Source organism: Myxocyprinus asiaticus, chromosome 9 (genome assembly GCF_019703515.2).
Source record: "Myxocyprinus asiaticus isolate MX2 ecotype Aquarium Trade chromosome 9, UBuf_Myxa_2, whole genome shotgun sequence".
Taxonomy (NCBI): Eukaryota; Metazoa; Chordata; class Actinopteri; order Cypriniformes; family Catostomidae; genus Myxocyprinus; species Myxocyprinus asiaticus.
The window spans coordinates 4427487-4684293 of record NC_059352.1 but is presented as its reverse complement, the minus strand read 5'-3'; the positions used below and the strand labels follow the sequence as shown (position 1 = coordinate 4684293).

Here is a 256807-nt window from a genome sequence, read left to right as displayed (position 1 = left end):
GGTATTGCATTGTGGTTGCTATGGTGTTATGGGTGTTTGACTGGGCATTGCTATGTGGTTGCAAGGGTGTTCTGAGCAGGGATGGGCGATCACAAACTAAAAAAAAAAAAAAAAAAAAAAAAAAAAGTTTAATTTACCCCTAAACTTTGAAAGCTTAGAATCTGAATTTTTCATAGATAACCATCACGTCTGCATTTATGTTACTTAAAATAACAAAATAAGGCCTCAAAACATTTATGTTAAAAATTAGCACCCCCTAGAGGTAATGGGGTAGAAATATTTATATGAAAATAAAAGTCTTTCACATAGCACCTAAATGGACAATAATATATCAATGCGAACAGTTCGAAAGATTTTCAAAAGAATCACAAAGTGAAATATGATTTCTTTAAATCATCAAATACAAATGTTTCTTTTATGCTGCGATAACTTCTGCTGTAAGTCCCAAGTAGCCAAGAACTTTATATCTGCTTTTACCTTAGAGAGTTTTCTAAACAATGAGCTTTTTCACTTGTCTGTGTGCTTGCTTGCCTGAATAGTCCAGTGTTATATCTTAGATGTCCAAATCAAAATATGCCATCCAGAAAGAAAAGCATGCAAAACAAATCATGTTTTCGACTATTGATGATAAAATGTTATATATCATCGCAAAGGGTAGGATCTCCGCTTTCTAATGACACCTAGATTGAGCTTCTAGTCCACTCAGAGGCCAAGATATTCAATCAAACAACATGGGTGGTGCATGAACTGAAAATTACACTGAATGTCTATGGATGCTAAAATGCGTTAGAGCGCCACCTACATTTTAAATCTGTATATTGTGATGGAATGTGATAGAGAAAAAATTTTTTTCTAGTGCTAGCTTCCATCTAGTGGAATAAAATGAGGCTTTTCAAAGTGAACAGAACCAGAATTACATGTTTACAAAGTAAGGACAACAACAAAAAAACTTTCTGTTTATCATAAGATTCTAAACAAATACAATATTATTTATGAATAATTTGATTTTTTATTTATTTTTTTATTTGGGGGGTTCTCTGAAAAATTAGACCACTTTTTTGCAATTAGTCCACAGTATGTGTGAATGGTGAGCTTTTAAATTTGAGTGTGAAAAATTGTGGGCGGCAGCCCGAAAATGCACCCTAGTATAAGGGGTTATTTAAAATGAACTAAAGCAACACAATTCTAGAAAATGTTGTCCACAACTTGATTTGATTGCATTCTATCCATTTAAATTTGTAAAATTGAAGTTTACTTAATCCATTTGAGTTGGGACTACATTAATATTTTTTGTGGTGTAGCACTGATGAAACTGGGCAGGGGATTTCCATTTACCAGCATGCTCTGCGTGAGACTCGATAGGGAAAGTAAATGTTAAAATTGTGTGTTTTTATGCAAGCTGAATATAAAGGGGGATGCTTGTTAGTGTATAATGTTTTGTAATGTTGAGATTTAGAAGAGTTTCCGTTATGTTGGAGTTTTGGGGGTTACTATTATGGTGAAGAGTGAAGCTTGAGCTAACGACGAGGACAGGTAGATGTCACACATGATATTGACTGCAATTGTTGCGCTAACCATAGCATAGTTACTAAACTACACTCTGTAGTGCTTCCAACCAGCATGTATTTAGCATGCTAACATTCACTTTTACTAGTTAGTACATGAAGATATAAAAACAATTTATTTGAGTATCATTGATATGTCTGAATTTTTTGGGTTTACTCAATTCAACTAAGTTCACAAAGTGGTACACAAAGTGTTTGTGTTGAGATTACATTATCATTTTAAATTAAGAAAACACATTTCAAACACATGGAACCACTGTCCACGACTGAATCCAGTTCAGACAGAGAGATGATTTTTTTTATTTAGTTTAGGGAGTTTACAGTTCCATTAACAACTCTTTTAGTACTTTTTGATTATTTGGAAATAGCAAACACATTTCTTTTTGCATTTATTACCCTCAGCAGCCTGTTGCCAAATTATTTAATTTCAGATTTCAACAGAGCACATTTAACACATCAGATTAAAAAAAATAAAAAAAATAAATAATAATAAATCTTGTAAAAATGAGCCATAAATGCAATCCAATAATTGATCCTAACTAGGCTGTATATTAAATAAAAATTCAAAACAAACAAAAAATGTGATAACATATTTAATTCATTTATTCTTTTATAAAATTCCACTGATTACAACAAAAGTCATGTGTATCTTTAACTACACACTGTCATATGAACAACCAGTCAGTAACTTCACTGCCTGACTGAAGTTTCACAAGTCTCCAGTACAACATTACATAACACAGTAACATTTCTTATTTCATTTCAAGTTGGACATGAGAAAAGTCGAAACTTGTGCGTCAGTAAGATTAATTCAGTAACTGCTCAGACTGGTGTATTTTAAATCACTATAAAGCGTATGCTCATAAGAGTCAACTGTTTGTGAACCGCACTACATTGGTCACGCTGTATGTTTTTGATTCACTAAAAAACACAGCTCATAATAGCCATTTGCTGAATCGGCCTACACTAGCAGCACTGTATGTTGCGAGGTGTAGATTCAAAAGAACCGGCTCATTTAAGTCATTTGTTTGGGAATCAGACTACACTAGTTGCGCTCTGCGTTTCACACTGTAGATTCAGAAATGTCCAATCACTTAAAAAAAATAAAAGTACACATCTCCTCAACAAGCTGTGATTTGCAGTATCATTCATGTTTGTAGCAAAAATGGAACAGGAGAATTGACATGCCAGTTTAATACTCAGGGTTAGGTGTTTGATCAAATCCCTAAACCCAAGTATGAACAATAACAGTAGTGATTCTTGCCTTAGCAAGCACCATTAATAACAAACAGCTCGACCACAGCTCATTGTGCCTGTTTTTTTACTCAATAAAAGTATTTAATCTGCTTAACTATTTTAAGTATGTCAACTAATAATTTACTGTACATCAAATGATTACAAACGCAGATCTGGACTGAAGCCCAACAAACTGAGGCAGTCTTACAACAGAATATTATAATATATAATACAACAGTAAACACACAGCAAATGGTCAACATCAACAAACACATTTGATTTATTTACAGTCCCTGCATTGCTCTTAGTTTCTTACATACACACTCTTGCATACATGCATACTGTGCTGTACATCACAGAAGACATATGTCTGCTATATATATATATATAATGACACCAAAACCCAAATCAGTACATGTGATTAATCTTTTTTGGTCAAAGCCACGTGAAGGATGGAGTAACAGAGAGCCATGGGCCATCCTTTCAGATGAACACCGAAGTGTGTAGGAAGTTTAGAATGACTGTGGTGCGTCTACAGCAATATCAATTCCCAAACACGGAGTCTGTGTCCTTATATTTCACAAATTATGACAGGGAAGTCGACGTGGATTCGCGGGTGATCCAACTTAACGATTCCCTGCAAATAAGAAATATAAAAATGATTTAAAAAGCTTTAACCACAAACAAACAGAGTTATAAAACCAACATGTCCAACACAAGGAAATGCTTAAAGGGACAGTTCACCCAAAAATGAAAACTCTCTCATCATTTACTCACCCTCATGCCACCCACTCACTTTCAGAATGTGAAAGAAATAGATATTTATAGTAAAAAAGGACTTAAATATTAATCTGTTTCTCACCCACACCAATTTTATCACTTCTGAAGACATGGATTAAACCACTGGAGTTGTATGGATTACGTTTATGCTGTCTTTATGTGCTTTTAGGAGCTTCAGAGTTTTGGACCCTGTTGACTGGTATTGTACACTGTAAAAAATATCTGTAATTTTAATGGTAAAAGATTGTAAAAATGCTACAGTAAAAAAAAACTTTAATTGGTTAATGGGTAGTTACCTTAAAATATACGGTAAAAAATGATGATATATTTAAAAAGACAATACATGTATATTACATTTTACGGTAAAATGTTGTAAAAATTACCTTTTTTTAGATGTAAAAAATATGATTTTACCATATAATTAATGGTAAAAATGTATATTATGTTTAAAAAGAGAGTACATGTACTTTTTACAGTAAATTAATGTTACAATTACGGTAAAAAAACAATAATGGGTGTTCCTAGAATTCCCTCCGTGACATCACATTTCATTATATTTTATGGGAATAGTTATGTTTCTTCTTATTCTTAAAATCACTTATCTACATTGGGGTGTTCTGTGTTATATCCGATGTAGTTTAGTTAATGTTTACTGCATTATTTTAATTTCACATGTGTTACCCTGATGGTGTTTATTGTTTGTGTGAGTGACACTGAGCACTGTCTCGACATGTTTAGTGGTCATTGCTCTTGGAAGGGTCACTATTGATGAACTTCATGTCATCATATGCCTTTCAGTAATTACTACGGTGAGTAACAATACATTATAAAGTGAAAAGCAGATTTTTAGTTTCAGAAGGTTAAAGTATTAAGTTTATATCATATAATAATATAAACGGTAAAGCAGAGTATGGACCTGCAGAGCTGAAATATTGTTCTAAAAATCTTCATTTGTGTTCTGCTGAAGAAAGAAAGTCATACACATCTGGGATGGCATGAGGGTGAGTAAATGAGAGAATTTTCACATCTGGCTGTTTTTTCGGTGTCTCACACATGAGCGGGAAGCTTTTAGGATTTTTCAAGGGCACACTATTGGCTTAATTTTAATTAGATTAATAGATTTGTTTTTTGATACTGTATGTATTGGTTTTAGAAATGTGTTGTTTCGGTGTGTAGTAAATGTAACTGTTTGTGTTTTTTGTCGAGACCAAAGAAAAGATTTCAGCCGTGGCTGGACAATAAAGTGAACTAAACTAAACTAAACTAGGATGCCGTGCCATGATAAAAGAACATAAACTTTTGAAAATGTGTCTCCAGACAGCTGCTTGTTTTCCATTAGTTGCGCTGTGTCTAGCTTTTTTTAATGCAAGAATGCATTCTGTCTGAACGACTCTAAATGATCAGTACACTGATGAGTCAAAACATTATGACCACCTGCCTAATATGCTACACGTTGACTATGAGAACTGATTGCTCGCTTACCTTCTAATCTACTCAGATCTTGACATGTGGCCTTGTTAGTAGATGATCAATGATATTCGCTTCACCTGTGAGTGATCATAATGTTTTGGCTCATCAGTGTATATCTCACCTGAGGTATGAGGTTTTTCTGAAGTCTCTTTAGCTTGGCTCTCTTTCTGCCATTTTTGGTCACCACAGTCTCCTCATAGAACTCATGAGCCAGATCTCCATCTTCATCAAAATACAAGGAACTGCAACCACAAACAACAGCCTGTAACTACAAATGACCCAACTTACCATGGTAAAATATGACCTAATTCAACTAAGTAGCTCTTAGATCAATGTTCTGGTATTGCAGATTTAAAGTCAACATCAAATGACATTTGCAAGTTGCAATCCATTTTACTTCCGTAACGTGACATTTCCAAGTGAAAGAAAAATGGGGGACAGGTCTTGATTTTATCCACCAGGATTTGATTGGCTTATGAAATGTTAGACTATGACATTATTGGTTAATATACTTGAACTGTCCACATTAAGACCAGGAACCTGTATTAAGAAAGTAAATATGGTCGATTTTGATTTAATGTTGACTTAAATATTCCGGGTTCATTCGACAGTATTTTTAGCATAATGTTGATTACCACAAAAATAATGTTGACTCGTCCTTTCTTTTCTTAAAAAAAATACAATAATAAGCAAAAATGGAGGTTGCAGTGAGACACTAACAATGGGCCCATTTTTGGAGGGTTTAAAGACAGAAATGTGACTTATAATTTTATAAATGATTTTATAAAAGCACTTTCTTTTAAAACGTGTGTATTATTTCAGCTTTAAATTGTCGCTTAAGGGTTTATGGCATAATGACTTTATGGAAACGAAGTTGTAAAATTGGACAACTTTATACACAAAAGTTTAGTAAGCGATTTTATCATACTAAAATAATGTTAACACACACACTGTTTACATCTTGTGGCTATAATTTTGAAACAGTCAGTATTTTAACATTTATGGATTGGCCCCATTTACTTTCATTGTAAGTGCCTCAATGTAACCTAAATGTTTGCTTTTTTTTTTTTTTTTTTTTTTTAAAGAAGAGGGACATGTCAAAATTATTATTTAATTTTTTGGGGTGGTAATCAAAATTATGCTACAAATGCTCTTGATTAAGCTTGTATTGAACATGGAATATTCTTTTAAATCAATTACCTGTATGATCACTAAAATGTGAGGTTTTGCTCACATTTGACTGAACAACTTTAAAGACTTTACATGTTTACCTTCTCCTTGTGAATACAAATGGTGTTGCATTCTTTGAGCCGCGTATTCGGGCTAAACACTGTTCATTGACCTCACCAGGAGGTTCTCTTCCAGGTCCTGTACTGGTAAAAGGCCAGACTCCTTTGCTTTTGGATCCGCTGCCTCCCATGTTTAATGGTGATGCATTATTCTGCAGGAGGTGGACTGGCCAGCAGATCACTTCAGTTCACTCCTGAAAAACAGAGAGATTGTTGCAGACTTCTGTTATTAAAGCAAAGCCATATGGCAATGCAGTGGCTTGTGGTGTGGCTTCAAAGCACTACTGTGGCTGCTGTAGTTCTCTTAACTCAGCACAAAGGGATTGCAGTGAGGTTTGATTATAGTCTAAAGCAGGGCAGTTCAAATAACACCTGGAGTCAGGGTCTAAAATTAACACTTCAAGAATGCCAAATGCAATTAAAATTTGGCTTTGATAATGTGGAGGCGTGGCTGAGAGTGGAGAGTAAAGCAGGGGAGTTGAGTGGTGAATGATTTCCACCTGTGCTTAACACCTGTCTTGTGTTTTAGTGAGGAGTGATTGGGGCTTTTAAGGAGAGGAGACAGCAGCATTCAAGAGAGAGAGCCCAACTGAGAGAGAGTGTGTGTGTGTGTGTGTGTGTGTGTGTGTGTGTGTGTGTGTGTGTGTGTGTGTGTGTGTGTGTGTGTGTGTGTGTGTGTGTGTGTGTGTGTGTGTGTTGGCCGCTGCTGTTTTGCAACTTTGAGTTTTATGAGAAGTTATACCATTGCACATTTAAGCGAATGTGTTTTTGCTGACATTCCTCAGTTGGAATCGCCGTTTCCTGCTTCCTCATTCCTTGAACCTCATTCCACTGGTGCCTAAACCCGGGATTGAGGGAGATATGTCGTCATGGAGTCCTCGCCGTTGGCGGACATCATCAAGACCCTCGCTGGCATCAACCAGACTCAACACCAGGCCCTCCTGGAGCTTCGAGCGGAACAGGAGCAAAGTTTCGAAGCGCTCCTGCAAGCCCAGGTGGAGGACCGTCGGGTGTTCCAGAGCTTGCTGCCGCATGGTACTCCAGCAACGACACCGGCCGCGGGACCCCCCACCTCAGATCACCCTGGCCAAGATGGGTCCCCAGGATTACTCCGAAACTTTCTTTGAGCTGTTTGAGCGGGCCGCTGCGGGGTCGGGCTGGCTCCAGACACAGCGGGCAGTCCGCCTGCTGCCGCTTTTGTCGGGGGAGGCTCAGCTCATGGCCCAACAACTGCCGGTGGCTAACCTGCTAAATTACCGGATCTGAAGAGGGCCATCCTACAGCAGGTCGGCCAGCACCCCGAGCAACATCTTAAGCGCTTTCAGACACTGACCTACGGGGAATTCGGCCGCTTATGCGCTTTCACCCAGCAGCTCCGGGATGCCTGCCAGAGGTGGTTGCTAGCGGAGGACCGCAATGCCGGGGATCAGTTCATCGACTGGCTGCCCAAAAAGAACCGCGGAGTGGGTCCGGTGCCACCACCTGACGTCCTGGATGATGCAGTCCGCCTGGCTGGGGACCACTAGACAGCGTATTCGGGAGATGGCCAAGCCCTATGGTAGTGGTACGCAGTCGTCCCTACCGTTTACCCGAACACAAAAAAGGTAGTGTGTGAGAAATTGAGGGCTATGCTTGACATGGGGTAATAGAAGAATCCTACAGTGATTGGGCCAGTCCGGTAGTCTTAGTCCCTAAGAGTGACAGGTCGGTCCGGTTTTGTGTGGATTACAGAAAGTGATCACTGTGTCTAAATTTGATGTATACCCAATGCCTCGCGTTGATGAACCGCTCGATAGGTTGGGTGCGGCTCGTTTTTATTCGACACTGGATTTAACAAAGGGATATTGGCAGATTCCCTTGACTCCCATGTCCCGAGAAAAAACTGCCTTTTCCACTCCGTTCGGCTTACACCAATTTGTTACTCTTCAGTTTGTTTGGGGCCCAGGCGACGTTTCAGTGACTCATGGACAAAGTGCTTCGCCCACACACTGCATATGTCGTTGCCTATCTGGATGATATAATCATCTATAGCAACGATTGGCAGCTGCACATCCAGCATCTGAGGGCTGTCCTGAGGTAGCTGAGGTGGGCGAGACTCACGGCAAATCCAAAGAAGTGTGCAATTGGGTGGGTGGAAGTATGGTTTCTGGGCTTCCACTTGGGTCATGAACAAGTGCGTCCCCAAATTGATAAGACAGCAGCCATTGTGACTTGTCTGAGGCCCAAGTCCAAAAAGGGGGTGAGACAGTTCCTGGGGTTGGCTGGCTATTATCAGAGGTTTATGCCTAATTATTTGGACGTCACCAGCCCGCTGACTGATCTCACTAAAAAAGGAGCGCCAGACCCGGTCCAGTGGATGGAGCCGTGCCTACAGGCTTTCTTACAAGTAAAAGTGGCACTCCATAGCAGTCCACTGTTACATTCCCCTGACATCTCTCTCCCTTTTCTTTTACAGACGGATGCATCGGACAGGGTTTGGGGGCTGTGTTGTCCCAGGTAGTGGAGGGTGAGGAGCGCCCTGTGCTGTACACTAGCCAAAAGCTCTCTGTACAAGAGTCTAGGTACAGCACGACAGAAAAGGAGTATCTGGCCATCAAGTGGACGGTGCTCACTCTCCGGTACTACCTGCTTAGAAAGGCCGTCACCCTCTGTTCGGACCATGCCCCGCTCCAGTGGCTCCACCACATGAAGGATACTAATGCGTGGATCACTCGTTGGTATCTAGCACTTCAGCCCTTTAAATTCGAGGTGGTCCAAACGCCAGAGGCGCAGATGGCTGTGGCTGATTTCCTCTCTGGGGGGGTGGTCGGTGGCAGACCGGACGGTTCCTTGTCCTGAGTCGAGTTTTATGTGAAGCTATACCATTACGCATTTAAGCGAACATGTTTTTGTTGTCAATAAAAGTGACATTCCTGAGTTGGAATCGCCATCTCCCTCTTCCTCATACTTTGAACCTCATAACAGATAAGTAAATTAAATTGAATTATGAGCCGGGTGGCTGGAATTGCAACATCTTGCACGGTGGAAACAAAAAAACAAAAACAGCTAAATTATTCCTTCATCATATTGCTGTGACTATGTGACATTTGACTAAATAATGCAGAATACAGTTTTATTGGTAAAATTTAGGGGCAGCAAGTTCACTTGCCAGTGACAGTTGCGACCAAAAAGGTCATTTTGATTCTGTCTGAAAAGTACAGACTTTAATGCTGTTGTTCAGATTGAGCATTGGTTTGAAAAAGGGTTAATTAATTGTAAACCGAGTGGCAATAAATAGGACTAAATATTAGTATTGCATCATTTAAAAGCCAACAGAAGAGTTATTAGTGACAGGGAGAGAAATTAATGTATGTTCCCTTAAAACTCTCATGTGACAACTGACTTGTCAAATGAATACATAATTAATCATCATTTGTTGTCGACAGTCTCTAAATACACATATCTGCTGGTTAAAGCTGTAATCCCGGTTAGCATTTCGACCATTTCAGCATGTTTACAATGTCACTTAACCTACAAGCAACGATTATTTACAGATCTGTCATTATATATATATATATATATATATATATGCGGTAAGAATTCACTTTTTGTTATAGACAACTAGAAGCAAAAAGGATGTTAAAGAGTTGCCTATTAGCAATGTAAACAAGAAAGAAGCCATTCCCTGCAATCAAATAAATGAGAAAGCACGCCAATCTTACATTTCGGTTCTGTATCATACCAAAAAATAAGTAAACAATGTGAAGAGCATACATACAGTTCGTGTAAATATCATTGTTTTGACTCTTCATCATGACTGTTGTCTTGAAGCACTTTGACGTATCTTACGGCGTCATATTTACGCGCCTCATTACGAAGAAGGACGTTAACGGTCGTGTCTAGAAGGGAACCCTCTATCGTCAATCTCGCGAGATTCTTACAGCAACGAGAAGTGCTCGTAAAATATGTTTTGATGAACAGTCAGTTTTGATGATCAGTTCAAGCTCTAAAATAAATATTTCACATAATAAATTTGTTAACTTTAGCTCTACATCTGCTACTTTCGGTCATGAGATATTTTCCAGTTCTAAAAGAGATAAACGTCTTTAAACGGCAGCTATTTTTTTTTTCAACACAAACACTTTTTAATTCATGAATTGCTAGTAATGCCAATTAAGTCACAATATTAGAATCTAAGATTTAATGTAATATGTGCCTTAACGTGAACTTATGTCAAAATATTACTGTATCCAAGAAACATGGGATGCTATATGAGATTTCAAGAAGACAACAGGATAAGGCAGAGGCTATTTGCACTAAGTGCAAATAGTGTTAGAAAGATACTATTACTATTTGCAAATAGTCACTCTATGATAATAATAATAATAAAATTTTATATTATTGGTATTATTTAAGTTTCTAAAGCTTTCCATCATAAATATGCTGAGATGCGAGCAAAAAAGCACAGGCCAAAGCATCTTAAGAAGTTGACGAGAGTGGGATCCCTTCTCGACATGACAGTTATATACAGTATATTTTTATATATATATATATATATATATATATATATATATATATATATTTGTATCTTTTTTTTTTATTCCCTTTTCTCCCAATTTGGAATGCCCAATTCCCACTACTTAGTAAGTCCTTGAGGTGGCACGGATACTCACCTCAATCCGGGTGGCATAGGACAAGTCTCAGTTGCCTCCACTTCTGAGACCATCAATCCGCGCATCTTATGTGGCTCGTTGTGCATGACACCACGGAGACTCACAGCATGTGGAGGCTCATGCTACTCTCCACGATCCACACACAACTTACCACGCACCCCATTGAGAGCGAGAACCCCTAATTATGACCACGAGGACGTTACCCCATGTGACTCTACCTTCCCTAGCAACCGGGCCAATTTGGTTGCTTAGGAGACCTGGCTGGAGTCACTCAGTATGTCCTGGATTCGAACTCATGACTCCAGGGGTGGTAGTCAGCGTCAATACTCGCAGAGCTACCCAGGCCCCGGGTTTAAGTATTTCTAAAGAAGTACGTAGAAAAGGAAACTGGTAGCAGTACATCCTAGAATCCACGCAACAAAGTTTCGGTAGGTGGCGATAATGCTCCAATTGGTGGTAGCCAATTGCCGTTAAACAACAGGAATATGTTGGTGCAGAGAGTTAAATATGGTGTTGTTTCGAATTGTGCTCCCCATCAGAATCTGTTTCCCCCTAGCCTGATAGGGTATGGGGTTATGGTTAGGGTTGGTGGGGTAGTGTTAAGGTAGGTAGGGTAGTGTAGGTTAGGGTTAGGGTAGGTAGGGTACGGTAGGGTTAGTGTAGGTAGGGTAGGGGTAGGGTTAGGGTAGGTAGGGTAGTGTAGGTTAGGGTTTGGGTAGTGTAGGTTAGGGTTGGGGGGGTAGGGTATGGTGGGTTTAGGGTTAGGGTAGGTATGGTAGTGTAGGGTAGAGTAGGTTAGGGTAGGAAGGGTACGGTAGGTTTAGGGTACGGCATGCTATGGTTAGCGTAGGTAGGGTAGTGTAGGTTAGGGTAGTGTAGGTTAGGGCTAGGGTAGGTAGCGTGTGTTAGGGTAGGTAGGGTAGTTTATGGTAGAGTAGGTTAGGGTAGGTGGGGTAGTGTCGATTAGGGTTAGGGTAGGTAGGGTACGGTAGGGCACGGAGGGGTTAGCTTTGGTTTGTGCATGGGGGAACACATTCTGGCAGCAGAAAATTTTGCCATCAGATACTGTTCCCCCCATACAGATCTGCTGGGGGGAAACAGATCCCGACTTGGAAACATAGTTCGACACAACAACGGCAATAGGAAAAAGGATGTTATTATTTCCCAACTGCGTGTTGGATGTTCAGCATTAAATCATAGTCTGCACATAATAGGGAAACATGAGACCGGTAACTGTGAAAAATGTGGATATCCCGAAACGGTAGAACATATACTCTTAAACTGTGTTGCATATGAAGGAGAAAGATTTCATCTAATCCTAGCATTAAGATTGTTGGGAATCAATTATATTTCACTCCAGTTTCTGTTAAATAATGGCCCAAAGCAATCAAGAATTATTTAATTATTTGCAAATGACAGGATTTATCAATAGGATTTAGGATGAATTAATTTATTAATGAATTATTATTATTATTATTATTATTATGCCATTTTATGCTCCACACACCAGTCCAGTAGGTGTCGGAAATGCATCTTTTATGTTGGTTTGCCAACCACCATAAAATATGACCAGAAGAAGAAGCCAATCACTGATGATAATAATAGGACTACAGTGGGTTGAACAAGTCAGACCAAACAAAGTAGTAATATGCTCAGATTCTTCTTCAGCTTTAATTAGTATAATACATGCAAGTTCAGACAGAGAAGATTTATTAATGGAAGTATATTTATCACTATACAGACTGAAAGAGGCAGGAATAGTGGTGTATTTTTGTTGGGTTCCAGCACATGTTGGGGTCTCTGGTAATGAAGTTGCTGATAAACTAGCAAAAAAAAGCACTAGACAAGAGGGAGGTGGATGTTAAAGTACCTATGGGGAAAAAGGAAGCAAAATCCATTCTAAAGAAAAAGTTAATGAATAAATGCCAAATTAGATGGGACAGTAGTAACACAGAGAGATGGTGTTATAGTATTACACAGACAGTAGGGAGGATAAATTGCCAGGGAGGAAATAGAAAAGAAGTATTGCTGTCTAGATTAGACTGGGACACACAGGGTTGAAATCAACACTGGCACTTATGGGTTTGCATGTAAATGGATTATGCGACGTGTGTGGTGTATGTGAAAATGTATGTCATATATATATATATCGTGATATATTATTTGGTCACTTTAAGAATGGGGAGGACAGAATGAAATATGAGGATATTTTAGAAAAAGGTTTAATGGACAGACAGGTATACAGAGCACTAATTAAATTTATATATGACTCAGGTCTAGGGTCTAGAATATAATATGTGTGGATGGAAATACTCTACTTAATCTGGAGCATGAAGAGCTAATTGTGAATGTTAGAGGATCTAAACACGCAGTGCTAGCATGAGCATGCGCTCTGATTGGTCCACGGATTGGGAAGGCGTATGAAACATCCATACAGATTTTAAACTTCAGACTCATCACCCATGCAAGTTTAATTTGCCATCCAGTACAGTAGGTGGCGATAATGCCCCTAAAGAGTTGATCGCCATTAAACAACAACAACAAGAAGAAGCCAATCACTGTTAAACTCGATAAGAATAAGACGGCTGCTATTCTCGAGCTCGCTCTAATCACATCTGTTCTGTATATCCGTTCGCAACGGACAGTGTTCACTTCTTCGTTTGACATCCGTAGACGTCTTTTTGCGTTGGATTTAGACTGCGCTTTATTGGTTGACCGACGATTGCGCTCGAATTCAAACAGGAGACATTGTGCACGCGGAGGTGTGGCCACAGAAAACACAGCGCGTGCATAACATTCTTCGCTCTTCTGTATAAGTGCATGTAAGTGAATGCTTTTTCCTCTCGTGAAAGATTGCACAAGGGCTGTAATGTTCATTTGCACGTCGTTCAATATGAAGGTAAAGACTGTGCACTGTATGGTTCCCATGAAGATATACGTTGCATAAGCTAGTGAGCGCCTCGCCTTTGCAACAACACCTACACTTATTTGCCAAAGCACAATCCGATCTGAAAAGATAATATACAGAAATGAAATACAACTGCGAATTTACACTGAAACAAAACATTATGACCACTCACAGGTGATGTGCGAATAACGTTGATCATCTCCTAACAAGGCCACGTGTCAAGGTTTGGGTAGATAAGATGGAAAGCGAACAATCAGTTCTTGTAAATGAAGAAGAAATGGACATGGGTGAAGACCTGAGCGACTTTGACAAGGGCCAAATTGTCATGGCCAGACGACTGGGTCTGAGCATCTCTGATACGGCAAGGCTTGTGGGGTGCTCCCGGTCAGCAGTGGTGAGTACCTACCGACACTTTCTGACTCAAGAGGAAAAGTAATGCAATTATAAAACCTAAATTACAGGGTTGTCATAGGTTTGTTTATGCATGTTGCATAATGCACCACTAGTTTTCTATTAGGGATGCACAATATATTAGATTTCAAAGTACTAAACGCTTATCCATTTTTGCTACTCTACATTATCAGTGTTGGGTGTTCAAAGTAATTAGTTACTGTAATTACTTTTTAAAATGCCTTTTTATTCAGTGTAATGCATTACAATTGAAACTCCTGTAATCAGATTACCGTTACTGATTTTTCAGTCATGTTAATTACTTGATTACTTTACTTTGGTTACACATATTTCCAAAATAATATTTATGTAGAATACATTTAAAACATGAATTGTGTTCATGTGTACGCAACCATCTACGGACAGTTTGGATAAAGCATCGCCATTGGTTGGTACATTTTTGTTTTTACTTCACTTTGTAACCTAATGCAACTTAAAACAGAAAGATATTAAGCTAACCTAAGGAAGTGGGCATCTTCACATATACAGTTGATGTCAGAAGTTTACATACACTTAGGTTGAAGTCATTAAAACTAATTTTTTAACCACTCCACAGATTTAATATTAGCAAACTATAGTTTTGGCAAGTCATTTAGGACTTCTATGTTGTGCATGAAATGAGTAATTTTTCCAACAATTGTTTACAGACAGATTGTTTCACTTTTAATTGACTATATCACAATTCCAGTGGGTCAGAAGTTTCCATACACTAAGTTAACTGTGCCTTTAAGCAGCTTGGAAAATTCCAGGAAATGATGTCAAGCCTTTAGGCAAGTAGCCAATTAGCTTCTAATAGGAGGTGTACTGAATTGGAGGTGTACCTGTGGATGTATTTTAAGGCCTACCTTCAAACTCAGTGCCTCTTTGTTTGACATCTTGGGAAAATCAAATGAAATCAGATAAGACCTCAGAAAAACAAGTCTGGTTCATCCTTGGAAGCAATTTCCAAACGCCTGAAGGTACCACGTTCATTTGTACAAACAATAGTTCGCAAGTATAAACCCCATGGGACCACGCAGTCGTCATACCGCTCAGGAAGGAGACGCATTCTGTCTCCTTGAGATGAACTTAGTTTGGTGAGAAAAGTGCAAATCAATCCCAGAACAAGAGCAAAGGACCTTGCTGGAGGAAAACAAGTATCTATATCCACAGTAAAAAGGAGTCCTATATTGACATAACCTGAAAGGCTGCTCAGCAAGGATGAAGCCACTGCTCCAAAACCACCATAAAGCCAGACTACAGTTTATGCACATGGGGACAAAGATCTTACTTTTTGGAGAAATGTCCTCTGGTCTGAAGAAACAAAAATTGAACTCTCTGGCGCTCTCACCTGACAACTGTAAGGGAGTAGGAACTTTACGAAAAACTCACTTGTAGCATCTTTAATCGCTAGCTTCTAATTCAGTAAAAGGATCTCGGTGCTTTGCCACGACACTCAATCACTGGCGAGTGAAATCTGAATATGTAATAGCCAATGGCTAATAACTGAAATATTTAAGTTGCATAGCGTGAAATTTAGTCGCAACGTAGAGGGCTGGTACGTCTGTTTGTGTTTCTGTGACCGCTGAAGGGACAACGAAAATGAACAAGGATGAAAAATAGACATTGTTTTGAAATTGTTTGACAAAAAAACTAGGGGAGTCGATTTTAACACGTTAATTTAGTGTATAGAAGTATTAAAAAAAATGTGTTAAAATGCAATTAAAGGATTAGTTCACCCAAAAATTATAATTCTCATGATTTACTCACCTTAAAGCCATCCCAGATGTCCATGTCTTTCCTTCTTCAGCAGAACCGAAATTAAGATTTTTATAAGCACATTTCAGTCCATACAATGAAAGTGAATGGGTGCCGTGAGGCTGGCTGTTTGGTGGTCCAAAAGTCATTTAGGCAGCATAAAAGTAATCCACAACTTCAGTCGATCAATTAATGTCTTCTGAAGCAATTAGGTATGCTCCGATCGATCATCCACCATTGATAATTTGGCCGATTGCATACACTTAAGACTTAAGCAGCACTGTCGTGGCATCACGGAGTGTGGGGAATACTGGCATAGCGTTTTAAGACAACAAACTTGATTCAGCAGTCACGACGAAGTAGGAAAGGTATGGCGAATATGAAAAGTTTGTGTACTGTTAATGTGGCGTTTCACACGCGACAGTAAGGCAAAGGGAAAACAGCGCGAGCTGTGAAACTGTCCTTATCGTTCATGGCAGCAGCTTCTCAGTCTCCACTGGGCATAGGCATCTCAGTAATAACGTGAGTTACAAGATGTGGTGTAATTCAGACATCTTTATTAAATATCTCCTGATTAAATCGATATTAACAATAGTAGCACCTGTAAAGTCCAGAAGCTTTCCTTTCATCGCTTGCCCTCATGAGAGAGCATGTGTTTCCCTCATTAAATTCCAGAAGCAACAAGTGAAAAATGAACTATTAATACAATCATCCAACTAAATGAAAAGGCAGGGAAGGAATTTATAAATATAACAATTCTTTACACAATATTAAGATACCATAATATAATGAAATTTTTTTTATAGAAATAAAGAATAATAATTATATGAAATAATAACAAATCAATAACCAGAAAATTTCACATTAAGTTTAATTGCACCTATAGGTTATCAGTTTGTCTTCAGTTTGACACTAAGCTGCTTATATACACGCACACACACACAGTTGCAATCAAAATTATTCAACCCCCCTGACCAGCAATACATTCTGGTGATGTGAATTAAAACACATCAACTAAAACCTCAATAAACATTCAAAGTAAGTTTTTAATACACATTTGAGTGATTTTGAGAACAAAGAGTTCAGTTTACCCACATTTTAAAATAAACAGTAACTAATTCTCTCCACAAATGTCATGTCAAAAATATTCAACCCCCAAAGTCAATCATTTGTGGAGCATCCTTTATCTTTAATAACAGCAAATAAATGTTTCAGGTAAGTGTTCTCAGACTTCGGACACCTCTCTATTACAATTTTTACACATTTCTCATGAGCAAAAGCGTCCAGCTCATTGACATTCTTTGGTTTCTGTGCTGCCACTGCTTCCTTGAAATCCCAACAAAGGTTTGCAATGGGATTTTAATGATGGACTGAAAGGGCCATTTAAGGACATTCCACAACCTATCCCTGAACCAGATTTTGGACAGCTTGGATGTATCCTTGGTGTTATTGTCTTTCTAGAAAGTCCAGTGATCACCGAGCTTCAATTTACACACTGAAGGCATCACATTTTTCATGCCAAAATGGCCTGATACCTAAAAGAATCCATGGTGTCAGTCACATAGTCGGGATAGCCGTTTCCTGCAGCCGCAAAACACCCCCATAACAGGACTGACCCACCTCCATGCTTGACTGTGGGGATGGTGTCGTTCTTGTCTTCACCTTGTCATCTTTCTCCAGACGTACTGCTGACCCATGGGTCTAAAACTCATTTTCAGTTTAGTGTCATATGTCTATAAAACCTTCTTCCAGGACTCCACAGGTCTTTCCTAATTATACCTTGAATATTCAAGTCAACATTTCCCTTGAAGTTTTGCTTTCTTCCACACCCCAAGAAGGTTGCTGTTGTACCATATTTAAAAAATGTATGAATGCTGCTGCCAACTTTGTCTATTGGAAATTGAAGTGCCTTGGAAATGTACTTTTAGCCATGACCTTTCTTGTGTAATGAAATTATCTCCTCTATAACTTTTGAGACAGCTTATTTTTAATAGCATTTTTTGCATAGAAATACATTTTTGCTTACAACGCTAAACTTACATTTTAAAACTTTACATGCCATTGCAGATTGATGACTTAATGTTGTTTTAAAACAATTACTTGTGTAGCCTTACATATGAATAATTATTTTGAATAATTATGACATGGCTGTATTTACAAAAAATCCTGCTATTTAGAAATATTAGGTTATATATTCACACTATGACTTTGAATGTGTCACTCAACTGATATAGATGTAAAGTTTAAAAATTCTGGGTCATCAGAAAAGCTTACCTTTGTAAATCCTTACTGTCTTGGGGGGGGTTGAATAACTTCGATTGCAACTGTGTGTGTGTGTGAGAGAGAGATAGATAGATATATACACATACACACACACACTACCGGTCAAAAGTTTTGAAACACTAATTCTTTATTATAATTATATATATATATATATATATATTACATTTTAGAATAATAGTAAAGTCATCAAAACTATGGAATATCATAAATGGAGCTATGGGAATTATGTTGTGTCTAAATAAAATCCAAAATAAAACGAAACTGTGTTATATTTTAGCATCTTCAAAGTAGTCACCCTTTGCCTAGAATTTGCAGACATGTACTCTTGACATTTTCTCAACCAACTTCTTGAAGTATCACCCTGGGATGCTTTTTAAACAGTATTGAAGGAGTTCCCATCTATGTTGGGCACTTATTGGCTGCTTTTCTTTATTATTTGGTCCAAGTCATCCATTTCAAAAAACAATATTTTTTCCTTTTTATTACATTTGAATTTATAATGAAATAAATTAATATCGTGGCACAATTATATATTTTTTTTCTACAAAACTAATTTCAAACATTTAAGCATACACCTTCAGATCAAAAGATTTTTAAGATCATGAGAAACATTTCAGTCAAGTGTTTCAAAACGTTTGACCGTGTGTGTGTGTGTAATATTAAATCTAAATATAGAGAATATTTTGTTAGCCTTGATTTAAAGTCTTTTGAAAAAAAGCTTTTTTAATAGGCCTTTTTTAATCTCTTTTTGTCAGCAAAAACAAGGCAAAAGTGATATTACTGGAAAGAGGAAAATTCAATTAATAGCGACAGTGTGCAGAAAGCTTACATATAGCCAGTTATGAAGGAGATCGTGATAAAAGGTGAAATGATCGGTGATTGGTAGCGGCTGTAAAAATCCTGATCGGAGCATCCATGGAAAACATTTTGGGAAAATAACTTGAAAGTAATAAGTAATGTGATTACTTTCCCCATGAAGTAATTAGTAATCCAATTACAATTTAAAAAGTAATTTGTAGTGAATTTTTTTTTTTTTTTTTTTTTTTTTAAACTTACCTAACACTGTACATTACAAGTTGCGATGCCTCATGTCACCCAAATCATTAGTACATTATATACGTTTTATATATCGATGTTTATATTGGCTATATATCAGCATCCCTAGTTTTTAGTAACATTATAGTCTGTTGTGTTCCAAAACTGTATCAAGGTATCTTTTAAATAAACATGTTAAAATTTCCTTGCAGGAAGCAAGTGGATCGCCAACTCCAGAAAAACAAAGAGTACGACCAAAGAGTAGCAGAAATAAAGGACCTTCCAAGAGAGTAAGTGATGTTGTCTTTTGAATTAACTCTCTATTTATGTCATGATTTCTTTAGGTATGGCCTTGTGTATAAATATAAATACAGACATTTTTTTCACAATTGCACTAGAACAACACTGCTGTCTCTGATTTGCAAACACACAGAGACGTGCATTATCACATTTAAATAGTGTGTGCAGATTTTTTCTTGACGGCTCATCCCCAGACCAGCAGGTCACCTGCTGTTAGCCACTTACTGTAGCTCAGAGCAGCCTCTGCTTCAAGAGTCCTCTGTGAACTCATTGCCCCCTCCATCTGTTTTCATGTGCAGAAAGTGGCTCCCTCTACTGGTGTTAATGCAGCATTGTTATTGGCTCAGTGAAAATACTTTGTGGGGGGGGAAACATACAGCACTCTACAGTGTTTAACATGGGAGGGAAGATTGTGTACAACCAAGTGACACATTTTTTGAAATGACATTAATTGTTAATTCATGTAATTTTCTATTTAATAGAAAGCATCGGCTGGAGGAAAACCGAAGGGAAGGCCTAAGAAAGAGGTACACTTAAAGCAACAGTAGTTCAGCCAAAAATGAAATGTCTGTCATCAATTTACTTGCCCTCATACCGTTTCTGTATGACACTTTTTTTTTTTTTTTATTTTTTATTCCATGGAACACAAAAGGAGAAATTGTGGCTGTCAAGATCCATAAGTATACCAAGGCCATATATTTCAAGTCTTCTGAAGGCATAAGATAGCTTTGTGTGAGAAACAGGCACACTGCATTCAAATATCCATACTTCCCTACTATATAGTTTGCCAATGGAGTAGTATTCCGAATCCTCCGTATTCATAAACCAGTAAGCAAGAAAAACCCGAATGACAAGAAGTGTGGATCCACTGGACACATTACTATCCCATAATGTCTCAGGAGCTGAGGCGGTGTCACGTTCAAAATGCTGGATTTAAAAAAAACATGAGAAAACTGTCCAGAAAACCTGAGCTCCTTAAAGCACTTAAGTTGCTAACTTAGTTTCTCACTTAAAGTACTGAAGTTTCAGCTACTTTTTAGAAGTTACTTTGATTCCTAACTAGCCTAATTATACATAATATTGTATAGAGTTGATGTTGATTGAATTTTATGGGTAACAGTTAATACATTCTCAATGTAGTTATTCATATTGTTCATTTGTGTTAATCTGTTGATTAAATGTATGTATTTGACATTTTCACACCTTACATTTATGTTAGAAAAAATGCCATATGAAGGTATAAAATGCCCCTGAAAATCAAATCCAGGTGGCAAATATTGCCCCTTAACATACAAGGTAATTTCTGACCCTGGTTACATGTAGTGCATTTAAGAAAACGGCGTAACTGGTATAACAACAGCACCGCCTACTGTACAGGAGTGAAATAGTTTTTCCATTTCATGTTTTTACGGACTCTGTGTGAATAGACCTTCCGTCAGAAGTTCGTCTCGCAAAATCGTCACTGATTTGGTGTGAACAGGCCTTCAGTTGTAATATTATAGTTTCTGTTGTTGATATAGCTGATAAATGTCTCGCAGGATATTTGAGTCATGTAATTAACCCATTAGTAAAGTTCATTGAACAGGTTCAAGTGGGAAAAATTCCCAACATAATGACTGACTGGATTATTTGAAATCAATTCTTTCTAGATTTTATTTTCTTTCAAATAAATTGTTCGTGTTAGTGCATGGTTAATATCTTGCAGTATTTTTCTTGTCATATCTTCATCAACAATATGTTTTAATTAAAACCATTTTATTATCGTCATGACTCGTCACTATCGTCTCATCTTTATTATCGTTGTCAAAATCTGAAAGCCCTTCATCGGTGAACATTTTCATAAATGGAAACAGGGCGAGATTACCACTGAATAATGACTTGAATATCAGGATGTTTTTCACACAAAGATGGACTACTTTTATGGGTGCTTTTTTGTCATTTTTGAAGCCTCACAGTCTGTATGCCTTCGTGGTATGGAAAAGAGCTGTGTGAGCATTCTTTAAAATTTCTCCTTTTGTGTTCCATGGATAAAAGAAAAACGGTAAATGAGGGTGAGTTGGTAGTTTTCAGGTGAACCATTCCTTTAAAGGAGCATTCAGTAGTTCTCTAGCTAGCGTTAGCATTGCTCTTCATGTACATTAAGTATTGGTGTGACAGTGATGTTAGACGCTGTACTGCCATCTATCGATGTGGATCAGCATGATCGTCTCTGCTGCCCCCATCAACTTTGGAATATCATTTGCATCTGGAAAAGGTTTGAGGTAATTTCTAAAGCTATTACTATTATAATATAATTGCTTTGCCTAAAAACAAACGTCAGAATTCAAGTGAACAGACTTCTACAGTTAAGGACAGATTATTATTGTCCCTCGTATCAGTAATCTTTGGAGACCGTCTACCTTTCACGTTCTTTCTAAGGACAGTTATTACCTTTTATTAGAGAACTGCTTGGGATAAAATAAACCTCAATTATCTAGCGATACAGAATGTTCTGTAAAGGAAAGATTAGAATTGTTTTTGATGATCAAATTTAGCATGTCCCTGAATACTGTATTTGGCAAACTTGTTTTATTTCCAAGCAACCAACGTCATGTTTTACACAAAATCCACAAAAATCGCTGTGCCAAGCTACTTTGCACTAAACTAATGAAGACGTAGATGCCTTACCGTTACCGTTTTTTGCCGGTAAAATCATTTCTGTCTTCTTGCTTGAAGCAAGTTGCTTCAGACCTTTTTTTTTTTTTCGGCAGTACAGCTACTGGATCTCCCATATTCTCCGCTGCTAAAGCATGATAAATAAGTATGTTCCATTGTGTTCCGTCACCATGACAAATTCCGTGTGTGTGTGTGTGTGTGTGTGTGTGTAAGCATACTTTACAATAAAGCTCATTGTGATTCTTTTCGCTCTTTGCATCATCAAACAACAATGTTCTAAGCATAGCCAAGAGTATCTACGTAGGCGGCAGCCAATTAGCTCAATGATTTCCTTCGTTTAGTGAAATGCCATGGGTCATATGATTTCAACATGTTGAAACACATTGAAGGGGGTGAGCTGCACCATGTAGAATAAAACACTTTTTATATAAAACTATTATGAGTACAGTCTTCATCTCATGTGAGTGTACACCATTCAGATCACTCTTCACATTTCATTCATTAATGTGTAAAACTTTTTAAATTGGCTCCAAACTACTGAATGCACCTTTACATTTTAAATTTCATTACAACTTTCACAGCAGTAACTGCAACCCGCAGACTATTTTAAAGGACAATCTATCATAAAACCAATTTAAAATAGCAGTTCTTTTTAAATGTCACATCTAACATGCATAACATGAAGCTTTGCTTGCTTGAAATCTACCTTACAGTTTATACCCAAATGTTTGATACCGTTCTTTGATGAAACAGGAGAAGGAAAAACAGGCACCTCAGGACTCGTCTGAGGACGCTGAAGATGACGAGGAAGAACAGTAATTATATCTTACCGGAGCACTACCTCACACAACCAAACAAACTGCCCGTCTGCTCTTCAACATGTGAATCGCAGGGAATGTCATTTCACAAAAGGACAGTAATAACTGTAAAGGAAATATTCTGCATAAATATATAATGCGTTTTATGTAAGTAGGTCAAATAAAGAAACCAGAGTCAACCTACATGAGAAAATGTGTTTTTAGTATTTAGTTTACTAAAAGTATATATCTATTGAACTAAAATGCTTAACTACTTATGTTTTGTTTGCAGCTTTGTTTTGTATTTTATCCATGTTGTTGACTAGCTATAATTTAACTCATATGCTGTCTTTAAAATTGTTTTAACCTAATTTGGTCTTCCCGGTCAAAAATGACCGGCCTGTTACAAATGGCTTGTAAATCTAATTTTGCTATTTTATCACCAAATATCAGATTACATCTTTTTGTCAACTCGTTTTTATTTCAATTAGCACAGGCTTTGTACTTCTATCTGCAACTTATTGACTGTAGACCTCCTTGACCTGAGCTTATGCACCTCCGTTTTGCCGGTTAATTTGTATTAGGAATCATATGTCTGTCACAGTGACACTATTGGTAAATTTTGACGAATTGTCCAATTTTTAAGACATTTTTGACACCAGCTAGGTGTTGCTGTTACAAATTGCAGCGAAACTGAACTATAAATGTACTTATTTGGTGTTTTGTGCTAAATGAGACATTCCAAATAATTCATGTTTGGGAACTACACTGATCAGCCACAACATTAAAACCACTGACAATGGGGTTTGTGGTTTGTCCCTCCTTGGGCCACTGTCGGTAGGTACTCGCCACTGCTAACCGGGAGCACCCCACAAGCCTTGCTGTTTCAGAGATGCTCTGACTCATTCGTCTTTCCATAACAACTTGGCCCTTGTCAAAGTCACTCAGGTCTTTACTCCTGCCCATTTCTCCTGTATTTAACATGTTGCCTATAGGAACTGATTGCTCGCTCACCATCTAATCTACCCAGACTTATGGCCTTGTTAGGAGATGATCAATGATATTCGCTTCACCTGTAAGTGGTCGATGTTTTGACTCATCAGTGTATATCTCACCTGAGGTATGAGGTTTTTCTGAAATGTCTTTAGCTTGGCTTTCTTTCTGCCATTCTTGGTCACCACAGTCTCCTCATAGAACTCATTAGCCAGATCTCCATCTTCATCAAAATACAAGGAACTGCAAATGACCCAACTTAACCATGGTAAAATATGACCTAATTCAAGTAACTCTAAATCTGCAAAACCAGAACATTGATCTAAAAGTCAACATTAAATGACATTTGTAATTTGCAATCCATTTTACTTCCGTAATGTGACATTTCCAAGTGAAAAAAATGGAGGACAAGATTTGATTGGTTACGTTGATTAATACAGGGGTTTTCTGGCCGGGATATATTGGCGAGTATTGACGCTGACTACCACCCCTGGAGTCACGAGTTCGAATCCAGGGCGTGATGAGTGACTCCAGCCAGGTCTCCTAAGCTACCAAATTGGCCCGGTTGCAATGACCTCCTCATGGTCGCGATTGGGGGTACACTATCTAAAAGGGGCATGTGGAGCCTCCACATGCTGCGAGTCTCCGCGGTGTCATGCACAGCGAGACACGTGATGAGATGCGCGGATTGACTGTCTCAGAAGTGGAGGCAACTGAGACTTGTCCTACTCCACCCAGATTGAGGTGAGTAACCGCGCCACCACGAGGACCTACTAAGTAGTGGAAATTGGGTATTCCAAACTGGGAGAAAAGGGGATTAAAACAAAATAAAAAATTAAGGGATTTTCAGATTGGTGTCCCTAGGGGCCATAAGAGGTGATAGGAAGGTCTGTGGAAAATTTCAGAAAAATAAAATAAAAATACAGAATTTGACATTAATGCCATTACTTCATGTTTATACATTTAATATTACCCAAAACTGGCTAAAACAAAAATATGCTGTCAACATATTTGAAGTATTTTCTAGATAATTAGGGATGAACCAATATGATTTTGGCCGATACTATACTAATTTGAACAAAAAAAACTATAGGGTATTACTGTCCCTTACATTATTTTTTCACCGGATTATTGTTTCTTTGGAATACTGCATGTAAAATGTACAAAAAAGTACAAAAGCTACTTTATTTTTCTAACAATAAATAATTTCCATTGAACAAGAACATGGATTGGATCTATTGAACACATGACAGGCCAACATTTTAAGACCGCCACAATGAAAGAAAAAAGTTACGATTTTATATATATATATATATATATATATATATGTATATATATGTATATATATATATATACACTATATTGCCAAAAGTATTCGCTCACCCATCCAAATAATTGAATTCAGGTATTCCAATCACTGCCATGGCCACAAGTGTATAAAATGAAGCACCTAGGCATGCAGACTGCTTCTACAAACATTTGTGAAAGAATGGGCTGCTCTCAGGAGCTCAGTGAATTCCAGCGTGGTACTGTGATAGGATGCCACCTGTGCAACAAGTCCATTCATGAAATTTCCTCGCTACTAAATATTCCACAGTCAACTGTCAGTGGTATTATAACAAAGTGGAAGCGATTGGGAATGACAGCAACTCAGCCACGAAGTGGTAGGCCACGTAAAATGACAGAGCGGGGTCAGCGGATGCTGAGGCGCATAGTGCGCAGAGGTCACCAACTTTCTACAGAGTCAATCGCTACAGACCTCCAAAGTTCATGTGGCCTTCAGATTAGCTCAAGAACAGTGCGTAGAGAGCTTCATGGAATGGGTTTCCATGGCCGAGCAGCTGCATCCAAGCCATACATCACCAAGTGCAATGCAAAGCGTCGGATGCAGTGGTGTAAAGCACGCCGCCACTGGACTCTAGAGCAGTGGAGACGCGTTCTCTGGAGTGACGAATCACGCTTCTCCATCTGACAATCTGATGGACGAGTCTGGGTTTGGCGGTTGCCAGGAGAACGGTACTTGTCTGACTGCATTGTGCCAACTGTGAAGTTTGGTGGAGGGGGGATTATGGTGTGGGGTTGTTTTTCAGGAGCCGGGCTTGGCCTCTTAGTTCCAGTGAAAGGAATTCTGAATGCTTCAGCATACCAAGAGATTCTGGGCAATTCCATGCTCCCAACTTTGTGGGAACAGTTTGGGGATGGCCCCTTCCTGTTCCAACATGACTGCGCACCAGTGCACAAAGCAAGGTCCATAAAGACATGGATGAGCGAGTTTGGTGTGGAAGAACTTGACTGGCCTGCACAGAGTCCTGACCTCAACCCAATAGAGCACCTTTGGGATGAATTAGAGCAAAGACTGCGAGCCAGGCCTTCTCGTCCAACATCAGTGTCTGACCTCACAAATGCGCTTCTGGAAGAATGGTCAAAAATTCCCATAAACACACTCCTAAACCTTGTGGAAAGCCTTCCCAGAAGAGTTGAAGCTGTTATAGCTGCAAAGGGTGGGCCGACGTCATATTAAACCCTATGGATTAAGAATGGGATGTCACTTAAGTTCATATGCATCTAAAGGCAGATGAGCGAATACTTTTGGCAATATAGTGTATATACACACACACACACACACAGTACTGTGCAAAAGTTTTAGGCACTCTTAAAAAATAATGAAATGGTTTTCATTGATCAATTAATGTCATACAAAGTCCAGTAAACATAAAAAAAGCTACATCAATATTCGGTGTGACCACCTTGCCTTTAAAACGGCACCAATTCTCCTAGATACACCTGGACACAGTTTTTCTTGGTTGTTGGCAGATTGGATGTTCCAAGCTTCTTGGAGAATTCACCACAGTTCTTTTATCTGTTTCAGCTGTCTCAATTGCTTCTGTCTCTTTATATAATCTCAGACTCGATGTTCAGTGGGGGGCTTTGTGAAGGCCATGACATCTGTTGCAGGGCTCCCTGTTCTTCTATTCTAATCTTTTCTGTTTGCAAAAGTAATGTTTGGGAGTCTAACATTTATATTTCCTATTGACACACTAAAGCTGAAGATATAAATAACCATCTTAAGACAAATGTTTTTGTGAAACACCTTATGTGACTAAGACTTTATATATACACTATATTGCCAAAAGTATTCACTCATCTGCCTTTAGACGCATATGAACTTAAGTGACATCCCATTCTTAATCCATAGGGTTTAATATGACGTCGGCCCACCCTTTGCAGCTATAACAGCTTCAACTCTTCTGGGAAGGCTTTCCACAAGGTTTAGGAGTGTGTTTATGGGAATTTTTGACCATTCTTCCATAAGCGCATTTGTGAGGTCAGACACTGATGTTGGACGAGAAGGCCTGGCTCGCAGTCTTCGCTCTAATTCATCCCAAAGGTGCTCTATCGGGTTGAGGTCAGGACTCTGGCCTGCACAGTCAAGTTCTTCCACACCAAACTCGCTCATCCATGACTTTATGGACCTTGCTTTGTGCACTGGTGCGCAGTCATGTTGGAACAGGAAGGGGCCATCCCCAAACTGTTCCCACAAAGTTGGGAACATGGAATTGTCCAAAATCTCTTGGTATGCTGAAGCATTCAGAGTTCCTTTCACTGGAACTAAGGGGCCAAGCCCAGCTCCTGAAAAACAACCCCAGACCATAATCCCCCCTCCACCAAACTTTTATTGGCAACCACCAAACCCAGACTCGTCCATCAGATTGCCAGATGGAGAAGCGTGATTCGTCACTCCAGAGAACGCGTCTCCACTGCTCTAGAGTCCAGTGGCGGCGTGCTTTACACCACTGCATCCGACGCTTTGCATTGCACTTGGTGATGTATGGCTTGGATGCAGCTGCTCGGCCATGGAAACCCATTCCATGAAGCTCTCTACGCACTGTTCTTGAGCTAATCTGAAGGCCACATGAACTTTGGAGGTCTGTAGCGATTGACTCTGCAGAAAGTTGGCGACCTCTGCGCACTATGCGCCTCAGCATCCGCTGACCCCGCTCTGTCATTTTACGTGGCCTACCACTTCGTGGCTGAGTTGCTGTCATTCCCAATCGCTTCCACTTTGATATAATACCACTGACATTTGACTGTGGAATATTTAGTAGCGAGGAAATTTCACGACTGGACTTGTTGCACAGGTGGCATCCTATCACAGTACCACGCTGGAATTCACTGAGCTCCTGAGAGCGGCCCATTCTTTCACAAATGTTTGTAGAAGCAGTCTGCATGCCTAGGTGCTTCATTTTATACACCTGTGGCCATGGAAGTGATTGGAACACCTGAATTCAATTATTTGGATGGGTGAGCGAATACTTTTGGCAATACAGTGTATATATATATATATATATATCTTTTACAGTCCCCTTTTTATGGCACAAAATTTGCGTATGACAATATAAAATTCTGAGAAAACCCGCCATTACATGTTCAACAGTAACAGTATATAATAGTAACAAATATAAAAATAAAAAATACTTACAAAAAGTAAGAAATTATTGGGTATATCTGAAAAACATATTTAATAATATACATTTTTATAATATATAAAATAGGGCCTGCATTGTTTTTAGCCAGAGGAATCTTATTTATTTTTAAGTTAAATATACATATATACTAGAATGTAGGACAGTTACTTTTTAAAGAAATGCGGGTTTTTAAAATCTGAATTTATCAAAAAAAATAAATAAATAAATAAATAAATAAAATAAAAAAACATTCATCCAATAAATTCAGATATTTATAGCAAAGGTTCATTTTTCTTCCTCTATTATCAATTCAAAATCTTACAATATCCCAGTTAATGATGAACAGATGAGCCTAATATTGCACTAAAAAAATAAATACTTATGGTTTTCGCATTTCAATTTCATAAAATTCCATCAAATTGAACGTTGTATTTATTTTTAAAAAAAAAATTGTTTTTAACAGTTGTTATTAAATTGAATTGCGTTAATCTTAAAAATAGCCTAAAATATTTTTTTGAGTGCGTGAAAACTACATGAAAACTCATCTACATGAAAAATAAGTTATTAAAACGCATCTCTCTTTGTATTTGGCGCCACCAATTTGTCACCGACAGCAATGAAGAATATTGCGCGTGGAGACCCGCCTCTCTGCCCGTCAACCTGCTGCTCTTCCTGCGCTGCCATTGGCCTTTCATACCAGTGACACGGCTGCTATTCTCGAGCTCGCTCTAATCACATCTGTTCTGTATATCCGTTCGCAACGGACAGTGTTCATTTCTTTCTTTGACATCCGTAGACGTCTTTTTGCGTTGGATTTAGACTGCGCTTTATTGGTTGACCGACGATTGCGCTCGAATTCAATCAGGAGACATTGTGCACGCGGAGGTGTGGCCACAGAAAACACAGCGCGTGCATAACATTCTTCGCTCTTCTGTATAAGTGCATGTAAGTGAATGCTTTTTCCTCTCGTGAAAGACTGCACAAGGGCTGTAATGTTCATTTGCACGTCGTTCAATATGAAGGTAAAGACTGTGCACTGTATGGTTCCCATGAAGATAAACGTTGCATAAGCTAGTGAGCGCCTCGCCTTTGCAACAACACCTACACTTATTTGCCAAAGCACAATCTGATCTGAAAAGATTATATCTATATATATATATATATATATATATATATATAGATCATATATCATATATTAATTGAAAAACCACTGCGAATTTATAGTAGACCAGTTAATGTAATGCATTGCATTTGTTATAACAAACCTCTAATGCATAATAACAGACCATTTTCATTGGCGTTATAAATGAAGAAAGTAGCTGAATAGAAAACCGACTGCTTATATTTAATTTTGTGTTTTTGAAGCTTGGGAACATGAGTGATTCAGAGAAACAAACTGTCTCCCTTAAAAACAAGGATGGAGTGGAGAAAAGGGGTCGAGGGAGACCAAGAAAACATCCAAAGGTATGAAGTAATAGTTCATTATTAATATAATTATTATTAATGCTAAATAATGCAGGTTAATTTCAGATTCAAAGGAAAGGTAATGCAATTATAAAACCTAAATTACAGGGTTGTCATGGGTTTGTTTATGCATGTTGCATAATGCACCACTAGTTTTCTATTAGGGATGCACAATATATTAGATTTCAAAGTACTAAACGCTTATCCATTTTTGCTACTCTACATAATCAGATTACCGTTACTGATTTTTCAGTCACGTTAATTACTTGATTACTTGAGTACATTACTTTGGTTACACATATTTCCAAAATAATATTTATGTAGAATACATTTAAAACATGAATTATGAGGTGGCCTGGGTATCTCAGCGAGTATTGACGCTGACTATGACCCCTGCAGTCGCGAGTTCGAATCCAGGGCATACTGAGTGACTCCAGCCAGGTCTCCTAAGCAACCAAATTGGCCCGGTTGCTAGGGAAGGTAGAGTCACATGGGGTAACCTCCTCATGGTCGCGATTAAGTGGTTCTCGCTTTCAGTTGGGCGCGTGGTAAGTTGTGCGTGGATCATGGATGGATAGCATGAGCCTCCACATCGCGGTGTCATGCACAGCGAGACACGTGATAAGATGCACGGACTAACTGTCTCAGAAGCGGAGGCAACTGAGACATGTCCTCCGCCACCCGGATTGTGGCGAGTAACCGCGCCACCACGAGGACCTACTAAGTAGTGGGAATTGGGCATTCCAAAATTGGGGAGAAAAGGGGATATAAAAAATAAAAAAAAAAACATGAATTATGTTCATGTGCATGTCTGTTTGTGTTTCTGTGACAGCTGAAGTGACAATAAAAATAAACAAGGAGGAAATATAAACATTGTTTTGAATTTGCTAAGGGAAAAAACTAGGGCTGACGATTTAACACGTTAATTTAGTGCGATTAATTATATAAAAATAACATGTTAAAAAAACTAATTTAATCATGCCTACTGACACGTAGGTAAATTCCATAACAAAAGTACAGATTTTCCTACCATACGAGCAATTCAGGCTTGAAGTTCATCTGTTTTTACGGGCCGCGTCAATAACAAACCTCACAAGCAGCGCAACCACAGAATGAGAACGGCTCACGGTAGAAGCACAACAGAATACAGGAATCTTGAGATGCGATTTTCAAAATTTCCACTACTTTTAACATGACAAAGCGTCCTAAAAATGTGGCGTTCATGACACTGAATACCAGTGAGATGCTCCAAATGCGTCCGTCTGAGGCACATGTACATAAAGCGACAATTAAAAATAGTGCAGACGGAATGCAAGAACGCGTACTGTGAGGACTGGACACCTTGACGAACTCGATGCAAAACAGACTGTTGTCAACTGTAGGCAGTATATTTAGTTCTTAAGCCACTTTTTGTATCATCTTATAAATGATTTATTCATCTGCCACAATAATGCAATTTATTTCAAACTGAATTTTAATCGGTATTATAGATTTATTATAGGCCCTATGTATTATATTTATAAATATTTGAATTATTATTTCTTATTATAAAATTAATTATATGAATATCTTTATTTGGGGGCCTTTCTCAGCAAATAATGATGTGATTTAATTGCGATTAATTAACCGGCATGTCATGTAATTAATTTGATAAACATTTTTAATCAATTGATAGCCCTAGAAAAAACAAAAGCTTTTCTGTAAAAATAGTTTTGGATAATAACTTAAAAGTAAAGTAATTAGTAATGTGATTACTTTCCCCATGAAGCATTTAGTAAAGCAGTCTGATTACAATTTTAAAAAAGTTATTTTTAATTTGTAGCGAATTACTATTTTTTTTTAGTAACTTACCCAACACTGTACATTCTAATGTTGCGATGCCTCATGTCACCCAAAGCATAAATACAAATATATAAATACATGTTTTTGAACAGGAAATGTTAACATTTATTTAAAGGATGCCTTGATAAAATTTTGGAATACAACAGACTATAATGTTACTAAAAACTAGGGTTGCCGATATATAGCCGATATATACATTTTATTTCATACATCGATATATAAACATCGATATATATTTACAGGAAGCAAGTGGATCGCCAACTCCAAAAAAACCAAGAGGACGACCAAAGGGTAGCAGAAATAAAGGACCTTCCAAGAGAGTAAGTGATGTTGTCTTTTGAATTAACTCTCTATTTATGTCATGATTTCTTTAGGTATGGCCTTGTGTATAAATATAAATACAGACATTTTTTTCACAATTGCCCTAGAACAACACTGCTGTCTCTGATTTGCAAACACACAGAGACGTGCATTATCACATTTAAATAGTGTGTGCAGATTTTTTCTTGACGGCTCATCCCCAGACCAGCAGGTCACCTGCTGTTAGCCACTTACTGTAGCTCAGAGTAGCGTCTGCTTCAAGAGTCCTCTGTGAACTCATTGCCCCCTCCATCTGTTTTCATGTGCAGAAAGTAGCTCCCTCTACTGGTGTTAATGCAGCATTGTTATTGGCTCAGTGAAAATACTTTGGTGGGGGAAAACATACAGCACTCTACAGTGTTTAACATGGGAGGGAAGATTGTGTACAACCAAGTGACACATTTTTTGAAACGACATTAATTGTTAATTCATGTAATTTTCTATTTAATAGAAAGCATCGGCTGGAGGAAAACCGAAGGGAAGGCCTAAGAAAGAGGTACACTTAAAGCAACAGTAGTTCAGCCAAAAATGAAATATCTGTCATCATTTGCTCACCCCTTTTTTTCACACAAAGCTATCTTATGGCTTCAGAAGACTTGAAATATAGCACACACATCGTAAGACCTACTTTTATGGTGCTTTTTTGCCATTTTTGGATCTTGGCAGCCTCAGAATTTCTCCCTTTGTGTTCCACGGTGAAAGAAAGTCAGTAAATGAAGGTGAGAGTGAAGACAGAATTGTTATTTTCAGGTGAACTGTTCCTTTAAATTTTGAATTTCATTACAACTTCCACAGAAGTGACACCAACTCAACACAGACTATTTTAAACCTATAAAGTCTGACATATGAAAAAATTGTCAGAAAATTCTAATTTTACCAATAGACCATTAGACAAACTATAAAAAGAAATTTTGCTCATGTTTTTTTATGCATCATATTTGATACATTAGGCTTTAAAGGTCATTATCCTCCTAAGACCCGTCAGTTAATTTTTGTGTGGGACATTTGTTATTTAATTTGTTCTTATCCCATACATGCTACAGTGGTAAATGTTGGGGTATTATAAGAGGACTCCCTGGGCTTTTCAGAGATACCAAATGTTTGAGAGTTTGGCCATCACAGCTTCCTCTCTTTGCTCTATAAATATGGATTGAAATGTATCACAGTTCAATTCAGCACATCAAATACATTATAAGTAAAATATTCTTTTTTCAATAAACATTTTTTATCATATGCACCAAACACTATATTGACATTTAAAACTTTTTTCGCTGGGTCTCAGGAACTTTTGGTAAGATGACATTATAAAAGCTTGTAATGTAAAATAATGAGATCTTTATGACAGAGCAGGCTGCATATATGAAAATACACTGAAATATTAGTTCACACTTTAAATATATCTTATAAAAAGTATATATCAGAATTTTCAAAGCGCTGATTTGTTTTTTGTTTTTGTTTTTTTGTGGTGTGCATGAATGTAATGTAATAGTCATTGAGAGATATGCCTCAAAAGCCTGTTGTATCATATTTGATACATGGATTTCAAAGGGGTGTTTCCAATAAAATAACATTCAAAATTTTAACCAAACATAAGTTACTTATATTTAGCAAATACTCATTTTAAAATATCAGTAACAATATAATCATTACTGTCACTTTTACTTTATTAAAATAAGCTGCCACTTATCCCAACATAAGAGTCACTTTTCGTGCAAGTCAGCCGCCATTTTAAATAGATCATACAGAACTGTAATGGGCAACATACTGTAGCTCCTATGATGAGAAGAACCAGGTATGCTTGAGGTCAGTATTAGGCAAACTACTTCCTGTTTTTGGTCCGTTTAGACGTCTTTGGTCCATGTTGCATTCATATATCAATCGAACCTCACCAGGGTTCATTTGGAAGCGGACCGAGACCCTCTATTCAGGCGGTCTCGGTCCGCTTGTTTGGTGCGCACCAAGGTTCGGATGGCAACGTTCACACTTGTTCAAATGAACCACACTAACAGAGCAATCGCACCAGAGTTCGTTTTAATCAAACCAAGCCTGCCAAGTGTGAACACACCCTTAATGATCTTCATCGTGCTTTTGGCGCTTTAAATGTGCTAAATATTCTTCTCATCTGACACGCGAATGTTTCACGTGACTGTGGCGCACGCTGTCTCTGGAGCGCCGAAGTGCGTGAGTCCAGCAGGCTTCCGATATTTGTGCTCCAGAAACAGGAGAGCTCAGAGCGGGAACACTCGTGCTACTCAATCATTTTTGACCCAGGAAAACCCCAAATGGAGAAAGAAATCTCCACAGAATGGGACGACTCCCAAACAGGTCAAGAAAATGAAGAGGAGCTTGTTATTAAAACAGGTGCGACATCTGTGGTTCACGCGACGATAATCACTCGTAATACAAGCAATCTCACCACCTCAAAATGAAGCATGCAAAAGAATAATGCATTAATTTGGTAATTTATTTATTTTGCAAGAAATTATGTTTATTTGATATTTATTTTCTTCAAGAAGTGTTTATTTTCATTGGATATTTGTTTTTACTTGTTTTATTTTCTTTGTCGCATTGCTTTGAGAAGATCTTACGTTTCTTGAGCAAAGTTTATAATAATAATAATATTAATAATAATAATATTGGTCAACAACGTTTTAAACTGAAATGTGGCATACTGTTATATTTAGCATTTTGGTAAGGTTGATTTTTTATTTATTTATTTACTTTGACATTGTGTGTCTTGTTCCAACTAAAGAGGAAGTAGTTTTAATTTATTAAGTATTTAATTCACTGACTAGGGTTCCAAAAATAGGCATTACAATATGGTTATTTTATATACAGTATAAACCAATTTTTATTGATTTTCCAGAAAACTTTTACTATATCATTGTACTGTATGTATCGTTAACGTGATATAAAATTACTTGTATCGTGATATAAGATTTTGGTCATATTGCCCACCCCCTAGACCGTTATAAACATTGAAACCACTTTTTTTCCACACATAACCACTAGATGGTGCCATAAACATGTGAAACTTACATACTATAGGTTGTTTGGCTCGTCAGCTTGAACAGAGAGTGAATCGGAAGCCGTCAAATGTTGTGTATCATATTTGATACACACAGCATTATAGAGTTAAAGGTCAAACTATCATAAAACCAATTTAAAATAGCAGTTCTTTTTAAATGTCACATCTAACATGCATGAAGTGAAGCTTTGCTTGCTTGAAATCTACCTTACAGTTTATACCCAAATGTTTGATTCCGTTCTTTGATGAAACAGGAGAAGGTAAAACAGGCACCTCAGGACTCGTCTGAGGACGCTGAAGAAGATGAGGAGGAAGAACAGTAATTATATCTTACCGGAGCACTACCTCACACAACCAAACAAACTGCCCGTCTGCTCTCCAACATGTGAATCGCAGGGAATGTCATTTCACAAAAGGACAGTAATAACTGTAAAGGAAATATTCTGCATAAATACATAATGCGTTTTATGTAAGTAGGTCAAATATAGAAACCAGAATCAACCTACATGAGAAAATGTTGAGTGTTATTAGTATTTATTTTATTACATATATATCTGTTGAACTGAGGTGCTTTACTACGTTTTGTTTGTAGATTTGTTTTGTATTTTGTCCATTTTGTTGACTAGCTATAATTTAAATGATGGGCTCAATAGTTCTCATAGAATACATTATTTTTTTGAATGTAGCTGTTTACAGTTTACTAGTTCAATTAGCTTTTTATTAGATGTTCCATCTTACTATACAACTGTCAGTGAATATTTCTTAAAGCAGGTTCTTGTATTTTGTAGTCCTGTATAGGTAACCCAGGCCTGGTGTTGAGGGAATAAATATATTTAACTTAAAATACCATTGTAATTACCACTTGAAACCCCAGGAATCGGCATAACAAAGGTCTGTCACAATGACACTACAGAAGTTAATGGAAATGTTGGTAAATTTTAAAGAATTGTCCAATTTTTAAGCCATTCTTAATACCTGCCAGGTGTTGCTGGTACAAATTGCCGTGAAACTGAACTATAAATGTACTTTTTGGTGTTTTGTGCTAAATGAGACATTACAAATAATCATGTTTGGGAACTATATCCTATAATTATATTAATTGTACCCAAATCTAACATTTCTGCCCCAAGCTTTTTTTTAAATGGTTACTTTTCCAATGAAAGCAGAAGGGTTTGGTGGATGAAAACATGATGAAAAAAGCAGAAATAACTCGTCAACCTAAATAATTAGCTAAAAAGCATTGCATACAGTATAATTCCTCAAGGTTATCCACACACCCAAGTGCTTTTGGAATACTTATTTCTAAATTATTTAAACCACTTGCCTGTGTTTATTTAAATCACAACATTTAGAAGCTGAAGGATGTTCTCAAAGGTTGTTTAGACCCTTGTGTCTTGAGTTATAAGACTATTACATATGAAGAAATGCAACCTAAAGCTTAGCCAAGTTGTCCTTAAAACACTGTGCATTCAGATCCTCATAACTTCAGAATTATATTCGCCTCAGGTATTATGGTGTCGTGATCAGACAGCAAAAGCCCAAGAAAATGTTCATTTCCTCAGTAGTAAAAATACCCTTTATCCTGCAGTGATTGTTCGTGAATAGCAGTAGAATAGCCTACATGTAGGCATACTGTATGTGGGATTTTGTTAATGCAACATTAGAGTTCCTTAATGTGTATTAGATTTATTGACTATTCATTTGTGTGTGTAATGTGTGTTGATCCTAATAAAAATACTTTTGCAAAATATTTATGCATTGTTATACAATATTAAAACTATTAGTAGCAGTAGTACTGCTTTTATTATTTATGATTACATTATAATATAGTAATATTTTATTATGCAATATTGTATACACAGAATAATTGTTTAAAATAGTATTAATCTTTATTGTGACAAATATGTGATCTACAAGTGTAGGTATAATTAAAAATATATATATATTTTATACCTATTTCAATCAAATACTATGCAAAGGTCAAATGGAATTATAGGTTTTATATTTTAGGTATTGATGGGTTTGTTTGTTTATGATGTTTAACAATTTATTCTTGTTGATGCTTTCTAATTTATTTTTACACTCCTTGTTCAATTTACTCAACTAAAATGAACTAAAGCAACACAATTCTAGAACATTTTCTCACTACTTAAAGGGATAGTTCACCCAAAAATGAAAATTCTCTCATTATTCACTTACCCTGATGCCATCCCAGATGTGTATGACTGTCTTTCTTCAGCAGAACACAAATTAAGATTTTTAGAAGAAGATAGAGCTCTGTCAGGTCCTTATAATGGATGTATACAGGTGCCAGCACTTTGACAGTCCAAAAGTCACATTTTGGCAGCATAAAAGTTATCCACACGACTCCAGTCGATCAATGAATGTCTTCTGAAGCAAATCGATAAGTTGGTGTAAAAAATAAATCGATAGTTAAAACCTGCCAGCAGCTGATGTGAAGCGTGACGTAAGCGCGTCGGTAAATTCACACAAGAATTCGGAAGCGCCGCTTATTTACAACAGATGAACGAACATCACGCGACTTTTGGACTGTTAAAGTGCTGGCATCCGTGTACTTCTATTATATATCTTCTAAAAATCTTCAGTTGTGTTCAGCAGAGGAAAGAAAGTAATACGCATCTGGGATGGCATCAGGGTAAGTGAATAATGAGAATTTTTATTTTTGGGTGAACTATCCCTTTAATTTCATTGCGTTCTATCGTTTTAAATTTGTAAAATGGAAGTTTACTCAACCCATTTGAGTTGGGACTACATCAATTTTGTTTGTGGTGTTAATGTAACATTGATGAAACTAGGCAGGGGATTTCCATTTCCCAGGACTGGATATGAAGAAAAGGTGTTGCAACAGTTTCACACTCTTTACACTTGCTCACCTGACTGGCACATACTAATGATAAATTAGATTAAGTTGGTTCAACATAAGGAAATTTATTAAATAAAAACCTTATTAAATCCAGTTTGATGAACCTAATGAAAATGAGTTTGACCAAATTCAGATAAATTATGTTCGCTCAATGAATCTGACTTAATCTGAATGAAAGACATTAAATTACTTTGAACATTTCTACAATACAGTTAAGTGAGGATAATGACATTTTTTTGAGTGTAGGGTGATAGATGTTTTACATTGTATAAATATTATTTACTGCCCTTATTTATAGGCCTATATTGATTTACAGGAGGTTGACAGTGTATTTTTGCATGATCACAGTCCAAGACAAAGTTCCTTTATATACACTGCTGGCCAAAAGTTTGGAATAGTGTACAGATTTTGCTCTTATGGAAAGAAATTGGTACTTTTATTCACCAAAGTGGCATTCAACTGATCACAATGTATAGTCAGGACATTAATAACATGAAAAATTACTATTACAATTTGAAAAAAATGTTCAGAACTTCTTAAACTACTTCAAAGAGTTCTCATCAAAAAAATCCTCCACGTGCAGCAATGACAGCTTTGCAGATCCTTGGCATACTAGTCAGTCTGTCCAGATACTCAGGTGACATTTCACCCCACACTTCCTGTAGCACTTGCCATAGATGTGTCTGTCTTGTCGGGCACTTCTCACGCACCTTACAGTCTAGCTGATCCCACAAAAGCTCAATGGGGTTAAGATCCATAACACTCTTTTCCAATTATCTGTTGTCCAATGTCTGTGTTTCTTTGCCCACTCTAACCTTTTCTTTTTGATTTTCTGTTTCAAAAGTGGCTTTTTCTTTGCAATTCTTCCCATAAGTCCTGCACCCCTGAGTCTTCTCTTTACTGTTGTACATGAAACTGGTGTTGAGTGGGTAGAATTCAATGAAGCTGTCAGCTGAGGACATGTGAGGCGTCTATTTCTCAAACTAGAGACTCTGATGTACTTATCCTCTTGTTTAGTTGTACATCTGGCCTTCCACATCTCTTTCTGTCCTTGTTAGAGCCAGTTGTCCTTTGACTTTGAAGACTGTAGTGTACACCTTTGTATGAAATCTTCAGTTATTTGGCAATTTCAAGCATTGTAGAGTCTTCATTCCTCAAAACAATGATTGACTGATGAGTTTCTAGAGAAAGCTGTTTCTTTTTTGCCATTTTTGACCTAATATTGACCTTAAGACATGCCAGTCTATTGCATACTGTGGCAACTCAGAAACAAACACAAAGACAATGTTAAGCTTCATTTAATGAACCAAATAGCTTTCAGCGGTGTTTGATGTAATGGCAAGTGATTTTCTAGTACCAAATGAGCAATTTAGCATGATTACTCAAGGATAAGGTGTTGGAGTGATGGCTGCTGTCTAGTGATGGTGTTGTTTTTTACATCAGTAATGTCCTGACTATACTTAGTGATCAGCTGAATGCCACTTTGGTGAATTAAAGTACCAATATCCTACCGAAACAGCAAAATCTGTACATTATTCCAAACTTTTGGCCGCCAGTGTATATCTGTACCTATAATTCAATTTATTAAATTTAGGGCTTATTTAATTAATACTATTATAATAAGTATTAGCCTATTAATTGTATTTATTATTATATTGATATTGAGAAATTGTTTATTGTTATTATATTGAGTATCATTAATAATAATAATAATTAGTAGTAGTAATAATTGTATAAATATAATTGATTTATATCATAATCAATATTTACTCAATAATAAATTAGTTTAGATTATTATTCATTATTATTATTACCGGTATTCATACGTATATGTGTAAGAGAGAAAGAGTTGCCGTTTGCAATTTCATAAACGCAGACTGTATTCTCTAAAACCAACTACGTGCATTTTCTCAGTCTGCGCCGTTCACTTTGCGCGCATGTCGTAACTCTTTCGTTAATGGCGTCTGTCTCCGATATGTGCTCGCCTTTAGAAAAATGAAGCGCAGAAGAAATTCTCTCTTGTAATAAAACGCGGGGTTTCCATTCGCGGACTTTGCGTCGCAAGCTCCCGGTTGTTCAAGTTCCGATCTCAGTCGTGACGCTCAGCCAGAGATGATAAAGCTCAAGTCGAACCAGACGCGCACGTATGATGGAGACGGGTTCAAGAAGCGGGCCGCCTGCCTGTGCTTCAGGAACGACACCGAAGAGGAGGTGAGGAAGTCCCGGGGCCGCCACCGGCAGAACGCGTAACGGGGATCGTGCATGCGTCTGTCAACGCGTCAACTGGCCGTATTATATCTCTTGACATGTTAACGCGAGTTAGCAGTGTTCTAGTAGTGGTTAGACTGTAAATAGTAGTTAACCTAGCGTTAAAGTGACGCGACAAACTGATCATTAAAATAAAAGAAGCTGTCCACGCCGCAAGCGTTCTAGTTGGTCGTGTCGTTTGCAGTAAACGTGCAGCTCAATAGGCCTGTGCTGGGCTGAGCTAAATCTCAGTGTATTCTCAAAATCGTTTAACGTGTTTCGATTTTCTTCACTTTCCATTGTATTACTAGTGTTTTTGGATATGTACCATGGTAATAGCACGATATTCTTTGAAGTACATTCGAGTGCCATGGTATATATCAAAGGACCATGGTATTAACAACTTTCACCATCTCAGTACCATATTGTGTCACCACAGTTATTTTATTTATTTTATTTTTTGTTAGGAAAATATCAGTGTATTCCCAGAATGGTCCCTTGTTAAAGGATGCTATCGGTTTCATCATACAATGATATATTACCATGGTTTTAGACATGTACCATGGTATTGCCATTGTTTTTGGACATGTGCTATGGTAACACCAGTGTTTTTGATGTGTACCACCAGTGTTTTTGGACGTGCACCATGGTAACACCAGTGTTTTGGGATGTGTACTATGGTAACACCGGTGTTTTGGGATGTGTACCACGGTAACACCGGTGTTTTGGGATGTGTACCACGGTAACACCGGTGTTTTGGGATGTGTACCATGGTAACACCAGTATTTTGGATGTGTACCATGGTATAAGCATGGTTTTTGGACATGTACCATGGTATTACCATTATTTTGGATGTGTACCATGGCATTACCATGGTTTTGGATGTGTACCATGGTATAAGAATGGTTTTTGGACATGTACCATGATATTACAGTGGTTTTGGATGTGTACCTTCATGGTATTAGCATTGTTTTTAGACATGTACCATGGTAATACCAGTGTTTTGGATGTGTACTATTGTATTAGCATTGTTTTTGGACATGTACAATGGTAATACCATGGTTTGGAATGTGTACCATTATGGTATATTAGCATTGTTTTTAGACACGTATTATGCTAATACCAGTGTTTTGGATATGTACAATTGTATTAGCATGATATTTGGACATGTGATTTTCAAAATGCTTTTACATCTTTATTAAGTACCACTAACTCAAAAGTACAAGCTGGTAGTGATCAACGCTTATGTAGGTTTTTACAATTGTTGATAATTTCAAAATGACCAAATATCGGTTAATCAACTTGGTTGATATATTGGTATATAATCAATTCACAGCTAGCCAGACAGACAGTAAACTGTAATGTGTATTCTCACAGGTGTTGTTGGTGAGTAGCAGCAGACATCCAGATAAATGGATCGTACCTGGAGGTGGAATGGAGCCTGAGGAAGAGCCCAACATCGCTGCAGTCCGAGAAGTTTGTGAAGAGGTTTGACTTTTGATAAACATCTCTCAAAGATATATAAACATGGTTGAAAAGTCATTGAAATTCATTGGCCAAAAAGTGTGGTGTTTTTGTACCAATTGGTGGGTTGCCTGAACGACTAGTCGACTAATCCCACAACATGTGGGAATGATAGATTTTTACAATTGAATTTTCATAATGCTAATTCTTTAAATCAGGGATGGCGTTACTATAATTGAAAGTGCTAATTTTTATGTCAGTACTTGGGTTTGCACTAGTAAAAGCTTCAATTGTTGATATAAAAATTACATCATTACACTAGTAAAAATGCTCATTTTTGATATCTGTACATTTATTTCACCATGTTAGATTTGTTATTTCAGATATCTGAAAATAGATTTCAGATATCAATAAGTTGGAGAGTAATTAAAGATATCTTAAAAGGCTTACTTAGTTAATTACTTACAGATATCTTAAATTAACATCGCCACTTTTGAAAACCAAATTACATATAATCAAAAATGAGTATTTTTACTGATTGTAATTAAGTTGTTGACATCAGGAAATTACATTTGCACTAGTAAGAAATGCATTGTTGATTTGTGAAATTGGAATTTCAACTAGTAAGAAATGCAATTACAAATAAAAAGAATTGGTTTTTTTACTAGTTGAAATTCCATTTTGATGTCAAGAATGTGTAATTCTGTGAGTAATGATGTCATTTTTTAAATCAAGAATTGACAGTTTTACTAGTGCAAATTTAATTACTGATATCAAACATTTGCATTGTTAACTTGTAGTAAGAATTAGAATTCTAACTAGTAAAAATCCCCTTCACATGATTAAATGTCATTTTCACTTGCGATAGTCGTGGTTATAATCTATCAGCTGATTCTATCACATTTCTGTCTTGCTAATGATACTTTCACTGGCTGACAGACAGCAATAAACACGACGCTCGTTCTATGAGGACGATCGCCTTACAGTGGAGCTTTAAAGGGCATCAAACTCCGATTAAGAGCTGCTTTTTACACCTCGACTGCTGTGCAGACAGACATTTGCCAAAGGCATAACTTCAGTGCAAGTGGAAGCGACCATAGACATAAAACATACCATGACAAAATGTCACAGACATTCAAATATATTATTTTTTGGGGGATTGTTTATTTGTCCTGATTATGCTTTTGATTTTGGGCTAATCTTAGTCATGTATGCACGGGACTAAATTTAGACCAGGACTGATGACAATCAACTACTCAAGCTGAAGTCACTGGCCATGTTAGGGACTTGACATTTGCCCTAAAGAGTGCTATGAGAGATTGCTATCAGTCAGGACTGGTTTAGACTGCTACTGACTGAAGAATGAACTCATGTTCTTGTGGGGTTTATTTTACCTCAGGTACTTTGAAAGATCAGTTGTGAAATTAACATGTTGATTTCAAAATTAAATGTTTCAACTGAAGAACTTGACTCGCACAGTAATGACTGTCTCTTGCATTTACGCTGATAAATAGGCTTAATTAACTTTGTTTGAAGCCTCAGTCACAGGTCTTGCTTCCAAATGTCTGGTCATGCTCAGTAAGAGTGGTAAACCAGTATGGGTTTTTACAATGGCAATATCGACATTAGACATAGGCCGATTTATCGATTTGAATGATTAATCAATGCTGATAGTTGCTTTTTGGACGGTTATCGTCAAAAATGCATGCCGAATGTTGCCGATAGTATTTTTTTATTTCTCCGTGTTCTGAAATTAAAGAGAGGGAACCTACTAATATATATATATATATATATACACACACACACACACACACACACAGTTGAAGTCATAAGTTTACATACACTTAGGTTGAAGTCATTAAAACTCATTTTTTTAACCACTCCACAGATTTCATATTAGCAAACTATAGTTTTGGCAAGTAATTTAGGACTTCTACTTTGTGCATGACATGCATAATTTTTCCAACAATTGTTTACAGACAGATTGTTTCACTTTTAATTGACTATATCACAATTCCACTGGGTCAGAGGTTTCCATACACTAAGTTAACTGTGCCTTTAAGCAGCTTGGAAAATTCCAGGAAATGATGTCAAGCCTTTAGGCAAGTAGCCAATTAGCTTCTGATAAGAAGGTGTACTGAATTGGAGGTGTACCTGTGGATGTATTTTAAGGACTACTTTCAAACTCAGTGCCTCTTTGTTTGACATCTTGGGAAAATCAAAAGAAATCAGCCAAGACCTCAGAAAAACAAGTCTGGTTCATCCTTGGAAGCAACTTTTTGGAGAAATGTCCTCTGGTCTGAAGAAACAAAAATTGAACTCTTTGGCCATAATGACCATTGTTATGTTTGGAGGAAAAAGGGTGAGGCTTGCAAGTCGAATAACACCATCCCAGCCGTGAAGCATGGGGGTGGCAGCATCATGTTGTGGGGATGTTTTGCTGCAGGGGGGACTGGTAAACTTCACAAAATAGATGAATCATGAGGAAGGAAGATTATGTGGATATATTGAAGCAACATCTCAAGACATCAGCCAGGAAGTTAAAGCTCAGTCGCAAATGGGTCTTCCAAATGGACAATGACCCCAAGCATACCTCCAAAGTTGTGGCAAAATGGCTTAAGGACAACAAAGTCAAGGTTTTGGAGTGGTCATTACAAAGCCCTGACCTCAATCCGATAGAAAATTTGTGGGCAGAACTGAAAAAGCATGTGCAAACAAGGAGGCTTACAAACCTGACTCAGTTACACCAGTTCTGCCTGGAGAAATGGGCAAAAATTCCAGCAACTTATTGTGAGAAGCTTGTGGAAGTCTGCTCAAAACTTTTGACTGGTGCACTTCACAAAATAGATGAATCATGAGGAAGGAAAATTATGTGGATATATTGAAGCAAGTTAATCAATTTAAAGTCAATGCTACCAAATACTTACAAAGTGTCTGTAAACTTCTGACCCACTGGGAATGTGATGAAAGAAATAAAAGATGAAATAAATCATTCTCTCTACTATTATTCTGACATTTCACTTTCTTAAAGTAGTGATCCTAACTGACTTAAGACAGGGAGTGCTTTCTACAATTAAGTAGATTTAGGAACTGCTACACTACCACACAGACACCGTGATTGGCCAATGCCAATAATCTCAAAATGGCCAAATATCAATTGAATTGGTCTTTCACAACTAACTGAACTATCCCAATAATTTGGCCACAACAAAGAATATTTTCTGGGGATGCTCAGAAACAAATTTTTTTTATTTGAAACTGAAACGTTTTGACAATGTTGCATCATTTTAAATCAGTTTCATCCATTCACTTTTTTTGATAGGCTGGTGTCAAGGGCACTTTAGGAAGGCTCGTAGGAATATTTGAGGTAAGTTGAACTAATATGAGAAAACTAGTTATTGTTATTCAGGTAACCATTTACAATAAGGTAGTATTCATTAATATTATCTAGCTACATTAGTTAACATGAACTGACAAAGAACAATACTTTTTCAGCACTTATTAATCTTAGTTAATGTTCATTTCAATATATACAAAGTTGTGTATGTTAACTTGTAGTTAATGCATTATGAACTAATATGGACTACCAATGAACAATTGTATTTTTATAAAATAACATTAACCAAGTTTGAAATATTTTGTAACAAATATTGTTCATTGGTAAATGATGATACCCAAGGCATTTACTAAGAAATAGAACCTTATTGTAAAGTGTTACCGTTACACGTCTACATTGTACGTAACTTTTCCAATTTGTCATTTTGTTCTGTATTCAGAATCAAGATAGAAAACACAGAACGTATGTGTACGTTCTCATCGTAACCAATGTTCTGGAAGATTGGGAGGATTCAGTAAATATTGGTTTGTAAATAAAAATAATTCTTCTTGAGTCAGCCTCAAAGACCACATTTACATGCAGATGATTTTCTGGTTAAGGCCCATATACTGGTTAAGCTTTTATTCAGAAAAACAGGTTTGCATGATCCACAGCAATTGGAGTATTCTTGTATACATGATAATCAGCATATTCTGTATAAAATAAAACAGCATGCTCTTCTTTGGATACAAGCAAATGCAATTAAATAATTACATATAGATACAAATATTTTATATATAAAAATTGACACTGTGAATATTCTGAAAAAGGTGTTTAAGCATATGCCAACTGTTTTATTCAGATGTCTAGTACCTGGAATTTTGACATCAAGTGTTAAGCATGTATAATTATATTTATATATATATATATATACACACACACACACACACACACACACACACACACATAAGGGTGAATCTCACCAAACATAAAGAAAATGGCCTGGTTGTATTTTACTCCGAAATCAAAAGAAACAAATAAGAAATTATTTTTTGCATACAGAAAATGAAGCCTATTTTTAGTAACATTTTTGACATTGTGACAATATTTTCATGACAGTTTTTCACAGATTTCCCCCCAATTCTCATTACCGCAACATGAAAAAGATGGTCACTATGAAATATGAAAAAATTATATATTATTTAAATTGTAAAGTATTTATACATCATAGTAGTACATTTTTGATCGTTTTACTGAAATACATTAAAAAGTGACTTTTACAGTAATGAGAATCATTGAAAATATTGGTATTAGTAAAAGTAAAACATAGGATGCTTTGCGGTAATGAGAATTGGGATGTAAAATATGCTTAAATGTCCTGAAAATAATGGGCCCTATTTTAAGAGTGATAGCATTAAGTGCGGCGCTTTGCCATAAGTCATAAGCGCAAAGTCAGTGGGCATGTCCGTGAAGATTTTTTATTTTCGTGCAAGCATGCACTAAGTCTAGGTGCAAGTGGGTTCGGCGAAATCACACGCACAATACACAAATGGGCTGGGTCAAGTGCAATTTAATTCTGAGTTTTTCTCCGGTTATTCCACCATCTGTGTCTTATAATGTAGTCCATTCCCTCAAGCACCAGCAATTTAAACAAAGACAGCACATTCATAAGAAGTTGGTAGTGTAAATGGACTGTATGCAATGAATTAGAAGAACTGAAAAATGCATTTTTGTGCATTAACTGCGTCCTTGATGAATGCCAGGCATATTTCTATGACAGCAGCACGCTCCTTTTAAACGCAAATAGAAATGTGACTCTCGTTAGAATTTGGATTTACACTCCATTAAATTAGAGAGAATGCAAGTATTATAATTCATTTTCATCTTCTGACACACAAATCATGGCTAGTATTAACAGTGGCGTGCACTTCACTTCTACCGGTCGTTTTGATTTAAAAAAAAAAAAAAATTATATTAATGTATTGAAACTAGAGCTGTCAGAATTAATGCGTCAATGCATACGATTAATTAAAAAAGTTTAACTTGTTAATTTTTCTTAATCGCGATTAACGCATTTACTGTTAATACAGCATAAACACTGGTGTGAAGGGACGAACTTTGTAATGTGTCCGCCCGGAGTCATTGCACTGACGCACACACCACAAACAGACACACAACAGCACCAGAGCCTGCTACCAGCCTAAAAGATTAGCATAAAATACCGTAACGCAGCGGCCCCATAGACATTCTATGGGCGGTACTGTCATAACACGCTAGTTGACCATTACGCTTTCTCCTATGGAGCAGCAGCATAGGTTATCTCAGTAAATAAAAGAATCTCTGACAACACTTCCGTCAGTGATAAAATGATCAAGAAAGGAGCTCTCAGTGCTATTTTATGTACAAAACAATCCCAGATAGAACTTGTGATAGAAATCATGTATTTTGTAGCCTATGTAAGGCACATTTTAATTACCACAAAAGCACGGCAAATCTTAACTATCATCAAAATGCAGAATGAGACGTTTCTGTGTGTAAGTGCTTTTCATGGTGAGTTCAAAGGGGTGCTTGACGCTGGCGTTGACGCTCTGACACGAATCATGAAAGCAGCTTCACGATTGCTGTAACAAAGTGGATAGCCAGTCTTCTGGCAGATTAATATTGTGGAGGATGAGAGTTTAAGACATTTAATGCCCACTGCAATTAATACGCAACCAATGGGGAGACTAGTTCTTTCAATTAGTCAAACTCCCACTTAGACTTTGGGAAACGTTTAATGTTACTTGAATTGGTGCTATTTTAGTGCATTTCGATATTTTGTGGAAGGCTTTGTTTGGAAAATGTTAATAAAGCATTATATTGTTACATACTGTTTTATTTTCTTCCCTGACATGGAAATACATTTTGACAAGAAAAGAAGTATATATAGTGCCTTTCAAAATCTGCGATTAATCGCGATTAACTACAAAAAAAAAAATAGTGCGATTAATCACGATTTAAAAAAATGAATCGACTGACAGCACTAATTGAAACACAAAAAAATAAACCAAATATATTTCTAAATTCAAATTACACTTCAAACAAAATGAAAATATAATCAAAATAACAAAGTGGTAAAAAAAAAATTAAATCATGCCAAATCCAAACATTTTACTCTCTCCAAGTTCTTCCACCGGTCCCTTTTGCTGTGACTTAAAAATCACTCTACGACAACAGGTATAAAAATACCAATACAAATTAGATCATAAATACAATTGTAAATATAAACAATAATAATAATAATAATAGAAAAATAAACCATGACTTAAAGATAGTTCTCATAATCTCATAAATGTTTGTTTCATAAAGCGGCAACAACAGTGATCCCAGTTTGGACATGAACTTTATTACCACCGCAGGATACAGGAACAAAATTTGGACTTTGCACTGAAAACAGACGTGGTATTGAATTATCTTAATGCAATGACCTATTTCTCAGAAAAATAGCAAATTGCGTTTTGCCCCACTTCATTAACATACAATACACCCACAGTTTGCGCACATACACCCACAGATAGTGCAAACACTCACGCCAATTTGCCATTTGAAAATTGCACTTAAAATTAGCACTCTCATGAAAACTGGATAAGACATTGCGCACTGTCGTAGCAAAAAATCTTGAACCTAAATGTAGGCTTCATTTTATTAATGCAAAATATAATTTCATATTTTGTATTGATTTGGGATTAAATATAACAAGGACATTTTCTTGTCCGGTTTCGTGCGAATCACCCATAGTTGAATTGTATACGATAACTAATTGACTCGTAACACCTGCTCTTCCTTTTTTGTTTTGACAGGGAGAAAAAGGGAATGGTTTAAAATTGACGATGCCATACAAGTGTTGCAGTGTCACAAGCCAGTACAGGCCACCTACTTCACGGCTTTTCAGGAAGGTTGTCTGAACAGTAACGGGGCGCCTCTAGAGGCAACGATAGGCGGAGAACTGTCGCCCACCTACAGCATCAATCAGAGCTCTGTCTCTGATATCAGATAACTAATGCAAAACACCGACTCTTTGGATGCTTCCGTCGTCGCTCTCGCTCTTGTTCTATTCTTATTTTGATTCTTTAAAAAAAAGACAACAGTTTGCCAACGTTTTTTGATTGCTGGGAAGGTGTTGCTGGAAAAGTCAAAATGATGTTTTGGAAATGTAATCTTTTTGCTATCTCCTGTTTAATTTTCATTTCATGCGGACTGTTGCATGAAACTCACAACCCACATACTTTTAATGCCCTTTATGCAGCCCAAGTGTGAGATTAAACGAATGCAAGAGCTACTTTTTACTGTTGTGATGGAAAAATATACACATTGTGCGTTAGCATGTGGCTTTCAGTATTTTTACACATGCATTTTTTTTTCTCTCTTTACAAATGTGGTTATATGAATGCGTGGAGCTGTGAGAAGTTATTAGTTTTGCATGAGCACTGGTATTTATTTGTCCTATGAGTTTGTGTGATGCGATGAATTTTTAACTTCATGTTAAATTGGTGTCCTGAACTTTCACGTTTTTGCCAAATTGTAAATATCGTACAGGCCTACAAAAACACAAAGGGTTTAAATTATGTGACTACCTGGTTAGACTGTAGCGTAATTCTACGATTTCACACCTTTTAATCTAGAACTTTTCCAAACAGCTGATGTTTTAAGGAATTTGACGTAATATTGTAAACTCTGAAATGAACCCCAGTGGTTAAGTAGACTATTATATGATTTGGTTTTAGAAAGATTCAGCAGGTTTTTTTACTTTATGCTGTAATGGTATCTGTAGTATTTTTGTAATCGTTTTTTTTAAAAGGATAGTTCACCCAAAAATGAAAATTCTTTCGAGCATGACTTTCTCCTGCTGAACACAAATTAAGATTTTTAGAAGAATGTCTCATCTCTGTAGGTCCATACATCGCAAGTGAATGGTGACCAGAACTTTGAAGCTCCAAAAAGCACATAAATGCAGCATAACAGTAATCCATAAGACTCAAGTGGTTAAATCCATGTCTTTAGAAGCGATATGATAGGTGTGGGTGAAAAATAGATAAATATTTAAGGCCCTTTTTTACTCTTTGATCTTAAGTTTTGGACCCTGTTGACTTGCATTGTATGGACCTACAGAGCTGAGATATTCTTCTAAAAAGCTTTGTTTGTGTTCAGGAGAAGGAAGAAGGTCATACACATCTGAGATGGCATGAGAGGGAGTAAAGGATGAGGATTTTTGGATTGAACTATTCCTTTAAGTCAACATGAAATCAAAATTGACCCTATTAATTTAAAGTTAATATTCTGTGTTCATTACAAGTTAAGCTTAGTCAACAGCATTTGTGGCATTATATTGATTGCCATAAAAAAACATTTTGACTCGGACAATGTTTTTTTTTAAAAGAGAAACTTTTAAAGGTATATTCAATATTACAACTTTGTTGTCATGGTGAAGTAACACGTTATCACCATTTTAATACATGTAGTTTATGTCTTGTGGCTATACTTTTGAAACAGTGAGTATTTTAATGTTTATTGACTGGCTTCATTTACTTCAGTTGTAAGTGCCTCACTGTTTGTTTGTTTTTTGAATAACTGTGGAACGAGTTGAAATAATGTTTTGTTGTTATCAACATTATGCCAAAAATGCTGTCAATTGAGCTCAATTTCTGCCTGGTATTGAACCCGGAATATTCCTTAATACATGTTCCCGGCCTTGTTGAGCAAAATTAATTAGTGCTTGTTTTTCCAAAAGAAAAAACATTTGTCTTCATAGCTTTTAAAAATTGTTTTTGACTACTGTTGTACATAATGTAGCCTCTCTAAAATCTTACCAATAGTTAATGCAGTCATTTTAATGCCACTTGGCATTAATGTAATTAAGGTTGCAGCATTAATTAAAATGACAGTACATTTAAAAAAAGAAGTATTAACATTGGGATACATGGAGATGCTCTTGACCTTCAGTCTCCACATCCTTGTCAAAAAGCCTCCTCAAAAGTGGGTGCCGGGCAGTGTTTTGCCCAATTTTATTTACAATCATGTTGAATTTAATTTTGGCTATAGTACCATTTGGGACAACTCTAAAATGAAGCATAGTTCAGGACTAAAGAGCGAGTTGAATAGATATTGAATAGAGTATTATTTTTTGTTTGATGCAATGTGCATGTACAAAACTGGCTTTGTCTGCACTAACAGTGTAACACATACATTTTCAATTATAGTATCTTAAGTGGATCCTGAAAATTGCTCTACAAGTTAATTTTCCCAATGTGGACATTATTAATTTTGTGACAGAAACTGATGAAGTTTTTCATTGTTTTAACCTCTCAGTGACTCAACATCTTCATCCACTCATTTATTGTGTGACATTAACAACAGGGATGTTTCAGTCTACATGCACAATTGAAATTAAGGGCAAGCCTTGAAACATTTTGTTTTAGCCTATAAAAATGTTCAAACATCGTCTCTTTTCCTTCTAAATGTCAAGTACGTCTTCAAAGCCAAACTGCACACTTTGTAAACCTCTTGGAAAGCAGCGGTTGGCGCAATACTGTGAATTTTGAGCCACTGTAGTTAGCGAGATGTTTTGGTGTCTTTTTATTTCTCTTGTACAGATCGTAATGATGTATAGATATGGTACACTTCAGATTGCGGCCTGGAACTTCTGAGGGTTAGGCTCATTTAATCTACTAAACCGCATCGTTTTTTGCTCCTCCTGGGCGTTTTGTGCTTTTATGATGCAAGGTTCTTTTCAAGATTTCATTTGATTTTTTTATTGTTAGTCTGACTGCTAAGTGAGTAATGATTACCTGAAAATCTAAAGAGTAAATGAACACTTGTATCAGTGGTTTCTAAAGTTTACATGCCTGTGATTCATTTTTATTAACACTAATGTAATAGATTTTACAGCAGATTGCAGTTTAAAATCTTTGTAGCATGCAATCCCTAATCTGGACTAAACCAGAAATTTTCTTGATTGGTATATGTGATGGCCATAATATTTTCAACATTATGTATAGAAAGTAGATGTGGCTGAATCAATATTTGGTCCCACCACAAGAATATAGCACACGTACTGTATTCTATTGGTCCTTTTCAAGTTCCCTTTAGAAAACAAGGATGTGAAATCTGATCTGCAGCATTTGAAGTATAGAGATGATCACATGAAACTCATATTCCTGGCTAACATCTCACAGATAAAGCACCTTAAATTTGCCCTGCTGTGAGGTTAGACTATGCATGTATATTTTAATAGGGTATATCTTTCTTTGGCCACAGAAATTGAAAAGAAAAAAAATGCCCAGGTATAGTTTTTTTTTTTTAAAGACTGAATTTGTTCAGATGAGATGTTGAAAATATGATTGAAATCAATATACTCAACAGCCGTGACCCTCATTTTGTACCATGTACCTTTCACTTGAATATTTAGCTTTTTCATTTTGGACATTGTGAAATCAACCAGTTTGAGAATGTAATATTTATGTGCCAACTAATAAACACCAGTATTTCATCTTAAGGTTTCAGTGACTTCCCCATTTTAAAAATATTGTCTGTAAAATTAAGAATAAAATAAGCAGTATTTTATGACAAGATTCTGCCTCAAAGGTCAAGCATGTTCCACCAAACAGAATTGTAAAAATGGTTGTTTCTATACATATGGAAGGTTATACAAGTTAAGGTTAGTTTATACAACCTATACAAGTAAAGCTCAAAATAAGGCTGCAAAAAACTTTTAACCCTAACTGATGCAGTGTGTATCTTCTCATTTCTTAAACAACCATGTCAGAAGACGTATCCTGTGGTCGTGGAAAAGCTGTTACTGTGTTTCAGAAGGGGCAAATTATTGGCCTGCATCAAGCAAAGAAAACAATTAAGGAGACTGTTGAAATCACTGGAATTGGGTTAAGAACTGTCCAACGTGGGAGGGCCTGGGTAGCTCAGCAAGTAAAGACACCGACTACGACACCTGGGGTCGCAAGTTCGAATCCAATCGTGTTGAGTGACTCCAGTCAGGCTTCCTAAGCAACCAATTGGCCCGGTTGCTAGGGTGGGTAGAGTCACGTTGGGTTAACCTCCTCGTGGTTGCAATAATGTGGTTCTCGCTCTTGGTGGGGCACGTGGCGAGTTGTGCATGGATGCCACGGAGAATAGCGTGAGCCTCCACACATGCTACGTCTCTGCGGTAATACGCTCACTGACTGTCTCAGACGTGGAGGAAACTGAGATTCGTCCTCTGCCACCCGGATTTAGGCATGTCACTATGCCACCACAAGGACTTAGCACGCATTGGTAATTGGGCATGCAAAACTGGAGAGAAAATCCAACCCCCCCCCCCCCCCCCCAAAAAAAGAACTGTCCAACGCATTATTAAAACCTGGAAAGATAGTGGTGAACCGTCAGCTTCGCAGAAGAAATGTGGTCGGAAAAATATCTTGAATGATCATGATTGGAGATCACTAAAATGCTTTAAGTCCCATCATAAAAAATCAACAGTAGAACTCACGGCTATGTTTAATAGTGAAAGTAAGAGCACTTCCACATGCACAATGTGACAAGAACTTGCAGGATTGGGACTAAACAGCTGTGTGGCCACAAGAAAGCCACTTGTTAGTGAGGCTTATCAGAAAAAACGACTTCAATTTGCTAGGGAGCACAAAAATTGGACGTTGGAGCAATGGAAAAAGGTCATGTGGTCTGACAAGTCCAGATTTACCCTATTCCAAAGCGATGGGCGTGTCAGGAAGCGCATGAAGCGATGCACCCGTCATGCATAGTGCTCACTGTACAAGCCTCTGGAGGCAGTGTTATGATCTGAGGTTGCTTTAATTGGTCAGGTCTAGGCTCAGCAATGTTATACGGCAATAAAATGAAGTCAGCAGACTACCTGAATGACCAGGTTATCCCATCAATGGATTTTGTTTTACATGACAACACAGGCATAGTCCAGTGCAACAATGCCAAGATTCATCGGGCTCAAATTGTGAAAGAGTGGTTCAGGGAGCATGAGGAATCATTTTCACACATGAATTGGCCACCACAGAGTCCTATCTTAACTCCGTTGAAAGCCTTTGGCATGTGCTGGAGAAGACTTTACGCTGCGGTTCGGCTCTCCCATCATCAATACAAGATCTCGGCCAAAAATTAATGCAACTCTGGATGGAAATAAACGTGACGTTGCATAAGGTTGTCGAAACAATGCCATGACCAATGCGCGCCGTAATCAAAGCTAAAGGCAGTCCAACGAAATATTAGAGTATGCATATTGTTTTGGCCAGGCAGTGTATATCATATACTGCATCTAAATGTAACTAGATAAATGGCATGTACAGCCAAAATGCAGCAACTACCCCAACACTGAGCTTGTTTACATGCACACCAATACACTGATAACTACCAACAATGAGCTTACCATGAAAACATATATAAAAAATCTGACAAAGTAAACTGAGTTTTTCTCTGCTTTTGACGTCAAACCGTGAAGAGGCATGCGCACAACACTTGCTTTCATTGGATAAGCTGGCAAGGATGCTGGTTAAGGTGTTTACATGCAAAAAGCGGGGTAGTGGGCGAAAAACAACCTGCGCCTATCGGTTTATTTTTAAACCGTTTATGACCTTACACTGATAATGGAATGCCATTTAATGCCACACACATTGTCAGCTTATTAAGCATAAACTTGCATATAAACGCGCTCACTGAAACTAAGAAAAATGGCTTCAAAGTTTTTCCATTATCTAGTCCAATGTGGATTACACAATAGTCTCGCTCCATTTGATCTGAATCTGATCATAGTTGAGCCGAACCCATCTGTCACAGGATTGACCAGTCAAAAGAGACCTGATTTCAGTGATAACTCAATTGACAGTGTAGTTACTGCACTTTACCTTTGCATGGCAGTATACTATATAACATTAGTATATAAAACTGAAACTAGTATATAATTAAGTCGTCTGATGCAAGAGAAAGTACTTTTGAAACTTTATTGTACAGATAATGTGGAAAATCACTGTGGCTGCTGTCCTCGGCCACGGCCAAAACCACCTCTCTGAAAAATAAAACAGAAGAGAGTGTATTCAAATGGTGAGCCTCAATTTACTCTTTTCCAGCTGAACTGTTTAAGCTTGAATTCTTTCGGTAATCATTCATTTAAATGGCAGCCTAATAAGTGATTTAACAGCAGCACTTACAAACTGGAATTCTGTGGCTGCACCTGCACCAGCTTCAGCCTTTTTGTCTGCGCCAGCTGTATGTACAAAAACCTTGTTAGTTTAATGAAAACAAATTTCATAAAACACCAAAAAAGTCTCCAACAAAACAGCATATCTACAGCTTTGTTCAGAAAGGCAGAAACAATTAGATTCTGTAGCAAATATGATTCAATCGATTCAGTTGTAGGTTGTAATCTGAACAGGGAAAAAAAAAAAAAAAAAGCATTTTACAAACCCAATCAATATTGGTTTTTCCCAAACTTTTAGAGTCAACTCATGTAAATTCATTCACTGTATGCAGTAGTGTAAATTCAGAACCATAAAGAGAGACCATGATGGCCATGAACATTGGTAAAATGTCCAGTTTTCAGTCTCTCCTTTCACACTGACAGCTACTCTCAATCGTTAAAGAAAGTCTCTTGGCATCGAACTGACACGTGTTGCTACAGCAGATATTGACTACACCGTCTGAACAAATAGATCTGGTTTAAATCACTTGCAAACTGACAGTGCAGTCATTTTGGAAAACAAACTGATTTGGGTGCAGTGTGAACAAGGCCTCAAAGTTTCTACATAGTAGCACCAGTATTTGCTGCATATCTAAAGAATGTGCTAACGTCAGCGGTCACAGTATGCATTGTGTACTTACGCGGAGCTGCAGACCGTCTGTATGCATCTCTGTCTCCCTCGCCACGGGCCAGACGAGCCGGTCTCTCTCCCTCAAGACCTGCAAAACACACCATGTTTGACTACAAAGTTTCACTCAAGGCATTGTGGCATTTTGACATCGGCTCTTCCTTCTATAATCTCCAAATTATACTGTCATGCTAAATCATACAAACAGAAATGTTAGAACTTCAATATGTGACCACTGAAGTAATTTACGGCGAGACCTTTAACCTTTAAGATGAGAAAGAAACGTTACCCTTGGGGCGTGGTCTAGCGGTCTCTGGGCGAGTCTGGCGGCGGAGGGTGGCGGGTACGATCTCAGGGGGCAGGTGCAGGAAATCCCTCAGGTACTGGATCCCCTCATTGGTCAGGTACCAGTAGAAATGGCGCCAAGCAAACTGCTCTTTGACGTAGCCGCATGATTTCAGAGACTGTGAAGGAAAAATTGTGATGTACAATAATAGCTTTGTAAAACATCAATTACACCTAATAAGCCGACAATATCTGTGGTCATGTAAACGCAATAAATGGCTTTCATTTACTGGTGTAAGGTCATAAATGGATTAATAAAAGATCGACACAGGTAGATTTTTTTCCATTACCCCAATTTCACATTGCATGTAAACACCTTAACTGGCATTTTTTTACCGGCTTATCCAATGAAAGCAAGTGTTGTGTGCATGCCTCTTCATGGTTTGATGTCAAAAACAATGAATAATGTGATTATTTCAAATGTCATGTAAAAGCGGATTTCTCGCTTTGTCTGATTTTTGGAAGCAATCAGCATATTGGTGTGCATGTAAACAGTCCCACTGTTTGTTATATAAAGCTACACAGTCAGTTCTGCCTGAACTATGCATTTCATAACACCCAAAGTATACTTCGGTCAGATGCGAACGCTAAGCATCTGCATACAGGACGTGTTACACAAATTTAATCATTAAAGTGCTCGAGCACTAAACGCGTACGGCCCCATAATTCTAACTGCGAGTACTCTGAACACGCAGTATGCACCTGGAATTATTTGCAACACTCGGTGGGTCCACATGGTGCCAACACTCACATTTGACTGGTTGCGGTCACGAAGCAGCGCTAAGATATAATCGCCGCTAAACAACAGTTGCCTGTTGCACGAAGCCAGTTTCAGTGGCTACCCAGGTAAGTTCGAGTTTTTGAGCAAACTCTGGTTTTTCGGTCTCAAGGTGGCGGGTCGGTTTTTATTGGAGCTCATCACCATAGCAACTTAGGCTAAATGGCTAACCTGCTCTGTAGCAGGTTTTATTCTGGGTTACAGATCACAAATCAGCTGCGAGTAAAGTGACATCTCTGACGCAATAAAGCCACTCCACCTGCATCTCTTGCTCCAAATTAAAGCGCGCTTCACAGGGAAATTGAAATATTTAATACATTTAGATTTAAATATGATTTTACATTAGACATATTAAGATATTATAAAATGGTTTATTTAGCGATCTGGGAACCTTGTATCTTTTGAGGAGCACATTCAAAATGCATTGAGTTTCTTTGCATTTCTTTACATACAGTACCTGTATGCAGTGAGCAATGCTGAAAACCCCGTAAGGTGACTCTCACATTTTAAATACGCATTTATTGTATGATGAATCTTTCCACCTGAACAAATATACCGATAAACTTATATTGTAGACCATCACAAAAAGTGGCATGGCTTGCACTTCATTAAAATATAAGCTTTTACATTTTAGATAAATATATAGATTTTTATGCTTTTAAAAAGCCTGTATGTTCTTATTGTGAACCTACATAAATTAAATTACACATTGTATTCAGTTATTCTTTCCATCAGTTGCCTCAAACTTCGGCGGCAGCAGCGTTTCTTCATGCTGTGTAAATGTTCAAATGCTTCGTATTTCCATAATGATCTTCAGCGATAGACGTAAATCACACTGTATTTCTCATGAGAAGTGAACCGTGCCGACTCTCCAAGATTCACGCATTGGCTGTTTGTGGCAAATGTCACTCCTTCGTGTGCACGTGCTTCAGGATTAATCATGAACTCCGGATCAAACTCAGAGTAGACAAATCGTCTGTAGCAAGTTTCTTGAGATCGCCAAACCCAATCTGGCTCTCTGGTTTTGTCAACCTGAAACTTACTCTGAAACGGAGTTTATTAAACTAGCTTCGTGCAACAGGTCTCCAGAGATGAATGTGAAAAACAACAATAGATGTCAGGAGATACCCGGATTTGTATAATTAGAGTCTGAAGGATTATAAAGACATTTTTATGAGTCTAAACTCTTGAACATAGTCTAGTCTCTCATAGTCGTACAGCGCATGCGACAACCGCCTGTGTATGCGTGCACAGTCAAATTAAGTATACTTTAAAATGGCTAGCGTTTGACTGTAAGCAGACGCTAAAGGCCAAAGTATACTTTGCTCTGCGCACAGTCTGTGTGACGTAAATTTCGTCATCAGCACAGCCGCGTGGCTTGACCGCGCGCTGCCTAGATTTTCTTGACTTGTGCACACGGTCCTAGTCTGTGTGCGTCGTCTGCGCATGCACTGGCCATTGACTGTACTAAAAGAGTGTCACAAAGCAGCTGTAGTGCACATGCGTGGAATGCGTTCTTGTACGTTCGCAGTATGAAAAGTATACTCGAAAAGGCTACCCGGTCGGCTGTGGCACGATCCAAAACGCAGAAAAACAAGGTATACCCGAGCCTTAAGCATACACGTCAAAATCAAAGTATACTTTGGGCTTAAAGGTGCTGCAAGTGATTTTTTTTCATGGAAAGGTATCCAAAACTTTTCCTACTCCATGAAAGATATTAATGAAATAAGTGTCATGAGATCTCACTGGTCACTGTGACAGCTCTAGACTCTGTAAACAGCAAACAAAAATGTGCCCGCGGTCTCTGGGGCTTTCTGTCTGTCAATCATTTTGCGCGTTTTGAGGCGTAATGTCATTTTTATGCCATTATTTTCACAAGTTGTCACTTGAGGGCGCTGTTTTGCTGCTGTTGTTTTAGACAACCACATATGCTCAGTATTGGTCTCAAAGCTCATTTTGGTATCTTTGGAGTGCTGGGTTAATCCAACGGTTCAGCACCTTTAAGTAGAGCCTCTAAACCTTGCATACATGTTTTAACCATACATAACTCCCACCTACCATTAAACTGAGAAATTAAAGGTCATAATTTGTTCAACTGTACAATTACATAATACATTAACGTACTCTATGGCAAAATATTTAACTTTACAATAAATGTATCCACTGCAATGCAGAAAAACATACAATTCAATGCAACTCATTAGAAGACACCCAAACAGAGTTAATACCAATTCAGTCAGGTGGCCTCACCTGCATGGCCTTCATGACGTGAAGGTTGGGTACATTCTTGTCCGCGAGTTCTGGATGTTTGGCGAGATGCACATCTTTCTTGGCCACCATGACGCCCTCTTTAAATAGGAGCTCATAGATAGCTATGCGGTTCTTCTTGGGCATCAACATCTACACAATGAAAACAGATAAAATCATGTGTATGCTTGCACCAACAACAGAAAATCAACATTACATAAAAGCTATGGAAATCTGAAGACAACAATTTTAAACGCATAGAAATCAATTTTGTAGAGCAGCTGATTAAGCCAACTTCCTTGTAGCATCCAAACAGCACTCTGATATTATACATACACAAATGTGTTACCATGTTATTGGTAATAATATGGTATCCTCAGCAACACCTTGCAGTAACGTGGTGTCACTACAATCTTAAATATTTACTTGCAATGAACATATGAACAACAAGAGCCAATATGTCTGTTTAACATCCATTGCCAACAAACTTTAACATTGTACCATGGTAAAAACGCTACAGTACGACTGAATATGCCCAAAACAGTACCATAATATACGTGCACAAAAACACTGGAGTACTTGAAGTTAGTGGCGTACTGTGTGACAAACATATACAATAATACCAAGCTATGCGGCTAGAATTCACGTTAACAAGTGTTTACAATATTCTAATATTGCCTTGTAAAAACGACAGTAATACTGACTTTATTTCGCGCCGTTTTCTCGTTTTTAGTGACTTTAATATGGGTCGGGAAACACTCTCGCGCCAAGCATACATTAGACACACATCCTGCCTTAAATATCGTATTACACTTGTGTAATTTCAAACAAGACTGAGGCATGCACATTGTAAGGGATGTCTTTAAGCAAATACATTCTAAAATACGCCTTTAACAATAAGATGATGAAGATGTTAAACGGATTTTCAGCTCTTGTTTCGGCCTACCTTTACTCTTGCTGAGAGACCGGAACCGGAAAGAACGTCATTCGCTGTTCTTCGCTGTTAAAAGCCACGTGTGAAGTGCGTAGCGCCATCTACTAAACGGGACGTTGTGTCAGTTTGTCAGTTTAGCAAAATACATTTTAAAGATCTAAAAGGAATATTCCGGGTTCAATGCAAGTTATGCTCAATCAGCAGCATTTGTGGCATAATGTTGATTACCACAAAAATTTATTTAGACTTGCCCCTCCTTTTCTTTAAAGAAAGCAAAAATCTGTGATACAGTGAGGCATCGACAATAGAAGTGAATGGGGCCAATCCATAAACATTACTCACGTGTTTCGAAAGTATATCCACAAGACGTAAACAATATGCGTGTTAAGATGATTTTAGAGTGATATTTAGCTTACTAGCCTTTTCTGTGTAAAGTTATAGCCAATTTTACAACTTCATTGCCATGACGATGTAATGTCAACAAACGACTGTAAAAATGACAATTCAAACAATGTTACAGCTCAAATACTACATGAGTTTTAACAGAAAAATTAATGTTAGTGCTTTTATAAAATTATAAGCTTCACATTTCTGTGTTTAAACCCTCCAAACATTGGTCCCATTGTAAGTGTCTCACTGTAATATCGATTTTTGCAATATATATATATATATATATATATATATATATATATATATATATATATATATATATATATAGTAGAGGAACGAGAAAATTATTTATTTTGTGGCAATCAACAATATGCCACAAATGATGTCGCTTGAGCTTAACTTGTATTGAACCCGGAATATTCCTGTAACTGTCGTGATTGTTTTACTCACACACTCCAAAAAAATTTAATGTAAAAATAAAATAAAATTTACGATTTAAGCATTTCAATTTCATAACTCATTTTCAACTAATTTAATTGAATGATCTATAACAGAGTAAAGCAATAATAATAATAATAATAAACCTAAATATTTTAAGTTTTATTAATTATATTTTTGTTATAAATTACACCATTTAATTGGATGGAAATTTGTTGTAAAATTTAAATGTGTACATTTTAAAAGTAGGCTAAAAATATTTTTGAGTGCAATATTGTCAACACATCAAAAGAAAAGGAACAAAAAACAGTGATAGAAAAAATAATAATAAAATAAAATAAATTAAACTAATAATAATAATAATAATAATAATAAAAAGAAGAAAAAGAGAGAGAACCAGTATTTTTCTGGAACAGATATGCATCCCGTATTACTGCAATAATAGGTTGATTTTTACCAAAGCCAAGATGCAAACTAAATTCCCTCTCCCAGACACCTAAAACTATGTTCCAAATTCTGGTCACCAGTGTTTGCTTCACTTTTAAATTTGAAGGTTATGAAATAATAGAGTAATAAACAACAAAGCAAGACAAACATCAACTGCTTTGACAACAAATACTATCATTTTTGTCAGCAAATACTGTCCGTAAGAAAAGTCACAGCCACTAAGAGACAGTTGTGAGGTCTCAGCGCTACCAAAGTGTCTATAGGCAAGTCAGTCCACTCTGCAGCATTCTTTGGAACACTGCCGGGCAGCTACAATCTCCAAAATGGTTGGTCCAGACTGCGATTTAAAAAACATATTTCTAATCAGAGGTTAAATCGGACAACAATGGTTTCATAAACTGTGCTTCTTTAGCTCAGATCACGCTAAAAAAAATTTTTAAAAATGATTTTTTTTTTTTTTGCACACACATTCTTGAGTTGACTGACATGCGATGTCTGTAAAAGGTGATTGGCTCTTTTACCAGTAAGGCGGGACTTTCTTTTCTTCATCCGCCATATTGGGCGTTCCAATTTCTCCCATTCATTTTAATACAAGTGCTCCATCTTGGGCTAAACAGTCTTTAGCCCTACTTTCACCTTGTTCAATGGTTGGATAAATTTGAATGCTAAAGGAAATGACCTTTTCTTTGCAAGGATGCTCTGAGAACCCAATGAAGGTGTGAGGAAAAATTTTATATCTCAATTTCCCTGTCTAGTGACAGAAAATGCATCCATATTACCAAAGACACAATTCCACACAAAATACACTTCATTTGGTACTTCAGGCTAATTGCCATCTGATTGTGCTTGAACATTAGGAGTTGGTGCTTGGGCATTCTTGCTGAATATAAAGAAGAATCCCAAAGCACGCTGCACATGCACACAGGTTTTGTTCGTCTTTGAATGTATAATGTGATTCAGAGCAGGATTATATTCCTCTTTTTGTGTTGAATTGGATCTGGGTACAATTTAATTTGCAAACTCGACTTCACTGGTTTCATCTTCAGCAAGTGTTTTTCCAAGAAATGTGTTGGTTAATATTTCAGCTCTCAGTGCATTTAGCATTTTGCTTTTGGCAGTAAGCAGTGTTTTGCTGTTTTCCCATCTGTGTTGGGAGGCAGTGATGTGTTTAGTGCCTGAGGTTTGTTGACTGATGGGGAATTAACCTGACACGAGCTATGATTGTTGTTCTACCTGCGCTAACACATTGAGAAGTTAACATTGCTACATCCCCATCTACTTTCATACACACACTTGAGCTGTATTGACTTTGTTGTCAAATTCTATAATTGTAATATTACATTAGGAGCCACAGTCTTAATAATAAAAGTTCTTTAATGGTTCTTTTTAAGTGCATGCAAATAATGCAAAGTAGCAATAAACACATAGTGACGACTAATAAAGTAAACAAATGCAATAATGTTTTACTGATAGGGGTAAATCATAACCAGTATAACCACAAATTTATCTTTATGCCCAAATGCTTCTAAATGGTTTGCTTTCATGGTCTTAGTTAATATTTTTGAGAAACTCATCTGGTTTACAGTGAATGGTAACACCATGGTACTCCAGGTACCTCAAAATAGCCTACTACCATTGTACGTATGTATAAAAATAACTTTTCATACTTTTCAGTGGAATGTAAATTTTTTCTTTCTCTGTCAGATGTAATAGGATTTTTAAAAATCTGAATAGCCAGTATATGGTTAACGGTAGTCAATTGCACATCTTGCATGAGAATATTAATATGAAATGTACATTATTCAAGTACTTAAATAAAAAAACATACACTTACAATTGCACTGGTCACCTATTCCTTCACTAATATGAAGGGCCAAATTATTCAAAATTAAGTTAGTCAATAATTATTGAAGTATTTAAAACCTTGTGCAACATTTTTGTCTTTTTAATTTTAGTTTTTTCGATCATTTTGTCTGTGTTAATGCCAACGACATAAATTTTGCCAAAGGTGTGTATTTTTGGGGGAATTTTGATATTTCAACCTCAGTTCCTATAATACATCTATAATACACTGTGTACACAAAATAGTTACACTCAGGACCTTCAGGACAAAAATGTCCCCATTGAAACCCATTAAACCTGCAATATTTGATCCCAGTACCATTAAAGCATAAAATCATAAATTCTACGATATTGTGCTTTCATTCCGGAGCCCTGGCTTCAAAATGTAAAATTGTTATATTTTCCACCAGATGGCGCCATTTTCTCATGTTTAGCCTATGGAGCAAATACATGCTTTTTTCCTATTTTCTGTTTGCTGTATTATAGAGCACTGCAGGCCAATTGAATAAATGATGCCTGCTACAATTGTGTGGGTGTGTTGGTATGGATTTCAGAGTGTGTTTTGTATGTGTGTGTTGAGAAATGTGTGTGTGTGTGTAAAAAACAACTGTGGCATTATGTAAACAAACTGGCATTTAAAGGGTTAAAATCCTGAAAATGACTGAATATTTGGTAGTTATGATCAGGACTGATGGTCAGTGAAAGTGGAAAATAATATTAATATATAATATTTTTATGGCAGGTTTTGACACAGACATTTTTGTCCTCTAAGGTCCTGAGTGTTTATTTTGTTTTTTAAATCTGACACTGCACAAAAAATAATAATGCATCAAAATCAATGTTGTTGCTAATCACTGACATATCCCTGACTGTGATAATCCCCCCAATTTTTTTTATTTATTTATTTTTATTTTATTTTTTTTAGCAATTTCAATATGCATTGAATTATTTATTTAAATATTTATTTAATTTTGAGTAATTAAGTACTCCATACACAAATGCTTCAGTAACGGTCATTAATATGTAACACTGGTCTCCTGAACTGAACATCCCCCATCTCATACACCCACAACACAAACCCTGACTGTGTTCATCCGATACCTTTGTGTTTACTGATGTCCGATTCGCGAACGAGTCGTTCTTTTGAAACGGTTCTTTGTAATGATTCAGACGAACCGATTCACAAAGCGTTTGTAGATCACTCGACTATAGAACATTTGACACAGCGTAGACAGCGCATTCGAATACATATCGATAAACTAAATAGTTAGCAATGAAATAACACATAGCGAATAGCGATTCAACCCTATATTTGTTTTATTACATTAAAAACAATGCGTAAATTGCTGCGCGGGACCTCTGTGAAGAGACTCAAATGAACTGGCGAATCGAGCCTTTCGAACCTGCTCGTTGAAATGAACTAGTTCAAAAGAACCGATTCGCCACATCAAACCGGACTTCTCATTGCGCTTTACAGGAGTGGAGGAAACGTGTAGATCATAGAGGAGCTTGGATTCTCATTCATCTCTCTTTGGTATGTCTTAATGTTTGCTTTGGTTTTTCATAACGCAACCTTAATGTGGATAGACATATTGTGTCTGGTTATGCCATTTATTGCCATGCGCGAAGAATATGAACGCTTGCGCAGTAATTTAAGAACGCTGCGGTTCTTATCACAGTGAACGCTATGTGCGCTGGAAGTAATATGCATGGGGGTCGAACGAAATTGAATGGAATGAATAAATGAGCAGGCTTTTATGCATTGTTTAAAATACGCATCTGTTGCGTTATATGTTTTTGCATATGGAAAATATGATGCAATTGAAATATTAACTTATTAAAAAGGTTAATTCGTTTACTATTAACATTGGGATTAATATTACAGTGACTAGACTAGAAGTGCTTTAGTGTTAGGCTAATAGATTGTGTATATAATCTATATAAAAATAGTTTTTTGTTTTTTTTTTGGTGTGTGTTTTTAGGTTTGTTTATGCAGGTTTGTTTACACTAACTTAAGTACAAAAAAGTATGCTACTTTTGAACATGGTACCATTTTATACCACAGTAATACCATCAAATTCTTAATATAAATGCACTATGACCATATATAAGTACATGAATAATGTAATAATTGAGTACTAAATGTAATTGTTAAACAATGTAAAGCCTTATGACAATGGTTTCAGGAGAATAGTTTAAATAATATGTACGTACCAGTAACAGAAACTACTTAAAAGTACCACGGTAGTATCACGGTATTCTATAAAGTACCTTGGAGCACCATTTCATTCAAAATGGTATTATCGGATACCATAATTGTACCACCACAGTACCTTTTCTAACAAAAAAGTGCTAAAAAGTACCATATACTACCGTGTTTTTCTGAACATGTACCGTGGTATTACCATTGTTTTCTTTTACTTACCTTTGAGGACCATGTAAATATTATGGTGAATCGGTACCGAATGATTACTATATCATTTGATACCATGGCGTACATCAGAGCGCCATGGTATTCCATCTGATGCTTCATCATTGTAGCTTGGTACCACCAATTTTTTGTAAAGTTAGTGTACGTTACGTTGCTTTAATAAAAAATAAAAAATGCACTGGATGAGTGTTAACCGTGCCTACAACCAGCAGAATTTCAGTGAGAGTGTAAATTATGAGAAAGCCCATTTAGGACACGTGGCTGTTACTGCAGACCTCACAATAGACCATGTTCCTAGTAAAAGCAATCACGGTTGCTCCCCAGGGAGATCTTGTTGACTTCACAATGTCCTTGAATGATAAACTTAAAAGGTTTGTTTTAATAACCCAGTAGCAGTTAATAAGATTATTCATTACAACTAGTGTGTTATTTGATTAGAACATGTCTAGTGGTTGTATCGTTTAGTTTGATTGTGCATTGGTGTGCCAGCTGGCTCCACCAACAGCAAATATGCACGTAAGTGTTTTTAAGTCTTAAGCCTAACTACACCGTTAAACTAACTGTTCATTCACAGATACCATATGTCCTTTAGACTTCTGTTGCTGATGTCAAAGGTGAAAACTGTCCAAGGTCCTGAAAACATCTCCCATCATGTCCTCTATAGTGCTGGGTCATCTATTATTTTAATTTGTCATGCACAGGGACAACGTTTTGATTTCTGTGTTTAGTTATAATGGAGAATACAAGCATTCCTTGTGCTATATAGATATTTATTCTTTTTTGTTATATTTGACTTGCACACTTTAACTTACAGTATATCTATATGTAGAGTACATACTCTATGCAGTATAGCATGCAGCATGCTAGTATTCCATTCCAAACAACTGTGTTGGTTTGATTGGATATCCATTTGTGTTTTATGAATCTAGGCAAGTTCATGGTCAACAATCTGTCATTGTGAAGGATGAACTGGGGTTGGAAAGGGTCATTGTTGCATGTCATTGCTCACTTTAAACTAAGTGGGGTCAAGAGTCATGCTTAAGGATGCAAATTTTATCACCCGAATTTCTCATTCTTTTCACCCCTTTACTGCCCTCATGGGATTCCAACCAGTAACCTTGTTATAGTACAAATCCATGTTTTTTAATTTATCAGTAGCTTCTGTTGTTAGGTTTGGAAACCTGTCAGATGGAGATAAGCATTAGTTGTAAGTTCCAGAAGTGTTTGCGTTCACGTACTTGCGTAGAGTTTGATTCATGCCTTAAAGATCCCATGAAATCAGAATATGAGTTTTGTGGCTTTTAGTCAATATCTGTTAGCTTTGAGGCCATCAATATGCTAGCATACTCCTAAAAGATGACAAAATGTACTTTTAGCAGATAAACATGATTAATTTACAGTCTTTCACTTCCAGGAAAACAGACCATAAAAACTGATGACTCATCTTGCACTAGGGCTGCACGATTTGGACAAAAAGTCATATTGCGATTATTTTGAGAGATATTGTGATTGCGATTTGATGATGAAAAAAAAAAGCCTATTTTTAAGATTTACACATTTCGATTTCATAAAAAATTCCATCAAATAAAATGGTGCCATTTTAACAAAGTGTAATTAATAAAATTTTAAATACTGTATTTAAGTTTTTTTTTACATTTTGTTAAAGGTTATGCAATTCAAATTTAAATAATTTTATTATGACATTAAATGCAAAAATCCTAAAATTATACTTTGAGTGTAGTAATTAAATAAAATGAGATAATGTTTTGACCATTCTCTGCTGCCAATAAAAAGAGGTTAAAGTCCCTTAAAATGAACCAAACTCAGACCTTTTTTAATACATCCAAAAATAAAAAAATAAATAAGTAAACATAGTGAAATAACTTCATATTCATATCCATATGTTTTTATCCACTCTGTGATAGGGTCTCAGACTACTATTAATCATCATTATATTTTGGAACCCAGTCAACTTGAATATTGTATTATTGTAATATAATATTTATAATAATAATTATTATTATTATACAATAGTAATACATCAAGCTTTTATTTTATAATATAATCAAGCTTTTATTTTGCAGAGAAATGCAGGAACACCTTAAAAGTTTCTGGTTGTAGCCGAGTTCACAATAGCTGTATAATGCTCCTCAATTGAACATCTTCTCCAACATGTTTTGAATAAAAGTGAATCTGAAGTGCTTTAAATATAATGCCGTCAGCGTGTGTAAGCAAATGGAAACAAACTCGGAGCATATCTGTCACTTTGAGCACGAGATGGAGTTGGGGAGTACAGCACCACTCTGAAAACACAGTACAAATGCACAACACAATACAGACCGGACAGAGCAGCACAAATAAAATTTTAAGTGAGCAGCGCATGCAGACTATTTATTTAATTATATTGCAGCGTTTTGCAGTTTAAAAATCGCACAAGGTCATATCGTGATTTCAATTTATTTCGATTAATTTTGCAGCCCTACCTTGCACTCAGGGGCTTTTGCATATTTTTGTATAAAGAAATGTTCTCTAGAATGAGAATGACCCTCTCCTTAATAGAGTGCAACAGTCTGGTTCCTCGATTTCAACTTAATAAAAAAAAAAGACAAAAGAAAACTTTTAATGGCAGAATTTATGGTGAAGAACTACACTACTCATGATGAGTAGGTTTATTTCTGAGTTCATTCAAGTGCTTACAAGACCCATTGAATAACATTTATTTTTAAGAGTGTATAGGCTGCAAATCCGACAGTATGACGTCTTTTATAGATGGATAGATTGTGCTGTTCTTTGAAGCCTCAGAGAATCCATGCAACAAGATATCATCTGCTGCAGCTCTCCAGTGTTGTATTACCAGAAGGCTGGCTGGCTTTTTTAAAAGATTCTCATGTGTGTCTGAGCCAGTATGGATATCAGCTTCAGTGTGACCTTACCAACCACACACCCATACAAATCCTTATACACACATTTTGGCTGCTGTGAGTCCCTGCGTTGATCATTCATGCAATCATGCAACATGAGAGTGAGTAAATAGTGACATAATATTCATTTTTGGGTGAACTATCCATTCAAGTCAAGAGAGTCAAGAGAGATATAAAGGTCAGAGGGTATTCTGTCAATGAGTTTTTATTTAAACAATAATTTAATTGCACAAACAGATCCTATCATTTTAGAGCTATGGAACTTAAAACTGTGTGTGTGTGTGTGTGTGTGTGTGTGTGTGTTTGAATGCGGTGTTGGAAATGGATGCTTCTTGCTGCCTCAGCCTCTGTATTTCACACTTGGATGCACTGAACTAGAGCGAAGAAATTTGTTGTGGATATCTGTGATGTATAGATGCACAAGCGAGAGATTAAAGATTGTGAGAGAAATATGTGGGTCTATTATACATAAAAGAACCTGACAATAATCTAAAGGCCTTAAAAACTCATTTGTTGGTTGATGCTGACTGCTCGTTTTATGCTGTAAAAGTTCATTTATCATGGTTTTATTAGCGTGTGGTTTGCAGTAAGCTACTCTAAGATTATGTTTTCAGTCTGAAATAGCTCTGAACAATGAGCCTGCTGTGAGATACAGGAAAAGCAATGTGCAGGCCAAAATTTAATATGGTTATACAGGCAAAGAATAGAAGAGGGCCTTTTGAATTTCCCTTCAGGTCATGGGGAAAATTGGACTTCTGAGGGTGAAGAAAAAGGCCACTGTGGGGTTTGAAATCATGTGAAATTGGAAAGACATTAGCAGAGAAAATCGCTGATGCTGATCTTTTGGAAATTAGCCAGTGTAATTAAACTGACTTTGGTGCTGTTGTAAATTCATAGGAAAGAGATCAAACTGCCTGGAAGTTAAAATCAAATGCAAACTATTCTATTCATAGCAAAACGAATAAAATAGAAGATAACAGAATAGAATAGAATAGAACAGAGCAGAGAACATTAAAATAGAATAGAATAACAGAACAGAACAGAATATAACCGAAGGGAATAGAAGAGAAGAGAGCAGAATGAATTAGAATAGAACAGAACAGAATAGAATAGAAAAGAGAAGAATCAAGTAGATAAGATACAATAGAATTGAACAGAGCAGAGAAGAATAGAACAGAACGGAACAGAATAGAATAGAATCAAATAAAAGAGAATAGAATAGAATGGAGTAAAAGAGAACAGATAAGGGCAGGATGGATTAGAATTGAACATAATGGAATAGAACAGAATATAGTAGAATAGAATAAAGTCAGATAGAATGGAATAGAATATAAAACAATAGAATAGTGCAGAACACGACAGAAAAGAATAGAACAGAGAAGAATAAAATAGAATAGAATTACAGAACAGAACAGAATACAACCAAAGAAAATAGAAGAGAACAGAATTGAGCAGAACGGATTAGAATAGAACAGAATAGAGCAGACAGGATATAATTAATAATTAATAATTTTCTTTATTCATCACACATTATACATTTTTGCACATATACAGTGAAATTCTTCTTTTTTTTCACATATCCCAGCTAGGCTGGGGTCAGAGTGCAGGGTCAGCCATGATATGGCGCCCCTGGAGCAGATAGGGTCAAGGGCCTTGCTCAAGGGCCCAACAGTGGCATCTTGGCAGTGCTGGGGCTTGAACCCCTGACCTTCTGATCAGTAACCCAGAGCCTTAACCGCTGAGCTACCACTGCCCCTAAATATGATAGAACTGAACCGAATAGGATAGAATGGAACAGAATAGAACAGTTTAGAATGGAATAAAAGATAACAGAGTAAGGCAGAATGTATTAGAATAGAACAGAATGGAATAGAACAGAATAGTGTAGAACAGAAGAGAATATAATAGAATTGAACAAAATAGAACAGTATAGTAGAACATAATAAACTGGAGAAGAGTCTAATAGAATGGAATAGAATAGAAAACAATAGAATAGTTCAGAACACAACAGAATAATATAGATTAGAATAGAACAGAACAGGATAGAATGGAACAAAATGGAATAAAAATAGAATGGAATGGAATAGAGCAAAGCGGAACAGAATAGAGCAAAATGGAACAAAATACAAAAGAACGGAACAGAACAGGATAGATTGGAACAGAACGGAACTGAATAGAGTCGAATATAACAGAACGGACTAGAACAGAATAGAGCAGAACAGAACAGAATAATATAGATTAGAATAGAACAGAACAGGATAGAATGGAACAAAATGGAATAAAAATAGAATGGAATGGAATAGAGCAAAGCGGAACAGAATAGAGCAAAATGGAACAAAATACAAAAGAACGGAACAGAACAGGATAGATTGGAACAGAACGGAACTGAATAGAGTCGAATATAACAGAACGGACTAGAATAGAATAGAGCAGAACAGAACAGAATAGAACGAAATGGAATAGAACAGAATCATTAACAACATCTCTGCATTGCTGTCACTCTGTGATTTTATTTATTAATAATACTAACAGTAGCCATTCAGCTATATGAGCCTCAGCACTGATCAATTTAGCTCCTGATATCTGCTGGCCTCAGACTGCTTTTATTCACATCAGCCTGATCAATGGTATGGATTCATTGCTGCAGTGGGTGAGAGCCAGGTCACTTTTTGCTAAACAGCAGGCAATTAGCTCTATTTTGCCCCCTTGCCTGACCACAGTATCGAACAACGGCATAGCCATCAGTATAACTAGCAAGAACATATCTTATTAAAAAATTTCTTAAGGACAAATATTAATACCCATGTGTTAATGTCTTTGTGCATGTAAGCATCTAACAAAATTCATTACCGTAAAAGTCTTTATTACTTAAAATTGAAGTGATGTTAAAATACTTTTTCCTATACAATGTAGGCAGAGACAACTATATATATGTAAGCCATTTTATTTCTCTGAAAAGTGTAAAAACTGTGACTCTGTGGCGCTTTCAAAACATTGTTCTGTTTGTCTGAGCATCCTAACCAGCCAATGGCATGAGTTTGGGTGTTGTGCCGTGATATACACAGTAGCTAGGTGAACAATTGTTTCATGTCATAGTTGGCACTATACTCTGTATGGTAGCACAACTGGAATGCTGTATTGTCCAATAAGCATCCAGGACCAGAATTATCTGTTCTCTGAATAGTATCAGTTTTGCTATAGTTGGTGTGTTTTGTTTTAGTGTTTGAGACAGATGTATCTGTCTTTTTAAGATTGCTGGTAATGTCAATGTTCAGGATTGCCTTGTCTGTACTGTGGCTAATCATTAATCATCTGGGACCTTCCTGGGTGGAGTTGCCAAAGTCCAGTTTGATGCATGAGCATGTGTCAGAGCAAACTATTTCACGTCCATATATGCATGTGTGGAGAGTGTGCGTTGGAGAAGTTGGGTTTGAAAGGTTTTGGTACAGACACACCTACTAGACAAATACTCATCTGGTATCAAGCGTGTCCAGTGTCACTCGCAGGTCCTGAAAGATCCTTCTGTTTTGGGCTGGGCCTCCCAGGTGAGATGTTATCTTATACTGAATAAACCTCTAAATCAAATATTGCAGTCTAAATTACCTTGTGTAATGGAAATTATATACTATGTAAGCGTGAATCTCATGAAAGCTGTCAAGAACTTGTCCAAGTCATATTTCACCGCAAACTCAAAGGAAAGAAATACGAAATTATATTTTGCATAAAGGAAATTAAGCCTATTTTTGGATGCTTTAAGATTGTGAAATCAGTTTAATTGCAATTAAAGTGACAGTTCACCTAAAAATGAATACTTTTTCATAATGTACTCATCCTCAGGTTGTTCCAACCTCATATGATTTAATTTCTTCTTTAAAACACAAAAAGAGATTTCAGACAGTATATTAGTCTCAGTCACCATTCACTTTTATTCCATCTTGATGTAAACAAGGCAATGTTTGTGCGATCTCATGTGGTCCAATCTCTATTGCTTTTCGAAACTTCAATGTGAAACTTTTCTGCCATTTTCACAAAACGTGCTTGAGGAACATTTCTCTCACAGCTCAGGAAATTGCATATTCCCTTATTACGCCACCGTCACCTTTCAAGATTGCTTTAATCAACTCGATGTGGATCGGATAAGCAGAAATCGCTTTGACTCAGGGTGCGGGGCGGTTTGTCAATGTTGGGATATCCATCCTGTTGTTGTTCTCGGCTGAGGAGAGAGAGGTTTCGAAGAGAAGGGTTTGGTTTCAGTGCAGTATGACAGAGTATACTTTATTTATAGCTTTAGACAGCAAAGAAAACCTTGTCACTTGCCCAATAAGGAGAATAAGGGGGCGTTCAGACAACGATTTTTCGCATCCGTCTGTGCTGTTTTTTATCGAAAGCCAAAAGGTTCACATTTCATGTTTATTGTATTGGCATACCAAACTTTGTAACAGCATTTTCTAAATGGCATGTGCCATTAAAATAATGGTGCTACTGGGGGCCTGGGTAGCTCCTGTGGTAAAAGACACTGGCTACCACCCCTGGAGTTCGCTAGTTTGCTAGTTCAAATCCCAGGGCATGCTGAGTGACTCCAGCCAGGTCTCCTAAGCAACCAAATTGGCCCGGTTGCTAGGGAGGGTAGAGTCACATGGGGTAACCTCCTCGTGGTCGCTATAATGTGGTTCGTTCTCGATGGGGTGCGTGGTGAGTTGAGCGTGGATGCCGTTGGATGGCGTGAAGCCTCCACACGTGCTATGTCTCTGTGGCAACGCGCTCAACAAGCCACGTGATAAGATGCGCGGGTTGGCGGTCTCAGACGCAGAGGCAGCTGGGATTCGTCCTCCGCCACCCGGATTGAGGCGAATCACTACGCCACCATGAGGACTTAAAAGCGCATTGGGAATTGGGCATTCCAAATTGGGTGGAAAAGGGGAAAAAATCCACAAAAAAAAAACACAAAAAAATTTTTTTTAAAAAAGAAAAGAAAAGAACGGTGCTAGGTGTTCAATAACCAGTTTTTTAATTGTTTTCTATATTTGTAATGTCAAGTATAAAAAAAAAACTACTTTTAAAACCTCGTCTTGATACACCTGCATTCTGTTATATTCATTTCGCTGCGTCTAGCTTTTTCCAGTCGTATCAAAAGAACAAGTTGAACATTATCTAAAGGCCGAAACATACTCTACGCAGTACGTGAACGCAGATGCGAGAACTTAGCCACCGCATTGCCAACGCGCAGTCTGGTTGAACATGCTTAACATGCGTTCTTGCGTTATCATGGCAGGAACAAACCTCAGTACTCAAGGGGCGATAAAACTGAATTCCAATAAACTAAATGTGTTATTATTCTGGTAAGTTGCTATAAATACTATATTGACTTAACCTTACTTGCTCAGCAATATTCTCTTGTTGCTTCGTCATGACAGTAGTTGACTTAAAAAGAAAACATACCGTAGATGCAGACAGTTCACATGAATCTCAGTATAGCACCCCTTGTGGCATCATTAAGAATGCAACGTGGAACGCAACTATGCATAAATTCGAGCTTGCGAGCTTGCGTTTTCGTTCATGTACTTGCGTTGAGTATGTTTCAGCTTTAAGGGGCCATTCAGACCCAACGCGTTTTTCGCGTCCAGGGTCTGCGCTGTTTCTCAATCATTTTTCTATGTAAATGTGCTCACCAAATGTCTCAGACTGCTGTTTTTTCAGCGTCTTGCACAGGAAAGTTTTTTAGATGCTGTGTCAAGTAAATAAAAATACTTTTCAAAGCATGACTCAAGACATCTACTTTCTGTTATATAGCTTTTTTTAAATTGTATCGTAACATGTTCGATCTGAAAGACCCCTAAGAGTTAGCCTTATTTTGGGATAAATAATATGATTTGGATTTTATCTATAATTTAAAAATATGCTAGGGTAAAACTTTTTTAATGAGGAAAAAAATGACTGAATGCACCTTTAACATTGTGTATTTGCCCTAAATAGCTCTAAAGAGATCTGATGGTGAGTTGTATGCTGCCACATCTTCTACAACTCAAAGTTTAAAACCGAATTAGCAGATAAAGTGTATGCAATTGCATATAGCATCTTTGAGAACTTTACAGAGAAACTGGAGCGATTTTGTGCCATTTTAAAGGCATAGTTCAGCTAAAAATTAAAACTCTTTAATTGTTTACTCACCCTCATTTTGTTTCAAACCCATATGACTTTCTTTCCTCTGTGGAGCACAAAAGAAGATTCCAGTCACCATTCACTTTTGCATCTTTTGTCCATACAGTGAAAGTGTATGGTGACTGAAGCTGTCATTCTGCCTAACATTTTCTTTTGTGTTCCACTGAAGAAATAAATACAGGTTTCATACAGGTTTGGAACAACATGAAGGTGAGTAAATAATGAGAGAATTTTCATTTTTGCTTGAACTATCCCTTTTAGTCACATCACAAATGTATAATGCAGCATTTAAGCATGGCTCAAGTTATACGACCTGTAACGTATATTGGTATGCGGGCACTCTAGAATCGTTTGCTACTGTGATCTGTTAACTGAAAGAACTGAATGATTTATCAACCCTGGGCTCAGCTGATCGCAGTCCTGAACTCTTGCATTTTCAGGAGCAGCAAAACCTCTTCAACTTGGGTCAAAATCATAAACTATGTCATTTAGAGGTTTATAAATGGAGAATTAAGTAGAATTAAGTTAAGTAGATTACTCTAAGAATCTCTGGAGGCAGCTTGATCAAGTGAGTTCATAATAGGTCACAAAATCTGCAAACTTTTTTTCATATCAGTTGTGCTGCTGTGGAACAATTTTAAAGGAATAGTTCACACAAAAATGATGGAAGATTTAAATTAAATTGAGGCTTATATTCCGGTCTGTTCCTCAAACAAAGCTATCATATTGCTTGAGAAGAACTGGAATATAGCGCATGAGTCATGTGGACTAATTTTATAGTGCTTTAATGGTGTTTTTCTGTTGAGCGTCTTGTAAGTTTCTCATACAGAAACGTATAGAGTGTTAAGTGTCCTTGGCTGCATTGATCTGCAGGTTTCATGAGTGCTGCAGTAGAAAGGCACTGCAGCCATGCAGCCACTGCAGATTTACTGGAGCAAGGGCTTGCGTTATTTATTTTATGTCATTACAGGTCAGTTTCTAATTAGTTGCTCAGTTAGGATTAAGGTAACAATTCTGTAGGATAAGTTGACCAGATTTCTGAAATGAAAAACGGGGACATTTCTAGTTCATTGGTAAATATGTCATTGAAATGTCACGTTACTTATCTATGATTTAAAAAAGGGGGACAATACAGATGTTATGTATTATGACTAGGGACTAAAAACGGTTTAAGGAACGAAAACCGAAAACCGGAACAAAGTGATTTTCAATTGTTCTGGAATGAAACATTAATTTTAAATGCTGGTAACCAGTTATAACCAGTTAATTTTGTTCCAATAAGTTTTTTCATGAAACTAAAGGCCAAAGGGTTTATCACAGTTAACTTTTTGGAACTACACCACTTCATGTTGCCTGAAAAAATGAAATATGTGATTTGATCCTGAAGGAAACTGCTGCATCACATATTTCTTTGTCTAACTGCCCGTTGTGGATGTCACATTCTCTGAATGAAGACCTTTTTAACAACTATATATAAATACTACATGAAGTATGCATGCACGGCTAATCCAGATACAAGGAAAACATTATAAGAGGTAAAAGTGCATTTCTCAGTTGTTTCCAAGTCTTGTGAATTATTGTTAGATATGATGCATTAATACAGATTTGATGTGTCGGGTTTTGACTGAGAAGCAGATCTGTAAATGAAATTATATATAACTGTTAATTAACTGCTTGTTATGATTTCTATGCCAATAAACACACCACACACAAAAACTAATTGCTTGTTTTCACTTATTTTGGTGAGGCAAGTGTCTTATTTTGGGCTTGTTTTTCCAGACCATGTTGCTTGTTTCTCTTGCGATATCTGGCAACACTACAATTGGTAATTCACCCACCCATGAGCACACAGTACTGTCACTTTAAAAAGAACTTTATTAACCGTTCTTTTATTTTGTTCTAACTGGTAACCTTTTGGAAAAGAGGCTGCAGAACTTCTGAACCGGAACAGAAAAATACTGTTTTTGCTCAGAATGAACCAAAATGAAAAACATTTCGTTTTTAGTCCCTGATTTTGACAATGGTGAATGTAGTAATGTGATGAACTATGGTAGATCATACTCTATTGAATATATCGATGAGGTAAAGCTGATCATTTTTAATGGTCTTCTGTAACAGCACTGTATACAGTAGATGACACTGTGGCATAAAAGTGAACTTAACAAACATATATAAACAATGATTGAATATTGGAACTATTGCAGCTGACTCCACAGGATAGGGTCCCTTGCCCTTGTCCACACTCTTTATATCACTCTTCTTACTCTCTTCTAAAATTCCTTCTCTTCTCCTCTATTTCTTCACCTTTACCTGGCACTTTCCTAAAAGTAAAAAAAAAAAGTATCACTTCTTTATAACATAACTAGTATATGCCCCACCTCGAAGCTGATAACGATGATGATGATTCTTTTCAATTGCGCTTGCTCCCTGGTCCAGTTCTTAATGGCAAACTGGCACAAACAAGTAATTAGTAAAGGAAGACGAATGACTTAAAGCTGCTATAGCGAGCAGCCCCCTCTGTTGGTCAGAATAAACAGCACACGATTAACCATGTTGCCGGTAGGCTTGAATAGGGGCTTTCTTGCCATGTATTTTCACTTAGCGGACTGTTTTGAATGTGCAATAAAAACGGGGACATTTCCAGGGACAGCTCTAGTCGGGGACAGACTGTCAAAAATGGTCTGAAACCCTACTGTAGGATATATCAGAGCAAGCTTTGACAGATTCACTCAAAAAAAACCAAACAAAAAAAAAACCGTTAACCTAAAAATATGCTACACTATTCCAGAACAGTCTGAAGATCTGTACCAGGTTTGGTGGATGTAAATAGAAAACTCTAAGAGGAGATAGTGTTAGAATGTTTGGTCTCGGTTTAGAGATTTTGAAAATCAAATTCGTCAAATAATAGTATGTTGGCTTCATCAAGCCAACATAATGAATATTTACTTTAAAAATATGTTTCTTAGACTTTGAGGAATGTTTACAAATATTTATTTGGTGTCGTTTGTCTTTGTTTTCACCAAAATAGCATATTCCATAGAAAGTGTACTATAGTATTACCCTAACAACACAAGGATTGTTTGGACACAGCCATGATGGTATTATTCGTAATACTGTATATGGTTTTCATTAAAGTGCCTTACAATACCAAGTACCATGGTACATGAATATTGACAGTACACAGTATTTGTATATTGATATCTGGACATGTGGTATGGTCATCCAATGGTTTTTAAACATGGCAATTCCATTATGCTCTTCCCCTTCAAAAAGTTCATTTTGTGTCAGGGTGGGTTTATTTGAATATTTTTTTTTTTTGGACTAATGTGCTGGTGCTGTTAAATTTCAAATGGTTTGAGTGTGTGTTTGTTGGCTGTTCCTCTGCTCTTGCTGCTCATGCTGTTCTCCTGCTGACTGATCAATAATGGTCGATTCTCCTCCTGAACCATATCTCATCACATCCTCTTCACTTCGTCCTCATTGCTTCCTCATGCTTTCGTACAGTCGTTCCATATTGGAAAACTCTGCTGCAAATTCCACCTCAAATTAACTTCATAGAAGTATTAGTACAAAGTTTCTGTAAAATAATTTTTCTTCACCTGGTTCATGCATCTAATGTTCATCTCTGGCTGTGATTGAATTGTTGTTGGTTATAGATAAAGATCAACAAGCATAAATAACCTTACTAAACCTTCAGACTTTGAACAGAATAAATGAAGTTTGAGATAAGTTATCTTAAAAAGCAGCATTCCTTTGAGCATCTGTGGTGATCATTCCCTTGATCACTGCTTTCAATAAATTTTTTTGGACATTTATTTATAGAGAATTCTGTTGAAGTGCTGAAATTTGTTTAATATTTAAGGGTCTGTTTTATGTTTTTGTCTGATTTAAACCTTTAAGCTCTGAGGGTGTTTTTAAAGATTTCCTGTTTCAATGGCATACCCAAAATGAAAGGCTTATAACTCGATTTAACATGATATATTATATATTCTATTGATTTCTCTGATTTTACATAATATATCTCAGGGCGTAAATAAGGTATCTCCAAAAAACTGCTTTTGTTTTGTTCCCAATCGTGTCACCTGTTACTAAGTAAAATTTTGTGTTGATACAACAAAGCAATTAAAAGTTATAGCATTACAAAAATAATTTATCCTAGTGTCCAAAAACGTCCTCAAACAAATAAAACATAATAATTGTACATAAAAACTAATTACACATGCAAATACAACAATGACTAAAGGTATGCTCTCTCTCCAAAGAATGTAGGCATGAGTAAAGAGATCTCATTCAGTTCCATTCAGTGTCATTTGAGTAATCATTGAGTCTGTGTCATGTACATAGCACCATCTCCTGGTGGTCATATGTAATTAGAGTGAACGATCCTCTCTGCCCATATTTGGATGACTTCCACCTCAGGTTGGAGTGATCTGAATCCTATTACGATTGGTTTAGCATTCCATGATACTGAACAACATACTACATAATTTCCGATGAAGTTGTCTGATCCAGGAAAGCTAACGTGTTTTTAGTCAGATAGCACATTGTGTGCTGTGTGCTCTTAGTGCTTTTCTAATAAGCTATGCAATATTTTTGTCTGTGAGTAAAAATTTGGCTGGTTGTATTCTACTCTTTAAGAGCTTTCTCAGTTTGATGTTTTTACCGATTACAGTAAAATGTGCCATGCAAAATTCTTAATAAATTAGCAAAACTAAACACTTCTGATTTGTCTGCAAATTTCAAAGCACTTGTTCAGTTTTGGTCATAATGCCTACATGCATTGTAAAGTACAGCTATTTTGTGTTGATCAAGACTGTAGTTATTAAGATTTTGATAATTATTTTTTCATCCGAGCTTAAAGGGTTAAACAAAACCAGACTGGTCCACTGTTCTGATATTATCCTCTGTTGTAGAACCTTTAGTTTCAATTATCTACGTCTTTTGATTATGGATGTTTCCAAAGGGTCAATTTGCTCTTTCCCAAAGTATATTTACTGTAAAATAAAATTAAACCTTTGATTACATTTTCCATATTGATAAGAACAACAGAACCAGTTGGACTGTTATTACCTACAACTTGAAGCATAACATAACTAGCCTGCTCAAATTAGAAATGCATGCTAAGCTAGTAAAACAGGCTCGTTTTGTTTGGGTTGCATAGAGCTGTCAACATGACACTCAGTATTGTCTCACATCATTTTTTTAAATGACACAGGAAGATTTTTATTTATTGATCAATAACTATGCTGTATTTATTACTTAACATTGAAAAATGTTTGGGAATTTCAACTACTCTGGCTTTCCTTGATCACATCAGTGCCTTGGCCTTTAGACATGAATGTTAATAGGTGTCAGGGACTTCAAATGTTTATTTGATGATATATAATAAAAATTAAATTGACCTAGTAAAGGCCAAATGGTACGTCAATAACTGTGCAGGAGCAAAACTTCACATTTATCTATGCTTTACTCATGTCTTAAATCTTAAATTGTGATTCTTACGTTGGTACACTAATGCACAAATTTTGGCATTTTGCATTGCCAACTTTTGAGGAATTGTGCTTAATAATTCATAAATTAGATATGTCATTTTTATTCCCACCACAGTATCATTTCCAGCACATCTCAATTCTGTATTGTGTTTAATGGAAGGTTACTTTTAAAAAGTTTTCCTTGACAGATTACAAAATACATGCTGTAAAATATGATTTGTAATGTATGCCATTAGATTACTCAAGGTCAGTAACGCAATCTAAATACATTGGATTACTTCTTCAGCACTGGCACATTGTTTCACTTGTTTTGACTATAAGCAATTAGATAACGTAAGAAAATCTTCACTGTAAAAATACGTTCTCTGAATAAAGCCTAAATATCTTATGCAGTTTTGCTACACGAATATTTATCTTGTTTTATCTTGTTTTTTTACAGGAAAAAAGTATTTTAATTCTCATTAAGAACAACATTTTTGCTGTACATCTTTGCCCTAATATCAAAGAAAAAATGTATGCTCTAATGTTACAGAATTTATATAAAATATAATCGCGAAATAGCATGTTAGCTTAGCATAAAGCTAAATGTTTACATGACAGTTTAAACAAGGTTAACTATTTTTTTGCTGCTCCAAACTTCAAAACCCCACAGAGTGTACGCAACGACATCATTTTCTGATCGTATATGGTTTCTGTTCATAGAATGAGGCAGAAAATATATTATTTGTCGATTTCTATAGGTTACATTGGTCAGCATTTCTTGTAAAAATACCCTTACCGCATAAAAAACATTGACATGTAATTGTGTATTTATTGGATTTATGTTTCATCTGTCAAAGCGTTTCTAACAGTTCTTTTTGTTAGGATGTAGAAACACGGTGTAGCTATTCTATTAAGCTCCCAAGTAAAAGTTTCTTTATGATGTCATATCCACCTTTTCACTCAAAACAGTGTGAAAGTGCTCGTATGAATGAAACAAATCATAAGAATGTGTTTTAAAAGTGAAAGTGTCATTTAGATGAGTTAATGTTTTACAACCGAATAAACCAAATATTAAATGAAACAAATTTCAATAAAAGACAAAGTAATCGCTTCAGTAAATACTTTTTGAATGTAGCTGTATTCTGATTACCAACTATTTAAATTGTAACTATAAGTTCCACTGTAGTGGAATACAGTTACTTATATTTAGTATTTTAAATACGTTTAAATCCCGTTACATGTATTCCGTTACTCCCCAACACTGATTGGAAATGACAGCCAATGAAAATTCTCTATTAACCAAAACTATATATTTATGAGATAAGTCCTTGAGAGCACCATGTCATATCTTCTTAATCCATTATTGTTGAATAACTGTAAACTGCAATAACTATAATCATGAAAAAAGAAATCCAATGAAGAAAAGCCACAAATAATGTGTCCTCAGTGCGGTTGTCTTCCAAAATAAACAGAAGCCTTGAAGCTGTATTCACCAACCCCCCTTCAGCCTCCCACCTCTCTGTCAGAATAATTTAAGTCAAATGTGATTAGTCTAACGCACAAACACACTGCTGCACTTGCAAGCATCCACTTTGTCCATCATGAAGGCATTTTATCTCCTCAACATCTGACATACAGCGAGTTAGTCTACATCTGCAGTTACTCCAAAGCTTAACCAAACCTAGTAAGAAGAAGATGAAATAGAACAAAAGTGTTGAGTGGGAGAGGAAGAGAGGGGCTGTGATTGGGGTTTGGGGGGGGGGAGCGGAGGCCTCCCACATGCTCGGGCTCTGAAGGCAACCGTGCAACGGTCGAACGCAGGGGATTGGGTAAGCCTTTTGTTGCTTTCTCTTTTGTTATGTCTGAATTAGACTTTTTGCAGCGTTCTTCATCAGTATGGAGGTGATGATGGGTGTGTGTGGTTGTTCTGAGCTTTATTTGTAGCGTGGGGGTTTGTTGTGCTGGTGTGAGCGGTGGAGAGAGATAGATTGTGTATCTGTCTGTCTGACTCAATTTAACACACATGCTCATATACAACTGACTGGAGTCTTTTCCTTTGTGTATGTGTTTATGTGATGTATTTTAGTACATTTATTCATGCAATGGCCTTTGTTCTATTGCTTGTGGTTGCACTGTTAAATACTGTAATATAATTCAAATGATATCTGCTGAGATAAACCTAGTAAACAAAATTCATGCGTTTTAAACAAAACAGTTTCGTAAATGGGAAAGCAACTTAATTTGCTTTGGTATTAACTGAACTAATTTTATACTTATCAAAGTTAAGCATATTTAAATAAATCTAATTTAAGCCATTTGCTTAAATCTTACTTTTGCCATTCATATTTTTATATTAGCATAATTTTTTACATCACTATTTTATATTATTTCGTTGTTAAACAAATTGTTATATTTATGAAGCACAACTAGCAAAAACAATATTTTCATGATATATTCTCTGGAAACACAGTTGTCTTCCAAAAATTAGCTTCTTAAGTAATTTTATCTTTTTTTTTTTTAAAGAATGTTTAGATATTTTTTTTACTGGAATACAAGATAAAATACTCATACATTTGTTTATACATTTTTTTTTTTTAATAATTTTTTTTTGCAGTGGATCAGTGCAAATAATGAGCCATTATATCTGGTTTGATCTAAATGTATAAAGTGGTTCATGATCATAACTAACATGCATGCAATGGTTTTAAACAATGTTTTCTGCATTTGGCATAAAATCTTTATTGTCTGATGTGAATTTAAATAAATCTAATTTAAATAATGTCTTTAAATCTTACTTTTGCTAGGAATATTTTTTGAGTGTGTCCCATTCATTAGATTTTTTTTTCTTTTTTTAAACGTAAACCTCGCTATTTTTGCTAAATTGTTAAATAAATTGTCAGATTTATGCTTAAAACAAGAAAAAAAAAAATATTAGCAAAAACAACATATTCTTGATAAATTCTCTGAAAACACAATTGTCTTATAATTTTGCTTTTCCATAAATGTATCCTTTTTAAAAGAATGTTTAGATAAGAAAAAAATAAAATAAAATGCTGATTAAAAGGACTTTTTTTCCCAGTGCATCAGTGTAAATCATGAGCGATTCGATATTTTCGGTATGCTCTTAATATAGAAAATGGCCAGAGTTAATGATTTTAAAGTGAATGCAATGGTTTTAAACAGCATGTTTTCTGCATGTGGGATAAAAAAATTTTGTATGATGCGCAACCAGAGAAAAACTGTTGCTATGAGCTCAGCTAATCAATATGATGGGATGCCCTGCAGTTCTTTTACAGTTCTTTTGTCTGACATGCCAAAGACAGTTATGAGCAATGATTAAAACACCGCCCAGCGCCACCTGCAACACCTCCAACACTTTGAATGGATTAACTGAACGTGACACCCAAATCGAGGCCAAAGACCCCCTTATATTCTTTATTTAGCAACTTACACTGTCATTTATTTAACATTTCACATTTTTGTTGTCCATTTTAGTTCATTTGTGACAATTGTTATTTATTGTTAAAGTCTCTCTGGAATGTGTTCCCATTTATTGGTTTCAACTAACCCAAATTCTCCTATTGCACTATTAAATAAGTTGAAGCCCGCCCCAAAAAATTGCCCTTAAATCAAAACGCCTTGTCTTGTCCGGTCTGCATAATAGCATGACATCATCAGTGCTCTCCAGTAATTTTACTTTCATTTCTTGAAACATTTAGATGAGTGAAAAAGAGTAATTTGTCAGTGTCAGTTGATAAAATATGTAGCTGTCCTGAGAAGGACATTCAAACATTTTCATCCAAGGTTATACAAAGATAAGACGCCACAAGACATTACTGTCCATTGATAGTGCTTGTATAATAATCATGCGACATTGACTTTGGTTTTGTTTGTTGTCAATCACTGACAGAGAATAACATTATCATGATGCAATTGCTGCCTGAGGCTCACACAGACCCACTGGGTTTGTTTTGGAGTATTATTTGGTCTGGAAAAAATCAATGAGCCGTTTTTGTAAAGATTAATCACATGAGTTGTGTAGAAAGACATTTGAAGTAACAGAGTGATTTAATCACAGTTAAGGGTGGATGTACTGAATTATTTGCAGAGTCTGGGCGGATAACACCATTATGTTCAAAGTTACTGATTTTGAGTGAAAATATACATTCAGGGTTGAGTTTTAGAGATAACAATAGAACTAACATAAGGTTTGAAAGAAATCTTTGGATTCTTCACCACAGATTAAGCTTACATTAAAATCACATTGTTAGTAAAATTAAATAATATTTAAAGACTTTAAAGAAAAATCGTCATCCCTTTTTATCATATACAGGTTAAAGTCTTATCAAAGAGAGGAGATTCTTTTAATGTAAGTAACTGTTATCTTATAATTAATATGTCACATTAACTTAAGTAAGTGTACGTTTGGTTACTAATTCTGATTTTGGTATAGTCTGGTTTTAGATAAAGGCAAAGCGCTATATCTTAAGCTGTGACAGTTAAACAAATTCACATGTTGGATAGAAAAAAGCAACAACAGCTTTATCAGATGAAAGCTCTGCTTTGATTAAGATTAAATTAGATTCTTTATCATGAACCACTGCTTAAAGCACAATTGAATAAGTGAATGGACTGTATTAGTTTAAAATAACCTTGCATATCTATCTTAAAATGTGCTTTTTCAGAACAACAGACTTAGTTTGAATGTAATTGCTAAAGGTGTACCCCAAGGCTCTGTTTTAGGCCCTACCTTGTTTTCTATTCGTAAATAATTAAACAAAAGGGCTACACTCAGCCAAATTACATTTGTATGCTGAACAGTTTCTTTTCTGAGAATTTCAAGTTGGAAATGAGCCATACACCACCTCTAAATTTGTAAAAACTGCTCTGACGGAGTAAACTATTCCTGAATGCTCACACAAAACTAACACAAAAATCAACTACACTGCAAAAAAAAAAAAAAAAAAAAAAATATATATATATATATATATATATATATATATATATATATATATATATATATATATATATATATAGTATTTTTGTCTTGTTTTTTTGTTTTGTTTTTTTGGTCTTGTAAAAACATTTAAACATTCTTAAAACAAGATACATTTAATAAATGTATGAGAAACTAAATAAAATAAGATATTTTGCCTTGTTTTTAGATACATCTAACAAAATGTTGTAAATTTATGCTTTCAACAAGGAAAACTATTTGCTAATGGGGTAAAAAAAAAAAAAAAAAACTTGATTCAAAGGGAAAATAAGTTTATTTTTCTTACCACAGTGGCAAATATTTGTATCTACTTTTAAACATAAACCACACCAAAGTTTGTTACATTTCTTAAAAGCAAGACTTAACATGTTGTGCCATTCTGTTTAAGTAATAAGTAATTTTTCCTTGTTTAAAGAATGTTTAGATATATTAAACAAAAAATAAGACAAAAAATACTCAATAGGAAAATAATTTTTTGCTGTGTAGAGATCATGTATGTCATGCTAAGTCACTTTCTGACCAATGTTTACTACAACAAAATGGAAAGGCTGGATCGCAATATACAGTATGTTTGTTTATGAAGATATTCTTGGTCATGTGGTCATGTGCTTTTAACGTTTTGAGTTTAATAGCTGTAAAACCTGGTCCACTACATGGTCTTTATAATATATAAATTAATTACCAAACAAGGCACAACTGTTTCATCACACAGCTACTATCTAAGGCTACTTAAAATGCATGGTCCTCCGGTATGTTTTGTTGCCCTTGTAAGGACGTGTTACTGTTCTGTAAGGTCAGTGCATGTTTCTTTTTCCTTCAAGGGGTCATTTTAGGTGGCTATTGTGGGTAAAGTGTTTTGTTTTTGTATCAATTGCTAACCATGTCCCACTTAGAAGAGAAACTGATGTTGGAGACGTCGCCTGGTGGGTGGTGCACATGCTCTGTTGCACTTGGCAAAAGCCAAAAATGAAATAAAATAAGGGGAGAATTGCAATGTCAATAGGGCTTTTTGGTTAAATAAAGGCTAAATGAATACAATGAATAAAATATATCACTACAGTTTGTGAAGATGGGATATTGACACCATACAGCTGACTTTTTATCTGACATTTTATCTTAAATTTAACCAGATATGTCCATTAATATGTTCTCATCACTTTGGTCTTTTTTTCTGTTCTGCAGTTTATGGTGAATACCCTTCAATAAATTCTCCAGCTTCAGTCCTGCTCTGCCAAATCTCAAAGCATGTCGGGTGCCTACTATGACAACGCCATGTCCGACGAGACCACAGACAGCTTTTGGGAGGTCAGGCACAAAATCATATTAACTGGTGTTTTGGAAATGTAACTTTGGTGTTGGTTGGCCTAAAAGTTTAAAAAAGCCAGCTAGCAAGTTTTGATGCGAAAACCGTATGTCAGATCAGTTACAAAAGATATCTAGGACCACGGCCACACTAAAATGTTTTTGTTTGAAAACGCATTAATTTTGGTACGTTTATGCCTCGCATTCACACTGGAACAGCGTTTTCCTCCACCAAAAACTGAGCATTTCGAAAATGCTCTCCATAGCTGCATACTTTGAGAAACGATGACGTTGGGAAGCTGAAAAAAAAAGAAAAACGGTTTTATTTCATAATAAATATTTTTATATTATTAGCTAAAATGATATAAAACATTTATGAATAATTAATAAATAAAATATCAAATTAAATTTAAATAATTATTATTACACTAATAAATAATTAATTCATTTAAAATAATAATTTAATGGTGTGCATAGCACAAATTATTCTCAATATTTACTTATGCCCATAAAGATGGACGTGGCCAAAGTCAGAGCACAGAACAGTCTGAAGGTCTGTGCCAAGTTTGCTTGATGCTTAAAAAGCATGAAAAAACTCTAGGAGTTGTTACGATTGCTTATTTTGGTCTTGGTTTAGGGATTTTGGAAAAACCCTTAACCAAAGTATGTAGAATAACAGTATCTTGGCTCTGTCAAGCCAACATAATTAGATACGAGGTAACTTGCTGTTTGCCAGTGTTGTAAGTCTTCTTCCCTAGCGTGTCACTTGTTATTTTATCTTATTGACTGGTTGATTTTTAAATCTGTGCCTTGTTTAAAAGTATGTCATTCTAAAGGTCAACCAGGCATTGTATTGATCAGAATAGTGTTAGAAGTTTCACTGTGCTTGATTTACTGGACATAGAGTGCACTCAACTCCTTAGTATGTTTTCCATAACCCTAGCTATTTCAAAAAGTATCCATGTTTCTCAGGTTGGGAACTACAAGCGCACAGTAAAGCGGATTGAGGATGGTCATCGGCTCTGCAATGACATGATGAACTGCATTCAGGAGCGTGCTAAGATAGAAAAGGCCTACGCACAGCAACTTACTGACTGGTCTAAGAGGTGGAAACAGCTGGTTGAGAGAGGTACTGTATGATTTATGATGAAACGTATTAAGATGCGTTTCGGGTGATCTGATCACATGTGGTCAGCCCTAAATACAGGTCTAAACGGGGTCTAAAACGTTTTTTGATCGTTTCACAGAAAACACATATGAATGTGGTCAAAAATGTGTCGGGGGCCTGGGTAGCTCAGCAAGTATTGACACTGACTACCATCCCTGGAGTTGCGAGTTCGAATCCAGGGCATACTGAATGACTCCAGCCAGGTCTCCTAAGCAACCAAATTGGCCCGGTTGCTAGGGAGGGTAGAGTCACATGGGGTAACCTCCTCGTGGTCACTATTATGCGGTTCGCTCTCGGTGGGGCGCGTGGTGAGTTGTGCGTAGATGCCGCGGTGGATGGAGTGAAGCCTCCATATGTCTCCGCGGTAATGTGCTCAACAAGCCACGTGATAAGATGCACAGGTTGACGGTCTCAGACGTGGAGGCAACTGAGATTCGTCCTCCGTCACCCAGATTGAGGCGAGTCACTACGCCACCATGAGGACTTAGAGCGCACTGGGAATTGGGCATTCCAAATTGGGGAGAAAAAATCTGAGTTACAGTGAGTCACTTACAACGGAAGTGTAAATCTGTAAACATTAAAATACTCACTGTTTCAAAAGTATAGCCACAAGATGTAATAATATATGTGTGTTAACATGATTTTAGTGTGATAAAATTGCTTACTTACCTTTTCTGTGTGAAGTTATATCCAATTTTACAACTTTGTTGAAATGACGACAAGACACTGTAAACCCTAAAACGTCTTTTTAGGGTGCTTTTATAAAATTATACGCTTTATTTCTGCCATACACTTCCATTGTAAGTGGGGACGAGTCGAAAAAGCTTTTGTGGTTATCAACATTATGCCACAAATGCTGTCGATTGCACCCAGAATATTCCTTTAAAACTAGCCTGAAATATTTTTTTGAGTGCATTTGTACCCTTCAGTTTATAAAATCCTAAAACTAGATGTGAAGTGACTGTCTGGAAGGCAAATGTTTTCTTGCTTCTCTTAACCTTTCATTCCTAATAAGCTTGTCTTTCTCTCACTTTTTCACTCAATCAATGTCGTTGTTGTTTATTGGCATGTTGTCTCTCTGGCAGGGCCGCAGTATGGAACTCTGGAGAAAGCCTGGTTAGCTGTGATGACGGAAGCAGAAAAGGTGAGCGATCTGCACCAGGAGGTGAAAAACAATCTGCTGAACGAAGACTTAGAGAAAGTCAAGAACTGGCAGAAAGATTCCTACCACAAACAGATGATGGGCGGCTTCAAAGAGACTAAAGAGGCGGATGAGGGATTCAGAAAAGCCCAGAAGCCCTGGGCCAAGAAACTCAAAGAGGTGAGGGACTTAGGGGCTGTTCCCATCAAATGCATTTTTTCATCCATCTGTGTTGTTTTTCAATTGTTTTTCTATGTAAACAAGTTAAAAGAACTTGAACTTTTAAAAATGCATCTCAAGACACCTGTATGTTTTTCCATTCGTTGCGCTGCGTTTAGCTTTTTTTTAACCTAAGAACACATTAGTTGTGAACGGGACCTTAATTTGTGACACATGATTACAAAAACCTCTCCAAAAACATTGTAGATTCTCTTAAAGGTGCACAGTGTTTTACAGCTAAACAAATGAATAGTACTTTTGAAAATGTGTTTAAAATGATGCACAGTCAAATGAAATGAAGATTCCAGTGACTATAAGAACGTTTTACTCTACATAATTCTTGCGTAGCCACACTTTTGACATTCGGTATAAAGTCTGGTCCACATCGCATCTTATTCTGGCCAAGAACCGCACACTTAGACAGGAAGCAATTATTTGACTGACTTTAACCAACCACAGTTTGCTTTGTTTTTACATGCCTAAACAAATTACGTAATATGCGAACTGATCCATGTGTTAAGTGTAGCTCACCTTGTTCAACAAAAACCTGATTGCAATATCTTCTCTTTAAAATATAGTTAGAAACAGCAAAGAAAACATACCACATGGCCTGCAAGGAAGAGAAAATAGCATCTACAAGAGAAGCCAATAGCAAAACAGAGGCATCAGTGACATCTGACCAACAGAAGAAGCTCCAGGAGAAGGTGGACAAGTGCAAAAACGACGTTCAGAAGGTCAGCCAAGAAAATGCATTTATTCTGAATAATAATAATTCATGTTTATTTTCATTAAAACATTTTATAAATAGTATTTTATTTCATTAAAAAAATATTTTTATATTATTAGCTAAACTAAAAAAATAAATAATAGTTAATAAATAAAATAATTACATTTAAATAATAATTAATACATTAATAAATAATTAATTCATTTAAAATAATAATTTAATTGGGTGCAAAGCATAAATTATTGTCAGCATTTACTTGATATGCTGTATATACCCATAACATCTAAAACAAGTATTTGGACACTTAAGCCACACTTAAAAATGTATGAATGTATTTGCATTACAAATCAACTTAATTGGTTTAACTTAAAAGCAAAAAGAAAGAAGTGTGAAGTTAGTTTTGTAAAAAATGTCTATTATCATTTGTTTGGAGACTTTGATTTTTTGACTTGATTTTTCCTTTTTTCTAATCCAGTTAATGTATGCATTTTTGTGTGGCTTCCCTTCTGGGGAAAAAAACCCCCGATCTAAAACCAGCATAAGACCAGCCAACCAGATTAGGCTGGTTTTAGCTGTTTTTATTTTTTATTTTAGCAAGGTAACCAGTTTTTGCACCATAAAACAACTGGAAGACATGGCCTAACTAAAATATCCTCAAGCAGTTTTTCTACTATTCATTACACCAGCAGGTTCAAATCCCCAGAGCTTTCTTTCATAATACTGCTCTACCTCTGGGCCACTTAATAGGAAGGAACACAGATATGTTCAATAAATGGCTCTCTAACACACTGTACAGCCAATTCATTAGCCTTTAACCTTACCCAGAATCCATTATAAGCACTTAGAGCCCCAGTGGAATCAGCTTCTGCCAGATCTGAATGGGAACGCTGGGTTTGAACAAGCCACAGTGGAACAATGGAGAAGATGGACATTTGAGTAATGGCTGTAATTATCTGTAATGTAGCTGTAAAACTATCCCTTATGACACACAAAACCATCCTATATGATGATATTATTCAATTAGGAAAGAATGTATACATTCTCAAAGGAACTTATATTCTTGCATAAAATAAATAAAGCCTATATTAAGATCATTAAGATTTCTTTTTTCATTGTGACATTATTTTAATGTCAATTAAGTACATTTTGCCCTGAATTTCTAATTGCCGTAAAGTGTTGTGACATTTTTTTTTGTTTTTGTAATTCTCATTATTCTTGATGATGATTCTTTTTTTTTTTTTCACCTTTTCTCCCCAATTTGGAATGCCCAATTCCCAATGCGCTCTAAGTCCTCGTGGTGGCGTAGTGACTCACCTCAATCCGGGTGGCGGAGGACGAATATCAGTTGCCTCAGTGTCTGAGACCGTCAATCCGCGCATCTTATCACGTGGCTTGTTGAGTGCGTTACCGCGGAGACCTAGTGCGTGTGGAGGCTTCACGCTATTCTCCGCGTCATCCGCCCTCAACTCACCACACGCCCCACCAAGAGCGAACCACATTATAGTGACCACGAGGAGGTTACCTCATGTGACTCTACCCTCCCTAGCAACCTGGCCAATTTGGTTGCTTCGGAGACTTGGCTGGAGTCACTCAGCACGCCCTGGATTACAACTCGCGACTCCAGGGGTGGTAGTCAGCGTCAATACTCGCTGAGCTACCCAGGCCCCCCTTGATTTTGATTCTTAATTATGTCATATTTTTCTTTCTTTTGTTTTAGGGTGATTTATGAGTCTGACACAACAATGTTCTTATGAGGTTTTGTGAGGTTTGTCTAAATTTTAAAGGGATCATATAAATTCTTTTTTTTTTTTTTTACTTTTCACCCCAAAATCAAAAGCAAAAAAAAAAAAAAAGTCTAATTTTAAGATCATTATGATTTTTTGCATAGTGATGTTATCTCCATATTATGCACATTTCCCCCCGAAATTCTCATAAGCGTAATGCATTTGACATTTTACTTTTTTTGTTTTTTTTTGGTTTTGTTTTTTTGTAATTCTCATTATTCTCAATGGTGATTTTCAATTATCTAATTAATTTTTTCTTTTGATTTTAGGGTGAATTATGACACAAAATTGTTCTTGAATTGTTTTTTGAGATTCGTCTAAATATAATTTTAAAGGGATCATATCAATTTTTTTATTTTTATTATTTTGTTTACCTTTTTTACCCCACATTTCACGCCTAAAAAATTAAATGTTTTTGCTAAAAAAAAAAAAAAAACTTAAGGTCATTATGATTTTTTTGCTTTGTGATGTTATATCCATGTTTTTAATACAGTATACTGTATCCAAATAAAATAAAAATAACCACAAAATTATTATTTTTACTACCATAGTTTTTGTTTTCCTGTATTGGTGCTATGGTTTTACTATGAATATCAAGATTAGAATATGGTTATTTTAGTAAAACCATGGTCAATTTATTGCGAGGGAATGTTTTGACATTTTTTTTTTTCATTATTTTCAAAGGTGATTCTCAATTATGTAATTATTTTTTCTTTCTTTTAATTTTGTGATGAATTATGACAGAGAAATGTTCTTCAAAGGTTTTGTGAGATTCATCCAAATATACTGTAGTTTTAAAGGAATAATATCAGTTCATTTTATTCATTATCATTTTATTTTTTCCCTGAAGCCCACCCATAATGTCTTTTTTAATAAAGTTAAATTATAATTAAAGTTTAAATTAAAGTTAAATAGGTTTTTATTTACTAAGGTTTTTTTTTAGTAATTACATTTTTTCTGACCATTAGAATTATGCATTTTTTTGCAACTGTACCTTTAAAACCTTTACATAAACATCCTTTGTTATGATTGGCTAAACTCTTCAGAAATATCACATACTGTATATTATGCTACAAGTCATTCGATTTTAGATGGTGTGTGTTTGGTGTTACAGGCCAAAGAGAAATACGAGAAGAGCCTGGATGACCTCAGTAACTGCACGCCACAATACATGGAGAACATGGAGACAGTGTTTGAACAGTGCCAGCAATTTGAGGAGAATAGGTTGAACTTCCTAAGGGAGGTGCTTCTGGATCTCAAACGACATCTCAACCTCGCAGAGAGCCAAAGGTCAGCGGCAAAACACACACCTGGTCTTCAAAGTCTAGTAGTCTGAATAGCAGCCTTGACTGGAGTACAGAAACTATATGGGTCTCAGCTGTAATTATTTGGGGATCCTGAATGATCATACTGCATTCATAAACACAAATCAAATTTGGAGTTTTGTGGCTTTTAGGCCATGTCCTTTAACTTTGAGGTCGTCTATATGCTAATTTACTCATAAAAGTTGTTTGTGTTTGATTAAACCATTTCATTTGGACTTTAATCTCTTTATAATCTCTACAATCCGATCTCTACCCACAGCTATGCCACGGTCTACAGAGAACTGGAGCATAACATCAGCTCGGCCTGTGCTCAAGAAGACCTCAAGTGGTTTAGCAATGTCCATGGTCCTGGCATGCACATGAACTGGCCACAGTTTGAGGTAGCGCACCATTAGTGGGGAACTCCAGTTCATTTTATGTAAATGCAGTTCACATAAATGATTCACTAATTCACTGGAGCTTTAAAGGGACTTATTTAAGGGAATATTCTGGGTTCAGTACAAGTTAAACTCAATTGACAGCATTTGTGGCATAATGTTGATTACCTAAAAAAAATTATTTTGACTCGTCCCTCTCTTTCTTAAAAAATAAAGGCAAAAATCAGTTACAGTGAGGCACTTACAATGGAAGTTTAAACACAGAAATGTGAAGCTTATAATCGTATAAAAGCACTTACATTAATTCTTCTGTTAAAACTCGTGTATTATTTGAGCTGTAAATCGAAATTTTTGTGGCGGACTACTGTTCTAGGTGGATTAAATTTTAATTATTTGTCACTGACGTTATGACATCATGGTTGTCAGATGATTGTTATGTAGTTAAAAAAAATTGTTTTTATATTATCATCTGATTATTATATATTTAAAAATATTTTCTTCTTTGAATAGCTTCAGTGTAGACATAATTCTTGTTCTCTCTGAATTCTTTTTTGACTACGAATCAGGAGTTCAATCCAGATCTGAGTCACTCCATCAATAAGAAAGAGAAGATGAAGAAGAATCATGAGGAAGTGACTTTAACTCAACTCACACACGGTGAAAATCACGGCACACCACCCACTGGAGACCGGGGCAGGTACAGAACTTTACCCCCTTATTTACAGCTTATTTATAGCTTTTAAGCCCTTAGTGTAATGTTTTGAAAATGTTTCAGTTTTATTTTAAAGCATATAATTTAGCATAGCATTAAAGGTGCTTTAAGTAATTTTAGCCATTCTAGAATTCCCATAAGGTGAGCCGTTGGATTAGCCACGCCCCATTTCCAAAACCCAGCACTCCAGATATACCAAACGAGTTTTACTGAGACCAGTATTGAGCAGAAACGGTTGTCAAAAACAACAGCAGCAAAATAGCGCCCTCAACTGACAACTGTTATGAGCAACATGGCATAAAAATGGCATTAAGCCTCAATAATTCGCTGCAACTATAATACTATGAGAACACGAAAAACTTTTGACAGGCAGAAAGCGTCAGAGACCATGGCCCGCTGAAACATTTTTGTTTGCTGTTTACAGAGTCTAGAACTGTCAGGAAGACTGGTGAGATATCTCATGACACTTATTTAATTAATATCTTTCAGGGTGTAGGAAATTTTCTTGCATACCTTTCCATGAAAAAAAATAAAAATAGCTTACAGCACCTTTAACCCTATTTAAACGAGTTTTTGTTTAATGGTTTGACTGCAGACAGTATTTTGTTGTTTGATTAATTTAAATAATTCCAATGATGTGTCCAAAATTGCCCCCTGTTCCCTATGTAGTACACTACATTGCAGTGTTATCCGAATTCTCTGTGAACATTTTCAATTCATAGTTCATCAATTGATTAAAAAAACATATAGTGAGACAAATATGTATAGATTGTTAATAAATAATTGATTTTTTGTCATTAACTCAGGTTAAAGGAATAATTCACCCAAAAACAAAAGAAAAAAATGAAAATCCTGTCATCATTTACTCACCCTCATGTTGTTCCAAACCTACAGTACTTACTTTCTTCTGTAGAACACAAATATGGACATGTTAGGCAGAATGACGGTATCAGTCACCATTCACTTTCAATTTATAAAAAAAAAAAAAACAATGCAAAGAAAGTGAATTGTGACTAAAGGCCCCGATATACTTCCGAAGAAGTTCTTCTTTGTTCTTCGATCAGGGGTAAAAAGAACTTCGAAACAGCCAAGCAACGGTATACTATTTGCGAACATTCAGACACCAGTCACACCGTAGTATTTAAGTACACATAAATATGAGGATGCTACATGTAAAACCTTAACTAATGTGACTTTAAAATGTGTTATCAATGACTTTATGCCTCATTCTATGAGTAGAATTTACATGAGGTCAGTAAAAGAAGTTGTTTTAACCACTCACTGATGATTTAAAGTAATGTATATGCATAGAAAATGTTTAATTTGGTCTTGTTTACATTCTGAATTCATGACACTAATGCGCTAACACGCTAAACTATGATTACACTCTGATATTGTAATTTATGATGACACTGATACTACTGCAAAGAGGGGTGTATAAAAGAGTGATAATGGGCAAAATACAGACAAAAGAATGGTGATGGCAGAATATCTTTGGGTAGATGTGTGAATGGCTTTCACTGCAGATGGCACATGTGTGAATGGGCACTTGAGAGTATTTGAGTAGATTTTATTCCTTTTGTAGAGTAATTAAGCAAAAAATAAATAAATCGCATGACATGATCTTGGAAAATGTCTCTAAGCGAACGATCATACAGATGTAGGTACATTTGCACCAGCTCGCTAATAACTCATGTCGACTGATTTTGACTGACTGAACATGATGTAAACAAAATTAGCTGTCGGCTTCAAGGTAGGTGGAGCTCCACGTCACAATGGCAGCAATAAGGTGTTTAGCAGCCGGTAAGAATTTTCTCTAGAAGTTCGCCCAGGCGAGCTGTGACGAACTACCGAAACAATTGCAAAACACCTTCTTTTTGGCCGGATTTTGTTCTAAATGACATCACACCCGTTCGTTCTTCAATTTCGTGTGAAGTATATCGGGGCCTTAAGACCATCATTCTGCCTAATGTAACTGGTCCTACTCAACCCGCTCTGGAATCGAACTGGCGTCTCCGGCATGAGAGGCGGGCGCGCTAACAAGGAGGCTAAAGGCTGCAGCCTCTAACGTCGCTAGTGTGCCTCTTGAGGCCAGGGGAGTGAGGTTTACACACTGCACTGCTACCTACCAGCTGGCTACTGTTACGCTCACCCCCCTAAACCTCACTCCTATCCGGGTCATGGCACCACTGTAATCGGTCCTGCTCAACCCGCTCTGAGCGGGATTTGAACTGGCATCTCTGGCATGGGAGGCAGGCACACTAATGAGGAGGCTAAAGGCTACAGCCCCTAGCATCAGTTGCTAATGTGCCTCTTGAGGCCGGGGGGGGGGGTGAGGTTTACACATACCACACAGCTATAACGTACCAGCTGGCTACCGTTACACTCACCCCCCTAAACCTCACTCCCATCCGGGTCACGGCACCACTGTAACCGGCCCTATTCAACCCACTCTGAGCAGGAATCGAACCTGCATCTCCAGCATGAGAGGCGGGTGCGCTAACGAGAAGGCTAAAGGCTACAGTCTCTAGCGTCAGTCGCTAGTGAGCCTCTTGAGGCCAGGGGAGTGAGGTTTACACACTGCACAGCTACCTACCAGCTGGCTACCGTTACACTAACATCTGCCTGAGGAAGTCAAACGGGTTGGAAACCAGGGTTTGGAGGGTTACTTTTCAAATGTATTCCTCTACAGATTACAGAAAACATGCTGTAAAATGTCATTTGTAACGTATTCCGTTCGATTACTCACAGTCAGTAACGTAATCGAAATACTTCTACAGTACTTCTTCAGCACTGGCGGCTTTTTTCACTTGTTTTTGACTATAAACAAGTGAAAAACTTCTGCCAGTACAGTAAAACAAAATACACTTATATAAAAAATACATGCTCTGAAAAAGCCTAAATATCTTACGCAGTGTAGCTTCTCAAGTAAATTTATTTCAAGGATTTATTCGATTTGTTACAGGAAAAAAATACTAAAATTCTAAGAGTAATATTTTTGTAATCCATCTTTGCACCTCATATCAAAAACTAGAAGAAAAATAGAATTAATTATAAAATATAATCATGACTGGTAACAAGTGCATCTAATGGCTAAAAATACTATTTTACCTCGACGTAATGCTAAACGTTCACATGGCAGTTTACACAAGGAACTATTTCTGATGTTCCAAACTTACTTCGAAACCCCACAGAGTGTATACAACAACATCTTCCGATCATTTGTGGCTTCTGTTCATATAAATCTATTATTTGTAGTTTTCTATATGATGCTACAGGCTACATTGGTTAGTATTTCTTGTATAAGCATCTTTTATTCTTGTAACATTCTTGTATACCCAAACCACATAAAAATGGACAAACCATATAGCCTTGTAAATGTGTATTTATTAGATTTATATTTCATCTGTCAGAGTGTTTTTAACTCTTTTTTGTTGTTGCTATAGATCTACCTTTTCATTGATAACAGTATGAGAGCGCCTTCTGTCTGCTCGTAACAGTAATACATCAGAATGTTCCCCAGCTGTTCAAACGCTACTCCGATCATTTAAAAGCATAAATGTTTTCAAACTGAATAGACTAAATATAAAATGAAACAAATGACAATAAAATGCAAAGTAATCTCTTTAGTAATCAAAATACTTAAAAAAAGTAACTGTATTCTGATTACCCACGATTTAAAGTGTAACTATAGTGGAATATAGTTACACATATTTTGTATTTTAAATACGTAACACCGTTACATGTATTCCGTTACTCCTCAACCCTGTTTGGAACAACATCAGGGTGAGTAAATGGTGATAGAAGTTTCATTTTTGGGTGATCTTTTTGTATCTGGGTGTTTTCTTCAGCGTGAGCAGTTATGAGAGGAATCAGCAGTATTCTGCAGAATGGTCCGACGACGAGCAACCACCTGCCGCCCAACCAGCCAGTGAAACAAATGGCAGTGCAAATCCGTTCGATGAGGAGAATAAAGGGGTGCGAGTGAGAGCGCTGTACGACTATGACGGCCAAGAACAAGATGAGCTCACCTTTAAAGCAGGTAAGTCTAAAACCAAAACACTTTGAGTTTTTAGACCCCATTCCAGTACTAGCAGTATAAATAGAGTAACTGGCTAGGTTTAACTATACAGATAACTTTAAGATCAACAAATATAAATAAAAGAAGACATGATAAGAGAGAAAAATTGTATACTTTGGTTTCGACGCAGCTGCTAGCCTTTCAAAGTATACTTCATTTGAATGGGCACACATACACAGGCGGTTGGCGCATGTGCGCTAGGATTGCTATGAGAGACTGGACTATTTATCTTCAGGAGTTTAGACCCATAAAGATGTCTTTATATTCCTTTAGACTGGAGTTATACAAATGCAGATATCTTTTGACCTCCTCACACACGCTCTCTTGACATGCACATCCACTGTTGTTTAGTGGTGATTATCTTCTTCTAGTGCTTCTTCGTGAGAGCAACAGCTCAAATGTGAGTGTTGCCACCTTGTGGACCCACTAAGTAGTGCAAATAATTCCAGGCGCAGTGCTCGAGCACACTGTTGATGATGAAAATTGTCTCACACATCCTGTACGCAGACGCCTAGCATTCATGTCTGACCGAAGTATACTTTAGGCTTTATCTTCTAAAAACAATTTCCAAACATTGCAATTTAGTTTGGGGAACGCTAAAATATAACGTTACTTTTTTCATTTAAGTAGAATGTTATTTAAAGGAATTGTTTAATGCTGATTACCACAAAAAGATATTTTGACTTGCCCCTCCTTTTCTTTAAAAGCAAAAATCTGGATTACAGTGAGACACTCACTGTTTCAAAAGTATAGCCACAAGACGTAAACAATATGTGTTAACATGATTTTAGTGTGATAAAATCGCTTACTAACCTTTTCTGTGAAACGTTATAGCCAATTTTATAACTTGTTGCCATGATGATGTAATGTCAACAAACACTTAAACCTTAAAACGACTGTAAAAATGACGATTTTAACAACTTTACAGCTCAAATAATACACGAGTTTTAACAGAAGAATTAATGTATTTTTATAAAATTTTAAGCTTCACATTTCTGCCTTTAATCCCCCCAAAACTGGCTCCGTTCAGTTCCATTTTAAGTGCCTCACTTTAACCTCAATTTTTGCTTTTTTTAAAGAAAACATTATGCCACAAATTCTCTCGATTTAGCTAAACTTGTATTGAACCCCGGAATATTCCTTTAAAGGCACATCATTCTGACGCAAAACATTTTCTTCTTTTCTTTTTTTAATCCCATTTTCTCCCAATTTGGAATGCCCAATTCCCACTACTTAGTAGGTCCTCGTGGTGGCGCATTTACTCACCTCAATCCGGGTGGTGGAGGACAAGTCTCTGTTGCCTCCATTTCTGAGACCGTCAATCCGCGCATCTTATCACGTGGAGGCTCATGCTACTCTCCACGATCCACGCACAAATTACCACGCGCCAACTGAGCGTGAATTCAGCGAGAACCATTAATCGTGACCACGAGGAGGTTACCCCATGTGACTCTACCCTCCCTAGCAACTGGGCCAATTTGGTTGCTTAGGAGACCTGGCTGGAGTCACTCAGCACACCCTGGATTCGAACTCGCAACTCCAGGGGTGATAGTCAGTGTCAATACTCGCTGAGATACCCAGGCCCCCGCAAAACCTTTTCATCATTTGTATTAACAACTTGCATTTAATCTGAATATTCCATTAATCTTTATGGACGTCATCTGTGACATGGTGTCGATTACCATAGGAAATAATTTTGACTCGTTCTTCAGTTAAATAAAAACTGCCCAGAACATTTCGAGAACTTCGCCATCAGCTTCCAATGTTCCACTAGTATCATTAGTATATAAAAAAGTTTTGGAAAGTTTTCCGACCTAGAAATCTAATTTTGCATAATATTTATTATATAACATTATAGAATTCATATTGAATAAATAACAAATATTATTATATACATAATGTTGAAGAAAATATAATACTCTAATAATAATGACATTAGGACCTTCCAATAACAATTAATTTGTTACTAACTTTTGCACAACCTTTACATAAAGTTTTCCAAGTTTGGTGGAAGAACTTTGTCATTAGAGGCTGATCCAAGATCAGTGTTGTATCATCTCAATAACATGTTTGCAGTATTTGGTATATAAAAGTACTCATTGAAATATATGATCTATACCTTTTTACAGGAGATGAACTCATCAAACTGGAAGACGAGGATGAGCAGGGTTGGTGTAAAGGGCGTTTGGAAAACGGCCAGCTAGGCTTGTACCCGGCTAACTACGTCGAGCCCATTTAGTTTCCTTGCGTGGTGGACAGCCTTTCCATGAAGAAGGCCTTAAAGACTTCTCCCCACACTGCTCCAATCTGAGATTCCAGAGCAAACATTTCCTTGCCTGATTGACTTGCTTCAAGCTGTATTTCTTAAATCTGCAACAAAATATAGACAGTTTTCAAAACACATACTGTATCATTTCCCTTTAACCCCATCAAGGAAACAGTTCTGTACATCTATGTAGCCATGTTCAGTATGAGTTATTGTGCTGCTGACATGTATTCACGTATGGTCTACTGAAACAAAATTATTGTAATGACGTCCAAGAAGCCGAGCATAGCGAAAAACAGCTATGCAATATGTATTTTAGACTTTTATTTTGAAATGCAAGGTTCAGCGTTAAACTTAGTGGCCTCTTCTCATGGATTTCTTAAAGTCAACATGAAACGGCATTCGCAACTAATTTTTCTTATGTAAGATGACATATTTCCGGGTGAAACATGATGTCCAACGAGAAACATGATAAGGCGGGAATTGATTTTATCCATTGGGAATTGATTCTATTTTGATAAGTTGCCGTGAAATCATGCAAAATAAGACCAGGAATGTGTATTAAAAAAGTAAATAGAGTCCATTTTGATTTAATGTTGACTTTAATACAGAGACGGCAGTGTGATGCATTAAGACTTTGTTTTTTTACACCCAAAGTGCAAATGATTTTAAGCTATGCCTCAATACACCTTTTCATTGCACTTTATCATGTTTATTTTTTAACCATTTTAAAATCCATTTGAACAAAATGTAAAAGTCTTGAACAAATTCTAAACTTTTAGGTGAGAGAGACTATTCGAATTATTGACAAAACGTCTCCCAGACTTGTATTTTGTAATATCCTTAGTCACAAAATCCTAAAAGAATGCTAATGGATATTTCTATCATAATTGGAAACAATCCTAAAGGGGGATTAAATAAGAACCCCTTACAAATCTGACTGTATGAACTGAAATTCTGAAAAAGCAAACTGATAAATATGTTTCAGTAGGATCTTATTTGATGTTTTTGTAGATTGTTTAATTATTATCTAATACTTTGGTTCCAAATTATGATTTCATTTAGCATTCCTTTAGGATATTTTGACTAAGGAAGTAGTTATGATTTTATAGCCTTGAACTGTGGTTCGCTTTGAACTCTGGACACATGTAAAGCCATTTAAAAGTGTGTTCAAATCCAGTTGAATCCTTTGCCTGTTTGCCTGTTATAAGATTAGGAATGTCTTTTAACGTGCAACCCATAACTGATTCAATTTTCAAATATTATGGATTGTGTCATTATGAAGTGTATATACTGTATGTTTAGAACGGACTGTTGTGTTCTACTCTTCATGTCAGTGTAGTTTCATTCAAGTTCACAATAAAACTCATGAGTCTGAGACAAGTGGAGTTTGTGTAATGCAATGCAAAGCTTGGAGTCACCACTAGAGGTCAGCATTGCAAAATCCCTTGCAGGTAGAAGACATGATGTGATGCAGTGACAGCTAGTGTGACATGCTACATATAAAACCATTTTAGAAAACATTTTTCTCTTTAGTTATATTTTTGGCATTTTTTCCTTTATCATAAAGGGACACATGAAAGGACAGGTGAGAAGAGGGGCAACGGAATCGAGCTCGGGCTCGAACTCGGGTCACCATGACTAAACACCGAGCCTCTGACTAAACAATATTTTTGTTTCTTTCTTGTTGGCAATAAGTGCTATAGATGCAGTTTTATGACTTAATTTTAATGGAGAGACTAAATGGATTATTTGTACTTGTAAAAACCTAACCCATGAACAGTACAAACGATTAAATGACTATTAAAAATGTTGAGAAACTTCAAAGAAATGGTGACCAGTCATAACACCTAAAATATACATTTTCCCAAATGAAAATATGTACATTTTAACATAAAATCTAAACGTTTAGAAAAATGTCATTGTCCTTCATAAATCTTTTAAAGGAATAGTTCACCCAAAAATAATTTACTCACCCTCATGCCATCCCATATGTGTATGACTTTCTTTCTTCTGCAGAACACAAATGAAGGTTTTTAGAAGAATATATGAGCTCTGTAGGTCCATACAATGCAAGTTAATGGTGGCCAGAACTTTAAAGCTCAAAAAACCACATAAAGGCAGCATAAAAGTAATCCATACGACTCCAGTGGTTAAATCCATGTCTTCTGAAGTGATATGATAGGTGTGGGTGAGAAACAGATTAATATTTAAGTCCTTTTTTACTATAAATATCCACTTTCACATTCTTCTTTTGTTTTTGGCGATTCGCATTCTTTGTTCATATCACCACCTACTGGGCAGGGAGGAGAATTTATAGTAAAAAAGGACTTAAATATTGATCTTTTTCTCACCCACACTTATCATATCTCTTCAGAAGACATGGATTAAATCACTGAGTCGTATGGATTACTTTTATGCTACCTTTATATGCTTTTTTGTGCTTCAAAGTTTTGGACCCTGTTGACTTGCATTTCATGGACCTACAAAACTGAAATATTGTTCTAAAAATCTTTCTTCTGCAGAAGAAACATAGTCATACACATCTAGGATGGCATAAATAATAGGATGAGTAAATGAGAGATTTTTCATTTTTGGGTGTCTAAATCAGTATTTTTTAATCAATAAACATTCTCTAGCCTATATAATATAGTAAATATCCCTGCAAATAAAAACTAAAGTGGTAAAATGGTACAGAGATGGTATCAGATGTTAAAGGGATAGTTCACCTAAAAATATGTCATCATTTACTCTCCTTGGCAAATGTCCAAAGAAATAATACCATGGTAATACCACTAATATTATGGGACTTTTTTTTTTTTTTTGTTAGTGTATAGCCTACTACACAGTAGTGCTGGTATTCTATAGTGATAAAATGATGATGACAGAACTGTAACTTCAGCATGTGATTAAGACAGGTGACAACTAAATGAAAAAAAGAAAGTATATTTTAATAAAGATGTTGAGACAAAATGCAAGAACAACAACTGAAGAAAACATAAGGTACATGAAAAATGACTTCATAGCTATGACATAACTGCAAAAGTATGAATAATATTTAGTAATGCCAACGTTAAAGTGAAAACGGTTGTTTTTGGAATGGGAACGATTGTTCCAATGCACACTCAAGACCACTCTTATAGATTAGACTTTACAATAGAGATTACATAATCTCACATAAACACATTTTACATAAACTTGTGTCAATTAACCTTTGCAATACAAGTGACACATACAGTATACCTATTATAACAAAACCCATGGGCTGCCGGTAAGCCCTCATTTGCATTAGTAGTATAAAACATGACGTGAGCAGTGAGGTGTGTGAAACGGTGGATGACAATTTATGAGTAAGGTGAATTGTCCACATGGGCAGAGTTGAAAGGTTTGCAGTACGATTAGTCACAAACCAAAGAAAAAAAAAAATAAAAATGTGGTGTTTGTTGGGTGCAAGCCAGAGATTAAACCAAACTGAAGTCCTTTCCACTGCACACACTGGCAGTATTCACGGTGATGTGAATATGAGAGCTGGCTTAGAACAAGGTACGCTCATCTTAAGGTACATAAAGGTGCATGAGTCACAAAAAAAACACTCTGTTTCTATCGCACACCTTATTAGTTAGTTTTACAGGTTAAAGTTGACAGGCAGATCTTGCGAGTTTTGGCTTTTTTTGTAACATGCTTTAAAGGAATAGTTCACCCAAAAATGAAAATTTGGAGGAGGTCCTAAAAGTCTTAAATTCTGTTTTGATGAAGAAAAAAACTCAGATACATTTTGGATGGCCTGAGGGTGAGTAAATTATCAGCAAATTTTCATTTTTGGGTGAACTATTCCTTTAAGGAGTACAGTTTACTGACTCTCTCTTATTTTTAACCAGTCAAAAGTTTGGACACACCCACTCATTCTTTAAGATGACTATTTTCCATATTTCAGAATTGTAGTAAAGTAATTAAACTATGAAATAACACAAATGGAAGTATGGGAATTATGTTGTGACAAAAAAAGGCATTTAAGCATAGGCTTTTAGATCAAATATTTTTTTATATCTTGCGAAACATAAATTCTATCAAGCGTGTCCAAACTTTTGATTGGTAGTGTAGGTTCTTGAAGTAACAGAAAGTAAAAGTGCATTAACTGATACCATGTTTAAAGGAATCCAGGTCCATTTGTTAGTGTTGAAGTGGCACACAATTATTTTTTAAAGGAGTGCAATTATACTAAACAATTCATTTGACATTATATGCATATAAAATAATTGAAATCTTGCGACATTTTTCTTGGTTTCACTGTCGTGCAAAACTCAGGACTACGTCTCCAAAATAGATTGGAATATTTAGGAGAGCTTGTCAGTTCATAAAGTTTGTGCCCATCCTCTGGTTTGGATGGATGAAATCATCTCTTTTATACAGGATGTACAAACTGATAGACGAGTCTTTGAGAGACATCTGGCTTGCGTATAATGCCCTTTTTGTAGTACTGCCGAATGGAGCGGCTGAGTTTGTCATAGTTCATAGCTGGCCGGTTCTTCCTCAAACCCCAGAGACGTGCGACGTGAGCCGAATCTTCGATTTTGAAGATCCCTGCGTAGACACACACACACACACACACACACACACACAGAAACACACTTCAATTATGGCATTGAATAGATAACTCACAAACAAAACAAAAGTACAAATAGTAGGCCTTCCATAGTATTGGCATTGTGTTTTGAACATGCTACTACAGTAATAGGTATTTTAAAGTACTTTTCTGTAATCGTACTATAAAAAGGTTAATAATGCTGTTGAAAATGGATGAATTAATGTCTGTATTCACTGAATTGTTAAGGGTGGGTCTAGCAACACTAGATGTAATTTAAAAACAATGACTGTTTTCAAGCAGGTTTCACAAACAATCCCCCTATCTGCTATTGGATGACAAAACAGATAGTCCCGCCCCAAACTCACACCAGTGTTGCTGTGCCAGACTGGTCATGGACCAGACTGATCACATTGTGCATTTGGGGACAGGAGGTCGAAAGATCAGTCTATGCTTAACAAAATTGGAAACCACTGCCTCCAGAGCCTGAAGTTGAAAGTGATGTTAAAATGTCCACAGAGTGGCGCCAAAAGCGAGTCGTATTTTTAGTTGCAAATTCCGAAAGTAAGTCAACAGGAATGCATATTTTACTAACTCTGCTCCATAACCCAAACCCCAACCCTAAACCAAACCGTCAATGGAGTAAAAATGTAATTTTAGAGCAAAAATGCAACCGCCAAATCATTGTTTATGTGAACATGAGTACCTCCTGGTTTCCACAGGACTAGAACCCGTGTCTCGGAGATTGCTTGCACAACACGATATCAGCAGCGACACAGGGACAGGTAAACATGTTTGAATCAATGCAAAAAATGTCTGACTGGACTGCGCTTGTCAGTAATTCGGCAGTATAGGGTCGATTTCAAGGTACGTGAACATTCGCAAGCAGCATGGCGATTTCCCATGTGCACAAATGGAACAATATTTTGATAGTGCCACAGAGACAGTGTTTACATTCGTCAAAAAGTCAAGCTACATATGGCTTACTTATAGTTGACTCTGCATATTAAGCTGGGATACAAAATTATTTTAACATTGAAAAAATGACCCTTACAAAAAATCTAGAGTTCTGACATACTGCATATTTTCCACTTATTATTTTCACATGCAAATGAGCTTGCTTTTCGTAGTAAATGTTTGCCAGAAGTTTGCAGCTCTTCACCGGTAGTGATGAACCTGCAGCAAACCTATGGCGACAATGAAGAGTTTGCTGCAAAGCTCATTTGCATGTTTGCAGCACGTTTGCCTGAACTCTCGATTTTTATAAGGTAAACACATCACCTGTAAGTGTCCAACAGTTGTGTTCTCACCTTTCTCTTTGTTGATCCAGCGGATGTAGCGTCCATAAATGTGAGGTTTCAGGAGAAGTTCTCTGAGGAACTGCCACAGGTGGATCGGCTGACCTGAACACGATGAATCTGCTTCTGACCAAAGCTCCTCTGGTTCTGATGGGCAACACATGTGGATTCATGTCATAAAAACAATAATTATTTCAATAAACCGCTCAAGGCTGTGCATTACATTGATTTAACAGAGATAAACCAATGAGAAAACATCAATGAGAAAAGACAGCAATGCTGAATAAGTAAGTACATTTATTTATAGTAGTAGTAGTATAGTAGTAGTAATAAATATTTTATTAGCGTACTTGTTGGTTGCAGTTGCCAAGCCACGTAGCACTGATTTATGGTCAGCACGATTTTGCGAGTCACATCCACCTTTTAATCAAACACGGTAGTGTTCCACGATTCATAACGGAAGACAAATTTTTAGTGGATAATGTGATGTTTAGAATTTTACATTTGTAAAAAATGGCAAATTAAAAACGTGTGGCTCCATAGTGCTGATAATTTACAGAGTCTCGATGACCGTCTTTTGAAAGTGCCTCGACTGAGTGGGTAGATGACATGAAGCGATGGCCAAGGGTGAGTTGATATCAATATCAATAGATATTAATATCTACTGACAGCCAACAATTTCACAAGTTTAGCCTAAACTCATGCTTACTCCAACTAACACTTGATGTTATCCATCTGGATTGATTGTTTCAGTAGTTTTTACATTGATTCTTATGGAGGCAGGACTCTGAAAACGGTCCAGTGGTTATCAGAATCATCATGGCGTGCCCAGTGGTTGGTCAGGAAAACTGTGGATATCCACTGTTTAATGCAAGTCGGTATAGCTGCAGGCTGGAGACCTCCAAATGGGGGTGGAATCTCCAAAAGAGGGTGGGGTTACTTCAGAAGGGGTATGGTTACACCAAAAGGCATTGTCACTTCCACTCACGGTTAAGGTTAGGTTAGGTTAGGGACTCCCTATATCTTTAATGGCAGTTTTGAGCTTCTGCCTCTTTTTGGAGCACTGCCTGCAGCTATATCCTTCTCGTTTAATGGAGAAGGGTATAGCTGCAGGCAGTGCTCCAAAAAAAGGGGTGGGAGGTCCAAACCGCCGTTAAAGATATAGAGACTTTCGTTCCAGTGCATTTAGTTAGGGTTAGTGCCATGACAAAACAATTCAATCCTTAGATTTATTTGCGCTTGGGGGGGGGCAAAGCCCGCCCTAGCACCCCTCTAGATCTGGTCATGCATGGTACATATATCAAAGTACCATTATTACCATCTGATGCAACAGTGCATGTTGCCACCACAGTGTTTAGGGTAGAGATATACATTCCTTTAAATTGATGAAAAGTGCATGATTTCTCTTAGGTATATTTTTATGGAAATACCATGGTACATTTCTGTAAGGGGATTTTTTAATGTTGCGTAATTGTATATTTTCAGACTGACAGGTGCCTGTGACATACCTCTCATCCTGGTCTCTCCAACCGAACATCTTTCCTTCATCCAGGCAGCTAAATACACAAGGGAATGCAAAATATAGATTGAAATATATCATGATATAGTTTGAGTGTGTTTATACATGAATTTGTGCAAGATTGTTGGGCTTACACTTATGTATTTCACCTGATTTCCATATATCCAGATGTGCATGTAAGGTTTCACTGCACTGTGGCGACCGCTGTCGGAAGTCTTCCTCACTCATGGAACATAAATCTTTCCCATTCAGGTCTTGGAAAGCCTTGCCCACCTGCGGAAGCCTGTACAGATGCTCCGTCCATAGTAACCACTTCTGTACGTTCTCACAGTTCCACTCCATTGGATCTGTAAGATGATATCAGATGACTCACTCATCTTGACCAGCCATCTGTCTAGAGCAGCTAACCACCTTTGACAAACCACACTGTATTTTCATGCCGCTCGGATTCAGTTTTGTTTAGACTCCAAATGTTGTGAAATGTCTTAAAGAGAGTTAGTGAAGGAGAGTGCTATTCAAAAGTGCAAACAGAGGGGATGAGTGTTTATGCAAGGTGGTGTGACTTTCTAAAGGGGAAAAATTTGGCATCACACCACAAATTGGCAGAGTGTGCAATTCAATAAATCGTTTACAGTATGAAGTGACACTGAAAAAATACATTGCCATTGCCTTTGCAATTGATGATGAGAGAGCTGCACACCTTTTGATGAATGAATTTCCATGACTTTAATGTGACTTTCAAGTCGTTCATGATTTAAAAAAAAAAAAAATAATCATTTAAATATATCACAGAGCAATTTCTAGCCAATAGAATATTTTAGAGTTAAGGAAACCTGGAAAAATGTATATTCACAATAGAAATTTCCATGACTTTTTAATATACTGTACACTGTATATATTTTAATTTTCATGGGTCTTACAGGCTTACAGGAAATAATAATAATTACAAAAATTCCAGATATTTCCAGGCTTTCCATGATCATGAGAACCTTGTAATCAGTGTTTTTGTCGTATTTTCTAGTAAAATACGACAAAAACAACCTTTATTAAGACAGAAGTATCGAAACCCAATATTTACAAATGTGCAAGACACATTGGAGAGTTTTGAAAATCATTTAAAAATCTCCCAAAGAGCAACTTTAAGCCGTTGAAATATTTTCAAGCTGAGAAAAAATGACAAAGTTTATATAATTGATGGAAATTTCCATGTGTTTTCCATGGCTTTTTAAGATTTTATTCATTTCCATAACTTTTCTGGGATGGAAATCACAATTTAAAAATTCCCTGATATTTCCAGGTTTTCCATGACCACCGCATTTGTATCTTGTTTTCTAGTAAAAATACGCAAACCTCCTTAAAACAAGATACATTTACTTTCAGCAAAAATACCTGTTTTCAGAGAATATACACTCAAAAATATATTTTTTTAAGATTTACACATTTCAATTTTTGTAACAAAATTCCATCAAATTAAATTGTGTCATTTTAAACTAAATTAATAAAACTAAATATATTTAGTTTTTTTATTTTGTTAAAAGATACCTCAATTTAATTTGATGGAACTTTTTTTTTTAATGAATATTATTTTTCTTTTTATTTTTTTTATTTATCTTTAATTAAGTTTATTTTTTGTACCCTATTGGCAAATAGTGTTTTCTTGTCTTGAACATAAATCTCACAAAATGTAGTTAGGTAATGGGTTAAGAAAAACATATAGTTAACATACTGTATAGTCTCTGAAAACAGGTCTTATTATCTTACACAGTTTTGTTTCTTAAGTAAATCTTGTTTCAAGGATGTTATTTTACTAAAAAAAAAAACAAAAACAAAAAAACAACAAGACAAAATACTGATAAAGAGAAGCAGAAAGACACAAGTGCATTAAAACCCAATATGTACAATGTGCAATACATAGCGGAGTGTTTGCTTATGTAGGGTGCATCATTGTTACAGGGGAGGGGCTCAAAAGTCCGTAAGGAAAGTTAGGGCAACAAAGCCCAGATAACATTAGTGAAACTCCAGAGGATTAGGCAGATCCTGGTATATACACTTTCAACTGCCCTCAGGGATGATTGAGTCAAAGGCTTTTTCTGACAGTTTCATTATGAATGTTTGCCTGGGCTCGATCATAACTCAGAGCTGTCTGTCACTCACATTTAACATGTGCAATGAATAATGAGGTGTTCATTTGAATAAGGGTCATGAAATTATCAGTATGTTATGTTTGCAGCTTTTGACAAGATGTGTCACTTGAAGCTGTATTTTTCCATTATGCGGTACATTTAGGAACTTTTGCAGTGGATCCAATTTGACAGAAATTAAAAACATCAATCACTTGTCCTGAGATATGCACAAAATCATAATCTGAATCGGAAGTGAATTCACAGCTCATATTTGTTTGTAATGTTATAATTGTAAAAACTTGAGACTTGTAGCCATTTCTCTTTCCTAAATGCCTTATTTGATGGGATTGCACACACATATTCGACCTTCATCATATAACTAATTCTAATGAGAATAAACTGTTCAAAGATGTATAGCTGTAATACGGTATACATGTGGGACTGTCCCTAAAAGTTAAGCACTTTATAGGACATAAAGAAATCAAAATTGAAAAATGAAACATTGTTAAAGAAATGTACTGGGTTTAATACAAGTTAAGATCAATTAACAGCATCAGAAATATTATCCCTCTTTTAGTTATTATTATTATTCTTTTTTAAATATGCAAAAATCTGGGTTACACTAAGGCACTTACAATAGAACTGAATGGGGCCATTCCAAAAACTTTAAAATACACACTGTTTAAAAAGTATAGCCACACAAAATAAAAGTTATGATTTTAGTGTGATAAAATCGCCTAATAACCGTATATCTATAAAGTTATATCCAATATTATATCTTTGTTATCATGACAACGAAACCCTTTCATCCCCATATAGCATATCAATTTACACCAATAAGGTTAATAAGCGATTTTCTCACAATAAATTCATGTTAACATTTATAATGTGTACGTCTTGTGGCTATAGTTTAGAAAATATGGGTCTGTTTCAAAACTTAGTGAGCTACCTTGCTGTCTCCTGTATACATAGGCAGCTGTCTTCTATGGCAGCATCCTTACTGAAATGATGCCAAGAGCGATTTGGAAATTTCTACACCCCCCACCACTCTTGCAACCTCACTAGGTTTTGGAACAGACCCTAAGTATATTTTAGTGTTTATGGACTGACCATCAACTTCCATTATAAGTGCCTTACTGTAACCACTTTTTATATATATGAATGAGGGGCGAGTCGAAATTAATTTTTTGTGGTAATCAACATTATGCCACAAATGCTGTTGATTGAGCTCAACTTTTTGAACCCCTAATATTCCTTTCACCAACATATTTATAACATTTTGATGGGAAAATGGTTCTGCAGTGACTAACAGAAAGCTAATATCTCACCTGGTGTGATGTTTAGAAGTTTACAAGCTGTTTCAATGTCCTTCAGAACTTCTCCCACTACCAGACTTTGCACCTGCTCCAAAGATCTCTCTTCCACCTGTTCTTCCAGGGTAGGAGACAGTGGTGAGGATTCCAGCCCTGGGCTGTCGATGACAGGACACTGCTCTGGTTCTTGACACAGATCCAATTGGTGCCCAGCAGCACCCACAGATGTGGAGGAATCAGACACCCTCACCAGCCACGCGGCATCCTCAGTAAAGAGCATGTCAAAGCAGGACAGATAGAGTCCAGGATGTCCACGGTCCGAGCCATCTAGACGGGGTTTGTGGTCGACCATCTCCGAGGTCTGCACTATTCCATCTTCTCGCTTAAGAAGAGTCAGCGAGTTATCTGCAAAACCGGGACGTGGTGTCTGAAGAATGGAGTTCTCTGTCTGGGTCCGAACCGGACTGGCCATTGTGTCCTGTAGAGGGTCAAGAGAAGAGGTTACACGTGGTCAGTACACAAAACACAAGTCGTAAACCCCAGTATTAACCAATCAAACAAATTGTAAGATCATTTCGTAAATAAATACAGCATAACAGAGCTGTCGTACACCAGAGTGTTCCTGTTGGTTCTTCATCAATGTTATGGTGTTCCATAGCCAACTCAAGACAACCAACCCAACCTATTCCAATAAATGACTGAGCCTAGGTGATGCCATTTCTGTTTTAAGGGTCCCAGGACAATCGGGAATGGCCATTTGGCCTCAAAATAAGTCGCAGTGCAGCATGTGGCCAGCAAAATGGATTTGACTGAGTCACTTACTCATGGGTCACTTGTACAGAATGGTGAGTGTCACTCGAGTAAAGCAGTGGTTTTGAGGTCTGCTTTTCAAGGTGCCGTCCCCAGTCTTCTGTCTGCTGTGTCAGCATGAGTTTTTAATCAATTTGATGGAAGTTTGAGAGGAGGAAAAGATGCTTCAAATGTAGGATGACAGGAGGAGGTGGGGTTGGAACTGATAACTATCTCAAATTGCCAGAAGGAAGAGATATAAAATTAAAAGTGGGAAGATTGCTTGAAAGAAAGCGACGACTCGGATTACAAGTTCACTGGAAAACAATTACACATTCAGTGTAAAAAATATCAGCCTTCAAGTGCTGTCTTTTTAAATTGTCATTTAAAAAGCAAGGGTTTCCTCAAGGAGAAAGCGCCTTGAAGTGAAACAGAAAAACACATTGCAAGATAAAACAAGAAATAGAACAAAGACCACAACCTGAATACAAGTTTACCAAGCAGACGAGACAGTATGGGTGGTCATATCAACATCAGAATCACAAGCTTGCTAAGCAGTTTCTTGGGTGTTTTAAGTGGTTTCTAACATTTACATTTACATTTAGTCAAACAAATGATTAACAAAACAAGCAATTTGTCATACTAAAGTCAACAATATCTTCAGTATCCCACTGCCAAGTTTTCAGTCTCATAGCATGTTGCTATGTGGTTGCTAAGGTGTTCTAAGTGGTTTGTAAAACGTTGCTTTGTGGTTGCTAAGGTGTTCTAAGTGGTTTCTAGAACGTTGCTGTGCGGTTGCTAAGGTGTTCCTGGTGATTGCTTACTGGCCAAATTTAAAAAAGGAGATGTTACGCAGAACATCTCTCAGTCACCATTCACTTTCACTGTATGGATAAAACATGTAACGAAAGTTAATGGAATCTAAGACGTTGCAGTGCGGTTGCTAGGGTGTTGTATGTGGTTTCTAGAACATTGCTATGCAGTTGCTAAGGTGTTCCTAGTGGTTGCTTACTAGCCTTAAAAAAGGAGATGTTAGGCAGAATGACAGCCTCAGTCACCATTCACTTTCATTGTATGGATAAAACATGCAATGAAAGTGAATGGTGACTAAGACTAAATATTCTACCTAACATCTCTGTTTGTGTTCCACGGAAGAAAGAAAGTCATATGGGTTTGCAACAGCATGAGGGTGATTAAATGATGACAGAATTTTCATTTTTGGGTTTAACTATCCCTTTATTATTCTGAACTAAATATATAAATTGTTTCTTGAGAAAATGCTGTGTAATTCTAAAGTGACCCCACTGCAGGATCCTGTAGTACTCTGGAACAGCTCTGAGGAATGCAAAAGGGCTGTAATATATTACGTGACAGAAACAAGAACCATCATAAATCATTAAGATCTTGTCTGGGCCTCCACATTACATGAAGAACATCACAGAGAACCAATGAAGTGTTGTCGGAAAGAACAAAGTGTCTTAACGTGCCGACCAGTCAGCACAGCTCTCATTTGGACATGCTAAATGCACGTTCAAATATCAAATTGTCAGCCTGGTATTGCATTTGTAACAGAGGAAACCACATGTATTTTCATGAATGAATAAAATATTGTGGTCTGAATCAAATAAAAAATAGAGATGATGTTGATAAAAATGTAAAAGTAAGTTAAGTGTACATCGTTCCATCAAGGCATTTATGTTTTGCATGTTTACTTATTTATTTAAACATACCAATATAGAAATCTAGTGACACCCACTGTTGTTGAGTGACTATTTTGGATTATGTATGTTTTATTGGATGCCATAAATGCTCCTGTTAAGGTATTTGTTGGGCAGTCTCCTCTGTTCATGTCATCATAAGTAAATATGTGCCTATAATCATCTGACTTAAAGAACGTATCACAGATGGGGAATAAGAAAGATTTGGTAATCTTTCGTCAATTAGAGCATATGTCTACAGCCCATTCCTCGTCTACCACATGTTCTCAGGCAACATCTGTTTGGACACAGCGTCGCCTTCATTCATTAAATCGTATGATTGCCCCACACCCAATGATAGCGGAGGAAATGAGGTATTATTACAGCAGAAGACGTGTGCTGCCTCGTATTTGGGTTATTCTTTAATTAGGGCAACATTTCTGTCCCCTATGATGATTATAAAGAAAATGCTTTTTCAAACAACACAATAATTCTACTTTATAAAGGGTAGATTACCATCAGACCTAATATTAGAAATCCACACCATCACACACAACATCGAAAATCTGCTTGAAGGATCAGATCTCTATTCCAGAACATATTCCATGCCAGCTCAATTTTATTTTTGATAAAAAAAAATTAAAATATTTGCTGGTGAAAGATAAACATACGCAAGAAAAAGTATGTAAACCCTTTGGAATTAGCTGTGTTGTATTGTTGTTGTTTTTTTGCATTAATTGGTCTTAAAATGTGATCTCATTTCCATCAAAGTCACAAGTATAGACAAACACAATGTGCTTAAGCTAACAACACACAAACAATTATAATCTTTCATGTTTTAACTGAACACATCCCATTAAACTTTCACAGTGGTGGGGGTGGGGGGATCTTTTTTTGTGTCTCATTTTGTGTTGGAGTGCCTTTAACTTCAGAATTATTAAAGATATCTTAATATCCTTTTAGATTCTGGTTCAGAACAAACTTGTCCTTTTGTATTTTAATTTGTAAGGACTTATATTGTTAAGTCCCAGAGATATCTGGCTCTCAGTGTGGCTTCATGTGTAAATTTGTAAATTCCAAAACCTACTGTAGGCAGGCCTATCTTTGACTTTCAAAAAGCGAAATTTTGACATTATTGTTTTTATTTGGACAAATAAAGGTACATTTCTAGTTTCAAAACTATTAGTACTTCAGACCTTTGTTTTGTTAAAAAGAAAACCTAGCTTCATACCATGTGAGCCACATTTGGTTTTCGACCATTGAAAATGAGTCAAATTTAACAATTTACAAATGCAGCCACATTGAGAGCCCATTATCTCTGGGATTTAACCATATGGGGCCTTAGAAATTAAGATACAAAAAAGAAAGTTTGTTCTGAACCAGATTCTAAAAATGCATTAAGATATATTTAATACTTCTGGAGTTATAAGGGCTCAAACTTTGAAAAAACACAAAAAAGTGTTTTGTTTTGTTATTCCATTTTTGGACTCTCGCCATCGGCATATAATGCAACAAGGGGCGCTGCCACATTTGTAAGGTTGTTTTTTTTTTTACCTGTAAATTTGCTTCAAAATAGGTGAAATTTATACTTCTGACCCCCCTCTAAAACATGGATTATTTTGTAAATATTGATCCATAGCATTTAATATTTCTGCTTCCATCATCATTTATGTTTATCTTTTTTTCAGAAAAAGTCTTAACAAAATCAAAATTTCAACAGACATATTTTCTGAAATTTACTTGAAATGGAATAACCCATAGATGAAATGATTATTGAAGTTACATTTTTGAAGATTTCAAGTAGTCTGAAGTGTCCCTAACTGAAGAATCACCCATGATTCAATGACCAAACTGCAATGCCGCTGCAACAGTCACATTGGATGCAGCTATGGAATGGACGGGCGGGTTGTCAAAGTTTAAACCATATGTCTCTACTTTCTTCATATTTCTGTATGCAAACAGAAATGGAGGGCCCAGATAGTGTCTCTGAAGCCACCCTGGGATAAACCTAAAAGGAAATGAAATGATCCTTCTCTAAAGAATAGCTTTTTTCATTCCCAAACTCACCCCACCCCCAATCTCCAAGGAAAAGATGGAGCGTGCTTTTCAATCCATTTGTGCTCTGCTTAGTTTCAGCCTGTAACCTAGTGTCCACTCTTGCTCGCAACAGCTTGCGATAAGCCCATTAGACAGGCACATTTAGTCTATATTGACTCTGGCCAGCAGAGAGAAAGCAATGTTGAGGAGATGCAAACACGCTCCCCAGGTGTGGGATTAGGCCCGTGACTGATCCTTAAATGAGTTTGGTTAAAGACTCTAAAATTCATTTCGGGAGGGTTAAGAGATGCTCCATTTGCCAGGTCAGCGGCATTCACTGCTAAAGAACGAGTGTTTATCAGCCTTTCTCGGCAAACGACACAAGGCAGGACATTCCCAGCTCTCAGTTTGCCCTGTTCATGTTTTATTTATATTGCTTTATTTATGTATGGTGCACTTTAAAAAGTATAAAGCTGAAAAGAGTCGCAGTCCCCAAAATAAAGATTCTAAAATGGTTTTACAGCCTGATGTCTTAAGAGAAGCTTTAAAGTTCTGTAGAGAAGCATCTTCTTATTGGTGCTTCAAAGAACCCAGAAATGACACTGTTCTGAAGAACCAATAATGTAACATTGCAATGATGAATCTCACAAAACCTGCTAAGACAATATGTCACATTACACCAAAATCAAAAGAAAATAAATAGAAATTAAATTTACTTAAAGAGATTGAAAAATATTTTACGTCCATATGTTTGCAATGTAACATTCTATATACACTTAAAACCACCTGCCTAATATTGTGTAGGTCCCCCTCGTGCTGCCAAAACAGCGCCAACCCACATCTCAGAATAGCATGAAAATTCCAGGAGATCAGCAGTTACAGAAATACTCAAACCAGCCTGTCTGGCACCAACAATCATCCATGTGATTATCTAATCATGCAGATATGGGTCAGGAGCTTCAGTTAATGTTCACATCAACCATCAGAATTGGTAAAAAATGTGATCTCAATGATTTGGACCGTGGCATGATTGTTGGTGCCAGATGGGCGGGTTTGAGTATTTCTGTAACTGCTGATCTCCTGGGATTTTCATGCATAACAGTCTCTAAAATGTACTCCAAATGGTGTGGACGGAAATGACTTGTTGATGAGAAAGGTCAACAGAGAATGGCCAGACTGGTTTGAACTGACAAAGTGTATGGTAACTCAGATAACCGCTCTGGGGTGCGTTTCCCAAAAGCATCGTTAGCGAATCATGGTCACAAGTTTCATCGTTACCAACATAGTTCAACGATTTGGCGTTTCCCGAAACCGTAGTTCCAACGAACATTCGCAAACAGCGCCGCAAAGTTGTGTAGTTAGAACTACAGCTCTCCACCTGTGGTTAGAAGAATAGTTCCTTGTTAGTTTGCATTGTCGATGTCATTGATTTGGCAGCATCTGGGGTGTGTTCTATTCAGACTTATCACCCCTATGCCCTATTCCTTTCAAAGACTTCACCATCCACTCTGAGAGCTTTGAATGGCTTGAAGTTGTGGTGCTAAAAGTTATTTTTATTGGAAATTCAGTTTGAAACAAACTTCCAGCTTTACTGTCACAATTGTTCTCCCTTCAAAGTGCCCTCCTAACGCATTATTTATAATAAATGAACAATAATTGTAGAAATATACATGTATGGCCATATTTCTGATTTCAGTTTGGGATAACATGTCTGTGTAAGTGGTTTTGTGTTTATTGTGAGGTGTTCACAGAAGTGGAATATAATAGAATATTGAATATCCTGATTAGCCTTTGTTATAGAAAACAAATGTATACTTCTTGTTAGCAGTAGTCTTTCAATTAATGTTTGCAGGGCGAAAAAAACATAGACCAAGGTAGGAAATTACACAAAATGTTTATTAACACAAGTTATGTTAGTCAGATGAAATAATAGCAAATACAGTAACCAAACTGTATTTAAAAATGAAAAAAGTAACCAAAATTTTCTGAATTAAATGTTCTGCAAGATGCATTCTGCCTTGATGTGGGTTCAGTGAATCATCATCATCAGTAACATCAGCATCTTCATCATCAGCACCAGCATGACCCCCTCTTCCTCAGGAAGTTGAACAAATTTCCATGACTGCAGTGTTGTGACTGGCTTTTTTGAGGAGTTTTGGGGAATGTCAGCATGCTGTAACAGCAAAGGTGTTACTGCTTTAACAGCCTTGCTGACCTATGACTTGCGGAGCCACAGGCCATCACCAACCACCTCCATAAAACTTCCCACAGCACAATAATGCAGTGCAGCTAAGAACTGCACTGCAGGACTTAAGGTGTAGTTTCTTCTTGTGGCCCTCTGAAGGTGTGGTTTCACAACCTGCAGCAATTCAAGGATCTTGGTCCTTGCATGATATGATTCACACAATAATTGCTTACATTTGATCTGGCATTCCAATGCTACTGTGATGCACCAAGTCACAAGTATCACCTATTATGAGCTCATTTCTACATGTTAAACTACTGGATGAATTCCCAGTGTATTGGAAAAGCACTAGCTCAAAACACACGTTAAAAAAGACACAGTATTTTTGGTCATCAAATGGGATATTGTATTTTGTATTTAAATTCAGATTGTGAAGTGTTTTAAATTTTCTGTCACTGAAAAGCAACTAGAAAATCGTATATCTGTTGCCATGCAGCACTACACAGCTTCATCAGAGCCCCATTTGCCAGACCCAGTCTGTATCTTTCACTCCATATATATTTAATTCTATATCTTTCATTGTGTCAAGAATAATAAGCGTTCTTATTGGTTTTTGAAAAGTGTGCATATGTGTGTGCTCAAGTGCCCCGGAGGTAAGAGGAAAACCCCACTATTGAGCTCAATACTGCGAGAGGTCATGATGAAAACAAACACACCTAACACAGAGGGGCATGTAAAAATAAAGTGAAACAAAAGAGAACAGAAAATAACAGAAGTAGACCTCAGATGCCATGTATGCTATTTACAGCAGCGTCGCGGGGAAATAACGTTGCTGTGGAGCTGCTTACTGACCGAACCGCTTGTATACTGTAGTAAAGAGCACGCCACTTACAAAGTGCATATAAACGTAAATGTCTATTTCGTGTCTTAAGCCATTTTTTCACAATAAATGGCTTTCTGTCCATGTAAATGAGCTGTTAAAATTTGATATCCATTCGATCTCTGCAGAAGTTATTACTCCACCCCCTGAGTAACATCATTAACGACAGCTCCATAATTTTGAACCAACGTGGTTCAAACGATGGATGTGCGACATCATTACTAGGGTTTCGGGAAACAGTCGTGACTAGCTAGTTAGTTTCTCTAACGATGCATCGTACTATGGTGGTTAAGCAGTGAGTTACGTCATTGTATGGGAAACGCACCCCTGTACAATTGTGGTGAGAAGAATAGCATCTCAGAAAGCTGTTCTGAGATGCTGGTCGGCGCTGTTTTGGCGGCACAAGGGGGATCTACACAATATTAGGCAGGTGGTTTTAATATTGTGGGTGATCGGTGTGTATATATATATATATATATATATATATATATATACACAGTGGTGCTTGAAAGTTTGTGAACCCTTTAGAATTGTCTATATTTTTGCATAAATATGACCTAATACATCATCAGAGTTTCACACAAGTCCTAAAAGTAGATAAAGAGAACCCAATTAAACAAACGAGACAAAAATATTATACTTGGTTATTTATTTATTGAGGAAAATGATCCAATATTACATATACTATCTGTGAGTGACAAAAGTATGTGAACCTTTGCTTTTAGCATCTGGTGTGACACCCTTGTGCAGCAATAACTGCGACTAAATGTTTCCGGTAACTGTTGATCAGTCCTGCACATCGGATTGGAGGAATTTTAGCCCATTCCGCCATACAAAACAGCTTAAACTCTGGGATGTTGGTGGGTTTCCTCACATGAACTGCTCGCTTCACATCCTTCCACAACATTTTTGTTGGATTAAGGTCAGGACTTTGACAAAACATTCACTTTATTCTCCTTAAACCATTCTTTGGTAGAACTTGTGTGCTTAGGGTCGTTGTCTTGCTGCATGACCCACTTTCTCTTGAGATTCAGTTCACGGACAAATCCTGACATTTTCCTTTAGAATTCGCTGGTATAATTTAAAATTAATTGTTCCATCAATGATGGCAGGCCATCCTGGCCCAGATGCAGCAAAACAGGCCCAAACCATGATACTGCCGCCACCATGTTTCACAGATGGGATAAGGTTCTTATGCTGGAATCGCTACTCATTTAAACCAAAAAGTTCAATTTTAGTCTCATCCGTTCACAAAGCATTTTTCCAGTAGCCTTCTGGCTTGTCCACGTGATCTTTAGCAAACTGCAGACAGGCAGCAATGTTCTTTTTGGAGAGCAGTGGCTTTCTCCTTGCAACCCTGCCATCCACACCATTGTTGTTCAGTGTTCTCCTGATGGTGGACTCATGAACATTAACACTAGCCAATATGAGAGAGGCCTTTAGTTACTTAGAAGTTACCCTGGGTTCCTTTGTGACCTCACGGACTATTACACACCTTGCTCTTAGAGTGATCTTTGTTGGTTGACCACTCCTGGGGAGGGTAACTATGGTCTTGAATTTCCTCCATTTGTACACAATCTGTCTGACTGTGGAATGGTGGAGTCCAAACTCTTTAGAGATAGTTTTGTAACCTTTTCCAGCCTGATGAGCATCAACAATTCTTTTTCTGAGGTCCTCAGAAATCTTCTTGCCATATTACACTTCCACAGACATGTATTGTGAAGAACAGACTTTGATATATCCCTGTTCTTTAAATAAAACAGGGTGCCCACTCACACCTGATTGTCATCCCATTGATTGAAAACACCTGACTCTATTTTCATCTTCAAATTAACTGCTACTCCTAGAGGTTCACATACTTTTGACACTCACAGATATGTAATTTTTGGATAATTTTCCTCAATAAATACATGACCAAGTATAATATTTTTGTCTCATTTGTTTAATTGGGTTCACTTTATCTAGTTTTAGGACTTGTGTGAAAATCTGTTAATGTTTTAGGACATATTTATGCAGAAATATAGAACATTCTAAAGGGTTCACAAACTTTCAAGCACCATTGTATTTATAAATCAGGTAATTCATTAATTTATAAATAAATACATACAATTATTGTGTTCATCATGGTAGTATTTGTTGTACTGCCTTTTATATATGCTTATTTGAATAATAATAAAAAAAACTCCAGTGGCCAAATGTTTTGAAAGTAATGCCACAATGCAAAAAAGTTATTTGTCCCCAAAATATATGCTTCATGCTAAGTATGTATTACTGAAATTTATTATTTTGGAAATGTACAACATTTTGTTCCTGGAGTCTTATTACTAAAGTGAGTTTATTTTTGAAATTAATAATATATATATATATATATATATATATATATATATACAATTTGCATACATTTGAGTGAATAAGATGCGATAAAATTTGCTCACCCAAAAGTTGCTGGTTCATAGGGATGGGCGATACCACTTATTTTCTTTTCAATCCGATAGCAATAATTTCAAGTCCAATATTGTCGATACCGATACCAATACCAATACTTCTATTAAATTGATTTTTTGCGATTTCTTGGGAAAAAATTGGTCATTTAAATATTATTTTTAGTCATAATTCAAGTCATTATTATTATTATTATTTTTATATTATAAATTATATATTATTATTATAGCCTAAACAGAAAATTATTTGACTTCTGTTTGGTTTACCCCTACAAAAATTAACCATGGTTTCACTACAATAACTATAGATTAACCATGGAATTTAGTTAAACCATAGGTACCACACAATTAACCATGGTTACAACTACAGTATTACTGTAGTAAAACCATAGTTTCAGCCTGTGTTCTTCAGGGGGCAGTAAGCAAAACTTCAGCTGTATAGGCAACATGCAGCTTATACAGAGAACAAACCAACCCTTCAGCAGACAGCACAACACGAGGACGCGTTCTTGCATTCAAAACAGCTTGATGGAGCGCAAATCTGACCTAAACAATCTCAAGACGTGTTTTTAAAGTACTAAACTAAGTTTAACTTAAAAGTTAAACTCAAAAGTTTGTAAAATTGTAAAGATTTAGCTGTTTCGGTAGGAAATTGGTACTTTAATTCACCAAAATGGCATTAAACTGATCACAAAGTATAGTCAGGACATTACTGATGTAAAAAACAGCAACACCACTATTTGAAAAAAGTCATTTTTGATCAAATCTAGACAGCAGCCATCACTCCAACACCTTATCCTTGAGTAATCATGCTAAATTGATGATTTGGTACTAGAAAATCACTTGCCATTATATCAAACACAGCTGAAAGCTATTTGGTTCATTAAATGAAGCTTAACATTGTCTTTGTGTTTGTTTTTGAGTTGCAACAGTATGCAATAGACTGGCATATCTTAAGGTCAATATTAGGCCAAAAATGGCACCCAAAAAAAAAAAAAAAAAACAGCTTTCTCTAGAAACTCATCAGTCAATCATTGTTTTGAGGAATGAAGACTATACAATGCTTGAAATTGCCAAAAAACTGAAGATTTCATACAAAGGTGTACACTACAGTCTTCAAATACAAAGGACAACTGACTCTAACAAGGACAGAAAGAGATGTGGAAGACCAGATGTACAACTAAACAAGAGGATAAGTACATCAGAGTCTCTAGTTTGAGAAATAGACGCCTCATATGTCCTCAGCTGACAGCTTCATTGAATTCTACCCGCTCAACACCAGTTTCATGTACAACAGTAAAGAGAAGACTCAGGGGTGCAGGACTTATGGGAAGAATTGCAAAGAAAAAGTCACTTTTGAAACAGAAAATCAAAAAGAAAAGGTTAGAGTGGGCAAAGAAACACAGACATTGGACAACAGATAATTGGAAAAGAGTGTTATGGATCTTAACCCCATTGAGCTTTTGTGGGATCAGCTAGACTGTAAGGTGCGTGAGAAGTGCCTGACAAGACAGCCACATCTATGGCAAGTGCTACAGGAAGTGTGGGGTGAAATGTCACCTGAGTATCTGGACAAACTGACAGCTAGAATAACAAGGATCTGCAAAGCTGTCACTGCTGCACGTGGAGGATTTTTTGATGAGAGCTCTTTGAAGTGGTTTATTTTTTTTTTCAAATTGTAATAGTAATTTTTCACGTTATTAATGTCGTGACTATACATTGAATGCCACTTTGGTGAATAAAAGTAACAATTTCTTTCCATAAGAGCAAAATCTGTACATTGTTCCAAACTTTTGGCCACCAGTGTATATATATGATTAAAAAAAGTAAGAATTCACATTGGGCCCCCATATGCTCAGAAACAGCCCTGGTATGTCATGTAACCAATGGCGTCAGGCCAAGTTAGAATACGCAGAAGTGCAAATGAGATGCAATGGAGGTATAAATTTCTACCAATTTTTAATAAAAAAAAATAATTTAAAAAAAAATAAAAAAACATTAATTTTGGTTGGTTTCACACATAGCAATCAGAAGACTTTAAATATAGCACAAGAGTTGAATTACTTTTTACCTCTTGGGGCTTGGCAGCAAAAGTCTGCTTTCATTGTATGGGAAAAGAGAAGCTTGTACATCCTGCAAGATTTCTTCTTTTGTGTTCCACGAAAGAACATTTTAACTGTTTGGAATGACATGAGTAAACAGCTAAATGAATGATTTTTCCTCAATTCATTTTATGAGTGAACTGTTTGCTCAGTGTAGTTTAACACTTTAGTTCAGTGACAATACTGTGCTTAGCCTTAGTGGCAGACTGGCAGTCATTTGAAACTTTACATTTGCCTTTGGGAATTAAGCTCTTTTCTTCTTTTGAAGGATCTGGACATGAGCCAAAGACAAGTCACTTGCACTTTTGCCTTTGGGGGAAAATAAAAACAGTCATTTGCGGTTTGCTGGTGTTGTTCTGGAAGCAAGCCAGATTAGAACCTTGGAGCTTTACACCTTTTAATTTTCTGTGACACATACCCCTTTATCTTTCTAAATGAAGACACACTGCATGCGAATGACAGGTGAATTGTGTCAACTTTTGAACAGGTGCATTCAGAATGAATTTATATCAGGCATATAAAGTTGACGCATTGCTCTTCTGCATACAGAACTGAAATACTCACCTTTTCGAATATATTTATTTTGTTTTGCTGTTGGAAATGAAACAAATAGCAAACTGCATTCAGAAATACTCTACCAGTCAAAAGTTTGAATGCAAAGACTCTTTATTATTACTATTTTGTTTAGCATAACAATAAAGTCAATAAAATTACGAAATAGCGCAAATGGAGGGATTTTAATGAAAAAATGTCCAAAAATGTCTTACATTTGAGCAAAGTTGCCACTTTTTGTCTAAATTCCAGTTTTGCACACTCATGAGGTGTATGCTGGATACTTGTTGACTGCTTTATCCGTTCCAATTTAAAACAAAAATATAAAGACTAAAATTTTTGTTATAAGTAGACAAATTATATGTCTACAAAACTCATTTCAACTATTCAAGTACAAGCCTTTAGATAAAAAGGTTTTTAATATGGTAAGAAACATCTATTTAGTCAAATATGTCTTTCGTTAATAGACATCAAATACATTTATGGTCTAATCTCAGGTTGTATTCTGCCCTTGAAAGTATGTCGATATCAATATACAAGGTTTGCGCAGACTTACCTGTCCAGGTAAAGACGGTGTTGCAGGTGCGAGAGGAAAGGGCTCTCCTGTTTCCTGTCGTTTTAGATGTGCAGGTCTGCAGGTTCAGGGACTAATTCTAGGCCTCTTATTTCTCCTACACACTCAGCACGCTTTAGAAAGCAGTTGTGGTGTGCCACATTACTAACCTCAGTGACTAATATGCCTTCCTTGGCCTGTATGTGTGTGTATGTGTATGTACGTACCTGATGTGGGTGTGTGCAAGACTTGAAGTTAGTGAAGGAATGCCTGCTTCACTGACTTTAGGTCTCACATTTATACACAGGCCTTATTAAGCTGTGTAAACATTGTCTCAGTGCCCCATTCCCAGCCTAAAGGCGTTTGACATGTCAGTCTATTGTTGTGGACCACTAACCCCCCCTTTATCCAAAAGAGGAAAAAGAACAATTTCCAGAAGAATTGACTGTTCAAATATCTGAGATCGTGTTTTTAATCTCAAATGAAAGCAATGGAAAAAATGTGCATGATCAATAGTTTGAAGGGGGACTTCCTCGCCTATGGTTTTGACTTCAAAGTTGTTACAGAGCATGTTTACATGCTCACCGATACGCTGATGGCTACAAAAATTTGGTTGTTCAAAAAACCAAACAATGTTTGAGAAGATGCATTTACATGAGATTTAAAATCATCAGATTATTCTCTGCTTTTGATGTCACACTGTAAAGAGGCATGTGCACAACACTTGAGTACTGTGGATAAACCGGTAGGCAAGGCAAAAACAGGGTAACAGACAAAAATCTATGTGTCGTTCGGTTTTTGCTTAAACCATTTATGACATTAAAATTGTATGCATTCATATATTCACAAGATGCACTTAAAAGATACCCTTGTAATTTAAATGAGTAAATATAATTAGTAATTTACTGAACTAGCATGATTCAAATAAATAGCTAAAAGTTTTTGAAATCTGTTGTTTTTGTTTTCCAAAATGTTTAAAATAAAAGACAACATCCACAAAGAAGCTTCAGTGCAAAAAAATTAATTAATTAAATAAATAAATGATAAAGTCCAAAAAAAAATCAGGTGCGTAAGATCAGAAAATATGATGGAGGTTGCACACTACGTGATGGGAAATAATCCTACAAGTGAACAACACACTGCAAAGTACAAAAAAGTATGTGTGTGTGTGTATGTAAAGTATATATACTGTATATATGTATTAGGGATGTCCATCCATTAAAATTTGTATTACATGGTATGCCAATTAATTAATCGAATTAATCGCATACATAAATATTTGCTGAGAAAGCCCCTCAAGTAACAATAATTCAATATATAATGATAATTATAATAATGATAAATAGTTATCATTAATAGTAATATATATATTAAATATATATATAAAATACAAAATAATAATACAAATAATTAAAATGCATTACAGTATTTTGGCACCGAAGTAAAGCATTAGAAAAGACAATACAAAAATTGGCTGCTGAATGCAATATATTGTTTATTTCCATATTATTGAACATAAGCCAATCATTGGTCTACTGTCTATAGCAGGGGTTGGCAACCTTTTTGACATGGAGTGCCATTTTTATCTCCTGGTCAGTGGCTGTGCCAACATACAAATGTATGTGATTTTCCAAAGTATGAGTCCACTTGTGAAAATGTTTCTATTTTGCATTTTTCTAATTTAATCATTTATTTTTAATTACAAAATATATTATCAACATAACGTGCAAGCCATTCGCGCATCACAAGCCGATTAAGTATTTAGCCCATTTCGGTGAATTGCACCTCCAAAATCCTAAAACTTTATTTCCAGGTTTAATTTATACTTTGAATAGACTCAGATTTTTGAACCCACGATGTGGGTTTATGTTTTCTCTTTTAATAGTTTAATGTAATTTTGAGTGTGACCATGGTTTAAGGAGGGTGTACCTGTATGCTGGGTTGGAAATCTCAAGGATTAATAGTGGTGTTTTCCTTATAACATCACGTGTTGTTCTGAAAGCAAAAAGAAACAAATGAAATGCATAATGTAGGCTGTCATCCACGCAGCCTGACCGAAGCAAAATGGGCGTTTACTCGCACGACTAACCGAAAGTGAAGCGCTGCCGGCTCGTGATGCGCAAATGGCTTGCACGCGCTGCGTGAGTCTGTTGGGTATACTGCAGTCTTGTCACATTTAACTTTTTGTTTAGCCTCCCATTCAGCTCATGAAAACACGCTGCGTGATCATGAGGAAGGATTACATCAAGATGTAGATTGGGATGCAGGTGCGGAATTTATATAAATAAAATAGTCTACTCCTCTCTCACCGTTGCTGGCGTGCCAGTGATTACACCTAGGTTGCCGACCCCTGGTCTATAGCAATCCATTTTGCAACTGAATTTGTCAGTCAGTCCGAGATTTATTATAAGTGCTTGTTTAAGGATGCGTCAGCGTACACCTGCATCAGACGGACGCTTTTGGAGCCGTTTTTAGGTCGTTGTGTCAAGATAAACGGAGTTTGAAACTTATAAAAACACATCTTGAGATCCCTGCCTTCAGATTTGTGCTTCATCAAGCTGTGTTTGAACATGTTCTCATCTTGTGTTGTCTGCTCTCGGTGAGTGCGGTTTGTTCTCTGTCTGTGTAAACTGCGCATTACCTATACAGCTGAAGTTTCATTTACTGCCCCCTGGAGGGGACATGAGTAATTGCGTACATTTTTTAACACGTTAAATCGACAGCCCTAATATACACTACCATTTAAATGTTTGGGGTCACTTGCCTGAAATTTTTCATGATCTTAAAAATCTTTTGATCTGAAGGCGTATGCTTAAATGTTTGAAATTAGTTTTGTGGACAAAAATATAATTGTGCCACCAAATTAACTTATTTAATTACAAAACTAAAATTTTATTTAAAAAAAAAAAAGGTTTTTGAAATGGCTGACTTGGAACGAATAATAAAGAAAAGCAGCCAATAAGTGCTCAACATAGATGGGAACTCCTTCAATACTGTTTAAAAAGCATCCCAGGGTGATACCTCAAGAAGTTGGTTGAGAAAATGTCAAGAGTACATGTCTGCAAATTCTAGGCAAAGGGTGACTACTCTGAAGATGCTAAAATATAACACAGTTTTGATTTATTTTGGATTTTGTTTAGTCACAACATAATTCCCATAGTTCCATTTATGATATTCCATAGTTTTGATGACTTTACTATTATTCTAAAATGTGAAAATAAATACATAAATAAAGAATGAGTAAGTGACCCTAAACCTTTGAACGGTAGTGTATATACAATAAAGTGCTGGGTAGTAACAGATTTCATGTAATCTGGATTATGTAATCATATTACGAAAATCAAGTACTTGTAATTGGATTAAATTACATTTTAAAATACTTGTAAAAATACAGTTACAGCTTTGGAATAAGTGATGGACTATCAGTAAGCACTAAGGGTAAAAAGTGTTTCAGTGTTTTGAGATGAAAACTTTGACTTAGCAGCATCATTGCTATTGATTTTATGATCATTCATTTTCGTTCATTGCATGTTCATATTATGTTCATTAATGTGCGTAATGTTGAAATTGTTTTATGCATTTAAAATAAACTTGATCTCTCAGTGTAATGTTTAATACACTTAAACAATTTTTTTTTTTTTGTGAGGCTCTTTTTGTTAGCAATAAAGAATGGAATACATTTTCCTTCCTCTTTGTATTTTTATGCTAAATTGGTACAGGATTTTCCTATTTAAAAGCAAGTGACATCAAATAAAAGAGTTAGGTTGGAAGTAATCCAAAAGTAATCCAAAAGTAATCAGATTAGATTACCCAAAATGTAATCTGCAAGATTATGTTACTGATTGCACTTTTTGTCATGTAATTTGTAATCAGTACCCGATTACAATTCAGAAGTAATCTGCCCAGCACTGTATATATACAATATATATATACAATATATATATCAATTTTTAATTCAAGAAATAAGTTGTTTTTATATAGTCCTTAACCTCATTAATATGCACATGTTCAGTACCAATGTCTCGCTGTGTTCAAAGGCATTTCTGCATGTAACAAATCATTATGTAGAACATAAAGTTCATTTCTAGATATTTAAGTGCATTTGAGTGTGTGGATTGTGCCTGCGTCAATGTGCTGTAATTTGTCTACAAGCACTCACTGTGATGTAGTGTTTGCACAGTTAAACAGACACACCAATGCAAACCTCACACACACATTTAATACAGACTTTATTGAAAATAGAAAGTAAAAAGGGCAAGTAAATAGATTGTACATCAGCCTGTTATTTTAAGCTATTCCATACAAAAATTAAAAGCTTAAAACTCTCAATGTTGATATCTTGTTTGATTGCAAAATTTTACAAATTTATGCACTTTGCCAATGGAACAATGTGCCTACATAATTGTATATGTCAGACACTTTCTCTGAAAACTTCTGCAATGTTGCTTCTCATGTAGATTTTATTTTGATTCTGAAGTCTGTTTAGATATAGAAATTTTACTGGAAAACAAGACAGAGATAAAAAAAGAAAAAAAAAGAAGAAAAAAAATTGTAGTGTATCTTTCTGTATAGGAACTATATTTTGCTAGCTATATTGTTAGTTCAAATGCTCCACGATATCATTCTGGAATATTTCTTGTAATAGTGTAATATTATTTTGAATGGTTTTCCAGACTACAAAGAGATGTACTGTTAAGATCAGAATTAGGAAATGTGATAGAAAACCAAACAAAGGTTTACTTTACGCTCCTTCACTCCTAAATTTTTGTTTGTCTAGCACACTTCCCAGAGGGGGTTAATTTGCATGGCAGTTAGAAAGACCGCAGGTTTAAGATGTGCTCTTTAAACCGTATTACTTTGAAACAACATTCTCATGCACTAGAAAACCATTTCTGAACAGAAAGGTTACCGCCACCGCCAAAGGTGCCTGTTTAAGGTGAAGTTCAGTTAGACCATTTATCAGAATGAGAGCAGATCTCAGTTGATGCTGTCAGTGGTTCATTGTGACTTTATGCACATGAAATCATTGGAGTTTAAGTTGGGTTCAGTCCATAATCCATCAGATTTCCCAATGATGAATGTTGAAAACAAGGGGGAATAGTGCCTTTTGGGCATAACATTTCCCCAAAGTACCTCCATTACAAGTTCTCGATTAGCAAAAACAAGCATTTGCGAGTACACAGGTGGATGTAACCACATATCCACAAACCAACCATTGAAAATATATAACAGTATACCACTAATCTGAATTTTGGTGGAGGATAAGTGCATGTACATATAATTTGTACTCTAAAATAATGCATCTCAAACCTAGTTTTACATTTAACCATTTGGCACATGTTTTTATCCAAAGCAACATTCAGAAACTTCAAGCTATAATTTCTTTATTTTATTTTATTTATCAGTAGCCTACCTTTATTTCTTGGAAATCAAGCCCATGATGTTGATGTTGTCAGCACCATGCGCTACCAGATGAGCTACAGGAACACAAGAAAGGTGTAAGAGAGCACTGTGCATGTCCTTTTCTTGCTTATGTTCTAAGAACAAAACATTTCATGGATGAATAATATTCATAAAAGTATACTGTTTCGTTGGATTTCTAATAAGGATAAAATAATCTATCATGCTGTTGATTTCAGGGTATATGGTTTGTTTGGATTTTTGCCAATGGAATTATGATTACTATCTCAGAGAAGTCCCCCACACAAAATAATTCATGATAATGATGCTAGCGCATTACCAAACACATTTTGCACATGTTTGTTCTAAGTAGTCAAATTAAATTAATCTTAATAGTGGATTGAAATAGCAAAACATTTTCTGTAAATTGCATTTGTGAAAAATACAAGTACTTAAATGTTACTAACTTGTATAAAACCATACATCTTTCATCAGTTTAAGTTCAGTAGGACTAAATATAGTACTAACATTTGAACAACTCTATAATGTTGCCTCCAAAGTACAAGGTTAAGCAAAACCAAAAACTTGTTGCTACAGATATATCAGTGAGTCATACGAGATCATCTAAGGTGAAGCAACATGGCTTCACGTAATAAATTAACCACAGCAGTGTACAATTAGGAGTGATTAAATGGTTGAGGAGAAATTCTCTCTATATATTATGAGACATTGAGATAACAGTGCTGTAACAGGAATATTAGGAATATGAGTATTAGATGTAGAGAAATACACTGCCTGGCCAAAAAAAAAAAGCTGCATAATATAATATTTCATTGGACCGCCTTTGATTACGGCATGCATTCGTCGTGGCATTGTTTAGACAACCTTATGCAACGTCACAACATTTATTTCATTAATGCATTAATTTTTGACTGAGATCTTGTATTGATGACGGGAGAGTCAAACCACTCTGTAAAGTCTTCTCCAGCACATCCCACAAGACTTTCAATGGGGTTAAGGTCAGGACTCTGTGGTGGCCAATTCATGTGTGAAAATAATTCCTCATGTTCCCTGAACCACTCTTTCACAATTTGAGCCTGATGAATCTTAGCATTGTCTTCCTGGAATATGTCCGTGCCATCAGGGAAGAAAAACTCCATTGATGGGTTAACCTGGTCATTCAGTACATTCAGGTAGTCAGCTGACTTCATTTTATTGCCGTATAACGTTGCTGAGCCTAGACCTGACCAACTGAAGCAACTCCAGATCATAACACTGCCTCCAGAGGCTTGTTCAGTGGGCACTATGCATGACGGGTGCATCGCTTCATGTGCTTCCCTTCTTACCCTGATGCACCCTTCGCTTTGGACCCAGACCACATGATCTTTGTCCATTGCTTCACAATTTGAGTGAAGCTAGGGCCAGGGACAGATTGAGGCCAGGGAAACACCTTGAACTCTTCATCATGTTCCTCAAACTATTCCTGAACAATGTGTGCAGTGTGGCAGGGCGTATTATCCTGCTGAAAGAAGCAACTGCCATCATGGAATACCATTGCCATGAAGGGGTGTACCTGGTCTGCAACGATGTTTAAGTAGGTGGCACGTGTCAAATTGGCGTCCGCATGAATGGCTTCCGAGGATTTCGAGCAGAACATTTCCCAGAGCATCACACTCCCTCCAACGGCTTGTCGTCTTCCCACAGTGCATCCTGGTGCATCACTTTCCCAGGTAAATGGCGCACACATACATGGCTGCCCATGTGAAGCAAAAAAAAAAAACAGACCAGGTTCAGTTCCGACGCTCACGTGCCCATTGTAGGCACTTTCAGCTCTCATGTAGCTATTCAAGGTGCAAGGAAACTATTTCAAAACCTTTTACTTGTTGGTTACACCATATAACATTTTTAAAGTCATTAAATCTTTGTTGCTGTTTTTTTTGTAGAAACTGCTATAAATATTTTTCAGAAATTCGTAAAAGCTTAAAGATTACATGTCACGAGTCTAAAACTTTTTTTTATTTGCCAATGACCCACATACGATTAACATTTCCACTAAACTATTTTAATTCTTCATATTAGCTACATAAGGAATGCTTCAATAACCACAAAAAAACAAAACAAAAAAACTGTTAGATTACAAGATAGTCTGCATGCTTTTTTCAAATGGCGCCAAATAGACGCTCGTGAACAGAAGTCACGTTTGCCTGAGGAGGTAACCATAGCAGTAGCCGTAACAGTAGACCGCTCGAGTGCCTACCATTATGGATCAGTATTGGACAGCATCAACAAAACTTAAATACTGTTATTATTTATTACAAGCATGTAAAAAAAAAAAACTATTGAAAAAGTCTAGTAGAAAGTACACATTTAGCTAACAGTTTAGCTTAATATGGATGCCAAAAAAGCGGGACGCAGCAGGACGTTTACCCTCAAACATGCACGACAAAATTAGTTAGCATACCAACACACTATTACACCCAACTGTGTCAATACAGATTCTAAATTTGTGTGTTTACCCCCACACAAGGGAATCACCATGAAAATGCCTTCATGAAATATACACAATGCAGGTTAGAAGGAAATTGTCATCTTGTGAAATACACTAATGTAAATGGCCTGCAGGAGTTTGACACTTCCTTGTTTGCTGTTGACCTGGTCCTAGAGGCTACATTTACTCTGGCAAATTTTATTTTAGAAAAAAAAAAAAAAATGTTAATCTAAGAAACAAATGAAACAAAAAATAATTTAATTGATGAAACTCCAGCACGCCTTGTGACAATCAGTAAGGAAATTCTAAAGCCTAAAAGCCTAAAAAGGATATTCTCAAAATTCAATGGCTGTAGTTCATCACTCCATTGTATTACCGGCATAATTGTGATCTCTTTTGCAAGTAGACAATTGTAAGTTTGTTGTCCAAAAGTCAGAATTAATCAAATTGTTAAAAAGCTCAAATTTATAGTTAAGTGATCAGGAATTGTTTTCAAAACATCTCTTTATGAAAACATATATGATGCTGACCTGGTAGATGCACAGATACACAATAGAGCTATAGCCACAAGTCTAATAATGTTCTATTTCAAATTTAATGAAGATAACTTAAAAACTCAAAATTTTATGAAATATTTTCCAAGACCCTGTCATGCAATTATGGATGCCTACAGCATTATCCATTAGCATTAGTGCCATGAATGCAAAATGGTAAACACAAGGGCGTAGATTCAAGACTAGCAAGTACACCCCCCACCCCAATTTCAAACCAAATCTAGACCCTTGGGTAAACATGACAATGTACACATTATCTAATGCATATATCTTACTTCCAATCATAACTGAGTTGTTCTAACAGTTTTTTATTGATCGCATGTGGATTCCATTTATAGAATGAGGCAGAAAGACGATTATTTATAGAATATCCAGTGTGCAGCAGAAGCAAGTGCACAGCATATTTTGATCCAGGTCCATTATGTAGACAATAAACATATAAAAATACCAGAGACCACATGGACATTATAGACAAACCATATATTTATAGTTTATATACTTACGGTTACATCATTCGTAATTCTTCATGTAACAGCGCAGTTATTGCTAAGCTCTTTTGGAGCAATTTTCATTTCCACGGTCAAAGTCGCTTCTCTGATTGGTGGATCTCTCTTCAGGATTATGGGTAGTGTAGTTCTTCAACAATTCAACATGATTTTTAAAAATGTTAAAACTTGTGGCTTCTACAAGAAACATAGACTATCGCTTATAGATAAAGGGTGACATTTTCTTGATGTTAAAACACCTGCTACTATCCCAGTTTAATGTGCAGAGACAACTACATTAAAAACATTAAGCAATTCCATTTGTTGCCATTAGTGATGCAGAAATTACACACTTTACCTTTAATAAGGGGGATCATTGGAGGTCTGTATTCATTCATTAAAAATCAATTTCTCTACGGAGAAAATTGTGATTGAACTCTATTGTTGAGAGTTTAAGCATCGGAATGAGAAATTCTCAACGCTCAGTTTAGCTCAAATCAGTGTGTTCATAACCTCACCCTGATGCCACAGAATTTGCCTGCCACTCACAAGTGGCTGTGGGTCTCGGGGAAGAGCAGCTGTCAAACCAAGAGGAAATGGTTTGCATTTGTTTAAGGGCCTTCGATGATCATACGTGTTTGTCAGGTGGGTAATATTGCGATAGTGCCAAGGCAAGTTGCACAAGACAAGATGTGAGCAAATATTTGCCTAGATATGGTCTCCTCATAAAGATCAACATATACCAGCCTGGGTAATTCGTTTTAAGAGGGTTATGTTCTGAAGGGCTATAGCACATCAGGGTTGCCATGTATTGTACTGGAATTCAGATTATGATAAGGACACAATTACATGGTTTTGACCATAAAAAGCACACAAAAGCTGTCTAGTCTTGACAAGTACAATTCTGGGTAATATTTTACTACAAATCTAAAGAATTCAAAAAAGAAATTAAATTGTATTTTGCATAAAGACAATAAATATAAAAATCTAATTCTTATTATTGTAATGCTTCCGAAAGCCACTTTTGAGTTTGTTTGTAATTCTCACTTTTCTAAATGATGATTTTTATCACGGTAATAAAATACCAATTTTAATCTGCATAAATGAAAGATATATTATACATTTTGTACAATTTATATTTATTTTCCCATTACAGTATTGAAAATGGGAGTATGGAATGCCAAATTACTAAAAATTCAAACTTTAAATAAATATTTAATTTTTAAAATATATTTCATATATATACTGAAATGTATTCCACTACAGATTACAGAATTCATGCTGTAAAATGTAATTTGTAACATATTCCGTTAGATTACTCAAGGTCAGTAATGTAATCTAAATACTTTGGATTACTTCTTCAGCACTGGTAGATTTTTTCACTTGTTTTGACTATTAAAAACTCTGCCAGTACAGTAAGACAAAATACACAGCCATTAATGTCTAAACCGCTGGCAACAAAAGTAAGTACACCCCTAAGTGAAAATGTCCAAATTGGGCACAATTAGCCATTTTCCCTCCCCGGTGTCATGTGATTCGTTAGTGTTACAAGGTCGCAGGTGTGAATGGGGAGCAGGTATGTTAAATTTGGTGTTATCGCTCTCACTCTCTCATACTGGTCACTGGAAGTTCAACATGGCACCTCATGGCAAAGAACTCTCTGAGGATCTGAAAAAAAGAATTGTTGCTCTACATAAAGATGGCCTAGGCTATAAGAAGATTGCCAAGACCCTGAAACTGAGCTGCAGCACGGTGGCCAAGACCATACAGCGGTTTAACAGGACAGGTTCCACTCAGAACAGGCCTCGCCATGGTCGACCAAAGAAGTTGAGTGCACGTGCTCAGCGTCATATCCAGAGGTTGTCTTTGGGAAATAGACGTATGAGTGCTGCCAGCATTGCTGCAGAGGTTGAAGGGGTGGGGGGTCAGCCTGTCAGTGCTCAGACCATACGCCGCACACTGCATCAAATTGGTCTGCATAGCTGTCGTTCCAGAAGGAAGCCTCTCCTAAAGATGATGCACAAGAAAGCCCGCAAACAGTTTGCTGAAGACAAGCAGACTAAGGACATGGATTACTGGAACCATGTCCTATGGTCTGATGAGACCAAGATAAACTTATTTGGTTCAGATGGTGTCAAGTGTGTGTGGCGGCAACCAGGTGAGGAGCACAAAGACAAGTATGTCTTGCCTACAGTCAAGCATGGTGGTGGGAGTGTCATGGTCTGGGGCTGCATGAGTGCTGGGGAGCTACAGTTCATTAAGGGAACCATGAATGCCAACATGTACTGTGACATACTGAAGCAGAGCATGATCCCCTCCCTTCGGAGACTGGGCCGCAGGGCAGTATTCCAACATGATAACGACCCCAAACACACCTCCAAGACAACAACTGCCTTGCTAAAGAAGCTGAGGGTAAAGGTGATGGACTGGCCAAGCATGTCTCCAGACCTAAACCCTATTGAGCATCTGTGGGGCATCCTCAAATGGAAGGTGGAGGAGCGCAAGGTCTCTAACATCCACCAGCTCCGTGATGTCGTCATGGAGGAGTGGAAGAGGACTCCAGTGGCAACCTGTGAAGCTTTGGTGAACTCCATGCCCAAGAGAGTTAAGGGAGTGCTGGAAAATAATGGTGGCCACACAAAATATTGACACTTTGGGCCCAATTTGGACATTTTCACTTAAGGGTGTACTCACTTTTGTTGCCAGCGGTTTAGACATTAATGGCTGTGTGTTGAGTTATTTTGAGGGGACAGCAAATTTACACTGTTATACAAGCTGTACACTCACTACTTTACATTGTAGCAAAGTGTCATTTCTTCAGTGTTGTCACATGAAAAGATATAATAAAATATTTACTAAAATGTGAGGGGTGTACTCACTTCTGTGAGATACTGTATATGGGAGTGGGAGTATTCAATGAAAATAACATCATAATGCAATGTGTTCATGGTCCTTTTCTTTTGATTTTGGGGTGAAATAGGACGTGTTCTTGACATTCTTTGTGAGATTCACCCATTCATGGAATATATTCCAGGTTCAATACAAGTTCAGCTCAATCAACAGCATTTGTGGCATACTGTTACTTACCACAAAAAATTATTGCTTAATAAATAAATTTAAAAAATCATTGTGCAGTGAGGCACTTTCAATGGAAGTCAATTGGGATAATTTTTTAGTGTTTAAAGGCAGAAATGTGAAGCTTTTAATTTTATAGAAGCGCTTACAATAATTCTGTAAAAACGCTTGTAATATTTTTGCTGTAAAGTTGTTTAAATCTTTATTTTTATGGTTGTTTAAGGATTTTAGAGTTGTAAAATTGGATATTGATTTATACAGTAAAAGTTAGAAAGCAATTATATCACACTAAAATCATGTAAACATGTATATTGTTTAAGTCTTGTGGCTATAATTTTGAAACGGTGAGTATTTTACTTTTTATGGATTGGCCCCGATTCACTTCAATTATAAATGCCTCACTGCAACCCAGATTTTAGCTTTTTTTGAAGAATACATTTTTGTGGTAATCAACATTATGCCACAAATGCTATTGATTAAGCTTAACTTGTATTGAACCCAGAATATTCCTTTAAAGGACAGCTCCCATTCCATGAAGCTCTCTATGCACTGTTCTTGAGCTAATCTGAAGGCCACATGAACTTTGGAGGTCTGTAGTGACTGACTCTGCAGAAAGTTGGCGACCTCTGCGCACTATGCGCCTCAGCATCCGCTGACCCCGCTCTGTCATTTTACGTGGCCTACCACTTCGTGGCTGAGTTGCTGTCATTCCCAGTCGCTTCCACTTTGTTATAATACCACTGACAGTTGACTGCGGAATATTTAGTAGCGAGGAAATTTCACGACTGGACTTGTTGTACAGGTGGCATCCTATCACAGTACCACGCTGGAATTCACTGAGCTCCTGAGAGCGGCCCATTCTTTCACAAATGTTTGTAGAAGCAGTCTGCATGCCTAGGTGCTTCATTTTATACACCTGTGGCCATGGAAGTGATTGGAACACCTGAATTCAATTATTTGGATGGGTGAGCAAATACTTTTGGCAATATAGTGTATATATATATATTTTAGTTCATAATTTTCAGTTATTCTGTTTTAATGTTCAATAAGAGTTGTTTGGAGATGTTTTTGGGCAATTTGGTAAATAAAAGTCCACTTTGGGAACCATGGTTCCAAATACTGTATCTTTGGATTGCTTTACCCTACCACATCTTTTTTCCTGGTATAGTTGACACATTGGAGAACAACACCAAAGTTAATTTAATGACCATCCATTTGTCAGCAGTGCTGTTTCATGAATCTCTGAGCGTGATCAAAATATATTTTCTTCAAATTCTGAAAGGTTTTCTAAAAACATTATACCATGCAATTGACCCTCTTTGCTATTTTTTGAAGCTCTTACTTTTGGGTATGCCATTTAAGCATGAAGTCCTTAAAAATGCCTTCAGTGTGTAAGGGATTAAAGCAGTTATCAGGAGCTGTCAACCTAAAAACAGAAGACAAAAACACACCATAAAAGCACTTCATATGACTTGCACACTACATTTCAAAATGAAAACATCTCCTGTGTTCCACAGAAGTAAGTCAATGGGCAGGAGGTAGATTCCTGGGGGGCAACAAGCAAGTACAACCCCCCCAATATTTATACCATGATCAATGGAAACATGTAAATGCTTCACGTTGCAACCCAGTTCAAGCCAAATCTACGCCCTTGCAAATGGGGTTGAGTAAATTATGATAATTTTCATCTTGAACTATTTCTTTAACAATCACACTCCTCACACATGTGGCATCAAACATCCAAACAAAATACTCATTTTTTCCTGTTAATTTAATCATACAAATGTTCAGTTATACATACAGGAAAAGGCTTTTCATACTCTCTTTTTCACTGTGCTATCACAAGACTCTAGTATGCAAACTCTCAGATCAATCATACACCATGCCATGGTGCAGAAAACCCAACAGATCTTAAAAAAAAAAAATAATAATAAAAAAAAAAAAAATCAGAAAAAAAAAGACAATAATGCAGCAATGAATCAATCACACTTCTCACATGCATAAGCAACACAAAAAGTAGAAATAAAAATCCAGCGTGTAATTATAAATCGAAAGGAGGCTATGAAGTGTGCAGCGCTTGGGATGAGGATATTCAAAATAAATAGCTCAAAGACTTGATTGCTAAATCAATGACATCATCCAATGAGCCTTCTATGGGCTGAGCACTAGATGAAGAGTCTTCGTCCGTCCTTGCGGCAATGTGAAATGGCGACCAGCCTCAGAGCATTTACTGCTTTTATGCTTTAACTGCGAGTGCAACTTTTTGGAATATGGAAGGGACTGTCCCTTAAAACACTGCATAGATTATTTGCAATGTAAAAGTGAAGCCACAGCAATACTAAAAATCTGGACGTAATGTTGGTGTCATTAATGGCGAAACTTTCCAAGTGTATAGAACTCTGAAAATCGGGAAATTGACAAAAATCGCTGACGTTGTTAGATTAACAGGACATGATGACACTAATCTGCTATAGGTTTCTGGGTAATTTGTTTAAACACTTTTACTTCCATTGCATGACCCAACTTGTATCTTATTAAATGGACCAATAAAAAGAAAAACATTATGGGGAACTTTTTTTTATGATCTGATTTTTTACATTTGTTTTATAAAGAGTGTAACCTTTGCAGTAAGACAGGGGGTGACAAATGGCATTTCAGATATAAATATAAACATCCAAGAAGTTTTTCATCATACCATCAACACAGACGCACAATTTAAACCAAATAAATTCCACAAATTTTCTTCACGCATTAAAATATTAGTTGGAGCTCTTCAGCTCGAAATTAACAATTTTGACATTCAGTGAACATTAAAGATAATTTAAATTAAAGGTATATCTGGGTTAAATGCAAGTTAAGCTCTTTCGCCAGGTTCTGTGACCACAAAATAATTTTGACTGTTTGTTAAAAAAAAAAAAGTGATGAGAAATATCTATGGGGCAAGTGGTTGCCCCTTTGACTTCCATTTTAATTTCATTTAGTCACAATGAAATAACTTCTATTTAACCTGGAATATTCCTTTAATGGACCCATTCCCTCTCTCTCCCACATTAAAAAACCCTCAGCTCATTCTTCATTTAAAACAACTTAATACCATCTTAGGTCTAGGTGAATGACAGAAAAATATGACTGGGTAAATATATCAATGATGTGCTTATGGACACTTAGGCCAGTAAACAAGGGAACCAAAGCCACATCTCCAGCTTGCTATTATCTGTGATGTATTATTACCAATGGAAACCAACATCAGCACTCTATAACTCTGCAGAACAACATAAATGTAAACAAATATGATACCAGCAACAAGATAGTAAGGGCATCTCTGACAACAGCCATCATTTGACTTGTGTGATGGCAGTAGAGTTGTATCTTGCAATAAAATGAGGCATAATGTACTCTAGTATGCATTACTTGTTGCTGTTGGATCCAAAAAAAGGTTTTGAGAACACTTTTGTAGTGGATGGCTGAGATTTTGAAATTTACCAATTACACAATTTAACCTCCAAGTAGGCACGTTGACCTTTATTTACTTGAAACTGTTGAGCTTGTAAAAAGAACATTGATGTAACTTATAAAACTAATTAACAGGCTTTAATTCTTGGTTGATGGCTTTTGCGCATGGTTGAAACACTCGCACGCACACATATTTGAGTGAATCTCACGAAACCTGTCAAGAACATGTCCCAGTCATATTTCACCCCAAAATCAAAAGAAATGAATGATATTTTGCATGAAGAAAATAAAGCCTATGTTTAGGGCCATTAACATGTTTTGCATTGTGACATTATTTTCATGACAAATAAGCATTTCCCTTTTAATAAGCATTCTTTTTAGTAATGTGAAAAAATTATCAATTTAAATCATGAAGTATTTATACATCATGGTAGTATTTGATGTACTGCTTTTAATTTATAAAATAAACATGGTACTTCAGTGTAACAGGGTGTCCCAAAAAATGTATGCATTTTTAAGATACGAGCAATCAAACATATTGGCCCTGTTTCTTTTTTTTTAAGGCCACCCTGTATATACTGTAATAAAGTAAAACATTACTGTATTACAGTAATGAGAATCAGCATTGAGAAGTGTTAAACATCTGGACACAATTCTGTAATTTCAATTTTGGTGTAAATGTGCCTGAATGTCATGAAAATAATTGTACAATGCAAAAAGCCTTAATGGTTCACCAATTCCTATTACTGTAATGTGCCAATAATAATAATTACCATTTCAGTAATGCAAAAAAGAAAAAAATGTATAATTTTTTTTGTGAAGCATTTACACATTATGGTAGTATTTGTTGTGCTGCATTTAATAATAATAATAAAAACATTTTCAAAAAATTTGTTTAAATGTCATGAAAATAACGTTACAATGCAAATAATCGTAATGGTCCTAAATAGGCTTCATTTTCTTACGCAAAATGTCATTTCTTTTGATTTTAGGGAGACATGTGACAAACATGTTTCTGTGAGATTCTCTCATTCATTTATCTGTTCACCCATCCTGCTTCTGTTTCGAGCACACACAAATTCATCTGAATTTACTGCTGTTATGTGACAATACTGTGTATTTTCATCTCTCTTTAGGATTTCTAGCACTCATCTAAATCTAGCATTCACACATGCGGAACTCGGGTGTCAGTGTTGGTTGAATATCGATTTGGAGCCGAACAGAATTGTCCACACTTTAACGTGATGTTGAGATGCATCAGAGGGGAGGGAGAGTCACCAAGTCTTTAGAATAAATCTATTCCTCCTCTCACTGAACCCCAGAAAAGGGCAAAAGCAGCAGCTCCAATGAGCTACCAGGTGGATTCCGTTCCTTAAGACTGTCCGAACGGGAAGGGTCCATTAATGCCCTGCGGATAAAGAGAGAGAGTGAGAGAGCTCTAATAACAAAAAACTCACAAGATTATTAGTAAAATCATGCAAGTCAAGGTTACGCTGGAAAGAACACATTTTTGCAATGCGTTTGCTGTAATAATTTGTGGCAAATCAACAGTGACTCTTTTCACACATTTCAGCTCACAAGTTGGCATGGTACTCCATCTTGTGGTGAGAGTTACCTGTCTCACTAGTCTCTTCAAAAGTCACTGCTGTGCCAATCAGAGATTTTAAACACTTCACAAACTCAGGATGGCGTACTTCTACTTTGGACAGGCGATACAGCTAAAGAAGTTACGAATCACAATATCTTCAACTTTTTTAACAATATATTTTTCAATATTTATGTATTTGGTTTGAAATGGTGTTTTTTTTAATTGGAGAAAATGTTCAACCAATGTACCACTTTAATTATGAATTACATTCTAAATTAATGTAAGACCTAAAACACAGTAAGAAGTTAAACATAATCACACACTTTGATGGAAAGAAAAACATTTTCATTGTCAGATCGATGCATCATGAAGCATTGCATTTTACACCCTTAAAAACTGTCAATATAATCACAGGGATGCAAACTACTCACCTTTCAGCTAAAGTCACCTTTTTTTAAAACTAAATTTGCCCAAATTGTTTGGTACATTTTCTACATTTTTCTTTTTAAAATCACTTAAAATGTTTAAGCTTAAACACTTTAAAAGTATTAAATGCAACAAAAAGCTTTAAATACAACAAACAGGTCAGCTAAAAAATATTTATCTAGAACACCTGCTATGACTTTCTGACCTTTTTCACCTCATGAATTTGCATCCCTGTAATCAGAAACGGACCCAAAAAATAGGCTTAACCCGAAGCAAGATTATTAGTAAACAACTCACGTAATTTATTACAGGTTCACAAGTCTAGTTCGTTGGTAACCAGAGGCCTATACAATGAAGTCGGTTTAAGTGGCTAGCCAGTTAAGTTTCAGTTTAGTTTGCATAAACCCTGGGTATTAGGTACCATGAAGGTGGGTTGGCTTTTACTGGTGTTCATCACCATAGTAACTTGCGCTACACAGCTAACCTGCTCCGTAGCAGGTTTTGTTCTAGGTAACAGATCGCTAACAGATGCTGAACCAGAGATATTCTATACAACTTCCATGTTTTTAACATTGTAGAGAGAGTAACAGTCAACTTGTATCATGTGAGTCTTCTCTGGCCAATCATATAACGGCTGACGTCAATGGACCACATTAAGAGTTTTTACGACAGTTTTTTTTTTTTTTTTTTGGCACTTTTGCACTTTTTCTTGTGGTAGATTTTGAGATATATCTATTGTGCTGTGAAAAAGTATTTGTCTGATTTCTTCGGTTTTTGTGTATATACTATACACTTTTTCAGCAGCATGAAGTTGGCTAAAATGTCTCACCCAGTAGCACACTATGCCAAGGTCGAAAGAAATTCCAGAAATGAGGGAAAAGGTGATTGAAATTCATCAGTCTGAAGGGTTACAAAGCTATTTCAAAGGCTTTGGGACTCCAAAGAAACACTGTAAGAGCCATTATCTCCAAATGGAGAAAACTTGGCCAAGTAGTGAACCTTCCCAGAAGTGGCCGACCTTCCAAAATTCCTCCAAGAGCACAGCAATGACTCATCCAGGAAGTCATAAAAAAGCCAAGGACAACATCCAAGGAACCACAGGCCTCTCTCGCATCAATAAAGGACACTGTTCATGACTCCACTATCAGAAAGACACTGACCAAAAATGGCATCCACAGAAGAGCGGCGAGGCGACAACCACTGCTAACCCACAAGAACATTAAGGCTCATCTGAATTTTGCCAAAACGCACCTTGATGATCCTCAAACCTTTTGGGAGAATGTTCTGTGGACTGATAAGTCGAAAGTGGACCTGTTTTGAAGACAGGTGTCCCGTTACATCTGGCGTAAATCAAACACAGAATTGCACAAATAGAACATCATACCTACGATCAAGCATGGTGGTGGTAGGGTGATGGTGTGGGGATGCTTTGCTGCTTCAGGGCCAGTGCAACTTGCAATAATTGAGAGAAACGTGAATTCTGCTCTCTACCAGAAAATCCTAAAGGAGAACGTCCGGTCATCAGTCCGTGAGTTAAAGCGCAACTGGATAATGCAGCAAGACAATGATCCAAAGCATAGGAGTAAGTCCACCTCTGTATGGCTCAAAAGAAGCAAAATTAAAGTTTTGGAGTGGCCTAGTCAAAGTCCTGACTTGAACCCGATTGAGATGCTGTGGCAAGACATTAAACGGGAAGTTCATGCTCGAAAACCCTCCAATGTGGCTGAACTAAAATAGTTCTGCAAAGAAGAGTGGGCCAAAATTCCACCACAGTGTTGTGAAAGACTGATCTCCAGTTATCGTAAGTGTTTGGTTGCAGTTGTTGCTGCTAAAGGTGGCACAACCAGCTATTAAGTTTAAGGGGGCAGTTCGTTTTTCACATGGGTGATGTGTTGGATAACTTTTTTGCTTCAATAAAAAATAAATTTGAAAACTGTATTTTGTGTTTACTCAGGTTGCCTTTGTTTTGTTATATCTCATTTGAAGATCTAAAACATTATAGTATGAAAAATACATAAAAATAGAAGAAATCAGGACACTGACTGTTAGTTAACGTATTTTGGGAATGTAATGTTTGTGGAATATGTTTCAGTGAGCGGTAAAAATAGCACGCTTTTACAGCTGCAGATTTCGGCATTAGAATCTTAATCTATTTAAAAATAAGTATATTATTTTATATCAGTATCATTGGGCACACACAGCAGTCATAATATTCATTGCAATTAGTGGTCGACCGATATGGGTTTTTTAAATGGCCAATGCCGATATACAGTGCAGGGTGGCCGACAGGCCGATACAATGCCAATATACAGGCGCATCTCAATAAATTAGAATGTCGTGGAAAAGTTAATTTCAGTAATACAACTCAAATTGTGAAACTCGTGTATTAAATAAATTCAATGCACACAGACTGAAGTAGTTTAAGTCTTTGGTTCTTTTAATGGTGATGATTTTGGCTCACATTTAACAAAAACCCACCAATTCACTCTCTCAACAAATTAGAATATGGTGACATGCCAATCAGCTAATCAACTCAAAACACCTGCAAAGGTTTCCTGAGCCTTCAAAATGGTCTCTCAGTTTGGTTCACTAGGCTACACAATCATGGGGAAGACTGCTGATCTGACAGTTGTCCAGAAGACAATCATTGACACCCTTCACAAGGAGGGTAAGCCACAAACATTCATTGCCAAAGAAGCTGGCTGTTCACAGAGTGCTGTATCCAAGAATGTTAACAGAAAGTTGAGTGGAAGGAAAAAGTGTGGAAGAAAAAGATGCACAACCAACCGAGAGAACCGCAGCCTTATGAGGATTGTCAAGCAAAATCGATTCAAGAATTTGGGTGAACTTCACAAGGAATGGACTGAGGCTGGGGTCAAGGCATCAAGAGCCACCACACACAGACGTGTCAAGGAATTTGGCTACAGTTGTCGTATTCCTCTTGTTAAGCCACTCCTGAACCACAGACAACGTCAGAGGCGTCTTACCTGGGTTAAGGAGAAGAAGAACTGGACTGTTGCCCAGTGTTCCAAAGTCCTCTTCAGATGAGAGCAAGTTTTGTATTTCATTTGGAAACCAAGGTCCTAGAGTCTGGAGGAAGGGTGGAGAAGCTCATAGCCCAAGTTGCTTGAAGTCCAGTGTTAAGTTTCCACAGTCTGTGATGATTTGGGGTGCAATGTCATCTGCTGGTGTTGGTCCATTGTGTTTTTTGAAAACCAAAGTCACTGCACCCGTTTACCAAGAAATTTTGGAGCACTTCATGCTTCCTTCTGCTGACCAACTTTTTAAAGATGCTGATTTCATTTCCCAGCAGGATTTGGCACCTGCCCACACTGCCAAAAGCACCAAAAGTTGGTTAAATGACCATGGTGTTGGTGTACTTGACTGGCCAGCAAACTCACCAGACCTGAACCCCATAGAGAATCTATGGGGTATTGTCAAGAGGAAAATGAGAAACAAGAGACCAAAAAATGCAGATGAGCTGAAGGCCACTGTCAAAGAAACCTGGGCTTCCATACCACCTCAGCAGTGCCACAAACTGATCACCTCCATGCCACGCCGAATTGAGGCAGTAATTAAAGCAAAAGGAGCCCCTACCAAGTATTGAGTACATATACAGTAGATGAACATACTTTCCAGAAGGCCAACAATTCACTAAAAATGTTTTTTGTATTGGTCTTATGATGTATTCTAATTTGTTGAGATAGTGAATTGGTGGGTTTTTGTTAAATGTGAGCCAAAATCATCACAATTAAAAGAACCAAAGACTTAAACTACTTCAGTCTGTGTGCATTGAATTTATTTAATACACAAGTTTCACAATTTGAGTTGAATTACTGAAATAAATGAACTTTTCCACGACATTCTAATTTATTGAGATGCACCTGTATAACAAAATTTAATATAGTAAATAACAAACAGAAAATTGCTAAAAAAATAAATAATAAACTCTTATTTAGCACTATATTTAATCAGTCAATTTCACACAAAACTTTAACTTTGTAAAAAGAACCTAAAAAAATAATATTGTATTTTAAATGGTAGATAGCGGTTTCTTCCGATTTCTGTTTAGACATCAAATTATAGTAATTTATTTGCACATGAAGAAATTGTTAATATAATAACAGTACACACAGTAGTCCAGCAACCATGGATGGCATGTCCACGTTAGTAATCGCATTTTCTCAAAAAATACTGAATCAAACCAATTGTACATACAGTGCATATTGAATGAGACATTTACTCATAGTGCATGTGAAGCACATTTACCTTGAAGTTGCACCAGAGACTATTTAGCAGAGATGGGCCACTTCTATTAAAATGAATGGGAGAAATTAGAAAGCCCAACTGCGGTCATCGGATGTAGATAGGAAGTCCCAACTTACAGGTAAAAGAGCCAATCACCTTTTAGATACAGACGTCGCCTGTCACTCAACTCGAGAATGCGCATGAGCATTAGCTATAAAAGCTGGGAAAATTGCATTTTTGCATAATCTGAGGTAAAGCATCATCATTTATGATACCAGTGTTGTCAGATTTTACTGCTGATTTGAAATATGTTCTTTGATTGTTATCTTGACCAACCGTTTTGGAGATTTCGGTCTTACCCCATTCAAGCAGATAGAAGCTGCACTATCATGACTGGAAATAGCCTCCCAAGAGCATTCCAAACATGGCCAACAGTAGACTGACTTGCTAGAAAGACTTTTGGTTTGCTCGTGCGGATCCAGCGTGAGTCTCAATCTCCTGACGGTTTAAACAGCCTGGATCGCCTGCTTGGATTGTCACGGACTGACCGTCATGATTTGTGAATCAGAGGAACTTTTGATCCTGAAGTTTTTGGTTTTGGCTGATGGAATGCGCGCTTCAGAGGAAGACATTAGATGAGCGCTCGACGGGAAGAAAATGCTCATTTTTCATGAGGTTCGTGAATTACATCTGTTAAATATGCCATCTGCATATTTGCAGACTGAATATAGTAGGTTTTATTGATATTTGCATTTATCATTTGAAAAGTTACAGGGAATTGTTGAGGAGAGACTGTTAGAATACGTGCTTGAGAGGAAGATTTATGAGCGCTCCTCAGGATACTGGATCTGCTGAAGTTGTGTGAGGTTAGTTTATTACATATGTTTAAACGAGATATGTGCATATTTGCAGATGGTATATGATATTAGTTTTATTGATATTTGCCTTTTTATCATTAGACAAGACAGTTAAAAGTTACAGGGAACTGTTGAGGAGAGAGAGGGAGAATGAAACAGGCGAGCACTTTAACGTTATGAGCTCAAACGCGTCTGCCACGGCTCTGATATGCGGACCGTTTAAATGACAATGAGTTGCACACCGGTCTATTATTGTAGTAACATGATTACACATAACAACAAACCGAACCATGACTGGCCGTTTACATGTCTCAGTCACTTCATATGCAAGCAGGTGATTCTCAGCTCCCTCAAGAAGAAAACAAATTAAAAAAAATAAAAAAATATCGGACAAACAGAAAAATGTATTGCCCGATGCCAATAATTAAAAAAGTCTGAATATTGGCCGATTTATCGGCCTCTGTGATTTTTATTAGATAATATACAATATTGTACAAAATGTATCATTTTAATACTAAACATTTATTTTAATTCATCAATGCAATTTTTGCAAGCTGGAGACAGTAATTAAAAGAATCTCTGTAGTCTGGTTTTAATGCCGTAAATGAGTCCTACCTGTCGCTTCATTCTCGCTTCATCTCTTATAAAACTGCAATTTTATCATAGTAAACTCCACACATAGTTCATCTCAAAAGGATTGTTTAGTGTAAAACATGTTGAAGATTAGTGCACAGGTGGTCAATTCAATAAGTGGTGAGCTGTTTCCTCACAAAAGCAGTTTATTCAGCACATGGATGCATCTCCTCCATAAACATCCATTAAAAAAAAAAAGAAAGAAAGAAAATAACAGCCTCGTCTCCTCGCCAGTGTACCGCTGCGTTATGCGTTTTGATGCTAACCTTGTAGGCTCCCCTTTAGAATGGCTCTGGCTGAACTGTCATGATTCATTATTTAAATATAGATTTTCAGCAGATCCAGTCTTTTATTTAATTTAAATACACTATATTTGTTTTTCATTTGCCTACTCTAGCCATAAAATATCTGAGAAAATATAAGAACAAAATCATATTAGGCTAACTATAAAACAGCTAGTAAGATGGATTAATACAATACATGCCAATAATGATTTATTTTTAAATATTAAAAGCTTAAAAGGTGCTGTTAGCAATTTTAGCCATTCTAGAATTTCCACAAGCTGAGCCATTGGATTAGCCACGCCCACTCTTTCCAAAACCCGCACTCTAAAGATACCAAATGAGCTTTATGGTTGTGAAAAACAACAGCAGCAAAATATTGCCCTCAATTGACAACTGTAATGAACAAAATGGCATAAAAATGGCATTACACCTCAATAATTCGCTGAAACTACAATAGTTTGAGAACGCATAAAATTATTGACAGTCCGAAAGCGTCAGAGACAGCGGCCAGTGGACACAATTTTGTTTTCTATTTAAAGAGTCTAGTGGTGTCACAGAGACCAGAGAATATGATCTCTATGACACTTATTTCATTAATATCTTTCAGGGAGTAAGAAAAGCTTTTGCATACCTTTCCATGAAAAAAACAATTGCTTACAGCACCTTTAATCACTCCACACGAAAGCTAAAGAAATGGATACATGCCTCCCAAATCCATTCTTTCATGGACTAGAGATGAGCATACAAGTCATTTGAAGTTCAATATAAGCGGTACACAAAATATTGATAAAAAAAAAATAAAATAAAATAAAATACTTGATGTAGACCGATATATCGGTTTTAAGAATTAATCGGTGCCAATAGCTGCTTTTTGGAACTATCAGTTATCAAAAAAAAATCTGTCGATAGTTGCAGATGGTTTTTATGTAATTTAGTAATTTCAAAATAAGAGTCCCTGGTGTGTTTCGGGCTTGTTTATGCTTAAGTCCCACGTTACGCACCAAATCTTCATTTTTCTGGTTATTATTGGGATTTTGGTTGAATGAAAAACTGTATCTGGGATTTTATTAATTTTGGATTCTTTTTCTTTGCCCGCCATAGTAAAGAAAGGATAAGAAAAAAATTGGACATTCTATAAATCAGCCGATTAATCGGTTATTGACCTTTCCCACCACCTTAGTTATCGGTATCTGAAAATCTGACAACCTCTAAAATATACGTCTTATTATTGCATACCAATTATTGCATACAGTATTCCAAATGCTCACTTTTAATTATTAAACAGTAGCCTATAATAATGTTTAAAAGTAATATGATATTAAGCTTTCCATTTAAATTTATATAAAAACTTTTATATTTTAAATAAAGTGTGTTCTTGTTGTAAACCTATTTGAATTCACATTTGCATTGATATATCAGCTGTTTTATATTTTTAATACATTTATAATTTGCTTCCAGCAGTCCTCGAGCTCTTGCAGCAGACATTGTTTCTTCTTGCTTTGTAAATGTCTTTAATTTCTTCATAATTGTTCTGTAATCCCTTGTGCAGTGTAAATCATGTGTTTTGGTTCTTAGTGATTTCATGGTGATCTTTGTGCAGTGTCAATGCATTTTAATTTGTCAAATTAAAACAATCTCTTGTTGTGCTGTTTAAATGTATTCAAATTCTATATATTTTCATAATGATTAACCTTCTGCTGCTGACACAGTTCTACTCGGCCGTCATTGAGTCTGTCCTGTGTACATCTATAACTGTCTGGTTTGGTTCAACCACCAAATCAGACAGAAGGAAACTACAACGGACAGTCAGGACTGCTGAGAGGATTATTGGTGCCCCCCTGCCCACCCTCCAAGACCTGTACCTCTCCAGAGTGAGGAAACGTGCAGGTAGAATCACTCTGGACCCCACACACCCTGCCCATTCCCTCTTTGAACTGTTGCCCTCTGGCTGGCGCTACAGAGCACTGAGCGCCAGGACATCCGGGCACAAGAACAATTTTTACCCTCAGGCCATTTTCCTCATGAACAATTCAACTGTCTTCAGGACTCCCCATAGTACAATAATGTAAATAAATATCTCATGTACATATGTAAATTCACATATTTAATTCAATAACTGTACATACCCCTACCTTGAACATACATTACCACTTGTACATGTACATACGCCATTCTATGTCCTGTTATTTGTATGTCTATTTATACTCTTACCTTGTTTTATATTCTGTGTCTCACTGTAATGTTCTGTGTGCACTTGTTTCTCCTATCACCAAAAAAAAAAAAAAAAAAATCCTTGTGTACGTGAGAACACTTGGCAATAAAGCTCATTCTGATTCTGATTCAGCAGAGAGGTAAACCCCGCTGACTCTTGCGAGAAGTGAATCGCTCCCTCTCTATCCATGTGTCACGAGACTGGTAGTTTGCGTAGCCAGACCTAGTGCATGGACTGTGGGAGGTCCGTGAGCGTGCCATCTGAGGCTGAGACTACGAAAATTGGCTGTTCGCAGCAAACGACACTCATTCATGTAAACGCATGCGTGAACTAATCTTTAACTCAGGATCAAAGCCCGAGTTGACAGAGAAAGTTGATGAGCAGCATCATGGTACCAATTAAGCCTGATTGGATTGGTTTGGTTTTATCAACTCGAAACCAATCCTGTAACCCAGAGTTTGTTCAACTAGCTTGATGGTATAGGCCACAGTTAACATTGACTGCAAACATTCAAGCAGAACATTATCAAGCTGTTGCATGCGCAAATGAGAAACATGACCTGAGGGGTATTCAATAGCAGTGGGGCTTGCACTGTATTTCCAAAATATAACAGATCACAATTCAAATACTCTGTGTCCCTGAACATAAGATAACAGAAGATTTTCCAGGTTTTCCAGGACACATGGAAATCCTGCATAAGTGTGCATGTTGAGATTTTTTTAATACTATACTGCACAGTCCGGCTTCTACATGTGATTTTCATTTCAGACTGGCTGAAGAAATGGTGTAAAGAGGTCCTTTGTTGTTTTACAGACATTAATGTGTGCCTGAACAGTAGAGCTGCAACTAACTATTATTTTGATAATCGATTAATCTAACAATTATTAGAACGATTATTCGACTATTTGGGCGATTATTGCAATGATTAATCATTAGCTCTTAACCGACTATTCAGCTTGTGCCTCGACTTAAAAGGTTGTATTAAATTTGCTTACTAACAATAAAAAATACCTCTAAATGACTGAATTACAAGGGGGGAAAACTTGAATTTTTAATAAGTATAATTACCGTATGTAAAACATTCACTGCAAAAAAAAAAAAAAAAAAGAATCCTATTGTTAAAGAGTTTTTGTCTTGTTTTCCATTTAAAATTATCTAAAAATCCTTAAAACAAGATACATTTACTTGAGAAGCAACATATAAGACATTTAGACTTGCTTTCAGAGAATGCATCTTAAATATATGTGCATTTTGTATATAAGTGTATTTTTACACTTGTTCATACTTCTGCCAATGCAATAAAGAAAACAATCATATTCAAGATATATTCTCTGAAAGCAAGTATAACTACCTTATATGTAGTTTCTTAGGTAAATGTATATTGTTTTAAGGATTATTAGACATTTTTAAATATTTAAATATTATATTCAACATTCTCCGATAAAAAAAATGTCTTCAGCAATATAGCTCCTAAAGTAAATGTACGTTGTTTTAGAGTTTAGATATTATTTTGGAAAACAAGCCATAAAAGACTAATCAAAAAATATTTTGTTGTAGTGTATAATGGGCTAAGATTACACACTTTCACCTTTTTGTTCACTTCGATCCATCTTTAACTCACAAAAAAAAAAGTCTCTCTTCTTAATAGAGCAGCGTATCTGCAATTTTCTTCATGTCACAATAAGATACACACTGTGACACATATAGTATATTATGATTCAATACGTCGGGAGCCATCATAACTAAATGTTTGTCCACAATTTTTTATTGTCGACATTGTCAATAATGTTGACTAATAGTCTCAGCCCAACTGAACACAATGTTGTTGCCTCGTTGGAATAAAAATGATGATTTAGGCCAGATTAATAATGTTAGCAGAGAGTCAATACAACATTTTTAATATTCTAGATGGAAATGTATTGATCATAATTCTGTTTCCACTATTCTAGGGTAAAAGAACACCAACTGTCAAAAGTTTGGACACACTAAATTAAAAATCTTTTGATCAAAAGGCTTATGATTAAATACTTTAAATTAGTTTTGTTGACAAATATAAATTGATGTTTAAATCTAGTTTAAAAAGTGAATAGTAAAATAGTAATAAAAGAACATCTGACTGGTAATGTACTATAAGCAGCTTGTTGGGTCTGGAATATGATAAATGGCTATTGTATCACACATGCACAGAATGAGGAAAGGTGTAAGCAAATGTGGTGAGTCATCGCAATGTGATTTTTTAAGTTAGTTGTCACAAAACACAGGGCAGGGTACAAAAAGGTGAGGAAAAGGCCTTTCTTTCGTTCCGCGACCTACGCACGACTAAACAGCAGTCAGCACACTGATAGGTTACAAAGGTATGACTTCTGGCATGAGAAAAAGATTTAAGAGGGTGGTGAAAAAACTTGGTGATCTGGCTTTTCTGGACTGAATCAGGCACCTACCTTGGCCTAACTTTTCTTTGTAAAAACAGCCAAATAGTTTTGTATCATGTTCACAAATGTGGAATGTTGAGATACTAGTGAATAGTAATAGTTTTTTATCCTGACATACAGCTCACACTAAGGACAAGGTGATATATTGAATACTTCCAATATATTCCCAACGATTTTGTCGGTGATACAACAATTAGCAACAGCTTGAATATAGCAATGATTTTAAAAGAAACTTAAGTTTGGGGCCTGGGTAGCTTGGCGAGTATTGATACTGACTACCACCACTGGAGTCGCGTGTTCGAATCCAGGTGTGCTGAGTGACTCCAGCCAGGTCTCCTAAGCAACCAAATTGGCCCGGTTGCTAGGGAGGGTAGAGTAACATGGGGCAACCTCCTCGTCGTCACTATAATGTGTGGTTCTTGCTCTCGGTGGGGCGTGTCGTGAGTTGTGCGGTGTTTTACTGCATTTTATCCTTTTAAGCCATTTCAGAGCAAACAAATACCAAGATATATGTCAAATAGTCAAAACAAGGCTTGAAGTAAAGTCCCGGGTTCAATACAAGTTTAGCTCAGTCGACAGCATTTGTGGCATAATGTTGATTACCACAGAAATTAATTTCGACAGTGAGACACTTACAATGGAAGTGAATGGGGCCAATTTTTTGAGGGGTTAAAACCAGAAATGAGAAGCTTATACTTTTATAAAAGCACATTCAGTTGAAGTCAGAAGTTTACATACACCTTAGCCAAATACATTTAAACATCACAATTCCTGACATTTAACTGTAGAAAGCATTCCCTGTCTTAGGTCAGTTAGGATCACCACTTTATTTTAGGAATGTGAAATGTCAGAATAATAGTAGAGATAATGATTTATTTCAGCTTTTATTTCTTTCATCACATTCCCAGTGGGTCAGAAGTTAACATATACTTTGTTAGTATTTGGTAGCTTTGCCTTTAAATTGTTTAACTTGGGTCAAACGTTTTGGGTAACCTTCCACAAGCTTCTAACAATAAGTTGCTGGAATTTTGGCCCATTCCTCCAGACAGAACTGGTGTAACTGAGTCAGGTTTGTAGGCATCCTTGCTCACACATGCTTTTTCAGTTCTGCCCACAAATTTTCTATCAGACTGAGGTCAGGGCTTTGTGATAGCCACTCCAAGTCAAGGTGACTTTGATGTCCTTATGCCATCTTGCCACAACTTTGGAGGTATGCTTGGAGTCATTGTCCATTTTGGAAGACCCATCTGTGACCAAGCTTTAACTTCCTGGCTGATGTTTTGAGATGTTGCTTCAATATATCACATAATTTTCCTTCCTCATGATGCCATCTATTCTGTGAAGTGCATCAATCTCTCCTGCAGCAAAGCACCACCACAACATGATGCTACCACAACATGATGCTGCCACCCCCATGCTTCACGGTTGGGATGGTGTTCTTCGACTTGCAAGCCTCACCCTTTTTTCTCCAAACATTACAATGGTCATTATGGCCAAACAGTTACATTTTTATTTCATCAGACCAGAGGACATTTCTCCAAAAAGTAAGATCTTTGTCCCCATGTGCACTTGCAAACTGCAGTCTGGCTTTTTTATGGCAGTTTTGGAGCAGTGGCTTCATCCTTGCTGAGCAGCCTTTCAGGTTATGCCAATATAGGACTCGTTTTACTGTAGATATAGATACTTGTCTACCTGTTTCCTCCAGCATCTTCACAATGTCCTTTGCTGTTGTTCTGGGATTGATCTGCACTTTTTTAGCACCAAACTATGTTCATCTCTAGGAGACAGAATGTGTCTCCTTCCTGAGCGGTACGATGACTGCGTGGTCCCCTGGTGTTTATACTTGCGTTCTATTGTTTGTACAGATGAACATGGTACCTTCAGGCGTTTGGAAATTGCTCCCAAGGATGAACCAGACTTGTGGAGGTCCACAATCTTTTTTTTTCTGAGGTCTTTGCTGATTTCTTTTGATTTTCCTATGATGTCAAGCAAAGAGGCACTGAGTTTGAAGGTAGTCCTTAAAATACATCTACAGGTACACCTCCAATTCAGCACACCTCCTATCAGAAGCTAACTGGCTAGTTGTCTAAAGGCTTGACATCATTTTCTGGAATTTTCCAAGCTGCTTAAAGGCACAGTTAACTTAGTGTATGGAAACTTCTGACCCACTGGAATTGTGATATAGTCAATTAAAAGTGAAACAATCTGTATGTAAATAATTGTTGGAAAAATGACTCATGTCAAGCACAAAGTAGAAGTCCTAAACGACTTGGCAAAACTATAGTTTGCTAATATGAAATCTGTGGAGTGGTTAAAAAATTAGTTTTAATGACTTCAACCTAAGTCTATGAACTGTACATTAATTCTTCAATTAAAACTCATGTATTATTCGAGCTGTAAAGTTGTTTAAATTGTAATTTTTACAATCGTTTTAGGATTTAAGGTTTTGTTGACATTACATCGTCATGGCAACGAAGTTGTAAAATTGGTTATAACTTTTCACAGAAAAGGTTAGTAAGTGATTTTATCACACTAAAATCATGTTAACATGCATATTGTTTACGTCTTCTGGCTAAACTTTTGAAACAGTGAGTATTTTAACGTTTACAGTTTGGCCCCCGTTCATTTCCATTGTAGGTGCCTCACTGTAACCCAGATTTTTGCTTTTTTAAAAGGAGGGACGAGTTTAAATTTTTTTGGTAATCAATATTATGCCACAAATGCTGTCTATTGAGCTTAACTTGTATTGAACCTGGAACATTCCTTTAAAAAAATATTGAGAAATTATATTTTTAGCTATATCTTTCAGCCTTACACCATACACTGGTTTTCAAGTCAAAATAACTGCATACGTACCTGGCTGTAAGTCACTACTGATAAGTTGTTTTGGAGACCATTTGGTGTAATATTTACAGAGCTGTGATTGAGTCCATTTTGATCTTGCTGAATGGAGTCCAGAGGGGCCTCCCAGGGGCCCCCGGGGTCTTTTAGATTATCTTCATTGGTGTCCTGCTTGTTCTTCTGTGGTGAGGCGAAGGGGTTGAAGTCTCCCTCCAGACTGCGGTGTGGCTGTGTGTTGAACTCCGTCTCGAAGGAGGACAGCTGCTGTGTGACACCCAGCAGACCTCCCTCCTCCACACTCAAAATCACCCAGATCACATCTGCACAAAAGGGGGAATGAGGTGACTAACATGTCCTTCAAGTCACCAAAGATGGTTGTAGAACTTAGAACTTTGGTTGTAAAACTTAAGGCCCAGTCACACTTTGTACGAAATTAAAAAACGAAAGGGAATGACATCATTTAGAAAAAAAAAAAAAAAACTAAACTGGCCAAAACAAAGGTGTTTTTGAGTTTGTTTCGGTAGTTTGTAACATTTCAAAAGGGCGAACTTTCAGGAAAACTTTGTACCGGCTGCTAAGCTCCTTCTTACTGCCATTGGTCCAAGTCATCAGTAGGTGTGACCTGGAGCTTCACCCATTTTGAGGCCGACAGACTTTTCAATTACACTGTTCAGTCCGTTAAGATCAGTCAACATGAACACACCGGCGTGCAGAGTTATTAGCGAACTGGTACAAACTTACCTACATCTCTACAATCATTCATGTAGAGACATTTTCCAAGAACATGCCACGTGACTTTTTTGTTAAATTAGTCTACAAAAAACTCTTGTTGTTTGATATGCTGCTTCATTCATGTGCTGTCTACAGCGAAAGCCATTCACACTCTTATCATTCTTTTGTCTTTATTCTGCCCATTAACACACTTTTATACACCCATCTTTGCAGTAGTATCAGTGTCATCATAAATTACAATAACAGAGTGTAATCGGCGCATAGTATGGCCATGTATAGCATGCCAGAAGATTAGCACCATGAATGTAGAATGTAAACATGACAAATTACACATTGGCTGCATCCAAAAACGTTGACTACGATTTGCAGCCTAATTAGTTAATGGCTTAACTAATAGAATTTTTGAATGAATGGAACTCTTAAGGAAACTGGTCTCAGAACAGTTTAAATAGTATCTTATTTTCATCCTACCTCTGTATACAGCCTCCGAAGGCAGCATTTTCCAGTTTTCTGATGCAGTTGAAATCTACTGTGTATATATATATATATATATATATATATATATATATATATATATATATATATATATATATTACTTTAAATCTTCATCGAGTTGTTTAAACAGCTTCTTTTACTGATCTCGTGTGAATTCTACTCACAGGATGAGGCATGAAGACATTTATAACACATTTTGAAGTCACATTAGTTAAGGTTTTACATGGTCTTTTGAATCCTCATATTTAAATGCTCCTCTAAATGCCTCCCACAGCAGCGTGGTGGGTGTCTGAATGTCCACAAACAGTATACCATTGCTCAGCTGAATTTTGATCTTCTTTTGTCTCTGAGTGAAGAAGCACTTCGCCGTGAGTATGCCGTGGCGTTAATGGATATGTTCGGAATTTCATACCTCTTTGGCAGTATGTAGTATGTATACTCTGTGCAGTATGCACATTTTCAGTATACAAGGAATACCCTAATGATCTACTACATTTGCCAAAATGTACAAAATACAACACCCCACAATGCATAGGATACTGTACCATTGCATTTCCAGTGTGACGGATGAACCGGAAGTAATATCTACCATAATTTTCCACTAATCTACTTGACCCATTTGATTGGACTTCCAAAAGTTACAATGTTTTACTGAAAAATTGGATTAAAAATGCAAAAATAACTATTAATTCACAATAATTGGATGACACTTGCTGAATTGAACATGCAACATAATGATTTCATGTGTCAACACTGTAGCATACTATTGTTTGCAAATGTTTACCGATGCATACTGTTTCACATACTATTGTTTTTAAAATATCAGGCACTAAACAATATATACTCACAGTATGCAGAAAGTAACACATATAGTACAGAGACCTACACTAAGAGCATGCTTGTGAACATTAGGCTTTATTCCTGAAAAATGAGCAGAGCAAGTTTCTGCTTTAATTGTTCAGAAACCCATTTGTACGTGAATTGTTCCATTCAATTTAATGGGACAATTTTCATATAGGTTTAGGTACAATATAAAAAGAAATCTGTTCTCGTGTTTCATGAAGGCCCACTGACTGTTGTTTTTATCGTTACTGCCATACCTCCGTAGAAGAGTCCGGTGGCCATACACATTCTCCATTGGCCCTGATACATGCCAGGAACGGCTGGACTGCGCATCTGCACGCTCACATCCGAGATCTCCTGAGGGTCCAGAGACCGCACCATCACCATGTTCACATGACCAAACTGATCCCCACCAACATACTTCAGGCACACACCTGGCGGCCACGACTCTGTACCTGTAAAGCACACAGACATTAAAGTTTAACAGAGCAGAGGATAGTTTAATCTTATTTTGACAATATTATCAAAATCACTGTTAATTTTGCTTCTTATCATAACAGTGTTTAGCCATAACTATAGTAACAGTATAGCACAGCCTCTCATACCTTTTGCTTAGTTAAACTTCACTCTTTTGATGACACCTAGAAAACACACACCTGTGTTTTGTATCCTCCATGTCTTAGTGAACTGTGTGTTAGGAGGAACTGACTCCCCTTCTCCAATCGTCACATCTTCCACAAAAGACATTGATGGCGTGTTGATGTTTGGACTCTCGAAGTCATAATATGCACCAATAGCTGCTTGAAGGTTCCTGATCAGACAGACAAATCAACAAGGCAGGTTTAATTACACTGAATTATAAAGAGCACGGTACCATGACTGTAGTATTTATATGGTTTTCATTCAGTACGGCAGCATATATCAAAGTACCAAGGTTAATGGTTATGTTAACATGGCATAAAATCTATTTTTAATGGAATTTAATTATCTAAACTACTTTTAACAAGTTTGCACATGTTTCATTTGCTATTATTACATTTGTGTATATTAGCTTTATAGCTGTAGGAATTTTACAGATCAAATTAATGTTCCAAACAAAACAAGAGAAGGACAAACTTGTGTTAGTCTGGGTGCCAGATGAAAGTACATTAGTTCATTACGTAACTATGAGCAAAAACTTCTCAACAGTCCTCCCCTTGTTAGTAAACACGCTGTTTACGCAAACAAAAAACAAAATATATTTTTTTACATACAAACTAGACACTTAAAATATTGTTAGTTAATATTAAAATTGATTGCTCACTGGCAATAAGAAAAACGGAATCAGTTTGAGTCGTGACTGAGCAACATTAAACGTCCGTGTATCAAAACATACTAAGCTCCCTATCTAGACAGCATTTTTGGGCATAGTAGGTGCCTAAAGATGCCCAAAAATGTTGCCTAGATAGGGAGCTCACTAGGTTTCGAGACATCGTCAACGTAGTAGTGAACTGCTACTACAAACATGGTTGTCAACTGATATAAATAACAATATAATAAACAAACAATATAATTTAATACAATATGAGCAAAATGTTTTTAAAGGACGCACTCATCTAAAACATGACTTTTATACCTCATATTGAGCGAAACCCGCACATTTGCTGGCCATTAGCTTGTCTCTTTCGCTTCAGATCCATTTAAACGCAACACAGTAGTCATTTCAATGCTATTTTTGACTTTTAAGTGATTAAAAATAAGGAAACTGCAGCAGTAAGCTCTATATGCTGACACAAGGCCCAGCACTCCCACTAGGCCGCAGTCCAATCCCCGGACTCACCAGTTGGTCATGTCCAGGAAGAAGGCGCAGCCAGCCGGGTTGAGCTGGAAACCCAGCAGCCTCTGGAACTCCGAGATGAGGACATCTTTATCCGTGGTGCCCATGCAGCTGAATTTTTGCATGAGCTCCGGATCCAGGTCTATGTCCATGCCCTCCATGAGCACGCGGCTGTCCCGGGGCAGGAACGGGGGATACGTTTTAATTTAGTCCGAGGCCTTCTCCAGTCATAACAAGCGACCGACAACAAGCTCAGTACGCATGGCTGCGGGCGGGCGGGGCATGACATCACACGCGACGTCACCGTGGTGCGGGGTGACGTCAGCTGTTGCTATTCGAGTTTCTGCAGTGAGTGTACCATAATCCTTACACTTGTATGGTATGTACATCCCTTACAAATTGTACAGTGGTGGTATCCAGTGGTAATTCTCTGGTACTTTGGTGCTGAATGGTAGCCTACTGTCATGGTAGATGTGCAAAAACCATAAATACATTCAGGCCCGGTTCCATGTCAAAATCTCTGAGGGTGCTTCTGAATATTTTGGGGGTGCTTTAGGAGTTAAAGTGAAGATGCAATAATGCACCAACGTTATTTAATTGAGGGTGCTTTAACGTCCGTTTGAGGAAGCTTAGCACCCTCAAGCACCCCCGTAGAACCGGGCATGCATACTTTGGTTTACCAATTTGTATGGTACTTTAATATACACTGGTCAGCCACTACATTAAAACCACTGACAGGTGAACTGAATAACATTTATTATCTCGTTACAATGGCACCTGTCAAGGAGTGGATATATTAGGCAGCAAGTGAACAGTCAGTTCTTGAATTTAATGTGGTGAAAGCATGATAAATGGGCAAGCGTAAGGATCTGAGCGACTTTGACAAGGGCCAAATTGTGATGGCTAGACGACTGGGTCAGAGCATCTCCAAAACAGCAGGTCATTTTGGGTGTTCCCAGTATGCTGTGGTTAGTACCTACCAAAAGTGGTCCAAGGAAGGACAGCCGGTAAACCGGCGACAGGGCCATGGGCGACCTAGGCTCATTGATGCGTGTGGGAAGCGAAGGCTAGCCCGTCTGTTCTGATCCCACAGAAGAACTACTGTAGCTCAAATTACTGAAAAACTTAATGCTGGCCATGACAGAAAGGTGTCAGAACACACAGTGCACCGCAGCTTGCTGCGTATGGGGCTGCGTAGCACAAACCGGTCAGAGTGCCCACACTGACCCCTGTCCACTGCCGAAAGCACCTATAATGGGCACGTGAGCGTCAGAAATGGACCATGGAGCAATGGAAAAAGGAGGCCTGGTCTGATGAATCACATTTTCTTTTAGATCATGTGGACGGCCGGGTGCGTGTGCGTCGTTTACCTGAGGAAGAGATGGCAGCAGGATGCACCATGAGAAGAAAGCAGGCAGGCAGAGGCGGTGTGATGGTCTGGGCAATGTTCTGCTGGGAAACCTTGGGTCCTGGCATTCATGTGGATGTTACTTTGAAACGTACCACACAAGGGCGTAGCAGCTGCAGGGGACATGAGTGACACGTCCCCCGCACTCTTTAAAAAGGGGATTTTTGTCCCCCGGATTTGTATAAAGTATTCTTTGCGTTTTGTTACTTTGGGCTGATTGAGCGACCATCCAGCCAATCACAGGTGAGTTTCATCAGCTGAAACAACCCTTGCATAATAGGCCATCAGTCAGACAGTCTAATCAATGCGGCTCAGTTCATTTCTACAAAGTTGCTTTCAACAATGCTCATTTATCCATGTTTCTCATTGATGTTGATCTAAATTAATAATCTAGAGATGAGGAACACACAAATGAGAGTTGTTTATCGGCATATTATTCTTGATTGGCAGCATTATGTGAAATGCACTGCAGAAAAAAAACAAAACAAAGGACAATCCTTCTTTTAAGCACACATTGTAAGTGGAGTTTATATCAGTGCATGAGTCTTCATTAAGTCATGCTTTTTACATTATGCTTGTGAGGTAATAGTTTGATCGGTTCTTTTTTGCCAATTTAAGCAGATTACTAGATCTGTGTTAAATAATCCGTGTATCATTCGTTCATTTCATTTTCAATTAGGAATTCAAAATCGGAAAAACAAAAAACGTGCGTTTTGATTATTTTATTTCACTAATATATGGCTTGAATATTTGATTCGCACATATGGGTGGACCTGAAACGTCAACCTATCTCAGTGATGTGAGACAGAATAAATGTTCTCTACTGTTTAATAGTTCAGATTAGTACGTCTCAGTTAATATTAAATTCTTTACCATTTATTCTCCAAAACTCACCACGTTTATTGCAGCTGAGCTATCTCTCTCATCAAATAGCCAGATTTATCTGACAGCCCTGCACATAAACCTGCTGTCATTGCTCCGGTTTGGAAAGGGATGGTTTTAAATGAGATGAAGAAAATAACCATACATTCATAAGACTATTGAAGCATATGCCTACATTGTAAAAACTCCACCCACAACTAAGACATCACTGCCGTCAGAGCAGTCATTTATTTGACTAGTGACTTGCATGTTCTATCATTGTTATTAAAAAAAAAATCACAGGTTGTAGTAGATCACCAGAGTGATGGCTGTGCATATGAATGTATCGTATTCACTTATATTATGAAAAAGGTGAGATTTTTACGGTTAGTAAGTCTATCCACAGGGAAGTTACTATAACCTTTGGAATGTGAAAATAACTGTACTCATTGTTGGACTTACTGTAAACATCTCATCTGTAGTATGTCAGTCTGTCCACTGGGAACTTACTACAACCTTTGGAATGTGAAATAACATTTAGGTGAATTATTATTTATTTAATCAACTAATAGGCCTACTGTATTCATATTATTGGAATTACTGTAAAAATTTCACTTGTAGTAGCTCAGTCTATTAACAGTCTATTAATGCACATAAACAGGTTAAGACAACATTTATCTTACATATATTTTCATTAATTTTAGCAATATTAGGTAAGGTTTAGACATTTTAATGGGAAAACAAGACAAATATACTAATTAAAAATAGGATTGTTGCAGTGTAGACTGTCAAAACACTTTTCATATTTTCAGTTTTCTTAAAAAAAAATAAAAAAAAGGAGAAAAAATTAAAGTAATATGTGTTGTTTGTAAATGCAATACCATGCCTATACATAAGTCCTATACCCTGGTCATGAGATGGCTTTCCACTTGTTCTGTGCAATATGTATGATACTGGTCAAAATGCATTGTGCACACTCTGTTATATAAAATGTGCATAGCATCTTCTAGCAGCTTAGGAACTAGGAACCTTTTCCACAAGACCAAACTTTCACCAAGGATGACCCTACTACAAGCCTCATATATAAAGTGAAAAGCCAGATCCACCAGCCTGTGTGAGAGTTTCAGTAACCTGATTAGCCAGCCTGTCACTAGTAATAAGGCCAGGCCTGCGATCCAGGGTACAAGACCAAAGCATCGCTGTGTCAGCTAGAGTGCGATGACAAAGAAGACTCGGAGAACTAACCACAACAGGAGACACAAAGAAGCGACATCTTTAAGGTCCATGCATGTGTTTGCTTACTATAATCAACATTTAAAATTCAGGTTTGGAGAAGGTGATCTGGGCTAACAACAGACATTACATTGCTAACAGACTTTTGTACAAAAATATGCAGTGTTGTTATACTTTTTATGATGTATGTTTTAGATGAACACTCTTTGAGAAAAATGGTTCCAAATAGCAGAATATAGGGTTCTTTGTCTTATAGCAATAGCAGAACCCTTTTTGGTGCTGTATGCACAAACCTTTTTAGTAAGTTTTATAATAGAAAGTGGAGTAAAGAACCTTAAACTCCAACACAAAGAATCATTCCAGCATAAAAGGATTCATTAGATATGATTGTACATTAAACTACAGTATTAGTAACATTTTAAGGGATAGTTCACCCAAAATGGAAAATTCTATCATAATTTACTTACCCTCATTTTTGGTAAGTAAACGTGTAAAACTTTTCTTTTTTGTAAAACACAAAAGATGATGTATTCAGTCTCAGTCACCATTCAGTTGCATTTTTTTTTTAAAGGTGACTGAGGATGTAGTTTTGATATACTGGTATCCTGTTTTGTTCCACATAGACGTAAATGGGTCTGGAACAAAGTGAGGGTAAGTAAATGATGACAGAAATGTCATTTTTTTTGGGGGTGAATTATCCATTTAAGGTTATTTTTTAATTTTAAACCTTATTAATAATCTTTAAAAAAAAGTATCCTTTTAAACCTATTACTGTTATTTTAGACAGGGAGAGAAAATAATGACCGAATTTTGATTTTTGGGCGAAATTTCACTTTAAGGATTTGATTTATTTATTATTATTTATTACTTATTTAATTTTGTTTCAAACCTAATTAATAACCTTTATAGAATTCTCCTTAAAGCTACTTTTAATGTTACTTCAGGAAGGGAGAGTAAAAAATGACAGAATTTTTATTTTTGGGTGACATATCCCTTTTAATTTAATTTAATTTAATTAATGTTTTTTATTATTTCTTAATTTATTTTAATTTAATTTAATTTAATGTAATTTAATTTAATTTAATTTAATTTTAATAACCTTTAAAGAATCCTCCATTGAATCCCTTTATTATTTTAGGCAGTATTTTGCACATTTTAAAGCATGCTTTTTGAACACAATCTGACCTAATTCACTAGTTTTAGGGCTGTTTTAAACTGCGTCTTAGTTAACAGCAAAGAAATGGGGCATGCACTGTATATCAGAGAGAATGGTAGTGAGTAAAACAGACAGGGAGGGAAGGGAAGGAAATGATCTCTAAAATAACCCTATGAAGTTCCTTGGCAAGGGGAGGGCAAAGGAACCCAAACTGTGGGTGGACCCCTGTGACAATGTAAAACTAGGCACCCTCACCCCACTTCAAGAGTGCTTTAAACAGTGGTTCAAACTGCTGTAGATCAGGGCAAACAGAGCCTATAATTTTAAGATTAATTCCATGGATAATACAGGCTTACACTAACTGATACCAGGTGGACTACTATCTGGTGACTGCAGGTAAAGTGGATTTGGTTTGCAGCAGAGACCAGAAACCAGATAGAAACCCAGAGCACCAACACAGGAATGTCCAATCCAGCCACAGTTGCCCCATCGGGCCATCTCGACCAGGTTAAGAGTGATGCCAACTGCTCGCCTGAGCCATCAACCCAAGCTTGGACGAATACACCAGAGCATCTGAAGCAGGCGTGCAACCTCTTAAAATCAGAATGTGACCTGTTGGCCTCCCCATATTGTGATGAAGATGGGCCTCTAGGTGACCGAAGCGAATCCCTGTCCAACTATGCAGCTCAAGGGAAGGAAATGAAGCAGATGCCCTCGTTTGCCTCCGAATGGGACGAGGTAAAAACTGATGAACTAACAGGCCAGTGTACAAATTGTGTGAGGATTCCTGGGGGGGTTTAGGTTCTGAAACCTAAACTTCCTTTTCAATCCCTATACGAAACATCTTAGGTTCAGATCCAGTGCTGGTGTATTTTATTTTGTCATTAGTTTTAAAGAAAAAATTGCAACTCTTTTATTTTTCCAACTCATTTCAGTTTAGTTTCATATTAATTTGACCTCAAAGCAGTGATGAACTTGGACTTTTTCTTTGGCTGGTTAAATCTTTCACTAAGTACTATTAAGTTTTTAAGTAATTAAGGGATAGTTCACTCGGAAATGAAAATTCTGTCATCGTTAATTCATCCTCATGTTGTTTAAAAACCATATGACTTTCTTTATTATGTGGAACACAAAAGGAAATGTTAGGCAGTGTTAGTCTTAGTCATCATTCATTTTCAGTGAATGGAAAAAAGATGCATTGAAAGTGAATGGTAACTAGGATGGCAGTCCCTAACATTCTGCCTAACATCTCCTTTGTATTCCATGGAAAGTCAGTCATATGGGTGTGAAACATATGTAAGGCCATGTGAGCTGGGTATTGGGGTTTTTGCTGCCAATATATATTCATTCTGATATATTAAAACTAGTTAAAAAAAAGAAAAGGTAAACATTCTAAATAAAAGTCAATTCCAGACTGTTACAAGCCCTTAATAAATAAATAAAAATATACAAATAAATAAAAAAATAAAAAAGTCTGCACTGGTGAAATATCTACTTTTATATAATTTATAATAAATAAATATTTATGTTTTCTATTTTTTATTTTATTTATTTATTTTTTTGTCCATCAGAACACCACACGGCTACTATTGAATTCATATCAATGGAAAAAAGTGATTTTTGTCAACCAAGTGGTGTAGTTACAGCATCTACCAGCAGGAGCTAATGGCAAAAGCTAGCCATCTTGCAGCTGCATGTTGCACATGAAACTAGAAAGAACTAGCAGAAAATCATTAGTTAGTTTGTCTGGATTTACACAAAATCCAGTCGGCAACTAATTAGCTACTGGATTTGCAAATGTTTTCTAGGTTAGTAGCATAAAATCTTTGATATTACAGATATTTGTTCATAGTTAATTAGATATCTATGAACTGTATATTGCGCTTTGTTTCATGAAGTATGTCTGTGAATTTATCTGTACTTATTACTTTTGCACAGACAGAAATTTACAGAGTTTACACACATTTCCGCTATTTTGGTGTTAAAATGCTTTCCCCTATCCTTAATACTCAGTGAGAACTACAAGTAAGCCATTCGTAGGTTAATTTTCTTGAAAACTGTGGACTTTGTGTCTCTGTGGCACTATACAAATTCCTCTGTTTGCCTAGCCTGACACAACAGCAATGATTTAACCAATGGCATGAGTTGGATGCAGGACTATCTGTTTGTTCGATCAACAGCACACGGGCAACGTGTTTCGGAAAGCTGTTTGAAAACAATGCTTATTTTGCAATTCCGTCCGGTAGCGCTTTCACACTTAGTGAGAACAGAATAAGCTGCATTGCAGATCAGATATTTTGCCAATAGTCAAAAGTCAAGCTATGTGAAACTACTTTTGGATTAACACAAAATCGTAGTGCTTTATTTTTGTAAAGTAACGTTCCCTGCCACTTGTTGTGGGTGGAAATAAAAACTATAGTAGTACGTAAGGTTTAAGAGAGAAGGAAGAACTTGACAGTGTCAGCGCCAGTGGCTGAATGCTGAACGCTTGGCTGGGCCCATCATTCCTTCTGCTGCTCTATGCTGGCCGCAGCACACGGGTCTAATTGAGCCTGAACTGTCACTCTGCATCTTATCAGTAAGCTTCCCAAGGGTCAGCCCACGCTGCATACACAACAGTTCCCCTCCCCGCATGTGAGAGCTTTAGTCATAACCAGAATGAGTGCCACGGCTGCCTTCACACCTCTCTCAGTGTTTAATCAGCAGTTTGTGTTGATGTGATGTTTGATTTCGAAGCTAGTGTAAAAAAAAAACATATTGCACGTTGAAGCGCGTACTGGAGATTGATTAGTTTTACAATAAACATGTGATCCATGAAATCCGAAGCTTCATTTGACTGAATGTTTAGGTATCTGGTTCAAAAGATGCATAAATTCCAGCACGTTTTATCCCAATACACAGACAGAAATACATTTACTTGCCTATTAATAAAATGTTACTGCCTAGACCACAAGCACATTTATTTCCTAATCTACACATTCAAATAATCAGTTATTCTATTAACTTAGTCTCATACATAACTATATATATATTTAATGAGAATTATAATTTTATTTATCACACATTTTGCACATAAACAGTGAAATTCTTCTTTTTTTCACATATCCCAGCTAAGCTGGGGTCAGTGCACAGGGTCAGCCATGATATGGTGCCCCTGGAGCAGATAGGGTCAAGGGCCTTGCTCAAGGGCCCAACAGTGGCATCTTGGCAGTGCTGGGGCTTGAACCCCCAACCTTCTGATCAGTAACCCAAAGCCTTAACCACTGAGCCACCATGGCCACCATAAGTGAATGTTAACATAGCATTGAAACTTCTGCACTATTCAATGCCATTTTGTAGTGTTAGTAGTGTGAGTAGTCCAATATGTTAACACCGAAAATGTAACAATAAGAAGTGTACTACGAGTGTACGGATGATGTATTTATTAAACCGAAATAACGAAGTTATTATTTTTGGTGGTAAACAACATTATGCCACAAATGCTGTTGATTGAACTTAACTTCTATTGAACCCGGAACATTCCTTTAAAGGGTGTTGTGTGTAGCTAAAATTCCCTTAACCTTGGTGAAATTACTGTAAAGTAGGACCACAAGCGTCTTATTACTTTTGTAAATATATATATAAATTGTAATAATCACAATATACAATTATTTTGCCAAGTAATTTATTAGCTTTACGGCAATAATAGAAAATAATGACAGATTTGAAAAAGAAGTGTTGCCATTGCGATACGTCAAGATGCTCTTGATGCCCTTCAGCCTACGGAGCCCCTTAGAGGACAGGGCAGTCATTTTTTTCTGAAAATGTTTTGCTTTCCCTTGCAATAAATTTACCATGGTTTTACTACAATAACCATATTTTAACCTTGATATTTGTGGTAAAACCATAGTAATAATACAGAAAAATGCCATGGTATTTGTTGTAAAACTAGAGTAACCATAAGATTAACCAAGGATACCTACTATATGGATACAGTATACTGTATTAAAACCATGGTTTCTGCCAAAAAATTAAAGTTAAACCAGTTAAACTTTGGTATTTGTAAAGTAAAACCATAATAAACACAAAATTATGGTTTTTATTACCATAGTTTTATTGCGAGGGAACATAAACTATTGCGAGGGAATGCAAACTATTGCGATGGAACGCAAAATGTATTGCGAGGGAATGCAAACTATTGCGATGGAACACAAAACGTATTGCGAGGGAATGCAAACTATTGCGATGGAACGCAAAATGTATTGCGAGGGAATGCAAACTATTGCGATGGAACACAAAACGTATTGCGAGGGAATGCAAACTATTGCGAGGGAACGCAAAACTTATTGCGAGGAAAAGCAAACTATTGCGTGGGAAACAAACTATTGCGAAGAAACGCAAAACTTATTGCAAGGGAAAGCAAACTATTGCAATGTAACGCAAAACTTATTGCGAGGGAACACAAACTATTGCAATGGACATCAAAACTTATTGTGAGGGAACATCAAACTATTGTGAGGGGACTAAAACTATTCCGAGGGAATGCAAAACTTAGTGTGAGGGAACAGAAACTGTTGCGAAGGAATGCAAAACTTATTGTGAGGGAACACAAACTGTTGCGAGGGAACGCAAACTATTGCGAGGGAATGCAAAACTTATGCGAGAGAACATAAACTGTTGCGAGGGAATGCAAAACGTATTGCAAGGGAACGCAAAATATTGCGAGGGAACACAAAATTTATCGCAAGGGAAAAAACTATTGTGAGGGAACGCAAACTGTTGTTAGGGAACGCAAAACGTATTGCGATGGAATGCAAACTATTGCGAGGGAATGCAAAACTTATTACGAGGGAAAGCAAACTATTGCAATGTAACGCAAAACGTATTGCGAGGGAACAAACTATTGCGAGGGAATGCAAAACTTTTTGCGAGGGAACATAAACTATTGCAAGGGAATGCAAAACATATTGCGAGGGAACACAAACTATTGCGAGGGAACGCAAAACGTATTGCGAGGGAACACAAACTATTGCGAGGGAACGCAAAACGTATTGCGAGGGAACACAAACTATTGCGAGGGAATGCAAAACTTATTGCGAGAGAACATAAACTGTTGCAAGGGAATGCAAAAGGTATTGCAAGGGAACGCAAAATATTGCGAGGGAACACAAAATTTATTGCGAGGGAAAAAACTATTGTGAGGGAACGCAAACTGTTGTTAGGGAACGCAAAACGTATTGCGATGGAATGCAAACTATTGCGAGGGAATGCAAAACTTATTGCAAGGGAAAGCAAACTATTGCAATGTAACGCAAAACTTATTGTGAGGGAACACCAAACTGTTGCGAGGGAATGCAAAACTTTTTGCGAGGGAACATAAACTATTGCGAGGGAATGCAAAACTTATTGCGAGGGAAAGCAAACTATTGCAATGTAACGCAAAACTTATTGTTAGGGAATGCAAACTATTGCAATGGAATGCAAAACTTATTGTGAGGGAACACCAAACTGTTGCGAGGGAATGCAAAACTTTTTGCGAGGGAACATAAACTATTGCGAGGGAATGCAAAACGTATTGCGAGGGAACACAAACTATTGCGAGGGAATGCAAAACGAATTGCGAGGGAACACAAACTATTGCGAGGGAATGCAAAACTTATTGCGAGAGAACATAAACTGTTGCGAGGGAATGCAAAACGTATTGCAAGGGAACGCAAAATATTGCGAGGGAACACAAAATTTATTGCGAGGGAAAAACTATTGTGAGGGAACGCAAACTGTTGTTAGGGAACGCAAAACGTATTGCAATGGAACGCAAACTATTGCGAGGGAATGCAAAACTTATTGCGAGGGAAAGCAAACTATTGCAATGTGAATGCAAAACTTATTGTTAGGGAACACCAAACTGTTGCGAGGGAATGCAAAACTTTTTGCGAGGGAACATAAACTATTGCGAGGGAATGCAAAACGTATTGCGAGGGAACACAAACTATTGCGAGGGAACGCAAAACGTATTGCGAGGTAACACAAACTATTGCGAGGGAACGCAAAACGTATTGCGAGGGAACACAAACTATTGCGAGGGAACGCAAAACGTATTGCGAGGGAACACAAACTATTGCGAGGGAACGCAAAACTTATTGTGAGGGAAAGCAAACTATTGCAAGGAAACGCAAAACTTATTGTGAGGGAAAGCAAACTATTGCGAGGAAACGCAAAACTTATTGCGAGGGAAAGCAAACTATTGCAATGGAACGCAAAACTTATTGTGAGGGAACATCAAACTATTGCGAGGGAACTAAAACTATTATGAGGGAACACAAAACATATTGTGAAGGAACAGAAACTGTTGCGAAGGAACACAGAACTTATTGTGAGGGAACGCAAACTATTGCAAGGGAATGCAAAACTTATTGCGAGGGAACATAAACTGTTGCAAGGGAATGTAAAACTTATTGCGAGGGAACAAAATTTATTGTGAGGGAAAAACTATTGTGAGGGAACGCAAACTGTTGCTAGGGAATGCAAAACCTATTGTGAGGGAATGCAAAACTTATTGCGATGGAACGCAAACTATTGTGAGGGAACGCAAAACTTATTGCAAGGGAACACAAACTGTTGCGAGGGAATGCAAACTTTTGCAAAGGAATGCAAAGCTTATTGCAAGGGAACGCAAACCATTGCGAGGGAATGCAAACTTTTGCGAAGGAACACAAACTGTTGCGAGGGAACGCAAAGCTTATTGCGAGGGAACACAAACTGTTGCGAAGGAATGCAAAGCTTATTGCGAGGGAACACAAACTATTGCGAGGGAACACAAACATTTGTGAGGCAACAGAAACTATTGCGAGGGAACGAAACTATTGCGACGGGATGCAAAACTTTTTGTGAGGGCACACAAACAAACAAAAAAATTGCAAAACTATTTTAGAAAAAAAAATTCCTGCCCTGTCCTCTAATCAGGGCTCTATATCATCCTCCGCATCACAGCTGAAAAACCTTCTCAAAAGTACTCATGCAATCAGATTGTTAATAATCAGATCTGTTTTATAATACAGATATTTACTACTGCCTATCTTTTAAAGGCAAATGTTAGGGGTGATCACATTTATACTCAAGAAAACATTAGCCTGTGGTGAGTCTAAGGGAGGGCGTAGAATAATCAAATTATTGTATCTCAGAGCATTATTCAAACTGTACTCTAAACCACTTGAATGGAAAGACCCAAACTTCTGTCAGATCATCTGTACATCATCTGTACAGAGCTCAAGCCAAAGTGAGTGGATTGTCCTGTTCCTAAATGTATAGTTCAACCAAAAATGAAAATTGAAATATGCAGTGTTGTTGCAAACCCATATGACTTTCTATCTCTTGTGGAACACAAGGGTGTGGGATGACAGAATTTTCATTTTGGGTTAACTATAACTTTAATAACATCCTGTTCTGCATTTGTCCTCTAATGGCACTTCCCACCATGTATAAATAAAATCTATAGGCCTAAGTGAGAGTAAGAGAGACAGAAAATGAGAGAGGGAGTGAGTTTGGAGAAATGACTGTCTGGAGGATGATGTGGTGCTACCGCTGACACACCAAAACAAAACATCCTCTAAGTCCGAGCAGAGCCCTAATGTGCAGTGAGACGGAGTCAACATGCTGGCACACACTCATACAGTATCCTGGTGGAAAACGGCTGTATCAGCATTTATGTTTAAGCCAATGGTCACGTTCCTCATACACATCAGTAACTTCTGAACTGACATTAAAGGAACAATTCACCCAAAAATGAATATTCTGTTAAATTTTACTCACCATCTTGCTGCTGCAAATCCGTAAGACTTTCTTTCTTTCGAAGAACACAAAATATGTTCCGCAGAATGTTAGCCTCAGTTAACATTCTCTTTCACTGCATACTAGCCATTCATAATATATTGTGTTTCATATTAATTTTGAAGGAGTTGGAAATATATTAAATCTAGTATTTAAAAAAGTACCATGGTATTTTGTTTTTGGACCATGGTAACACCAACATGAAATTTGTTCTACCATGTAAATACCATGGTATATGAAATGATTATACTTATTAAGTACTGAATGAGTATATGGTGCTTACATATACTATTTTTATATATATATATATATATATATATATATATATATATATATATATATATAAAATGTATATATATGTGTATGTATATATACACACAGATGAGCCAAAACTTTATGACCGCCTGCCTAATATGCTGTTGGTCCTCCCCGAGCCACCAAAACAGCACTGACCTGCTGAGGCATGGACTCTACAAGACCCCTGAAGTTGTCCTGTGGTATCTGGCACCAAGGCATTAGCAGCAGATCCTTCAAATCCTGTAAGTTGTGTGGTGGAGCTGCCGTGGATCGGACTTGTTGGTCCAGCACATCCCACAGATGCTCAGTCGGATTGAGATCTGGGGAATTTGGAGGCCAAGGCAACACCTTGAACTCTTCATCATGTTCCTCAAACCATTTACGAACAAATTTTGCAGTGTGGCAGGGCGCATTATCCTGCTGAAAGAGTCCACTGCCATCAGGGAATACCATTGCCATGAAGGGGTGTACCTGGTCTGCAACGACGTTTAGGTAGGTGGCACGTGTCAAATTGACGTCCACATAAATGGCCGGACACAGGGTTTCCCAGCAGAACATTGCCCAGGGCATCACACTGCCTCCACTGGCTTGTCGTTTTCCCACAGTGCATCCTGGAGCCATCACTTTCCCTGGTATAGGTCGCACATCGTACATGGCTGTCCACGTGATGTAAAAGAAAATGGGACTCATCGGACCAGGCAACCTTCTTCTACTGCTCCAAGGTCCCGTTCCGACGCTCACGTGCCCATTGTAGGCACTTTCGACGGTGTACAGGGGCCATCATGGGCACTCTGACCTGGTCTGCAGCTACGCAGCCCCATACGCAGCAGAGTATGTGTGTTGTGACACATTCCTCCCGTAACCATCATTAAAATTTTCTGTGACTTGTGCCACAGCATCGATGAGCCTTGGGAGCCCAACACCCTGTACCATGTTGCTAGTTTGTGGTTTGTCCCTCCTTGGACCACTGTCGGTAGGTACTCACCACTGCTGACTGGGAGCACCCCACAAGCCTTGCCATTTCAGAGATGCCCAGTCATCTGGCCATAACAATATGGCCCTTGTCAAAGTCTCTCAGGTCTTTGCTCCTGCCCATTTCTCCTGCATTCAACACGCTGACTATGAGAACTGATTGTTCACTTACCATCTAATCTACCCAGATCTTGACATGTGTCCTTGTTAGGAGATGATCTACATTATTCTCTTCACCCATGAGTGGTCCTAATGTTTTGGCTTATCAGTGAATACACCGATCAGCCACAACATTAAAACCACCTGCCTAATATTGTGTAGGTCCCCCTCGTGCCGCCAAAACAGCACCAACCCGCATCTCAGAATAGCATTCTGAGATGATATTCTTCTCACCACAATTGTACAGAGTGGTTATCTGAGTTACCGTATACTTTGTCAATTCGAACCAGTCTGGCCATTCTCTGTTGACCTCTCTCATCAACAAGGCTTTTCCGTCCACAGAACTTTGTTTTTTGTTTTTGGTACCATTCTGAGTAAATTCTAGAGACTGTTGTGTGTGAAAAGGAGAAAAGGAGATCAGCAGTTACAGAAACACTCAAACCAGCTGATCTGACACCGACAATCATGCCACGGTCCAAATCACTGAGATCACATTTTTTCCCCATTCTGATGGTTGACGTGAACATTAACTGAAGCTCCTGACCCATATCTGCATGATTTTATGCATTACACTGCTGCCACACGATTGGCTGATTAGATAATCGCATGGATGATTGTTGGTGCCAGATGGGCTTGTTTGAGTATTTCTGTAACTGCTGCTCTCCTGCGATTTTCACACACGAAAGTCTCTAGAATTTACGCAGAATGGTGCCAAAAACAAAAATATCCAGTGAGCGGCAGTTCTGTGGATGGAAATGCCTTGTAGATGAGAGAGATCAACAGAGAATGATCAGACTGGTTCAAACTGACAAAGTCTATGGTAACTCAGATAACCGCTCTGTACAATTGTAGTGAGAAGAGTATCATCTCAGAATGCTATTCTGAGATGCGAGTTGGCGCTGTTATGGCGGCACGAGGGGGACCTACACAATATCAGGCAGGTGGTTTTAATGTTGTGGCTGATCGGTGTATATATATAGTATATAAGCACCATGGAATTACCATCTAATACCATCACTGGTACCACATTTAATACATATTGATTTAATCAATTTTGCCCCAAACATGAGAATAACAATAACATGACTCAAGACTAAATAACATTTCCATGACAATATTGCTCATATTTAAATGTCTGTAAAGGGAGTCTTTTATATTTTACATTTTGAGCATTTGCTGTGACTATACGACCCCCATAGCTCAGTGTTTTAATGTTTTAGCACTTCTGCAGAAAACCTGTTTAAAAATAATTTTGTGTATGAGTGAGCGGTCAAATCTGCTTTCCACAGATGGCAATATGAGTCTCTTCATAATTCATATGCTAACGGAAGATGTCAGGGGAGCATGTCTTCAGATGGCAAGTGAAAGATGTGCATGGGGGAGAAGAAGTGGGTGGGAAATGCTTTCACCTGTCAGAAAGCTGCAGTAACTGTACGGCCCGTTCTAAACACTTACAGCCCTGCGTGTGCACAGAGCACTGCTTCAAATTAGACTCAATCGCCAGTTATCTTTTTCACTCAGAATTAGACTTTATGTGTATTTGCATGAGTACATGAATGTACAACAAAAATATGTATTGGAAAATTAAATACAATTAAAAAGCTTTAGATGTTTTATAGATTTTACAAGCTCTGGGTTCAGTTTTTTTTATTTTTTATTTTTTTGAGACCGTAAAAAGAAGGGTGTTTGTTGAACTATTGACATATGGGAACTTTTGGCACATTTTTTTTTTTTTTTGTATCACAATTGAATTCTGTCATTTTTTTCTGAAACGCCATTGTCATTTCCACCAAATCTCAAATTGTATACTGTGTTTTGTAGCATATGTGGTGGAAATGACATTGAGGCAAATTACATTTTAAACATGGCAGACTCTTTCATTTTGCTAGGCTTGTAAGGCTACTGTAAATGCATAGCTTAAATTGTATTTATTAGGCAAATAAATATTCTCATACTTTTTAAAAAAATAGAAAAAAATATATCTTGATCACCAATGTCACACAATACAAATATTCAGTTTACATGTGATGTTTACCTTTTTATAATTTTTTTTTTATTCAAACACAACAGTCATAATTTGATTTTATAATAATTTAATCTATCATAAATTAATAATTTTTTACAATAAATATCTAAATAGTTTATGATTATTTAACTTTTTGGTTTTTAAATTATAATAATACATTTTGTGATGATTAAAGTCTGGGTCTGGGACATAGGTTCTACAGCCTCAAAAAAAAAAAAAACATAAAAATAATAAATAAACGTATAAAATCTATACATAAATGGCTTTTTCTTTTATTTTTTTAAAAAATAAAATAAAATTGGCTTATTTTATAAAGGCTTATTTTGTTTATAAGGCTAATTTCATAGCTAGCATTTTATATATCCTAAATATAAATGCAAAGATTGGAAAATGTTCACACTTTTTGCTTAAAAATTACAAAATTATAGCTTGATTGGCAATAACTGGTGAAACGTAAAGTTTACCTTGATTTTTATTTATTTTCTTCACGCATCACAGTCATAATTTGTCTGAAAATTAATATAAATCATCTTCACAATAAATATTGAAATGGTTTAGGTTTGAAATGGCTCACTCTTTGTTAGATTCTTAACGTTTTTAAAATGTAGTGATTAATATTGTTGTAATGGATTTTTATATTTTAAGACTGAAAGGGGACAAAGGTTAAGCAAACAAATCCACACATAAAAGGTTTTTGAAAAGCTTTAGAATTTTATAGTTATAGTTCAGAGTTCCGTTTTTGCGTTTCTGAAATTTCTATGAAAGCCTTTGCATTTCTGAGTTTCTAGAATAATAAAACTTAAAAACATTATGAGTTTTTTTGTGTGCTATTCCTATTTTTTATATGTAAAATTGCCTAAAATAATTAATATATTTTGTGGACTTTCAAAATCCAACAAGAAATCATGTACTGCTAAACGTGTGTGTGTGTGTGTATACAGTGTGTGTGTATATATATATATATATATATATATATACAGGCATATCTATATACTGAAGTAATACAGAATTATCACAGGTAGTTGGGATGTATTTACCACATCTTCATTATGAATTGAAAATGGCAAAATATGTTTCTTCCAGACTGAGACTGTGGTGGTAATGGTGTCCCAACCTGATGGTGTAGATTCACTCCAGTTCTGGCTTAAAGTCTCTGTGGTGTCAGCCACTCTGCCTTCACTCCATTACTGTATACTGAAGCAGGTCTCTGATGCCTATAATCTTGTTACTGCTCTGGCACATGGAGGAGGCAGGGCTGTATGAAATCTTTATTACACCCCACCTCACATTTTCTCAACTTGCTGGCTTCTTCAAATTCACTCATTAGGTCGGACATTGTGTGATGTTCCATATTGCTGTCTCTGCAGAATTAAACTGCTTGCCTTTCATGAACTGTTTTTGGAAGCCTTGGAACTCCGTGGCTTGAGGCGATGACCGCAATAACTCTAGCACTGTCTCTCTGTCTCTTTCACTGTCCCATAATGAAGACTACACTTGAGTGAATTCCTCAAAAACTAAATTGCATATTTTTAGATTATAGTGGATATCAACTGGTTTTGCTTCAGGACCCATATTTTACATTGGACATCAAGTGGTGACCAGACACAGTAGCAAAATTGTCAATTGTACAAACGTAACAAGAATATCCTTAAAATTGTTTTCTAATTGTATCTTGTTTTTCAGTGGCTTTATGCTCTTGGCCAATAACTGACTGGGTTGTATTTCCTTTCACCTTGTGTAGATCTGTTTATGGATTTTGAAGATTGGAGCATGTCACACAACCTGTCCATGTTGGCATCTGCCTAATTTGGAAAGCTTGAACTTGCACTAGTTAAATAGAGCATGACAGTCTTGTTCCAGAAGTAAAAATCCCAATCATTTTTTTCCATAGGGGAATTTATCATTAACGATAACTTATAAACCTTTAAAGACAGACCTACCGTGAGCTCTGAGGTTGTTAATTGATGGTATATGCTTCTGTTGAAGCCATCAGTCCGTGTTATTTCAAATTGTTTTAATATAAATCGTGTTTAGCGGCGTTCTTGGTGAAGGACTACACTACCCATAATCCTGAGAGAGAAAATCCACCAATCAGAGAATCGCGGCAAACTAACCACGGCAAAAGAGCTCTGCAGCGACTACTTATACATGTGTGTATATCTGAATATTTTGCAATATATTTTAAATATATTGATTCTATAATTATAATCAAAAACTTTAAATCAATAGTTTTATATTTTTCCATCGTTTATAATTTGATTACGTCATTCACAGTGCTTAATGGGATTGTAGTTCATTCCCTCATTCAAGACACAGTCTTGAACCTTTGTTTTTTTGTCTGATTTTTAAAATACTCTTTTGCTTCAAATCAAAGTTTGTAATGATGTGATTCACCTTGGAGCTGGTTGGTTGGGTTCATGGCTTATAACTCTTTTATGAGGGATTTTATGAAATCCCTATGGAAAACATGAATTAGAAAAACACTTTCGGAATCAGGGCAGCTGAAAAAGTGGGCGGGGACTGTTGCACTCTTTTGACCAAGTGTCCACAAAATAAAAAGATGAATGATCGCAGTACGGTATTTTATATTTGGTGTAAAGGAGTTCACAGAGATGTATTGTTTCATTTCAAAATCTTGCCATGCATAGTTTTTGTAGTAAATAATTAGACTTTGTTTGATTATGTTTTTACTAGAGCTGTCAAAATTAACATGTTAACGCATGCGATTAATTAAAGAAGTTTAACGCATTCGTTTTTCTTAATCGCGATTAACACATTAACCGTTAATACTGCATAAACACTTGTTAGAAGGGTGGAACATTTAATTGTGTCCGCCTGGAGTCATTACACTGATGCACACACCACAAACACACTGTGATTCAATGTCAGTGATAAAGCGATGGGGAAAGGAGCTCTTAACGCTATTTGATGAACAAAACAAGCCCAGATGGGACTTGTGACAGAAATCTAATATTTTTCATCCTATGTAAGTTGCATTTTAATTACCACAGAAGCACACAAAGTCTTAACTATCACGAAAACACAGAATGAGATGTTTTTGTTTGTAAGTGCTTTTCATGTGGAGTTCAAAGCAGTGAATGATGCTGGCGTTGATGTCCTGACACAAATCATGTACGTGGCTTCACGAGTGCTGTAGGAAAGTGGATAGCCACAGTCTACCGGCAGATTAATATTTTGGAGAAGGAGAGTTTAAGTTATTTAATGCCCATTGCAATGAATATGCAACTTATGGGGACTAGTTCTTTCAATTAGTCAAACTCCCACTTAGACTTTTTCAGATTAACAATTTTTATTGATTCTCATAAATGAAAACATATATGCACAGAATCAATCTTAATCCCCACTATTACCCCTCCCAATCCCCAACCCCACCCTGGCCCCAACAACATCCCAGTGGTCGCAAATTATATAGACACACAGACACTGACTTAAACTTTTAATGTTACTTGAATTGGCGCTATTTTAGTGCATTTCTATCTTTACACTGTGGAAGGCTTTGTTTGGAAAATGTTAATAAAGCATTATAATGTTACATATTGTTTTGTTTTCTTTCCTAAGAATGAAATAACTGCATTTTGACAGGAAAATAAGTATATTTAGAGTCGAATTTCAGCACTTTCAAAATCTGTGATTAATCACGATTAACTACGAAAAATTTTGCGATTAATCACGATTAACAGTTGTAATCGACTGACAGAACTTACAAAATAACTGCCTTTTGACATTAACCCAACAACATACAAATTAATTATCCAATATACAGTGATATCAAGATATAAACATAAATCCATAAAAAGAGTTTGCAACAAATGTAAGAGTTGCTAGGGTATACGTTTATGTGTGTGCCATTACATCTCGTTCACATTTGAGCGCTCTAATCTTTCCATGTATACTCTTTTGAACGCAAGCCTGTACGAAAAATGTTCGACGCATGTGCACTAAGACTGCTTTGTGATACTCTTTAGTACAGTCAACTGCAGGCGCATGTACTGTGCAGATGATGAAATTTGTGTCATGCTTATTGTGCGCAAGACATAGCGGCACACAGAAAATCAAAGTACACTTTGACTTTTTTAGTTCACGTTGACATGTTTTGATATAAATAATGTCACTTAAAGGGGTCATGACATGCCTTTTTTTATTTTATTATTATTTTAATATTTTCCTTTCATATTTTTGTTAAGGTTCACTTATAATATTAGTAAAGTTTTTGGCACAAAAACCAGTCATATATATGTAAAATATGATAATTTTCCACCCTTATTCTGACTCTCTGTCAGAAACGCTCAGTTTTGGTGCTGCTTCTCCTTTAAGACTTGCCAGTCCACGCCCGCTCTTATGATTGACTCTCTGCTCTTGACCGACCTGGTATCTACCTGCCATCTCACTGCTCACCACTACTGGGCAGGGCTACGGAAGTGATTAAAGGTAAAGTAGGCATTGATGTTTTGTTGTGGAGGTGGTCAGATGCAAATGTCTACCACAGTGTGACATCACAATGTGGAGGAAGTCAAGAACGAGTCGTTTTGGCAGCTTGGTTTCAAAATGACCTCTTATATGTCAAAAGATCATGGAAAATTTGAGTTTGCATATCATGACCCCTTTAATATATTTTCAAGTTTCCAAGCAGCCAACATTCATTTATTTATATAGATATATAGCAAGAGCTTTATATAGAGCTCAAATATAGTATATAGTATAGTATATCATGTGAGCTATAAAATTTATAAAAGTACTTCTGAAGGCAGCTCAGGGAACTGTAAGGTCTACCATAGGAAAGTGTGATGGTGTAATGTGCATTCTATAATGGATAGACATGGAGAGTGTATCGTACACTGTAAGTTAGTATGTAGGTTACCTGAGAGTGGGAAAAGTGAAGGGCTGTATGGCTAGAGGGCATCTACCACTTGGAGCGTGGTATCTGACTGCTAAATGAATCCAGGAGCTTGCCAGCTTGTTGATGCCACAAGCACACATCAGATGACTTCTCCAGAAATTACATTAAAAAACAAAATTTCAGACCTCTCCCAAAAATTGGAGACGAGTAATCTCAATGCTATTGTTCAGCAAAGGAAAGGAGTTCTTATAAATGTGCTCTTTTATTGCTGGTGGCATCTGGGTAGGTTATTAATTTATTTAGGCTGTCACTGATCCGATTGAATTTCTTTAATGTGAATATGACCTCCATTTATTTTATAGTTCTAGCTGTTTCTAAACCAACACAGCGTGAAAATTTCTCCAGGAATAGTCTATGGCTATGTCTGGAATGGAATACTTGCTTACTACTGTGCAGTATATACACTGCCTACTGCCTACTATTCTTTACAACCTGGCCTCATAGAATCGTTGTGTGCACTCAGCAGTTTCCTGGTGAAATAAACACTAGAGGTGCTAAAACAACGACCCTTTCACACAAGTCAGGAGTAAAACGGCAGATTATCAGTTTATAAACACTTACTTTTCACCTGGTTCCTCACACAATACTATCTTATGACATTTAAACACTTTTACTATAGCGCATTACTTATTTTAACATTTGCATTACATAACCAACTACATTTACAAGCTTGTTCAAGTGCGATCAAATTGCGTGGTAGCTCAACTGATGCCGTTGTACTTGTGATGTAAAAGACCGGGGTACGAGTCCTGAAGAGCATGCAAGTTGACATATGAGCCCAAAGTGTCATAGAAGCACCACAAAATGACGCAATTGTGTTTTTCATCTCAAATTTGCTTTTTATGGCACTATCGGTTAAGTTCAGGTTTAGGGTAGGGAGGTGGATTTTGTTGATTTTAAATGCTATAAAGCATTAACCTTAAAACCCTCATCTGTTTGGGAGATAATTTAACTCGCTTTTAGCGCCCCACAGTGGACATTTCACCTCGGAAATGGCGCCATTTGTAATGTCATTTTGCAAGAATTTCACCACAGTCATGTACTATAACTGTTTTTGCAGTAGGATAGTATGCACAATGACCTACTACATTTGCCAAACAATAATGCGTTTCATACAATAATAAAAAAAAAATTAAAAAACAGTATACAGTAAGCAGTAAGCTAGTATTTCATACTGAACACAGCTAAATTTTCTCCAGAAATCATTAATGGCAATGTTTGAAATAGAATACTAGCTTACTATTTAATGAATACTGTGTAGCATAAGCTGTACACCGACTACTATTATTATTCATGATTATTTTAATAGTAAGTGAAACAGTAGCCATTATTGTACTATAAAAATTTAATTAAACAATATGCTTGTTAACATGATTTTAGTGTAATAACATCGCTTGCTAACCTTTTCTGTGTAAAGTTATTTCCAGTTTTAACGCTGTAAACTCTAAAACCCTAAAATGACCATAACAACCGATCGATTTAAACAACTTTACTGCTCAAAAAAGAGTTTTAACGGAAGAATTAATATTAGTGCTTTTATAAAATTATAATCTTCACATTTGTGTTTAAACTCTCCAAAAATGTGTCCCATTCACTTCCATTGTAAATGCCTCACTGTAACCTCGATTTTTGCTTTTTTAAAAGAAAAAGAGAAACAAGTGCAAATTATTATTTTTCTGATAGTCAACATTATGCCACAAATACTGTCAACTGAGCTTAACTTGTATTGAACCCAGAACATTCCTTTAACTCTTGGCCGTCCCATGAAATAAAGAGGAAAATGAGGGAGGCAATGGTTAAGGCTCTGGGTTACTGATCAGGAAGTCAGGGGTTCAAGCCCCAGCACCATCAAGATGCCACTGTTGGGCCCTTGAGCAAGGCCCTTGACCCTATCTGCTCCAGGGGCACTGTATCATGGCTGACCCTGCACTCTGACCCCAGCTTAGCTGGGATATGTGAAAAAAAGAATTTCACTGTATATGTATAATGTGTGATAAATAAATATAATTATTAAAAAATATGTTAAAACTGTGGCTGCTATTAATTCCTGTTCATTCAGCACACTGGAAATGGAAGGTCAAGTCAAGCATATTGTAATGTACAATACAGTATTCTGCAAGGTATGCTCAGTTGTACACTGCACATTTTGGTAAGTGTGGTAGGTCATCTGGGTTTTCTATGCATACAGAAAATTTGCATATTGTGCACAGTATGCATCCTACAGTATATTCTGCTAAAATAGTAAGAGTAGTATTCTAGTCTAGTATGGTAGCCTAAACATTTTCTGCATTTCTACATTCAGTTGTTCTAATTTAAAAAAATATGTCTTTACAAACGACAGATATGAATTATGAATTTAAATCAGTTCTAATGAAGTCCGATGAAGAGTAACCTGTCATGGCAGATTACAGCTAAATTCAATATTTAAATGCATTTTATAACCCTTCTGTACTTGTTGTTGTGTCTTAGATTGAAAAGATCATGACTCTTATTGCCAGCATCAAGATATCTGAGGAGCATCAGCCAGCGTTAGAAGGTAAATATGACAGTAGTATATGAGTGAAGAGAGATGGGCTGTCTTTCTCCAGCTGTGTTGGATAAGAGAAATGAATGATCGTACAATTCACAAAGTCTACACAACAGAACATGTTTTAAATGTAAAGTATTTTTAAAGTATGTCTGCCAAAGTTAAAGCGATAGTTCACACAAAAAGTCTGTCATCATCATCATCTTGTTGACCTCATATTGATCCAAACCCGTATGACTTTCTTTCTTCCGTGGAACACCAAAGGAGATGTTAGGAATAAGGAATTTAATTTTTTGGAGAACTATCCCTTTAACAGTAGCTACGTGACAACCCACAAAGAGAAATGGTATATTTCCAAAAAGCTTCACTTTGGTTGAATTGTCCCTCGAGTCAGAACTACTCCACTACTATCTTTAACAACCAACGATTCTCTCTCTTCAACATGTACTCTCACTTTTCACCCCAATTTGGTCTGTGTCTGTTGTTTCTAGACCTGCTATTTTGACACAGACATCCTTCGGTACACAATGGGTGCTGAGGGCCTACTTTAAAAAGATGAGATCGGGATCCATTTACTGTGGCCACAGGGACTGATATAGAAATGTTTTTATGGGGTGGCAAGACGGTGGCATGCACACTATGAGGGGTGGCAACCCCAAAGCTTCATTGCAACAAATACTAGTTCATTAATTGGAGTCACTATCAAATTATAAATGTCCATGAATTTGTGATGCAACTGCATTTTCACAGGAACCACATAGTAACCATTTTGCTGCTGATTTGCCAACATTAAAAAAGAAGTTTTTTGCATAATAAAAAATAAGTAAAAAAATGTATATCTCCAGAGCACCATGACATTATCTATTAAACACATCAACAAATTCTAAATGTTCCTTAGCTTCACACAGAGAACCGGCAATCTGGTCTAAACATCACTACCTTTGTTAAGTGTACCCATGGATGGAAAATGCATGCATATCCCATGTTATTCTGCTAATAAAGTCCTGTAGGCCTATCACCTTTGTTACAACTGGAATAAGCCATTTGAAAGCGAAGATTAACAGAAAGTTAGGTCTAAATAAAAATAAATTGTACAGAAAATGGTACTGTGGGGGGCAGTGCTGCAAAACTCATGAATATTAATTATGTTATGCACAGTAAAAGATTCCTTTAAATTACCTGTTTTGATCAACAGTCATTCTTAATGACTGATTCAAGCACTCAAATAAATATTTCACATAATATGTTAATTTCATCTCTACATCTGCCACTAGTCAGTAGATGAATATGTAGATCAACACTTTGATTAAGAACATGACTGACTGATCTAGTGATAACTATTTGCCTTCAGTTTTTAGAGGTTTTACATTTACATTTATGCATTTGGCAGACGCTTTTATCCAAAGCGACTTACAGTGCACTTATTACAGGGACAATCCCCCTGGAGCAACCTGGAGTTAATTGCCTTGCTCAAGGACACAATGGTGGTGGCTTTGGGGATTGAACCAGCATGTGCTTTAGTCCACTACAGTTGAACCAGTTATGTGCTTTAGTCCACTACACCACCACCACTCCATAGGTTTTGGACTCTAATTTTTTATTTTACTTTTTATTTTAATACAACAAGCTTGCATCTGTATGTCAGTGGATGGGATACATTTTAAAAATGTAATAACAGATGTGCTTAGATGAGAGTAGCGGAAACACAGACACATTTATTGACAGTTCTGTATATGAAAAACAGTGAACTCCGAAATTCAGACAGCGACAACCACAAACTCTCCGCTCCAGCAGCAGGAACCCGGAAAAATGTCAATATATGCCTGAGCACCCGTGAATGAGATGACAGTTCATGAACACCCATCTCCCATCACACAGCCCAGCCATGAAACTCTCAGTTTATATAGGGAGGAAACACACTAGGCACTGGTGCGCCCCATCGACAATCAGCTCACCTGGATACCACACACCTGAGAGTGATTAAGAGAGAGGGAGAGAAAGAGAAAAAAACAACACACAAAAACACACACACACTACATACACACAAACAATACAGCCGAGAAGGCCATCACAATGGGGGACACGGAAAAGAGCGCGAGCAGTGGAAAAACTGCAGACGCTAAACGACACTGGTAACAGCCGCAACGAACACTTATCAAAACATCCAGTGCTGGATCGCCAGTCAAAACACAAACAGATGAAATAGAAACTCCTACTCAAGAACTGGAGACATTTAATCTGGATTACATTTACATTTAGTCATTTAGCAGGCACTTTCATCCAAAGTGATTTACAAATGAGACACATAGCAAGCAATTTGTCATACAAAGTTTAACAACATCTGCAGTATAAGACTGCCAAGTTCTCACAGTGGCTGGAATAGTAAAGATGCTAGCACAGAAGAAAGAGACAGACAAGGATTTTTTTAATTATTTTTTTTGTACATTAATTGCAGGTTAAGTGCAGTGGTAAGTGCAATTAATGTGGGTTGGTTAAGTACTCATGGAACAGATATGTTTTCAGCTGGTTCTTGAATGTTGTGAAGGTAACAGCAGATCGTGTGGAGGTTGGAAGTTCGTTTCACCACAGAGGAGCAGAGAAAGTGAACGATCGTGAAATAGACTTTGAGCCTCTTTGTAATGGGACCACCAGGCGTCGCTCGCTCAAAGACTGCTGAGAGCAAGTTGGAGCATAGACCTGAAGAAGTGAATTGAAGTAAGAGGGTGCGGTTCCATTGGCTGTCCTGACAGCCAGTCAAAGCCTTGAATTTGATGCGGGCAGCTACAGGTAGCCAGTGGAGTGAAATCAAGAGTGGGGTGACATGAGCCCTTTTTTGCTGATTGAAGACCAGATGTGCTGCAGCATTCTGGATCATCTGCAGTGGCTTAATTGTGTTAGCTGAAAGGCCAGCCAACAGAGCACTGCAGTAGTCCAGTCCTGAAATAACCAGAGCTTGGACCAGGAGCTGTGTAGCATATTCAGACAGGAAAGGTCTGATTTTCCTGATGTTGTAAAGCGTGAATCTGCAAGACCAGGTTGTTGATGAGATGTGCGCAGTGAAATTAAGCTGGTCATCTACCACCACTCCCAGGTTCCGAGATGTTCTGGTTGGTGGCATACCAAAATGAATAGTGAGGTTGTGGTCAACAGGTTGTGGTCAACAGATGGGTTGGCTGGGATCACGAGGAGTTCTGTCTTGGCAAGGTTGAGCTGAAGGTGTCATTCCTTCATCCAGGCCGAAATGTCCGAGAGGCAGGCAAAGATATGAGCTGAGACAGTAGGGTCATCAGACTGGAACGACAGGTAGAGCTACGTATCATCTGCGTAGCAGTGGTAGGAAAAGCCATGTGCCTCAATGACCGGTCCGAGTGATGTTGTGTACATCGAGAAGAGGATTATACACATACCTGATGAAAGCTATTTCAAAAAGTGCTGAGGACACGTCTCACCCATCTCAACCCATCACTGTCAGCCAAGTATTTAATAATCATTCAGTGAATGCTTGTAAACAACTAAGAAATTCATCTTTTACCTCTTTTTTTCCACATATTTGTCCATGTGGTCATTGTTATTGAGGAACTAAACTCATCAACCCACGAGAGCCCAAACATTGTACATGTGCTGCAATAGTAGGTAGGTGACTGGTTGATGTTGTGATTAGCTGTTGCAAATGCTGTAAACTATCACGGGATTGGTTGCTGGTTGCATCCTATGCCCCCCCCCCAGTAGATCCACCCCTGTGTGGCCATCATTTCGATACTCAGTAATTAGGACTTTATATTCCTCTCTTCTTGAAAAGTGCCTCCCAAGGTAGTAGCTATATATGGAGGAAGACCATTATGTTTTAATGGACTTTTCTAGGAGAGATCCAATCATTGAGAAATTGTACAGCAGAGAATCACATCAAAAGAACAGACAGGGCCATTGTTCTGTGAGCCAGTGTCCCCAAATTTCTCTCGGGAGTCTGTGTGTAATGAGAGGTTCGTTGAGTTGCTTTTGTTAACAAAAAATGTGTTTCCTGAGATACAGTGTTTTCATGTATTTATTTGAAAAGTCGAAGAGTTCTTAAGATAAATATTGGAGTCAGAAAAACTGTTATAGGGAAAAAGTGGTCATATTTTTACAATGGCAAAAAATAAATAAGAAGTATGAATAAAATCATAATGATACATATTAATAATTTAATACATTTCAAATATAATGTAATATGGTATAATAAGAATAGCATATTCTTAAATATGATTTCAATAAATACACAAAAATACTTTGATATTAGTAGTAAGAATCATTGTATTTAAGAATCATAGTAGTACCATGGTATTTTTGTAGTGAGAATGTACTTTAGTTGTAATAAATTTGGTAGTACTGAACTATCATGATTTTTGCAACAACTACCATGATACATCTAAAAAAAGAACATGCTACTTCGATGGTATTTTTAGTACTGTGAGTGTATTTTTTTGTTAAATGTTACCAATAAGTACCATTAATTGGACTCAGAAGTACGTTGGAACACGGTACATGATTTTCAGTACCAGACTTATTACAAATTACAAAAATACCATGGTATAACTTGGACTTGTACTATGGTAGACCATGGTATTTTCAGTACGATAAGGGTGCTTGGGGTACCGTAAGGGTGTAAGTGTTACAAAAAGCACCAAAAGTACCATGGTACTATATTGGTTTATTCACACATGTATCATGGTATCAGTATCATGCATTCGTAGTATAGTAGTACCCTGGAGTACCATGAAAATACCATGGTACATGAATTTCAGTATCACACTTTGAAAAAAGTGCCCTCATAGTAAAAATAAATACCATAGAATTACTACCATGGTACATCTCCATATAACATTGTACTATCATGATACATATCCAAAAACAAAAAAACCATGGTACTAATATTATATTTTTGTAAGTGTAAAAAAAGTACCAAAAAGTACCATTGCACTACAATGGTTTATTTGGACATGTATCTTGGTAATACTATGGTATTTTTTGAAGTGCCCTGGAATTCAATGCAAATACCATGTTACATACATTTCAGTACCACACATACAATAAAATAACCCCATATTACAAAAATAATATAGTAGTACCATGGTTTCTTGGACATGTACCATGGTATTTCTGGGACTGTGAGGGTGCTTTTTTGTAAGTGACGTCAAAGTACCATGGTTTTACCATCTAAGACAATCAATTTACCATAGTACCATCACAGTACTTTTTGCAAGCATATTTTTATGGTACCATGTCCATAAAATGACAATATTGCGGCATTGCTAACATTGTTGGCTCCTTTTTAATAAATTGCTTGAATATTTCCTCATTTTGTAAGTTGCTTTGAATATAAGTGTCTGCTATATCAAAATTTAAATGTGCAAAAAACCATGGTAACCACTTTTTGTTAGTGATATGAATAGGTAGGTGAGTCACCAGCTCAACATCATTTTCTCAATGTTTATGTGGTTTAAACAGTTAGTGATGTCCTGATTGTTATCCCTCCTATCCCTCGTTAGTGTCCTTTCGAGCCTGTGGGTGTTTGGATGTATTTTAGATCTCAAGCATAATTCAGTGTCTGTTAGAATGTGAATAATGCCCTGGAAGGCTGACGGTTCAGATGATTCCCCTGCTCTCAGCTGCATGTAGATAATGCCCTCCATGCATGCAGCAGCACTCATGTGTGACACTGAATTAGACCATGCTATACTATGGAAATTCAGATGACACCGTCTGGATGCAACACACAAACACATGAAAGCAGTTTGATCACATCTGGCAAAGCTCACAAATTCTGACAATTTGACTCGGATGTGTCCAAAACGAAAGTGGGCAATGGGTGGCATTACGTTAAGTGCAGCATGTGCACGGTACATTTTGCTGACTTAACGTTTAATATGAAGCCCCAGCCCCCAGCGGTACAGTGATACGTTCATGTATTTAATTCCTCTGATGATTTACCGTGGTATGTGGCTTGTCTGCGATTAAATTTTTCAAAGAGAGGCTTTGAAGCACTTAAGTGCGGTGGGGATATGGGGTGGGGATGTGGGGGATGGACAGTGGAACCTGTACATTTCCTCTTGTTATTCCTCCTCTGGCTGATACTGGCATAGAAGGTTTGTCTCTCTGCCTCTGATGGTGTCCTTTCTGCACCAACAAGATCAGAGAGCCTGCGTGCAATTTTAATCAGTACAGGGAGCAGAGAAAAGATAGAGGGGCAGAGAGAGAGAGAGAGACAGAGAGAAAAGGGGGTGGGGGGGGTGAGATTGATCACCACAGAAAGAGAGAGTGCATGTATGTGAGACAGAAAGAGAGGCAGAGAGAGACGGGGAGGGAGGGGGATTGAAGAACGAGCAGAGCGTATTTGCCGTGTAGCGGGTCTCGGCATCAGACAGCATATGGCAGCCCTGCAGAGCTTATAGAGAGAACTCTGTCAATGAGAATGAGAGTAGAAAGCAAATGAGAGAAGAAAGGGAGAGAGGAAGAGTAGAAAGAGATGATGCCAAGCAAAACTGAAGGAGGAAGATATGTTTAAGGTGATTACCTGCTGCAACCGTGCAAGTATTGCACTACCGATGGCTTTCTGGAGAAGCAGTATGTCATCTGGATGTTGTGCTTTGTGAACGCTGAATGCAGCTGCCACTGTGACTGAGCGTTCCTGGATCAGGGATGCAGCAAACCTTGCCCCCGAGCACAAGACCCTTAGGAACGTCTGCTAGAGGAACGGTGCAACCAGAACAGGGGGCTGGGCTGCAAAAAGTGAGACCGAGCCACCAACAAGGCTTTCTTATGGGGATATCTGTCCATTATTGGAGCTCACCTTATTTCCACTGGATCAAGACTTGGCTTTACCTCGCTTTGATGGGCCGCTCCGTTTTGGCATGTTAGCCCAGCAAGGTGTGACTAAGCCCAGAAGGACCAGCAGTCCTTGGATTAGCGTGACCGGAATGCTGCATGATCAGGGGCCCCAGACCCTTAGGAACGTTTGCTAGAGGAACGGAACAACTGGAATAGGAGGCTGGGCTGCAAGAAGAGAGAACAAGCTGCGAAAGGGGCTTTTTTATGAGGTTATCTGTCCATTGTTCGAGCTCACCTGATTTCCACTGGATCAAGGCTTGGCTTTACCTCGCTTTGATGGTGTGCTCCATGGAAGGACCAGCAATCCTTGGATTACTGTGACCAGAACGCTTCCTTGCCAAGGGATATTTGGAGTAGTGGTCAAACGGACTACTGGTGGAAGGGATTCTTCATTTAAAAACTTGGAAGACAAGGAAGAGAGGAATGGGTGAATGTGCCATGAAGATCTTTCAAAGGACAAGTTGGCATCACTCAAGGCTTCTAATGTTGAAGAACTGGCATAGTGGTGGAGCATTGATCAAAGAGTTGGGTCATTGGGTTTGAGGGTCAAATAACTCTGTTGTAGCAAACTCATTAGCATTATTCTAATTTTACAAACGAATCTGAGGGTTTTCCAAATGGTCTTTCTGCCCAATTTAAGGACAAGTCTGTTTCAGCCTTGCTTCGTAAAGGAATGTGTTTTGTAGGATTAGAGCATGCAAGGTGCACTTTCCTATGACTTCCTAGTAGCATCTTGTAGATTTCAATATTTTGCTGCGAGCCAAAAGATCTTGCTGAACTTTTAAAATCTTCCAAAATACAAGAAAACTGTTTCTTTCTTTCTTTGCCATTGTCTTGAAGAGCAACGCCAAATTGTCCCAATTAACAGGACTTATTTACTTGACGCTATACTTAAAAGGACTACCTGCCAAGGCCTACCTCCATTCCCCATTCAGCCCTGGCTCTCATCCCCGCCACACTGAGGGCTTGTGGAGGTATCTCCATCATTAGTATAGTCTGTATATCTGGGCCCCTGCTTTTAGCGGAGGCCCGTTGCTCAAGCCTGAACACTGCCTTGCTGTTGTTGCTGCTGCCCACAGCTCTGCTGGCCAAAGATGATGTGGCAATGTCACATCTCGGCCTCCGAGTGCCGCTGCTACAGGCTGAACGGTTTTTCACTGCTCAAACGGCATGCTTTGTCGGCAGATGCAGCCGGGAGCCGTGTGCTGGAGCAGTCGGTGGGGGAGTGGCTGGAACACGTGGGCTTCCCTCAGTACGAGAGCAAACTGGTGCTCAATGGCTTCGATGACCTGCGCTTCATGGTGAGTGGCTTTTGTATGTCGTATAGGAGGTCATTGAATGGCACAGAAGGTTAGTCAGGGTTGGGGAGATTTTTGAGGCAATGTATAAGGGGCATGAATCTGATTAAGTTTATCAATAACTGTAATTCATGGATAAAAAAATTTGTAAGGAAGAAAAAATACTTTTCAAGCAATGTGCTTTATCATTGATGGAGATTTGGTCTATACATAGTATGTTATTTGATTTTGTTTTTTATTATTTTATATTTGCTATTCATTAAACAATAACAACAATCTGTCTGTCTATCTGTCCATCCATCCACCCAATCCATCATCTATCGTCTGTCTGTCTGTCTGTCTGTCTGTCTATCTATCTATCTACTGTATCTGTCTGTCTGTCTGTCTTTCTGTCTCTATCTATCTATCTATCTATCTATCTATCTATCTATCTATCTATCTCTCTGTCTGTCTATCTACCTATCTGTCTACTGTATCTGTCTACTGTATCTGTCTTTCTGTCCATCTACCAATCTGTCTACTGTGTCTATCTATCTATCTATCTATCTATCTATCTACTGGATCTGTCTATCTGTCTGTTTGAAGTAACAAACAAACTTTTAATTGAAGTGAGATAGTAAATCATGTGAATTTGCATATATGCATTCAGGGGAGTAACGTGATGGAGGATGCGGACCTTCAAGAAATTGGCATCACGGACCCAGGCCACAGAAAGAAAATCCTTCATGCAGCAAAAAGCCTTCCGAAGGTAACATTTTTTATCCCCTCCAGTAGTAATATAGAGTGGCTCCAAAGAAGTATTTGGATAGTCAAGCCTCACTTAAAATGTATGAATGTCTTTGCATTATATAACAAAATATCAAACCAAGTGGCATGTATTTTGTTTCAAGCAAAACATTTCACCAAAAAAAGCTTGTTAAGTTTGAAATGATATAACTATCAATCACTGCAGCACCAGCTGATTAATCGTCATCACAAAAATGTTTCAGAAAAGTGAAGTTAGCTCTGAGAAAAGCTCCAGCTGCATTTGAGTGCAAATGACACCTGGTTTTATATTTTATTATCTAATGCGATGACATTCAAACATGATTAAATTTGGCTTAAAATGTTTTTCACTTACCGCCTCAGATTTTTAACAGCCAGGCTACGCCACTCATCCTGCCGTTTCCTTTATTTAGCAGTGAACATTTCTTTGAGTGGTGACCAAACATCTCCCCGGGCTTTCCTCAAGTGAATTATATAAGCTATATAAAAATGTTTTGCAGTTGATTTTTGAAAAAGCATTAGCGTTGTACTTGTCCTTCAGGTGAAAGCTCTGGGATGTGATGGCAGCACATCTCTGGCCTCATGGTTGGAAACTCTGGGTCTTGGAGAGTATCTGCACAACTTCCTGTCCAGCGGCTACCGCACTCTGGAATGCGTGAAGAACCTGTGGGAGCTTGAAATTGTCAATGTAATGATGTTTCTTGGTTTAATTAACACTGGAAATATATATATATATATCAAAAATACTGATTTTGAAATTTGTGTTTTTTGTGTTCAAAACATAAATATAGTCTGTGTATGTTAATGTTTATATTGATAATTGTGTAAGTACAGGCCTCCGTGATTATGTTGTACTTCATGTAAAGAGTTATATCTGCTGTGATCTGATACAATAATCATATCTTCTCTATGCAGGTGTTAAAAATTGGCCTTCCTGGTCACAGAAAAAGGATCATAGCCTCAATAACAGAGAGACCGTATGAGGAAGCACCTTCAAAATCCAACCGATTTTCCCAGCTTAAGGTGATGGCATGATGTATATAGCAGAACATTAAAACAGCATAAGGCAGCACAATATTCATTCGCCCAATCAATGTAATCAATGCAAATTTCAATATTAAATACGAATTGCAGAGAAAACGTTCTAATGTTCCATAAACAAAGTTTGTGTTTATTAGATTCAGGACCTGTTGTCTCAGAACACGTCACCACTCAGTTATATGGATCCATACACCAGTCGCTCAATGGACATGTTGCTACCACTGGGGGAATCGGGCAGAAAGAGCAGAGCGCTGGACCAGGACGGCAGTATCTCCCTCCGCTCTTTCGGTGAAAGATCACGCTCACATGTGAGTAACTGTGATTAATAAGGAATAAACTGTGACAAAATTCCATAACAATCCATAATGTTTAGGTCATTCGATAAGTGCTGCGAAACATGGCCGAGCAATTCCACATTTCATAAATAAAAATAAAATATAAAGGCCTGCAATTATTATGAAACCTTTGATCAAGATGTATTTGATCATTTATGTTAAGACAATTTTTAAATATAAATATCATAAAGCTTTTAATGTTAACAGATCAACCACCAAAATAACAGAAAAACAATGAAAATATTGTTTACTCATTCTTTATAAATAATAAAATATTAATAATACATTTGTCCAATTCCCTAAGAGTTTATATTTGTTTCAACAATTCAATGTCTGTGGTGTCACACAATATATCATCTCTTTAAAAATAATCAGAAAGAGCTTTTGAACTATTTTCTGTTTGATGACGTTTCACAAATTAACAGGAACCTTCAAAGCCCTTAGTGGGTCTGATAGCTGTCATGATTTGTCTGAAATCTGTCTAAAAAATCATTAAAAGATATTAAAAATGAATAATTTTACAATTTAATATAATACAGCTTTTAGTGTTAACAGATCAACCACACCTTTGGAGTAACTTGACAATTTGATCGCACAGATTTTAATTTCACAGGATGTTTTGGGCCAAAATAACCCTGAAAATATTTTAATGTAAAATATTAAAGTTTAGTTATTATCTACACTACCGGTCAAAAGTTTTGAAACACTTGACTGAAATGTTTCTCATGATCTTAAAAATCTATTGATCTGAAGGCGTATGCTTAAATGTTTGAAATGAGTGTTGTAGACAAAAATATAATTGAGCCACCATATTAATTTATTTCATTATAAAAAATAAAGAAAAATGTATTATAAAGAAATTAATTAATTAAATTAATTATAATAAAGAATGAGTAAGTGTTTCAAGACTTTTTACTGGCAGTGTGTGTATAATATATTGTGTGTATATATATATATATATATAGTGTTGGGGATTAATGAAATACATGTAACGGGATTACGTATTTAAAATACAAAATATAAGTAACTGTATTCCACTACAGTTACAATTTAAATAATTGGTAATCAGAATACAGTTACATTCAAAAAGTATTTTGATTACTGAAGAGATTACTTTGCATTTTATTGTCATTTGTTTCATTTAATATTTAGTCCTTTCAGATGGAAAACATTTATACATATAAATGATGCGATACAAAGTGCATTTGAACAGCGGTGAAACACTTTCTTATGATGTGTTACATTCATACGAGCAGACAGAGAAGTAAGTTTGAAGTAAGTTTGGAGCAGAAGAAATAGAAATATACCTTGTGTAAATTGTCAGCTTTACGCTAAGATAAAATGCTATTTCTAACCATTTTACATGCACATGTTATCAGGCACGATCATATTTTTTTATCAAGAAAATTCACGTTGGATCATAATTTCTTTTTTTCTAGTAAGACCTTCTAGTAAAATCATATTCTTGATAATAATTTTTGTATTGTTTTCCTGTAAAAATATCTAAAATCCTTAAAACAAGATCAGATTTGATTTTAGAAACAACACTGCATAAGATATTTATGTTTTTCAGAGAATGTATTTTTAACATGTGTATTTTGTCTTACTGTACTGACAGAGTTTTTATAGTCAAAACAAGTGAAAAAATCTAACAGTGCTGAAGAAGTAATCCAAAGTATTTAGATTACGTTACTGACCTTGAGTAATCTAATGGAATATGTTACAAATTACATTTTACAGCATGTATTCTGTAATCTGTAGTGGAATACATTTCAAAAGTAACTCTCCCAACCCTGTATATATATATATACACAATGCTCTCTGGGTGTGCGTGCATGGGCAGCTCTCTCCTCTTACTGGCGTCTGGCTCGCTCTTAATACCATCTCCACTCTCATTGCAATAAAAACAGTTGTTCGAGACAATCAATGACAGGTGGTGATCCTCATCGTTCTCATCTCCCGATCTCACTCTCCATTCACAAGCCAGCACTTGACCACGCCCCCATCACCACAATATATATATATATATATATATATACAGTATATACACACACACATATGTATGGGTTATTAACCAGTAAGAATGTCCGAGGTGATACAAATTATAAAAATGTAAAGATTCTAGTTTAAAAGACGTGTCAAGTTCTGAAACATGTACTCTTTGAGTTTATATTGTATTTACAAACATTTGAAAAACATTTCTAGCATTTTATACAATAAAATATATTTAATGACTTTAAAAATGTCATGTGGTGTAACCATGAAGTAAAAGCTATTAAAATAGTTTCTGTTGCACCTTGAACACATGAGAGTGTACGCAGCTTAATCATTTATTTCAAAAATGTTTTTAAACATATGTTTCAAGGTGAAAAATATTTTTTACAAAAATCATGAATTTTTAAGTCAAGGATATCAAGAAGTTTTCTCATGGTTACACCAAATAACCTGAACCAAATGTACCTTTTCATAAAAATGTCAATATAATTATATAATTGGCGCCTGGGTAGTGACGCCGACTACCACTCCTGGAGTTGCGAGTTTAAATCCAGGGTGTGCTGAGTGACTCCAGTCAGGCTTCCTAAGCAACCAATTGGCCTGGTTGCTAGGGAGGGTAGAGTCACATGGGGTAACCTCCTCGTGGTCGCTATAATGTGGTTCTCACTCTCGATGGGGCGCGTGGTGAGTTGTGCGTGGATGCCGTGGAGAATAGCGTGGGCCTCCACACACGCTACGTCTCCGCGGTAACGCACTCAACGGGCCACGTGATAAGATGCGCGGATTGACGGTCTCAGACGCGGAGGCAACTGAGATTTGTCCTCCGCCACCCGGATTGAGGTGAGTCACAACACCACCACGATATATATAATTAAAAATGACAAAATAATGATTTGTTTTTAAAACTTTTGATTTGTTGTCACAACAAAATTTCTACCTGCATGTTGGTTTCACAACATGACTTTAATTTGGTGGACAAAAGTTTTCAAATATTAATCATATTTTAAATTTAAATTGTTTTGCTGCTTTTTTTTTCAATGAGACTTTGATTTTTTACACCACATGACATTTTTTACTTTAAGCCAGAAAAAAATATCAAAATGACTTTGAACTCAGTAGTTGAAAACATGTTCATCATAGAAAAGGTGTATATTTAAGTAATTGTTAATTACATTTGTAATGTATTTTTGAATAATTGATTAGACATGGATAAAAATATTAGTGTCGCATATTTGATCCATATAATAAATTCCTTTACATTTTGTCTTACGATTCAGTGTCTGTGGTGTTAGCAATAGATCATGTTTCTTCGAAAATAATCAGAAAGATGCTTTGTACTAGTTTCTATTTAAGGAGGTTAAACTAATCAGCAGGTCCCTTCAAGCACTTGGTGGGTCTGCTATCTGACATATTTATATTTATTTATATTAACCATATAAATACATTTATATTGACTTATTCATGTTACAGTAGAACTCAGATAAGCTTTCTTTTGATTGGTTTACCAAAATTGGTGCTTAAAACATGATGCATTTTTCACTCAATACACAATTTGTGAGTCACAGATTTCACTTGTTGTTGTGTTTTATTTAGGATCGTCATGCAGATCGACATTCTCGTCAAATTGTTCGTCCATCGAGTCAATCTGCCATGTACACCACTGTCTCCACCTGGCACCATCACCCTGAGAAGCTCATCACAGAGTCCTGTGTTTATGAGGCCAGAGTAAGTCTTTCACGTGAGGATTAGTTGTTGTATTTGTGCCACTTTTATTGATAGGAATTGTTGAGAAATTACAGGAAATGATGGGGGGATGAAATCGGGAAAAAGATGCGAGTCAGGTTAGAAATGATGGTGCCCACATGAGCACCATGGCTCAATGTATCAGAGCATGCGCACTAACTAATAGGCCACGGCATGTATAGTTTTTGAATGGATTTTGGTTCAAGTCATAAATATTAAAAACTACAGTGAGACAGATCCAAAAATGAGCACCTCATTAAATATTAAAGAGCTCTTTTGATCCATCGTTGTTATTTTTAAAATGTGAATCCTGGAATCAAACCAAGAGGATGTTACTTATGATGCACGATCAGTTCAGCCACAGCTATCTATTTTGATGGAATCAATCTGATATAATTTGTTTTTTATCAAGTTTATGTGACTTGTGTCTGTGTTAATCTCACAGACCTAACTCATTTGAAATGGCTTTGGATAGAACTGTATGCTTGATGAATAAATGTTAAAATAAATGTGTTATTAATATCAATGTGCAAGTTTGATTTCTATTTTTGTAACCAATGTAGTTGCTCTCGTTTTTCTCCAGTATTTGGGCTCTGTGATCATTAGAGACTTACGAGGAATTGAGTCTACACAGGAGGCGTGCGCTAGAATAAGGGTATGTATTAGTACATTTACTTAACTAAAACTGATTCCATGTCAAATCATTGTTAATGGAATTGTTCACATAGACATTAAACTTCTATCATCATTTTATTGTCATGCATTTCTGAAAATAGAAAACAGCAGTCTGGACATTCTGCTAGATAACTCTTTTTGTGCTGCACGCTTATAAGTGACTTGAAATCATTTCTGGGTGAACTATCACTATAATTAAATCAGTTTATGGGTGATTCTTCAATTTCTGGCACTTTCATGCCCCAGGGGTTGATTTTAAACAGCACCTATTATGGTTTTTAAACGTGCCTAATTTTGTTTTAAAGGTCTCATACATACATCCAAGGTCAAAAAACACTTTAATTTGCTCATAATTTAAATGGCAGCATTACCTTTTTTTCCCAGTGTCAAAAACTACTCGTTCAAAGATCCGTTCTAAAGGATTCATTCTAAACTCCTCCTTTCAGAGAGCATACTCTGCTCTGATTGGTCAGATGTCCCAGTCTGTTGTGATTGGTCTACCACTTAGTGTAGTGTTTGAGGGCAGGTCAAAGCTGTTCGCGAGCAGCCAGTGAAGACCAGAGGCGGGTTTTTTGTTACCAAATTACGTAGGTTAGTACAGGAAGTAAGTCTGGAATTACTAACGACTCGTTTCAGGTGTTCAGAATCGGTTCTTTCTTATGGGAGTAACTCCATTTGTCATGCACTTTGATTTTTGAAACTTTCTTACATTCACAAACAGTTATATAACACACTACATGAAAGGTAATATTTGAAAAACCATAATAGGTGCTCTTTAACAAATAAAAACAAAAACAAAAAAAAAAAACAGATTTCAACTTTTTTCTTTTTGTCATGTGAATGCCACATTAAAACTGAATTTTAAACATTTTATCGGGCCTTTTTGGTACTTTTTCAATTGCCTTTTATGTATAGACTTTACTGTTTTAGCCTTGTCCCAGACTTTCAATATTAAACTATGAAAATACAAATTATTTCATCCTTAAAACTATGATAATCCAAACAAAGAGTGAAATAAACAAAGCCATTTAAATATTTATTGTGAAAATGATTTCTATTAATAAAAAAAAAAATAAAAAAATCATGACTGTCCCACAGACTGTACCGTCATTTCCATTTTTCAAAAGTTAGTGTGTATTGTTAACCAAGAATATTTTAATTGGGCATCATTTTCAATCAAGATGTAAAGTGTGAAAATATTATTTAATTGTGTGCATTTAGGATACATAAATATTAGCAATGAAATTAGCCTTAGCAAGTCAAAGGAGAAGTGCATTTTATTTCAAAAACATTAAAAATGTCATTTCCATCAGCGTCATTTCCAGTTAAATTATCAGGGTTCCCACGCGTCCTGGAAAACCTGGAATTTTGCAATGCAGTTTTCCAGTCATGGAAAATAATTAGTTATCCTGGAAAATATTTTAGTGTAATGAAACAGTTTGACTGTGTTGCTAATAAAGTTTTTGTTACATGTACAAAAACATAGTAAAGATCGGGACACTGGATAGGTGTACACATTTGTATCGTTTTGGCACAACATCAACGGTTGACTTGCGTGTACGAAGCCCTGTCACGTACATTTCCTACTCATTTGCTGTCATCTCTGCATTTCCCCAATGAAATAGTTTAAGTGTTTATTTAATGCAAAATAGGATTTTCGTTTAAAAATTGCTGTCATGTTAACTACGAAAACATTTGAGTTGTAATCTTTAGACAATGATGATGCAGTCGGTCTGCTGATGTTTTTGCGGAATGTTACGGAATTTGACATATTTGGTACAACATTTTTTTTTAAATTGTGATATGTCCTAGTGCGATTATTAAACAGCAAAAGGCTGCGATTTAATTAAATGTATATATAATCTGCATGTGCTTCGTACTTCAAAATTAATTTGTGATGTCAGCTGCTCATTCACTGGCAACACAAAGTCATGAGCATCGCTTGCTGTGTGTGTAGTAGATGACAGAAAGCAGATCGCTCTGAAGCACACAGCACATACAGCTTTTTGGGGTTTAATAATCAAACTGGGCACATAGCTTACTGCAAACACACAAACGGCAAAATAAAAGCTTGATTTAAACGGACGTGTGAAATGGGGGAAAGATAACAATAAATAACTACTGTATAGTAATATAGTCATTTTTAGACACATTCTGATGTCTAAAAATGGTCGAACACAGAATTCAGAAACAAATAAGCATCCAATAACACCTGTTGGGCACAGAAAATGTCCTGGAAAATTGTGCCTTGAAAAGAGTGGGAACCCTGATGATACCATGTTCATTTATTAATTCTTAAGACATTTAAAAATATGACATATATCTCCTTTGATGCAGGTACATACAGTACACTGTTGTGCATTGTTAGTAGTGTAAAACATTTTTTATGAGACATTCTAGAAGTCCACAATGCTAAAAGTGCCTGAAGTTGAAGAAGCATCCATATATTTATATATTCAGTACTGTAGATTATTGAACTCGCTGGTCTGCTAACTCTTCATTGGTTTATCAGAAATCAAAGGATCACAGAAAAGGCCCTGTAATAATCCTGAATATCACCTACAGAGGAGTCAGATTTGTTGATGCAGCCACCAAGGTAAGAGCAACTGTGTATCACAACACTCATTTTATTGGCCATTACTGAAGCCATTGTCAGACCTTGGGTTGTACAAATAATATTGGAATCCCCCTTTTGGACACACATACGACCTAGCAAACTGAGTGTTTCTTTACGTTTTTTGTCCCTTTTTGCAGGGAATAGTTGCAGAGCATGAGATCCAGAACATCTCGTGTGCAGCTCAGGATCCTGATGATCTTTGCTCGTTTGCATACATCACAAAAGACCTGAAGTCTGGCTACCACTTCTGCCATGTCTTCACCACAGTAGAAGTGGTGGGTGTGATTTTCTCTACTCTTTCATCGAGGAACAAATCAAGACCATCTGGGTTAACAGAGAGTAGGGTTGTTTGAACATCTGAGCCGGTTGGAGATGGAAAAGCACAATTAACAGAAATATTAAGCTAAAAATAGCCAACAGAAAATTGGATCGAATATTTAAAGTCAGTGTGAAATGGGATTTTACATACACTCACAAAGCACTTTATTAGGAACACTATGGTCCTAATAAAGTGCCCGACATGGTCTACTGCTGCTGTAGCCCATCCGCCTCAAGGTTCGATGTGTTGTGCATTCTGAGATGCTATTCTGCTCACCACAATTGTACAGAGTGGTTATCTGAGTTACTGTAGCCTTTCTGTCAGCTCAAACCAGTCTGGCCATTCTCCGTTGACCTCTCTCATCAACAAGGTGTTTCTGTCCACAGAACTTCCACTCACTGGATGTTTTTTGCTTTTGGCACCATTCTGAGTCAATTCTAGAAACTGTTGTGCATGAAAATCCCAGGAGATCAGCAGTTACAGAAATACTTAAACCAGCCCCTCTGGCACCAACAATCATGCCACGGTCTAAATCACTGAGATCACATTTTTCCCCATTTTGATGGTTGATGTGAACTTTAACTGAAACTCCTGACCCATATCTGCATGATTTTATGCATTACACTGCTGCCACACAATTGGCTGATTAGATAATCACATGAATATGCAGGTGAATATAAATAAAGTGCTCAGCGAGTGTGCATAATGTGAAGTAATGTATATATTTAATGAGTGAAATGATATTCAACAAGAAAAATGTAAGTAAATACGGTCAATTTTGAGTTCACTTTGACTTAAAGGGCCTATATCCATTATCACCACATTTTTATTCTATTGTAAATTTATACTTATGTTAGCTGAGTTTTATCAACTACTCTAACGTAAGTTGTAGCAAATTAGTTTTACAATGATCATTTTTACCACCCTCTCTCTAACCCTTACAAGTAAAGGAATATTCCAGGTTCAGTACAACTAAAGCTCAATCTACAGCATTTGTAGCAAAATGTTGATTAACACAAAAATAATTTCCGCTTGTCCCGTGTTCATAAAAAAATAAAAGTGAAACGCAGTTTCAGTGCGGCTTTTACAATGGTAGTGAGCGGGGTCAGTCTATAAACTTTTAAAATCACACCATTTCAAAAGTATAGCCACAAATCATAAACATTAAACACATTAACATGATTTTTGTGTGATGAAATAACTTACAGCGTTTACCTGTGTTGTGTTGTCATGGTAACAAAGTTGCAGTATTAGATATAACTTTAGCCTGATAAGGTTAATAAGCAATATTATCACACTAAAATCATGTTAACACGTAAAATGTTAACGTCTTTTAGTGATATTTAGTGTGTATTTTAATGTTTTTTGACTAGCCCCACTCAATTCCATTGCAAGTGCCTTACTATGCTGTCGATGCTTTAGCCTCTGTTATAATTGACTAGCCTTTTCACATTTGAAATAAGTAAGAATGCTTGCTTGTGGGTTATCTGTCCTGTCCAACATATTTGCAACTGTCCCTTTTTGTTTTTGTATAGCCTTACTAAGTACAAAAATGCATGTTGTGTAGCAATTGAATAAACCAATGGCTGTTCTCCGTACAGACACAGACTTATGAGATTATCCTTACTCTGGGACAAGCATTTGAAGTAGCCTATCAGATGGCTCTCCAGGCGCAGAAGGCCCGTCGTCACAGTTCATATGCAGGTCCAGCCTCAGAAAACATAGAAATCAAGACCAGCAGACCCACGTCACAGTCCCGCATCAGTGCACGTCGCTCCGCGGTGAGTATGAGATAATCACACACTACACACAGACAATTGTGGCCAGCTTGCCATCAGTGAGGAGTACAAATGCGTTAATGCCTACATGCATAAATCAGCCTGATCTCATGTAAATTACATGACTGTAGAGAAATATTTTGCTAAATTATATTACATTGTTCATTACATGTATCACAGCAGGTCCGAGGTCAAATGTCCACTGTGTGGCGCTAAAAGCGAGTTAAATTTTCCCAAACAAAGGAGGTTTTTAAAGGGGTCATGAAATGGAGAATCACATTTTCCTTGATATTTAGACATATAAGAGGTAACTGTACTATAAAAACATACTGTAAATTTCAGAACTCAAAACTTTCTCCCCAGTCTAAAAAGAGCATTTATAGTTGCCACCCTGCTGAAACATCTCGTGTTGAAATCTGTCTGTTCGTGACGTCACGACACATTGCTCATTTTTATTTACACATCCCACAACATGCATCATTGCGCCCTTGGCCCCGCCCACTGGCACAGTTCAAGTCAAGATGGCCGGCCTTGTATATCTTACTATTCTTAACATAAAACCAAAGGGGACCCATCTGGACAATTTTGAAATATTTTTTATATGAACATGAACTACACAGACTCTTTGACCGCTGCCATGTATCTCGCCACTTTTAAAAGATGCAGTGTCAAGTTACAACACTGAAAGGGAGAAGCAATTCTCTTCAATTCAGCTGCTGCATCTTGTTTTTAGCACAGATGCGTCATGGACTCATTATTTCGCCCATCTGCACTATTTTTAATTGTTGGTGTATGTAAACATATGACGTCTTTGACGATGGACGTCTTTGACCGTTTTGGTGTGTTTCCGGCGATGTGCACCTCAGTACGTCTTCAGTATGTGTGTGCATAATTTAACCATTCTTTGGACTATGATGTGTTTGTTTTTTTCGGCTCATGTCAGCATGGATTGCTTGTGAACAGTCAAAATACGATTCAAGCTTTGCAAAGGAACTGTTATTGAAGGATGGGGCAGTTAAAAACACTTCAAATATGTTTCATTCATGAATATTTCAAATGTCGTGACTGTTTATGGTGCTGAGTGTTAACAGTTGTGCTTGAGATGAACAGTTTAATATATTCAGATGCAATGTGTTGGATGTGCGTTATGTGCAAACCAGGGATGGGCAACTGGCGGCCCGCGGGGCGTATACGGCCCTCTGTATTGTTGAACACGGCCCGTCGGACAAGACTGAGGATTGATTTTATTTCTTTGAAAAAGGGATTATGTAAAGATTGCATTCAGTTTATGATGTTATTACAACTATTGACCACAATAGCATTGCATTAGTTGTGCATAGATTACCCACCATAATGAGGAAATTGAGTAAAGGGGTGAACATTGTTAGAGTGCGGATTTGTAATCCAGCCCCTTGGTAGAAAGGAGAAAGAATATTGGTCCTCGCCCCCTTCAAAGTTGCCCATCCCTTGTGTAAACCATGCAATTTTACTCTATAATGTCAAGGTTTTCTTCCAACTGAGTTGGCTGAATTTGAGGGGCTGCATGATGTTAGCCAATCATAACAGTGGGCGTTTACATTGAAGTTTTAAGAAGGCGCTTAGGCCAAAACTGAGCATTTCAGACAGCGGACCAAAAACAGGGTGGAAAATTATCATATATTACTAAATTGTGACTGTTTTGGAGCAAAAAAAACATTTTATAACATTATCACTGGACCTCAGGGAAGATGATAAATTTATTTAAAAAAAAAAGCATTTCATGACCCCTTTAAGGTTAATGCTCTACTGAGTTTTGAAACAACAAAACTAACCTCCCTACCCTAAACCTTAAACATGAATTTAACCGATAGTGTCAGAAAAAGCAAATGTGACATGAAAAGTGCATTTGCTGAAGCAACCACATCAGTTTGTGGTGCTTCTATGACACTTTCAGCTCACGTGTTGACTCACATGCTCTTCAGGACTCATACCTCGGACCTTTGCATCGCAAGTGCAACGCTCTATCAGTTGAGCTACTGTGCAATTTGATCACACTTGAACAAGCTTGTAAATGTAGTTGGTTATGTCATGCAAATGTCATAATATATAAAAAAGGTCCAAACGCAGTTCAGTATGAAAATATTACTATGACATCATTGTTTGTTAGAAATTGAATGTTGAATCCTATTAATGTAAGTCAAAGGGAGATTGTCAAATTTAATTCTTACATTTTAGAATAAAGTAAAGCACAAATTAAAAACAAATCAAAAGCTGAATTCTGGACTGCTACTATCCACTTTGGTCCTTCATGGAAGGGCTAAAAGGAATGTTCCAGGCTCAAAACAACTTAAGCTCTATCATCTGTGACATGCTGTCAATTACCACAGAAAATACATTTGTCTAGTTCCTTATGTAAAAACAAGCATAAATTGAGTTTACAGTATTGCACTTACAATGGAAGTCTATGGGGCAAGACATCGCACTGAAATAAACATTAAAACACATACACCAGTATAACAACAAGTCTTAAATATTTATGTGTTAACATGAGACTAGTGTGACAGAATTGTTTACTAACCTTGTTTGTGCAAAGTTATATCCAATTTTTGCAACTCATGTCAACCTGATAACTTTTGCACAATATGTGCAAAGATACCATAAAGGGACTGTTCACATTCATTAAAATCCATTAACACACAACCAAAATTTCATCCTCCTGGAAAGTATTCCCACCCTAAAAGGATCATTTAGACAGATTTATAGGTCAAAAGACACATTTTGTGTGGAAGAATAAATATAAGCCCTGTAACAAAATAGAAGCTGCTAATTTCTGCTTTTAAACCCTCATTTCACATTTCTGTGAAATTATTTTGATTTGACTCATATATATTGCAACAGTTTTCTGGTGAAGTGAAACCTCACTTTCACACAAATCACGAGTTAAAACGTAAGATTATCAAATCATAAACATATACTTTTCGCTCAGTTCCTCACACAATGCTATCTTGTGACATCTAAACTCTTTTACTATAGCGCATGACTTATTTTAACATTTGCATTACATAACCAGCTACATTTACAAGCTTGTTCGTGTGCGATCGAATTGCGCAGTAGCTCAACTGATAGAGCGTTGCACTTGTGATGTAAAGGACTGGAGTACGAGTCCTGAAGAGCACGCCGGTTGACATGTGAGCCGAAAGTGTCATAGAAGCACCACAAAGTGATGCAAATTGTGTTCATCTCACATTTGTTTTTTTCTGACACTATCGGTTAGGTTTAGGTTTAAGGTTTAGGGTAGGGAGGTCAGTTTTGTTGAACTCAATAGAGTATTAACCTTAAAAACCTCATCTGTTTGGGAGAAAATTTAACTTGCTTTTTGCGCCACTCAGTGGACATTTCACCTCGGAACTGCCGCGATATGAACCACGTAATATTATTTTTCACAAATATCGCCACATTCACGTAATTTGCATGAGATCAGGCTGGTTAAGAGATGTGACCTCCAGTCCCGGTAGATAGTATATGTGTTTAGTTTGCTGCCTCAATCCTGTAATCTGTGTCTTTGTGCTTCTGCCTGGTCCTCCTTCCCAGGGTGCACCTGTGCTTGAATGCCGCTGCTGTTACTGTCACACGTGCTCCGCCCACCGCCCCTCCTACCTCCCGCTGCCCTCTGTCAGCCCTGGAGTTCAGGTTCTGCACTCTCCTCTCTCTCTTTTCCTCACATTCTCCAGCACTCTCGTCCTTCTACAACTCTAGCTTTCTCCTCCCTGCCACTTATTCACTTTACTAATTTTCCTGTTACGTTTCCAACTTTCACTTTTATCCACCTATTTTTTCCCCCATGCACATTTTTTGGTTGACACTAGCAACAGGTCACAAGTTTTAAATGCGGTATATGCCTAATCAGTTAAATTCAGAGGAATATTTGAACATACAAGGTTGCAATATTGGGTAATCCAAGGAAAGTTCTTGTTCATTACTAAATTCTTGTTTTGGCCCCAGGATGTGTTTGATATGTTAGCAGTCCACAGTTATACTTCACAGATCACTACACAGTTCTTCAATGCCGGGTTCGCCTTGCCTAGAGCGATGTCTTTGAAAGCGTGTTAGAACACAATTTGTGTTTGTGTCATCTAACAATGTCACTGAGAGGAATTTTAAAAAAATAAAGCATCGCCTTCTAGAGCGATACTTAAAATGTTGCGTCAGCAACATTTGAGACAAATATCTTTTTGAAAATAACTCAATGACATTATTGGGTGGCCTTCTCTAAAGAGCTAATTTTTCAAATGTTATGTATGATATAGAATAAGTAATTGCAATTTGAAATAACATGGTTGTTGAATAATATTACACCTTTATATTATGATTTTAAGAATTCATTTTCATTTTGAATTTCAGTAGCACTAAATCTAAAGACCCCATGAAATGGCTTGATTGGTGTAGTTTTCTTCCCTGTGTTGACAAATCTTCTTTTGAAACAGGAAGTTGAGGCAGGACATATCGAAGTACTCATCTCTTTCTTTAAAAATACTCAATAACCTTTGGTTTACATCACAGCCTGGCAAAACCACACTTGACAGCTTGTTAGGGGTCTTCACAAAGTTGAAGCCCACACTAGAGATCGTGTGACCCGACCTGATCGGTACCATCAAATTTAAAGCCCGAACACTGGAGTGGTGGTGGCGAAGTGGATTAAAGCACTGAACTGGTAAGCAAACAGTTGTTGGTTCCATCCTCACAGCCACCACCATTGTGTCCTTGAGCAAGGCACTTAACTCCAGGTTGCTCCAGGGGGATTGTCCCTGTAATAAGGGCACTGTAAGTCGCTTTGGATAAGAGCATCTGCCAAATGCATAAATGTAAATGTAAACCCAAAATCACTCATGCTTTATAATTTCTTCTCCCAGCAAGTAAATTTGTTGCAATAGGCTTTACTTTTATTTAAGCATCATAGGCAACATTCGTAACAGTATAGTAACAGTAAACATGCACAATTTTAACAAGAAACGGTGGCCCCTCAGAGTAAAAAGTAAAAAACATCAGCTTACCGTTTATCAAGCGCCGAAACTGCTAGGTGAAGAACAATCTGGAATCATGTGTAACAGTCACATGAAGTCCTCTTTGCAACCTGAACTTCTTTAGAACATTGAATCTTTGACAGTCATTGTGCACAGCTCGTTAAACTTGCTAAACAGACCTACAGTGTTCTTGCACTAAAAAAAGCCATGATTAAGAGCATGTGTACGAAACAAGTTACGTTAAAATGAAAAAATATATTATTATATATTAAATAAATGTAGCCTGTATTATATAAAATACATATATTATCAAAATGTATTTATAATAAATATTTATAATTTATAATAATAATATAAATAATACTTTATTTATATTATTTATTGTTTATAAAAATAGTCATTTCTTTTTTTATTAATTACAAACCCAAACTCAACCCGAACCTGAAGTTATACTTGGAAAAACTCACCCAAACCCGGCCCGAAAACCAACTGTTTGTCAGGTCCTGTTGGGCTCGGGATGGGTTGCAGACTACAGCATGTACCAGGGCCGTTTCTAGCTATAAGCGGTATACACAGCCGCTTAGGTACCTCGAGCCACCAGGGGGCACTGCAATGCAAGATCTTTTTAAATTATTATTATTTTTTTAAATAGTAAATGCTGCAAGTATGACTCAGGCAACTGTTATGGCTCAATTAGGCAGTTATAGGGGGCCCCCTTGTGGCCCGAGAGGGAAGGGAGAATGTAACTGCAATTCACAGGTGGGATCCCAGGGCACCTCCAAGTAGGATATGCTCAGAAACAGCCCTGGCTTGTACCACAATCCAAAGTAATGAAGACACTTTCAAAATGAATAAATTCCAGACAATTCAATCGCAACCAATTAATGTTTGGTAAAGGAAATAAAGGATCAATGCTAGTGCAACCAACGACTCAACAAACCGTTATTAGCTACTTGCTATTGCTAGTCAAGAGAGGTGATATTTATAATTTAGAGGGAGAGACTTTATTGGGCAAAAATTTGTTGGTGCCCCTGCGGACAAGATGAGTCATCAATCATTTTGGTCCGTTTTCCTAAATTTTCACTCTGACAAAAATTTAACTTGTCGACTTTTAAGAGTACACAAGCATATAGATGGCCTCGAAACTCCAAGTTTGATTTCATGGGGTCTTTTAATGCACTAGCTAACAGTTGCACTAACATGCTGAAAAAGCTGGTTTGCTGGTCTTAGCTGGACTCCTAGCTTGGTCAGTCTGGTCTGTTATAATGGATTTAGAGGGATTTAGGGCACTTGTTTGCTGGTCTGACTGGGATGGCCAGCTTAACCAGCTGAGCACAAGCTTTGCCAGGCTTAAAGACCAGCTAGACCAGCTTGTTGAAGATGTTTTTCAGTAGGATAGGTAACCTAAATCAGGTCTAGACACTAGGTTTGTTGTTTGTTTTGTTGTCTTCGGTGATTTCTCCTACATGGTGTTCAACACCCATCTCAACACTTGTGTGATGTGGGTTGGCAACCCTTCTCTCCTGCAGCCTCATTCCCCGCTACTACTTCCCCGGCACCTCGACTCACTGGAACCGGAAACGGATCTGCAGTCCCTGGGCAGCACCAGTTGGCTTTACGAACCACGGGACTCCTCCAGACCTTCAAGTAGCACCAAGTATGAGACCACCATATTCTGAAGCAGGGCACTGCCCTTGTCCAATCCTGCCTGCTGCCCCGTTTTTACCCCACGCCCCCTAGAACTAGTGCCCTGTGCCTTCTCACTGTGATTTGTAGCCTTCCTCAGGGCAAGACTACTTCCCATGCCAGTCCCAACCCTAGTCCTTGCCTGCATTGCCCTCTTGGAGAGCAAAATCTCTCCACATTCCTTGTCGTCTTGACAGATGAGCGCTTTTAGTGGAATTCCCGGATTTGCCGTCTAACCAGCCTCCTCAAACTCTTCTGTCACGATCCGACAATCTCGCCTCTGAGAGCTTCCCTCTTTTATACATTAAGCTGAATGTTTACGGTCAAGTCCCTCGTATCAGAGTGTTCTGTCACAAAACCTCTGAACTTAAACCAATATGTAGGCGACCTACCAAGTAGCTTGGACACTTGTAGCATTTCTACATCTCATCCGAGTGGCATAACTTTGTTAGAAATGAGTGGTTCCACAAACTTTCAGACTGCATCAGCAATACTGTTTCAAGTTTACGTACGTTCACGATCATGAATGCAACTCAACTTTCCGTTGGCGCTCCTCAAACCCTGTAGCACTAGATCATTTTTGTCCTGTAGTTGGATCTTTGCTTGACCCATTTTCCCTCAGCAGTCCTTCGTTTTTTCCAAAAGAGTTGGTTTCGAAATCACAATCAGTGCTTCCTTTTGTCTTACCAGGCGTTTGCAGATCTGAAGGCTGCGGAAGAAAGACTATGCCTGTTTAGAACAAACGTACGTTGGGATTTTAAATGCAATCTAATTTTACGAATTAGAATACAGCCCCAAGAAAATGGAATATCCAAGACAAGATTCCTATTCTGTTTTATAATTTTTCTGGGAAGAAATTTGATTACGACCCTTTATCAATATATGGGATTATTATTTTTTTCTGTAAAGTTCTATATTTCTAACTTTACATTGTGACATCACATGGTAAATGTGTTTGTAAACCTTATATGTTCATTTTGTGATTGATGATTTGTTCTGTAATATTTGTTACCTCTGGGATTTCCACAATGCCATTTGCAGACAAAAAACAAAAAAAAAAAAAAAAAAAAACACGACAAAACATTTTCGTAGACGTAATGGTAAATGTTACTATTTTCTACGAACCAATTCCCACGTGACAACTATCTGTGATAGGCACTAAGGTTACAGAAAGAGAAATGTTTTATTGTGAAATTTATTGAAAGTTTGGAAAACCATTGTAAATGTGCACAACGTAAAATCTAATCTACTTTTTTAATCCTTCACTCAAAAGTTCTTATTTCAGTGTTTTCGATTATAGACATTTTCTGTATGCAACGTGCTGTTTTACTTTGGCTAAAAGTCAATTTTACATTCTTGAAAGTTTCTATTTTGTCTGGTCTCATTGGCCATGTACGCACTGCAGCTAAATTCGGTTTTCACACCATTTCTGATCACTTAAACCTCTTTCTGTTCCCATTAAGTTTGGTTATTTACAGGAGTGACATCTAATCAAATTTACATTAAAACCATTTAGTGTGTACTAAATCTCTAGCTCTAGAAAATCACAGAAACGGATGTACTTGTTATGACTTTTTTGAGAATTTCTCTCCACTGTAGTTGCTTCCACCAACCTCAAAAATTGTTGGATGTAAATATGACTCTAGATGCTAATATTTGTTCTGTCACAAATAGCTTACACCAAACAGCTGCACAACACCAAATCATTGCTATGTTTCATTATATGTCAACTATTGCGAGATTGGGAGTGACTCCTGACACACACAGAATGATAATTTAGAGGATTTCCTTTCGAATTTGAATGCGGTTGTCACTCTCAAAACTTTACAGTGTGTATGTGGCCAGGTTTTTTTTTTTTTTCTCTCGGTGTGGAAAAGAATGTTTGGTTTGGTTTGATTCTGGTTGTTTTTCACTCTCAAGCCACTATTTGTCTCTCATGTCCTGTTCTAGAGTTAATCGTTAAAATTGTGGTGATTTCTTTGTGACTGTGTTGCACATTCTCAGCATCCAAAAATCACAATCAGACATCTTCAGTCATGAATAACTCATCGTTTGCCATTGTTTTGTAACACTTCCTAACTGAAAATTGCCAAAGAGGCCGACTCAAAATCCATTTCACTCAAACCATCGCATCCTGTAATGTGAATTTTGTGTATTTATGACACTGTATCCATATGAAATTCTAACACATTCTAATATTCCAAGTTGAATTTTTATAGCACTGTTCCATCTGAGCTCAGTTTGATTTGGATTTTGGAACATCCATTTCTGAATTCCAATATATTTTTCCTTGTGTAGCTCACTCCACCTTTCAAGTTTCCGGACACCAAGGTGTGAATTGAAGGGGAATCAGATGAAACTTTATGTGTGAGTCCAAATGGGGAAGATATTGAGTGAGTATGCGTGAGAGAAAGAAAAAGATGTTAAATTAGCACTTAACTGCCGTACGACACGGACTGTCCAAAACTTGCACCAACTGCAAAAATACACTTTAATACCGGACATGACTTAACCGATGAAGTGGTTTACTGGTGATGTGGAAATGAACAAAACACACCAAATAATAACATTAGATTCAGCTTGATAGTCAATTTGGGTGAATCTCATGAAGAAATGTATTTTATTTTTCAAAAGTATATATATATACATATATATATTGCATTAACAAAATAAAAAATAAACCTATTTTTAGGACCAGAAATATTCATTTTGTGACATTATTTCCATAACAATTAAGCATATTTTCCCCAAATCCTCATTACTGCAATGTGTAAAACCTTATTCTCATTACTGTAAAGAAATTCATCCTGTCTGGACACAATGATTCTTCTTTTTCAAAATAAAATCAACATAAATTAAAAACTACTAAAATGTTTACTTATATGTACTTCACAAGTTTAATTTACCATTATTGTATATTATTATTATTATTATTAATAAATGCATTATGGTACTGAGAAATAATAAATGGTCATACAAATAGGATTTATTTTCTTTATGCAAAATATTTTTCCTATTAATTTTGGGTTGAAATATGACTTTCTTGACATGAGAATCACCCATTTATACCTTTGAATAGCAAATTTGTTTAACTTCCAATGGCAAAAAAAAAAAAAAAAAAAATGAACTTTGTGGAAATTCTGAAAAACTGGAATACTGAGCACTGTGTGAACATTGTAACATTTTCGTGTTCAATGTTTTCTCTTAAACTGTGGTTTATTTTCATATCGAGAAAGACTAGCAAAGTATACCCCCAAAAATGTACCAATACAGGCAGGTTTGTTGATGTTTTTGAGCTCTGTGTAGATTTTAGAACTACTTAAGATTTATGGCGTTTAAAACAAAAGAGGTTTAATTATGGGCAAGATATGAAAAAAAGTCACCCTTTTTAATGTGAATTAGCCAAAATATTTTTATCTGTATGTGACGAATCAAGCAAAATTGAAATCAAATCAGTGGTTGATGCAATGGTCTTACTGTGAAACAGCAAAGATGTAGCATATTGAGGCTATTGATTTGCAATATGAAGCAAAATGCTGGATTTAATGTCACTTTGTGTTCACCTAACACATCGCCAAGCTGTCTAAGCATCACATTGTTTTTGTTCAACACTGGGCAGGTTGTTTTTCCTTTTTTGAATAGAATATGGGCACATATGCTGCAGTGAAATAGTTGATTTATAGAAGAAAAGAATAGGGGAAAAAAACCTGCAGGCAACACGTTTCTTTAGCTTGCCCTTGGAATTCACTTGAATTTCTTTTGAGCTTCACGTAGTTTGAGCAAATATTGACAAACGATTGAAAACACATGACATTTCTATTCTCTTTTTCCTGGTTGGGTGTATGAGGATGTCAGAAAATAAACCAGGATCAGGGCTGAATGCTTGCACTTGACAACACACGATACACTACCACTGTTGGCCTATGTAGAAGGTTAAGTAATTATGATTAAAAGATGTCTATTAAATGTACTTTTCTTTTCCCTGAATGTTCATTCCAATTACCTAAAGAACAACCATTATATCTCTACGCCATTGAACCAATAAATTCAAATACATTTTTTTGCTCTACTTGTCTTTGGCTTGCATTCTATTCACTATGTGTAGTATAATCTATGAATTACACAAGCAGCTGACTTATTGATTACATTGTTGTTATGACTCAAGATTAATTTAGATTTCAATTGAAATGTTGTACAAACATGCCAAAGCAAAACGAGCCAAAAAGTATCATTTTATTTTCTCCAAAAAGAAGATGAAAACAAAATGCTGACAAACAACCCAAATGTGAAATACAAAATGTAGTAACCTTCAACGTGTAATAAATGCACATCATACACAAATTAATTACGTAACATCCTCAGGACTGTCATAAATATGTCGTCTATGCCAATGGAAGATTCACTGATGTGTTTAACAATTTCTCATGTTGTAGGAGGGAAATAATATGATATTAAAACAAAGGTCTGACATCATCTGTGTATTTGGAGACACAAACAGAAGTCATTTCAAAACAAAACTTTTAAATCTACTGTAAAACCAGTGTAGTTATTTGGCCGAGTCTTTGACCAATGAATTTGGCCAGAGAACATGTGAAATCTTGGCACTGTGGCTTTATCGATCAGGTCGCACCATACCAGGTCTGATGGTCAGCATCATTGGTCGAGAGGGAGGTCGCATCATATGTGGCCCGGGCATCATTTGCATAGGTCCACCCATTGGCGGCCGCATACCTGGACCTTACAGAAGCAAGAGGAGAAAAATCCAGATTGTTTTTAATATGCAATATCAAGTGGCTGACTGTACATTATTCCACTTATTACAGCTACTTACCAAAGATACATAAAATGCACATGAAATGTCAATTTGAAATTATGCTAGAAGACCACAGTTATTCCAGATCTGTGCAATAAACCAGGTTATATTAACAGGGAAGCAATCTTACCGGGTCCTCCTGGGATCATGCCGTGAGGAGGTGGACCCATCATGGGCATCATAGGAGGACCACCCATTGGTGGAGCTGGTAGCATGCCTGGTCTTGGAGGTCCACCTTCAGGTTAAAATGGGGAAGAACAAGTTAGTTAAAAACAATAACATAATAAATGTCTCAACACATTGGTGATCTGTTGTCTTTGGCAGTGTATAACTAAGCTGTAATTGTGAGGGAGGAACCATTTTAAAACTCTGGCTAAAAATAACAACTAATAATAGGTTGATACGCAGAGTTTGGGGTTTAGAAAGGATGACTTCTTGAAACAATTAAAGGAATATTCAGGGTTCAATACAAGTTAAGCTCAGTTGACAGCATTTGTAGCATTCGTCCCTCCATTTCTTTCAAAAAAAAAAAAGCAAAAATCGAGGTTACAGTGAGGCACTTACGATGGAAGTGAATGGGGCCAATTTTTGGAGGGTTTAAAGGAAGAAATGTGAAGCTTATTTTATAAAAGCATTTACATGAATTCTTCTGTTAAAACTAGTTTATTATTTGAGCTGTAAAGTAGTTTTTTAGTAGGGTTTGTTGATATTACATAGTCATGGCAATGAAGTTGTAAAATCGACTATAACTTTACACAGAAAAGGTTAATTAGTGATTTTATCAGACTAGTTCAGTTCACACACTGCCTGGACCAAAACAAAAAAAAAAAAAGTCACCGTTTGGATTTAAATAAGAAGATACTTAAGAGCCTATGATTGGGTCATTATTGCAGTGATTAATATGTTTCAGCTGGCAACAATTCTGGTAACCCTAACTGATGCAGTGTGTAGCTTCTCATTTCTTAAACAAATAACCTAGTGGTTGTGGAAAAGCTGTTACTGTGTTTCAGAAGAGGCAAATTATTGGCCTGCATCAAGCAAAGAAAACATCTAAGAAGATTGTTGAAATCACTGGAATTGGGTTAAGAACTGTTCAACGCATTATTAAAAACCTGGAAGGATAGTGGTGAACTGTCAGCTTCGCAGAAGAAATGTGTTTGGAAAAAAATCTTGAATGATCGTGATCGGAGATCACTAAAATGCTTGAAGTCACATCGTAAAAAAATCGACAGTAGAACTCACGGCTATGTTTAATAGTGAAAGTAAGAGCATTTCCACACACACAATGTGATGAGAACTTACAGGATTGGGACTAAACAGCTGTGTGGCCACAAGAAAGCCACTTGTTAGTGAGGCTAATCGAAAAAAAAAAAAAACGACTTCAATTTGCTAGGGAGCGTAAAGATTGGACTGTGGAGCAATGGAAAAATGTCATGTGGTCTGATGAGTCCAGATTTACCCTATTCCAAAGCAATGGATGCATCAAGGTAAGAAGGGAAGCGCATGAAGCGATGCACCCGTCATGCATAGTGCCCACTATACAAGCCTCTGGAGGCAGTGTTATGATCTGGGGTTGCTTCATTTGGTCAGGTCTAGGCTCAGCAATGTTATGTGGCAATAAAATGAAGTCAGCTGACTACCTGAATGTACTGAATGACCAGGTTATCCCATCAATGGAGTTTTTCTTCCCTGATGGCACGGACATATTCCAGGACGACAATGCCAAGATTCATCAGGCTCAAATTGTGAAAGAGTGGTTCAGGGAGCATGAGGAATCATTTTCACACATGAATTGGCCACCACAGAGTCCTGACCTTAACCCCCTTGAAAGTCTTTGGGATGTGCTGGAGAAGACTTTATGGAGTGGTTCGACTCTCCCGTTATCAATACAAGATCACGGCCAAAAATTAATGCAACTCTGGATGTAAATTAATGTTGTGACATTGCATAAGGTTGTCAAAACTATCCCACAACGAATGCACGCTGTAATCAAAGCTAAAGGCGGTCCAAGGAAATATAAGAGTATGCGACTTTTTTTTTGGCCAGGCAGTGTATTAAAATTAAAGGCTCTCTGGAATACACATTTCTGATTGGCCAATGGTGCCATCTAGCTGTCTGATATTTCTGAGTAACAACCGCACATCCAGGGATTAAGACGTATCAGACCGGTTATCCGGATATTGGCAGTTTTCTTTCCTACTTCTCGGATCACTCAGCAATCTCTACAAGTACGCTTATAAAATGATTTCATATCAATGTTTCATGTCCATTTATTTAACAATTAGTCTTGTATTAAAATTGTTCATCTGAAAACGCCCTAAATTACTAGAAAGATATAAAAAACTGACTGGCAAACAATTTCTTACAATTAAATGAAAGCAAAACCGAAATTCTGATTTTAGGTTCCTCCATGTACTCCTTACCTGGCCTGGTTGCCCAGTTAGGTCCTCTGTCGTTGAATGTACAAGATCATGCGAGGAGTCTTGGAGTGATTTTAGACTCCTCGTTACTTTTCAATAAGCAGATCAGTGCTGTTGTCAAGGGTAGCTTTTTCCACCTGAGATCTATCGCTAAAATAAAACATTTTCTTTCCCATAAAGACTTGGAAATTGTGATCCACTCACTTATTTCATCAAGGTTAGACTATTGCAACTCATTGTACATTGGTCTGCCCCAAACTGCGTTATCCCACCTACAGCTAGTTCAAAACACGGCAGCTAGGCTTTTATCAGGGTCTAGAAAGAGGGATCACATTTCCCCTGTTTTAGCATCTCTACACTGGCTTCCTGTGAAATTCAGGGTCGATTTTAAAAGTCTGATTTATGTCTACAAGGCATTATCTGGTCTTGCGCCCCAATATATCAGTGACCTTCTCCTCCCTTACTCCCCCACCAGAGCGCTCAGGTCTTCTGATCATGACGTCAGCTTCATCGTTAGCCATTTTTAAATCTTCTTTGAAAACATATTTTTATTCTGTAGCTTTTGAATAGATCCTTGAATAGTTTGAAATGGATAAATACATGATGCTGTATTTAAAGGTTTTTATTTATTTTATTATGTTTTATATTTAACTTTAAATCAATCTGTTTTTATATCACTCTGTCATTTTGTTTGATCTGTAAAGCACTTTGGGTCAACTTCTGTTGTTTTTAAAATGTGCTCTATAAATAAAGGTTGACTTGACTTGTATTAAGCTGGATAATGAGCAGTCATTTTCGCAAAATAAACACCACCAGAACTCCAATGAAATTGGAGATGGAGTTCAGCCGTCCATTGCACATAATAACATAATTATTAGCAAATCAATATGTCTATTTATTTATTTGGTAAGTAGCTGTGTAGTAAGTCTTGATCACCGTGTCGGGGGTTATTTTGCGATAACAACCGGCTGACTGTACATTATTCCTTACAAATGAACATCAACTCATTTTAAAATACGTATAACAACACCTAGAATAACTATTCTGAGTTGTTCCCAAAACAAAGCAATCCATTATTGGGGCAAACTTTGATTTGGAGTCATAAATACTGTCGCTGAGACTCTTGAGAGCTCCACAACTTACTAATATTTGGATGAGGTAGCAGAGATGCACCAGGTGGAGGGGCTCCAGGGAACGGGGTGGGTGGAATTTTACCCTGCTGGAATGCAGCCGCTGGAATGCAGACAAACATAATCTTACAACTAGAGTCAGATCAGATGCAAGTTATCACCTGAAAACATTACATATCCCGTACACGCATGAATCAAATGTGATTTCTTCATTTACACGCAATAAATTGTTGTTTACTCACTTGTTTTATCAATGAGACTCTGGGCCTGCTCCTCCATCCATTTCTGATAATAATCTTTCACATTTTCTTTGTGTTTACGCCCGCTGCAGTGCGTCTTTCTGACTGATGGCTGCAGAGAGAAAAATATACATACAAATAATGAACATTTGCACCAAAAACAATGACAGAAATTATAAAAGGGTTAAGACTAACATAATATTAGATTAAAAAAGGTAAACTTACGGAGTCGTGCGTCAGGTATGTGTCACAATAGTCACAATAAAACCTGCAAGAGGGAACAAACAAACAAATATATACAAATATTGTGAAGGTGGTACCATGGTACAGTGACAGATTCAAAAGGCAATACTGTGGTATACCATAATACTAATAGAACATTCATATACCATAGTATTTACAAAGGTACTCCAAAGGTCACTCAAATAACACCATGATGTTACCATGGTAGATACCCAAAATGTTATTAAGTTTTAATTTTTAATATTAATAATTAATAATATTAAGTATTTCCATGATACTCCTTTGTTAGTGTGGTTCCCTCATTATTTTACACAATTGCTACTATACAAATCCCTCATCCAAGGTGTTATTTAAAGCAGTTAACCCACACTGTGTATAAATATAATAAAAGTGAACACGTTCATTTAATCGTTTTAACGACTTTAAAAGCTGATTTAGCTTAGCCGGCTAGCTCACGTTTGAAGAGAGCTGATATTTTGTAGAATAGTTTACTAAAAATTCCTAGTTCTTCTACAGATGCATTAATTAAGCTTTTGCCACGAAAATCTGCAGGATCGTTTTATATGCATTTATGTTAATAAACAGAAAAGTGTTACTCACTTCGGCATATTAGCAGCGGAACAGCGCGGTGCGAAAATGACCGGATATAATCAAAGAGGATTAAGTAGAGACGGGCCACTTCTATATAAAATGAATGAGAGAAATTGGAACGCTCAATCACACTGCTCTGAGGAAGTCCCGCCTTACAGTTAAAAGAGCCAATCACCTTTTAGATACAAATATCACCTGTCAATCAACTTTCGAACGCGCATGCGCACTAGCTATACAAGCCGGGAAAATTGCGCTTCATTTTTTTTTTGCGTACTATGAGGTTATGAATCACAATTTATGATTCCAGTCATATTTTATTGCTGATTTGAAATATGTTCTTTGATCGTAATCTTGACCAACCGTTTTGAGATTTCCGTGTTTCCCCCGTTCAAGTATATAGGAACCGCACTGGCATGACTGGAAATAGTCTCCCAAGAGCGTTCCAAAGATGGCCGACAGTGGACTGACTTGCTAGAGTAACTTTGATATAAACCAGTGTTTTCTTCGAGGGTTTGGCGCGCACAATGGCGCCACCTTGTGTTTTGGCGGGAACATGTTTCTGTTCAACATCATTATGCAAAACAGTAGAGGGGTAAATCTCACGAAACCTGTTAAGAATAAGTCCGTGTCACATTTCACCACAATATAAAAAGAAGGAAAAAATAATATTTTAAGCTTGTAGCAATCACCTATTTTTTTTAAGTAATATACATAATAGTGCTTGGTGTCCTGCCTTCAATTTATGCTGATTTTAACAATTGTGTCCAGACACAATGATTCCCATAACTGTATTACAGTAATTAAAATCGAATGACAGTCAGCATTGAGAATAATGCAAAACATCCGGATACATTACACTAATGAGAATTGCTTATGGAAATGTGGCTTAATTGTCATGAAAATTATGTCACAATGGAAAGAAAAAATCTTAATGGTCCCTAAAATAGGCTTCGTTTTCTTACTGCGAGTTGCCTTAGTGTCAGCATTTGGCTGACATCCATCAATTTCATTTGATGCAATGCTCTTATTAACAAATAAGGCACTTGCAGAACATGATTTTATTCAGACAAAACATTTTAGAAAACGATAACATCTTTAGTTCCTTGCCATATTCTTTTTTTGAAAACACACTGTAAAAAATTATAATATATTAAACAAGATGGGTGTTACTTGCTTGTTTTGATTATTGGGGGGGGGGGGGGGGTTACCTCCCCCCATCCACCGGAATCTACGCCCCTGGTCGCATGTGTTACCCTGATGGTGTTATGTGTTTATGTGAGACTGTCTCTACTGTGTATTAATTATTACTACTGGAAAGATCACTCTTGATGAAATTAAGTAATCATGTGGCCTTTTGTAGTTACTGCAGTGATTAACAATACATTTTAATGTGAAAAGCAGAATTTTATAATTCCAGAAACAAGTTTATATCATGGTAGTGAGCCATAAAATATATAGGCATCAAAATGACATCCCGTAACGCCTGAAACATGGTTGCTGTATTTTTTGGGTAAATTTCTGGCACCAGTATTTTGTCGTAAATGTAACAATTTTGTTTTACAGCGTACTCGCAGCTAAAAACTATCAGTAACAGGCTTTCATAACATATTACAATGTCTCAATAATGGGTCTATGAATGTGCCAACACCTTTTGCAGTTATATTATGCAATTTTATTATCTTCTATGAAAACTGCTTGAGACTAGAGCAATACATATCGTTGACATGATGTTATTCAGTAGCCTTATTCAGCTAAATTTGGGCTAAAATAGTTTGAGACAGGATGTTGCAATGTTAACGCAGGAAATATTGTATCACTTACCAAGCAACCAAAGCTCATACTTCTCATAAACAAAAAACAGATTATACAAGTACACATATATTGCATATAAGCCAATTACTCTAAATTTATCTCTTAACTTCACAAAATCTGAAAACCCAAGAGTTTTCTGACTCATATAACATTGCATGAATTATTTGAAAATAATCTTATGCTGATTCTAATTAAAATAAATACTGCTTTTACCCGACAGTCAAGCGGCTTGAAAAATAAACGTAAAATGCAGGGTTCCCACACCTTTATAACAATGAATTTCCATGATTAACGATAAGTATTTTTAAAATATAATTTTATACAGATTGCACTTACAAAGAGCAATTTATAGCCCATGAAATACTTCAAAAGATGAGCAACTATGAAAAATCAGTATTCACGATTGAAATTTCCAGGCCTGTAAATTACAGTTTTCAAATTTCCTGATATTTCCAGGTTTTCCATGACTGTTGGATTCCTAAAAATGAAATAAAACTGGTTTGAAAAACTGACCTTTAAGGTCACACATTTTAACCAATACATTTCCATGATTTTGCTAGCCGTTGTATTTGATATGGATTTGAAAAAAAACCAAACATTTTATAAAGAAATTGCCATGATTTTAAGATTGAATTAATTTCAAAAACTTCTCAATGACTCAATGACTGGTAACTGGGAAAACGGTGGTTATATGAGGAAAAACCCTTTATTGCTACCAAAGAGGTGACACACTGACAAACTGTAACCATTATCAATGAATTGTGTTTTACATTGTAGTTTATTTTTAAGATACACATGACATTTGGTGTTTTCTGTACTGTTGAAATCCACCATATTTTCAGTTGGTCCTAAATAAGAGTTTTGAAATGATGCTGACTGAAGAAAGTCCCATGAAGCCACCACTATCATGTGCTATGGCTTAAAAACTCAAAACCTTGACAACCATTTGACGCCATGTTTAAATGTCTGCCATTAGTTTAAAAGTCTGATTAGATACAGTGACAAGACTGATACATCACTGGGAAACCAAGTCATTTCTGTCCATCCTCAGAGCCAATTATCCTCCCATCGTCAAACACTGGAAAAACCACAGCAGCATTAGTCAAACACACCAGTCCTGCCCGCGGCACCAACATCACACACACACACAGCAGCTGATCCACAGGTGCCAGTCTCTAGTTCTCATAGGTTTGATTTGGGCCCTGTGTTCACAGGAATGGCTCTGAGTTCTGTCCGCATACACAAGTACTCGCCAATGACTGCCATGAGGGCCATACAGGCCACGTTGACCAGCCACCATGACAGGGCGGCTGGGAAGTGGGCATTATAGATCCAGCAGCCAATCATGTGGAAGAAATGCACTGTAACGGTGAAGTCCAAACACTGCTTTCCACGTCGGATGAAAAACCACAGGCCGAGGGCACTGAGAAAGAGAAAAGAAGAGAAAGAGGTAATAACATCCTCGCACAAAGTTATCATACGGCTTCAGAAGACTTGGAATATAGCACACAAGTCGTATGGACTACTATTATGGCTTATTTTTGTGATTTTTGGAGCTCGACAGGGTCTACTCCCATTCACTTTCACTGCATGGAAAAAAGCTGCAAATTCAATGTTCCACTGAAGAAAGAAAGTCATACAGATTTGGAATGACAAGAGAATGAGTAAATGATGACTTTTCCTTAAAAGCTGCACTACGTAACATTTTTTGGTTGAACATGACAACAGTGTTTTGAACAGAGTTCAAAATAATGTTCTTACCTTTCACTATTCACTACGGTAAACCTGTAAAAATTATTAATATTTTGAGCTGTTGGGTTGTTTTTGGTGCAAAATCGCTGGCTTATGACGTACATCTTTGCGTCATTACGTCATGTCCATAAACATAGGAAAAAAGTACCGGCCGTCACGTATTCCAGCTGGAGAAACTACGTTCAGTTCAGTCAGTCACACTCACACAGTTCAGGACAGCATCGCTGCAATCTGTATGGATGTTTATCTGTTATCCATTTGGCGAAGTTGTTTACCTGCTTTAATGCTTGGATATGTTTTCTGGTAGGGTTGTTGAAGCTAATGTTGTGTGTCATACTTCTATGAATGAAACTTTACTCCTGTTAAACAAATCGCGATGTATCTAGTTGACGGGGGAAGTTACTGTGACATGTTTACGAATAATTATGACTTCTGAAGTAACTGTTATATTACATATTGAAGCATATTATTTTCATGTTTAATAAAGTATATTTTATTTTCATTACTGAACCCTTGTTTTATGTTTTTACGGTGTTATTGTGTGCATTGCATAGACATACTATTATAGTATTATGGTTCACTTGCATTATCAACTGAGGCTGTACAATATAATATAACAGTAATAAAATCTTCCATTGACCTCGTATCAGCCATATCAAAACTATCACCTCTTAAATTGATAAGTGTAGTACAATACAAACATTAATAGTAGATAGTTTTAAGGTTTTAAAAGCCCTTCAGACAGAATGAAAGGTTGGAAGATTGAAAGATAGCATGGTGTAACATGTAGCTAGACCTTCCAAGCATGTTGTTAGGCATTGCTATCATGTTTTAGCATGTAACCTGGCATTGCTTGCATGTTTTAGCATGTTGCTAGGAGTTGCTAGCATGTAGTTTAATGTAGTTTCACCCACTCATTCTTCTAATCTATCTGTCTTTGTCTGTCTGTCTGTCAACTTATCTATCTATAAATGCTTAGCTACCTCCTAAAACATAATAGCAGTGCCTAGCTACATGCTAAAACATGCAAGCAGTGTCAGATTACATGTTAAAACATGCCAGCAATGCCTAGCTACATGCTAAAACATGCTAACAACACCTAGCTTCATGCTAAAACATGCTAGCAACATCTATCTATATGTTAAAACATGCTAGCTGCTAGCGTTTTTAGCATGTTTTAGCATGTAGCTAGGCATTGCTGGCATGTTTTAACATGTAACCTGACACTGCTTGCACGTTTTAGCATGTAGCTAGGCACTGCTAGCATGTTTTAAGAGGTAGCTAAGCATTTATAGATAGTTAAGTAGATAGATAGATAGACAGACAAAGACAGATAGATTAGAAGAGTGAATGGGTGATAGAGAGAGAGAGAAACAGAGATACAAAGAGAGGCAGCTTAAAGCATATTAAAGGCCTTTTGTGGGTTTGTTTACATTTGAATTTGTAACAGTTGGAGTTTGAATAGTCCTGGATCATCTGAACATTCCGTCAATGTAAGTGAATGGGATTTTTCAGTTTTTTCATTGCCCGCTGTGTGGAAACTGTAAGCCCGATCAGTTAGAAAAGATATAGCAGATATAGCAGATAGCCTGCGTCAGAACAGTCTTAAGGTCTGTGCAAAGATTGGTGCATGTAGCTTGAAAGCTCTAGGATGAATTAGTGTTTAAAGTTGTGGTCTCAGAAGATGGAAGAAAAATAAATATGTTTAAATAGTAGAACAGTAGGTTGGCTTTTTCAAGCCAACCTAAATATAGCGGTAATATTTAAGTTTCAAATGTTTAATTGTATAACATAATATCAACATGAAAATAGCACGTTATGACTCCGGCTCTCGTCATGATCACACACACACGATATTCAGGTAAGCTCAAATCATGAGATTCATCCGCCAGAAGAGCAGTGCCGAAACACGACTGACGTAAAGTGTTCTTCTGCAAATTGCTTGCAATTTTATGTTTCAACCACAGATGTCGCTTGAGAGCACAAAATTACGTAGTGCAGCTTTAATATTCACTTACCATGTGAGAGAGTTCAGAATGAATGCCATCATCGAGAGGCGACCTTGCGTTGTTGAAAAGCTAAGAACCTTCAAACAAAGTAGAAAGCAGAGTTGCACAAAGTGAAGAATGCAGCACTTTCAGTTGAGAATTTGGACATTTTATTGCCTTCCAATCGAATGGATTATTGTTTTACAATTGACTACAATCTGTTGATAACTTTGAGGTATTTATAATTATGTATAACATAGCTCTCTGGAATACCTGATATTGATTGGTAAAGCGTGACATTTTGCTGATGATCATTAATCTGTTATAGCCAACTTTACAACTTTTTTACCATGACGACGTAACACTGTAAACCCTGCAAAAGCAACGATTTAAACAACTTAGCTCAAATGGTCCTCAGGTTTTAATAGAAGAATTAATATGTGCTTTTATAAAATTATTAACTTCACATTTCTGCCTTTAAACCCTCCAAAAATTGGCCCCATTCACTTCCATTGTAAGTGCCTCACTGAAACCTCGATTTTTGCTTTTTTTAAAGAAAGGAGGGATGAGTCAATAATAATAAACATTATGCCACAAAACCTGTCGACTGAGTTTAACAACTTGTATTGAACCCAGAATATTCCTTTAACTAAATGAAATAAGTAATAAGGCACTTCTTACCTCATAACTGAATATCTGGTCAAGTGATCTATTGGTCTGTACCAAACCATCCACACCAGCCAACCACAGACCCAAGAAGCTGTAGTAGATGCACTGCATTAAAATAATCTGAGAGATGATGAGGACCGGATCCCACACGTAACTGCGGAAATGACTGCCCATCTCGCGGCAGAAAAGGGGGACAACACACGTCCACAGACAAACCCGACAGGAGGGGTGAAATGAGCCCAAAGATTTGAGATTCAACCGGTCAGTCTACACAAGTCCTGCAAAAAAATACAAAAATAAAAATATTAGCTGTATCTACTGAGCTGCCTTGATTCAAATATATTTAAACACTCAATTGCAAATTCTAACGGAGGCTATGATTGAGCTTAACTTGTATTGAACCCGATATATTCCTTTAACAACGTAGTCTTAAAACCTAGGAAGCTACCTACTTAGACAACAGGGACGTAGAAATGGTCTCAAGGGTGGGACAAACATACAGGTTAATTGTCTAAATAATGTTTTTATTAGTTGTTACATCTGTCTTACATAGAATTTTTTTACGGAGTTATACTTGTGCCACAATTCTGCATGCACAAAATTATATTTTGAGCGCACCAAAAATTCTGCGGGCACAAGATGCTATTCTGAGCATGCAAAAACTTATTTTGCAAGGAGAGTGGGTAGGAGAAAGAAAAATGTAAGAATTCTGAGCAAATTCACGTTCAAATAAACTTTATTCAAGCACAAAATGCCTTTTCGTTTGCTCAAAATGAATTTATCTTTGCAAGAAGATACACTGCTTTGCAAAACTGAGTTCAAACACGTGCAAAATAACTTTGTGCGCTCAAAATATCATCTTGCGCATGTGGAAATTTTTTGTGCGCTCAAAATATCATCTTGCGCATGTGGAAATTTTTTTGTGCGCTCAAAATATCATCTTGAGCATGCAGAATTTTTTTTTGTGTGCTCAAAATATCATCTTGTGCATGCAGAAAATGTTTTGTGTGCTCATAATATGTTGCGAGTGCAGAAAATTGTGTGTGTGCTCAAAATATCATCTTACGCATGCACACATTTTTGTGTGTGCTCAAAATATCATCTTGCACATGCAGAATTTTTTTTGTGCGCTCAAAATATAATCTTGCACGTGCAAAATAACTTTTTGTGGGCTCAGTTTCATATTGCACACACAGAACATTTTTGTGCGCTCGAAATATAATTTTGCGCGTGTAGAATTGTGGCACATATATAACTCCATATTTTTTTAGGCCAAACGTATTAGAACACGCCTATGATGCTCAAACGTGCTGTCTAGCAAGGGAAGAGGAATAATAGAATAGCTACATCCCTGTTAAGTAGTCAGCTAACTAGGTTGAGAGACAGCTGAGCAATGAATACAGTTAGTTTTAGATCAATAACGGGCAAAGATCAATTTGTTTGACAAATCTCCAGCAACTGTGACTGATGTGATCTTATTAATAGGCTAGATAAGAAAATGGCAACACTACAAAAAGTACCATGTAAATACCATTGTACAATTATTTCCATGGTATACTGTATATCAAAGTACCATGTTATTACCACCTGATACCATCACAATAAAAACACTGTAATATTATCATATCTTATTTACAAAATACTCCAAAGGACAACGTGGTTTAACCATTGTGAATGTACAAAACATGTTATTACAACAGTATTTTTTTTTAAATAAGTAACCACGATACTATGATAGACAAGCAAACTGCACCTACCCAGAGTGAGATCAATTATAGTGAAAAAACAACATTTAGATGCGAAACTCTTCCAAAACAAAGCGCTAACTGTGTATTAGCATTAGCTTGGTAAAGCATCGCTAACCTGCGACTTTGTTGACATCCGCTTTTGGGTGTCGTCATGTGGTGAAAACACAAACCCTCCCTGAATAAGACGAACCCGCAGTGTGCTGCAGTGAGCTATGGACAGGTTAAGTTAGGTTAGGTAGGTAATGCGTCAGTTAACGCAAATAATAATCAGTTAAACCGTATGCGAAACTTTCAGCTGCTGTTCAGAGAGTGACGTAATCGCCATCTTTATATCTTGTGACGCGGATTCGACACGATTACATCTCTTGATTCTTCTTTGACCGTATATCATTATTATTATATTTTACATTCTAACTTTGCCTCATTTTTATTACTTGGTGTATTGTTCTGTTTTTCATGAACACTTTAATGCCTACCTTAGCCTTTGGTGACACCATTCCACAACCTGTACCTCATCCATTTTTTGTTGTTGTGCCTATACCCATTTAGTATGGAGTTATATTTGTGCCACAATTCTGCGCGCACAAAATTATATTTTGAGCACACAAAAAATGTTCTGCGTGCGCAAGATGTTATTTTGAGCATGCAAAAAGGTATTTTGCATGAAGAGTGTTTAGGAGGAGAAAGCAAAATGTAAGAATTCTGAGCAAATTAACATTCAAATAAACTTTATCCAAGCGCAAAATTGATTTTCGTTTGCTCAAAAATGAACATATATTTGCAAGAAGATACATTGCTTTACAAAACTGAGTTCAAGCGCGTGCAAAATATAATCTTGTGCGTGCAGAAAATTTTTTGTGCGCTCAAAATATAATCTTGTGCGTTCAGAAATTTTTTTTGCACTCAAAATGTCATCTTGCGTGTGCAAAATAACTTTTTGTGCACTCTATTTCATCTTGCACACGCAGAAAATGTTTGTGTGCTCAAAATATCATCTTGCGCATGCATAAAAAAAATTTGCACTCAAAATATCATTGTGCGCATGCAAAATATATTTTTGTGCGCTCAAAATTTCATCTTGCACACGCAGAATATTTTTGTGTGCTCAAAATATAATTTTCACATATATAACTCCATAATTTAGAAGCCTATCCCCATATGCGTGTACACATACATATTCTACATGCTATTTCTTACTCAAGGTGGCACTATTGTTTCAGTGATTGACTAGATTTACATTTGACATTGCTATTTGACAAAGAAGCTACTTGGAAGTAAACTATTCAAGTGTAACTCATGAACAGCATAACTGCCAACACTCACGATTTTACCGTGTTTCTCCCGTTTTTCCACTCCCTCCTCCCACTGTATTGTCAATTTACAATTTCTCCTGATAAACTCACGATTTTCCCCATCCACTCTTTGCTTTTGAGAATGTATTAGACCTCCAGGTCGGGTTGCCACCCATCTTGTAAAATACATGATCGACCCATATTCAAACATGAAATGATGCATCCCATATCGAATCAATATGGGACACGATTTGTCCTGTATTATTCTGGGAGATTTTAATAAAGCTAACCTCACCCGTGAACAGCCAAAACACAAACAACACATCACATGCCCCACCAGAGACAGACATGTATTGGACCACTGTAAAGGATGCATATCGCTCTGTACCACGTGCAGCTTTAGGACTGTCTGGTTCATCTTCTCCCGACCTACAAGCAGAAACTAAAATCAGCTAAGCCTGTAGTAAGGACTGTAATGTGATGGACTAATGAAGCAGAGCTTGAACTAAAAGATTCCACACTTTCTTCACCCTTTGACTTCAGCAAGGTAACTTTGCTCATTATTTTGCAGTGCTAGGTTAATTTAGCACAGTTTCCTCATGCAAAGTTACCTGTGTGTTTAACTTTAAGAGTGCACTGGGAGAGAGAAGTAGAGAGAGGCACCCTCCTTAGCTAGTAAGCTGGTGTGCATAATATTACCAAAAGAAACTATTTGGACATGAAATTTTGATAGATTTTGTTATCTTGTGACATTTAGTTGATAACGTCATCAGTTTGGTGTTGGAGTAACAGTATTGGATAAAAGTTAAATTGGAATCGTGTGTGTGTGTGCTCGCATGTATGTGTGTATGTTGGCTCTGTTTGGAGAAGCTTGTCACTCGTTTTTCTCTTGCTAGCTACCGTGAGGGTAAACGCAATAAGGGGTAAGACTTTTAAACGGCACAGCATTTTTGATAGGATAGGAACTTGGTGGATGTATTACACTCCCATAGAGCAGCAAATACCACTATTTGAGTAAGAATCCAAACTATCACTGTTTTTCTCCTTGGCTGGGGTAATGCATGATGTCTGTTATATTTACAGATTTTCTTTTTTGTCAGGATAAATCCAGAGAAGAGTAAGTGCGCTTCCGATGTCCAGGTGAGCAGAAGGATGATTAACAACTCCTTCCCTTTGTTTTTTTCTTTTTCTTTCTTTTGTATATTTGTCTCTAGAAGTGCAGTCAAATTAACTAAAACTCCTCAAACAATAAACCATTCATTTTAAAACTCTCTAAATATGCATGAAATATTAACAAAATAATTTCAGGCCATGCAGTTTACATTGTCAGGGTAACTTGAACAAAGAGGAAGGATTTGTATGTTCAGGAAAGTAGTGTTGTTGTTTACAAAATAAAAAATGTTTACAAAATGAAAAATACTAAATAAAATCTATTTAGTGCCTATGTATTAACAAATTTAAAATGTTGAAAGTTCAATGAAGTTATTCAATAAATGTCATTTTTGTGACAAAAACAGTGTCTTCATTTTACAGTATGTAAGTATTTTACAGTATTAAAATTAATGCAGTAATGCTGGTTATAGGAGTATAATAATTGCTGTGATAAAAATACAGCATCCTATTACTCTGATGACAATTACAGTACTGTGATTATTACTGTAATTACAATTACAGTATTTTATAGGTACTGTGATTACATTTACAGTAAGCATAATGTGTAATGTACTACAGCAACTCACTAGCTAATTGCTGCCAGCCAGTTACTGTACATTTCACAGTGTTCTTTTTACAGTGTTGTTAATAAATGAATATGAACTTGTTTTCTTTGCATTATTCGAGGTCTGAAAACACTGCGTCTTTTTTGTTATTTTGACCAGTTGTCATTTTCTGCAAATAAATGCTCTAAATGACAATATTTTAATTTGGGAGAAATTTGGGAGTACTTTATAGAATAAAACAAAAGTGTTTATTATACTCAAACACATACCTATAAATAGTAAATCCAGAGAACGGATCATTTTTCGGTGGTCTCTTAATTTTTTCCAGAGCTGTATAGCAGGGTCTGGTAAGTGTTTGGTATCATTTTTAAAGAAAACATATATATATATATTTTTAATGATAATAGATTATGATAAATTCTGAGACTCAGCCTAAGAAACTGAAAACTGAAATTCTCACAAAAGAAATTGAGCCACAAATGTACTGTTTTATTATTATTATTATTCTGATTTGACATCATATATCTCAGGGTGTAAATAAGGTAGCTCCAAACAAAAAAAAAAAAACTATTGTGTTGATATGACAAAGCAATCAAAAGTTATATTATTATTATATAATATTCTATGTATCCGATTACCTTGTGTGTGGACGTTTTAATGGAAATCCCCTACTCTAAGTAATGGTATGTTCTGTTTATATTTCGTGAAGCTATAAGTGCAACACCTGTTTACATGTAACATGTACAGTATGTCAAAGACATGTACTTAGCTATTACTTGCTATATTTTTGTCTGTGAATAAAACAAACAGGCTGGTTGTATTCTTCTCTTTAAGAGCTTTCCTATGACATATGACCCATGGCTATTTGATGAGTTTGATGTTTTTACCTATTACAATAATATGCGAAGTGCAAAATTATTAATAAATTATCAAGACCGAACACTTCTGATTTGTCTGCAAATTTCAATGCACTTGTTCAGTTTTGGTCTTAATGCCTGCATGCATTGGAAAGTAGAGCTTCTACGCTTTAAAACAATACTTATTTTGTGTTGGTCAAGACTGGAGTTATTAATATTTTGATCATATTTTTTCCATCTGAGCTTAAAGGGTTAAACACATGCATATACATTTTTTGTTAAAGTTATAGAGTTAAAAAGATATTGCATAACAGGAATGACTCATACTAAGCTTAGTTACATAAGGTTTGTCATCAATAACTCTTTGTTGCCAGAACTGTCAGTTTTACACCCATTATAAAAATCTGCATTTGATGAGTTTTATTATTGTATTTACATTGCATTAAGAAGTTTCCAGGACATCACAATTCACCTCTGCTGAGTCATGAAAATGAAGCGAGAGGGAGTGTATATGTGTGTATAGTGCTGATGTAGACACAAGCTATGTGTTCTTTCACTTAGACAGATTAAAGAACCTTTTAATCATGTTCAAATCCCTGGCCTCAAATAAAAGCATAATTTACTGTTCACTTTGATTCTTTCATCTTTTATTTTTAAGTGGAAAAACAATGCATTTGAATACAAATTGTCAAGAATTACAGCATGTAATCCCAGACCCCAGATCAGTCTCTTTCCACAGCGGCACATGATAAGCACTTCATCTAGATGCAGATCAATATTTGAGTTATTCTTGTCCTCTTTGATTGTTACTGTTTTTCAATAAGAAAACCAATAGATGTACATTTACATGTACTTTACGGCTATTTAAACATTAAAACTTCAAGGTATACCATTGTACATACAGTATAAGACACATTATCATGCTGTGCAACCAATTATAACATAAACATCTATTTTCATTTGAAATATGTCCATTAGAGGGGTGAATCTTAGGAAACATGTCAATATTACGTCTGGGTCATTTTTACCCCAAAATCAAAGACAAATAATAAGAAATTATATTTTGCGTATAGAAAATGACAATAATTTTTAGTTGGTAGGTCTATTACCACTGAAGAACATTTTTTTACAATACATCTAATTTTATAAACCTTTATTAACCCCTTATACTCTGGTGCATTTTTGGGCTGCCGCCTGCAATTTTTCACACTCAAATTTAAAATCTCACCATTCACACATACTGTGGACTAATTACAAAAAAATTGGTCTCATTTTTCAGAGAATCCCCCACATAAAATATACATAAATAATGATTCAATTATTCATAAATAATATTTTCTGTATTTATAATCTTATGATTAACAGAAATCTTTTTTTTGTTTTCTTTTTTGTTTTTTTTAAAAAAACAACAACTTTTTTTGTTGTTGTCCTAAATCTGTACGCATGTAATTCTGGTTCTGTTCACTCTACCTCACTTTGAAAAGTTTAATTTCATTCCACTAGATGGCAGCAATCACTTGAAAAAAATGTTTTTTTTCTCTATCACATTCCATCACAGTATACAAATCTGAAGTGTAGGTGGCGCTGTAACGCATTTTAGCCCTTACAGATGTGCTCGTCCATAGACATTCAGTTTAATTTTCAGTTCATGCACCACCCACATTGTTTCATTGAATATCTCGGCCTCTGAGTGGACTAGAAGCTCAATCTAGGTGTCATTAGAAAGTGGAGATCCTCCCCTATCATTTTATCATCAATAGTCGAAAACATATTTTTCTGATTATTTGTTTTGCATGCTTTTCCTTCTGGATGGCATATTTTGTTCTGGACATCTAAGATATAACATTGGATTATTCAGCCAAGCAAGCTCACAGACAAGTGCAAAATTACCATCTAAAAAAAAAAAAAAAAAAACTGCCTAAGGTAAAAGCAGATATACATTTTTTAGCTATTTGGAGCTTACAGCAGCAGTTATCGGAGCATAAAAGAAATGTTTGTATTTGATGACTTTCACTTTGTCAAACTTTTGAAAATCTTTTGAAGTGTGGTTTTAGGGTAACAAAAGTAACTGTACAGTCACATTCCTGAGAATGAGAGCTTTCATTTGATATATTACTTGTTCATTTAGGTGCAATGTGAAGGACTTTTATTTTTATATAAATATTTCTACCCCATTACCTCTAGAGTGCGCTAATTTTCAACACAAATATTTTTAGGCCTTATTTTGTTATTTTAAGTAACATAAATGTAGAAGTGATGGTTATCTCTGAAAAGTTCAGATTCTAAGCTTTCAGATGTTACCTCATATGCCTGACTTACAGTATGTATACAAAGAGTGTAAGGTTTTAAGTGTAAACTTTTTTCGCGATATAGCGCGATTTAGTGTTTCTTGTGGGGTTAATCAAAAAATACAAATTCTCAACTGCATGATAATGTAGATGATTTTTTATTTCAGACACACTCTATAGTTAAACAATACACACCGTTTCTTTTTTTTTTTTTTATATTGGCATAGAAAGCCCTGGTTCTTACTTTATTGTTCGAAACCTGTATTAAACCAATATACAGTATATATATATATATATATATATATATATATATATATATATATATATATATATATATATATATAAACCTACATACAGATGTTTGACATTTATATATAAATTTCAAACTTAATCACCCTGAGAAGTATGTGCAACCAAACCCAATCAAATTAAACCTAAACACAAACAAACAAATGAAAAAAAAAAAAAACACCCTAGTTAAACTGTATATTGGTTTGTTTCACAGACTGGAAAATCTTTTCTCTATTTTGCTCTATATCAGTTGCTCTCAACTAGTTTTGCTTCAGTGCCACATTTTACATTGAACATCAAGTGGCAAAACAGCTCAATACCAAACCCGTAATCTACAGTATATTTAATGTAGTCTGGGTCATATTTTCATTTAATTGAATAGTTTGTTCAAAATAAATTTGATGCATTCCTCTTTTTATTTAAAATTTGATAAGCCAATTTATTTGTCTTTATGTACAATTATATAGTTGCATTTTACTTTTTGCCTATAGCATTGTTTTCAGCAGACCTGCGACCCAACAGTAGAGAACCGATCTTTATACTTGTTTTGTGGTGTGAATTTTATTAAATCAGAGGTTGAACAAAAATATCCAGTGCTCATCCTTTGCCACATAGGACAGCAAAATATTTCTTACATCATTCCAATGAAAAAGATCTTTTAAGCTTCACAGTTTTTAGCACAGTATTTGTTCACGGCCTAACTCAAAGGGGGAAAATCACTAAATAGTTGCACCACTTTAGCGCTAAGTGTTTTAACACAAAAATCTGCGTCTTAATCACTTACAATCCAACTTAATAAAGGGCTTTTTGCACAGGTATAGTGATGTGCTATATCATTGTCATTGTTTTCAGTGCAAAAATTCCTCCTGTTTATGCAAATGAGATTTATTATAGATTGCGCCATATTCACAAAAGTCAGCACTATTTGCCTGGTGCAATTAATGTTGCGGGTTTCTGCAGGCAGTAATGGAATTTCATTTTAGAAAGATATTAGTAAATGTTTTAGTGTAGTGATCATTACAGCATAATTCATCAATATGATCAAATGATGGAGAAAAGTATTATAACCAGGCATACATTTGGACACACGGTAGCTGAGTGCACTTTCGGCATTTCAAACAGACAATTCAAGTGTAGAGTCCCAGAAAAGTTTGCCAGATTTGGGGTAGTACAGTACATTCTCCAATACTCAAAACATTTTTACATGTTTGCACCGTTACCTGATTTGCATAATTCCTTTTGTGAATCGTGTGCTAAAACAACAAAGACAGTGCATGCAAATAAATGATGTTATCAGCGTGCACAAATCATTCTTAGTGAATTCCCCCCTAAGTTTACAAGTCATGCTAATTGCAGCTGACACCTTCCACAAAAAGGGTCTAAAGTAAAGCAATAACCATTAAAATAAACTTTAAAATTAAATAGACAACATCTATTTATATTTCCCGCAATAATCTTTTTTCTTACAATAATGTTGGCTATAGGATTAAATGGTTGAGTCAAATGCAGTCCACAACGCAATTTATGTAAAAATGTGTGAAATTGATTGAGATTTCTTTTCCTAGCATGCTGTAGGAGGGTTACTTAATTTTAAGAAACGTACATTTTTGTTTTTGTAATGGGGGAAAATCATTTAACTTTTTGCATTTTGCATTGTTTTCAGCAGACCTGCAACTCAACGGTTGAGAACCGATCTTTATTCTTGTTTTGAGGTGTGTATTTTATAATATTAGAGGTCGTAAACTGATGGACAGCTAAACATAAAATTTGTTATTTAAAGAAGTTAATAAATAAAGATATGGAACCACTTTATATTAGGTGTCTTTACTATGTACTTAAGCATTTGATACAATGTACGTATTATGTACATACTGTATGTGTTGTTGCACTGTACTTACATTTAAAGTATCTGCTTTTAATTACATCTGTAGTTACACTGTTAACCTTACCCCTAATCCTAATCCTAAAACCTAACCCTAACCCTAAACCCTAACCCTACCCTTAAACCTACCTGTAACTCAACCTCAGTTAGCAGCAAATGTGAATCTTGTGAGAGTTTTGCAGAACAACATGTAGTTACACAATAAGTACATTGTATTGTATGTAGTTTAATGTTAGTACATAGTAGTTAAAGACACCTAATATCAAGTGGGACCAAAAATACCTTTTTACTACAATTCATTGAATATCAGTTCAAAAGATTAGGGTACAACGGGGCTAAAGGCCCCCCTGGGGTTTAAGGCACTTTTGATTTTATTTTCTCTCTCTTTTTGTCACTATGCACTGCTAAATTTGCCTGACCCATGAGGTCATCACATACAAGGTTGATTTTGAGGTTATTTGATAACTTTTCTTTTTCTCCCCCTTTCTCCGCAATTTGGAATGCCCAATTCCCAATGCACTCTAAGTCCTCGTGGTGGCATAGTGACTTGTCTCAATCTGAGTGGCGGAGGATGAGTCTCAGTTGCCTCCACGTCTGAGACCGTCAATCCGCGCATCTTATTACCGTGGAGACGTAGCGCGTGTGGAGGCTTCACGCTATTCTCCGTGGCATCCACGCACAACTCACCACACGCCCCACCGAGACTGAGAACAACACATTATAGAGACCATGAGGAGGTTACCCCATGTGACTCTACCCTCCCAATTTGGTTGCTTAGGAGACCTGGCTGGAGTCACTCAGCACACCCTGGATTCGAACTCGTGACTCCAGGGGTGGTAGTCAGCGTCAATACTCACTGAGCTACCCAGACCCCATATTTGATAACATTTAAAATACTGCAAATGTATATAGCCACTGAGAATCCCTGAAATTATCACATTTATTTTGAGACAAGATGCTTAATTGACATTTTCAATTTTGTTCAAGGTGATTAAACCAAAAGTTTTCCCCCATTTTTATTTTTAAAAACAACGCAACCTAGTCTCATGGAATGAACGTTACTATAACTACATTTTTGCAAACCGACTTTTATGTGCCGCTTTCTACGTTTTGCTGCAGTTTCCTGGTGAAATTAACACTAGAGACGCTACAACAACTGCACGTTTTGTTCACTTTCACACAAAGCACGGGTACTATGACTGTTTATGACTTTATAAACACTTATTTTTCGCTCTATTATTCAGATCTATATTTTAAAGCTTGTGTAACAGACCCACCTACATGTACACACTTATTCAAATGTGATTAACTTTCGCAGTAGCTTACCTGATAGAGTGTTGGACTTTGGACTCGGAGACCGAGCCTCGAACCCAGCTAAGGATGCTCGAAACAAAAGTGAAAGTGAAGCAAAAGTGAAATGACGTGGTTGCATAAGTAAATATGCTTTTAATGTCGAATCATGTCGAAATTTGCTTGAAAACATTATTGGTTAGGTTTAGGTGTTGGATTATGGTAAGGATGTTTGTTTTGTTCAGCTCTCATTTATCGTTTTGAACACTATTGGTTAGGTTTAGGTTAGGGGGGTAAGTTTTACTCATTAAAACATCCATCAAAGATTCACCTCAAAAACCTTGTCTGATTACAACATCATTTAATTTGCTTTTGGAGCCCCCTGCTGGACATTTCACTGGGAATGTGTAATAAGGCACGTAATTTTGGTTTGCAAAGATGTTGCCATTGTTACGTAAATTTCATGAGGCTGAAACAACCACAGTTATTATTTCTTTTCACACAAATTATGTAGCCCCATCAATATTCGATAAAAAGAAATGTATTTTTTCAATCTTGATACATTTTGCGACCAGAAAAAAAGCATTTTCTTTAATGGGTGCTTTTAGCCCCATTGTACCCTATGTATACGATATTGTTCTATGATTTAATTTGACTGGCCAAAATCGTAATTTTTAGGGGGAGGTGGGTGGACCCTAACCCTAACCCTACTGACATTTGATAGTTTACAATAGTTCTAACAATAAAAACAAATTATTTAAAAAAAAAAAGAAAAAAAAAATGGACATTCGTGGAACGTGCCAGATAGTTAGCTTTTAGTCGTAGTTGCTACATCTGAACTTGTGTTTTCTCAGTAATTGTTCCAGGACCATGGGAGCTTGAGATGGTTGAGGAGGTTTTACAAAGAACAAATCGCTGGATGATGTGAATGAGTGTATCACGGAAGCGCTGGATACGGAACGCGTACACCAACGGGTTGAGGGCGGAGTTGCCGTGCGACATAAAGATACCCACATAAAAGGCGCTCTTTGGCACATAACATGTAGGGCAAAAAAACACAATGCAGTTCATACAATGGAGCGGCAGCCAGCAGAGAGCAAACAGAAAGAGAACTAGCGCCAACGACTTGGCCAGTTTAAGCTCTTTGCGGTAGTACTTGCTGGAGTCGGTAGTAGTAGCCTCGGCTCTGCGATTGAGCTGACGGCAAATCACGCGGAAGATTTCTGCATACAGTCCAGTCATGACGGTCAGGGGTACCACCACCCAACCGAAGAAGTTGAAGTAGACCATGTAATCCAGTCTCATGACACTGATGAACTGGCATTGTATGGGCACCGTGCTGATGTTCCCGGGTGGGCTATGGTGCCAGCCGGCCATGGGCACTAAACCGGCCAGAAAAGAGAGGAGCCAGCACAAACCCACAGCTAACCATGCCCGTCTCTGTGTAACGATGATGTTGTATCTGTCAAAAAAATATACAGACAACGGCATACATTAGTTTAAAGGTGAAGAGTGTAATTTTATGAATAAATTACTTCAAATAAAAGCTTAATATAAAGAGTCAACTATAAGTAAGCCATTCATAGGCTCTTCCCTTAAAAGTGTAAACGGTGCATATAACATATTTCAACAATCATATCATAAATTATGTTTAAAGCTGGTTCTCAACTGGTTTTGTTTCAGGACCTAGATTTTACATTGGAGCTTAAGTGGTGACCCAACACAGCCCTTAGTTTCAATGGTTTTATGCTCATGGTACCCAATAATTCACTAATATAAAAAACATATTGTGATCGGCACAAACCATGTTTATCCCTGTTGCATGTGTGAAAATGTATTTAATCCAGGTTGTATTGTCGTTTGCTTTACATACTGTAGTTTCATTCTTGGTGTTCAAGGATCAGGATATGTGATGCAAACCTGTCCATGTTGACATCTGCATAATCCGGCTAGCTTCTACCAAGTGACGTGAATTTGTGGCAAAATAGAGTTTGCCTGGATGCAAGGCCTTTGGCATCAACAACAAAAGGTATGGAATGTGTGTTTGTCCTTACAATACAAATCAATGGGGTCACTTTCAAGACACTTTGACTTTCAAGCTCCAAAAAGACATAATGGCAGCATAAAGGCAGTCTCTACGACTCAAGGGGTTTAACCCATGCCTTCTGAAGTGATACAATCAGTTTTGGGCGAGAAACAGACCAAAAATCTAACACCTTTAAATTCCCTGCCATCTGCAATTTAAATGGTTAGAACTCACCAGTTGAGAACCACTGGATCGAAATACACTTGATCTGTGTTTTATTATTAGCAACTATTAAAAGACAGATATTTGACCAATTTATAGGCATCAGCCAATAACCGTGTCAACTTGCCCAATTAACATATGGTAGTTTCCCATTTAATCTATATAAATATATACTGTATATATATATATATATATATATATATATATATATAAACAATTTTAAATCAGCCCCAAATTGGTCAACCACTATTAGCTACAGTACTTCACAAGCATTCCAAAAAGTACAATACACTCTTTATTTATTATATACAAAATAGGCACTTTAAGACATTTTAACATAATCAATTTATCGAGTTCTTACATAAAAAGTTTAAATCATGTGCTATCTATCTCATAGTAAGCAAATGAGTGGTTAGGGAGGCTGACAAAATACTAAGAGACCAGTGGACATCATTCCCACTGACGGACAGCAGTTTAATTTAGTTAAAAGCCTCACATTACACCCCCTCATCGATTTGCATTAAAGAAAGCAACAGATATATGGCTGTCCTATGGCTAAGAACATAATAAAAAAAATGTATGCATTAAAGCTAATACTTTAATAAAAAACATTTACATGTACTGTAACAATTGCAAAAAATTAGACCAAATTTTTCAGCATTCATTTATGCCTCAAATCAAAAAGTTTTCTCTTAGTTTGACTACCACACCTGTCATGATGTCATAGATATCTAAAGTCAGTAAAATAGCACAAAAAAAGAAAAAAGAAAAAAAAGAAAAATAAACATGCTTCACTGTACAAAAAAATAAATACAAAAATATTGGGCTTGTTTTACTCAATACAAATTGAGGCAACTTAGTGCATCAGCTTTTTGAGTATTTTGAACTCAACAAGTTTGACATATTAGATTTAACATGTTTTCAACATATAACCCTAAGTAATTCCAACTACAATTGATCAGTTAACAGGCCATTGTTTTAAGTTACAAAAGGCAATATTTATCTTGTAGGGAACTACCGTTTCAAGAAATATTTACTTATTTTCTCTAATTAGCTACACACATTTTTAACTTAGCTACGCTTGATTTTCAAATTCATTTAATTTATAAACCAAGGTTCCTAATATAGCCTATTTAAAAAATAATAATAATAAAATTTAAAAAAGTGTCTCAATACAAATTCAGTATTATTTATTTATTTTATAATTAATGTAGAAATTTTTAACAGCCATACATTTGTGAATGTTTCTAATAGGCTGCTTAAAAAAAAAAAACTGAAACACACCTACTTACATAGACCAAAACACACAAACATGAGTACAAGGAAACAGGACAGGAATAGTCCTGTTACATTAGTTAAATTTGGTCTTAATGTATTTAAAACACTAAACAAAGTTTAGAGAATTCCTTGATTCTACTAGGAGTTACACTATCTTTTCGTCATCCAAATATTTCGACATCTTGCGGTAGATAGTAGGGGTAATTTTGGGCTCATTTGTCTGACATGATTTTATTCACCTAAGTGCTGGTACATTTTGGTCCTGCTTTTTCCATTTTCTTACAAAATTTGTGTGTTTTTTCTAGGGATGTGCAAAACAACATATTTTCAAAATCAACTAGCCATTTGGTTGCCTGAATGACTAGTCAACTAATCAGTCTTAAGGAAGCATCTAGGGCCTTGTTCAGACTGCCACTAAAAATCTGATTTTTTGCATATCCAGATTGTATCCAGATGAGTTTTTGATAGTCTGGACAGCAAAAAACCACATGAAATCAGATTTTTCTGAATCTGATTCAAACCACATCGGGAGGTGGTTTCAAATGTGATTGAAATCAGATTTTTTCAGATGCGTCTCAGTCCGGATGCTCTTTTGCGTCACACAATGATGACATCAAAAATCGGTGACATCAAAATATTTACCCGTCTCCTCCGTCGCTGAGTTTTTCTCAGTCACCGTGACTGGACAGGGCACTTATTTGGAGAGCGAGATGATGCACCTCCATTTTTCCCGCATCTGTTTTGAAAGCATCGTCACGTGGGTACACCTACGACGTTACCAAATCAACCCATGCAGATAGGTTGGTTATGTCTGAACGCGCAAATCTGATTTGATCACTTGCAATTAATAGTGCGGACAGTCTGCCTGAAAAGATCTGATTTGAGAACAAATCCGATTTGCCTGCAGTCTGAACATAGCCTAATTAGGTTTAATTGCATGTGTTTCTACATAAGATGCATTCTTGCAAATGGTATCCTTGTGCGACCCCGCGGCCTCATGCGAGGACTCGCTATTTTGGATTTGCTATACGCAACGCATAATTTAAATTCATTTAAACTCATTGCATGCTGTTCAGGACACTCTAAGGAGTCATTTAATGGTTAAACATCTGACGCACGGAGTCACGTGACCAAACACCCTGGCGTCGATTTCCGTGAACTGCTTCTATGGGCGCAGTGCCAACAAAAGTGGCTCTGGTAAGAAACCTCTTCAAATTTTTCACTGAAACCTGTTTGGTTGTAAAGCGTCTATAGTTTCGTTTGATATGCTGCTTTAAATATTTAGTAAATTTTTCGCGCTTTGGCACGCTGATAAACATGAAGTACTCGGATGAGTGCTGTGGAGCGGTTTTCTGACAGACGTTCCAAAAACGTGTTCGTTATTTTTAATTACTTGTCACAGTAACAAATCTGTGGGTCATTTCACTTCATGAAATGGATAAATTTAAAGATGCACATTTTCAGAGATGGTTTTACCGTGCAAACTGTCAAACAGCTAAAGCACAGCATTCTGTTGGCATGCTAATTTAAGCACTGGTGCTAAACATTTAAAGAAATATGGAAAAATACATCTAGAAAAATATGAAGACCTAAGATTCAATGATAGTTTTAGACTCACCTGGTGGGGATTTTGACACGTAAGAAGCGGTCGATGGCGATGGCCAACAGGGACAATATGGAGCTTTGAGTGATGATGACAAGAAGACAGGAGATGAAGAGGCAGGAGTAAAATGGGGTCATTAGCCCAAGACTGATAACCACCGCCAAAGGAATGACCAGAGTGCCAACGGCAATATCAGCCATTGCCAGAGATACAATGAAACAGAAGGTGGGATCTCTGAGAGTTTGGTTCATGCCGATCACTAAGACCACCAGTACGTTCCCCAGCACTGATACCAGGGCGATGGTGCTCTCGATAGAGATGTACATTAGGTCCACTTGCCCAAAATTCTCAATCACTGTAGGGGTTGACGCATTCGCCATCTTTACTTCTTCCTGCACCACAGCACTAAATCTTTTAAGTTCTTCAGCTTTTCCTCATGGTGTCATCAATTTTTGCTGTGTACACTCATTGTATTTTATTATTCTAGGTTTTCCACTGTTTCTTTAGTCTTTGGCTTGTCTCGTACCTGCACTGTAAAAAAACATATAGTGTGAATGTACGGTATATTCCAGTTTGCCTTGTTGCACTGTTACAGTAATTTTCTACAGTAGCAGTCCTAAAATTTACAACTAAACGACATGATAACACTTTCAAATAATGTTTTTTCATAAACATTACTATGAACAATACTTTTAAAGTACTTATTAAGCTGATGTAACTTTTTTGGTGTCAAAATACTTTCACTATCTCAGCTTAATGGACCCTTTTCACACATCCACGTTTGCGAAGCAGAAGTCGTCATAGCTGGGTAAACGTAACTATGGCTGCTGCCGAGGTGTATGTGTTTTCACAGTCCTTAAAAGTTTTGCCAGCATTTACGTTTGGAGACGATGACCGCATCGTCCATCAACTGATAAATCTAAACTCAACAGAGGTTACAAGTTGTTTTTTGAGGGTTATCTGCAGGAATATGATGGTAAGTTGATAAAAATAAATTATTATTGAGAGGTTGTGTGTTATATCAGCAGGCACATATTTATGCATTAAAGGAACGATCTACAAATCTGTCCCCATAAATTGCAAAAATGCAAAAAAGAGGGCGCAGTTTACAAAACTGTGAGTGGTACTTGGTGAAACTAATACCTGATGGGGGGCGACGCAGGATGTGAAGGAGTGGAGAGACCCTTGTCGCGCTCCATCTGACTTCTAACCCTGTCAAACACACACTCTTGTGTCGGTTGTGATGTGTAATCAGTCCATTGAAACCGTGACGGTACAGCTCAGATTTCAAAGCGTTTCACAATTCCACATGTGAGCGACTGTTGTAAGTCCTAATCTTGAAAATACTGTCCACAGACGAAAGTGCTTCCTCGTTTAATAACGAAGTTATCTTCTTCGTGTTTTATTGCCTGAACCCACCGAGCCCGTACAAAGTTCAGCATCTTTAGGAAATTCATGGAAACACAAATCCAGATGTTTTCTTTTAGAATTTGTGCAGATAGAAACACTGTAGTGGAACTGGTTATTACTCTTCTTCCCAATTGCCGCTATAGTTTACCCAACTATGACGACTTTCGCTTCGCATACACGGAAGTGTGAAAAGGGTCCATATGCAGGGAAAGCTATAAATAAGCCATTCACAGGTTACTTTTCTTAAAAAAAAAATGTAATCACTGTGTCTCTGTGGCGCTATGGAAATTCCTCTGTTTGTTTTGAGCGACCCCTCTCAAGAGAGACAATAACATTGACTTGACCAATGGTGTGAGTTGGGGGCGGACTGTCAGTTTCTTTAATCAATGGCATATGGGGGGCATATATTTAGAAAGCTGATTGAAAACAATGTTTATTTTTGCAGTTCCATTTGGTGGTAATAGACCGCTAGTGGTTCAGAAATGACATACTTCAGCTTTAATCTTAGGTAATGTTCATTTATACTTATACTAAAACATTTTTTCCCCATTAAAATTGTATATGTTTTTATTAGTTAATGCATTATGAACTAACATGAACAAACAATGAACGGTATTTTGATTAATTTAAGGAATTTTCCAGGTTCAATTCAAGTTAAGCTCGATCGACAGCATTTGTGACAATGCTGATAAACACAAAAAATTATTCCGACTTGTCCTTCATTTTCTTAAAAATAAATATACAAATCTTGGATACATTGAGACACTTACACTGGAAGTGAATGGGGACAATCTGTAAACATTAAAATACTCATTGTTTCAAAATAACCACAAGACGTGAACAATATGTGTGTTAGCATGGTTCTAGTGTGATTAAACCCTTACTAACCTTTTCTTATAAAGTTATATCCAATTTTACAACTTCATTGCCACGACGACAAAAGGCCATAAATCCTCAAAGCGTAAAAATGACAGTTTAAACAACTTTACTGCTCAAATAATGCACGAGTTTTAGCAGAATTAAAAGTGCTTTTATAAAAATTATAAGCTTCACATTTACGCCTTTAAACCCTCCAAAAATTGTTACCTCGTTTATTTATTTATTTATTTCAAGAAAAGGATATAAATCCAAATAAATGTTTGTGGTAAACAATATTATTCCACAAATTGTACTGAACCCAGAATATTCCTTCAACAATAAAAATTAATAAATGCTTTAATAAATAATTGTTTATGGTTTATTCATGACACTTAATACCTTAAGTAATGTTAACAAAAACAATTGTATTTCGTAAAGTGTTACCAATGACACCGTGACCCCTTAACGGGAATACAAATCAAAATTCCAGTTAAATCTGAAAAACTTAACTAAAACGCATGCTCAAGGCTACAAATCTGATCTAAAATAATGCAAAAAACAAAACAAAAAAACAACATGAATTATAATTTGTTTTATAAAGTTTTATTTAGTTTAGGATTATATTTATTTTAGTTTTTGATGCATAATAAATAAATAATGTGCATGCAAACTATAACAAAAAATGCAAAACTGGAATTACTCTGCAGTGATATAACAGCATTTTAAAGTTGAAAGCATTTTTCTTCTTACTTAAACATTCACTGCAATAGTAGTATGATGTCCACAGTAATGTGCTGGTGCTTTTGTTCCATAGTGAACTGTTTTCTGATTTATTTAGCTGTTGCTGTTTTTATTGTCACTTGTATTTAGTTGTTTTTAAATGTTTAAATTTTTTGATGTAAAATTGTTTGTTCGTTGCCACTATTGCTGTATATGTTATAATGGTAGCATCAAACAAAGCAGCGCTATATCATTTTTTTTTTTTTAGTAATTTGTTGTGTTTACTTCACAGTTAAATTCTCAACACAGTATTTTATTTTAAGAAATTATTGTTAAATCTTATAAAATCCTGGCAACATTTTGCAGTTTGAGTCTTACCGTAATAGCTGAACTGATGAGGCTTGTCAGTGTATTCCAAGATGCTTGGAGAGTCTTCTGAAGCAGATCCACCAAATCTAAAGTTATTTAGAGATGCTCTTCTCTTGCTCTGCATCCTCACAAACTCCTGCTTTTCCTTCTCCCTGATGCGGAGACACTGCTGGTTGGAAAGGGAGGGGTGGTCCTTTCACTGCAGCAACTTGCCCACTACACACACTCTCTCTCTCTCTCTCTCTCTCTCTCTCTCTCTCTCTCTCCTCTCTCCTGTTCTTACAGTTCCAAATGTATAACACATGCATGTCTCCATCTGTGCATAGAAGAGAGTCATAATTTGATATTCATCTTCATCAAATTAATTTTTCATTAACAAGCGTTCATTATAGTGTACTAATTAAGATTAGTTTCAATTATAAGAGAAGCACTTCCATGTACACTACCATTCAAACGTTTGGACACGCCTACTCATTCTTTGTTATTAGGCTACTGTTTCCAACATTATATTAGTAAAGCAGGGCTCAACAATTGGGATTGTTTTTTGCTGGCTGTGGGGGCAAAAAGTTCTGAATTTTGCTTGCAATGCTAAAATATAAAAAAACTGTTGAGGAAAAATATTTTGTAAAGACATTCATGCAAATACAATTTATATTTAGAAAAGTATTTGCAAACCTTTTTACTGGTAGTTTACATTTCAGATTTTTATGGAATAAAAATAGAAATAAGACATTTGTTTATATAAAATATTATTCTAGAGCTATAAAATTAATGTGAATGCATAGCTCAGAAAATTTGATTCTGTCTCTTCCACACAGACCTAAAGCTTTTGGAAAATGTTACTGAAATTAAATGTGTGCCACCTTGCCAAGAACCTTTCTGATGTTTAACTATAAAAAAAAAGAAAAAAAGAAAAAAAAGAAAAGGGTTTAGAATGTCATTGTCTAAAGTAAGTGCTAATTGTTCTTTTGGACAGTGTTCTTGACTGTCCTGAAAGGAAATATCTTAATAAGGCAATCTGTTTGATTACTTTAATTCCACTAAAGATGTTGCAGACAATTATATGTCTTTTCACAGAAATGTCAAATTTATGATACTTGCTAAGGCAAGCATCATGAATACTATTATTCATACTCATGCTAAGGGGTGTGCTATTACTTTTCTAAGCAATCAGATTTATAGTTTTAGCTTGGCAGACTGAAAAATCATCACTAGAAAATCATAGAGACTTGGCGGTGGGATCTTTTGACTTGGTCCAGTAAGCAACCACACAAATACCCTAACAACACCCTAGCAACTACCCAGAACACCTTAGCAACCGCATAGCAATGCCTTGTTATCCACCCACAACACCCTAGCAACAACCTTGCAGCCACCCTCAACACTCTAGCAACCTAGCAGCGCCCTAGCAACCACTTAGAACACCCTAGCAACTGCATGGCAACATGCTTAAAAACCACCCAGAACATTTAAGAAACCACATAGCAACACCCTCAACACTCAAGCAACCACCTAGCAGCCCCCAAGCAACCACATAGAACACTCTAGCAACCACCTAGCAGCGCTCTAGCAACCACATAGAGCATCCTAGCCACTACATTGCAACATGCTTAAAAACCACCCAGAACTCCTTAGCAAATGCATAGTAACACCCTGGCAACCAACCTCAACACCCTAGCAACCACATTGCAGCCACCCTCAACACTCTAGCAACCACTTAGAAGCACCCTAGCAACCACCCTAGCAACTGCATAGTAACATGCTTAAAAGCCATCATGAACACTTTAGCAACCGCATAGCAATGTCCTTGGAACCACCCACAACATCCTAGCAACCAATTTGCAGCCACCCTCAACACTAGCAACAACCTAGCAGCGCCCTAGCAATCACATAGAACACCCCAGCAACTGCATAGCAACATGCTTAAAAACCACCCAGAACTCCTTAGAAAATGCATAGCAACACTCTGGCAACCAACCACAACACCCTAGCAACCACACTGAAACCACCCTAGCAATCACATACAACATCCTAGCCACTGCATAGCAACATGCTTAAAAACAACCCAGAATACCTTATCAACCGAATAGCAATGCCCTGGCAACCAACCATAACACCCTGGCAACCACATTGAAAGCACCCTAGCAATCACATAGAACATCCTAACTACTGCATAGCAACATGCTTAAAAACCACCCAGAACTCCTTAGCAAATGCATAGTAACACCCTGGCAACCAACCACAACACCCAACTACACTGAAACCACCCTAGCAATCACATACAACATCCTAGCCACTGCATAGCAATATACTTAAAAAACAACCAGAACACCTTAGCAACTGCATAGCAACGCCCTGGCAACCACCCACAACACCCTGGCAACCATATTGCAGCCACCCTCAACACTCTAACAACCTAGCAGCACCATAGCAACCACACAGAACACCCCAACAACTGCATAGCAACATGCTTAGAAGCAACCCAGAACACCTTAACAACTGCATAGCAACACCCTGGCAACCACTCACAACACACTGGAAACCACATTGAAAGCATCCACAACACCCTAGCATGGTGGAAATGAGTTTTTCTTGGACAAGCACCATGACTCACATTTTCTTCAGTCAATGTAAAAATCTAATTACAATTGTGGTGGCTTCAGACCTGGTTGGGACATTTGCTTGTATGTGATAGACAATTTACAATAGGCAAAACAGATGCAAGCATATCTTCATACAAGATAATGCAAATGAAACCTATATCTCTCATGCAAACATTCTGGTTGGGGCTTCTCTTTAAGCATAACAGTCTTCCAAAGTATTTTTCCAGAGATGTGTGACTAAGCCCTGAGTTTTCATAGAGATGTATTATGTCATCTAATTGAAAAGAGATCACTTATTCTTGTATTAAGAACAAACAGCTTCAGACTGTCCCATGGGATGATTGTCCTGTTGCACGGTACTCATTACACATTTACAGCATGATTCAAAGAGCAGTAATGAATGTGTTTACAGTCTTCTTGAGGTTAATGATTAGAGTAGAAGACTGTTAGCGTAAATGGAAAAGTGCTCTAATCATGGCAACATTTAAATACAAACCATTGTACTCCAATAGGATATAGTCTGAGATATTAGTTATACCTCAAATTGTGTGGCTAGTTGTAGAGAGGTTTTCCTTTTTCTTTTTTTAAGCGATCAGACTTTGGTGGAAAATTGGAAGACCACACCATTTTATATAAGTGAGTCAAAAACATAGTGACACACAACAGCGATTCACTTAAAAAAAGAAACGAACTGAAGGTGTGTCCCAAACCGCACACTTCTGCACTATTCTACGACATTTTAAACTGTAAGTAGTGTGAGTAGTACTATGTTAACACTGAAAATGCAACAAAAACAAGTGTACCAAGAGTACCCTGATGATGCACTTCTTCATCCGTCAAAACGGAGTATGGAATGTTGGACAGTGGACACTTTATGCACTCAGCAGTCGTGGCTTGCTGTACATAGCGGAAGGGGCGGAGTTACTTAGCTGCGTTGCTGGTCTGACAAAACAATTGAAAATAAAGGAGTATGTAGCAACTAGCGAAACTTCAGTGAAGACAGCACCTTACAAATGCACTAAGTTGAATGCTTTACCATCACTCCAAATTGTGTGAGTATGTACATTGTTGGAGTGGTGGTGGTGTAGTGGACTAAAGCACTGAACTAGTAGGCAGAAGGTTGTTGGTTTGATCCCCACAGCCACCACCATTGTGTCCTTGAGCAAGGCACTTAACTCCAGATTGCTCCAGGGGGATTGTCCCTGTAATAAGTGCACTGTAAGTTGCTTTGGATAAAAGCATCTGCCAAATGCATAAATGTAGAAACAAATGTTGAACTGAGGTTGGCTAATGTGCTAAAGCTAGTGGTAACACATTGCATGCCTTTGAAATGTCACTTCTGACAGCTGTTAAACAGTGAATGCTTCTGTGTAGTAAAACAATGTTAAATGTTCCAATTGGGACAATATCACTCTTTGTAATTTCATACACTACATGGATGTGTGCATTGTGTATATTGTAAGTGTATAGTGTGTCATTTGGGACACAGCTTAACTTCTGGCAGGGGCTCCAGTGAATCGTGGAATCATTTATTTAAACTAGTTCATTTTCACCAGCCATCTAATCGAACTGATTCACTTAAATGAATTGACTTCCCAGTGGCTCACAGTATTAGTGAATTTGAATGAACTGTCTGAATGAACAGATTCACTTACGTAAATGATTTGGACTTACCAATGCTACGAGAGAGGATGGTTTAGATAAGCATGTTTGAGTAGCTCTGTTGATTACCCTAGAGCCAAGATGTGGAAGGGTCAAAGGCAGAAACGTGAAGCTTATAATTTTATAAAAGCACTTACATTAATTCCTCTGTTAAAAGTTGTGTATTATTTGAGCTGAAACATTGTTTAAATCTGTGTTATTACAATCGTTTTGGGGGTTTTAAGGTTTACTGTGTTACATCATCATGGCAACAAAGTTGTAAAATGTGATTTGGAACTTTACACAGAATAGGTTAGTAAGTGATTTTATCACACTAAAATCATGTTAAAACACATATTGTTTATGTCTTGTGGCTATACTTTTGAAGCAGTCCAATGCAAGTGCCTCATCTAACCCAGATTTTTGCTCTTTTTAAAGAAAAGGGGTGACAAGTCAAAATAATTTTTGTGGTAATCAGCATTATTGCACTAATGCTGTCAGTTGAGCATAACTTGTATTGAATCTGGAATATTCCTTTAAGTTAGCAGAAAAAGTACATGGAAGTATATCTTTATGTAAGTATTTGGAAGTATATCTTTATGTAGTAGAGTATATTTTTAACTACTATGTACTTAAACATTAGATACAATGTACTTATTATATACATATGTGTTGTTGCATTATACTTACATTTACAGTACCTGCATTTAATTACTTCTGTAGTTACACTGTTAACCTTACCCTTAAACCTGAACCTAACCCTAACCCCTAATTTTAAACCCTAACCCTACCCCTAAACCTAAACCTTAACTCTAAACCCTACCCTAACCCTAAACCCTAACCCTAAACATACCCATACCTCAACTTCAGTAGCAGCAAATGTGAATCTTGTGAGAATTTTGCAGAACAACATGTAGTTACACAAAAAATACATTGCATTGTATGTATTTTAATATTAGTACACAGTAGTTAAAGACACCTTATATAAATTGGGACCTATAATTCTTTCTGTCTTTTTCACTTACTAGCGAAGACAATAATTTTTTTGTTTTTAATCCCATAGCAGAGCCATGCAGTAAGTGTGTAATCAATACTTTATCTATTTATTTTAGCATTCTAGTGTGGCCATATATAATGATGGGAAATGCAGTTTTGTTGTTCAGTAGTTCAGAAGTTTGCAGCTCTTCGCCACTATTGGTGAACCTGCAGCAAACCTTTGGCGGCAGTGGACAATTTGCCGCAAGTTTACAGCTAATGTACCCTTTTCACATATCCTGGTTCGAGAATGGAAGTAGATGAATAGCAGGGTAAACTTTAATGGTGGTGAATGGGAGACCAAAGCAAATTAAATTTTTGCTTACCCATTTGCTCCAACAGAAAAAGAAAAAAAAAAATCAACGATTACACTTTCACTGCTTCCATAACTGGATAACAGCACCCTTACAAAAAATCTAAACTAGCCGCAAACTTGCTACAAATTTGCAGAAAATTTGCCGCTGGTTATTTTTACATGCAAAGTAGCCTTTGATTTACCACAAATGTTTGCCAGAAGTTTGGAGCTCTTTGCCGGTAGTGGTGAACCTCATTTGCATGTGAAAATTCTCAGTGGCGAATTTGCCGCAAGTTTTCAGCAAATTTGCCGTGAACTCTCGATTTTTGTAAGGGTGATTCTTAAATTGAGACGCCCCCAACTCGGAAATTTGAGGCTCAACGAAAATCCCACTCGTAATTACAACTTTGTGTTGCTGTTCATGTGCGTTCAACTCATAAATATGATCATTCTGACGTGACTTGAATGCACCACAACTTCTTTCTGTGGGGTTTAGTGTGGCGATGAGTGGAGTTCGTGGCTAAAGACAATTATGATAAGTTACGTACTAGATAACCTACACTAGAGCTTTGTCACAGAAAACGACATATTTAATTTGACACAAATGAAAATATGGCTGTGAGGGACAGATGTACAGTCCATTAAACATGTCGTACTGTCACATCGCATTTTGTCACAACACATAGTGTTTGTCCACTAGAATTTTTGCTAAAAGTCTAGCGAAAATGCTTCTATTTTGCACTTTTCTAATGTAACTCATTTTTTAAATTTTATTTCAAATTATATTATCAGCAGAACAATATGAGTGAAAATTTGGAATCATGGACTCAAAGAGTGCAAAACCTGATGATCATGTTATACAGCATGGTTTATAAATGTTCCAAAGAGCATCTTGTTTTTAATGAAAGCAAGGAAATCTGACCGTCTAGAGGAGTTAAAGAGATGTCATGAGGAATCAAATTTTCCTTGATATTTTGACATATAAAGAGGTCAATCTATTATAAAAACATATTGTAAATTTCAGAACTCAAAACTTAATCCCCAATGCATTTATTAAATTCAAGCTGCAAAAATAAACTCGTTGTCTACTTCCGCGGCTACCCAACGTCACTAGGGGTACATTAATACATGACCACTTCTACAGCAACAACATCACCGCCTACTTTACACCATTGCACCCTTGGCCCTGCCCACTGGTGCTTCAATTCGTAAACTTAGATAGAGCAGGATAAACAGGCGTATTGTGGCCTCACTATTCCTGAACACCAAAGGGGACCCAGCTGGACTCATTTTGATTATTTTTATGTATATTCATGCACTAGACAGACATTCGGGCCGCTTTTAAAAGACGCGGTGTCAAGTTACAACTCTGAAGAGGAAAAGCTATTCTCTTTCATTCAGCTGTTCTGCCTCTTGTTATTTTGAGCACAAATGCGTCATGTACGTGTTCTTTCGCCCATCAGTGCTATTTTTAATTGTTGGTCTATGAAAACGTGCTAGATGGACATCTTTGACCGTTTGGATGCGTTTCCGGCAATATGCATTTCAGTGCATGATGATACTGGAAACTGGATGTGTGTGCATCTTCATTGTGCTTTGGACTATGTCATGTGGATGTGTCTTCAGCATATTTCAGTGTGAATTGTACGTTTTTCCGCTCATATCAGCGTGACTTGCTTGTGAACCAGTCGTCCGTGAACCTACATTGCCATAATTTGACTAGTGACCCAGAAACTGAAACATTTGTTCTTCATTTTACATCATAAAATTGAGCTTTTTCTCCCCAATTTGGCATGCCCAATTTTTTACATTTTTCAAAATCCTAAAACTTTCTGTTCATTGTTTCATTTTCATGTTTACATGAAAAATATAAATGCCAGATTTTCCATATGGTCTTAAACATTTAGACTCCACCTTATTGTCAATGTTTTGTCAATGATTATTGATGATTTGATCAATCAACACTCAATCAATCAACACTCAGCACAGTACAAACCACTGAATGGACTGTACACTAATGCCTCACTGCCTCCTTGTCATTTGCATCAAATTAAATTCTGCATATACTCAGCCTTAGGTCTATTAGGCTATCAGAACACGCAATGTGGTTATGAATGAGCTTTGCATATATAATACAGAAATTTTCTTATCAGGAAAAGACGGGTGGTTTCAAACCCCTGGTTTCATGCAACTAATGAGAATTGTTTTGGATATTGCTTTTCAATACAGTGCCAAGAGATGTGTTTCACAAGTCTAAACCTCAATCAGCAGAATACACTCAGGCAAGAAAAAAATTTCAAATTAGGGAATTGAAGATCATAAATCACACTCATTCTCCTTATGTTGCTTGCACTGTAAAATTTGACATGTTCAGTTTACTTAAAAAAAGTAAGGAAACTAATTGCCTTATTTTTGCAAAGCAAACTTACAAGCTAAAATTGAGTTATATTAATGTTCCTATATAAGTAATGTGAACTTGTTATTCTTAAACTAAATAGTAAATGTCAAGTTAACATAATTTAAATTTTTGTTAATTTACTTTAAATTAATTAGTAACTTACTAATTATTTATTAGTAAGATTACTCAATTAAGTCAAATAAATTAACATTACTACAATTCGTTCACTTTACATCTGAAATAGCACTAATCTCAACATGAGTTTACTGTATCACTTTAAGTTATGGACACTTAAAATACTATGTGCAATCGGTTTCCACATTCTCTTTAAGTAAACTGAACATAATTTTACTAGTTCAAATATTATGGAACACACTTAACAAGTTTGAAATTCTTGAAAAACTGTTTATTTGTGTAATAAACAACTATTACAAGTACACCCAAAACTTTTTCATAACCTGATCTATAATATCATGGAATAAAGCAAATTGACAATTTAAGAAAGCATAAACAGCGATAAAAATACTTACGAAGCTCATCCTGAAAAATTCCTCTTGGTCATCCCCCAGGAGGACTGGAAGACCCTGAAGTACTGCGGTGTGAACATATTTTACATCAGATGACTATGAAAAAGGTAGAGACAGGTAGACTTGAGGGTAACGATCATAGCCAAATCATGATTTAAAGATGACAATAATCACAAAGGAATACCTTTGAGTCAAGTGTTCTTCCCTGATTTCCTCCTTTTTTGAGAAAAATTTCAATCAAACGTGCAGAGTGCGTGTCCAACGCTGCGTAGAACTCAGATCTCAGATTTTTCCCAGATATACGATTGAATTCTGCAAAGACCTAAGCAGAAATATGGAGTGGTTATTAACATTCAAATACACAATTCATAGAAGAAGAAAAAAGTAACTCTGAGTTTTGAAGAAGAGGAAAAGAGGTTCAGAGTGGATGATTTCCTTCCTTCTCAAGGCAAAAGTTCTGTCCATCTTCTGGCCAATCAGGCTCATGTTTGGGGGCCTCTTTTTCATTTCTTCGACAAGTTGTATTCTTGTGCATTCTTGACTTTCTTCATCTTCCCCATTAGGAAAGTTTGGCAAGAAATTTAATTCAAATCGCCTGGGTTTTTTAATGCTGGACTTCACTGCCATCGTTGCACCTCTCTTTCCCTCAACAGCAACATCACTACAGCCACATTTACGCAGTTTTGTTCTATAGTTGGCTATTTTAAATTTCAGGCTGTTTTTCCAGCCAGCTGAGCCTGTTGGGGAGCCCTGTTCAGTCAAACAGGGATGTGCTTTGATTAAAGCTGCTGCAGCTTGGGCAAAGTCTGGTAATCATGACCAGTCATCAGTTCAAACTACTCCAGTATTCCCATACTCGTGGTCATCATGAAATATACATATCTAAATGATTTAATATGCAACCAGGCAGCTAATTTTACAAATATGACGCGAGCAAAGACTAGTTTTAACAGAAATGCCTTCAAATAATGTGCAGTGAATAACGTGTTTGTGTAAGTTCTTAACATGAGCTAATACGTTACACAAAACAGCATGAAAACAATTATTAAGTGTATCAAACAAAATAAAGCTGAAAATGTTAAAAAATATTACCTTGCATTTACCGAAGAAGAAGGTCGAATCCTCAATCCATATGCTTCTGCGTTGTGTGGTGGAGGGGAAATTGCCATCCAGTGCATGCCTAACAGCACATCTTGAACATTTTGAGTAATTTTACTTAAGTTACGTTAGTTATGGGAGCTATATGTTCGAAAATGTCAGCAACAATTAAACATTTCTAGTAAACTCAACGTTTTGGTTAAATTCAAGTAAATATACTAATATTTTTAAGTAAGGAATACTATTAGATTTTACACTGTGGACTGAGGCAGATTTTATGGTGTACAGAGATTACGGAGAACACAATGGTCTGTGTAGATTTACAGTCTCTTCCAGAAATACAGCGCATTCAGTCCGTTCTCCTCCCTGAGGTACTCTCTGAACATTCCCTTCAAAACTTAATTAGCATTGCTCACTTCCACACGGCCCGTTGCCAGTAAATCAATTTGAGGAAGTGGTTGGCCGAGGCAAACATCCAGCTTAATATATATTGAAGCCAAAATTCATTGTTGTGTTAAAATGTATTAGGCTAAATCTTTTGTATATCTAGAGGTGGATTGTGTACCTGACCAGATAGGTGATAGGACAACTCATTTCCAGGTAGAGGAAAAAGGTGTATTCCAGCAAACACAGAACCTTTCCTTAACATTGGAGAACCAATTGCTAACGTTTTTATTTTTATTTTTTATATATATATATATATAACCACAAATGTTCCTAGAATGGAGCATGGATGTTTTTGTTTGAAAAATTTTGTTTTTCTGATTGGATAATGAATACAACCATTTTCACACATTGTTTTGCTGTGCTCTGAATTGCATTTGTTTAAGTTCAACATGAATCAAAATTGACAATTAATTTTTTTACTACACATTCCTAGTCTTATTGTGTAAAAATCATGTGTGCACGTTACTTAAAAAAAACAAAACAAAGCACACTATTCATGTTATTCTCTTTTGTCTTGGTCAAATCTCTCATCAAAATGTAATAATTTGTTCCACCACTGAGAATACTTTCCTATTTAGCTGGCATCACCCATTCCTCTTATTCTTCAATCCCTCCTCACCTGGCTCCATTTTGATAAGTAAAAATGTTTTTTAATGTTGGCTTTAATATGCAAAGAGGTCATAACAGAAGTAATTTTTTATATAAAAGTCTTCAACAAAGCAAAAACAGTCTGTTTATGTCTAAGGGTCAGAGAGAAGGTGAAAATAGTTATACAAAACAAAATGACAAGTTTTTTTTTTTTTTTTTAAACATTATAGCATTAACATTATAAGGTAATAAAATAAAATAATGATTAAAAATTGGCAATATAACCCATTTTAAAGTCTAATTTATTTGTATTTGATGTTACTTGGAATAAATCACAATTTTTTTGTCTTCTAGTCGTTCATTTCTAGTCTCAGACATTCTCCTTTTATTTCATGCAGAAGAAGAATAGCAACTGTACATTCTATCAGTCATTAAAGTGGCAAAATGTAATACTTTTGGACCAAATGTCATATTTTTCTAATTTCTTCTCATTTGTCACAGTGTGTAATTGTTCTGCAGTTCAACACACAGGAAATACATTGTTTCTGTTTTCACTGATTATATGCTGATTTTCAGGTTAACCCTGAAATGCATGGGTGTTTCACCAAAGATTAATACATACTCGGGTCTTTATTGACCCGGCACGTATATCTATCACAAATGGATCTACAAAATGCCCAGATAGTGTAAAATGTTCAAAACATTTTCAAGACAATTAAAAAAAAAAATAGAATAGACTATATTCTGAAATATTTCGAAGAGATGACGCAACAAATATAGAACAAGATTCATTACTTCCATGCTGAAATTTCATGAGCTGCAACTGGCTATCAAACACATATTGAGCTACACATATGTATTTTTTTCAGTCTTTTTGAGTCTAAATAGATGCACAATTTACATAATTTGAGTAGTACACCCAAATGACAATAGCCAATACTGTCCAAGTGTTACACTTGCTATATTACCACATTGCTTCTTCATCACATAGCATTGTCAAATGTAAATCAAGTCAATCAAGTCAATCACTGAAACAACAGCGCCAACTTGAGTAACAAATAGCATGTATAATACGTATGTGTACACCAGGGGCGTGCCGTCCATATAAGCACGTTAAGCAGTGCTTACCTAACAGAAGGGTGAAAAGAAAAATGACACTATGAAATATTTAAATATAATTGTTATATAAACTACTGCTTTCATCTCAGCTGTGCAGCACAGACAGTTATTTATTTACTCGCTTTGGTGCCACCCTCCGCTACAAGGAATGCTTTCTACAAGCATTGTTTACTGGCCTTTCATTCAACACTGTACAGTACGTTCATTCAAATTGAGTCATGCCTGCTACAAATGGCAAAGGTAAGCATGCTTACCAAAACGATTAAGTCACGCTATCTGATTTTAGGTTTCTGTCAACACATTCAAGTTCACGTAACTAATGCATTATTAAGCACTAAAATGGATATTTGCAGTTACCTACGCAGATTTGGCAAAGTTAAAGCTGCACTATGTAAGATTTTTTTGGTTAAATATGAAAAAATTGCCATTACTTGATTGAGTATATATACAATCAATGTTCAAAACAATGTTCTTACCATACCCCGATTCACAACGGTAAGTCTATAAAAATGATTTGTATTTTGAGCTGTCAGGTTTGATTTGGTGCGAAA

General features: G+C 36.7%; 11 protein-coding genes across 31 annotated transcripts; 4 read left to right on the top strand and 7 right to left on the bottom strand.

Moving 5' to 3' along the window:
- Positions 1-2145: 2145 nt before the first annotated feature.
- Positions 2146-10230, bottom strand: tusc2a (tumor suppressor 2, mitochondrial calcium regulator a). Its single transcript, XM_051707125.1, has 4 exons — positions 10098-10230; positions 6323-6534; positions 5173-5293; positions 2146-3438 (listed from the first exon to the last, which is right to left on the bottom strand). Exons 2-4 carry the CDS (start codon positions 6469-6471, stop codon positions 3373-3375), a joined length of 336 nt encoding a protein of 111 aa, XP_051563085.1. The 5' UTR covers positions 6472-6534; positions 10098-10230; the 3' UTR covers positions 2146-3372.
- Positions 10231-13524: 3294 nt separating this feature from the next.
- Positions 13525-37060, top strand: LOC127446308 (high mobility group protein HMG-I/HMG-Y-like). 15 transcript variants are annotated; one of them, XR_007898191.1, is made up of 10 exons: positions 13525-14294; positions 19618-19695; positions 20188-20232; positions 23114-24232; positions 24341-24418; positions 24591-24894; positions 29982-30080; positions 32165-32242; positions 32734-32778; positions 35565-37060. XR_007898191.1 is itself a non-coding variant. In XM_051707124.1 (5 exons), the coding sequence occupies exons 2-5, from the start codon at positions 29991-29993 to the stop codon at positions 35631-35633; spliced, it is 282 nt and encodes a 93-aa protein (XP_051563084.1). In that variant the 5' UTR covers positions 13525-13814; positions 29982-29990; the 3' UTR covers positions 35634-37060. The 15 variants fall into 15 exon arrangements, 7 of the variants coding, with proteins under 7 accessions (XP_051563084.1, XP_051563078.1, XP_051563082.1 ...); XR_007898188.1 differs by having other exon boundaries at positions 13525-13814; positions 14075-14294; positions 23114-24894; XR_007898192.1 differs by having other exon boundaries at positions 13525-13891; positions 14075-14294; positions 23114-24894.
- Positions 37061-40122: 3062 nt separating this feature from the next.
- On the top strand, positions 40123-52752 carry LOC127446305 (diphosphoinositol polyphosphate phosphohydrolase 1-like). The gene is made up of 5 exons (XM_051707115.1): positions 40123-40405; positions 41819-41929; positions 45228-45272; positions 45682-45766; positions 49061-52752. Exons 1-5 carry the CDS (start codon positions 40307-40309, stop codon positions 49255-49257), a joined length of 537 nt encoding a protein of 178 aa, XP_051563075.1. The 5' UTR covers positions 40123-40306; the 3' UTR covers positions 49258-52752.
- A 2450-nt stretch (positions 52753-55202) lies between these two features.
- On the bottom strand, positions 55203-60478 carry rps10 (ribosomal protein S10). Its single transcript, XM_051707116.1, has 6 exons — positions 60397-60478; positions 59454-59603; positions 56370-56544; positions 56094-56171; positions 55424-55479; positions 55203-55281 (listed from the first exon to the last, which is right to left on the bottom strand). Exons 2-6 carry the CDS (start codon positions 59601-59603, stop codon positions 55240-55242), a joined length of 501 nt encoding a protein of 166 aa, XP_051563076.1. The 5' UTR covers positions 60397-60478; the 3' UTR covers positions 55203-55239.
- Positions 60479-64971: 4493 nt separating this feature from the next.
- On the top strand, positions 64972-101961 carry pacsin1b (protein kinase C and casein kinase substrate in neurons 1b). 4 transcript variants are annotated; one of them, XM_051707100.1, is made up of 10 exons: positions 64972-65035; positions 86665-86787; positions 87757-87913; positions 89038-89273; positions 89891-90046; positions 92938-93113; positions 93408-93528; positions 94092-94222; positions 98089-98279; positions 100448-101961. In XM_051707100.1, exons 2-10 carry the CDS (start codon positions 86728-86730, stop codon positions 100555-100557), a joined length of 1338 nt encoding a protein of 445 aa, XP_051563060.1. In that variant the 5' UTR covers positions 64972-65035; positions 86665-86727; the 3' UTR covers positions 100558-101961. The 4 variants fall into 4 exon arrangements, with proteins under 4 accessions (XP_051563060.1, XP_051563059.1, XP_051563061.1 ...); XM_051707099.1 differs by lacking the exon at positions 64972-65035 and adding an exon at positions 72248-72398; XM_051707101.1 differs by lacking the exon at positions 64972-65035 and adding an exon at positions 82296-82315.
- A 1590-nt stretch (positions 101962-103551) lies between these two features.
- Positions 103552-138065, bottom strand: LOC127446299 (SAM pointed domain-containing Ets transcription factor-like). Of its 2 annotated transcripts, XM_051707106.1 has the most exons (8): positions 138000-138065; positions 130069-130132; positions 126585-126650; positions 111435-111897; positions 108133-108330; positions 107973-108020; positions 106477-106611; positions 103552-105165 (listed from the first exon to the last, which is right to left on the bottom strand). In XM_051707106.1, exons 4-8 carry the CDS (start codon positions 111889-111891, stop codon positions 104987-104989), a joined length of 1017 nt encoding a protein of 338 aa, XP_051563066.1. In that variant the 5' UTR covers positions 111892-111897; positions 126585-126650; positions 130069-130132; positions 138000-138065; the 3' UTR covers positions 103552-104986. The 2 variants fall into 2 exon arrangements, with proteins under 2 accessions (XP_051563066.1, XP_051563065.1); XM_051707105.1 differs by lacking the exons at positions 126585-126650; positions 130069-130132; positions 138000-138065 and adding an exon at positions 124659-124846 and having other exon boundaries at positions 108118-108330.
- A 345-nt stretch (positions 138066-138410) lies between these two features.
- LOC127446303 (protein ILRUN) lies at positions 138411-159793 on the bottom strand. The gene is made up of 5 exons (XM_051707112.1): positions 159521-159793; positions 158358-158512; positions 157959-158156; positions 155647-155951; positions 138411-141518 (listed from the first exon to the last, which is right to left on the bottom strand). Exons 1-5 carry the CDS (start codon positions 159676-159678, stop codon positions 141483-141485), a joined length of 852 nt encoding a protein of 283 aa, XP_051563072.1. The 5' UTR covers positions 159679-159793; the 3' UTR covers positions 138411-141482.
- A 4694-nt stretch (positions 159794-164487) lies between these two features.
- On the top strand, positions 164488-213065 carry LOC127445649 (ankyrin repeat and SAM domain-containing protein 1A-like). Its single transcript, XM_051705863.1, has 14 exons — positions 164488-164913; positions 182823-182889; positions 190930-191045; positions 191692-191790; positions 192349-192495; positions 192723-192830; positions 192986-193156; positions 196772-196903; positions 197505-197576; positions 200109-200192; positions 200351-200488; positions 202134-202313; positions 205881-205979; positions 208840-213065. Exons 1-14 carry the CDS (start codon positions 164638-164640, stop codon positions 208987-208989), a joined length of 1839 nt encoding a protein of 612 aa, XP_051561823.1. The 5' UTR covers positions 164488-164637; the 3' UTR covers positions 208990-213065.
- A 150-nt stretch (positions 213066-213215) lies between these two features.
- On the bottom strand, positions 213216-218555 carry LOC127445658 (U1 small nuclear ribonucleoprotein C-like). Its single transcript, XM_051705883.1, has 6 exons — positions 218442-218555; positions 217824-217866; positions 217602-217710; positions 217373-217462; positions 213940-214044; positions 213216-213733 (listed from the first exon to the last, which is right to left on the bottom strand). The coding sequence occupies exons 1-6, from the start codon at positions 218447-218449 to the stop codon at positions 213609-213611; spliced, it is 480 nt and encodes a 159-aa protein (XP_051561843.1). The 5' UTR covers positions 218450-218555; the 3' UTR covers positions 213216-213608.
- Positions 218556-219841: 1286 nt separating this feature from the next.
- LOC127445659 (protein SYS1 homolog) lies at positions 219842-226949 on the bottom strand. Of its 3 annotated transcripts, none has more exons than XM_051705885.1 (4): positions 226878-226949; positions 224666-224931; positions 224015-224082; positions 219842-221667 (listed from the first exon to the last, which is right to left on the bottom strand). In XM_051705885.1, exons 2-4 carry the CDS (start codon positions 224825-224827, stop codon positions 221427-221429), a joined length of 471 nt encoding a protein of 156 aa, XP_051561845.1. In that variant the 5' UTR covers positions 224828-224931; positions 226878-226949; the 3' UTR covers positions 219842-221426. The 3 variants fall into 3 exon arrangements, with proteins under 3 accessions (XP_051561845.1, XP_051561846.1, XP_051561844.1); XM_051705886.1 differs by lacking the exon at positions 226878-226949 and adding an exon at positions 226411-226738; XM_051705884.1 differs by lacking the exon at positions 226878-226949 and adding an exon at positions 226517-226738.
- A 7850-nt stretch (positions 226950-234799) lies between these two features.
- LOC127446386 (adenosine receptor A1) lies at positions 234800-244629 on the bottom strand. Its single transcript, XM_051707293.1, has 4 exons — positions 244515-244629; positions 241675-241679; positions 241164-241540; positions 234800-237481 (listed from the first exon to the last, which is right to left on the bottom strand). Exons 1-4 carry the CDS (start codon positions 244627-244629, stop codon positions 236848-236850), a joined length of 1131 nt encoding a protein of 376 aa, XP_051563253.1. The 3' UTR covers positions 234800-236847.
- Positions 244630-256807: the final 12178 nt, after the last annotated feature.

Coding starts and splice junctions, on each gene's coding strand:
- tusc2a (XM_051707125.1), bottom strand. CDS start 6,471: ATGGGAGGCAGCGGATCCAAAAGCAAAGGAGTCTGGCCTTTTACCAGT. Junction 5,294..6,322: donor TTTGTATTCACAAGGAGAAG/GTAAACATGTAA, acceptor TTGTGGTTGCAG/TTCCTTGTATTTTGATGAAG. Junction 3,439..5,172: donor AGAAAAACCTCATACCTCAG/GTGAGATATACA, acceptor TCTTATTTGCAG/GGAATCGTTAAGTTGGATCA.
- LOC127446308 (XM_051707118.1), top strand. CDS start 13,823: ATGCTTTTTCCTCTCGTGAAAGATTGCACAAGGGCTGTAATGTTCATT. Junction 32,243..32,733: donor ATAAAGGACCTTCCAAGAGA/GTAAGTGATGTT, acceptor TCTATTTAATAG/AAAGCATCGGCTGGAGGAAA. Junction 32,779..35,564: donor AGGGAAGGCCTAAGAAAGAG/GTACACTTAAAG, acceptor TTGATGAAACAG/GAGAAGGTAAAACAGGCACC.
- LOC127446305 (XM_051707115.1), top strand. CDS start 40,307: ATGATAAAGCTCAAGTCGAACCAGACGCGCACGTATGATGGAGACGGG. Junction 40,406..41,818: donor GGAACGACACCGAAGAGGAG/GTGAGGAAGTCC, acceptor GTATTCTCACAG/GTGTTGTTGGTGAGTAGCAG. Junction 45,767..49,060: donor GGAGGATTCAGTAAATATTG/GTTTGTAAATAA, acceptor TTGTTTTGACAG/GGAGAAAAAGGGAATGGTTT.
- rps10 (XM_051707116.1), bottom strand. CDS start 59,603: ATGTTGATGCCCAAGAAGAACCGCATAGCTATCTATGAGCTCCTATTT. Junction 56,545..59,453: donor ACGTCATGAAGGCCATGCAG/GTGAGGCCACCT, acceptor TTTCCTTCACAG/TCTCTGAAATCATGCGGCTA. Junction 55,480..56,093: donor CAGACGGTCTGCAGCTCCGC/GTAAGTACACAA, acceptor TTGTACATACAG/CTGGCGCAGACAAAAAGGCT.
- pacsin1b (XM_051707100.1), top strand. CDS start 86,728: ATGTCGGGTGCCTACTATGACAACGCCATGTCCGACGAGACCACAGAC. Junction 86,788..87,756: donor CCACAGACAGCTTTTGGGAG/GTCAGGCACAAA, acceptor CATGTTTCTCAG/GTTGGGAACTACAAGCGCAC. Junction 89,274..89,890: donor GGGCCAAGAAACTCAAAGAG/GTGAGGGACTTA, acceptor TTTAAAATATAG/TTAGAAACAGCAAAGAAAAC.
- LOC127446299 (XM_051707105.1), bottom strand. CDS start 111,891: ATGGCCAGTCCGGTTCGGACCCAGACAGAGAACTCCATTCTTCAGACA. Junction 106,612..107,972: donor TGGAGAGACCAGGATGAGAG/GTATGTCACAGG, acceptor GTTGCCCATCAG/AACCAGAGGAGCTTTGGTCA. Junction 105,166..106,476: donor CTGGATCAACAAAGAGAAAG/GTGAGAACACAA, acceptor GTGTCTACGCAG/GGATCTTCAAAATCGAAGAT.
- LOC127446303 (XM_051707112.1), bottom strand. CDS start 159,678: ATGGAGGGCATGGACATAGACCTGGATCCGGAGCTCATGCAAAAATTC. Junction 158,157..158,357: donor ATGGAGGATACAAAACACAG/GTGTGTGTTTTC, acceptor TGTGCTTTACAG/GTACAGAGTCGTGGCCGCCA. Junction 155,952..157,958: donor CACCGGACTCTTCTACGGAG/GTATGGCAGTAA, acceptor CCTTTTGTGCAG/ATGTGATCTGGGTGATTTTG.
- LOC127445649 (XM_051705863.1), top strand. CDS start 164,638: ATGTCCAATCCAGCCACAGTTGCCCCATCGGGCCATCTCGACCAGGTT. Junction 164,914..182,822: donor TTGCCTCCGAATGGGACGAG/GTAAAAACTGAT, acceptor GTTGTGTCTTAG/ATTGAAAAGATCATGACTCT. Junction 192,496..192,722: donor GGGAGCTTGAAATTGTCAAT/GTAATGATGTTT, acceptor TTCTCTATGCAG/GTGTTAAAAATTGGCCTTCC.
- LOC127445658 (XM_051705883.1), bottom strand. Junction 217,711..217,823: donor CATACCTGACGCACGACTCC/GTAAGTTTACCT, acceptor TTCTCTCTGCAG/CCATCAGTCAGAAAGACGCA. Junction 214,045..217,372: donor GCTACCTCATCCAAATATTA/GTAAGTTGTGGA, acceptor TTTAACCTGAAG/GTGGACCTCCAAGACCAGGC.
- LOC127445659 (XM_051705885.1), bottom strand. CDS start 224,827: ATGGGCAGTCATTTCCGCAGTTACGTGTGGGATCCGGTCCTCATCATC. Junction 224,083..224,665: donor ACCAGATATTCAGTTATGAG/GTAAGAAGTGCC, acceptor CTTTGTTTGAAG/GTTCTTAGCTTTTCAACAAC. Junction 221,668..224,014: donor ATTCTGAACTCTCTCACATG/GTAAGTGAATAT, acceptor TCTCTTTCTCAG/TGCCCTCGGCCTGTGGTTTT.
- LOC127446386 (XM_051707293.1), bottom strand. CDS start 244,629: ATGCAGAGCAAGAGAAGAGCATCTCTAAATAACTTTAGATTTGGTGGA. Junction 237,482..241,163: donor CGTGTCAAAATCCCCACCAG/GTGAGTCTAAAA, acceptor TTTTTTTGACAG/ATACAACATCATCGTTACAC.